At 44.8% G+C, this 283,914-nt stretch overlaps 7 protein-coding genes, 2 long non-coding RNA genes, 8 other non-coding genes and 4 pseudogenes across 29 annotated transcripts in view; 11 read left to right on the top strand and 10 right to left on the bottom strand.

Annotated features, from left to right (window-relative positions):
- Positions 1-5,201: 5,201 nt before the first annotated feature.
- On the bottom strand, positions 5,202-5,688 carry LOC129037215 (large ribosomal subunit protein uL23-like; annotated as a pseudogene).
- Positions 5,689-42,500: 36,812 nt separating this feature from the next.
- Positions 42,501-44,737, bottom strand: LOC129037240 (tubulin beta-8 chain-like; annotated as a pseudogene).
- Positions 44,738-56,108: 11,371 nt separating this feature from the next.
- On the bottom strand, positions 56,109-58,566 carry LOC129036291 (protein FRG2-like; annotated as a pseudogene).
- Positions 58,567-58,656: 90 nt separating this feature from the next.
- Positions 58,657-85,928, top strand: LOC129036290 (uncharacterized). Its single transcript, XM_063664589.1, is given in 5 exon segments — positions 58,657-58,824; positions 85,202-85,536; positions 85,538-85,605; positions 85,608-85,678; positions 85,680-85,928. Coding segments are annotated over 5 exon segments (891 nt in total).
- A 183-nt stretch (positions 85,929-86,111) lies between these two features.
- Positions 86,112-140,996, top strand: LOC129036289 (ankyrin repeat domain-containing protein 18B-like; annotated as a pseudogene).
- On the top strand, positions 94,749-94,855 carry LOC129037667 (U6 spliceosomal RNA). Its single transcript, XR_008502900.1, has one exon. It is a non-coding gene; the product is annotated as a U6 spliceosomal RNA (small nuclear RNA).
- A 1,793-nt stretch (positions 140,997-142,789) lies between the features above and the next one.
- LOC129037121 (uncharacterized) lies at positions 142,790-146,382 on the bottom strand. 2 transcript variants are annotated; one of them, XR_008502730.2, is made up of 4 exons: positions 144,639-146,382; positions 144,383-144,523; positions 143,379-143,512; positions 142,790-143,108 (listed from the first exon to the last, which is right to left on the bottom strand). It is a non-coding gene; the product is annotated as an uncharacterized LOC129037121 (long non-coding RNA). The 2 variants fall into 2 exon arrangements; XR_008502731.2 differs by having other exon boundaries at positions 143,379-144,523.
- Positions 146,383-147,963: 1,581 nt separating this feature from the next.
- LOC129037120 (protein FAM153C-like) lies at positions 147,964-162,197 on the bottom strand. Of its 2 annotated transcripts, XR_008502729.2 has the most exons (7): positions 160,811-162,197; positions 154,868-154,938; positions 154,161-154,399; positions 150,580-150,617; positions 150,093-150,160; positions 149,899-150,004; positions 147,964-148,409 (listed from the first exon to the last, which is right to left on the bottom strand). XR_008502729.2 is itself a non-coding variant. In XM_054488972.2 (5 exons), exons 1-4 carry the CDS (start codon positions 152,037-152,039, stop codon positions 149,911-149,913), a joined length of 369 nt encoding a protein of 122 aa, XP_054344947.1. In that variant the 5' UTR covers positions 152,040-152,161; the 3' UTR covers positions 147,964-148,409; positions 149,899-149,910. The 2 variants fall into 2 exon arrangements, 1 of the variants encoding a protein (XP_054344947.1); XM_054488972.2 differs by lacking the exons at positions 154,161-154,399; positions 154,868-154,938; positions 160,811-162,197 and adding an exon at positions 151,871-152,161.
- Positions 162,198-165,751: 3,554 nt separating this feature from the next.
- LOC129036288 (B melanoma antigen 5) lies at positions 165,752-197,469 on the bottom strand. Its single transcript, XM_054487164.1, has 3 exons — positions 197,455-197,469; positions 195,850-196,011; positions 165,752-166,436 (listed from the first exon to the last, which is right to left on the bottom strand). Exons 1-2 carry the CDS (start codon positions 197,467-197,469, stop codon positions 195,907-195,909), a joined length of 120 nt encoding a protein of 39 aa, XP_054343139.1. The 3' UTR covers positions 165,752-166,436; positions 195,850-195,906.
- A 21,462-nt stretch (positions 197,470-218,931) lies between these two features.
- On the top strand, positions 218,932-224,957 carry TRIM52 (tripartite motif containing 52). 3 transcript variants are annotated; one of them, XM_054487725.2, is made up of 2 exons: positions 218,932-220,132; positions 222,884-224,957. In XM_054487725.2, the coding sequence occupies exons 1-2, from the start codon at positions 219,329-219,331 to the stop codon at positions 222,902-222,904; spliced, it is 825 nt and encodes a 274-aa protein (XP_054343700.1). In that variant the 5' UTR covers positions 218,932-219,328; the 3' UTR covers positions 222,905-224,957. The 3 variants fall into 3 exon arrangements, with proteins under 3 accessions (XP_054343700.1, XP_054343698.1, XP_054343697.1); XM_054487723.2 differs by having other exon boundaries at positions 222,627-224,957; XM_054487722.2 differs by having other exon boundaries at positions 221,747-224,957.
- An 8,766-nt stretch (positions 224,958-233,723) lies between these two features.
- RACK1 (receptor for activated C kinase 1) lies at positions 233,724-243,205 on the top strand. The gene is made up of 8 exons (XM_054487720.2): positions 233,724-236,488; positions 237,799-237,970; positions 238,498-238,645; positions 240,632-240,727; positions 241,033-241,143; positions 241,956-242,096; positions 242,471-242,581; positions 243,097-243,205. The coding sequence occupies exons 1-8, from the start codon at positions 236,083-236,085 to the stop codon at positions 243,160-243,162; spliced, it is 1,251 nt and encodes a 416-aa protein (XP_054343695.2). The 5' UTR covers positions 233,724-236,082; the 3' UTR covers positions 243,163-243,205.
- On the top strand, positions 236,780-236,847 carry LOC129037705 (small nucleolar RNA SNORD95). The gene has a single exon (XR_008502932.1). It is a non-coding gene; the product is annotated as a small nucleolar RNA SNORD95 (small nucleolar RNA).
- LOC129037681 (small nucleolar RNA SNORD96 family) lies at positions 238,252-238,330 on the top strand. Its single transcript, XR_008502911.1, has one exon. It is a non-coding gene; the product is annotated as a small nucleolar RNA SNORD96 family (small nucleolar RNA).
- A 1,127-nt stretch (positions 243,206-244,332) lies between the features above and the next one.
- Positions 244,333-257,217, bottom strand: TRIM41 (tripartite motif containing 41). Of its 6 annotated transcripts, none has more exons than XM_054487717.2 (8): positions 255,280-257,217; positions 249,303-249,398; positions 247,248-247,478; positions 246,704-246,726; positions 246,376-246,503; positions 245,765-245,946; positions 245,125-245,188; positions 244,333-244,766 (listed from the first exon to the last, which is right to left on the bottom strand). In XM_054487717.2, the coding sequence occupies exons 1-8, from the start codon at positions 256,087-256,089 to the stop codon at positions 244,741-244,743; spliced, it is 1,560 nt and encodes a 519-aa protein (XP_054343692.1). In that variant the 5' UTR covers positions 256,090-257,217; the 3' UTR covers positions 244,333-244,740. The 6 variants fall into 6 exon arrangements, with proteins under 6 accessions (XP_054343692.1, XP_054343693.1, XP_054343689.1 ...); XM_054487718.2 differs by having other exon boundaries at positions 245,771-245,946; XM_054487714.2 differs by having other exon boundaries at positions 244,333-245,188.
- Positions 257,218-257,619: 402 nt separating this feature from the next.
- Positions 257,620-257,692, top strand: TRNAV-CAC (transfer RNA valine (anticodon CAC)). The gene has a single exon. It is a non-coding gene; the product is annotated as a tRNA-Val (tRNA).
- A 337-nt stretch (positions 257,693-258,029) lies between these two features.
- On the top strand, positions 258,030-258,102 carry TRNAK-CUU (transfer RNA lysine (anticodon CUU)). The gene has a single exon. It is a non-coding gene; the product is annotated as a tRNA-Lys (tRNA).
- Positions 258,103-261,728: 3,626 nt separating this feature from the next.
- TRNAV-AAC (transfer RNA valine (anticodon AAC)) lies at positions 261,729-261,801 on the top strand. The gene has a single exon. It is a non-coding gene; the product is annotated as a tRNA-Val (tRNA).
- A 10,089-nt stretch (positions 261,802-271,890) lies between these two features.
- TRNAK-CUU (transfer RNA lysine (anticodon CUU)) lies at positions 271,891-271,963 on the bottom strand. Its single transcript has one exon. It is a non-coding gene; the product is annotated as a tRNA-Lys (tRNA).
- A 233-nt stretch (positions 271,964-272,196) lies between these two features.
- The window catches only part of TRIM7 (tripartite motif containing 7), a 13,693-nt gene continuing 1,975 nt past the window's right edge, over positions 272,197-283,914 (top strand). The window contains exons 1-6 of one of the 3 annotated variants that reach the window (XM_054489066.2): positions 272,197-275,147; positions 276,101-276,196; positions 279,690-279,920; positions 280,656-280,678; positions 280,968-281,083; positions 281,555-281,590. In XM_054489066.2, the coding sequence (XP_054345041.1) occupies positions 274,626-275,147; positions 276,101-276,196; positions 279,690-279,920; positions 280,656-280,678; positions 280,968-281,083; positions 281,555-281,590 (1,024 nt within the window). In that variant the 5' untranslated portion in view covers positions 272,197-274,625. Of the gene's footprint in view, positions 275,148-275,776; positions 275,997-276,100; positions 276,197-279,689; positions 279,925-280,655; positions 280,679-280,951; positions 281,084-281,554; positions 281,591-283,914 lie in introns of those variants that run through there. The other 2 variants (XM_054489068.2, XM_054489067.2) reach the window with 2 other exon arrangements.
- On the bottom strand, positions 272,784-272,855 carry TRNAA-UGC (transfer RNA alanine (anticodon UGC)). The gene has a single exon. It is a non-coding gene; the product is annotated as a tRNA-Ala (tRNA).
- LOC129037175 (uncharacterized) overlaps positions 279,334-283,914 on the bottom strand; it is an 8,478-nt gene continuing 3,897 nt past the window's right edge. For both annotated transcript variants that reach the window (XR_010126470.1, XR_008502738.2), the window contains exons 2-4: positions 283,016-283,914; positions 282,333-282,579; positions 279,334-281,571 (exon numbers count right to left, since the gene is read on the bottom strand). The exon at positions 283,016-283,914 is cut by the window's right edge and continues 1,670 nt beyond it. This is a non-coding gene — a long non-coding RNA (uncharacterized LOC129037175). The remainder of the gene's footprint in view (positions 281,572-282,332; positions 282,580-283,015) is intronic.

Below are 283,914 nucleotides of genomic sequence, written 5' to 3'. Positions count from 1 at the left end.
GAGCTATTACTGGGGAGAGCTGATGTCCCAGTTCTTGTTTAACTTGGAAGAAAGATTTTCACCAAGAGGCAGTACAAAGATGGCAGATAACTTCATTGAAAACAAATACAGTGTAAAGAGCTTATTGTAGAAAAATAGGGAGGAGTGGGCTGATCGTGCATGAAAACAGCCTGAGTCCTGTGCAGTGAATTTTATTTTGGACTTCACATTCCTGCCTCTGTCTCAAGTCTCCGCCTGTTTTCTTTGTCTGGTTTTCCTGCTACTGCCTTACGTCCCTGACTTGCCCTACATAGGCTTGTGGGACCTCCTCACTGTTGGTTGAGGTACATGCGTGGTGATCAATCCGAATCCACTCTTGCACCAACCTCCTTCCCACCATCCCAGGCGGGCTGACAGCGGTCACGTTTGTACCTACTGCGCCTGCCTCTTTTGAATGTCCTTCTCTGCCCTGATCTGTAGTTACGGTGCCAGGTTTCTCTTAAGAATGTCCCCTTTGTCCTTCTTATCAGCATGTAGCTAGCAATATTCTGACATTTTTATTGCAGAGTGAATGATGATTGGGGCATCTTAAGATGAGTTCTATGGTGTTTCTCCATAGGTACCTCTTCTCCCTCCTACCCACAATTGACAAGTGCCCATCCACCCCAGCACTAGAGATGCTACTAATATGTGAATTTTTGGTGGTCCCTCCAGGTGAGCCTTCCCAGACTTTCCCTTTTCCAGGAGCTCCCCCTCCTGTTCATGTATAGCTATCTATCTACTCTAACAGAGCCCACTGTCCTCTGTCTTTCCCAAATATAGTGAGGGAACGATTAATTGGAAACCATAAGAAATGATATGCATGTAGATGAAAACTTTACAACTTACACAAATAATCACTCAAAACCATCCTTACACTAAAAATGCAAAACTATACCATTTCTAGAAGAATCTATAGAAGAAAAGCTATGTGCCTTTGGGTTTGGTAATGAATTTTAACAAATGACACAAAAGGTTGATATACACAGAAGAAATGACAATGTGGATTTCTTAATATTTAAAGTTTATACTCTGGAAGAGACCTTGTTAAGAGAACAAAAAGACAAGCCACATATTGAAGAAAATATTTGCAAAATACAGATCTGAGAATTTGTATTCAAAATATAGAAAAAATTGTTAAAACTAAACAATAAGTTAAACAGCCCAATTAAAAATGCACACAGATCTGAACAGACACCTCACCAAAGAAGATCTACAGATGGCAAGTAAACATACAAAAAGATGCTCAACATACTAGAGAACTGAACACCACAATGAGATAGCACAGCTGCTCTATATCTCTTAGAACTGCTAAACTCTTTAAAAAATGACAAATTGCTGGAGGAAAAAAAGAACTCTTTTCACCTTACAATCCAAAAATCACATTCGTAAGTATTTTGACAACTACTTTGATGTTATTTCCAAACAAAAGCTACCATGCAATTATTTACAGAAGCCCTATTCATAATGACCAAAGGAAAAAAAAGGAATCAGAAAGTCTTACAATAGATGACTGTGTGGGAATCCACTCAGACATCAAAAGTTGTTATAAAGATTATTTAAATGAAAACGCTTGAGATACTGAAGATAAAGGAAGAAATCTTACCAGACCTTACTTTATCCAATTAAAGCAGAGTTCCCAGAAAAATACAACTGCCATTAACCCCATCCAAGGAGTTTCTTGCAAATTCAGCTGCCATGGAGACAGCATACTCTTTCCCATTAGCAGTGATAAATGAAAATGAAATCCTAAGCTCCCACCTGACTGAACAGACCCACTCTTGGTTGAGGGGACCCCAGAGTAACTTTCAACACTGAGTTCTCAGCTTTGCTAGGATGGGAAGATGGGGGTCAGATACACATCGTTATACCCCCTCCTTTGCTAACCATGATGAGGCTTTCTTCCCTAAGGATTTAACAGAAACCAGCCCCTTCAAAGGCTCCACCACTGATATCAACCTCTCCTTTCTTGCCTGATAAGAGACTACCCATGACGGAGAGGTTCTGGCCAGCGTATAGAGGATGCACAGAGCGAGTTTTCCTGTCCTCTGCTTCACCTTTTAATGTCAGATGGCTGAAAACTCCACCCTGGGATCATGCTAACACTGCCATTTTTTGTACATGGGACCCATGAAAAAGCAAGAAACTCAATTGCACATGCATGCATTTCTCCTTCCATAAATATTCGTGACTCCTCCTAGAGCTTATTAAATAAATGTATTTGGCCATTCCACTCAGCATAAATTACTGTTTCCTTTCCCTCCTCCTTGAAGCATCTGTTTCTGGCTTCTGACTGGAGGCTATGCTTCCCAGCCTGTCAGAAGGACAACCCTGCAGGTTGCAACCCTTTATAAGAAATAAATCTCTCATTGGGTGTGGTGGCTCATGCCTGTAAACCCAGCACTTTGGGAGGCCAAGGCGGGTGGATCACCTGAGGTCAGGAGTTTCAGACCAGCCTGGCCAACATGATGAAACCCTGTCTCTACTAAAAATAAAAAAAAAATTGCCAGGTGTGGTGGTGGGCATCTGTAATCCCAGCTAATCAGGAGGCTGAGGCAGGAAAATCGCTTGAACCCAGGAGGTGGAGGTTGCAGTGAACCAACATCACACCATTGCACTCCAGCCTGGGCAGCAAGAGTGAAACTCTGTCTCAAAAAAAATAAAAATAAACATAAAAATGAAGAAATGTCTCCTTTCCAAATGTATGAACCTCATCATTCTTCCGTTGACAGCATTAAAAGGTTCAAAAAGACCTTTCCATACTCTCCCACAGAAGCCCTAGAAATTGTCATTTTGTTAATCATTTTGGATGCCTGAGAACTTGTAATCCAATCAGTAGAAATGTTGGTACCCCATTTATGGCTGTCATCCTGCCAGTTCTCAGGAGTTTGTATAAGCCTAAATCTGAAAGGATCTCATCCCATTAGGACCCTTCTCTCCTTTTCTGTTGCCTTTGCCCACTGGCTCTGGCAACAGGGGTCTTTCTTTCTCCTTGGCTATCTTTGGATATGGGGGCTCCACCTTCTGTGCCACCTTAGGGAATGCCTTTTGTATGCATGGCTAAGTCATTAAAAAGCCTACAGTTTCAGTAACATTTTGAGTGAGTACTCTCTGAAGCTGGGTTGGAATCTCAGGCTTCTTTGTCTGGAAGGTAACTCTTGGGCTACAAGTTTCTTATCCTAGCTTTGGTTTTGAGGCCTCTCTGTTCTCGTCTTGGGTTGGAAGTTATTCCTGGCTTTTTGTTTCAAGGCGTCTCTGTCATCTTGTTCTTGCTCCTTTCATGGGAACTTCTCAGTTGACTAAATTCTCCCTTCTCAAACCTCTGCTGACTCTGTTCCACCAATATGGAACTAATCCTACTTCCTTTCCTGTTTGCATGACTCTACTAAGAATTATTTAGAACTTTAATGGCTCCTTTGAGAAAATTTTTATCTCCAAATTGCCTCCTTTTAGACTTTTCCTTTCCCACTTGAGTCTCTCAACTCCCTATAATCACTGAAACTTTAGGAACCCTGCTCCATGCCTTGGAGGCTCTCAATGTGCTCAAGAATCTGCAAAAGCAAACACCTGGGGCTGAAAAATAAAATAGAAAAAAAAATTTATTTCTCAGCCTCCATAAGATTGTATGTCAAAACAAAAGAAAATCTTAAAAATCTCCAAAAATATTGGTGAGAAAAAAGCTTTAGCCCTCATATGAAGAAGAAAAAAAATTGTTCCATTTTCCAGATACACAGTTATAATACAAATATAAAATGGGGCAAAGACAAAAACCAAGTCTTCAATGTAAACTAGTGAATTTTGTATTATTGTTATCACATTAGTCAGGGTTCTCCAGAAAGGCAGAATCAATAGAATATATGTAGATAGACAGATGAGAGAAGATTCATTAGGGGAATTGGTTCACGTAATTATGGAGGCTGAGAAGTTCCACAATAGCCTGTCTCCAAGGTGGAGAACCAGGAAAGCTGGTAGCATGGCTCACTCCAGATACAAAGGACTCAGAATCAGGGAAGCCAATGGTGTAACTCTGATTCTGAGGCCAAAGTTCTGAGACCCTGAAGTTCTGATGTCAAGGGCAGGAGCAGAAGGATGTTTCCGTTTCAGAAGGAGATAATTCACCTTTCCTCTTCCTTGTTGTTCTATCTGGGCTCTCAACCAATTGGATGGTGCCTGTATTCATCCATTTTTATAGAGCTATGAAGAAATACCTGAGTCTGAGCAATTGATAAAGAACAAAGAGGTTTAATGGGCTGACAGTTCCACATTGCTGCAGGGGCCTCACAATCATGGCAGAAGGGGAAGCAAAGCAGTCTTTCTTCACATGGCAGCAACAAGGAGAAGTGCCGAGCCAAAGGGGAAAAGCCCCTTATAAAACCATCAGATCATGAGAACTCATTCACTATCATGAAACAGCATGGCAGTAACCACCACCATGATTCAATAACCTCCCACTGGGTCCCTCCCACGACATGTAGGGATTATAGGAACTACAATTCAAGATGAGATCTGGGTGGGGACACAGCCAAACCATATCAGTGCCCATCCACATTGGGTCATGGTTATCTCAGTGTCTTCCAGAAACACCCTCACAGATATGCCCAGAAATTGTGTTTTACCAGCTATGTGTGCCTCTTAATCCAATCAAGTAGAGGTCTAAAATTAACCATCAGAATATTTATGCCTGATTCATGGCTGAAATTTCAGGATGAAAGCTATGAAATCTCTATTTGTGTTTGTATATCTATTAATGTATGTTAATGTATATGTGATATTTTCTTAACTCCGGATAGCATTGCAAAATTCATTTATAAAATCCTCTAAAAGTGGTCTATTCTAACTTGGCTTGGAAAAAAATAAGCATTTACAAATAAATATTCACCAAGCTCCTAGAAATATAGGAACTGATCAAATGTTTTTTAAGTTAACATGATTTGGATAAAACTTAGTTAAATAAGATTAATATAATATTTTTGGTGTAATAAAACAACTATGTCTTCAAAGTTATCACTATTGAATATAAAACAAGCATAAATTCCCATTCTGCTTGAGTTCTAGTCAAATAAGCTAATATTATACTTACTAGAAACATAAAATCTTAAAGCTTATAGATTTGATTCTAATTAAGTTGTCATTCTTATGAAAAGCATTTTTTTTATAGTGAAAAGATACACATATATTTAGAGTTAGCCAGCTGGACTCAGTTTAGATGATCTCAATTTTGTTGCAACATCCAAAGCATCATAATCAGGAGCCAGTCGAACATATGCCTTCTTCTCTTTATCAGGACAAATCAGGGTGGTGACCTTGGCCATATCACTGTCATAGAGCTTCTTCACAGCCTGTTTGATCTGGTGCTTGTTGGCTTTAATACCCACAATGAACACAAGTGTGTTGTTTTCTTCTATCTTCTTGATGGCCGACTCAGCAGTCAGCGGAAACTTGATGATAGCATAGTGGTCAAGCTTGTTCTCCTGGGGGTGCTCTTCCGAGGATATTTGGGCTGCCTCTGGAGTCACAGTGTCTTGGGCTGCCTGAATGTGAGTGACATGTGGATCTTCTTTTTTGCGTGTGGCTGTGGACACCTTTCAACACTGCCTTCTTGGCCTTTAGAGCCTTAGCTTTGGCTTCAGCTTTAGGAGGAGCAGAAGCTTCCTTCGCTTTCGGTGCCATCTTGTGAAAAGCGAAAAACACTATTTCAAAAATAATTTGTTTACAGTAAATCTGCCTAATAGTAGTTTCCAAAGTACTTTTGGTAATTTTTAACCTTAAAGTTAAGCTAAGTAAAAGATTTGCATTAACTATCTAGACAATTTATAAATAAGATACAATACTAAAACATTAATTACTGAACATAAATAATTCAAGTTTATATACTTTTGGCTTCCTATTTTTACAGAGAGACTAAAGATATTTTGGCCCATTAATAAACATGTTTTTTTCTGCCACACTGAGGAATTGTGTTATGAGGAAACACATCCCTCTAGATATTGGGAGATGGTATATTCATACATTTTCTAACCTAATGTATGTCAGTTTATAACTGTCTACTTCCTAGTTTTCTCTGGAAAATAAAAGATTACTAAGATTAAAATTATAATCAATACATGTAAATAAAACTACTAGAAATAATAGAATAACTAGAAACAACTCTATGCAAAGCATGCAAGAAAAGTGGGGCATGTTTTGCAAGTAAAGTAGGTTGTATTTTTTATAAGGAAAATGATACATAAGATACAAATAAAAAGAGATACCTAACCTTCCCTGTGTTATAGTTGTGTGGGTAAAATTTTATGTTTTCAGAAATTATATAAAATTCCTGGAAATTTGTCAATGTCCTCCTTATCCATGCTATGTGCCAGTATAGAGTTATGAGTCATAATTCCAATTATTATTTTAAATGTTGTGCCAGGTGCAGTGGCTCACGACTGTAATCCCAGCACTTTGGGAGGCCTAGGCAGGTGGATCACAAGGTCAGCAGATCGAGACCATCCTGGCTGACACGGTGAAACCCCATCTCTACTAAAAATACAAAAAATTAGCCAGGCGTGGTGGTGGGCACCTGTAGTCCCAGCTACTCGGGCGGCTGAGGCAGGAGAATGGCATAAACCCGGGAGACAGAGCTTGCAGTGAGCCGAGATCGTGCCACTGCACTCCAGCCTGGGCGACAGAGCAAGACTCTGTCTCTAAATAAATAAATAAATGTTGTATGCCACAGAAAAAATTGAATATCCTTGTCAGTTGTGGTAGAATGAACTCTCTTCAGATCTTTCATCACAGCCATTTCATACTCTTTGTCATTTAGATATTACTTCGCTCTGATGCTTTCCTGAAAACTCCTGCAATCAGCTACAGGTCAGAATGTTCATCTCCAACACAGGACTCCCTCTGAGACTCACGGAAAAGACTATGACAGGTACTCTGGTTATAGGGTTCTGATGACATTGCTTAAATAACTTTAAGACCATACACTTGACTCAGTGAAGGTCTCCAGAAGTCTGGTTGGGAAATTGATGGGTTCATGACACTGCTAACCCAAGATCCAACAAGACTGGAATTGATTACATGGCACTGAATGAACTGTTGAAAATTGATTATAATTTTATAGCTTTTTGGAGCATTTTTGGTTCTTTAATGTTCTAGTTTCTGGATTTAAGAAATCTCTTTCTCTTAATCTAACTGTAACTTACAACAATTTAGTAGATTATACTTTTGTAAACAGAAATGACGCATTTATCTTTTTTTCTCTGCCTGATTTCTCCAGAATTTTGAAATTCTTACTGAATACTCTTATTTTCATGATGATATAGTTGTTATCAAAAGTCCAATAAGAACCTTATAACAGGACATAATTCCAGGAATTTAGGGATATTTTGGGGGCTTCAAGAAGAGAGGAATTCACACAAAGCTATAAGGACTGCAGCTGAAATTTGATAGTATGTTCTTAGCTTGGCTTTTAGCCTGAATAAGGCTTTTGAAAGTCAAATCTAAGATTCTGTATGAAAACTTCCAGCAAAGAAACTTGAAAGCACCTATTTGGTCATCTCCTGTTCTTGCTGCACTTACATAAATAATCAAGCAAAATCTAACAAAACTACACTTATTTTTAAAACAAGAATAGTCTTACTTTGATTACGATAAAAAATGATGGTTATTACAGAGAGAAATTTTACGTTTCAATGGAAAACTATAACTTAGCAGGGCATGGTGGCACATGCCTATAATTGCAGCACTTTGGGAGGCCAGGAGTTCAAGGCCAGCGGTCAACATGGTGAAACCCCATCTCTACCAAAAATACAAAAATGAGATGGGCATGATGGCATGTGCCTGTAGTCCCAGCTAATCAGGAAGCTGAGGAGGGAGGATCACTTGCACCCAGGAGGTAGAGGTTGCAGTGAGCTGAGATTGCACCTTTGCACCCCAGCCTGGGCAACAGCCTGTCTCAAAAAAAATTTTTTTCAGAGGAAAACTATAGCTATTGTGGATTATCAGATTCTAGTCTTGTTTCTTGTTTTTGGGCTATTTTTACCTCTTTGTAAACTGGATCCTGCCATCTGATGAATTTTGTCCTACAATGATACTTGTGGAATAAGAAGCCAAGTATTGTCTCTCCTACTAATATATCTATTGTCAGTTAATTTGAAGGTCTTCAACCCTGGAACAAAGCCAGAAGAGGAAGGTTTTACTCCCCATAATGCATAACCAAATTGTGGTACATTCATGCAATGGAGTACTATTTAGCCATAGAAAGGAACAAGCTATCAACTCACACAAAGACATGAGTGAATCTTGCATGCACATTGGTAAGTGGAAGAAGACAGTCTAAGGAGGATACACACAGTGTGACCTCATTTAATGAGACACTGGAGAAGGCAAACTACACAGATGGGAAGCCATTGGCTCCATGGGGTGGGGGTTTGAAGCATTCCATATGATACTTTAATAGTGGGATACCTGCCACAATGCATTTGTCAAAATACACAGAATTTTATGGCCAAATGGGTAAATCAAACTCTATTCAAATTAAATAAAATTACTCAGGGTGTGGAGTATCCCAGGACAGAATACATCATGTGAAAAAGAATTTAACTATGCTACAAATTACTATGGTTTGGATGTGGTTTGTCCCCGCAAAAACTCATGTTGAAATTTGACCCCCACTGTGTCAGTGTGGGGCAGTGGGGCCTAGTGGAAGGTGTTTGCATCATGGTGATGGATCCCTCATGAATAGATTAATGTACTCCCATGGGGGTGAGTGAGTTCTGCTCTCACAGGAATGGATTAATTCCTGCAGCAGTAGGTAGTTAAAAAGAGTCTGGCTTCCTTGGCTTCCCTCTTGCTTTCACTTTTGCTATGTGATCTCTGGTGCACCCCTTGCTCCCCTTCTACTTTCCACCATGAGGTGAAAAAGACTGAGGCCCCACCAGATGCAACTGCCCAGTCTCAGACATTCCAGCCACCAGCACTGTGAGCCAAATGAACCTTTTTTACTTATAAATTACCCAGTCTCAGGTATTCTGTTACAGAAGCACAAAATAGACTAAGACACAAATGTAGGTAAAAACTCACTGAAGGTGCAGAGAAAATGGTGTTGACCTAAGTCACTTTGAAAATGAATAGAATCTGTAGGCTGAAGGAAAATGAACTATACTTCATCACTGGATTCCATTTTATAAAGTCCTTTCCAACAGAAGCAATTGTGAACAATTGTAAAACCACAGTATCTGTATCTGGAATAAAACAATGACTTACATAAGTCGCAGATGGTAGGAACCAGGTTTCTCAGTGTTGAAGTGGGAGGTTACAAATTAGCAAAGCAAGAAGTCTAGGATGATTCATGTGATAGTAGATCAGAGGTGGAGACATCAATGTAAACTTATGTTTAGTTTAATATAGACACACAGTTATACATAGAAAACTTTATAATTAGGTGTGTGTAGGTAGGTTAGATACATACATATACTTCCTAGCATTGCTAATGAGGGACAAGATACAATGTGCTAATTCAGCAGCCAGATGTAAGTTTTCCTACCATTCTGAAAGACATCAGGCTCTTTGAAGAAATGTCTGATACTAGAACTGGGACAGTAAATATAGGAGCCAGGATAACCTTGAAGTATCAGAAAGTAAGTAAGTACTAAAAAAAATTAAAATATATCAAAGAAAAATAAGAGCCAATAAAAACAGCTACCAACGGCCAACACAGGAATGAATTGTGCAACATAATGCTGTAGTGTCGAATAATAACTAAAGCTTAAAGTAATTATCTAGGTGTCTGTATATGTATACATAGGTGAATAAGCAAATGGTGTTGCATAGAAATCTCCTTTGCAAAAGAATTCCAAATAATTGATGTAGACACTCAGCCATCAAGAAGGTGGAGCCAACTCCTCACTCCGTAAGTGTGGGCTCTGCATAGTGACTTGCTCCAAAAGAACACATGCAATATGGACAAGGAGGAAAAATAACTTCACAGTGAAGAAATCTGACAAACAGTAGCTCTGCCAAATGATCCAAGTGAACATCAAAGCAGACAGTTCACCTTGAGAACATGAAGTGACAATGGGGGACATTCTACAAAATGCCTGACCAATCCTCCTCAGTACTATTAAGGTCATCATGAGATGGAAAGCCTGACACACTGTCACAGGCAGGAAGAGCCCACGTGATGACTACCTGTCATGTGGGATCCTGGATGGGATCCTGGGTCAGAGGAAGAACTAAGGGAATCCAAATGAAATATGAACTTTAGTTAATAATAGTCTATCAGTATTGGTTCATTTACTGTGACAAATTATGTAAGATATTAATAAGCCATGTGAGACACACTGATAGAAGATGTTAATAAGAGAGGAAACTAGGTTGCGGCCACGTGGGAAATCTCTGCTTTTTTTTTTTGACAATTTCTGTGTAAGTAAAAAAAAGATGTAAAATAAAACTTTATTTAAAACACTGTTTTTTTAACACTTCCTTGTTTAATTATTTATACCATGAATGACTAGTAATTGACACTGTTAACTAGTCCTGTTTTTTTAAATAAGAGCATTTATGACACAAAAAATTAAACAGTGCAGACTGATATATAAATCAAAACAAATGTTCTTTACACGTTTTCTGTTACAGTAGTAACACATATGTGTAAATTTAATTATCGTATTTGTTTCTTGTGCTGTGGTTGTGTCCTGGGTTCATGGACGCAACCTAAAATGCTGTTCACCTTAGACCAGGAAAAATATTAACCTTACAGACTCTGTTTCAATTCATAGCTAAATATTTTCAAAAGAGTGACTTTGTAAAAATATGTTCCAATGGCAAACTGATTGATTGTGATGGGATCACTTATTCCAAAGACTTCTTGCCTTTATTTTGTTGCCATGCCTACCTTTTAGCCATAATACAACAGAATCAAATATTGGCCACTGGGAAAAAATATTCAAAGAAAGAAAAAATGTGAACAGAACTTATGACCATCATGATTCAATGTTTTACCACAATGCTTTCTAAAACAGAAGAGTATAAAAGGAAAGTCCATTTCGTCAGCGAGGCTTTGCAGAAAATGAGGAAACTAGAAAAACAAAAATGGCAGGACATTCTACGGGTGATTTTAAATGTTGCTATGTTTTATGGAAAAAAAATACTTTACCTTTTAAAGAATCACAAAGAATTATTGGAAACCCAAAATCTGGAATATTTGCAAATTTAGTTGAGCTTCTATGTAATTATGTCTATATAGGTAGCCATGAAGTTGATGATTTTTTAAAAATCTGTGCCTTATTTGTGTAATAAAATACACAATGAATAATTAATGCTCATAGGAACACCTTATGAAGGGAAAACAAATCTTGGGGACCCAAAATCCCTAAGCTGAAGGGAAAAAGTCAAGCTGGGAACGGCTTAGGGCAAATCTGCCTCCCATTCTATCCAAAGACACCCATCTGCTCACCGAGATAAATGCATATCTGATTGCCTTATTTGGAGACGGTAATCAGCAATGCAAAAGAATGAAACCGTTTGTCTCTTACCTAGCTATGACCTGGAAGCCCCCTGTCTGGCCTTCTTACCTTTCTGGACTGAACCAATGTACATCTTACACATATTGATTGATGTCTCATGTCTCCCTAAAGTGTATAAAACCAAGCTGTGCCCCGACCACCTTGGGCCCATGTTGTCAGGACCTCCTGAGGATGCATCACGGGTGCACATCCTCAAGATGGGCAAAATAAACTTTCTAAAAAATCTGAGAGCTGTCTCAGATTTTCAGGTTCACACGTGTAATGTAGGATGTCAATGTTTATAAAACAGACATTATTCTATCTACTATTAGAAATACGCTGCCAATTAACCTTAGACATTCTCAACAAAATAAAAAATGTTGATGAGGTACAAATAATATATCTAAGCTTAAATAGTGTTGCAAGTTTTAATATGCCTACTTTTTAATTTTTCAATACTATTTTTACTAATTTAACACTGTAAGAAAAATGAGTAATTAAAACATGAATAAAAGTGTTTACAGTGGGTGCACATGTTTCCTCCAGCCTCTGCCTATCCCCAGCTTTCATTCCAACTGTCCTGATGGTGGCTCTAAGCATTTCTCCTTTCTCTATACCAAGATCTATCCCCAGAAACAAACCTCAATCTTACTATATATTATGGCACGTTATGATGATGAGCAGCGATGAGCAGCTGAAGCCTCAAGGAAGGGATGCTTTTGTAAAAGAAGACTTGTGGAATATAATGTGTGAAAGTAAAGCCCATGGCAGAGCTCCCTCCTCAGCACATGGGGAGCAGACAGGAAGCTTTTGCCTCACCTTCCTCAATGGCCTGCAGCCACGTCTCCCCAGGTCAGTCTGAAGGACAATGAAACTCTGGTCTTCACTGTGGACATGCTACCAGGTGCTCCAAAGCCATGGTGACCCACCCTCGGGTGGGTCCTGAGGAGAACAAAGCTCTGGTTCTAATCCTAACCCTAACCCTGTCCCAAGACTTTGACCCTGAACCTAAACCCTGATCCCTACCCTGGTCCCTAATTCTGACCCTTACTTTGACCCTGGCTTTGATCTTGACCCTGACCATGACCCCACCTCTAACCATACTTCCAGCCCTGACTCTGACCCAGATCCTAATCCTATCCCTAACCCTATTATTATCTTTACAATCTATGTCTAATCTTACCATCTAGTGCTAAATAGCTGTACCCAAAAGCACTTTTAAATTATTTAACTTCTTTCCCTTGAATTCTCTAAGGACATCCTAAAGGAGATGTCATTATGTATTTTGCATTCCCTCTGAGTGGTATGGCTTCAGATATGAAGTTCTAATACTTTGAAAGACATAAAAAGTGTGGAGGGTAACAGCACTGGGTTGTTAGGGATGTATGTTGGCATTCATGATAGTCATTGGTGCTGTTCTCTAAATATTTTCAGTTCATTTCTTATGAATGCATTCTGGCTGTTCCATCCCACCTACTTAAATTTTCCCATGGCCACATGACTTTCTTTTTTTTTTTTTTTTTTTTTTTTTTTTTTTTTTTTTTTTTGCCAATGGAGGTGAGAAGAAATAACATGTGACTTTTTCAGGAGAAATCTGCAAGAAACAGAGTTCTATTCTGCATGCTTTTTTCTCTTTTCTACAGCAATGGGGACCTTATTGATGGTCCCTCCTTCCGTATGGATTCCTGTGTTAGGATGACACAGCACACAGCTACCTCTCACCTGACCAGTGATGAGATGTAAATAAATGAGGAAGAAGATTTTTGAGCCACTGAAATTTAGAGGTTGTTTGTCACCACAGTTTAACCTAACCCCCATTGACTGATGCACGGCTGAAGAATGAGTCTGAACTGGATCTGGACAAGACATGTGAAGAGCGCTCCAGGCTGAGTAAAATTCAAGTGTTTTCTCAAAGATAACAGTGGGCACGATATGTTATTGGGGTGGGTGTGGGATAAATAAGGTATATCCGGTGAGAATAATAAGAAACTCAACTTTAAAGGACGGTGCTGATTTGGACTGTGGAGAGATTCAAATGCCTTGCTTAGCATTTGAGATTGTGATGGATGAACAAACTAATTAAAAGCCCAAAATGAAAACTTGGGATAAATATCTGAGGGTGTCTAATATCCCAATTTTTCATCCTAGAATGGGCAGGGCCCTTGACCCCATTCTAGGGAGACTTCCAAAAGAAAAAGACCTGCATTTCTTCAACAACCCACACTGAGAGACTTTCCTGCACTTTTGACCTGTGGCTAACACTCTTCACCTTTCATTCTGTCATCAGTGTTTTGGGGAAGCATCTTTAACTCTCTATGATTTACAGGTTATTAAGTGGCCCTTACAATTCCCTCCAGAGGTGGAAAAGACTAATGATGATGGTGTCTGAGCTCACAGCAGCAAGCAGGCATGTGTGCTCAGCAGCCACGTGGCTCATCTGCAAAGAGCTTACTAAATACGATGTTCTACAACATTGCTTAACACAAGGGGAGACGCTCCTGACTCAGAGTGTTTAATTGCTCACCTACTTCTTTTTCTGCCCTCTTGGGCTTCTAAAATGAAAAGAACCCTGGGGTGATACAGTGAGTCAAAGGGGTGCCAGCCACATCACAGCAAAATAGATTCCTAAAAAATCCCTGGCCTAAGATGACAGCCTTGGCTGGATAAGTTTGAGTGTGCTGATAGTGGACACGGGAGAGTGAAGGTGGTTGAAGTGTTCATATTAAAGAACCTCCACCCAGATTGCAAGAAAAGAGAGAGGAATGGAGATGGCAGCACAAGTCCCTACAATAAAAGCAGATGTTTTGAGATCAGTTATATTTCTTCTCACAAAAATTAAAGACAGAAACCAAAGTTTAGCCTGAGGCTACAATTAATTGAGCAATAAGCCAGAGGCACATATGGCATAGACAGATTTAAACATTTCTCCCTTATATTAATACAAATACTAAAATTACAAATACTTTGATTCCAAATAAAACAAATATTTAAAAAAATTAATGAATAAACACTGGGGTCTACAGTAGTATTTGAAGGAGATCTCACAAACAGGTTTGGTTTTTGAAGGTTAGAACTGGCAGTCTAGAGAATTCGTTTCATTCCAGAGAGAGAAAGAAAGGAATTTCTTGGGTTCCTTCAGGAATGTGTCTAGCTTTGCCTCATCTTTGTTTGAACTATGGATATGGCAGAAGAAAACCTGAGGATTTCACAGATTTAAGGTGCAAAAAGTCACTGGGTTCTCTAAGAAGTCTGGGATTCTTCTGCTGGAAAAATAAGTTTGTTGAGAAAAAATGAGTTGGAGGAGGCTGTTATTGAAGTGAAGCAGAATTGTTTTTACTAATCTGCTTATTACCCACTCTGTAGTGTGGAAACAAATTATTCTTGCACAAAGTCCTCTTACTGTTCCTAGAACGCTGTGGAAAGAGAACAGATTAGTTTTTCTCCCTCAGAACACAACCACTAGAAACATCCTACCTCAGATGAGATATTGCCTAATTATTTTCAAAAGACAGTGAAAAATCATGGATGTAAATGTTTGCTGCAAAATAAATACATGCTAGAAACACAAGCATCTGGGTCACAGCTATATTAGAGCTACCTGTGTTCCCCTGCCACTGAGATTAAAACAAAAATGTCCAGTACAATCATTCACAGCGTGGGAGAGGGGAAGTTGAAGGATGGAAAGGCCAGGCATAAAAGGATTTCAGAATTTCAGTCCATGAGGAAGTGGCTTTGTGCATTGTCTGTTACTGTGTGCAAGGTGAAGTTTGGAGAATGAAAACGTGCAGTAACAAGGGCTCCTTTGCCCATCTCACCTCTCCAGATACCAAGTTTCAGACATGTTGCATTTTAATTGAAATGTTGATATAATTTTTTTTTAAAGAACACTTGCGGTGTTTGAAGTGACAAAGGCTGCTGTGACAAAAAAGCAGGGAAAGGGAATTTAAAAAAACAAAAACAAAAACCAACAACAACAACAAAAACCCCACAGAAAAGCAAACAACAAACAAACAAAAAACAGAGGAAGAAGTCGAACACCCTGGGCTATGACTACTTGCAGGAAGGGGCTACAAGAGGCAGTTGGAAATTCAATTTGCTTTGCCACTGTGGGTTTTGCAGCCTGCTTCCTTTCTAAAGTATATTACTCTGCTTTTGGTTCATTAAGTTATCCATTTCTGCTTTCTGGAACAGCTATGTATTTTCTTTATCTATCATCTATCTATCTACCTGCCTATCATCTATCTATCTATTTACTATCTATCTTTTCTACCTTTCACTATCAAGAGCTTGGGTCAAGCAGGATAGAATTCCAGTGTATGTTCACTCTACCATTTAAAACAAGAGCTCTTGTAGGCATTCTCCATCACATCATAAACCTGAGCTTTCTAAAACAGGGTGTGGCAAACTACTATGCATGGACCATGTCTGACACAGTCTGCGTTTGTAAGTAAAGTTGTATTGGGACACAGCCAATACATGTGTTATATAATATCTCTGGCTACTTTCATGGTATAATGGAAGAGCTGAGTCGTTGAGAGAGAGAACATATGGTTTGGAAAACTTAAAATATGTAACATTTAGCCCTTTACAGAAAATATTTGCTGATTCGTGTTTTAAAAGATCTCTGTTTAGAATGCTACCTATTGCCTTCTGGATAGAATCACATCTCTTTACCACAATCGACACAGCTTCAGCCCTGCTTCTATATCCAGCCTCATCTATTTCTGCTCCTCCACCTTATTTTCCTTCTGGACATGCTGATGGATTGTCAGCTTCCCAGAAGTATAAGAATCTCTCCTCCCTTCCCAACATTCTCATGCTCTCCCTCTGCCTCTCAAGAACTTCCTGCCCCATCTCTCATGACAAAACCCTTCTTCATTCTTTAAGATGCAGCCCCTTTGCTCCTTCCTTAAAGATGTCTGTCTGGCTCTATTTTGGGTGATGTGCTCCTTCTGCATCTCCCAGAGCCATCCTGTGTGTATCAGCTACAGCATTTCTTTGCATCTCTGTGTCATATATCACCAAATCTGCCTAAGCTTGAGTGAGTCACTGCATGACAACTTCAGACTCCACCAGCATTGTCCCCACTAACCACGAGGCTTAGACATTTGTCCAGTATGCTCAGGGTTGTGGGGTGGTAGCAGTAACCAGCAGGTGAGCATCATTTCTTACATCAGAATCAAATCTGTAGATCTCTGCCATTCATAGGTATTTGGAATTTAAAATTAGCCTAAAGATTTTCCTTAAAATAAGAACAAATGGCTTCAGTAGGCTTTTGGAACGTAGGATGTTTCCGCTGGTTCATTTCTGCGTTCAGTATTCCCACATGAATCTAAATACGACTCTGCTCTTAGTAGCTGTGTGACCCTGGGAAAGTCACTCAATCTCCCTCAGCTAAATTTTGTTGTATGAGTAATGAGAAGAGAGTTGTAATTTGTATTTGGTGAATAATAACAAACAAAAGGCATTTAGCTTTCTGGAACCTGGTATGTAGTAGATCCTCATGAAATACTAGCTCTGTTGATAAAACTAGACCGAAAGAAGCTTTCAAAGTCAACAACAGTATCAGGCAGTGAAGGACGTAGAAGAGAAGCTGCTGCTGCAGCCTGTAGCTCCTGGAGGCCCGTTTTGTCCATGATTTAGCAGGAACGCACTACCTTTCCATGAGGAGACACTGCAAACAGAAACCAAGGCCATTCTTTGAAGACAAACATGTTTTAATAGCCTTTACATTATGTAATAGTGTAATATAAATAATAATTTATTAGTAGTCATAATGTGAAATTATTTACATTACCCTAACCCTAACCCAACCCTAACCCTAACCCTAACCCCGACCCCTGACCCCGAACCCGACACCAACCCCGACCCCGACCCTGACCCTATCCTAACCCTAACCCTAACCCCAACCCTAACCTCTAACCTTAACTCCTAACCCTAACTCCTAACCCCAAACCCTAACCCCTAACCCTAACTCTGACCCCTGACCCTGACCCTAACCCCTGACCCTGACCCTAACCCTAACCGTGACCCTGACCCTTACCCTAACACTAATCCTAACCCCTAACCCTAACCCCGTCATAAGAGCCCTGGGCAGACCTTAGGGAAAAAGCACTAAACTGACACTCGAGTCTGAAGCCCGCTCCACCAAAAGTCTTGGGTTTGGGGTGACATGAGGGCAGGGGTCAGGGAACAAAGCTTTCCGGTTTTAGACCCATAGGAAGATCTGTGAAGCCCTCTTGGGTAGAGCACATGTTGCCGGGTGTGCGCTTGAAAACAGCCTAAGAAGAGGGGGCGTCTGGAAGGAACCGCGACGCCAAGGGAGGGGGTCCAGCCTTCCCGCTTCAACACCTGGACACATTCCGCAAAGTTTCCTAGGAAAGCCAGAAAAATAATATAAAAAAAAAAATCCAGAGGCCAGGGGAGCTAATGGGGCTTTACTGGGACTATCTGGTTTAATCCTCCGAACAACCCTGCCATAGCAGCCCATCAGTCCTCTGGGACAGGTGAGGAACCTGAGGTCGCAGGAGGACACCCAGAAGGTCCAGGCAGAGCCCCCTAGGCCCCCACACCTCCCTCCGTGGCAGCTCCAACCCCAGCTTTTTCACTAGCGAGGCACTCGGGCTGCTGGGCCACGCCCACTCCCCCACGCGGGGAAGGAGCTTCGCGCTGCCGCCTGGCTGGGAACTGGGCACCGCCCTCCCGCAGCTCCGGAGCCGGCCGCCACCAGGGGGCGCGCCCGCGATGTCCGGGAGCCTGGCGGCGCCTGTGCAGCGGCCGGTTCACCTGCTCCTGCCCTCGCCGCGGTCTCTGCCAGGACCCCGACGCCCAGCCGGACCCTGCCCTCCAGCGGGGCTGCCGCTCCACGGCCCGCAACAGCAGCCCCACCCGGCATTCGGCGCGCTCCCCGGGGCAGAGGTCGCGGTGTCCTCAGGCTGTGGCGCCGGCCTGCAACCCCCACGCCGGGCTCGGGCCCCGGCGGAGGAGGGCGATGCTCCCCGGGTAGGGCGACGGGTCACCTGGGCTGGGAGGGCGGCTTAGGGGCGTAAGCGGCGGTCCAGGGCCGTCTGGCGCAGCAGCCTGTCCCCGCCGCGGTCCCTCCAGTCCCTCCCTGGCGGCTGCGGAGCCGTCCCAGGACAGGAGCCATAAACTCTCCAGAGCGGGAAGCCGCGCCGTGGTGGCCCGGCCCGCGCCCAGACCTGGAGGCCGCTGGCGCCTGACCCGCTGCGTGGGTCTCCGGGGAGCTCGCTGCCCACCCGGCGCTGCAGCCTCGGCTCCCTCGTACGCGCTCTGGTAGGTGCTAGGGACGACCCTATGGGCCAGCTTGCCACGCCCAGTCCCCAGGCCGCACCCACCCTGGCTCCCTGAGCTAGGGGACTGGCTCCTCCTGTGGGTCGTGGGGCTGGGAGGCAGGGGCCTTAGGGGAGAGGGAGGGACCGAGGGCAGCCCCTGCTGTGTGCACAGCGAGGTCGTGTGCAGGCCTCTGTTGCACAGCGTGCGGCTTCAGCTGGGACTGGATTGCAGGTGGAGATGACTGTGTGTGCGCACACCTGAGGGTGAAGGGGAAGCAGCCTGTCTACCTGACCCATGAAATGCAGGAGACTGCACCCCAGAAGCAGCGAGTTCACTGCTCCATTGATTAAGCAAGTCTGGGACACACATGTAGCTAAGCTGTGAGTTCTGTGCCAGGGGTCCCAACACCCACGCCTTCAGGAAGACACAGGTGTGGGGGTTGGGTGCTTGTCAGGCCTGAGAGTGAGGAGCAGGCGCCAGAGACACTAGGTAGGGGGAACCAACCCTAGGGCTCTGAGGGACGAAGATGTGGGGAGCTGGTGGCAGAGCCTGAGCTGGCCCAATGTTGCAGGGTGGGGATAGATTCGAGGTATAGCGGGGACTGGCGACCTCAGTTCCCACAATGTCCCAGCCTGGCCTCCCGGTCCAGCCAGCAAGTAGTGGGTGCTGCCCTGCAAAGACTCTGGGGGTGCCTGAGCCCCCCTCACCACACGTGACTGGTGACTTCTGTGTCCACCCTCACAAGAAGAGGGATCTTCTCTCACTTTCAGGCAAGCCCAGGAAAGTCAGGGGCCTATGTGAGCCAAGAGGAGAGAAGGCGATGCCTCAGCCCAGTGTTTCTGCCCCACCTGGCTTGTGGCCTTGGGGACTTGATTTACACCGCAGGAAAATGGGCAATGAAAGCCCCTCCCTGACTGGCTTCTCAGTCCACTCTGACCAGCCCACTGCCCAGCGCCCACCCTGCAGCTCCAGGTACACAGGTTGGGCTGGCTCTGAGCTGACCTGAGGGCCTTCTGATGGCTCCAACCCTCGGGATGCCTCATGCTCACCCTTTGGCACCCACCTGACAGCTCAGCATGTCTGCTGTACGCCATCCTCAATGCCTGTTCTAGACAAGCCCAAGTCCCCCAGGAGTGGCAGAGGGAACTGAGCTGAAAACTAAGTCTCAGCTAACTGAACCCCAAGTGGGCTATGCAGCCTCACCCTTCAGTTCACAACCACAGGCAAATTCCCTCCAGGGATGTGATCCCAGGGGCCACAGCAGCACATTCTGGCCTAACCTATTCACTACTTAAACAGTGACTGAAAAGGCCAGGATGGGCATGGGCCCTGACATTAATCCCCTTTCTCTGTGAGGGGGCTGGGTTCGGTTTGCCATCCTGATGTCTTTGTGGAAAGAGCTGGCAGGTGAAGCAAGTCTCAGGGGCCAGCCATGGGACAGGGAACCTACGACTCGCCTCTGCTGGAACCCTCTGAGGCCCCTGCGGACAGGAGGGTCCAATGGAGGTCTAGCCACCCCTCCCGGGTTGGTGCTCACAGCCCCTCCCTGGCCCACTCCCTCTACACCTGCACCTTCTGGTCTCTGGGAGAGGAGCATCCATCCACCTTGTGCACATAGCTTTCTGCTCCATTTTCATGAGGATGGTCTCCTTGGCAGAAATGCCCGTTAGGGGATCCTGAGCCTGTGCTGGCTGTTCTCTAAGTGCCAAAGTCAGTGAGAGGGACTTGAAAACTCAAGACTTATTAACATAATTTTCTGCATTTTATGCTTTCAGGGTTGTTTTTTCCTTAAAATGTGTAAAAACAAATATTGAGATTTCTACATTTTATATAATTTGGATTCTGTCATCACACAGATCTTTCATTTTCCTAAAATTTACTTTGATGTATGTATATCAAACATTGAATTTCTGTTTTCTTCTTTACTGGAATTGTTAACTGTTTTAGAGGCCAAATCTTTTTTAAAAACACATCTCTAATTTCTGTAAACATTTCTAATTACACATATATTTTCTATACCTAATACACTACTTTGGAATTCCTTGAGGCCTAATTGCATCAGGGTGCTCTGGTTTTGTTGTTGCTATTTCTGAATGACATTGACTTTGGTGCTCTTTATTTTGCATATTTAAAACTATTAGATCATGTGATTATATTTGACAGGTCTTAATTGATGCGCTCTTCAGTGCTTTGAGTTCGGTTGAGTTTTGGGTTGGAGAATTTTCTTCCACAGGGGATTATCTTGGATTTTTCTGTTTCTTCCTCAATATCCACCTGGAAAACATTTCAATTAATTTATATTCACTTAAATATTTCTATGCAAAAACTGTACAAAAGCCCCAAAGTATAATTTGCGCAGTTGAGCACATATTCTGTTGTCCAGCATTTATGGTGGTTTGTAGTGGAAAAGATTTTTAGAATATGTGGATTTTCGGAATATTCCCAGAAGCCCAGATAGCCACACTTTACCTTTGGAGGAATTAATTCTCAGAATATTGCACACAATTAATCGCCTTTGGAAGGAGCATATATCCCCAGCAAAAGCTCTGATTTTTTGAAGTCTGTATTGTGTGTTATTTCCAGGAGAATACGCAATGATGACATTATTATTAAATGATTCAAATATGAAATGCTGTTACGCCAAGCAATGAATCTTTGTGTTACATGTTATGCCTAACTATAAATCTTTGTGTTATACATTTTAATGTCTTTGGAGAATACTCCTGTCTTCTTGGCATTATTGATAATTAGATTCTAATTGCTAGTAAGTCAGAAGAATTAGGAACACCAAATTTCAGTCCTCTCAAAAGCACTCCTCTTATTAAATATGGATTTTTACCTTCATCACATACAAAAGAAATATTGTTAGAAAGGTGCTTAATGTTTTCCAGATGGATAGATTACTGTTATTAGTTCTCATTTCATTGTTAATTTTTAAAACCATAGAGTTGGAAGTATCAATATGCCTTTCAATATACCTTAGTGGAATTTATTCGATTTTCATGGATGTCCTTTAGGAGGTTCAGGAAGTTATTTCTATTGCTAGATTTCAGGAAGATTTGTCAGGAATGAGTGTCAGACATTGTCAAACATCCATTGAAATCATCATAGTCTTTTCCTTTATTCTGTTAATATGGTATATTACACTGATTTTTAAATTTGTATTGGTAAGATAATTCCACTTGGTTATATTGTCTTTTTTTCTAATTTAATTTTTATTAGAGATGAGGCCTCACTCTGTCACCCAGGTTGGGGTGGAGTGGCAGTCACAGCTCACTATAACCTCAAACTCCTGGGCTCAAGTGATCCTGCCACCTCAGCCTCCTAAGTAGCTGAGACTACAGGTGTGCACCGCCATGCCAGACTTGTCTAACATTTTTATGTGTTGTTTCATCCAGTTTGCTACAGTTTTTGGAGATTTCTGTCTTCATTCATGAGGGATAATAGTCTGCACATTTATTTTCTTGTGATGCTTTTGTCTGATGTTATCTGGGTAATACTGGCCTCGAAAATGAACTGATGTTTTCCTGCTTCTCTGCTTTGCAAGTGTTTGTGAAGGATTGGTTATTCATTAAGTGTTTAATAGAATTCACTAGTGAAGCTATGTGAGCCTAGGATAGACTGATGAAGAGTTTTCATTAGTCTAATCTATTTACTTGCTGTATGAGTACGCATATATTCTCGTTCTTCTTGGTTTACTTTTACAATTTGTATATAGCAGGGAATTTGTTTCTAATTTGTAGTATTTCATGCTTCTAGGTTTTCATGGCAGTTGAGACGTAAGAATAAAAATAATGTTGGGAGAAGGAAGTTGTGGACAATCCGTGAATATCCCAACATCTGTTGCAGGAAGGTTAAGATTATTATTATTTTGCTGTACTTAACTGAATACTCATATTTACAGTGTGAGACAAATGTAATGTTGTATATAAATAGAACTAGGAAAATGTGCCATTTGTCTTAGTATTTAATCAAGATGTAAGTCTGGGTCTACCTCCTCACTTTTATTAATATGCAGACAGGACACCAACACAAATTTGAATGAGGACAAACAAAATGTTAGCAAATGAAGAATGGTATGAATTGGTTAAAATGTGATGAAATAGAATGGTGAATATTTACATAGAATCCATGATGTGTTAGGTGCTATTTCAAGCTATTTGCACACGTAGTTTTAATACCAATGACATTAAAATGTATAATACAAAGATTCATATAAATAAAAATTACAAAACTGAAAATATTAGGTGACACTAAAACTGTCATAGAAATACACATTTATATAAAACATAAAGTAACATCAAGTATTAAATTTTAGAAACTTTGATTACTAATCAGATGAACAAGTGATTAGCCTTTTTATCCAGTAAACAAGGCATACATATTATTTTCAAATTCCAGAGACAAATATTTTAAATACTGAAGTTTAAGACCTAAAAATGTGTCACTGACTTCATGGAAGTAGACATTCACTAGGTGATATTTTCTAGGCTCTCTGAAATTACATCAGAAAAATATGAATTAGAATATAACTCATAAATAATATCTGGCCACATACAAAGTAATTGAAGATCAATTTAAATAGCTATTGGATTAAGAAATAGAGACTGAGGTAAATTTACAGGGTCAGGGAGGATCTAAGGAGGAAGCACTGACACTGGAGCCCAAGGACCTGGGATTAACAGAACAGATTCTACCAGTGCTAACTTACTGCTCCAGAGAAAACATCAATTCTGCTCATGTGCAGGTACTATTCATCAAGAAAGGGATTACAGCTTCAGAAATATGTTCAAAATGTATCCATATTTTGACATATTAATGAAGTAATCACATTCTACACATAACTACTCCATATGGAGTACTGGGGAGGGAGTGTTCCAAATAAAGAGACTGAGGATTTCTCATGAGAGCTCAGTGTCTGCTAGAAAATACCTAAATAAAATATTTTACTTATGTGGAAAGTGTGGATGTTTGTGCATCAAAAGTTTCAAGAATCCCTAAAATGTACAATTGAGATGAGGAGAAAATATCGGAATTTCTCAGCACCAGAAATGAGGCAAGAAAAAATTCAGAGGAGTTGTAAATGTGAAAAGCCAATGGCTGGTCACATAGCAACATTGATAACCTTGTGCCAGGACAACTACAGTAAATACATAAACATACACATTGAAAATATTTCCAATATTAGATCTCCCTCATGTGGGAACTAAATTATAAAGATTGAAGCATATAAGAAAATAAGCTACCAGAACTTAAGCTACCAGAGTAAATTCAATTACACATAAGTTTCGGATCTTGAAATTGTCACAAATGTTTAAGTTGGTAGTGGAAGACAAAGGACATATAATCTTGGGAGTCCTAGGGCCCTGCCCACTGCCAGTCCCTCCACACTACTACAGCTGATGCTTCCTGGAAAGCACCACCTCTTGGCAGGAGGCCAACCAGCACAAATATAGAGCATTAAACCACCAAAGCTAAGGACTCTCACAGAGTCTATTGCACCCTTCACCACCTCCACTGGAACAGGCGCTGGTATCCATGGCTGAGAGACCCATAGATGGTTCACATCAAAGGGCTCTATGCAGACAACCCCTAGTACCAGCCCAAAGCCAGGTAGACCTGCTGGGTGGCTAGACCCAGAAAAGAGACAACAATGAATGCACTTCAGCTCACAGGAAGCCATGCCCATAGGAAAACGGGGAGAGTACTACATCAAGGGAACACCCCCGTGGGACAAAAGAGTCTGAACAACAGTCTTCAGCCCTAGACTTTTCCTCTGACAGAGTCTACCAAAATGAGAAGGAACCAGAAAACCAACCCTGGTAATCTGACAAAACAAGACTCTTCAACACCCCCCAGAAAATCACACCAGTTCATCACCAATGGATCCAAACAAAGAAGAAATCACGGATTTATCTGAAAAAGAATTCAGGTTAGTTATTAAGCCAATCAGGGAGGGGCCAGAGAAAGGTGAAGCCCAATGCAAGAAAATCCAAAAAATGATACAATAAGTGAAAGGAGAAATATTCAAGGAAATAGATAGCTTAAATTAAAAAAAAAAACAATAAAAAATCAGGAAACTTTGGATGCACTTTTAGAAATGTGAAATGCTCTGGAAACTCTCAGCAATAGAACTGAACAAGTAGAAGAAAGAAATTCAGAATTTGAAGACAAGGTCTTTGATTTAACCCAATCCAATAAACACAAAGAAAAAAGAATAAGAAAACATGAACAAAGACTCCAAGGAGTCTGGCATTCTGTTAAACGATGAAACCTAAGACTAATTGGTGTACCTGAGGAAGAAGTGAATTCTAAAAGCCAGGAAAACATATTTGGGGGAATAATCAAGGAAAACTTCCGTGGCCTTGTGAGAGACCTAGACATCCAAATACCACAAGCACAAATAACACCTGGGAAATTCATCACAAAAATATCTTAGCCTAGGCACATTGTCATTAGGTTATCCACAGTTAAGACAAAGGAAAGAATCTTAAGAGCTGTGAGACAGACGCACTAGGTAACCTATAAAGGAAAACCTATCAAACTAACAGCAGATTTTGCAGCAGAAACATTACAAGCTAGATGGGATTGGTGCCCTTTCTTCAGCCTCCTCAAACAGAACAATTATCAGCCAAGAATTTTGTATCCAGCAAAACTAAACATCATATATGAAGGAAAGATACAGTCATTTTCAGACAAACAAATGCTGACAGAATTTGCCATTACCAAACCAGCACTGTAAGAACTGCTAAAAGGAGCTCTAAATCATGAAACAAATCCTGGAAACACATCAAAACAGAACTTCATTAAAACATAAATCACACAAGACCTATAAAACAAAAATACAAGTTAAAAAGCAAAAACAAAAAACAAAAACAAAGTACAGAGGCAACAAAGAGCATGATGAAAGCAATGGTACCTCACTTTTTAATACTAATGTTGATTGTAAATGGCTTAAATGCTCCACTTACAAGATACAGAACCACAGAATGGATAAGAACTCACCAACTAACTATCTGCTGCCTTCAGGAGACTCACCTAACACATAACGACTTACATAAACTTAAGGAAAGTGGTAGAAAAAGGCATTTCATGCAAATGGACACCAAAAGCGAGCAGCAGTAGCTATTCTCATATGAGACAAAACAAACTTTAAAGCAACAGTAGCTAAAAGAGACAAAGAAAGACCGTATATAATGGTAAAAGGTCTCATCCAACAGAAAAATATGACAATCCTAAACATACATGAACCTAACACTGGAGCTCCCAAATTTATGAAACAATTACTAGTAGACATAAGAAATGAGATAGACAGCAACACAATAATAGTGGGGGACTTCAATACTCCACTGACAGCACTAGACAGGTCATCAAGACAGAAAGTCAACAAAGAAACAATGGATTTAAACTATACTTTGGAACAAATGGACTTAACAGATATATACAGAACATTTCATCCAACAACCACAGAACACACATTCTATTCAACAGCACATGGAATTTTCCCCAAGATAGACCATAAAACGAGTCTCAATAAATTTAAGTCTCTCAGATCACAGTGGAATAAAACTGAAAATCAACTCCAAAAGGAATCTTCAAAACCATGCAAATACATGGAAATTAAATAACCTGCTCCTGAATGAGCACTGGGTGAAAAACAAAATCAAGATGGAAATGTAAAAAATTTCTTCAAACTGGATGACACAACCTATCATGACCTCTGGGATACAGCAAAGCAGTGCTAAGAGGAAAGTTTATAACCCTAAATACCTACGTCAAAAAGTCTGAAAGAGCACAAAAAGACAATCTAAGTTCACATCTCAGGGAACTAGAGAAGCAGGAACAAGCCAAACCCAATCCCAGCAAACAAAGGAAATAACCAAGATCAGAGCAGAACTAAATGAAATTGCCACAACAACAACAACAAAAAATACAAAACATAAATAAAACAAAAAGTTGGTTATTTCAAAAGATAAATAAAATTGATAGACCATTAGCAAGATTAACCAAGAAAAGAAGAGAGAAAATCCAAATAACCTCACTAAGAAATGAAACGGGATATTACAACTGACACCACTGAAATATTAAAGATTATTCAAGGGCACTATGAACCTTTTGGCACATAAACTAGAAAACCTTGAAGAGTTGGATAAATTCCTGGAAAAATACAACCCTCCTAGCTTAAATCAGGAAGGATTAGATACCCCAAGCAGACCAATAAAGCAAGCAGCAAGATTTAAATGGTAACTTTAAAATTACCAACAAAAAAAGCCGAGGACCAGACAGATTCACAGCAGAATTCTACCAGACATTCAAAGAATGTCTTCTTTCATTCAAAGAAGAAATGATACCAATCCTTTCACACTATTCCACAAGACAGAGAAAGAAGAAACCCTCCCTGATTCATTCTATGAAGCCAGCATCACCCTAATACCAAAACCATGAAAGGACATAACCAAAAAAGAAAACTACAGACCAATATCCTTGACGAATGCAGATGCCAAAATCCTTAACAAAATACTATCTAACTGAATCCAACAACATATCAAAAAGATAATCCACCATGATCAAGTGGGTTTCATACCAGTGATACAGGAATGGTTTAACATATGCAAGTCAGTAAATGTGATACACCAAATAAGCAGAATTAAAAAAAAACTCCCATGATTATATCAACAGATGCAGAAAAAGCATTCGACAAAATCTAGCATTGCTTTATGATTAAAGCTCTCAGCAAAATAGGCATACAAGGGACATACCTTAATGTAATAAAAGCCATCTATGACAAACCCACAGCCAACATAATACTGAATGGGGAAAAGGTGAAATCATTCCCTTTGAGAACTGGAACAAGACGAGGAGCCCACTCCCACCACTCCTCTTCAACATAGTACTGGAAGTCCTAGCCAGCGCAATCAGACAAAAGAAGGAAATAGAGGAAATCCAAATCGGTAAAGAGGAAATCAAACTGTCACTGGTTGCTGACAATATGATCTTTCACCTTGAAAACCCTACTGACTCCTCTAGAAAGCTCCTAGAACTGATAAAAGAATTCAGCAAAGTTTCCAGATACAAGATTAATGTACACAAATCAGTAGCTCTTCTATACATCAACAGCTACCAAGCAGAGAATCACATCAAGAACTCAACCCCTTTTACAATAGCTGCAAAAAACAAAAAACAAAACTTAGGAATATACCTAGCAAAGGAATCAAAAGACATCTACAATGAAAATTACAAAACACTGCTGAAAGAAATCATAGATGGAGCCAAGCATGGTGGTGCATGCCTATAATCCCAGCTACTCGGGAAGCTGAGGCAGGAGAACCGCTTGAACCCGGGAGGCAGAAGTTGTAGTGAGCCGAGATCACACCATTGCACTCCCACCTCGGCGACAAAAGCAAAACTCCCTCTGGAAAAAAAAAAAACAAGAAAGAAAAGAAATCATAGATGACACAAACAAATGGAAACACACCCCCATGCTCATGGATGGGTAGAACCAATATTGTGAAAATTACCATTCTGTTAAAGGCAATCTACAAATTCAATGCAATCCCCATCTGAATAATTAATATGGAACCAAAAGAGAGCCATGTAGCAAAACCAGGGCTAAGCAAAAAGAACAAACCTGGAGGCATCACACTACTTGATTTCAAATTGTACAATAAGGCCATAGTTAACAAAACGGCATGGTAATGGTTTAAAAATAGGCACATAGAACAATGGAACAGAAGAGAGAACACAGAAATTAACCCAAATACTTACAGCCAACTGATCTTCGACAAAGTAAACAAAAACATAAAGTGGGGAAAGGACACCCTTTTCAACACATGATGTTGGGATAATTGGTGAGCCACATGTAGGAGAATAAAATTGGATTCTCATCTCTCACCTTATACAAAAATCCACTCAAGATGGATTAAGAACTTAAACCTAATTCCTGAACTATAAAAATTCTAGAAGATAACACTGGATAAACCCTTCTAGACATTGGCATAGGCAAGGATTTCATGACCAAGAACCCAAATGCAAATGCAATAAAAACAAAGATAAATAGCTGGGACTTAATTAAACTAAAGAGCTTTTGCATGGCAAAGGGAACAGTCAGCAGAGTAAATAGACAACCCACAGAGTGGGAGAAAATCTTCATAATCTATACATCTGACAGAGGACTAATAACCAGAATCCACAACAAACTCGAACAAATCAGAATGAAAGAAACAAACAACCCCATCAAAAAAATGGGCTAAGGACATGAATGGACAGTTCTCAAAAGAAGATATGCAAATGGCCAACAAACATAAATAAAAGTGCTCAATATCACTAATGATCAGGGAAATGCAAATCAAAACCACAATGCAATACCACCTTACCTCCTGCAACCCAAAAATAAAAAAACAGTAGATGTTGCCGTGGATGCAGTAAACAGGGAAAACTTCTATACTGCTGGTGGGAATGTAAACTAGTATGCCACTATGAAAAATAATGTGGAGATTCCTTAAATAACTAAAAGTAGAACTACCATTTGATCCAGCAATCCCACTACTAGGTATCTACTCAAAGGAAAATAAATTATTCAAAAAAGACACTTGCACACGTATGTTTATAGCAGCACAATTAACAATTGCAAAATCGTGGAACCAACCCAAGTGCCCATCAGTCAACAAGTGGATAAAGAAACTGTGAGATACATATATATATATATATATATATATATGTATGTATGTATATAATGGAATACTATGTAGCCATAGAAAGGAATGAATTAACAGCATTTGCTGTGATCTGGATGAGATTGGAGACTATTGTTCTAAGTGATGTAACCCAGGAATGGAAAACTCAACATCGTATGTTCTCACTGATATGTAGGAGCTAAGCTCTGAGGACACAAAGGCATAAGAATGATGCAATGGACTTTAGGGACTTGGGAGGAAGAGTGGGAGGGAGGCGAGCAATAAAAGACTATGAATATGGTGCAGTGTATACAGCTTGGGTAACGGGTACAACATAATCTCACAAATCACCGCTGAGGAAGTTATTCATGTAACCAAACACCAACTGTACCCCGATAACTTATGAAAAAATAAAATAAAAATAAGTGAAAAATAAAATATAACACACCAAGAAACTGAAGAGATAATCCACAGAATGGGAAAAAAATGATTGCAAACTATCCATCTGACAAAGGATTAATAACTGCAATATATAAGAAGCTCAAACAACTCTACAAGAAAAAATCTAATAACCTGGTCAAAAATGGCCAAAAAGATTTGAATATATATTTTGCAGAAGAAGACATACACATGGCAAACAGGCATATGAAAAGGTGCTCAACATCATTGATAGAGAAATGCAAGTTGACACTGCAGTGCGATATCATCTCACTGGAATTAAAATGGCTTATATTCAAAATACAGGAAATAACAAATGCTAGCAAGAATTTGGAGAAAAGGGAACCCTCATTTACTGTTGGTGGGAATGTAAATTAGTACAACCACTATAAAGAACAGTTTGGAGGTTCCTCAAGAAACTAAAAATTGAGCTACCACATTATCCAACAATCCTACTGTTGGGTATGTACCCAAAAGAAAGGAAATCAGTATGTTGAGATATCTGTACTCCTGTGTTTGTTGCAGCACTATTTACAATAGCTAAGATTTGGAAGCAACCTGAGTGTCCATCAAGAATGGATTAAAAAATGTGGTACATATACACAATGGAGTACTATTCAGCCCTAAAAAAGAATGAGAACCAGTCATCTGCAAGACCATGGATGGAACTGGAAATCATTGTGTCAAGTGAAATAGCCAGGCACAGAAAGACAAACATCACATGTTCTCACTTATTTGTGGGATCTCAAAATCAATCCACTTGAACTCATGAACATAGAAGGATGATTACCAGAGGCTGGGAAGGATAGTGGGGAGCTAGGGTGAGGTGGTCATTGTTCATGGGTACAAAAAATAATTAGAATGAATGAGAGTCGCTATGATAGCACAATAGAGTGACAATGGTCAATAATAATGTAATTGTACATTTTAAAATAACTTAAAGGGTGTAATTAGATTATTCACAACTCGAAAAATAAATGCTTGAGGGGATGGATGTCCCATTCTTTGTGATGTGATTATTTAACTCTGTATGTCTGTATCAAAACATCTTGTTTATGTTATAAATATATACACCTATGTACCCACAAAAATTAAAAATTAAATCATGACACTTGACTCAATTTGAATTTTGGGTAGGTAATGTTATTTGTATAAATACCTTCCAATACTTGCTTAAACACATTACACACAAATATGCAAATATTGCTTAGCTATACTAAAATGTTATTCATTGCTCATCCCAATTTTAAACTTCACTGTGTTCCTTATATTTTCTTTCAGTAAATCTGACACATTCATTTTAGAAGTATCATAGGATTTACAATAACATTGTACAGATGTGAAGAAAAAAGAATAAAATAAAAATCCTTAGAGGTCATATGGGTTGGTAAGAGTATAAAAGAAAACTGAGTCCCATATGATACATCAAAAACATAAATCACGATGTACATCTCAGCTCTCACCAGGAGACGTGGCAACCAGATTGTCCTTGGGCTGAGGGTGAAGTCCCTGAGCACTCTCAGAGACAGACAATGCAAATCAAGTTCATTCTCACTGTGCTTGCTTAACCTTCAAAATTGTGTAAGTCCCTAAGCATATACATAATCATGAGTAGTTATGGGGAAAATAACATCATTAAATGTACCAAAACAAAAGACTGATCACAAATACTGCAGATGTTTAGATCAGATGTCTGAAGCAAAGAAAGAGTAATAAAAAATAATTTAAAGAAAATAGAGCTTGATAAATCTGTTTCTTCATCTTCATAATAATGTCAAATTTGTTGAGTTTTTTTTAAATGGCAAGATTTGTCTACAGATCTTTGTACTTTGTCTGGCTTAAATTAAATGTATATACAACTTATATAATAAAATACTGGGCTGTTTTATTATTATATTGATTTCTTGGTCAACACTACTTTGATCATATTCTATAAACGGCACTGTGAGACCTATCACTGGTTATCAGCAACATAAAGTGATTATGAGAGTTTCATGTGACAGATGAAGGAAGGTTGGTTAGTGCAGTGGCAATAGTTGGCAACCTGAGAAACTGAGCTCACAATTTTAGAAAAGTATTATTCTTTCTCACTAGATGTTTCCATGAAAAGAACTTTGTGAAATGCAGGAATGCCAAAAGAATAATTATAATAACCAAATAACTAAAATACATCTCAATTTCTCTGACAATTTAACTTAATGCAGGGTGCAGCCAGAATCACAATGTTTACTAACATAGACATTTATGATCTTGAGACATTTAATTCTTAGCTCGTTGAGGAAAAACGTAGTACAAAAACTGTTATTGCAGAGATAAAAGACAGAAAACAGTGGAAGGGCTTGATCACAAGTCATATGTTACAATTTTTGGAAACCTCTAAAAATCCTGCCTGGTGATAGGTTTTTCTTATCTCATTATTGAAGAATATATGAGCAGGCAGGGCATGGTGGCTCAAACCTGTAATCCCAGCACTTTGGGAGGCCAATGTTGGAGGATCACTTGAGGCCAGGAGCTCAAGACTAGCCTGGGCAACATAGCAAGACCGTGTCTCTACAATTTCTTTTTAAGCTAGCCGACTGTGGCGGCGTATGACTGTAGTCCCAGCCACTAGGGAGGCTGAGGTGGGAGAACGGCTTGAGCTTAGGTGTTTGAATCTGGAGTGATCTGTGATTGTGCCACTGCACTCCAGCAAGAATGACAGAGCTAGATCCTGTGTACAAATATACACATATTGTATATATTGTCAATGACCAGTCACAGGTCTTACAATGCTCTTTATACAATATGGTAAAAATGATCTTGACAAAGAAATTATCACAATAATAAAATCCCTGTGTGTTATTTTATTAAGTTGTTCATAAATTTAATGTAAATGAGGTATAGTAATGAAGATCTGTAGACAAATCATGTCATTTATTTTTTTAATCTCAACATAATGTAACTTTTTTTTTTTTTTTGAGATAGAGTCCTACTCTGCCGCCCAGGCTGAAGTGCAGTGGCTAGATCTCGGCTCACTGCAACCTCCACCACCCTGGTTCAAGCGATTCCTCCTCTGCCTCAGCCTCCCGAGTAACTGGGATTACAGGTTCCTGCCACCGTGCCTGGCTAACTTTTGTATTTTTAGTAGAGATGGGGTTTCATCTTGACTAGGCTGGTCTTAAACTCCTGACCTTGTGATCCACTGGCCTCGGCCTCCCAAAGTACTGGGATTACAGATGTAAGCCACCGCGCCCAGCCAACATTTCTTTTTTAAAAGTGTGCAAGCTCTTTGACCATCATGTCTCTGTGCATCACTGCGATAAGATAACCAGAGCAACTGTTTCCACCGTGGAGTTGGGAGGAGATAAAGACACATCCATTGAGCTTTGGGTGCTCCTATCAGGATCAGGGAGGTCCCTGCCCTCTGATTTTCTCTCTCTTACATGTGCAAAGTACAGAGATTTTTATCATGAATAATTTTAAGAGAAATCAACAATTCTATAATGTTCAAGGACATGCGGGTTTTCTATTGATCATGTTTCTCCTTGATATTTTTAGGCCCTGGCGGCCACCCGCAAATGAATAATCTCTATCATCATCATGTGTTCCTTTGTGTTTTAACCTTTCCTGATTCCATTCTCTCTACATTTTGAATAGACACCAGAAAACCCTATCCCTACCATATGCAAAAAAAAAAACCCCTAAAATTATAAATATTAACATTTACAAGTCACATTTGTGAATATATATTTTAATTAGAAAATTACAATTTTAAACTTTCAGAGGAAACGGTAGTAATATAAAACAGAGGACATTTTTATAATAAGGAACTTATATTTCACAAATTATTATTCTCTCATCATCAAATAGTGTTACCTAAAGTAATATACAACCAATTTAATAAGTTTAGTTTTAAAAAACACAAAATTCAAAAACAATTAATACAATACTTGAAATCATGACGCATAGTGCCAGCCTCCCTTCAGGTAAAGTTCTATTAACTCTACAAAACTTTTATAAACGGCAGATGTTACATTTCCAGATAGCTTTGTGGTAACCAAAAAAGAATTGATTTATTAGCAATTTTTATATCACATTGAGACAAAATATTTGTGATAAATATTGTTATGTATTCAAAACATCTCATGTATTAAGAAATCATACCTTAGATGGGGCCAAGCTGGCCGATTAGAAGCAGCTGTGGCCTGTGGCTCTCACGGGGAGCAGTGAAAACTGCGAGTGAATTCTGCACCTTCAACTGAGGTATCCAGGTTCTTGCACTGCAACTGACTAGGCAGACAGCTCGACCCACAGAGAGTGAGGAAACGCAAGTGGGGCGATGGCCCACCCAGGTGTGGCACGGAGCTAGGGGAGCCCCCACTCGCAGCCAAGGGAGGCTGTGAGGGATTGTGCGACTCTGCCCGGGAAACCATGCTTCTCCCACGGATCTTTGCAACCTGCAGATCAGGAGGTCCCCTGGTGAGCTCAGCCATGGCCTTGGGTCTGAAGCACAGAGCTGTGTGGAGTCTCGGCGGAGTGCTCGCTGGCTCACTGGGGCATGCGTGGAAACCCAGGAGTTTTGCATCCTCTGCCCCGAGAATTCCAGCAAAGCAGGAGATAAATCCATGCATTTCCATAGGAAGGAGGCTGAATCCAGGGAGCCAAGTGACAGACATCATTCTGAGGCCCCACTCCCACAGCACCTCACAAGACCCATTGGCTTGGAATTCCAGCTGGCCAGCGGCAGCAGGCTGGAGACAGCCGGAAATGGGCCGAGTTCCCGGGGGAGGGCAGCCGCTCTATCTGTGGTTTGAGTTGGCCGCTCCAGCCTGCTGGCACCAGGGACCAGGAGGAGTTCCCCATAACAGCACAGCTGCTGAGCCTGATCGTGGCCAGGCTGCTTCTTTAAGTGAGACCAAAATCCATCCCTCCTCATTGGACAGGGCCTCCCCATCGGAATTTTAGCAACTCCAGACAGAGTTCTACTATGGACAGAACTCCGATTTCTCCCTGGGATGAAGTCCCCAGGGAGAGGGGTAGCTGCTGTCTCCCCAGTTCAGCCGACTCAGCCTTTCCAGCCTGCTGGCTCTGGAGACTCCCGGGGATCAGCACAGCACACCTGCTCTGCCAAAGGGCAGCCAGACTGCTTCTTTAAGCAGTCCCTGATCCTGTTCCTCCTGACTGGGCAAGACCTCCTAAAAGGGGTCTCCAGATACCTCCTACAGGAGCATTCCGGCTGGCATCAAGTCCGTACCCCCTTGGACTGGTGCTCCCAGAGGAAGGATCAGGCTGCCATCTTGGCTGTTTCGCAGCCTTCACTGGTGATACCTCCAGGTGCAGGAGAGACTGAGGTGACTAGGGTCCAGAGTGAACCCCCAGAAAACCACAGCAGCCCTAGGGAAGAGTGGTCTGACTGTTAAAAACAAGCAGAAAGCAACAACAATATCAACAAAAAAGACCCCACAAAAACCCCATTCAAAGGTCAGCAATGTCAAAGATCAAAGGTAGATAAGCCCACAAAGATGAGAAAGCATCAACACAAAACACTGAAAACTCAAAAAGGCAGAATGCCTCTTCTCCTCTAAATGACAACAGCACCTCTCCAGCAAGGGCACAGAACTGACCCCAGGCTGAGATGGCTGAATTGACAAAAGTAGGCTTTAGGAGGTGGGTAATAACAAACCTCATTGAGCTAAAGAAGCACGTTCTAACTTAATGCAAGGAAGCTAAAAATCATAAAAAAAATTACAGAAGCTGATAACCAGAATATTCAGTTTAGAGAGGAACATAACTGACCTGATGGAGGTGAGAAACACAACACAAGAACTTCACAACCACAAGTATCACTAGCAGAACAGGCCAAGTGGAGGAAAGAATCTCAGAGCTTAAAAACCATCTGTCTAAGACAGGAAGAGAATAATAGAGAAAAAAGAACAGAGAAGAATAGAAAAAAAAGACCAAAAAACAATGAACAAAACCTTCAAGAAATATGGGATTATGTAAAAAGACTGAACCTAAGACTGATAAGGGTACCTTGACCCACCACGATCAAGATGGCTTCATCCCTGGGATACAAGATTGGCTCAACAGGCAAATCTATAAATGTAATTACTCACATAAACAGAACTAAACACAAAAACAACACGATTATCTCAACATATGCAGAAAAGGCCTTCAATAAAATTAAACATCCCTTCATGTCAAAAACTCTCAATAAACTAGCTATTGAAGGATCACACCTCTAAAGAATAAGAGCCATATATGACAAACCCACAGCCAATATCATACTGAATGAGCAAAAGCTGGAAGCATTCCCCTTGAAAACTGGCACAAGACAAGGATGGCCTCTCTCACCACTCCTGTTCAACATAGTACTGGGATTTCTGGCCAGGGCAATCAGGCAGGAGAAAGAAATAAAGGTATTTAAATAGGAAGAGAGGAAGTCAAATTATCTTTGTTTGCAGATGACATGATCCTGTATCTAGAAAACCCCATCTCAGCCCAAAAGCTTCTTAAGCTGATGAACCACATCAACAGAATCTCAGGATACAAAATCAATGTGCAAAAATCGCTAGTATTCCTATACACCAGCAACAGGCAAGTAGACAGCCAAATCATGAATGAACTTCATTCACAATTGCTACAAAGATAATAAAATACATAGGAATACAGCTAACAAGCAAAGCAAAGAACCTCTTCAAGGAGGACTACAAACCACTGCCCAGAGAAATCAGATAGGACACAAGCAAATGGAGAAGCATTCTGTGCTCATGGATAGGGAAGAATTCATTCATGAAAATGGCCATACTGCCCAAAGTAATTTATAAAAGAATTCAATGCTATTCCCATTAAACTACCAATGACATTCTTCACAGAATTAGAAGAAACTATTTTATAATTCTCATGAACCAAAAAAGAGCCCAAATAGCCAGGACAATTCTAAGCAAAAAGAACAAAGCTGGAGGCATCACACTACCCAACTTCAAACTATACTATAAGGCTACAGTAACAAAAACAGCATGGTACTGGTACAAAAACAGACACATAGACCAATGAAACAGAATAGAAAACTCTGAAATAAGACCATACGCATACAACCATCTGATCTTTGACAAACCTGACAAACACAAGCAATGGGGAAAGGATTCCTTATTTAATAAATCATGTTGGGAAAACTGGCTAGCCATATGCAGAAAACTGAAACTGGACATCTTCCTTACACCTTATACAAAAAAATAACTCAAGATGGAATAAAGACTTAAACGTAAGACCTAAAACCATACCCTGAAAGAAAACCTAGGCAATACCATTCAGGACATAGGTGTGGGCAAAGACTTTACGACTAAAACACCAAAAGCAATGGCAACAAAAGCCAAAATTGACAAATGGGATCTAATTAAACTAAAGAGCTTCTGCACAGTAAAATAAACTGTCATCAGAGTGAACAGACAACCTACAGCAGATTGGGAGGAAATTTTTGCAATCTGTCTGACAAAGGGCTAATATCCAGAATCTACAAAGAACTTAAACAAATTTACAAGAAAAAACCCCATCAAAAAGTAGGCAAAGGAAATGACAGACACTTCTCAGAAGAAGACATTTATGTGGCCAACAAACATATGAAAAAAAAGCTCATCATCACTGGTCATTAGATACATGCAAATCAAAACCACAATGAGATACCATCTCACACCAGTTAGAATGGCGATTATTAAAAAGTCAGGAAACAATAGATGCTGACGAGGCTGTGGAGAAATAGGAATGCTTTTACACTGTTGGTAGGAGTGTAAATTAGATCAGTCATTATGGAAGACAGTGTGACAATTCCTCAAGGATCTAGAACCAGAAATACCATTTGACCCAGCAATCCCATTATGGGGTATATACCCAAAGCATTATAAGTTATTATACTATAAAGACACATGCACTGTATGTTTATTTCAGCACTGTTCACAATAGCAAAGACTTGGAACCAACCCAAATTCCCATCAATGATAAAGAAAATGTGGCACATATACACCATGGAATACTATGCATTTATGTCCTTTCCAGGGACATGGATAAAGCTGGAAACCATCATTCTCAGCAAACTAACACAAGAATTTTTGTATACATTATATAAAATATATTATATAATATATATATTATATATATTACCCAAATTAGCTTTTTGTCTATCATGTATATTGCAGATCTGTTTCCCCAGTCTGTTGACTTTTGACTTTGAGGCATTATTCTCGCCTATAAAGTTTTAATTTTTATGGAGTCAAATGCGTCAGTCTTCCATTCAAAGACTTATTTATGGGTTTGGTGTTTCAGTTTAGGATGATAAAGAAGTTGTAGATATAGATAAAGGAGATGGTTGTACAACACATTACACTGGATGCCACTCAACTGTACATTTAAACATGGTAAAAATGGTAAGTTATGTTGTATATATCTTACCACCAAAAAAGGGCCAGGCTTACATGTTTATATGTTAGGGGTTTGGAGTAACCCTAACATTTATTCCCCTCCAGGGCTCTAATTTATAAAACACCCACACAAGGAAAGTGGACACTGACTTCAGAAATCTTACAAGTCCCACAGCAGGGGCTGCCTGGGAAAGCAGAGGTGGAAAAAGTCACATAAACTTGAGGTCTATGTGAGACCTCCCTATCCCCTACTCTCGAATCAGATGGAGGAAGGCATGCATGCAGGCTGAGCTGGAGAGATGAGCTGGGGTGGGCAAACAGTCCTCCCATGACCCTAGACCTTAAGTGCTCCCACATGCTCCCAGGCATGTATCAAACCAAGAAAGCAGGCTATGAGGGCAACACATCTACCTGTATACAGGGAGCTATGAAATATCTGAGCTGAGCAAGTGATGCACAAGGAGATGGAAGCAGTCTGACCCTTACACAGTGACCTGGCTCAAATAATTTCAGGCTCTCAATCAGGCGAGCTCCGCTTTCTCTCTGAGGTAGGTAAACTTGAGGGGGTAAAGTGGGAGTTGGGGATAACGGAAAAGAAAGCCTGGCAGTATTTCTTCTAACGCTGTTATAAATAAAAAGTAAAACATAAATGCCCTTTCTCAGGGCCCAAATGTTAGGTGAAAAAATGTGTGTCATCTCAGTCATGTGATGTGGGCTTTAGCAGAGCAGTACACACATGGTCATTTATCCTTTCCCTCTGCATGTTGTGTGCTTTTTCAGTTTTATAATGTACCTGATCCATGTGTTTCATCATACTAGCTGCAAACAAGGCCACTGAATGTCACACCAAGAGGCCAGCATGTCTGTGAAGGGCAGAAACTGGAGCAGCCAAACAGCTGGAAGAGGCCAGCTAGTAAGTACCCAATCACACTCCATAGAGGAATCCACACTTACAAGATAGGCAAGTGTCAGGCTACCTCAGTAGTTATCCCCCCAAATAAACAAGTAACCCTTCCAGGGAACATGTGTGTGTGTACACACAAAAGTACATGCACAGGGGAAAGGCTGGGAAGGAACCAAATCCACCTCTGAACACCAGTTACTTGTGGGGAAGGGGCAGGTGAAGCCAACCGTCAGCATTACTCACCTTTTCAACTGATGAGCTTGCATCAATTTTGGCAATTTCTCATAAAAAGGCCATTTTCACTCCTTGGGTGATCACCCAGGTCCTGCAAAACTGAGCCACCAACAACCACCTGCACCATTTCCCATGAGGCCAAATAATGGCTTCCCTCAAAGCTCAGCCCTCCCACCCACTTCCCAGTCCTGTCCCATGCAGGGGGCTACTGGCCTCCTGGGGTACAGGAGTCCAGGCCAAACCCAACCCACAGATGGTTGGTGAAACCAGCACATATCCAAGGGCCTTTCCCCCACCTGGGCCATGTGTCCACTGCATAGATATGCCTGTGCTTGCTCCCCTAGGACAGAGACTCCCTTGTCTTCAGTTGGAATGAGGGATGGGGAGATTTGATGGTGTCCTGTACAGGTTAGATGTTAATCTGATGTGGTGCTCTTGGAGAAGCTTGCCTGAGTTAGGCACTTTCTCAGCACGTGGTGTGTGCTGCCCCTTCAAGCTGCAGGAGTCCCAGAAGGTAAGTGCTACTGCAATCCCCATTTAGTGAACAGAGGTCAGGTGAGCTGCAGCTGGCCAAGCAGCTGCTAAGTAGCCAACAGGCTGGATCTGCATCTCACTTGCAGAGGCCCTGCCTGGCTGCTGGGACTGCCCTGAGACTGCCTTCTCCTCCTCTTACCTCCACAGCTCTCCCGGCTTCTATCCACAGCTGTGCTTCAGGTGGGGAACACCTATGGATGCACCAGGGTGCAACTACTCAGAGTCCAGCGTGCAGAAGGGCCCTGGCTCCATGCTGTTTCCATATCCAAGCCCAAGCACATCTAGAGCTTCAGTAAATCTAAGCCTCCCTGAATTCCCTGCAAGACTAAACTGAGCCCTACAACCCCCACCACTCTGGTTAGCTGCCAGTCCCAGCCCCTGTTCCCTCTTGGGCCCCTGTCTGTACAGTTCTGAAGTCCTACAAGAATGTTGAGATCCTAAGCCGACTCTCACCCAAAGAGGTAAACAACCAGGGGCCTCCAGGGGTACAGAACATACCCAGACAGGTTCTGCTGCCTGTAGGCTTGACGTCCTTCCCCCACAACACACCATGCTTGCCAGGCTGGAAGACGGGCTCCGGAAACTCCGGAAACTCGGGAAACCTGGGCCTGTAGCTGGCATGTGGAAAAGAGGCCTGGAAAAGCACCACTCCTGTCCACGAAGCCCCCACATGGAACCAGGTAATTGGGAAATACATGGGCACCAAGGCTGACCCCCACACCTCAGACCCAGGTGAGAACTGCAGCGGTGACTTGCCCCCTCTACCACTGGCTGTACCACTACAGGATGGAGAAACATCTAGCCCCACGCGTGAGTGGAAACACTAGGTGTGGGCAGGTTCCAGTGGCTGCTGCAGCTGAACCTTCCCAACCAGGTCCATGCAAGGCCATCTCAGATGGGTGCGCACCTGGGTTGGGCAAGGACACCCCTCAGAGAGTGAGAGCCACTGAGGAGGGTTGTCACAAAGGCCCCTTTTCCTGCTCTGAGAACAGGTTGGGGGAGTATGGGGGACCTCTGCCACCTCCCAGCTGCTTCCAGGAGCCACTTCTTTCAAGATGAGGCACTCTCCTGCCTACCTGTTCCCATTTGGCTGCAATAGACCATTGCCAACATTCAGAGAACAAAAAGGGCCCTCACCTGTTTTCCATGACTGATCAGAGGCAAGTGGGTACACCCAGGGGACCTGGAGTAGAACCTGTACGTCTGCCCACCCCCAGGCTATGCTGGCTTCATCTTATCTGTGTGATGGGGGTGGGGGTGGGGGTGGGGGTGGGGGTGGGAGTTACCAAGGGGTCATCACACAGGCCATAGACAAGTTCTTCAAGAGCCAGGTAGAAGAAACACTGTCCGTGTAGGCTGCCCAGCACCCAGCTCACCCACACACCTCTTATTTGAAGCTTCCCCAAAGCAGGCTTTGCAGTCCAGGCTCCCCAAGAAGCCTGGGGAGGAGACTCTGCCAGGCTGAAGGGCCTGTCCCCAAAGGTGCCTCCCTCATCAGGCTCATCCTGACAGTCCGGGATGAGTTTTGCCCTGAAGTTTGGGAAGGAGACTCTGCCAGCCTAAAGGGCCTGTCCCCAAAGGTGCCACCCTCACCAATCTCATCCTGACAATCTTGGGTTATTTTTGCCCTGAAGTTTTAGAGTTGGGGACAGGGAGACAGACAGTACACGTTAGCCACCTTCCCAGAGAGCATCAGCCCTCCAGACTGGGGCAGGTCAGACCTCCACTCAGGCATTTTTCTCACTAGTTGCCAATTGGGGGAAGCAGCATTTGTGAGCACCTGCCTGTCTCCCCAGGTCCTGTTCAGAAACCCCATCTGCGCCTTTGGAGAGACTGCCCTAAGCATGCAGGCCCAGCAACTGGATCTACAGCCCCCAGGACCTAATCCCCTTCTACACAGGGTTCAGTGCATGTGAGTATACACTGGGCTTGATTCCTGCCAGATATCCCATGCCCACCTCATTAAGAGAATGAGGCTACACAAACACACCCAGGCCGTCATGGTGATGGAGTGGCTGGGGTCCCACTTGCCCACCTTTCATTGCTGGTTCAGAGCCAGCTGTCTGACCACATTCCTACCCCGAGATGAGACTTTGGGGACATTGTCCACTGGGGTCACTGACCACTTTTAAAGTTCCAGAAACAGAGGGCCAGCTGGTCCCCTAGAAGTTTGGTACATGGGATAAGCCAAGGCTTGCCTTCAAGAACAGGCTTTCCACCATGTAGTTGCCCAAGGCCCAGGGCATCCCCAAGTTCGTGTGAAGCCTGCCTGCCATGTCCACAGCCCATGCCGACCCCTCCTGGAGCCACTGGAATACTTGTTCCTGGGCGTGTGATAAGCCCAGACAGCTTCAGCCTTGCAGGACAACTATGCGCATCTGGCAGCAGTAGTGCCAGAGGGCCCATAGAAAGAAGTCGGAGGTGAAACCAGATGCTATGAGAATACTTTTAGGCAAAACCGCATACTATAAAAATGCTTTAAAATGCAGGAGGAGATGTGAAGACACAAACAAACAAGTGCGTAGTGACACATGGCTGTCAGAACACAGTAAAGAATCCACACTGCTTCCCCCCTTTACCTAGAAAAGGAAAGTTCTAGGCCACCTCCTCAGCATCCTCCTCAAACTCCTCCTCGGCTGTGGCATCCTGATATTGCTGATATTCAGACACCAGGTCGTTCATGTTGCTCTCGGCCTCGGTGAATTCCGTCTCATCCATGCCGTCACCTGTGTACCAGTGGAGGAAGGCCTTGCGCCTGAGCATTGCTGTAAACTGCTCTGAGACACGCCTGAAGAGTTCCTGGATGGCTGTGTTGTTCCCAATGAAGGTGGCCGACATTTTCAGCCCCGGGGTGGGATGTCACAGACGGCTGTTTTTACGTTGTTGGGGAGCTAGTCAGCAAAGTAGCTGCTGTTCTTATCTTGAATGTTGAACATCTGTTCATCCACCTCCCTCATGGGCTGCGACCCCTGAAAATGGGGCCGCCGTCAGGTAGCGGCCGTGATGGGGGTCGCAGGCCGCCATCATGTTCTTAGCATCAAACATCTGCCGGGTGAGCTCAGCCACGGTCAAGGCCCGGTACTGCTGGCTGCCCCGGCTGGTCAGTGGGGCGAAGCCGGGCATGAAGAAATGCAGCCGGGGAAACGGGACCATGTTCACGGCCAGCTTCCGCAGGTCGGCATTCAGCTGGCCTGGGAAGCGCAGGCACGTGGTGACCCCACTCATGGTCGCAGACACCAGGTGGTTCAGGTCACCATAGGTGGGTGTGGGCAGCTTTAGGGTCCTGGAACATATGTCATACAGCGCTTCGTTATCTACGCAGAAGGTCTCATCCGCGTTCTCTATGAGCTGGTGGACTGAGAGAGTGGCGTTGTAGGGCTCCACCACGGTGTCCGACACCTTGGGCGAGGGCAGGATGCTGAATGTGTTTATGATCCTGTCTGGGTACTCCTCCTGGATCTTACTGAGCAGAAGGGTACCCATCCCAGACCCAGTCCCCCCACCCAGGGATTGGGTCAGCTGGAAACCCTGCAGGCAGTCACAGCTCTCAGCCTCCTTTCTGACGACATCCATCACTGACTCCATCAGCTCCGCGCCTTCCGTGTAGTGTCCCTTGGCCCAGTTGTTTCCCGCCCCACACTGACCTGTAAGTACAGCCAGTCACTCGATGGCCAGGTTTACGGTCATCAGTGGTCACCACCATAATGCAGAAAGGGCCAAGTGTCACGTGTGACGTGAAAGCACCATTCGCCCTGCAGGTGGAGCAAATGAAACCCCCTCCCCCGGAGTTACAGGACAGCAGCTTCCCCTATTAGGAATTAAGTCAGGAGTCAAACATGAGACGGGTTAACAGAACTCGCTGCAGGTGGCTCCTGCCCATTTTCAGGGAAGGCAGTAGCCACGGCCCCAGCTCAGCTCCCTGTAGGGAGTTTACATCAGTAGCTCCTCACCTTGAGGAGACACCCGGGCCTTCCTCCCAAAGCCCGTTTAGGAGAGGCGGATTGAGCGACTCCACTCAGAGGATACCAGGGTGTTCAGGGGCCCTGGCTCTACAGTTCCCACAGCGATGACCTTGGGCACTCCTGGATTTTGAGCTGCCCTGGCTAAGGAGCCCACCCCAGTCCTCGCCCGCAGCTCACCAAAGATGAAGTTGTCTGGCCTGAAGATCTGCCCGAAGGGCCCTGAGCGCACAGAGTCCATGGTGCCCGGCTCCAGATCCACGAGCACAGCGCGGGGCACGTACCTGCCACCTGAGTGGGGCGGGAGGGCATGAGCGAGGGGAGGGCCGCGTTCCCAGGAAGGCGGTGAGAGAAGGACGGGGGTCTCACTGCTGGCCTCGTTGTAGTACACGTTGATGCGCTCCAGCTGCAGGTGGCTGTCCCCGTGGTAGGTGCCAGTGGAGTCGATGGCGTGCTCATCAGAGATCACCTCCCAGAACTACCAGAGACAGGAGGGGCCAGACAGGCCAAGGCTCAGTTACGGAGGCGCCCCAGCCCCTCTCCCACCCCCACCCGCACCCCCATCCCTAGGCCGCCGCGTGCCTGGGGTCCACCCCGGCCGCCTCGCCAGCCACCCAGTTCCACCGCGTCCCCAGCAGGGAGCCCAGGGGCCGCAATGCAGAGACACTGCCCCACCACTGCCAACTTCCCTGGCCACCGGGCAGGCCCGGGCTGGGCCCTCAGAGCCCCGACTGCCAACCTTGGCGCCGATCTGGTTCCCGCACTGCCCCGCCTGCGTGAGCACAATCTCCCTCATGGCCAAGGCGGGATCAGGGCGGCAGGAGAAGCGCGAGGAGGAGCAGACACGCGGCGACCCAGCCTGCCCACCGCCAACGCTTAAATAGCCCCGCACCCACCTCCCCCAGCCTCGGATTCGGCTCCCAGAATAAGCAACAGCTTTACTTCTACACAGGTGCACCCACCTGTGAATCCCTTGGCGTTGAACGTCTGTTGGAAAGCTCAGGTGTCCTTCCTGTGGTCCTTTCCACGTTGGGGAAAGCTGCTCAGCTGCAGAACTTCCTCCCACGTCTTTAGTAAGACTAGATCCCTAGCTGAGCTGAAACTGAATTTTCCTCCCATGTGGGAGAGGAAGACTCTTGTTTCCATATTCACAGAGTGCCTTTGCACCTGTCCTAGATTGATGACATTTTTGTAATGGATGCATCCTTTCATCTATTAGGAGATCTGTGGTTAGGAAACGCCTTCCGTATGTTAACTCAACAGGACTTAATTATACGGTTTACTTTGGAGCAGTTCAAACCCGCAGTAAGCTATGGGTGTTAGAGATAGTAAGGCCTCTGACTTAGCTAGAGTCTTCTTTAGAGTAGAATTAGCCCTTTCACCTTTCCAGAGGACTGCGGTCTCCACGCCGAGTGAAGGTAATATTGGATTCTTAAAGCTGAGGATAAGTGTTGGGATACGCCTGCTGTGAAAGATGGGCCATTGTCACTTTGCAGGCTTTTAGATTACCCAAACTGAGGAGTTATTTCTTCTGGTAAACGTTTTCAGATGGGGTGGGGAATGCCTCAATCTAACCAGTGAAGGTATCAGTAAGCATTAGCAAATATTTGAATCTCCTGCAGAAAGGCACTGGGGTACATTAAAGTTGCCAGTTCTCACCTGGATAGATTCCTCAATTTTTGGACAGGTTAAACTGGAGAAGGAGAAAATTGCTGGTTGTTTGGGTCATGTCAGGCACAGAGTTCACAGGGCTGAGTCACCTGTTTTAGTGTCTTGAAAAGATTTACCCCTATAAACAAATGAGACATTAACAGAAACAAAGAATCCCTTCTAGGGTGAAAAGAACCATGAAAGTGCTGAGTTATCTTCCTGTGATTGGTACTTGGCATTAGTAATTTATTACCATCATTCAGCCAGCCCGAGGGGCCCTGGACTGAAATGCAATCCCTGGCCCATTTTTGTTCTTCTTCAGAGTATTCTGGCCCAGTTCTATGTATGCTGACCAGCACGCCCATAAGCTTCACTGGCCCTTTCAGTGCAGGGGCCTTGGCTGCAGCATCTACAAGGGCATTTCCTTTTACATGGTCAGTCTCTCTTTTGATGTCCTCTGCAATTAATTATAGTCACTTTCTGGCAGCAAAGCAGCATTCTAACAAGCTCAGAATCTGAATGATGTATGGAAAAGCGCTTGGGGGTCAGGAGTCCCTACCCATTCCAAATTGCAGCATAAGCATGAAGCACTAAAAAAAATCATACTTGGAATCAGTGTAAATGTTAACTTTTAAATCCTTTCCCAATTGCAGGGGCCTAGTAAGTTCAATTAACTCAGCTTTTTGAGCTGAGGTCGAGGCCAGCAAGGCTTGTGACTTGATTCTCTTGTGCTGACTACTAATAGCATATCTAGCTCTCCTGTTTTCCTGATGCATAAAACAACTTGCATCTGTTAACCACTCTGCCTTGGGATGGTCAAGGGGCTCATCTCTCTGAAGTCTGGCCTGCTAGAATAAATTCGTTTCATAACCTGTGTCATGCTTTTGCTGTGTCCCCAGTCAAATCTTACCTTAAATTGTAGCTCCCATAATTCCTATATATCGTGGGAGGGACCCAGTGGGAGGTAATTGAATCGGGGGATGGGTCTTTCCCATGCTGTTCTCGTGACAGTGAATAAGCCTCATGAGATCTGATGGTTTATTTATTTATTTATTTTTGAGACAGAGTCTTGCTCTGTTGCTCAGGCTGGAGTGCATTATCATGATCTCGGCTCACTGCAACCTCTGATTCCTGGGTTCAAGCGATTCTCCTGTCAGCCTCCCGAGTAGCTGGGATTACAGGCGCCCACCACCATGCCTGTCTAATTTTTGTACTTTTAGTATAGACGGGGTTTCACCATGTTGGCTAGGCTGGCCTCGATCTCCTCACCTCAGGTCATCCACTGCCTTGGCCTCCCAAAGTGCTGGGATCACAGCTGATGGTTTTATAAAGGGGAGTTTCCCTACACAAGCTCTTTTGCCTGCTGCCATGTAAGAGATGTGACTTTGTTCCTCACTTGCCTTCTGCCATGAGTGTGAGGCCTCCCCGACCATGTAGAACTGTGAGTCAATTAAACCTCTTTTCTTTATAAATTACCCAGCCTCAGATATGTCTTTATTAGCAGCATGAGAACAGACTAATACAACCTGTATGCCAGAAAGGCTGGGAGCACCTGTGGACTCTGGCAGATAAGTAGCTGGGTTTGTGGTTTGGCAGGCTTTAAGGCTTATGTCTGGAGTGTCTAGCAATAAGGCCTCATACTTTCATAAAGGTTCTCCTATTATCCACTGCTGCCCTTTAGTTTCTAGGACCACCTTCCCTTGGTGTGGGGTCAAAAACCTGTAGGTGCTGTTCTAATGTTAGTTTATTAGCTTTGCCTACTAGAAAAGTCATAGCAGCAATAGCTCTAAGACATCAAGGTCACCCTGAGGCCACCTGGTCTATCTGCTTAGAAAATTAGGCTACTGGCCTTGGAATGTCCCCCAGTTTTGGGACAAGATTACCCAAGGCCTATGCCTTGCTTTTTGGTCACATAAAGAAAAAATGGTTCATCCAACTTGGGGACTCCCACAGCTGCAGCAGAGCCCAATTTCTCCTTGAGAGTATTGAAGATTTGCTTGCAGTTCTAATTATATTCTAGGAGCTCTAAATCTTTCCCTTTAGTGTATCATATAAAGGCTTGGCTACATGTCCAAATCTGGGCACCCATAAGCAGCAGTACCCAGCCATCTCCTAAAAAAGCCCACAGTCATTTGTTGGACTGGGACCCTTGGGTGACTAAAATAACTTTTTTATCTTCTAGGGATGTTAATCAGTTCCAGAGGTTAAGATAGATTCCAAATATTTAAGTCTTTGAGTCAAAATCTGAGCCCTGTATGGTGATACCCTATATCTGCAAGTTCCCAGGAAATTTACCAACTTAACAGTATTATTATTTGAGTCTTCTTTAGTTGGGCTAGCAATGAGCAAGTCACCTACATACTGAATAATTGTGTCCCTTTCCAATTGTAGATTTCTTAAGTCCTTAGCTAGGGCATTTTCAAATAAGTTGGGGCTATCCCAGAACCCTTCAGAGATGACTGCCCAGGTTAGTTTTGAGGCTGAATGCATATCTGAATCAGTCCATTCAAAGGCAAACATATTATGAATTTGGATGCGTTGAGATGCAGAAAAATGCATCTTTCAGATTTAAGAATGTAAACTAGCTTGCATCCCCTGGGACTTGGTAAGTATTGGGGACAATGAGGTGTATGGAGACAACTGCATTTCTTAATGCTCCAAGGGTTCTGACTAATCTGTACTTGCCATTAGGCTTTTTATCTGGTAACATGCGAGTATTGTAAGGAGACTCTCATGGGCTTCATAACTCATATGACAAGAATTTGGCAATAAGGGGTTGAATTTCCCCTCATGCTTCTTGCCTTAAAATGTATTGTCACTTCTGAGGGCAGGAGAACTAGGCTGAAGTTGGATTTGAATGGGGGAGGTGTTTAGTGCGTTTCCCTGAGCCTGTGTGGCCCAAACCTCAAGATTTACTTGAGACAACACCTCAGGTGGTAAATGTGACAGCTCATTCTTAACTTCTTTTTTTCCCCTGAGGGGTCAGGAACAAAACTAACCCTTTCTATGCTTTATGATCTGTGAAGGTGACCATGACTTGGTCTCCTGAGTCAATAAACCTCGCCCCAGTAAGAGGTCAGGCATTCAGACAGTACTAAAAAGGCAGGTGAGAAGCCCAGAGGCCCTGGAGGGCAACTTAGAAGATACCAAAAGCTGTTATTTTGGGCTTGTCCATCATGAGAAGACAGGAGCCCATTGTACTGAATCAGGACAGAGTCATCTGCTCCCACCCCCAATAAGAAGTTGATACTCTTACCTGCCACTTCAAGAGTCACCTGAGGCTCCTCCATCTCTCGATAGCTAATAGTCCAATGGGAGTGGCAGGAAGTATCAGGCCCTGCCACTTTCGAGTCTGCTGGACTCTGAGGATGGCTCCCTTGGAAGCACAGTGCATTTCCTTCGGCAGTAGCTGACCTTCTTACAGAAGGCACATTGATTTATATCCAAGGCACAGTGGCCCAGAGGCACTGGGACTTTCACCTTCTCACTTCCTCTGTGAGGGCCAGGGGTTCAGGGGCTGCCTCTGAAGTGGTGGAGAGCACAAGGCTGCAGCTAGAAGCTGGGCCTCTTGCGAGATTTGCTTTATTTTATGTTGTCTCTGCCCTATTCCTGTGATGGAAAACTGCACAATCCAAGTCTAAAATCTGATCCATGGGAGTCTGGAAGCCTAAGGCTGCTTTTGGCAGCTTCCTGCATATATCAGAAGCAGTCTGGGCTGTAAAATAAACTGCTAGCAATGCCTGTCCCTTCTTGGAGTCAGGGTCAGTGTTAGTGTATTTCCTCAAAGTCTAAATTATCCACCCTTGTAATAAGGCTAGGTTTTCATCTTTTCCCTGAGTAATTTTCCAGACTTTATAAAAATTAAAAAGCTTTATCACACTTTTTTTTATTCCTTCAAGGAGTCAAATGATCATAATTTTTTATCCCACTTTCTATATCTCTCTATATCTCACTTTCTTCCTAATTCATTTGTCTTTTCTAGATTCTAGTTCTCTTTTGGGTCCTGATCAGGCACTGCTGTGCCTCCTACTTGATAGGTGTCATGTCCCTGGTTGCAGGCTGCCACCCTATTAGCATGTGCTCTGGCCACTCCCATAATGCACTGCTTTTCTACCATGCAGCAGGTAAACATAAATATATGCAAATCCTGCCTGGTCAAATCATACATCAAGGTTGGCCTCTTAAATTTGTCTATGAATTTTCCTGGAACCTCTGGAAACTGTTTCCTTGCATATGTCGAATTCAGACATAGAAAAGGGCACATATACCTATATAGTGTCTCTATTATCATCTGTCACTTCCCAGAGCAGGCAAACATTCAACTTTGCCAGCTGATAAGAGGCCCCACTGCATGTTGTTCCGGTGAAGCTCGGGTGTTTCGAGAGTGGGGTATGTCTGTAAGACAGGACTCGAAGGGCAGGGAGAAGATGATGACCGGACACTAGATAACCCTGGAAAACTAGAAGAAGTTAATAACATGTTGCACACCTCACCAGAACTGGAAGGGGTCTGACACTGTTCTTATGGGGTGCTCGGACTGGCAGGGGGAGTTCAGCCCCAGCTAAGAAAAGCCTAATATTAAGAGGCACTTGCATTAAAAGGGTAATCAATTATGTGCCATCCCTATTTTGTCTTTTCCTCCATCAAACATATAGAAGCCCATTTTAATTTTTTATCCTGACCAAGCAACAGAGGAGCCTGTGATTAATGTATTTCCTCCCTCTTAGTTTCTCTTCTATAAAACAAATTAAGCTGCAAAAAAAGGAGTCAGACTGAACAGGGGAAATGGGAAAGCTGTAACTTGTATATTGTAATGTATTAGTCCATTTTCACACTGCTATGACAAAACTGACAACTCTTTCAGGAAAAAAGTGACATGCTGGGTTTAGAAAGTAGGGTCCAGCTGCCCTATACCAGCTCATCAAAGATGGCCTTATGGTTAAGAAATGAGAGAAAACTGTTAAGAAAAAGTCTCATGTTCTCCATCTTGAGGCTAATTGTTTGCAGAGGGTTGTCATAAAAGAGGCTGTCACTAAACAGGCATATCTGATCTTATCAAGTAGGGCTGTTAAATACATTTCAACTTCTAATCATAATGATGGAGAAGTTACTGCTGATCTTTTCTGATAATTAAGGTACAAAAATACTAGGTTCCAAGACATCTCTTTTTTTCAGTGTCACTTGGACCAGTGGCAAATTAAATAAGCAGTCAGCTAAAAGTCAGAGGATCATTGAGAAAAGCAAAAGCTAAACAGTTTGGGGCCTCTTTCCTGGGGCAGCCTGTAGGCTACTCCAAAACAGAGGTGGTGAGCAGAACGGTGACAAGATGCAGAGCACTCAGGTGAGGGACAGAGAGCACAAAGTGGACAGTCCAAAAACAGAAAGCAGCAAACATCTTGTTTAGCCAAATACAATCTTCTCAATATTCCCCAGGGCCTCTAACCTTGTGGGCTTGGCCACTAATCTGAGTATGACACCCCCAGTCTCTAACTTTGGGCTGAGTCTCTCACCCTAACATTATACCCTAGGGCCTCTCACTTAAGTAATAGTGGATAATCGTTCTTGCCAACCTGAATGGCTTCACGACTCTAAAAGACAGCCCACTTGCCAGCTGATTGATTCTGTGTGGACTATTTTCCTTGGAGTGGGGGTCTTGTCTTGGTGTCCCTTCATGGTGTTGCTGAAAGATGTTGCTGGAAAAGAGGGTCCTGATACAGACCACAAAGTAGGATTCTTAGATCTTGTGCAGGAAGAAATATGAGGTGAAAGAAGCAAGTTTACTAGAAATGACTCCATTACAGTTGGACATCCTCAGAAAACAAGAGCAGGGATGCATTGTCTTTTGTTAGTGTCTCTACTTATAAGTAACTATAAAGAGAAAGAGTTATAATTAAACTTGGAAGGTGCAGATGTACTCACTAAAGTCGGGGCTATTGGTTTTAACGATGACCATTAACCCTTTGACCTAAGCTAGCTCATTAACATTATCTTTAAGAAAAAATGCTGCACTCCTAGGACATTTATACATTTTTCAGGCTTGGTGGAAGATGTCTTGCATGGCCATAAATATTCTGCAGTTGTAATTTGTGGCCAGTAAAAAAATGTGGCTATTTTCAGACCATGAGTATTAACCTTCTAGATGCCTTGTGAGTACCTAGCTACTCATATTAAGACAGAATATTCTAGTCATGTTTATTAAACTAGAAGCTTGGTAACCATGAGTTCCTCTAACACGGCAAGTCTACTCCTCAAGGAGAAAATGTATTTCTCAGGAATTTTGTGCATTTTGTTTGATGGTATTTGGTATGTTTACCAAAATGGCAGAAAAGAGTGAAATTAGTCCTCAAAGATTTCTCATGATTGGATATAAAGTAAACAAAATGATTATAGTTAATGTGCAAGTTGACACAGTTGATATGCAAAAGAAATTTTGTTTGAAACACAATGAAATTTTTATTTTTATTTATTATTATTATTATTATTTTGAGACAGAGTCTTGCTCTCTATTGCTCAGGCTAGAGTGCAGTGCACCATCTCGGCTCACTGAAACCTCTGCCTCCCAGGTTCAAGTGATTTTCCTGCCTCAGCCTCCCAAGTAGCTGGGATTACAGGCATGAATCACCACACCCAGCTAATTTTTGTATCTTTAGTAGAGATGGGGTTTCACTCTGTTGGCCGGCTGGTCTCAAACCCCTGACAACAAGTGATCTGCCCACCTTGGCCTCCCAAATTGCTGGGATTACGGGCATGAGCCACCGCTCACAGCCACAATGAGGTTTTTAGATAATTCTGATTTCCTGCTGTTGAGCAGGGAGCTGAGCAAATTCAACAGATCATGGGCCTAAAGTAGGAGAAGACTGAAGACAAACTCTAGAACATACGTGATTAAATTAATTACAATTGAAATCAAATCAAATTTAATAAGGCTGTACCTCTTAGTTTCAAGATGTTTCCCCTCATTTTGAAATGTGGTGTTATTCAGTGGGAAATAAAACTAGTGTTTATCTCCAGAGTAAAGAACAGGGTTCCCTGCAGGGATTGACTGAGAGCTATGGCTCAGGATTAAAAATCCTTCTTTTCTCCACTTGAAAACTAAAAATTAATTTCTAAGCCCCTATTGACTAAATGGACCCCTCTTCTTGAATAAGGACATTCCAAAGTTAACCTGAAAAGCTGGTTCAAGCCATGGATCACACATGCTTCATTATACTCTCCTCACTTTGGTTTTAATTTTAATTTTTAATTTTTAATTTATTTTTGTGGGTACACAGCTGGTGTACATATTTATGGGCGTACATGACATACTTTGATACAGGCATGTAATGAGTAATACATAATAAAAAACAGGGTATCCATCCCCTCAAGCATTTATAACTTGTGTTATAAACAATCCAATTAATTATACTATTTTAGTTTTTATAAACTGTATAATTAAATTATTTTTGACCATAATCACCCTGTTGTGCTATCAAATACTGTCATTCATTCTTTCTAACAATTTTTTGTACCCATTTCACATCCCCACTAACCCCCTGTTCCCCCACTGTCTTTCCCAGCCTCTGGTAACCATCCTTATACTATTTCTATGACATCAATTATTTCACATTTTAGCACCCACAAATAAGTGAGAACATGTGACATTTGTCTTTCTGTGCCTGACTTATTTCACTTAACAAAGACTTTCAGTTCCATTTATGTTACTGCAAATGACAGATTCTCATTCTTTCTTATAGCTGAATAGTACTCCACTGTGTATATGTACCACATTTTCTCTATCGAGTCATCTGTTGATGGACATTCAGGTCTCTTACAAATATTGGCTATTAGCAACATTTGTTTTTGACTGACTTCTGGATAAAAGCCACCTTAACTGGTGTGAAATGGTATCTCATTTTGGGTTTGATTTGCATTTCTATGACATCAGTAATGTGGAGCACCTTTTCATTTGCCTGTTTGCCATTTGTATGTCTTTTCATAAATGTTCATTTAAATTTTTGTCCACTCTTTAATTGGATTACTACATTTTTTTCTATAGAATTTTTTGAACTCAATATATTGTAGTGTATTAGTCTGTTTCTGCACTGCTATAAAAAACATGAGACTGGGTTATTTATCTATTTATTTATTGAGATGAAGTCTTGCTCTGTCACCCAGGCTGGAGTGCACTGGCACGATCTCGGTTCACTGCAACCTCCACCTCCCGGGTTCAAGCAATTCTCTGCCTCAGCCTCTTGAGTAGCTGAGATTACAGGCACCCACCACCATGCCCAGCTAAGTTTTGTATTTTTAGTAGAAACAGGGTTTCACCATCTTGGCCAGGCTGGTCTTGAACTCCTGACCTCGTGATCCACCTGCCTCAGCCTCCCAAAGTGCTGGGATTACAGGCATGAGCCACTGCACCTGGCGAAACTGGGTAATTTATAAAGGAAATGGTTTAATTGAGTCACAGTTCCATATGGCTGGGGAGGCCTCAGGAAACTTACACTCATGGCAGATGGGGAAGCAGGCACCTCTTCCATGACAGCAGGTGAGAGAACGTGTATGTGAAGCAAAGGGGGAAGAGCCCCTCATAAAACCATCAGATCTCATGAGAACTCACTCATTATCAGAAGAACAGCCTGGGGGAAACCACCCCCATGATCCAATCACCTTCTACCAGGTCTCTCCCTCAGCACCTGGGGATTACAATTCAATATGAGATTTGGGCGGGGACACAAAGCCTAACCATATCAGGTAGCTATTAATTGCTTTTCAGATGGGTAATTTACAAATATTTTCTCCCATTCTGTGGGTTTTCTCTTCACTTTGTTTATTGTTTCCTTCACTTTAAAAAAGCTTTCTGACTTGCTGTAATTCCATTTGTCCATGTTTGCTTTGGTTGTATGTGCTTATGGGGCATAATTTAAGATATTTTTGCCCAAACCAATGCCCTAAAGAGTTTCCCAATGTTTTCTTGTAAAAGTTTTATCGTTTGAGGCGTTAGGTTTTTTTCTTTTCTTTTTTTTTATTATACTTTAAGTTTTAGGGTACATGTGCACAATGTGCAGATTAGTTACATATGTATACATGTGCCATGCTGGTGTGCTGCACCTATTAACTCACCATTTAGCATTAGGTATATCTCCTAATGCTATCCCTCCTCCCTCCCCCCAGAGGTGTTAGGTTTAAGTCTTTAATTCATTTTAATTTTTGTATGTGGCAAGAAATAGGGTTCTAGTTTCATTCTTCTGCCTATGGCTTGCCAGTTTTCCCAGCCCTGTTTGTTACAGAAACTGTCTTATTTTTTGTTGTATGTTTTTGACACTTTTGTTGAAAATAAGTTTAGCTGTATGAGTTTGTTTCTAAGTTCTCTATTTCATTCCATTTGTCTTTATGGCTGTTTTTGTTCTAGTGTCATGCTGCTTTAATTACTATACCTTGATAGTGACCAGCAGGCCCCTTTGCAGAGGGCAAAGCAACGTGGAATCCGAAATCACGCTCGGGTCGCCCTGAGTGTGACTCCGGTGTGGACGGGGCTGTCCGGCTCTCGCTCCATTGCAGGGCTCAGCCCGGGGATGTGTGGTCTGCAAACCACGTGGGTGAAAACGGACGGCTCTTTGGTCTTCCGGGAAATCGCCCATTCCCTGGGAGTCGGAATTCGTCAGACTCTCTCCCAGGCTGGCGCTCCGGAGGGACGGTGAGCGCCCCGCGGGCCGACGCCGCTGTGGGCCCAGCCCTTAGCCCGCCCTGGGCGCTGAACCGCTGCCGTGAGTTTCGGGCTCCTGTAGCTCCTGGAGGCAGAAGACCGCTTTCCTCTCTTCCTCGCTCCCTCTGTCCCTCGCTCCGTCGCTCCGTCTCTCCTTCCCTTCCTTTCTTCTATCTTTCCTGCGTCTCTTCCTCCCTCTCTCTCTTTTCTCCTTTCCAGTGTCCCTGCCGCTGTCTTTTCCTCTCTCCATCTTTCCCTTTCTCGCTGTCTCTGTTTTTCTTCTCATCTCTATTTTCTCAACCTTATATGATTCTATTGTATCTGTGTTATTGTTATTTGTCGCAAATGTACTTTGCAACAAAGTACATTTCGTTAAGATATGTACATTCCTATTTAGACACGTTAATTAGGTATGTGCATTTGTTTAATAGATGTAAGGCTGTTTCAGACTTATTCTACAGCATAGTTTAAGCATGATTTTTATAAGCACTGACAACCCGAAAATTGTGTGACTCACATGCCTGTGATTTTTTTCTGTTGCACTGGTCTTGAACAAAAGCTCTATATCTGCAACTTATATCTGTGTATTATCATTGAATTGGCCCCGTTTACTGGAGTGACAGAACACTATTTCCTGATTACAACAAGAGCTATGGGCTGTGGGGAGGTCAGAGTTAGGATGACACAGGAATAAAGATAAGACATTCTCTTTTTCACATCTATAGTAATACTAATTCCATATGAAAGTAAGACAAAATTATCCTGAAATTTAAAATTCCAAACAACATCAATGTACATTTTATTATTACATATAATGAAAATTATAAAGCAACCAAATAATTAAAACACTTAAATAATGAAAGATTGTATGACCTCGGTATAAAATACAAGTAGAATATATGTTAAATATAACAAAATACACTTTATTATAGCATATTATGAAATCCCCATATCCTGCAATACAATACAATCAATTGAAATGTGTAACATACAATAGGATTTAAATTTAGGATGTTTATAATGAAGAAAACATGAGGCAGGTGAATAAATGAGTACGATCATTTACCATTTAATATATCGTTACTTAATTTTTTTGTAAAAATATTAAAAGTAAACACCTTGCATGGTAATTTTACTATAATTATATCAAACTTTAAAATGTGTAATCATTTTTCCACAGCAAGTGCTATTAATGTTTTTTGGATATTAGTACTTTATGGGTTCAGGCTGGAAGAGTGAGAGCCTACAACCTATTCTGAAATAAAAGAGGAGCAATTTCTTGGTAAGGCGGTTCATGCCTGTAATCCCAGCACTTTGGGAGGTCAAGGCTGGCGGATCACTTCAGTTCGAGACCAACCTGGCCAACGTGACAAAACTCTGTCTCTACTAATAATACAAAAAAACAAAAATAGCCAGGCATTGTGGTATATGCCTGTACTCCAAGCTACTTGGGAGGCTGAGGCATGAGAATCATTTGAACCCAGGAAACAGAGGTTGCAGTAAGTTAAGATTGTGTCACTGCACTCCAGCCTGGGTAACATTTCTTTTCTACAATCTAAAATATGCAAACTCATATGGTCACATTCTAATATTTTCCTGATTACACAGAAATGCATGACTGTCATCAGAGCTCCATATCTAACATGAAATATAAAATTTGTCTATAGCATTAGCCCTTTACAAAATGCAGAGCTTACCGTTCTGATTATATCGTTCAAATTTATTTCCTATGATTTCTTCATGTTCTGTCATTTATTAACACAGTGCATCTAATATTGTTGCTGCTGGTCATTTAGAAAAATCTGAGAAGTAGCAGATCCTTGTTCTCATTCCCAGAGCTGTATCCTCTGCTGAATAGGGTCAGGGTCCTCTCAGCTCAAGCCTCATCTGATCCACTGACATGCTCAGTTACATCATGCCCAAAAAAAGGGGTGAGCTTCTCTATTCAGGCCTCTATCCTCAGGACCAGACAGTGTGGCTGAGACAAGCGAACCCTCAGCAGGTAAGACTTAAGCTCCCTGGGTGGCAATGGCATAGAAGGTCTGCACCTGGGCACACAGAGGCCCCCAGATCCAAGTCAGCAGTGTGAGTTGCTCTCAGGTCAGTAGAAAATGGACCTGCTGTGCCCACACCTGGGCCAGGTCTTGATAAATAGCCTCCCACATAGCTCCAACAGAGGTCACCAAGCTTTTTCCAAGTGCTGGTCATTGGACTCCTAGGGCCCCAGACCTGTGCCACTGGCTGTGCCCAGTGCGAGCCCTCGAATGTCCCCTATGGTTGGCATCACAGGTCTCCTGGATTTCACTGTAGTGCACAGCAGTGGAGGACTGATTTTTTTTTTTTTAACATCAAGCTGCATTCCTCTTCTGGACAGTTCCCTGCAGAGAAAGCATGTGAGAGACTCGCCAGAGGAGTCCCCACAGGCCCTCATTTCCAGAACCTCCTGTGCACCCAGGTGAACCCCACTTGTCTCTCCCACTCCTTCCTATCTCAGCACTGGAATGAAGTGAGGCTGAACCCCTTCTGAGTCCCCAAATATTCTCAGAGCTAAGATCTCAAAAATTTACTTGTCACTAAGAAACTCCCTTCCTGCTCAAGACATGTATAAAAGTTTCCTGATTATTTGCCCTTTAGGGCCACAAAAAACAAACAACAAAAAAACAAAACCACCACCATTACCAAGAAAAACACCAAGATTCTACCTGCTCTGTCTTGGCAGCTGTCCTTGGAACCGATTTTTCTTTTCCTGAAGTTTCCCCAATATGAGCTGGACTCTGGTTCTGTGAATACAATGAGAGTTTGAAAAAGTGCCTCCAACTGAACACCCTGAAATTCCTAGTCCATCCTGGACACACAGGAGCTCAGGTTGCCACCAAACCCCAGCTCTCTTCTGTTCTCCAGTGTCCAGGATCTGTACGGCCCTAGCTGCCAAGCAGCTCCCAGTTTGCTTGCCAGGGGAGCCTGTGTTGCTGCCCTGTCCCTTCTCACCTTTAAAGAGCCAAATGTTACCTAATCTAGTAGTGCTGTTTCTGGCTTTGGGCTTGGTCTCCTGGGACTTCTCCTCCTCTTTTGGATTTTTGCATTTGGCTCTAATCCTACTGCAAAAGAAAGCTTAGGTGACTCACCTCTCCCTAGGCAGGGTCCCATTTTCTATCTCTGATGCATTTTTGCGGATCAGTCTTTCAAGTGAAGCTCTTTTGCCAGCGTCATGAGTGAACACGTTTCTCAAAGTCCCCTGAGGGCGCTAAGCCATTTCCCATCCCCAATCTCAGAATAAAACCCTACCAAAGACACATAGCTCAGTATTCCCGATTCCAACCCTCCTTACGGCCTCCATAGGAGCAGCCCAAGGCCTTACCTTGCCTTTGTATGTGCTTCTCACTGGAATGGGAAGAGGCGGTCTTGCCTTTTCCTTTGAACGTTTCTTCTCATCTGAGCCCTTTCCTGTAAAGGAGATCTGCTGGAAAGCGGGCTGGTCAGTGGAGCACTGGATGGAGGAGCAGTGGAGATCGGCGTCTTCATTTCCCTTTCCCGTGTTGAAGCTCAAGGGAAAGGTGCGCTGTCTTATCCCTCTGCTACTTAAATTGTAGAGACCCTTCTCTACTATCTTACACGTCCAAATGCGGAGTGTGGGTCAGTCGGCTGGACCTGCCTTTTATAGGTCCCTCGGTTGGGCGTGGTTTACTCTTATTGGCTGAACAGGTTTCTCCTTCCTGCCACTCATTAGAGCCTCAATAAGAAAAGTTTCTTGCTGTAGTTCTACTGCGGACCTAGACACAGTTAAGGGACATTTTCAGGATCCTGTCATAGTGACAAGAAACAAAGAACCGGGAGCACAAGGATCAGAAGACCGGGGAATCATTTCTTCCGATTTCTGTCCCAGTTCCTACCTGGAAGGATTTATGATCCTGTTCACCTTTCAAGATACAGAATTAAACATACCTATATTGATACATGTTATATATTTTGCACAGAAGATAATTTATTATAGTGTTAAAATTATATACATAGATATTATAATTTCTCAAATGCTTGGAAACAACAAATGTCAAGATATGGTTGATTGTATTAGATCCATACATACATGATGAAATAAAACTGCAGAGAAAAAGTAAATACCAAATAAAATGGCCCTTCCTACCTAAAAAATGGGGAAGATAATTAGATCAAACGCACCAAAATTGAATTGATTAGATTAGAGCCGGATGTGACCTAATCAGCCCCTATTTCCTGAAGTAGCAAAAAGTCTAGGTGGAAAAACTTTCCCCCTTTCTCACCTGCCTTAGTCATCCTGGGAGCGCCACTGTGTTCTGTGGAATTTATTCAGCCTCCCTAGTAAAGATGGACCTGGTCCCAAACAGGTAACCCAACTGATCACAAGAAAAACAGCCTAGATTCTGAACATCAGCTCCTGTCTTCACACCGCAGACACCACCCGAATCCCATGAAAGCCCACGCTGTTTCTCAACATCCACCATCAAGACGTATTCCAGGGCAGCCTCTCAAAATTGCCTCAGTGAGACGTGCAAGGTGTGGTGGAGCTCCAGGTTCACAGCAGCTGCCTCATCCCTTCCTACTGCGGTGGAGTCTGCCTCAGCAGGTCGGAGCCCTCCAACTGCAGAAGGGTTAGTTCATGTCCCAGCAAGTGTCCCCTAAAAGGACCTTCTTGTCTCCCCCTTTGCTGAGGAAAGCATGCAGGAATGAGACCTTCTACGTTAGGGAGTACTCAGCCTCCAGTCCCAAATGACTTGATTGACTGATGAACCGATTCCCTGAGGAGGAGAAAGACGCGGGGAAGATACTGTGTTGGGTGAATCTGTTTTCCCAGCTGTGCTGTCTGTGCAAATAGTGGAACAAAAAAAAAAAAATTAGTGGTTGACAGACACTGCCTAGTGAAATTGTCTGAATTTAAATGGAACTTATCATAAAATCATCGTATATCATAATATCATATAAAATTTATTTGACATATAAATAAATTCTGATATACTATGCTATAAAATTGTATAAAATTTTATCAGGTAATTTTATAAGAAAGTTAAATTTTGTAGTAACATTAACATCTAAACATAATAGAAAGCTAGAAAAATTATCTGCTCTTCTTTAAATGACTGCTTTTTGGATAACTCTGTAAAGGTCTGAAGAGGGGTCTGCTACTTACTTGATAAGACTTCGACTTCTAAATCCTTGCTGTTTTTAAACAGTGCCCTCCCAAGATATGAGAATATTTTACTCTAAGAAAGCATGTTCATAGATACCATAATAGGAATTTTGTTCATTTTAGTTAATAAATTATTATAACATATATTTGTTATTAATAGTTTATGTACTACTACTCTCCCCTAAATTTTATTTTGAAATCTTTAGTGTAACAGTCTTCCTACCTTCCTTCCTTCCTTCCTTCCTTCCCTCCCTCCCTCCCCAATTTGGCCAGAAAGTGTTTAGGTTACACATAAACCATCATTGTAACAGTCTTCCTTCCTTCCTTCCTTCCTTCCTTCCTTCATTCCTTCCTTCCTTCCTTCCTTCTTTCCCTCCCTCCCTCCCTCCCCCTCCCCCAGTTTGGCCAGAAAGTGTTTAGGCCACACATAAACCATCATTGTAACTGCCTGCCCGCCCGCCCGCCCACCGGCCCTCCCTCCCTGCCTCCACAGTTTGGCCAGAAAGTGTTTAGGTTACACATAAACCATCATTGACTAGAGACTGTTCATCTGAATTTAGGTGATGCCCTATGTCTATTCACAGCATGTGTAGATATTTAAAATTACACTCAGCTTGGGAGAAAAGGACATTGAGTAGCGGGAAAAAGTCTCACCCACAGCTGTTATACAAATGTACAGACAAATGTCTGGAGAAGATAGTATGTTTTCAAATATTTTCATCTCTTTGTCAGTCTCTGCCAAATAGACCCTCAGAGACTCTCTCTGTCTCTTGGATGAACACTCTCCTGAGGGATTGGAGATATCCACAGTATGAGTTAACCACCCACTGCAGATTTAATAAATGTTCAAATACATGAGATTGAATGAAAAATAAAACACCTCAATCTGACTGTTCTTTTATGCTTTTCTCCCAGATGTGCACTGATCCATTATGTACAACAAACTTGGACTATAAATTCTTGCATTTATATATGCTGGGAGTTCTGTGAGTCAGACTTTGCCTGAATAATTTTAAGAGTATCTTGGGGGTAAAAGAGATGAAAAATTACATGTTCTTTTGGAGACTAGTATTGTATCAGTTATTATTACTGGACTTCATTCTCCTTCTACCAGTCTCTCCCCGTGACCACTTTTATTACACAATTGTTACTATTATTATTTAACTTTCTGAGTACTAAGTTTGTGCTATGGTGTAGTATGTGACACAAATAAGACATCCTTCCTTCTCGGAGTTTCCAATGTAAGTCATCAAGTTCAATATTTAGTCATTAGTGTTCTTTTATGTATACACATACAAGTACACACACTACACAAATACATATAAGTACAAATATAGATGTATCTATACCAATAAATTAAATAATTGCCAACTCATGCACTACTTCTCTGCCTAAAAAGGACAATTTTTTTAAAAAGCATATGACAAGTCTTTAATAGCAATTTTAAATCACAGAAACGATTTTTATATTTCTATTTTTTATACAGAATTCAAAGTAATTAAAGAATTTCATGATTTTTCTCTATAGATGGCCTTTGGTACTACTACCACATATTACCAAAGTGCCTCATCTATCGGACAGTCTCCTCTGATCGTTTAAAACTAGAAAACTGGACAACGCAAAGGCTTTAGCAGATAACTGAAGTGGACTGGTAAACTAATACACGTGAACTTCATAGAATTTAGATCTAGATTGAATGTCTATCAAGACTGTTAGAGGAGGAGTATTTGTATAATTGGTTAATAGACCAAGAAAAGACACCATTTGGTAGAGCTTTTACACATTAATTGGCTAGTACAGGGGCTCATGTGAGGTGTATGTGCCCAAAGGCATGTTTTATTTTCCTGGTAATTAGTAGGGTCAAATGGACTTTATTAAAACTAGTCTAAATGTCAGGCAAGCAAAGAGAAGTAGTGGGTCATACGGTTATAAGAGCAGATAGAGACAGAAAGTTGAGTCACTAGACTGGCAATCACAGAGCCAGACACTTGGTTTTATCTGAAAATAGTTTCCTGAATTCAGACCCAGTCCTGCCTGAGGCCGGAACTAAGACCCAGTTCTGTGAACGCAGAGACACTGTGCTCGGCTGCCCTAATTCCACCATAAGTTTGTGTCATATGCCCTCAATACTTACGGTAATTTAAAAAATGTCTGCTGTTCACAGCATAAGAATCCAAAAGAAGGAAAGCTGAGAGGTAGAGAAGGAAGGAGAAAAAATAAAAGGAAGGGGGGAAAGATGGAGGCAGGGAGGGGGAGACAGTTGCTGTAAGCAGGTAAGATGGGATATTAGAGTATCTGGAGGATCCGTCAAAGGGAATGACAATGTAAGATTAAAGCATGGAGATACAAATTTATTTTAATTACGCCAGTAATTTTGAACATACTCGTTATAAAATTTTGAAATAAATAAAAATAGTCTTCAAGATATTTTAAATAAACTTTATTTTTTAGAGCAGTTTTAGGTTCACAGTAAAATTGAACACAAAATCCAGAGAGTTTCCACAAATCCCCATCCACATGCATGCGTCTCCTCTCCCACAGTCCACATCGTGTAGCAGAATCTAAATTACCATGTGTCTCCTCTCCCACTGTCCACAACCTGTAGCGGAATCAAAATTTCCATGCGTCTCCCCTCCTACTGTTCACATCACAGAGTGGAATCCAAATTTGCATATGCGTCTCCTCTCCCACTGTCCACATCCTGTAGCAGAATCTAAATTTGTTCCAATCAGTGAAGCTACAATGACTAGTCTTGTCTTGTTAGGGATTTTTGCATACACACTCATGGGAGACATTGGTATGCAGTTTTCTTTTATTGTCATATCATTGTGCTGTTTTAATATTAGCCTCATTGAATGAGTTAGGAAGTATTCCCTCTGATTCTGTCTTCTGAAAAAGATTGTAAGGAATTGTTATAATATTTTTCATAAATGTTTGGTAGATTCTACCAGTGGACCCATCTGGGACTGGTACTTTATATTTAGGAAGGTTATTAATTATTGATAGTATTTCTTTAATACATAAGAGTTATTCTGACTAGCTATTACTTGTGTCAGAATCTAGCAAATTTAGATTCTGCTACACGATGTGGACAGTGGGAGGGGAGACGCATGCAAATACGTGTGTTTTCAAACTCATTGGCTGTCATCATTGAGACACTGAATTTTCACCATATTGTTTAATTTGCTGCTACTGAAAGTTATTATCTCTTCTGCAGATTCATTTTTTTAAAAGATTGACAATCTAGAAACAAAGCAGAATTTTACTTGATGTGGAATTAATAATCAGTTTTGGCTAGATTAATTAAATGCAGTATCTGTAAGACTTTCATTAAAATAAAAATTAAAATTAAATCATTAAAATTAAAAAATGTTGGGCAGGGCGCGGTGGCTCACGCCTGTAATCCCAGCACTTTGGGAGGCCGAGGTGGGCGGATCACGAGGTCAGGAGATCGAGACCATCCTAGTTAACACGGTGAAACCCTGTCTCTACTAAAAATACAAAAAAAAATATTAGCCAGGCGTGGTGGCGGGTGCCTGTAGTCCCGGCTATTCGGGACGCTGAGGCAGGAGAATGGCGTGAACCCAGGAGGCGGAGCTTGCAGTGAGCCGAGATCGCACCACTGCACTCCAGCCTGGGCGACACAGCGAGACTCCGTCTGAAAAATAAATAAATAAATAAATAAAAATTTTTTAAAAAAATGTTGAAGTCAGGCGGACTTATAAAGCTATCCTATAATTTATGTGTCCTTTTGTCAATTATTTCAAATATGTATTTAAGTATTGTAGCCTTTTTCCTACAAACATATTTTATATATATATATATATATCCAATATGTAAAACAAATAAAAAATGGAGTTTTTCTGATGAACACAGAAGAGGCAACTTGAAAGACACTTCCCCAGTTTCCTTCTCATATAACTTGACTGATCCTGCAACACCTCTACAGAATGTCATTGTTCCTTAGAACAGTACAAAACCCACCATCCTATTGTTGTTTCTGAACTGTACCCATTTCTTTATGTGCCTCTTTCTGAACCATTTTCTTATCAAGACTGATGGTTCTTTGTTACTAAATGAAAAGAATACACAAGAAAGAACCGCATTCCGCTGCTATTTGAATTTTCTTATGTTCATGCAATTGATGTATTGTGGGCGACCAGAAATCTGACTTTTCTTTTTGCTTTGCTGTACTAAGCCACCCACGCTTTAGCCTATGTAGAGCTGTGTTAAAAGAAAAACCTTAAATTTAACAGAATTTAATCAAGCAAAGAACGATTCACAAATTGGGCAGCCCCTGAACCAAAATACGTTCAGAGATGATCCAGTGCTGTCTCTGGGTCAAAGAAGATTCATGGGTAGAAAAAGGAGAGTGACAGAGAGAAAATGGAAGTGAAGTACCAAAACAGCCAGATGGATAACAATTTGGCTTTTGCCTTATTTTAACAGTTTTAACAGTCGGCCATCTTTGATTGGCTGAAACTCGGTGATTGGCAAAAGAGTAGATTACAGTCTGTTTATACATTCAGGTAGATATAATTCACTATGTACAAAGAAATCATTAGGCTGAATTTAAAATATGTAAGGAGGCAGCCTTAGGTTAAACTTAATTTAACAGTTGTATTAAGTTAGGCATCAAATCAGAATTAGCATTTTCTTCCTTTTACTTAGATTCTTCACTGTTGTATTATCAGTGTCTTTTGGTCTTTTCATCTACTTGTGTAAAACTCTGCGTTGATGCTTTAGTGCTCTCAGTATCTTCCCATGTTGTTGACATCCTGATCCTGATACTTTTAAGTAATATAAAAGGTGCTTTCTTGGATTTCAGGTGTCCTGAAAGAGGACACTGTCATCTTGCTCAACCATCATTGAGAATGCTTCAGGAAATGGCCTTTTGGTGTCCTGTCTTTACCTAGCACCCATTTCTCTTTCAGCAATTTAGTGTCCTGAAATAGCCAGATGCTGTTATTTACTCTATCCTTAAGCAGAAAAATATCTTTATTTTTAAATTATTTTTTATATATTAAAAAAATCCTAAAATACAAAAAATAATTTTTCAAGGTTTGCTTCAGTTTTCTTTTTTAACAAAATGATAGAGATACAGATAAGACTTACACATTCCATTCTTTCCTCTTAGAGATAGGCCTTTAATGATAGCCTCTTATTAAGATGGTGTGATACATTCCATTCATGTTTTCATACATTCGTACACATATGCATATTCCTCAAATATATATTATTGTTTTGTATGAGAAAAATGTTTGTAAATTGAATATATCCTGAAACATTTTTTATCTCAACATAATGCTTATGAAATTTTATCCATCTTATTTCATGTTTTTCTGTTTTATTCATTTTAACTACTGAATGAATTTTAAGTATTGACTATAGATAGAACGTCACTTTGAGGGATGGCATGCAAATATCAGTATCTCCAAACCTTTTCTCTTCAGTGGTTCAGTCTACTACAGTGCAATCTTCCGATCTCCTTCTGAGGGGGGTACCATTGTCAACTGTTCCTTGTAGGAACCTAGCAGTAACAGGAGACTAATAAAGTCTCTCCAATTAGTATGTAGAATTTCTACCCTTAACTTCCCTGATTTCTGTATATTACTCAGCTGTTGTTGCTGTCTTAGCGAACTCTTCTTATACGACATAAGATGTTTTCCAGGATAACAACCTCCAGCTGTCTGATTTCAGAGAGGTAGAAGCCTGGCAATATTAGATTAAGGACGCGTATAGAGGATTCCAGTTTCTTGAAACATTTTTTTTTTCTATTTGCATCACCTCCCATGGCACTACTTTATTTATTTATTTATTTATTTATTATTTTAATTTTTTAAAAAATTATTTTTTTTAGACGATTCTCACCCTGTCGCCCAGGCTGGAGTGCAGTGGTGCGATCTCTGCTCACTGCAACGTCCACCTCCCAGGTTCCAGCGATCCCGCACTTCAGCTTCCCGAGTAGCTGGGACCACAGGCATGCACCACCACACCTGGCTAATAGCACTTCTTTATAGAGATTTTTGCTAGGATAAATACAATTTTTGAGATATCTACATTGTAGGCAATCATCTTTTTAAATTTTTCATTCACAAATATTACTTCCAAAATGTAGCCGTCTCTTACCTACTACTAATTTTTCTCGTGTTTTCTCTGTCTGTATGGGTTTGTATTTTTAAATTGTTGCTATTATGACTATTGTTGTTATTGTTATTATTATTCATTTTCTATTAGCTAAGTGAAGGTTTTGGGGCAGTATGAAATAAATATGTCAAAGTTACCACATTCTTCTGTTATTATTTTTAATGGAAGATAATAAATTTTAATTTTTTCTTCAATGATTTTGATCTGTTCAGTTTTTTCTAATCACTTTACATAAATTTATAGGTTTGCTACTTAACATACTTTATTATTTTGTCCATTTTGGGTGGAGGGTGGGAATGAGGAGATTGAAGTACAAAGAAATTAAACACCTTGACTAGGGTCCTGTTGGCAATGGGATGAGGAGTTCGAACAAAACAATCTCCTCCAGAGCCCATGTGCTCAACCACTTACTTCCCTCCCTCCCTTGTTGCTACTGAGAGAATAACTCCTACTGAGAAAATGTCTTATGACACTTTTAAGACTAACTTTTAAGAAAATTTCAGAACAAATTATTGAATTTAGTAAAATATTGTACAAGATAGACTTACAGCTACTTTTAAAGTTCTAAGTTGTAAGACTTTGGAAACACTTGCTTTTATGCACTACAGAGAAAGAGCCCATTCCAGTTCCTCCTCTCTGCTTTGCAAACTCTCTGTTTTTTGCTCACTTTTCTCCTAATTACTGTAAATCCTCTCCCTGGCAAGATGCAGTTTCTCACTCTACACTATCACACACACATTAGCCTGGTGGTTACTTCTTACCTTGCTATAATCCCAGTGAACTAGAATTTCGATCTGATGTGATATGAAAGAAATGAGGAAGAAAAGAAAAATTTTAAAAAGCACATCATTATTTTTGGATACTACATCTGTCTGTTGCCAACTTAGAATTATGAAATATAATGAACATGTAAAGGTCTTGACTTGTATTTCTCAATTTATTCTTAAACTTCTTTATTCATCTTCTCTAATTGCAGTCCTTGATAACCTTGAGCAGCAAAAATGAAGAGAATGCAAACAGAAGGGCTGAGAGAAAAAACCTCTTCTAACCACTGCTCCTTAATTTCCCAGGATCCACATTCTCATCCTTACCATTCCTTTAATCATTTTCCTTTTATACACTTTATATGTTAATGGAGTCTTATGAACTCACTTGGAAATCGAATCACTATTTTTTAAGGAAATACATTTTTAGCTCAAAACTTCATTTTCAAACATAACCAGTTTGCAAGTTGAGAACAGATGACAGCTAAACAGATTGTAAACACACACATTCTGGATTTATTGTATTTATGTGGTGTAATCATCATCTTGCATCTAAGGTCCTGATATCTTGGAGGAAAAATGAAATATGAATTTGGAGATAAGAGATTATTGGTCTTGTATTTATATTACCTAAAACAACTCATGTAGAACTGGTAAGAAATCATGACTCAGAAGTTGCTTATGTTCACATAGAAGGGAAATGTGGGGTCAGGGCCCCCACACAGTCCCCACTGTGGTACTGCCTAGTGGAGCTGTGGGAAGAAAGCCACCCTCCTCCAGACCCCAGAATGGTAGATCTACTGACAGCTTGCACTGTGTTCCTAGAAAAGCTGCAGAAACTCAACCTAGGAGGGGGTCTGTATCCTGCAAAGCCACAGGGACAGAGTTGCCCAAGGTCCTGGGAGCCCACGTCTTTGCATCAGAGTGACCTGGATGTGAGACATGGGGTCAAAGAAGATCATTTTGGAGCTTCAAGAATTGACTGCCCCGCTGGATTTCAGATTTGCATGAGGCCCGTGACCTCTTTGCTTTGGCCAATTTCTCCCATTTGGAATGGGTGTATTTATCTAATACCTACACCGCCATTGTATCTAGGAAGTAAATAACTTGCTTTTAATTTTACAGGCTCATAGGCAGAAGAAATTTGCCTTGTCTCGGATTAGACTTTGGACTGTGGACTTTCGAGTCAATGCTGAAACGAGTTAAGACTTTAGGGGACTATTGGAAGGGCACGACTGTGTTTCAAAATGTGAGGACATGAGATTTGGGAGGGCCCAGGGGCAAAATGATATGGTTTGGCTGTGTCCCCACCCAAATCTCATCTTGAATTGTAGCTCCCATAATGCCCATGTGTCATGGGAGGGACCTGGTGGGGGGTAACTGAATCATGGGGGTGGGTTTTTCCCATGCTGTTCTCATGACAGTGAGTAAGTCTCAGGAGAGCTGATGGTTTTATAATGGGCAGTTCCTCTGCTCAAGCTCTCTTGCCTGCTACCATGTAAGACATGACTTTGCTTCTCCTTTGCCTCCTGCCATGATGGTAAGGCCTCCCCAGCCATGTGGAACTGTGAGTCAATTAAACCTGTTTCCTTTATAAATTACCCAGTCTTGGGTACATACTTATTAACAGTATGAGAAAGGACTAATACAACAGACAACCTACAGAATGGGAGAAATATTCACAAACTATTCATCCAACAAAGGACAAATATCCACAATTTACAAGGAAATTAAGTCAACAAGCAAGAAACCAATAACCCCATTAAAAAATGGTCAAAGAACATGAACAGACACACAAACAACCATCGAACATATGAAAAGATGCTAATCATCACTAATCATCAGAGAAATGCAAATCAAAACCATAATGAGATACAGTCTCATACCAGTCAGAATGACTTTTGGTTAAAAAGTCAAAAAATAACAGCTGCTGGTGGGGCTGCGGAGAAAAGGGAGTTCTTGTGCTGCAGAGAAAAGGGAGTTCTTGTACACTGTTGGTGGGAATGTGAATTAGTTCAGTCACTGTAGAAAGCAGTTTGCAGATTTCTTAAAGAACTCAGAGCTGAACTACCATGTGACCCAGCAACCCCATTACTGGATATACAACCAAAGGAAAATAGATTGTTCCACCGAAAAGATACATACACCCATACATTCATTGCAACACTAGTCACAATAGCAAAGACATGCAACCAAACCAAGTGCCCATCAACAGTGGATTGAATAAAGAAAATGTGGTACATATGCAACATGTAATACCACACAGCCATAAAGAAGAACAAAACTGTTATTTGTAGCAACATGGATGCAGCCAGAGGCCATTACCCTAAGAGAACTAAAGCAGAAACAGAAAACCAAATACCATGTATTCTCACTTATAAGTGGGAACTAACCATTGGATATACATGGTTATAAACGTGGGGACAACTGACGCTGGGGATACCAGAGGAGAGACTGAGAAACTACTTATTCCTGGGTGGTGGGTTCAATTATACTCCAAACCTGAGCATCACACGATGTATCTTTGTAACAAACCTGCACATGTACCCCTGGAATATAAAATAAAAGTTGAAATTTAAAAATAAAAGAATGAAAAATAAGAGGGGAACAGAGGTAACAAAAAATAATGAGTGCCCTTATAGGAAATTAAAATCTGATTTAAAAAAACTGTATTAATTAAAAATCATCATAATAAACTTTTGTTAAACTTCTTTTTTAAGTGTCATTTGGATCAGTGAATGAAGAATTATTAAATATTACTTTTAAAAATTCAATCATATATTTGAAATATATCATTATAATTTGAACTTACATTTAATATAAAAATAATTTCCAGATGGACACAACAGTTAACTGTAATCAAATAAAAATCAAATAACTCAAAGACAAATACTTGTTAAAATCTCATGGTGGAAAAATATTTAATAAATTAGAAAGTTTCAAGACATTTGCCCAGTAATTCCAATCTACATAAATTTAAAAAAAACAAATACTTCTGAGTGAAGATATTTATAAAATTTTAGAAGAAAATAATTAAAAGTAATGTAAATGCCTAATAATGAAGAAATGGCTAAATATATAGTACATTAATATGGTAAAATTGCATCAAATGTTATGTAACAATTAAAATGTATTTTGAAAAATGTTGAGTGAACAAAAGCATCTTTCTCATAAAATTATAAATGAATTAGTAAGAATTAAATCCAATTATTCTGTATGCTCTTCATTTTTTGCAAACAAAATAATACAAGTGTGTTTGGAAAAATATTGATATAACTATATAAATAACTACTTATTTGTCTTCATTTTATTCTGCAATAAACATTCATTATTAATATACTCCTAATATGAAGTAATGGTTATATTTTAAATTTAAAATAAACAATAAAACTTTATCAGTTTCAAATACCTTTCATATCTGTGGTTTCACATCCATGTATTTAGCCAACCACAGATAAAAAATATTTAGAAAAAAATTGTGTTCATACTTAATACGTACAGACTTTATTACTTAATACATGATAACAAATATTTACATAACATTTTCATTTTACTAGGTATTATAAATAGTCTAGGGATGATTTAAAGTGTGCACAGAAGTATGTGCATAGGTTATATGTAAATGTTACAGGGTTTCAGTGACTCTGGGAGCTTCTGGAACTGATTCCTACAGATACGGAGGGATGACTGTACTACAATCCTATCCACCTCTATCTAGTGCATTAGAATGATTCTCTCTGGTAGCACACTGAGTGCAATCTACCTTATAGTCTCTTAATGTTAATGTTTTACTTCCATTAAATTATAAGCTCATTATACTACTAGATATGTCATCTGAAGTTATGTTAATTTAAACATTTCTTTATAAAGTCCCAACATTCTATAGGAAGATTGGACAAGTCTGGCAGAATGATCTTACTACACACCCAATATTTTACTCTGTATTACAGTAGAGAGCAATTTATACCCTTCCCTCAGTCTTGGAACCTCTGGACAAACGTAACTTATGAACTAAATACCATGAGCTCCAGATCAGTCTCCAACTATTGATACTCATTGAGAACCTGGATACTGACATTTACTCTCAATAATGAAGAGTCATTAATGAAAAATAAATATAGAAATGTCTTCAAATGTTCAACAAAGTTGAAATACATGTAAGATTTGACAGATATTTCATATCCTTAATAGACTATTGCTTTGCTGTAGGAGAAGCAATAATCCTGGAACACAAAGCATTTATGATATGAAATGTAATATATGTTGGGATATCAAAATCAAGACAGCAATATTAGCAGAGAAGATAGATCAAAATAAAAATCAATAACATAGCACATAGGTAATGAATATAAAAATATGCCTAATTTCGGTTATTTAAAAAATAATGTACTTTCACATAAGAAAGAGTGAAGTATGATAACATGAAGATATATACTATGCTTAAGCAGTGCTCAAATCAAACATGTAAGAAGAGTCTTCAAATATTTGCTAAGTCCAATGTGACAAGGCTTTCATGGAATCTAATTTGGAAAAGATTAAGAAAACTCATTATTTAAGTTTAAATAAAAAGAATATATAACTGAACCAAAAGATCATAGCGCAAAGAAAGGGGGTCAGAAAAATAGGATAAACCTTACTTTAGATATTTAAGGGTTTTTTTATGAGTCACTTGAAAATTAGTATCTAGATTATTATTATTATTATTATCAATTATTATTATGTAACTTCAAAGTTTTCCCCACAAACTATTGGGTTGTTGTTGTTTACTTAAGAGTCTTAGGCAAAGATACATTTTCAAAGATCCAGTTTCTCCTTCTATGATAATCTTCCTCAGCCTTGATACATTGAGATTTGGCCTGGACATTTCTTTGCTCCGAGACGTTGTCTCATTCTTTGTTTATCTGCATCTCGGGTCTTTACCCACTAGATGCCACTGTCTCCTACCCCATCGTCGTGATAACCAAAAATGTCCAGGTTTACCTTGGGGGAGCAAAATCATCCCTGTGGAAAACTGCTAGCTGGTTTTATATACTTTTTTTTTTTTTTTTTTTTTTTTTTTTTTTTTGCGATGGAGTCTGGCTCTGTCACCCAGGCTGGAGTGCAGTGGCGCGATCTCGGCTCACTGCAACCTCCGCCTCCCGGGTTCACGCCATTCTCCTGCCTCAGCCTCCCGAGTAGCTGGGACTACAGGCGCCCGCCATCGTGCCTGGCTAATTTTTTGTATTTTTAGTAGAGACGGGGTTTCACCGTGTTAGCCAGGAAATTGGTAATATTAATAGTACCTATACCATAGATTTATTGCAAAAAATAAGCAAGATTAAACTATTACGTGGGTCATGGGGTTGTTGTGAAAATTAATTGTAACAAAGTTCCTAACAAATAGTAAATGCTCAAGAAACGTTCGTTATTATTATTTGACTTCAGCCCTATTTTATGCCGTAAAACAGTAATACTCAAGTTCTCTTCCAGTTCTTAAATTATATGATTATTTCAGATTATTTCTAATATATCTAATCAGGTTACATCTAATTCCCTATAAAATCAATTGAAACTTTTTCAGCAAAGATCACTGAAGTAAAATAAATACAGATCATAATTTTTAAATTGTCCTGTAGTCACAAATAGGAAAATGAAAATAGATGTATCTTATATGTAAGATAAAAGTATCTTATGGGAAAGGAAGAATATGTATATGTATTATTTACAATTTTTATAATAATATTTATAATTAAAAGCTGCATAAAAGCTATTAATAGTACTTATTTTTATACAGAGTAAGAAACTTTGAGACACTTCTACCCTTTTCTGTTCTATTTTTTTTGTTGCATATACATATATATACATAACTTAAAACTTTCTTATGGGGGCTTGCCAGAGCTTCTGTTTAACCTCCTCAATCATGATGAGCTGTCTTAATTCTGCCAGTTCACAAGAACAAAAGCCCTTGCTTGTGCTGAAAGCCATTAAAAATTGGAGAAATGGGTTGATGCAGTATTCCCAAGTGGGGTGTTTATATAGTGCCCAAAATCCAGAGAACCATAACAAACACTGTGATGCTTTTATATGTCAGCTGGTACAAAATGCAATAATTTACCATCTTGTCCTCTACCATGGAAGGTATCCTGAATTACTGAGGGCAACTGCAAACCTAAAATATTTACCAGTGAAAGGCCCTTGAGACTGTAGGTTTTATGTTTCAGATTATGGTTTATTGTTCACATTCCTGTACAAGAGTATCAGAAAATGACATTTCTTGCTCACTAGGGCTGATCAATCTGATATCATCAATACAGTGATCAATATTTTGGTCTTTGTAATTTTAAGACTATTAAGGTTACTTCAGGTCATATTATAACAAAGCACAATCGTAGCCCTGGGCAAGACAGCAAATATGTTCTGTGGTCTACCCTGGTGAATGAAAATACCTTTTATCTGTTTTCATGAAAGTGCTATTTGTCAGATCATAGATGCAAAACCAAGAGTAGAAGCTGCGCTGAGCTGTTAAAATAAAGATACTACATAATATCAATACACAGCAGATGCATTTGGAATTATCAGTTGCTGACATTTACATGATTCTCCCATCATCCTCCAGATTCAAAATTTCGCATGGGTCATTCCAGTACATTAAATGGGGATGTGCTAGGGACTTTTGACACCTGCAGCCCTTTTATCTTTGAGAATGTTATTATTGCTGCCATCTTATTTGTTGCTGATTTTCTATTTTCATTACTGGGCAGACAGTTTTCATTAGAGAATGTGATGGTTAATTTTATGTTAACCATTTATGTTTTATTTTACCATTTCCCATTCCATTTTATGTTTTATTACTTTTATTTTTTTACTGGTTTATGGGGTACCCAGAAAACTGTGAGATTGATTTTGGAGGAACCTGGCATTTGAATGAGTACACTGAGTAAAGATGATCTGCCCTTAGCAGTGTGGGCAGGCATCATGCAATCTTTGAAGGCCAGAAAATCAAAATGGCAAAGGAAAGGAAAACTGCTTCCTCTTCTATAACAGCAATATCCATCTTCTCTTCTTCTGAGGAGCTCCAGTTTTTGAGCCTTTGCATGCCAGGACTTACACCATTGACTCTTCTGGTTCTTAGTCTTCAGACTCATTGAATTACACCACTGGCTTTCCTGGTTCTCGAGCTGGCAGATGGCATAGCATGGGGCTTTTTGTCTTCCATATTGTGTGAGCCAATTTCCGCAACAAATTGTCTTTATTTATCTCTTTTGGTCTCTCTCTCTGTCTCTATCCTTCTGTCTCTCTGTGCGTGTGTGTGTGTGTGTGTGTGTGTGTGTGTGTGTGTGTGTATCACTGATTCTGTTTCTATGAAAAGTGCTGCCTAATACAGGAACTTTTGCTTGTTCTTCCCTACCATAACTGATCTTACTCTACATTTCAACAAAGCAATGCAATTTCTGTAAGTTGCTATGTACATCCATTTCAATTATGTCCTCGATGAAAAGGGCAATGAACACAGGGTAGTTTAACAAATCCATTAGACTAATGTGAGAGAAAGATGGACCAGAAAGCCATTTATCAGCTGATCGCTGAAAATTCCAATTATAATAGGTATCTTAATGGCATTTTTGTGTACCCTGGTATCAGTGTCATCTAAGCCCTGGTATTTAAAAGTTCTTGAAAGATCTGGTGCAACTATCACTAATTATAATAGCTTTAGAACATCTTTGGAGGTGGTTTTGGAAAGTAATTATTATATAATTTAGGCAAAAGTATGGATGTAAATGTGCCATGCAAATACTAATCCTACATGGTGTGCCCATATTAATATTAGATAAAGTGGTCTTCAAAACAGGAGTACTGCCAAAGATAAAGGTGTCAAGTCATAATCAAAAAAGACCAGTTCATAAAATTAACAATCTTAAATGGGTGAACCTAATGAAACTTCAAAATGTGTGAAACAGACATCAACAGAGTAAAGGTGATGATAACCAGATCTACTTTTCAAATGTCTGTGGAACATTAATCAACATAGATCAAATACTGGACCATAAAATAATTCCTATTAAATATAAAAGAAATTAAATCATAGACAGTTTGTGCTCTGAGAAAAACAGGACTAAATTAAAAATCAATAACAAAAATATGTTCAGAAAAACCTAAATATTTGGCAATTGAGCAAATAACTTTTAAATAACAATGGATCTAGAAATAATTCTCAGATCTATATTTAAATTTTTTAATTGTGTTAAAATTTTAACAATTTTAAGTATAAAATTCAGTAGCATTAAGTACATTCCTAGTGTTGTACAACCAGCATCTCCATTTCTATCACAAAAAGAAATAAAGTACCCTTAAACAGTAACTCACCATTACTTCCTCTCCCCAGTCTCTGGTAAACACTAATCTTCATTCTGTCTTCACAGATTTGCCTGTTGTAGATATTTCATATCAGCAGAATCATACAACATTTGTCCTTTCATGTCTGGCTTACTTCACTCAGCATTATGTTTCCAAGTTTCACCCATGTTGCATGTATCAGAACTTCATCCCCTTTAATGGCTGAATAATATTCTATTATTTATGTATTATATTTTGTGTATCCATTCATTTGTTGATGGACAAGGGTTGTCTCTGCCTTTTGGCTATAGCGAATAATGCTGCAATTAACTTTGGTGTAAAAATATCTGTTCAAGATCCTGCTGTCAACTTTTTTGTATATAACACCTATGAGTGGAATTTCTGGGTCTCTGTGTGATTTTGTGAGGAACCACCAAACCGTTTTCCACGGCGACTGCAGCATTTTCTATTCCTAGCAGCCAATTCAGAAAGGCTCCAATTTCTCCACCTCCTTAGCAACATTTATTTTTTGTGCGGTTGTTATGAAAGCCATACTAGTGGATGCAAAGTGGCATCTCATTTTGGTTTTGTTTTGCATTTTATTAATGAATAATGGTGTTGAGCATCTTTTCTTGTCCTTATTAGACATTTGTTTATCTTCTTTGGAGAAATGCCTATTCAAGCCCTTTGCCTATTTTTTAATTGGGATGTTAGAAATTCTGTTGTTGAGTTTTGAGATATTAAGCTTTTATCAGATACACATTTTGCTTTTATCAGATACATATTTTCTCACAAACTATGGGTTGTCTTTTCACTTCCTTGATAGTGTCCTTTGATGCATAAAAGTTTTTGATTAAATCTAATTTATGTATTTTTTCTTTTGTTATCTGTGCTTTTCTGTCATATTTCAAAAAACACTTAAGACTCAAAGGTCATGAAGGTTTCCCTGTGTGTTTTCTTCTAAGAGTTACATATTTTAGTCCTTACATTTAAGTCTTTTGTTAATTTAGAGTTAATTTTTGTATATAGTGCAAGGCAAGGGTCTAACTTCTCTCCTGTGCACTGATACCCAGCTGTTGAAGACACTGTTCTTTCCTCCATTGACTGGTCTTGGCCCCCTTGTTGAACAGTCATTGATCATATATGTGAAGACTAATTTCTAGGATCTCAATTCTATTCCATTGGTCTAAATGTCTATTGGTCTTATGCCAGTAAAACACTCTCTTGATTACTGTAGATTTGTAGCATGTTGTGAATCTGGAAAATGTGAGTTTTCCAATGTTCTTTTTCAAGGTTGTTTTGTCTATGTCAGATCTTTTGAATTTTTGTATGAATTTTAGAATGAGTTTCTCTGTTTCTGCAAAAAATGTCTTTGGGGTTTTGATGGCATTGTATTGAATCTATAGATTACTATAGATGGTATTGTCATCTTAACAATATTGTCTCACTATCCATGAACACAGAATATCTTTCCAGTTATTTCAACTCTCTTTAGTTTCTTTCAGCAGTTTTGTGTATACCACCATAGTTAGATTGATGCCTGAATATCTCATTTCTGGATGCTATTATAAATGGGATTTTAAAATGTTTTGATAGTTCATTACAACTATATAGAAATATAACTAATTTGCATATGTTTGTCTTGCATCCTGCCTCTTTTATTAGTTCTAATGGGTTTTGTGTTTTCTTTGGAGCTTCATACATATAAGATAATGTGTAGATACAATTTTACTTCTATTTTTTATTTCTAATTTAGATGCCTTTTATTTCTTTGTCTTGCCTAATTTCTCTGGCTAGAACTGCCAGTGCTATGTTGAATAGAAGTGGCAAATGCACCATCCTTGTCTTGTTCTAGATGTTAGGGAAACAGCTTTCAGTGTTTCATCATTGAGCATGATATTAACTGTCAGTTTTTTAAATATCCCATTGTCATATTGCAGAAGTTCCCTTCTATGCCTAGTTTATTGAGTATTTTTATCATAAACAGGTGTTGTATTTAATCAATGTTTTTTCTGCATCAATTGAAATAATCATGTGCTTATTCATTTTACTGTTATAGTATATTACACTGACTTTTTTTTTTTTTTTTTTTTTTTTGAAATGGAGTTTCTCTCTTGTTGCCCAGACTGGAGTGCAATGGTGTGATCTTGGCTTTGGTATCAGGATAATGCTGTTATCAAAAAGTGAATTAGCAAGTATTCCTTCTTCATACATTTTGTCGGAAGAGTTTGGGAAGAAATAGTATTAATTCTTTAAATGTTAGGTAGACTCACCAGTTAATGAAGCTATTTGGTCATAAATCTTTCTTTGTTAAATTGCTTTCAATTACTAATTCAATCTCCTTGTCTGTTATAGGTGTATTCAGATTTTCTCTTTCTTCTTGAGCCATTTTGGTAGTTTGCGTCTTTCTAGCGATTCATCCATTTCATCCAGGGCACCTAATTTGTTGTTAGACAGTTGTTCACAGTATAGTCCTATAATCCTTTTTTATTTCTGTAAAGTCGGTAGTAATGGTGCCACTTTCATTTATGATTTTAATACTGAGTCTTCCATCTTTTGCTCAGTCAATACAGTGAAAGGTTTGATCTTTAAAAGAATCAACTTTTAGCTATGTTTATTTCTTCTACTGCTTTTCAACCTTCTATTTTATTGATTTATGCTCTAGTCTTTATTATTTCTTTCGTTCTTCTAGCTTTGGAGTTAGTCTTTTTTTGTTTTTTCTACTGCCCTTAGGTATAGAGTGAAGTTACTGATTTGAGATTTTTTCTTAAATGTAGTTGTTTATATCCATACATTTTCCTTTGAATTCTACTTTCACTGTATTCAATAAGTTTTGGTATGTTTTGTTTTTATTTTAATTTGTTTCAAGATGTTTTATAATTTCACTTGTGGTTTATTCCTTCACTCACTGGTAGTTTAAGAGTGTATTGTGTAATTTCCACATGTTTGTCAATTTTCCAGTTTTTATTTTTTATGTATCTGTTGTTTCTTCCATTGTGATTGTAAATTATATTTTGTATGATTTCAAGCTTTTAAAAACGATTAGGGGTTTCTTGCAAGATGGCCGAATAGGAACAGCTCCGGTCTATAGCTCCCAGCGCGAGCGACGCAGAAGACGGGTGATTTCTGCATTTCCATCTGAGGTACCGTGTTCATCTCACTAGGGAGTGCCAGACAGTGGGCGCAGGTCAGTGGGTGAGTGCACCGTGCGCCAGCCGAAGCAGGGGCGAGGCATTGCCTCACTCGGGAAGCGCAAGGGGTCAGGGAGTTCCCTTTCCAGGGGTGACAGACGGCACCTGGAAAATCGGGCCACTCCCACCCGAATACTGTGCTTTTCCGATGGGCTTAGGAAACGGTGCCCCAGGAGAGTATAGCCCGCACCTGGCTCAGAGGGTCCTACGCCCACGGAGTCTCGCTGATTGCTAGCACAGCAGTCTGAGATCAAACAGCAAGTCGGCAGCGAGGCTGGGGGAGGGGCGCCCGCCATTGCCCAGGCTCACTTAGGTAAACAAAGCAGCCGGGAAGCTTGAACTGGGTGGAGCCCACCACAGCTCAAAGAGGCCTGCCTGCCTCTGTAGGCTCCACCTCTGGGGGCAGGGCACAGACAAACAAAAAGACAGCAGTAACCTCTGCAGACTTAAATGTCCCTGTCTGACAGCTTTGAGGAGAGCAGTGGTTCTCCCAGCACGCAGCTGGAGATCTGAGAACGGGCTGACTGCCTCAAGTGGGTCCCTGACCCCTGACCCCCGAGCAGCCTAACTGGGAGGCACCACCCAGCAGGGGCAGACTGACACCTCACACGGCCGGCCAGGTACTCCAACAGACCTGCAGCTGAGGGTCCTGTCTGTTAGAAGGAAAACTAACAGAAAGGACATCCACACCAAAAACCCACCTGTACATCACCATCATCAAAGACCAAAAGTAGATAAAACCACAAAGATGGGGAAAAAACAGAGCAGAAAAACTGGAAACTCTAAAAAGCAGAGTACCTCTCCTCCTCCAAAGGAACGCAGTTCCTCACCAGCAACGGAACAAAGCTGGATGGAGAATGACTTTGACGAGCTGAGAGAAGAAGGCTTCAGACGATCAAATTACTCCGAGCTACGGGAGGATATTCAAACCAAAGGCAAAGAAGTTGAAAACTTTGAAAAAAATTTAGAAGAATGTATAACTAGAATAACCAATACAGAGAAGTGCTTAAAGGAGCTGATGGAGCTGAAAACCAAGGCTCGAGAATTACGTGAAGAATGCAGAAGCCTCAGGAGCCGATGCGATCAAATGGAAGAAAGGGTATCAGCCCTGGAAGACGAAATGAATGAAATGAAGAGAGAAGGGAAGTTTAGAGAAAAAAGAATAAAAAGAAACGAGCAAACCTCCAAGAAATGTGGGACTATGTGAAAAGACCAAATCTACATCTGATTGGTGTACCTGAAAGTGATGGGGAGAATGGAAACAAGTTGGAAAACACTCTGCAGGATATAATCCAGGAGAACTTCCCCAATCTAGCAAGGCAGGCCAACATTCAGATTCAGGAAATACAGAGAACGCCACAAAGATACTCCTCGAGAAGAGCAACTCCAAGACACATAATTGTCAGATTCACCAAAGTTGAAATGAAGGAAAAAATGTTAAGGGCAGCCAGAGAGAAAGGTCGGGTTACCATCAAAGGGAAGCCCATCAGACTAACAGCGGATCTCTCGGCAGAAACCCTACAAGCCAGAAGAGAGTGGGGGCCAATATTCAACATTCTTAAAGAAAAGAATTTTCAACCCAGAATTTCATATCCTGCCAAACTAAGCTTCATAAGTGAAGGAGAAATAAAATACTTTACAGACAAGCAAATGCTGAGAGATTTTGTCACCACCAGGCCTGCCCTAAAAGAGCTCCTGAAGGAAGCGCTAAACATGGAAAGGCACAACCGGTACCAGCCACTGCAAAATCATACCGAAATGTAAAGACCATCGAGACTAGGAAGAGACTGCATCAACTAACGAGCAAAATAACCAGCTAACATCATAATGACAGGATCAGATTCACACATAACAATATTAACTTTAAATGTAAATGGACTAAATGCTCCAATTAAAAGACACAGACTGGCAAATTGGATAAAGACTCAAGACCCATCAGTGTGCTGTATTCAGGAAACCCATCTCACGTGCAGAGACACACATAGGCTCAGAATAAAAGGATCGAGGAAGATCTACCAAGCAAATGGAAAACAAAAAAAGGCAGGGGTTGCAATCCTAGTCTCTGATAAAACAGACTTTAAACCAACAAAGATCAAAAGAGACAAAGAAGGCCATTACATAATGGTAAAGGGATTAATTCAACAAGAAGAGCTAACTATCCTAAATATATATGCACCCAATACAGGAGCACCCAGATTCATAAGGCAAGTCCTGAGTGACCTACAAAGAGACTTAGACTCCCACACATTAATAATGGGAGACTTTAACACCCCACTGTCAACATTAGACAGATCAACGAGACAGAAAGTCAACAAGGATATCCAGGAATTTAACTCAGCTCTGCACCAAGCGGACCTAATAGACATCTACAGAACTCTCCACCCCAAATCAACAGAATATACATTTTTTTCAGCACCACACCACACCTATTCCAAAATTGACCATATCCTTGGAAGTAAAGCTCTCCTCAATAAATGTAAAAGAACGGAAATTATAACAAACTATCTCTCAGATCACAGTGCAATCAAGCTAGAACTCAGGATTAAGAATCTCACTGAAAACCGCTCAACTACGTGGAAACTGAACAACCTGCTCCTGAATGACTACTGGGTACATAACGAAATGAAGGCAGAAATAAAGATGTTCTTTGAAACCAACGAGAACCAAGACACAACATACCAGAATCTCTGGGATGCATTCAAAGCAGTGTGTAGAGGGAAATTTATAGCACTAAATGCCCACAAGAGAAAGCAGGAAAGATCCAAAATTGACACCCTAACATCACAATTAAAAGAACTAGAAAAGCAAGAGCAAACACATTCAAAAGCTAGCAGAAGGCAAGAAATAACTAAAATCAGAGCAGAACTGAAGGAAATAGAGACACAAAAAACCCTTCAAAAAATCAATGAATCCAGGAGCTGGTTTTTTGAAAGGATCAACAAAATTGATAGACCGCTAGAAAGATTAATAAAGAAAAAAAGAGAGAAGAATCAAATAGATGCAATAAAAAATGATAAAGGGGATATCACCACTGATCCCACAGAAATACAAACTACCATCAGAGAATATTACAAACACCTCTACGCAAATAAACTAGAAAATCTAGAAGAAATGGATAAATTCCTCAACACATACACCCTCCCAAGACTAAACCAGGAAGAAGTTGAATCTCTGACTAGACCAATAACAGGAGCTGAAATTGTGGCAATAATCAATAGCTTACCAACCAAAAAAAGTCCAGGACCAGATGGGTTCACAGCCGAATTCTACCAGAGGTACAAGGAGGAGCTGGTACCATTCCTTCTGAAACTATTCCAATCAATAGAAAACCAGGGAATCCTCCCTAACTCATTTTATGAGGCCAGCATCATCCTGATACCAAAGCCTGGCAGAGACACAACAAAAAAAGAGAATTTTAGACCAATATCCTTGATGAACATTGATGCAAAAATCCTCAATAAAATACTGGCAAACAGAATCCAGCAGCACATCAAAAAGCTTATCCACCATGATCAAGTGGGCTTCATCCCTGGGATGCAAGGCTGGTTCAATATACGCAAATCAATAAATGTAATCCAGCATATAAACAGAACCAAAGACAAAAACCACATGATTATCTCAATAGATGCAGAAAAGGCCTTTGACAAAATTCAGCAACCCTTCATGCTAAAAACTCTCAATAAATTAGGTATTGATGGGACGTATCTCAAAATAATAAGAGCTATTTATGACAAACCCACAGCCAATATCATACTGAATGGGCAAAAACTGGAAGCATTCCCTTTGAAAACTGGCACAAGACAGGGATGTCCTCTCTCACCACTTCTATTCAACATAGTGTTGGAAGTTCTGGCCAGGGCAATTAGGCAAGAGAAGGAAATCAAGGGTATTCAATTAGGAAAAGAGGAAGTCAAATTGTCCCTGTTTGCAGATGACATGATAGTATATCTAGAAAACCCCATTGTCTCAGCCCAAAATCTCCTTAAGCTGATAAGCAACTTCAGCAAAGTCTCAGGATACAAAATCAATGTACAAAAATCACAAGCATTCTTATACATCAATAACAGACAAACAGAGAGCCAAATCATGAGTGAACTCCCATTCACAATTGCTTCAAATAGAATAAAATACCTAGGAATCCAACTTACTAGGGATGTGAAGGACCTCTTCAAGGAGAACTACAAACCACTGCTCAAGGAAATAAAAGAGGATACAAACAAATGGAAGAACATTCCATGCTCATGGGTAGGAAGAATCAATATCATGAAAATGGCCATCCTTCCCAAGGTAATTTACAGATTCAATGCCATCCCCATCAAGTTACCAATGACTTTCTTCACAGAATTGGAAAAAACTACTTTAAAGTTCATATGGAACCAAAAAAGAGCCCGCATTGCCAAGTCAATCCTAAGCCAAAAGAACAAAGCTGGAGGCATCACACTACCTGACTTCAAACTATACTACAAGGCTACAGTAACCAAAACAGCATGGTACTGGTACCAAAACAGAGATATAGATCAATGGAACAGAACAGAGCCGTCAGAAATAATGCCACATATCTACAACTATCTGATCTTTGATAAACCTGACAAAAACAAGAAATGGGGAAAGGATTCCCTATTTAACAAATGGTGCTGGGAAAACTGGCTAGCCATATGTAGAAAGCTGAAACTGGATCCCTTCCTTACACCTTATACAAAAATCAATTCAAGATGGATTAAAGACTTAAATGTTAGACCTAAAACCATAAAAACCCTAGAAGAAAACCTAGGCATTACCATTCAGGACATAGGCATGGGCAAGGACTTCATGTCTAAAACACCAAAAGCAATGGCAATAAAAGCCAAAATTGACAAATGGGATCTAATTAAACTCAAGAGCTTCTGCACAGCAAAGGAAACTACCATCAGAGCGAACAGGCAACCTACAAAATGGGAGAAAATTTTCGCAACCTACTCATCTGACAAAGGGCTAATATCCAGAATCTACAATGAACTCCAACAAATTTACAAGAAAAAAACAAACAACCCCATCAAAAAGTGGGCGAAGGACATGAACAGACACTTCTCAAAAGAAGACATTTATGCAGCCAAAAAACACATGAAAAAATGCTCACCATCACTGACCATCAGACAAATGCAAATCAAAACCACAATGAGATACCATCTCACACCAGTTAGAATGGCAATCATTAAAAAGTCAGGAAACAACAGGTGCTGGAGAGGATGTGGAGAAATAGGAACACTTTTACACTGTTGGTGGGACTGTAAACTAGTTCAACCCTTGTGGAAGTCAGTGTGGCGATTCCTCAGGGATCTAGAACTAGAAATTCCATTTGACCCAGCCATCCCATTACTGGATATATACCCAAAGGACTATAAATCATGCTGCTATAAAGACACATGCACACGTATGTTTATTGCAGCATTATTCACAATAGCAAAGACTTGGAACCAACCCAAATGTCCAACAATGATAGACTGGATTAAGAAAATGTGGCACATATACACCATGGAATACTATGCAGCCACAAAAAGTGATGAGTTCATGTCCTTTGTAGGGACATGGATGAAATTGGAAATCATCATTCTCAGTAAACTATCGCAAGAACAAAAAACCAAACACCGCATATTCTCACTCATAGGTGGGAATTGAACAATGAGAACACATGGACACAGGAAGGGGAACATCACACTTCGGGGACTGTTGTGGGGTGGGGGGAGGGGGGAGGGATAGCAATGGGAGATATACCTAATGCTAGATGACGAGTTGGTGGGTGCAGCGCACCAGCATGGCACATGTATACATATGTAACTTACCTGCACGTTGCGCACATGTACCATAGAGCCTAAAGTATAATAATAATAATAATAATAAAGAAAAAAATGATTAGGACATATTTTGTGGACGAAGATATGGCCTATCCTAGAGAAAGTTCCATATCCACTTGAAAAGAATGTATATTCTGCTGTTGTTGGGTGGACTGTTCTGAATATGTGTATTAGCTCTAAATGGCTTATACTGTTGTTCAAGTCTTCCATTTCTCATCAACCTTCTATCTGGTTTTTCTATCCATTAATTAAAATGAGGTATTGAAGTGTCCAACTACTACTATAAAACTGTGGGGTTATCCTTTCGATACTGTTAATTTTTTTCAGCTTTACTGAGGTGTAATAGAGAAATAAAAATTCTACATATTCAAGGTGTACAGTGTGATGTGTTTATATCTATATGCACATTCTGAAATGATTACCAAAATGGAGTCAATTAACATGTTAATTACCTCACATAATAGTTACCTTTTTGTGTGCATGCGTGGGATAAGAAAACTTAACTCCATCCCTGGTGACTGCAGAGTGGCCATTCCAGCTGCTCCAGGCTCCCGCAGAGGGGGAGCGGGGTGGGTGGCACCACCAGGGGGGCCCACAGGCCTGGTAAGCACGCATGCCGGAGCCCACCCCGACCATGCTCCGCCGCCTGGGCGCCCAAGCTGCAGTCGCCCTCTGTGTGCACGCAGCAGCCGCCTGGCAACTCCCGAGCCCGCCCGCACTCCCAACATCTCAGAACCGGGGCCAGATGTCCCAGTGGCTGCGGCCAAGCCAGGCGGTCGGCCCTGGGGCTGCTGCACAGGGGCGGGAACCCGCCCTCAGCCCCATTCCCGCTGGCTGCAGAGGGCCCCTAGCTAGCGGTCCGCCGAGCGGGGGCAGGGCCTGGCAGGCTCTCAGGCCAGGTGCACTCGCGATCCAGAGGCCGCCCAAGCTGCAGGCGCCCTGTGCCTGAGGGCGGGAACTGGCCCTCAGCCCCATCCCCGGTGGCTGCGGAGGGCCCCTGCCAGCGGCCCCGATCTCACTTCTGAGGAGGAGCGGGGCGGAGGTCAGGGCCAGGCGGGCCCTCAGGCCGGGCGTGTTGCGCACCTGCGATTCCGGGAAGTCCGGGGCGAGCCCAGGAGAACCCGCAAGCCAGCGGCGCGGCACCCGAGCTGCAGCCGCCCCCTGCCGGCCGCGCGGGCTTCGGAGCGGCTTCCGGAGTCCTGGCGGGCGCTGAGCTGCAGGCGCGCGCCTAACGGGGCTCACTCGGTCTGAGAGGTCGGAGGCTGCGAGTGCAGCTGCTGAAGGCTGTGGTGGACCGGGCTGGGTCGCGGATTCTGAGCTACATCTCGGGTTTGGGGGTGGATCGCGGGTTTGGGGCTGGGTGAGGGTGGAAAGGCCACGCGGAGCCGCGGGGGCTCAGGAGCCGGTGGTGGGCGTCTGAGGAGAAGTCGCCTCATGAGGAAGCTCTTCAGCTTCGGGAGACGCCTGGCCGGGCAGTCCTGGGCTCCATCGACCACCAGTCCGCGGGTCCCGGGTACCACACCAGGGACGCGGAACTGCGGAAGATCCACAGGGCGGCCATCCAGGGCGACGCCGCGGAGGTGGAGCGCTGCCTGGCGCGCAGGAGCCGGGACGTGGATGCCCAGGACAGGTAGCGGGGGCTCAGCCCGGGCTGGAAGGGGGTCCCCAGGCCCGGCTTCTCCGCAGCCCCGCAGCCCCTGGGACGGGGGCCTTGGAGGGCGCTGGGCACCCTCGGAGCAGGGGAGCCAAACGAAGCCTCAGCTGCTTTCCATCGCTGGCAATTCCTGGCCTGGAGCACTTGGTGGAGAATTTGAGTGATTTAACTCACAGAGTTAAGCATATACACGTTTAAAATATGGGGTCATGGAGGTGCCTAATGAGAACTCATTCCCATGTCAAAAATACCATGAGTCATGTTCAGTAGGCGGAAAGTTCTCAGATAAAAGCCTGTGTCGGTTTTACATCCGAATCCACCCATGTAGATAGGTTCTTTACGGGAGCTTCTTAGAGGGACACTTGGAAGTGGGAGATGGGTTCCTTGAATGGGAAGACTCAGTTTTCTCAAAACGTGAGCTCTTTCTATGTATATCACTACCAAATGAAAATATCAAGCATTTATCATTTTTGCATGACACCTGCTGTCTATTGTGATTACATTTAAAAATTTTTATAATGGAGTGAAAAAAAGACTTGCTCCTCTAGATATCAAAATGTGCTATTAATTCCCACAATTATTTACTAACAGCTGAAAAGACATAAATACATGGAACAGAATGGAAATCCAGAAACACTGAAATGTGTGTAAGATATAGATGTAAGGGTTGATAATGGTAACATTTCAGATGAGTAGGAAGGGTTGAGTTATTAATAAAATGCCTGCTCTTTGAAGAAAACTAATGAAATTTTATGTCACAAAAATGAGTTCCCGGTGGAATACAGACTGAAATTTTTACATATGCAAAATGAGAAAAGTACCAGAAGAAAACACAAATGCTTATTTATACAGGTATATTTTACATTGCCACAGGCCTTCCTAAGAATGACCTCACAAGCAGGCATTCTGAAGGTTGACTTAGCAAACTAAAAATTAAAACCCCCAGGCCGGGCGTGGTGGCTCACGCCTGTAATCCCAGCACTTTGGGAGGCTGAGGTGGGCGGATCATGAGGTCAGGAGATCGAGACCATCCTGGCTAACACAGTGAAACCCCATCTCTACTAAAAATACAAAAAATTAGCCTGGCATGGTGGCACGTGCCTGTGAGGCAGGAGAATCGCTTGAACCTGGGAGGTGGAGGTTGCAGTGAGCCGAGATCATGCCATTGCACTCCAGCCTGGGCGACAGAGTGAGACTCTGTCTCAAAAAAAAAAAAAAAAAAAAAAATTAAAACCCCCTGTGTATCAAAAAATTAACAAATGATAACATACTTGAAAAATATTTACTATGTATATGTTTTTACTAATATATATAAAAATAGATATTCAGATGAAAAGTGTATCTTCATCCTACAGGGAATTTACTTTTTATTATATATATTATGATATATAACTGATTATACATATAAAAAATTGTATATATTACTGATATGTTATATATATACCAGTTATATATATATATACGGATAAAAAGCACATCTTTATTTTACAGGGAAATCTTTCAAATCAAATCCACAAGAAAAGAACTCTAAAAGTGAGCAAAGTACTTTTTTGCAGATCCACAAGTTACATATGTACATAGGAAAAAATCCTTAGTGTTTCTCGTAAAAGAATTTAAGTTAAAAGAGGAATGAGACTGTTTTCTATCCACAATGTTTGTGAGAATAAACAGCAATGGTACTTATACTGCTGTTTGAAGTTTAAGTTGCTGATGACTTTTCAAATAGATAATTTGGTGGTAATTACCACATTTTAAAAATGTATATGCCCTTTACCCATCAATTCCATTGTATTAAAATACCTTTAGAAAACAGAGATACATGTACTGTGTTTTTCCCAGCATTTATGTTAACAAGAACCTGAAGAATGTGTCCTATAAATAAGTTTCAGTTGCATCCATAGAATGGAATAATATGTGACCATTGAATGTGACAATAGGTATAGAAGTATGGGAGGTTCCCTTCATGCCAGGAGTTTGAGACCTGCCTGGTCAACAAAGCGAGATTCTTTCTATAAATTTTTTTTTATGATTAGCTGAGCATGCTGGTGTGCTTTCTGTGGCCCCAGCTACCGAGGAGGCTGAGGCAGGAGGATTGCTTGAGCCTAGGAGTTCCAGGCTGCAGTGAGGTAATATATGAAATATATGTAATACACCATTACACTCCAGCCTGGGCAACAGAGCAAGACCTGTCTCAAAAAAAAAAAAAAAAATCTAACAATTATTGAGTTGTTGCTTGTTCTAGAAATGGTTCTAAATACTTTACATGGATTCCCATTTAAGCATCACAATGGTGTCCTGTGAGCTAGCTGCTATTGTCATCTTTAATTAATGAGGAAAATGAGGCACAGAAAGTCTAAGCAATAGCTAGTACGTGACCGAGTTCAAAGTATAACTCAAGCCCTATTTGAACTGAATCCAAACACCAAGCTCATTCTATCCAAATAAGCTGCTGTTTCATTAAGGGAGTGAGCAGTAAGAGCTAATAAATGTACTTTCTTCAAAAGAAAATTATTTGTTTTGAAGGCAGAGGAATAACATGCTCTTCAATGTTTACAATTACGTAAACCATTGTAGGTTTTGAGATATTGCACTACAATTTCCTGAAAACTCCTCTCGCTCTCATAGGACTGTTCTACATTTGGCCTGTGCCCATGGCTGTGTGGAAGTGGTCACTCTCTTGCTGAGCAGAAAATGCCAGATCAACATCTGTGACAGACTAAACAGGATGCCTTTAATGAAGGTATACAGTAGCCAACTCTTTCGGCATGAAATAGATTTCACTAAATACATAGAATTAAAATGAATTTATCTCATTTAAATATAACTAGTTGGTGAAACCCGTGGAATATGTATTTTGAATTCTTAGAATTTATAGTCTAATTTTTCATTTAACACTGATAGGCTGTACATTGCCAGGAAGAGACATGTTCCATTATTCTGCTGGAACATGGTGCCAATCCAAACATTAAGGATGTCTACAGCAACACCGCTGTTCATGATGCTGTGTATAATAAAGGGACTTCACTGGCAGGAAAACTGCTTTCCCACCATGCAAATATTGAAGCACTAAACAAGGTATAGATCAATCAACTTTCTTTTCAAAATATTTGTTTTAACATTGACATAGGTAAGAGTCAATTTTTCATGTTTGGAAGATCAGGCATTCCTGAATGAAAATATTTTGAAATAACTTAATTGTCTTAGATTTTACTTTAAATATTGATACTTTTAAAGACGCATTAGAGGGCACAGCTTGTTTAGTGCACTTATGGGAAATATTTGTGAATTTGTTGAGGTAAAACTTCAAGTATTTGTTTCCTACCCCAGGTGTATTTTTTTTTCTAATTATGTAAACACACACACACACACACAGGAAAAGAATTTACCCTGGAAATAGGCTTTATCTTAAAACTTAAAACTAAAGCAACTTGCAATAAATGGAAATCTTGCTGCTGCTGACAGTTTTCTCAAAAAAAAAAAAAAAACTGATGTGCCTTTCAGTGGCAAGGTTTAAGAGGGAAAAATGGGGAGGGAAAAGGAAAGCAATCAAAAACATGTAGGTCACTTGGAAATTAGGTAATGAGGAAAAATGCCAATAAGAAGTTTTGTTTTTTAGTTTGTTGTTTTCCAGTTTATGTATTGAGACAAAGTGCTCTTCAGCCTTGGGGTAATTATTTTTGATTTGGTAAACAGAGTGATTGAAACTTGCCTACAGATTAATTTTTAGAGGACTCTGAGGAAACCAGATTGGCTGTGAATAGCTGGTGATGAAGTGAGAAACACTTCAGCAAAGGATGGAACGAATTAGGAACGAATTAGTGACTGACTTATTACCCATCCTGGCAAAAACAGCCACTTAGCTAAGAGTCCAAACTCTCCTCTCAAACCTAGAATGTCTTGGTGGGAAGGTGGGAGATAAGGAGCTTATAAATAGCAAAATCAAGTGGGATTTTCAGTTTACTTGTCCCTGTTCTACCCATACCCAGGAAAATTAACTGGAGTGCTAATAAATAACTCTATCTCATACTCTCTTCTCTTTCTGGCCACATCCCAAGCTGATAAAGGATATTGGCGGTGTGGGTGAGTGATGAAAGTGAAGTGATTGTCTGCTGCAGTAATTCTCAGCTAGAATTGTGCATCACAGTGACCTGGGGGAATTTTGTTAGAATTCTACAAATGTAGGCTTTCCCCTGAAGATTTTGATGTAACCGAGCTAATAAGATCTGAACATGTACGGTTACAAATATTTTCTTGAAGCCACACACAGTGGCATGTTTCTGTAGTCCCAGCTACTCAGGATGCTGAGATGGGAGGATTGTTTGAGCCTAGGAGTTTGAGTCCAGCCTGAGAAACATAGTAAGACTCTTGTCTCTTACAATAACAACAGCAAAAAAAAAAAAAAAAAAAACCTCAGGGTTTGAATACACTCCTGATTAAGAAGCACAGAATAGATAAGTGCGGTATATAAATTCCTGTATCTCAAAAACATAAGAAATCTCTAAAAGAGTTGGCATTTAATAGGTGCTACTTTCTTCAAAGTTCTCCTTTCCAATAATGTTAGCCTGATTTATCTGTCTTTCTCTACATTTGTGACTGGAAAGTAAAAGGAAATATTGTTGGCAATGTATCTCAGCTTACAGAAAAACACCTTTTCCTTCCCACCATGAATCATTCACTGCCATTCAGAGAGTCTTTAGCAATTTGCTTGTGGGTAATCTTTCAATAGGTAAAGGCTGACCTTTTCACAATTTCATGTTCCTTTGTCACCATTCAAGTGATTATGTGTCAACAAATGTTCATTACAAGTGAAATTTTCTCAATTAGATTAGTAGCAAATCTTGAACCTTTTTTTTTTCAGTTGAAGTTGTATTATGGACTATCTCAGTATGTCTGTTAAGTTTATAGAACTTTGGCATAATCAGGATGTCAGTCTTAAACACTGAAATCCAAGATGTCAGTGAGAATACTATAGGAGTTCTTTTAATAAGTTAGTTTCAGCAGTCTTATGAACTAATTATCTATTTGGTTGACAATCTGGGAAAATGATATATAAACAGATTTCAAATGAATAAATTTTGGGAAAATTCTTAAGGTGGGTATTATGAGTCTTAACAACAATTTTTATTATATATATATATCAGGGGCTGATTTTTATATAAAACATATGATACTAGAGAAAGAAAAATTTCACATGCAAATACCTTGGTTTATACAAAAGCATTTAGTAACACTTACATAGAAAATATAAATACACAAGGGCTATAGTCTAACTAAATGTGGCACACAGATTTGTTCATTTGCCTCTTTAAATTGAGTCAACATGTAAAATTTAGTAGACTCATGCAGAAATCTGGACCTCAGGCCTGTCTTAAGAATCAAATCTGGTGTCCCCCGAACCCCATCACTGCTTGGTCTGCTGTGCAGAGGTTGCCCTGTGTAGGAGACACATATTCTCCAGTTTGCTACTGTGCCCACCTGAGTACTTCACTTACTTAGGTAACCTTCTCCATCCTTATAAGTATTTGAGTTTACAACTCCTGCTTTATAGTATATTTTCATAAGCTATAAAAGATTTTCAAGACAGTGTATATTGGTTTATAATACATAGTCTATAGTTTATAAATCCCTCAATTATGGGGTTGAATTTTAGAATTCAAAAGTTTTTTTTAACTCTTTTTTTATATGTATACCACAAATAGTTATCTGCTCGTAAGAATGCCTAGAAGCCTTTTTAGGTTATTCTTGGTGAGAATTGGCTAGTTTATGAATATTGCAGACATTATATCATGGTCCTCAGCAATGTCCCTTAAAAATGCAAGTGACTTATTGGCTTTTATTAAGCTAGAAATAAGCCATATACATCAACATTAAAACTTTTATTGATTATCCATTGTAATTTTATTTCTGATTTATATTTTGCCTAAAGTAAAAAAAAATGTTAAATAACAATTTAAATGGAAGCCAATACAAATGGATTTAAAAAGTAAAATTGTGTTAGCATCCCAGGATTATCATTATAATTGAGAATAAAATTTCTTACTGAGCTTTGCTTTTTTAATATTTATTTTCAAACATTTTTAACCTGTCTCTCTTACACAGAATATACTAAGCTTTCTGACAGTTAGGATAAAAATCTATCTTCTTGTATTAGGAGAAATCCCATGGACTATTTAATAATAATGAAAATAAGTGCATTTGAAGCCATTCTCTCTTAAATCAGACCTCATTTCCTTAGTGACCCATTTGGATCAGGAGTGCCTGACATTGGCATCGGATCCTGACACCACTGCTAGAAGTAAATCAAGCAAGTTTGTACCACCCAGAGGAAACCTCCACCTGAATCGGGAAGTTCTGGCAACTGTATCCCTGAAACTCTAGTTCCTAAAATGTTAACGTTTGCCACAAAAAGTATTGTCAAATTGAGATTAGGCAAAGTTGAAGGGATTTCTTGATTGTTGGCCATATAATACAGTTTTGTAATATTTCTCATATGCAGATGATCATGGCATCTTTCTGTTGGGGTACAGTTCTTCTGGTAAAACAAATATTCTTTGGAACATAGTTTAAGAAACACTGCTCTAAAGATAATAATTTACATCATTAATTTATTTTAAAAACCTAAAGCATTTGCTACTATGTATTAGGTTTTAGGGTTATAGAGAAAAAAAGACACAGCCCTTGCCCTCAAGAAACTCTTGGTTTCAGTGGGAAACAGTGAAATAATTACAACATATTGTGCTAAATGCTGTGATAGAAGCAAGGATTTTGGGGACTGGTAAATAAAGTCAGTTTTGGAGATGATCGAAGTTAACGTGGGGAGGGAGAGGAGGGGTGTTTGCAAGGCAGTGTGTGGGAAAGCACAGAGGAGTGAAAAGGACGAGACTGCTTTGCATTTACTTTCTTTCTATATTGTATGTTTAAGTTCATAGTATCTTATGGGAGATTTTTAGTTCAGTTGAGAAATATGTAATTTTGTGAATTATACATTGTTTTTGCTTTCTTACAGGAGGGAAATACACCACTTTTGCTTGCTATAATTTGTAAGAGACAGCAAATGGTGGCATGTTTAGTGAAGAACCAGGCAAGTGCACATGCTGTTGATGATTAGTCCACTTTTTAGCCAGAAATCACACAGAAAGCTAGACTAGTTAGAAGTAGCAATGATGCAAGATTCTTTCAGGACTTTTGAAGACCTTTATCCCTAGGGATCTTGGTGTTCATTTTATTCCAAGTATAACCTTATATATAACCTTATATGTGAGATATAAATAGCATCACACTTTTTACTTGTTTTTCTTTCTTTTTTTTTTTTTTTTAGACAAGGTCTCACCTATGTTGCCCACATTCCTGAGCTCAACTGATTCTCCTGCCTCAGCCTCCCAAACTGCTAGCCACCATGCCTGGCCTGACTTTTCTAATTAGTTATTGGGTCTAGAAATGTCCAGTTTAGCAGAAAGTCTTGGATTGTCCCCTGGGGCTATCTCCTATGCCTTCATCCTTTGAATTTTTCAAAAAGCTAAGGGGTTCCCTAAGTCCAAGGAAGACAATCTTGCTTTACAAGTCAGAAGATAGGGGGAAAAGGCCATTCTAAATATTCTGTTGTTTCCATTGATTCACTTGCTGTATTGCTGCCATTGTAACTGGTCCTGCAATCTGGTAATGATTGACCTTTGCCACCAGGATGACTTTACTGATTCAGACCCCTCACTCTTCATAGTGACTCACACAGTTCACAGCTACAGTGATGCCTTTACTGACTCAGATCCCTCACTCTTCATGGTGACTCACACACAAAGCTCACAGCCACAGTGTTTTTTAGTTCATGTACATACGCTCAGCCATTGTTCCCAGCATGCTGCTCTGGCAGTGAGGCCTACTGGCTTTACCCACACACATAGTGAGTAAATTGACCCTCCCCTAACACTAAAAACCTTATTTGTTACCCACCTCTTAGCTAGGCTTAGCCTAGACCTTGATGGTAAGTTATCCTTTGAGATCTGTGTCCATCTTTTCTCTAGCAAATGTTAGTTGGGCTTGTTCTCAGCAGTCAGGGACGTTCAAATAATGTTGCAGGAAGAGATCAGAGGTCCCTTTCCCTTTTGTTATCACATCTGTACCTTGAGGCTTTTTTCTGTCCCGTGTAGCAGCTTTTGTTAGGTAGCAGAAGGTTCCACATTATCCTTCAATAGAGTAGTGGGCACCAACTTGCAGGTGACCCCTCAAGTAATGTGTTTCCATAATAACGAAAATCTCTCAGGCTACTTGCATCTCTACCTCAAGTTTTTAAAATATTTTAAAATTTTACCTCACAAGAAGTCATTCAATAGAATTATCTGTATCTAAAGTAGGTAGTTTGGATTTAACAGAGCTAAGCCTCATCCATGACTCATGAGTATCCATGTATAAAATAGGGCTTTATACTTGTTTCAGCAGCATATATTCTAAGATTGAATCAACACAGAGCAGATAAGCATGGCTGCTGCCTAAGGATGGCACACAAATTCAGCAAGCATTCCACATTTTGCACAGTCCCCAGAAGGTCATTTGACTATTTGTTAACTAGCTCCAAGGAAACAGTGCAAGTCAGACCAAAACAGGAAACCTCCAATATTGAAATTGTTGTTACTGTTATTATAAAAGTATTCAGGTAAGGTGATCTGTGAAATGCGAACAGCGCTGAGTAACATATGGGATGTTACATGCAAATATGTTGTTAGTCCATGACTTGGAAATGAGGAAACGTCAACTTGCATCTCTTTCATGGAACCAAAAAACAAGACAAGCAGGGTTTTGTCTTGTATGTCAGTTGGAGAGGACCAAGAAGATGCAGCCTCTAACACAGACCTGCTGGCTCCGAGTTTGAGGAGGTAGAGAAGGAATGGTAGTTGTCCAAGCCAGGTTTTGACATTTATTAGTTTTCTGCCCTTGGTGTTATTGATGAGCTCAGTAATAGGGAACACTTAGGTAATCTATTTTAATGAGATAATAATATATTTTTATATAAATTTAGTTACAAGTTATGAATTAGCTAAAATGCTCTGAACTACAAGCCACAATGAATAGAACTAATAACCAAAATTAGCACTTAATAACATTTTCTGAAAACTGTGACATTCAAATATTAGAACCTATGAAAAAACACCCATCAAGTTTTGATATCCCAAAATTGTTTCAGCAATACAGTTCAAGAATAAATTATTCCATTGCTTTACTATTTCTCTGAATATTTAAACATGTTATCTCATTACATCCTTTTAACAACCTAGTGAAGTAAGGTAGTAAAATCCTTATGTTTTAGAAAAAGCCATGGAGCCTAAGAGAAGCAACTGGTCTGAAAACAAAATACCTATTGGTTACAGAGTGAGGACTTATTCTGAGTGCAGGACACTTTCCAGGATGTTAAGCTAACTAGAATTAATTTACTGAGCTATCCTTCTCTCAGTTTATGAATACTTCATGTTTTTCTTCTTTAATTAGAAGCTTCCTTAATTATAAGTTTATAGAGCTTAAAATTTTTAAGTGAATGGGACATTAGAGTTCTGATATCAGCTCTGATATTGTCTGAAATGCTTTAAGAAATTAATATATTTGGTAAATATTTTTCATGTCACTATTAAAATAGTAATTTTATTTATTACATTTATTATGCATACCATTCAACAACAAATTTTGGAACGTAAAAATAAGATACTTTAAAATCATCTTCAAAATGACAATCAAGGTAAGACTTCTTATAGTAAATTTCTCATTTCTCTTGGTGGTCTTATTGATTTTAAAAAGTAAAATTACAGGCCAGGCACGATGGGTCACACCTGTAATCCTAGCACTTTGGGAGGCTGAGGCAGGTGGATCACCTGAGGTCAGGAGTTTGAGACCAGCCTGGCTAACATGGCAAAACCCGTCTCTACTAAAAATACAAAAATTAGCCGGGTGTGGTGGCAGGCACCTGTAATCCCAGCTACTCAGGAGGCTGAGGCAGGAGAATCACTTGAACCTAGGAGGTGGAGGTTGCAGTGAGCTGAGATCGCACCACTGCACTCCAGCCTGGATAAAAGAGCAAGACTCTATCTCCAAAAAAAAAAAAAGTAAGATTACATAGTTTTAATCATAAAAGAGCAGTTTAAAATATATCTGTATATAAATTAATTTTTTAAATCTAATTTATTTAGAATTCAGAGTTAAGAAATTAGTTGTAGCTAATTCATAATCTCACAGTATTGTCTAAAAACAATGCATTTACCTACTTATGTTTCCTGAAATTCGACATGATATTTTGTATTAATATAAATAAGAAATTAGATTTTTAAGTTAGTATGTTGTATTTTCCTCTATAATCACAGTGTTACAATTGGACTTGTGATGCAAATGGATCTTCTATTTAATTTTTATAATAAATGGTTTGAATTTAGCAAATAAATATTAATTATAGTTGATTCTTGAATCATATGGTGGTTAGGGGCTCTGATCCCTGTGCAGTTGAAAATCTGAGGATAGCTTTGACACCTTCCAAACTTAAATAATAGCCTACCATTGACTGGAAGCCTTACTGATAACATAAACAGTCCATGAACGCATATTTGGTATGTGCTGCATTATTATATACTATGTTTGTACAATAAAGTAAGCTAGAGAAATGAAGCTGTTATAAAGAAAATCATAGAAAAGAAAAAAATGTGCTTACTAAAAAGCAGAAGTGAGTCCTCCTAAAGGTCTTCATCTTCATCATCTTCAGGTTGATTAGGCTGAGGAGGAAGAAAAAAGGTTGGTTTTACTGTCTCTGGGTTGCAGAGGCAGAAGAAAAATCTACATATAAGTGGACCCCTGCAGTTCAAACTCTTGTTGTTCAAGGGTCAACTGTATTACACAGGAATTTGTGTCACTAAGAAAGTAACTATCTTTAGAACTGGGAACTCAAAAATCCCTTTCTGATACCATAAACAAATGGCAATAAGAACCATAAAACTGAGCCAGTGTGTACCCATAAAAATAGATTATTTTTTAAGATACCTATTGAATGCAGAAGATGGGAAAGTAATTCCTTTACAAGAAGCAGAAGTTATGTTACATATTATTATACAAACAAGATGTATTTTCTTCCTCTTTCTCCATAAGTTGGAACCTCATGAGATATATTCACTTCTTAGAACAAGCTGTTTTTTAAAATGTGCTGGACAATTATCATAATAATATTAATTTTGTTGGAACAAGATACTCTGCTACCAGGCTGGGCGCGGTGGCTCATGCCTGTAATCCCAGCATTTTGGGAGGCTGAGACAGGCAGATCACTTGAGGTCAGGAGTTTGAGACCAGCCTAACCAACATGATGAAACCCCATCTCTACTAAAAATACAAAAATCACCAGGCATGGGGCAGGCACCTGTAATCCCAACTACTTGGGAGGCTAAGCCAAGAGAATTGCTCCCCTCTCCTCCCCTCCCAAGATTGTGCCACTGCACTCCAGCCTGGGTGACAGAGCAAGACTCAAGACTGCATCTCAAAAAAAAAAAAAAAAAAAAAATACACTGTTATCATTAGGCAAAAGATGATCAAAATAAATATTCCATTAGCCAAACTCTAGGATCAAAAAATTATAATAAAATTATAAAAATGGTTCACAATAACAAAAATATGACACCAAATGCATTGTACAATCTGAACTGTATAAAGACACCATTAATTTAGTACATATTTATCCAACCACTTCTATAAGTTAGGTTTGGCAAATTGCAGCAGACAAAGATGGAATTGAATAGTTTTTGTCTTTAAGGTACTCATAATACAGATAACTATTTAATTTTTGTGTATTTTTACTAGAATTTTTAAGAAAAAATATTTTAATTCATTCATACACTTTTCCACTTAAAAAATAATTATCATGTGTCTTTTGTGGACTAAGCCTTTTTCCAATGTTACAAAATACATTTTAAAAATACAGTTAGGAGATTGTGAATACCATTGTCATTTATTTTATTTACTACCTTATGTAGTGCTTACTCTGTGTCCAATGTAAGCACTACATAAGGTCATGTAGTGTCATCTGGGAGCTTATTGTTATAATTTATTATGTATGTATTATGTTCAGTATGTGCCAGGCACTTTTACATTTGTGATGATGAATGCAAGCTTCTAAAATCTGGGTTGGATTTAGGGTAAGCATGCAGACTGAGTGGAACTTTGCCAAGAAGGAGGAAGAGGGATGATGCTTGGCAGAAGGAATATCTAACAAGTTGCATGTTTGACAGAAGCAGCAGCCATGAAGAATGAAAATTTTAAAGGAGGAGGAGAAATTTCAAAACGTAGGACACCTGAAATTGGGGTTGGGTTCCAAGATGGCCAAATAGGAACAGCTCCAGTCTACAGCTCCCAGGGTGAGCAACACAGAAGATGGGTGATTTCTGCATTTCCAACGGAGGTACTGGGTTCTTCTCACTGGGACTTGTTGGACAGTGGGTGCAGGACAGTGGGTGCAGTGCACCAAGCATGAGCTGAAGCAGGGTGAGGCATCACCTCACCCAGGAAGTGCAAGGGGTCAGGGAATTCCCTTTCCTAGCCAAGCAAAGCTGTGACAGAGGGCACCTGGAAAATCAGGTCACTCCCACCCTAATACTGTGCTTTTCCAATGGTCTTAGCAAACAGCACACCAGGAGATTATATCCCGTGCCTGGCTCAGAGGGTCCCATGCCCACGGAGTCTTGCTCATTGCTAGCACGGCAGTCTGAGATCAAAATGCAAGGTGGCAGCAAGGCTGGGGGAGGGGAACCCACCATTGTTGAGGCTTGAGTAGGTAAACAAAGTGGCTGGGAAGCTCCAACTGGGTGGAGCCCGCTGCAGCTCAAGAAGGCCTGCCTGCCTCTGTAGACTCCATCTCTGGGGGCAGGGCACAGCCGAACAAAAGGCAGCAGAAACCTCTGCAGACTTAAATGTCCCTGTCTGACAGCTTTGAAGAGTAGTGGTTCTCCCAGCACAGAGTTTGAGATCTGAGAACAGACAAACTGCCTCCTCAAGTGGGTCCCTGACCCCTGAGTAGCCTAACTGGGAGGCACCCCCCAGTAGGGGCAGACTGACACCTCACAGGGCCAGGTACCCCTCTGAGACAAAACTTCCAGAGGAACGATCAGGCAGCAACATTTTCTGTTCAGCAATATTTGCTGTTCTGCAGCTTCCACTGCTGATACCCAGGCAAACAGAGCCTGGAGTGGACCTCCAGCAAACTCCAACAGACCTGCAGCTGAGGGTCCTGATTGTTAGAAGGAAAACTAACAAACAGAAAGGACATTCACACCAAAACCCCATCTGTACGTCACCATCATCAAAGACCAAAGGTAGATAACACCACAAAGATGGGGAAAAAACAGAGCAGAAAAACTGAAAATTCTAAAAAATCAGAGCACCTCTCCTCCTCCAAAGGAACGCAGCTCCTCACCAGCAATGGAAAAAAGCTGGACGGAGAATGACTTTGACGAGTTGAGAGAAGACTTCAGACGATCAATCTTCTCCGAGCTAAAGGAGGAAGTTCGAACCCATTGCAAATAAGTTAAAAATCTTGAAAAAAGATTAGACGAATGGCTAACTAGAATAACCAATGCAAAGAAGTCCTTAAAGGACCTGATGGAGCTGAAAACCATGGCATGAGAACTATGTGATGAATGCACAAGATTCAGTAGCTGATTTGATCAACTGGAAGAAAGGGGTATCAGTGATTGAAGATCAAAAGAATGACATGAAGTGAGAAGAAAAGTTTAGAGAAAAAAGAATAAAAAGAAATGAACAAAGCCTCCAAGAAATATGGGACTATGTGAAAAGACCAAATCTACATCTGATTGGTGTACCTGAAAGTGATGGGGAGAATGGAACCAACTTGGAAAACACTCTGCAGGATATTATCCAGGAGAACTTCCCCAACCTAGCAAGGCAGGCCAACATTCAAATTCAGGAAATACAGAGAATGCCACAAAGATACTCCTCGAGAAGAGCAACTCCAAGACACATAATTGTCAGATTCACCAAAGTTGAAATGAAGGAAAAAATATTAAGGGCAGCCAGAGAGAAAGGTTGGGTTATCCACAAAGGGAAGCCCATCAGACTAACAGCTGATCTCTTGGCAGAAACTCTACAAGCCAGAAGGGAGTGGGGGCCAATACTGAACATTCTTAAAGAAAAGAATTTTCAACCCAGAATTTCATATCCAGCCAAACTAAGCTTCATAAGTAAAGGAGAAATAAAATCCTTTACAGACAAGCAAATGCTGAGAGATTTTGTCACCACCAGGCCTGCCCTACAAGAGCCTCTGAGGGAAGCACTAAACATGGAAAGGAACAACCGGTACCAGCCACTGCAAAAACATGCCAAATTGTAAAGATCATCGATGCTAGGAAGAAACTGCATCAACTAATGAGCAAAATAACCAGCTGACATCATAATGACAGGATCAAATTCACACATAACAATATTAACCTTAAATGTAAATGGGCTAAATGCTCCAATTAAAGACACAGACTGGCAAATTGGATAAAGAGTCAAGACCCATCAGTGTGCTGTATTCAGGAAACCCATCTCACGTGCAGAGACACACAAAGGCTCAAAATAAAGGGATGGAGGAAGATCTACCAAGCAAATGGAAAACAAAAAAAGACAGGGGTTGCAATCCTAGTCTCTGATAAAACAGACTTTAAACCAGCAAAGATCAAAAGACACAAAGAAGGCCATTACATAATGGTAAAAGGATCAATTCAACAAGAAGAGCTAACTATCCTAAATATATATGCACCCAATACAGGAGCACCCACATTCCTAAAAGAAGTCCTTAGAGACCAGCAAAGAGACTTAGATTCCCACACAATAATAATGGGAGACTTTAACACCCCACTGTCAACATTAGACAGATCCACAAGACAGAAAGTTAACAAGGATATCCAGGAATTTAACTCAGCTCTGAACCAAGCAGACCTAATAGACAGCTACAGAACTCTCCACCCCAAATCAACAGAATATACATTCTTCTCAGCACCATACCGCACTTATTCCAAAATTGACCACATAGTTGGAAGTAAAGCACTCCTCAGCAAATGTAAAAGAACAGAAATTATAACAAACTATCTCTCAGACCACAGTGCAATCAAACTAGAACTCAGGATTAAGAAACTCACTCAAAACTGCTCAACTACATGGAAACTGAACAACCTGGTCCTGAATGACTACCGGGTAAATAAAGAAATGAAGGCAGAAATAAAGATGTTCTTGGAAACCAACGAGAACAAAGACACAACATACCAGAATCTCTGGGACACATTTAAAGCAGTGTGTAGAGGGAAATTTATAGCACTAAATGCCCACAAGAGAAAGCAGGAAAGATCTAAAATTGACACCCTAACATCACAAAAGAACTAGAGAAGCAAGAGCAAACACATTCAAAAGCTAGCAGAAGGCAAGAAATAATTAAGATCAGAGCAGAACTAAAGGAAATAGAGACACAAAAAAACCCTTCAAAAAAATCAATGAATCCAGGAGCTGGTTTTTTGAAGAGATCAACAAAATTGATAGACTGCTAGCAAGATTAATAAAGAAGAAAAGAGAGAAGAATCTAATAGACACAATAAAAAAAGGGGATATCACCATTGATCCCACAGAAATACAAACTACCATCAGAGAATACTATAAACACCTCTACACAAATAAACTAGAAAATCTAGAAGAAATGGATAAATTCCTCGACACATACACCCTCCCAAGACTAAACCAGGAAGAAGTTGAATATCTGAATAGACCAATAACAGACTCTGGAATTGAGGCAATAATTAATAGCTTACCAACCAACAAAAGTCCAGGACCAGACGGATTCACAGCTGAATTCTACCAGACGTACAAGGAGGAGCTGGTACCATTCCTTCTGAAACTATTCCAATCAATAGAAAAAGAGGGAATCCTCCCTAACTCATTTTATGAGGCCAGCATCATCCTGATACCAAAGCCTGGCAGAGACACACACAAAAAAGAGAATTTTAGACCAATATCCCTGATGAACATCGATGCAACAATCCTCAATAAAATACTGGCAAACGGAATCCAGCAGCACATCAAAAAGCTTATCCATGATCAAGTGGGCTTCATCCCTGAGATGCAAGCCTGGTTCAACATACACAAATCAATAAACGTAATCCAGCATATAAACAGAATCAAAGACAAAAACCACATGATTATCTCAATAGATGTAGAAAAGGCCTTTGACAAAATTCAACAGCCCTTCATGCTAAAAACTCTCAATAAATTAGGTATTGATGGTATGTATCTCAAAATAATAAGAGCCATTTTTGACAAACCCACAGCCAATACCATACTGAATGGGCAAAAACTGGAAGCATTCCCTTTGAAAACTGGCACAAGACAGGGATGCTCTCTCTCACCACTCCTATTCAACATAGTGTTGGAAGTTCTGGCCAGGGCAATCAGGAAGGAGAAAGAAATAAAGGGTATTCAATTAGGAAAAGAGGAAGTCAAATTATCCCTGTTTGCAGATGACATGATTGTATATCTAGAAAACCCCATCATCTCAGCCCAAAATCTCCTTAAGCTGATAAGCAACTTCAGCAAAGTCTCAGGATACAAAATCAATGTATAAAAATCACAAGCATTCTTATACACCAATAACAGACAAACAGAGAGCCAAATCATGAGTGAACTCCCATTCACAATTGCTTCAAATAGAATAAAATACCTAGGAATCCAACTTACAAGGGATGTGAAGGATCTCTTCAAGGAGAACTACAAACCACTGCTCAACGAAATAAAAGAGGATACAAACAAATGGAAGAACATTCCATGCTCATGGATAGGGAGAATCAATATCGTGAAAATGTCCATACTGCCCAAGGTAATTTATAGATTCAATGCCATCCCCATCAAGCTACCAATGACTTTCTTCACAGAATTGGAAAAAACTACTTTAAATTTCATATGGAACCAAAAAAGAGCCTGCATTGCCAAGTCATTCCTAAGCCAAAACAACAAAGCTGGAGACATCACGCTACCTGACTTCAAACTATATACTACAAGGCTACAGTAACCAAAACAGCATGGTACTGGTACCAAAACAGAGATATAGACCAACGGAACAGAACAGAGCCCTCAGAAATAATACCACACATCTACAACTATCTGATCTTTAACAAACCTGACAAAAACAAGAAATGGGGAAAGGATTCCCTATTTAACAAATGGTGCTGGGAAAACTGGCTAGCCATATGTAGAAAGCTGAAACTGGATCCCTTCCTTACACTTTATACAAAAATTAATTCAAGATGGATTAAAGACTTAAATGTTAGACCTAAAACCATAAAAACCCTAGAAGAAAACCTAGGCAATACCATTCAGGACATAGGCATGGGCAAGGACTTTATGACTAAAACACCAAAAGCAATGGCAACAAAAGCCAAAATTGACAAACGGGATCTAATTAAACTCAAGAGCTTCTGCACAGCAAAAGAAACTACCATCAGAGTGAACAGGCAACCTACAGAATGGCAGAAGATTTTTGCAATCTACTTATCTGACAAAGGGCTATTATCCAGAATCTACAAAGAACTCAAACAAATTTACAAGAAAAAAACAACCCCATCAACAGGTGGGCGAAGGATATGAACAGACACTTCTCAAAAGACGACATTTATGCAGCCAACAGACACAGGAAAAAATTGCTCATCATCACTGGCCATCAGAGAAATGCAAATCAAAACCACAATGAGATACCATCTCACACCAGTTAGAATCATTAAAAAGTCAGGAAAACAACAGGTGCAGGAGAATCATTAAAAAGTCAGGAAACAGGTGCAGGAAACAACAGGAAGTCAGGAAACAACAGGTGCAGGAGAGGATGTGGAGAAATAGGAACGCTTTTACACTGTTGGTGGGACTGTAAACTAGTTCAACCATTGTGGAAGACAGTGTGGTGATTCCTCAGGGATCTAGAACTAGAAATACCATTTGACCCAGACATCCCATTATTGGGTATATACCCAAAGGATTATAAATCATGCTGCTATATAGACACATGCACATGTATGTTTATTGTGGCACTATTCACAATAGCAGAGACTTGGAACCAACCCAAATGTCCAACAATGATAGACTGGATTAAGAAAATGTGGCACATATACACCATGGAATACTATGCAGTCACAAAAAATGATGAGTTCCTGTGCTTTGTAGGGACATGGATGAAGCTGGAAACCATCATTCTCAGCAAACTATTGCAAGGACAAAAGACCAAACACCACATGTTCTCACTCATAGGTGGGAAATGAACAATGAGAACACTTGGACACAGGAAGGGGAACATCACACACTGGGGCCTGTTGTGGGGTGGGGGGAGAGGGGAGGGATAGCATTAGGAGATAGACCTAATGTAAATGACAAGTTAATGGGTGCAGCACATAAACATGGCACATGTATACAAATGTAACAAATCTGCACGTTGTGCACTTGTACCCTAGAACTTAAGTCTAATAATAATAAAAAGGACACCTCAGTGAACTTTGTAGAGTTTATAAGCAGTTCAAATTTACTAGTACAAAAAAAGTATATAGGAGTGGTTGATAATGAGGTAAAAATAGCTTATAGTTATTATTTATTATGTTCAGTATGTGCCAGTGAAGGCAAGCTTAGCAAAGACTTTGTTGTTGTTGTTGCTGTTTTACCTATGTCTAGAAACGAGTTCAATTAAAAGACTTTTAATAGTATAGAAATGAGTAGATCTTACCCTGTAGGCCAGGGGAAACTTCTCAGGTAGAATACTTTTGGCTGCAAATACCAGAAGACCTAACTAACAGTGGCCAAAACCATAAGAACCAGACTTGTTTTGATTGTCCAGTGATATAATTGGGTCCCACTTGTTCCTCTTTCAGCTGTGATGTTGGCAGTATCTTGTCCATTTCTCCTTTCATGGGTGGCTACTTAGCAACAGCTCCAAACATCATGTTCTCACAAGGGCTGCTGCTCTTCACATGTGTCTATTAAATTGGGAGAAAACTCAGAAGTATGCAGGGGACTTTTTGAAATTTTTTTTTTTTTGAGATGGAGTCTCGTTCTGTCATCAGGCTGGAGGGCAATGGCATGATCTAGGCCCACTGCACCCTCCACCTCCCAGGTTCAAGCGAGTCTCCTGCCTCAACCTCCCAAGTAGCTAAGACTACAGGCACGTGCCACCACACCCAGCTAATTTTTGTATTTTTAGTAGAGACGGGGTTTCACCATGTTGGCCAGGATGATCTTGATCTCTTGAAGTCCTGATCTGCCCACCTCGGCCTCCCAAAGTGCTGGGATTACAGGCATAAGCCACCGTGCCCAGCCCTTTTTGTAATCTTTTATTGGCTGGGTCACACCACATGCTGATTCCTAAACCAGGCACTGGGAAAGCAAATGTGATTAGCTTAGAATAATCATCTCTCTTTTGAAGATGGGGAGGGGTATTGGAATAATAAATATCCAGATAGATTTGTGTTTCTCCAGCAAGAGACAATAAGGAACTGCTCTTAGATAGGAGCCAGCAGTGTTTGGTCTAGAAATTCATTGGAAAATCGTGAGCAGGGGAGGCATTAGATTTGAGAATTAGGGCATTCTGTTCAGGGATTGGCACGGTTTTTCTGTAAAAGGCCAAGTAGGAAATATTTTAGCCCATGTGGTCTCTCTCTCTCTCTTTTTTGTTTTCAAGAATGATTTAAGCAGCTGAAGGCCATGTGGTCTCTGTTGTAGCTACTCAACCCTGCCATTGTAGTGTGAAAGCAGTCATAGGTAGCATGTCAGTGAGTAGGCCCGACTGTACTCTCATAAAACTTTATTGAGAAAAAACATATGGTAGGCAGGATTTGGCCTGTGGTCTATAGTGTGCTGACCCCTTATGTAGAGGATCGATGGAGGATAGATGTCACCTGAGAGTATATAGTTATTATTTACTAGGTATTATGTTCATGAGATGCCATCCACCTTTAAATTTGTGGTGATGAGCACAAGCTTCTAAAAAATGGATAGGATTTAGGGTAAGCATGCAGAGTGAGTGAAACTTTGCCAGATAAGGAGGCAGAGGGATGAAATTTTGCGGAAGGAATATCTAACAAGCTAGCATGTTTTACAGAAACAACAGCTATGAAGCCTGCAAATTTGTAAAAAGGAGAAGAAGGTGCAAAAGGTAAGACACTTATGTGTCTCTACTCTTAACCATGTAAAGCGACTGGGAGACAAGGGAAGCTTCAGCCGTAATTAATGCTATAGTTTCCTTGTCATAATTCCATGGAGTACATAAGTCTTATTACAAGGTTTTCACCCATCCATGATAAAATAAAATGATGGAGCTCCAGTTTATTCATTTGAAAATATTGGTGTTGCCAGGGATGGTAGCTCCTGCCTGTAATCCCAGCAGTGTTGGAGGCTGAGACAGAAGGATCCCTTGAGGCCAGGAGGTCCAGCAGCCTGGGCAACATAGCGAGACCCCATGTCTATTTTTTTTTTAAATGTAGCTGGGAGTGGTGTTCTGCACTTGTAATCCCAGCTACTTGGGAGGCTGAAGCAGGAGAACTGCTTGAGCCTAGAAGTTTGAGGCTGCAGTTAGCTATGATAGCAACATTACACTGTAGCCTGGGTGGCAGAGTGAGACCCCACCTCTGATAAAAAATCAAGTCAAATAAGATAACATAAAATAAAATGTTGGTCTTTTTCTTGGAATTATGCTTTTTAAATTTGTTTTGCTTTTTAAACAATTTAAGAAATGACAATAGTAGTTGGTTTATATAAGGCTTTCAGAAACTGGCTTCTGCCCAAATCTCCATCTGCAGCCCCTTCTCTGTCTGCTCTTTTTTTCTGGCATGACTGAGCTGCTGGTAATGCCCCCATCACCATCCCTCTCATGTAGACAAATATACTCTGGGAGGCTTCTCTCCCTCTCTTGCCGCTGCCTGGCATGTGCTACCTTTCCTGCCCTCTGCCTCCTTTAATCTGGTGAACCTCACTGTCTAAGTCTCAGCTCAGGCACGGTCTCCAGACCATCTTGATGGCTTTTATTCCCATTCTTTAAACCCCAGTACCTACCACTTAGCAGGAACTCCATAAATATTTAGTAAAATAAAGACTGTTTATATGAAGATGATTGCTACAGTCTAGCAGCAAAGGGGATAGACATGCAAAGACATCATGTGCAGTTCAGATGGTGGAGTGACACTAGAAAACTTGAAAAAGTACTAAGGGATCCCCAAGGAAGGAGATGCCTGTGTATGTGGAGAAAGCGCCAGATTCAAGGAGGACTTCACATAGCATTCCGAGCCTTTTTTCTTTTTCTGTTTTTGGAAACAAGTTCTTACTCTGTCACCCAGGGTGGAGTGCAATGTCATGATTGAGACTCGCTGCAAACTCAAACTCCTGGGCTTAAGGGATCCTCTCGCCTCAACCTCTTGAGCGGCTGGGACTACGGGCACACACCACCATGCCTGGCAAATTTTCTGTAGAGTCAGTGTTTCACTATGGTCTCCAGGCTGCTCTTAAACTCTTGGCTTCAAGCAGTTCTCCCTCCTGGGCCTTCCAAAGTGCTGGGATTACAGGTGTGAGCCACTGTGCCCAGCCTACATTCAGAGTCTTAAAACATGAAAGTAAATTTGTCAGAATAGTAGAGGAAAACATTTCAGATGTAAAAATCAGGATATACACTAATAAACGTAAAATGGTAACAAAATTTTGCAAATTATTAGTAAATAACAACTCACTTAGCATGTTGTTGAAAAGATACTATTATGAAGTAGAGAATAAAGTATTACTTCATATGTTTTTACTATATTTTTAAATTTTGCTTTGTTTCCAGCTGTTTTATTTATGTTGGGTGGAATAATTTGTGGGTGACCCTGAGACCTTTGTATGGCTTGAACCTGCTGGTATCCAGTGTCTCCCCAAGTGGTCTGTTGAAGTTTTAGATAATTAGAAGTATTTCTTAAAAATGTAAATATTCCAATAAACATGAAGCTTCATTTAAACTCTCCATTTATAAAATAAAAGTATATGTTATTTTGTATCTATTTTTATAAAGACTGTAGTCTTTAACTGTTCTAAGTCCTTCATTTTAACTAAACATATGGATTTGTCTGCAGAACACGACTTAAAAGTGGCTTCAGAGGAAAAGCAAGAAACACTTGAAAGAAGTGAAAATAAACAGCCACAGGTATGTAACAATTTAAATTTCTGGTTTAATATTAGTTGATTGGTTTTTCTTTAATAACATAGCATAGTCCAAAAGAAGTGACCTTTTAGACTATCCTTTTAGAATCCAACAGATCATAATTTCATATTTAATTTTAAAACATTTTAGCTAGTTATAAAATTTAAAATATCCTTACAGTCTACAGTAACTCATAGCTATCTGTACCCTTGGAATTGAAGCCAGAAATTTCCAGAAATCTCTTTGCTCTTTTATTTTGATAACCTTCTTCATGATAAAGAAAGTAACATCAAAAATTGAGTTGTATTACTAAGCAAGAGAAATTATGAACAATTTAACAGTGATGGCCACTGAGTTCAACTCATGTTAAAGGAGTCATCATTGCTAGTGGTTCAAACTCTGCAGTTTTATGTTGCCAGTCACCAGTGCTGAGGTTAAAGACTTCTGTTTTTTGGTCTCTGGTTGCCTTCAGTGTCTATGTTTAGGGAGAGAATGGGGTCATAAAATCAACCCAACTGCCTATTAAGAGAATTATGACTTCTAGAATGGGACTTTGGTATCAGGGTACAAACAATAACTTTCTTATTTTAGCATAAATAGTAAATGTTATTAAAATCTTTTAATCCACCATCACTAGTAGGACTTAGAATATATTAGAACTGGATATAAGCAGATAATCTATCTAGATAACACTCATATTACCATATAGCATTTGAAGTAGAATCTAAAAATTTTCTTCTCTTTCTGATTGGTGTTCATTTTGGCTTCTAATAATTTAGCATTTGCCTACTCTCCAGTTAATCTTCAGAAATATGAATTTACTGTAGGGGTTCACTATTTATGGTATGCTGAGGTCAAAATCCTTTAAAGAGAGAAAGCCTTTAGAATACTACATGTCATCTGTGAGCCTATTTCTAGCAGATTTAATTCATAATGAATTAAGTTTAGTCCAAACTAACAGTGAGAGTTAAGCTTGCTGGTTCATGTTTTTCTCCTATGTTAAGCCGAGGCAAATTATTTTTTACTTCTTAATTATAATCCAGTAACTTAGGGGTAGCAAAACATAGATTAAGTTTTACAGTTAAATTTTAATTATTTTCTATTTTATGTTCATACCTAATTCAGAATAAAGTTAATAAAGCAAATTAATTTTCTACTTTTGCACCTGCAAAAAAAGTCTCAAGAACCACAACTGAGTAAGAATTGTGATAAAGAGGGTTTATCTGTATACTCAGGAGTTCCTTTAAAATTCATTACAAGAAAGTTCAACTGAAGATTGGTGAAGGTTTTGAAAAATCCAAAATTATTGTTTGTCCTGAGGAAGAGCTCTTACATAGTAACTCTAAAGATGGACAAAATTAAAGGGAGTGCATGAATCATATCCCTGATGGTGAGGAAGCAGATGCACCTGGAGTGTCTAACTCTGTAGTATTCCAGGCATTGCCTGAACAAGGAGGAGCACATCACAAACCTGTCTTTTCATTGCATGTATACTCTGGGTCCCTCAAACACACCTGCCAGTCATCTTCTAAGCTTTATACAAATGAAAATAAATCAGACTGTAAAAATTATAACTAACCAGACATGTAGCCTGTTTCTCAGAGATGAAGAGAATTGTTGTAATGATACAGAAACTGAAAAATTAAGGAACCCAGTAGTGATGGTTGAAATGAAAGAGGACAAAGAGTTTGATATGCAAATGACCAAAAAAACCCAAAATACCATTAATTGGAAATTAGGCATTAGATATTGGCCTCAGTCTAGAGATCCAAAAAGTCTTTTTGATTTGTGTTTTGCTTACTCCAAAGAAATGATGCATGTGATACAGATAGAAATCTACAGTATTTCTGCTGTTACAGACACTTACAAAAACAAAAATCCAATACAGTGCTTGTTCCACAAGCCATATGGAACTTAGAAGCTCTTCTAAAGCTTAGAAGATGACTGGTAAGTATGTTTCAGGGAGCCACATATGACAGTCCCACTGCTAATAGCTATAAAAGCATGAAACCTGCATGAGAAAATGTGAGTTATTCTCCAGCCCATAGTGACAGAACATCAAAAGCATATTTAGAAGAAGACTTACAGCAAGATATGCAAAGCCTTAGGAATAAGGTGGGCATGTTACAAGCACAGTGCCTGGCTTTCAAGAAAGGAAGTTCAACTATAAAAAGAAAGAGGTTCACTTGCTACTTCTCTTTTTTATAAATTATCTGGTTCATTCTGGTTTTCTACTCAAGAAAATCTCATGTGTGTAGTCACAGTGGGGTTAGCTAAATGTGTAATTATTGTCAAAGTAGATTAGTGCTGCTATCTAAATGACAGTTCTGGAAAACAATCTCATAATCTTTGTTCATTAGTCAACCTAAGTCTCACTATCAGTCTTCCAAACTGGGAAAATAATTTAGCCATATACCATGTGACCTTCTGAATCAACTAAACATAAAGAAAATTGCTAAAGAAATAAGCTCTAGATTCTTCTTACTGTATTCATTTAAAGATGAATTACATTTATTTAAATGATAAAATGGTAACACAATGGGAGGGAAACAATGACTGAGAAGAGACATGAAAATGTATCTAGCCTTGAGAGTTGCAACAGATATTATCAGCCAAAAACATCTGTTTAATGTGCTTTCATGCATGCAAGTTTATTTGTTTGACTCAAGCTGTTTAAACTTATAATTCCATCATGGCCTGTACAGACAAGCCCCACAGGGTCGGTGGGTTTTTCTCCCCGTGTGCGGAGACAAGAGATTGTAGAAATAAAGACACAAGACAAAGAGATAAAAGAAAAGACAGCTGGGCCCGGGGGACCACTACCACCAAGACATGGACACCAGTAGTGGCCCCGAATGTCTGGCTGCTCTGTTATTTATTGGATACAAAGCAAAAGGGGCAGGGTAAAGAGTGTGAGTCACCTCCAATGATAGGTAAGTTCACGTGGGTCATGTGTCCACTGGACAGGGGGCCCTTCCCTGCCTGGCAGCCAAGGCAGAGAGAGAGAGAGGGAGAGAGACAGCTTACACCATTATTTCTGCATATCAGAGACTTTTGGTATTTTCACTAATTTTGCTACTGTTATCTAAAAGGTAGAGCCAGGTGTACAGGATGGAACATGAAAGCAGCCTAGGAGCATGACCACTGAAGCACAGCATCACAGGAAGGTGGTTAGGCCTCCGGATAACTGCAGGCAGGCCTGACTGATGTCAGGCCCTCCACAAGAGGTGGAGGAGTAGAGTCTTCCCTAAACTCCCCCTGGGGAAAGGGAGACTCCCTTTCCCAGTCTGCTAAGTAGCGGGTGTTTTTCCTTGACACTGACGCTACTGCTAGACCATGGTCTGCTTGGCAACGGGCGTCTTCCCAGATGCTGGCGTTACCGCTAGACCAAGGAGCCCTCTGGTGGCCGTGTCCAGGCATAACAGAAGGCTCGCACTCTTGTCTTCTGGTCACTTCTCACCATGTGCCCTCAGCTCCTATCTCTGTATGGCCTGGTTTTTCCTAAGTTATGATTATAGAGCGAGGATTATTATAATATTGGAATAAAGAGTAATTGCTACAAACTAATGATTAATGATATTCATATATAATCATGTCTATGATCTAGATCTAGTATAACTCCTGTTGTTTTATATATTTGATTATACTGGAACAGCTCGTGCCCTCGGTCTCTTGCCTTGACACCTGGATGGCTTGCCGCCCACAATGGCCATTTTAAATATTTTTGGAAACAAATATGTATACTTTTGCATATTTTAAAAAAATCACCACTCTCCAATGTTTCTGTTGAATCACACTTTTACATTATGTTGTTTAATAAAATATGGTAAGTTTTGACATGTATGATTTTATCATAAGTAGCATAACTCCTCAGCCAAAAATTTATCATTTGACTCTATAGTAGAAAGCTGAGTTCTGTACATTGTGTTCTAAAGATAGACAAAAATCTAGAGATTTTCTTCTTTCAAAGTAAAAGCAGATGAGGCCTCCTGCCATTCTCTGAGGCATTAAATTGCTTTGCCAAAGTCACACTTTTAATTTATCTAATTTGATATATTTATCTGGTAATTCATGTAATTCAGCAATATGTATCTTCCCTTTTGGTGCCATGAAATGCTAGGTAGTGCCACCTTAGGAGCTTTTGGGTGAATTACTTAACATTTCTTGGTTTTACTTCCATTATCAAGTAGATAATGGGGCTAGAGTGGACAACTATACTGTATATCTTCCAGCTGTAAACTGTTATGGTAGTTGAATGTAAACTTGGGGAATATCTCATTTTCCAGCATTCTGTACTAGCAACTCAGCAGTTTCACTCCACTCCTTGTGTTGTGGTAAACTTTGGTTCTTCTATTTCAGTGAGCACCTTCACTTTTTTGATATCCCAGGATCCAAATGAAAATATAAGGATAAAAGGCAGTGGGGAAAGTAATAGCTTAGTGCAGAAAAGGGAAAGCTTCTTTTCTGTTTCTGAAGTTCCACAAGATCACATCCTCTCAATCTGGCTATTTCATGGAGAATCCAAGTGACAAAGACAAAAGACACATTTTATGTCTGTGTTTTTTTGTTTCTCTGTTTTTTGTATTGATATATTTACACTACAGAAGTAACTGTGATCTTGTAGAGAACTAGAAGTAGAGTCAGAAGCCCTGGGAAAATCCTTCAGCTCATTTATATTTTTAACTTCTCTTTTTAAGAATTGTGATAACTAAATAAATTCATCAATGTATGTATGTAGAAGTGCTTAGTACAATGTCTAGATTTATGATTTAGTAAAAGAAATTCTTATAACTGTCTAAAAAAATGTTGAGTCAAATCACAATAGAATATTATCAGGGAAACAGAACTTTTAAAACTTTGAGAAACTTTATCTGTCCAAATACACATGGAGGTAAAGCTCTTACTATATGGTGGTATCTGGGTTAGATATCAGAGTATAAATTCAATTTCCTTTTTCCAATATTTTAATTTAGTCAAATTTGTTAATATTTTACTTTATGCTTTGAGTTTGTTGTAATTCAGAGAAAGGCTTTTCCAATTCTGATAGTCTTAAAAATTCTCTAGTGTCTATGTGTGTGTGTTTAGTTTTATGGATTCATTGACTTCAAATAAATTTTTGAACTTTTTGAAATTTATGCTCTTTAAGGTTCAAGGTTTTGCTTCAACTTTTTCTCCGGTTGGAAATCCACTTACAGAAACTTTTAATTGCACGAATGTACAGGTTGTTCTTTCACTTCAGAGATAACCATGATATGTTATTTTATTGAGTGCTAGCTGAAAATTTCTTTTGTTTTATTTAGGATTTTTAAAGCTATGGAAAAAAGAAGGATGTGATATATACAAATTGCATGTTGAAGGGAGATATTGCCACATTCAGTTATATGCAATAAAAAATGACAATCTCAAAAAGGAAAAGGAATATATTCAGGAAATTAAAAGTATTAGAGAAATAAATGCTAACTTTGAAAAGAGTGCAAGACTCAATGAGGAAATGATGACAAAAACGATGCCCCAGTATTGTCAACAGCTTAATGACCTCAAAGCTGAGAATACAAGGCTGAATTCAAAATTGGAGAAGGAAAAACACCACACAGATGGACTGGAAGCTGAAGTTGAATTCCTCCATTCTAGACTGGCTGCTGATATAAATGAGCACAATGAAAGTGTAGAAACAAAAGACCTAGAACTTGTTTTACAGAGAGCACATAATTTTTCTGTACATAAAAAAAATAAGTTCTACTATTTCTCAACTAAAAGATAAAAATGAGTTGCTTACTTAACAATTTTCTAAAGCTCGGATGAAGTTCAGTACCTTAAAAGGTAAGCTCCATGAGATAGGAGATGCTCTCGGGGAAAAGCCATTGGCTTTAGAAAGTGTACACATGGACCAAAGGCAAGCACAGCATCGAATAAAGGAAATGGAGCAGATGCATCCAAATGAGGAAGCTAAAGGAGTCAATCCACCGGAAAGCACAACTGTGTAAAGGAGAGACTAAGTCAACTAGTGTGAAAGTCTCTTGCTTAAACGACAACTAGAGAGTGTTCATAAGGAAGGCAATGATAAATAGATAGTAATTAATATCCAAGGAGGCTGTCTTGAGAGTGGAAAGAAAGATCTTCTAGAAGAGAAAAATAAGAAATTAATGAATGAATATAATTCTATAGAAGAAAAACTGTTTCAGTATGTAAAAGAAGAAGCAAAAGGAGAAGTAAGTATGAAGAAAGATAAATATTTTTAACCTTCCAGAAAGAAAATTTAAACATTTCATTGTGGCTATATGTTGAATCTAGTTCAATATAAAAATAAATAGATGACAATGTATTTACCATACTGTATAATTCCATTTACACGAAACATCCAGAAAAGACATGTACAGGGACAGAAAGAAGATGAATGTTTATGTAGGGCTGGGGCTGGAAATGGGTCGTGACTGCTGATGGGCATGAGGGATTGTCCTGGAGTGATGAAAATGTTCTGAAGCTGGATTGTAAAGATGGCTGCAAGACTAGTAAATTTACTAAAAATCCTTGAACTGTATGTTAAAACAGATAAATTCTGTAGTATGTAAATCATATTTTAACAAAGCTGTTTTAATAAAAAACCAAAAAAAGATGTGTTTACTGTGTCAGCTTTGAAACATACCTTGTTTCCAGGAAATAAAAGGTAGAGCTGACAGATGCTTTCCTTTGAGTAAAGACATTATGTCACCTATGAAATTTTAGTAGCTACAGAGTAATGTTCATAAGGTATGTAGTCTTATGCTGCTGAAATAATAAATTTAATATCTCTATGTTGCCACATTTTAAGACCATAATGAAGCAGATAAATGGAGATGCTTGTACCTGAAATAAGTATTTTGAAATTAAGATTCAATTAAGTGAGCCACTTTGACACTTAATTCTAGATTTCGCAGATGAACTGAAGTGTGTTGCTGTGTCTTGTGGTGCTTTTCCTTCGGTGGCTGTTTCATGTATTTTAGTTGGTATAACTTTAGTCGGTATAACTTTGGTCGGTAAAACTTTGGTCGGTAAAACTTTGGTCGGTATAACTTTAGTCGGTATAAAACTTTAGTCGGTAAAACTTTAGTCGGTATAACTTTAGTCGGTAAAACTTTAGTCGGTATAACTTTAGTCGGTAAAACTTTAGTTGGTAAAACTTTAGTTGGTATAACTTTAGTTGGTATAACTTTAGTTGGTAAAACTTTAGTTGGTATAACTTTAGTTGGTGTAACTTTATTTTGATTCACATCAATGTGACTGAAGTCTGAAAATATGTCAGTCTCACATGTATTTTTCTGACCACTTAATATTTTAAAGACATCTACTTGTTATAAAATCACAATTTGGAATAAATGTGGTAAATTTTAGCAAAAAAATTTTGATTTAATGTTCCCACTGGTAGGTATTTATAATTTACTTTGAATATTTTTATTAATAATTAGCTCATAATTTATATTTTAAGTCTCAATGACTATCAGTTGGATATAACTTTGCCCAGTAGAAAGACACTTGTAGCTGTCTGTGCTTTGTGAGTTTGACGTTGACTCCCCTTTTTCAGACTGATGAGGGGCGGCAGAGTTCACGGAGAGTGGGAATGAAGTGAGTACGGGACAGAGTTGTAGGGGCTGAGGTCAGGGAAGGAGGTAGAGGCCATGTTACCTAGGGCCTTGAAGGCCGTTGAAATTTTACTTTTATTCTGAGATAGGAATCTGTCGGAAGGATTTGAACAGGCGACTGAATGTGTGAGGAAGTCAGGTTGAGTTGAGGGTCTGAGATGAACGAATAGTGCGCTGAATCCATCTGTCATGTAAAAGAATTCCAATTTGGCAGGAAGATAACACATCCTGTGTTCCTCACTGAATTCGGTAATAAAGGAGAATGTGTACATATGAGGAAAAGAAAGCCAGTCTATGTGTGTGGTAATAATTTTCAAAGTATGCATGTTAGAGTTAAATATTAACATAATTTAATAATAAGGCAATTTATAAAATTAGTAACAAAAATATTTTATCAGGTTACTGTAACGCAACTTCACGAACAACTGACCAGTCACCTTAAAAAATTTCCTTTGTCAGTCTCCACTGGAAGGTAGGTCACATTGTCATATTAATTTGGATGAGACATGGGCTTCAAAGAAGAAATTACTTCAAGTAGGAAGTCCACTTCCATTGGAATGCCACCTGCCTAACACATACAATTGTCAAGATATAAAAACAGTAAACATTATTATGCTAATAGCAAATATTATCTGTAGCTCACTATGTACCATGTACTTTTCTAAGTGCCTCTAAGCAAATCTTATCTGTAGCTCTCTATGTACCATGTACTTTTCTAAGTGCTTCTTGTCAGTCCCTGGTTTAATCTTCCCAACATCCCAGTGAAGTAGATGGTATTATTCTATTTCATAGATAAAGAACCAGAGACACAGAGTTAATTTGCTCAAGGTCACACAGCTAGTATCTGGTAGAGCTGGGATTCAGACACAAACCTTCTGGCTTCTGTGTAGATACTGCCTCTCAAATCATTCCATGAAACACCTGGTTAGGTGAGGTGGCTCATGCCAGTAATTCTAGCACTCTGGGAGGCTGAGGGAGGAACAGTGCTGAGCCCAGGAATTTGAGACCAGCCAGCACAATATAAGTAAGACCCTGCCTCTACCAAAAAAAAAAAAAAATTTAACAGTTATCTGAGGCATAGGGGTGCATGCCTATAGTCCTAGCTACCTTGGGAAGCTGTGTTAGGAGGGTCGCTTGAGCTCAGGATATCGAAGCTGCAGTGAGCGATGGTCAAGCCACTGCACTCCAGCCTGGGTAACGGAGCAAGACTCTGTCTCATAAATAAAACGTTTTGTATAGATTCCCATAGAATTGAGTTAGACATCAGGCATAGAATTATTAGCCACTTTGATCTCTGCCTTGGGAGTAAAACATTTAATAAGGGACAGCTTTAAACCAGCTCAATCAATAGCCTCTAACTTCTCCAGAAGGTTCTTATTTCATTAATTTCTAAGCAAAAGACTATCTGGATTAAGACATTTGGTGGGCACCAATTTGAGATGAAGAATCTGGATTGGGAAGAAGGGAGACCTCTACTTGACTGGAGCTTCCCAATGATATCGTTGAGTGTCCCCCAAAAGAAACTTTAGAACAAGACTTTCATCATGCCATATCTTTATGGAAAGGAAATTCTTCACAAGAAAACAAAGGCAAACAATTGATCATCTGATTCTCATGTGAAAGTTTTCATTACAAAAGAAAAAAGGGGCAGGTGCGGTAGCTCACGCCTGTAATCCCAGCACTTTGGGAGGGCGAGGTAGGTGGATTACCTGAGGTCAGGAGTTCAAGAACATCCTGGCCAATATGGTGAACCTGTCTCTACTAAAAATATAAAAATTAGCCAGGAATGGTGGTATGCACCTGTAGTCCCAGCTACTTGGGAGGCTGAGGCAGGAGAATTACTTGAACCCATGAGGTGGAAGTTGCAGTGAGCCAAGATGGTGCCACTGCACTCCAGCCTGCATGACAGAGTGTGACTCCATCTCAAAAAAAGAAAAGGAAAAAAAAAGGACAAAGTATACTGGTCAATATCCTAAAGGTGAGAATCCCCCTTCGAGATTAGAAAATAACACTATATGCAAAGTAACATCAATAAGAATCAACATAAAATAGACATGATTCACTATCTACAAAAGTAATCTGCACCAAGTAGCAATGTATGAGCATGTGGTTCAGAATATTGTCTATAATATGTGTACTAGAAAGAATAGGCCTCAAGAAAAAGGTCAGAGCTGGAAATGTAGATTAGGGAATCTGGGTCAAAATTTTGAGATTTTAGAAGTCCTGAGAGAATTTAAAAGAGGAATAGCGGCCGGGCACGGTGGCTCATGCCTGTAATCCCAGCACTGGCAGGCCGAGGTTGGCAGATCATGAGGTCAGGAGTTCAAGACCAGCCTGGCCAACATAGTGAAACCCTGTCTCTACTAAAAATACAAATTAGCCGGGCATGGTGGTGGGTGCCTGTAATCCCAGCTACTTAGGAGGCTGAGACAGGAGAATCGCTTGAACCCTGGAGGCAGAGGTTGCAGTGAGTGGACATCATGCCACCGCACTCTAGCCTGGATGATAGGGTGAAACTCTGTCTCAAAAATAAAAAATAAAAGTTTCTTTGCATCATCTCAACTCTTCCCACCCATAATCACAAGTGAATGACTGGCATCCAAACACTTAACCACATATGGATGTTTATTATTTAATAGAATCCAAAATAAGTGCATTTTATGAATTAAACAAAACACTAAAATATTCATTTCCATTTATATGTTAAAAGCTTTGTACTTGGCCAGGCGTGGTGGCTCATGCCTATAATCCCAACATTTTGGGAGGCTGAGGTGGGCAGATCACTTGAGGTCAGGAGTTTGAGACCAGCCTGGCCAACATGATGAAAACCTGTCTCTATTAAAAATACAAAAATTAGCAAGGCTTTGTGGTAGGCATGTGTAATTCCAGCTACTTAGGAGGCTGAGGCAGGAGAATCACTAGAACCCAGGAGGCAGAGGTTGCAGTGAGCCAAGATCATACCACTGCACTATAGCCTGGGTGACAGAGGGAGACTCCATCTCAAAAAAAGAAAAAAGCATTGTGCTTTTCTTACATAAGAGTACATCCTCTGACTATAAAAATCCTGAAAGAAAACCTAGGAAATACTCTTCTGGACATCACACTTGTCAATTAATTTATGGCTAAGTCCTCAAAAGCAATTGCAAGAATAACAAAAATTGACTAGTGTGATCTAAATAAGCTAAAGAGCTTCTGTGGAGCATGAGAAACTATGAAGGGATTAAACAGACAGCCTAAAGAAAGGAAGAAAATATTCACAAACTATGCATACAGCAAAGGCCTATTATCCAGAATCCATAAGGGAACTAAACAAATCAATAAGCAAAAAATAAATAACACCATTAAAAATGGGCAAAGGACATGAACAGACACTTCTCAAAAGAACACATATAAGTGGCCAACAAACATATTAACAAATGCTTACCATTGCTAATCATCAGAGAAATGCCAAACATCAATGAGATACTATCTCACACCAGTCAGAATGACTTTTGTTAAAAAGTCAAAAAAAAAAAAAAATGTTGGGGAGGCTGTGGAGAAAAGGAAACACATACCATTGGTGGCAATGTAAATTAGTTCAGCTACCATGGACAGCAGTTTGGAAATTAAGAACTAAGAATTGGATGCAGCAACCCCATTACTATACTAGGGTTATACCTAAAGGAAAATAAATCATTGTAACAAAAAGATGCATGCACGTGTATGTTCATTGCAGCACTATTCAAAATAGCAAAGACATGGAGTCAATCTAGGTGCATCCAAGGTAGATTGAAAATCCAAGGTAGATTGGAAAATTTTATATATACCATGGAATACTATGCAGCCATAAAAAGAACAAAATCATGTCCTTTACAGCAACATGGATACAGCTGGAATCCACTATCATAAGCAAACTAATGCAGAAACAGAAACCAAATATCTCATGTTTTCACTCATATGTGGGAGCTACACATTGGGTGTACACTGTCATAAACATGGGAACAATAGACACTGGAAAATAAGAATGGGGAGGGACAGAGTGGGCCAGAGTTCAAAAACTACTTATTGCGTCTTGTGCTCACTACCTGTGTGATGGGTTCAATTGGACTCCAAACCTCAGCATCCCTCAATATACCTTTGGAAGAAACCTGCACAGCTACCACCTTAATTTAGAATACAAACTAGAAAAAAAAAGAGAACAATTTACTATAAAAAAAGTTTACTATAAGTAGACAATAGAAATTTCTTTTTAAGAAAACATTTATTGAAGTAAAAAATGGATTAAACTTTTATAAAGAGCAGAGTTTTGCTAAGAATTTCAAAGCAATGCATTCATTGCAAAATTGCAAAATATGACTTTAATTGCTTAACATTTTTTTTTTTTTTTGAGACGGAGTTTCACTCTGTCATCAGGCTGGAGTGCAGTGGTGTGATCTTGGCTCATTGCAACCTCCACCTCCCAGGTTCAAGTGATTGTCCTGCCTCAGCCTCCCAAGTAGCTGGGACTACAGGCGTGCACCACCACACCAGTTAATTTTGGTATTTTTAGTAGAGCTGCAGTTTCACCATGTTGGCCAGGATGGTCTCCATCTCTTGACCTTGCGATCTGCCCACATTGGCCTCCCAAAGTGCTGGGATTACAGGCATGAGTCACTGCACTCAGCCATTGTTTAACCTTAGTACTAATAAAACACCACCTTTCTAAAATTATGTATATGCAATAGATCAATATTAACTATTTTTGTCAGATTAAACAGCATTACACAGGAATATCCTCTATTATCTAAACTTAAAATAAGTAGAAATTTTACTTTGTGTAATTATTTTTCTATTTAAGCAAACTTCAAATTATGTCTAGTCACTAAAAATACTAAAGGCCATATTTTGTAAGTGATATATTATTCTCATGATAATGTCTCTCATTTAACTTAAACATTATTATTATTTTTACTTATTTTAGATGGAGCCAGACTGTGTAGAATAAACAATCAGAGAAACAAAGAAAAGTATGTTGCCAAAATTTATTAATTAAATTTAGGTTTATTTTAGAAATAAAGTGTAAATAGCAAATGTCATTCCTTTTCATTGTTGGGTTAGTAGAAGCTATGTTAAGTGTTTTTTTTCTTACACACATCTAACGAAAGATGTGAAAACAAAAACTTTCACAGTGAAGAGTATCCTTATGCACCATTAATTCATCATGTTCCATAGCTTAAAAAATTTCCAAGAAGCCTATGCCTCTCTTTTTTACTGGCTCTATACTTTCTTCACTTTTGCCATCCTCATGGAACTGTCAGCCATGACACTGTGCAATTCTCAGTTTCTGAAAATTCTCAGAAAACAAAGGCATCATCAATTTCTCAGGGTTTTGGTAGAGACTGAAGGCCAACAGACTTCAGGCTCATTTAGAAATACTTAGCTAAGTAATAACCGTTTATAAGCAGTCACTTGACAGGTGACATTTTAAATCATCTGTCATTTACTGTGTCATTGGCTTACATTTGATCTCAGGAAAAGTTCCAAATTTTTCACCATGGAAAAAAACACCCATGTCAATGTGATTCTCGTCAAGTTACTCAGCCTTGTCTCTCACCACTTACCCCACTCTGCCCTTTGCTTTAGCCCCAAACTGAATGGAGTGGAACTCTGCAGGCTCTTCCTCACCTCAGGCTCTTTGCCTTCTGTTGTAGGAAGTCAGGGACCCCGAAAGGAGGGACCTGCTGAAGCCATGGCAGAAGAACATAAATTGTGAAGATTTCATGGACATTTATTAGTTCTCCAAATTAATACTTTTATAATTTCTTACGCCTGTCTTTACTGCAGTCTCTGAACGTAAATTGCAAAGATTTCATGGACATTTATCACTTCCCCAGTCAATACTCTTGTGATTTACTATGCCTGTCTTTAATCTCTTAATCCCATCATCTTCATAAGCTGAGGATGTATGTCGCCTCAGGACCCTGTGATGATTGTGTTAACTGCACAAATTGTTTGTAAGGCATGTGTGTTTAAACAATGTGAAATCTGGGCACCTTGAAAAAAGAACAGGATAACAGCGATGTTCAGAGAACAAGGGAGATAACCATTAGGTCTGACTGCCTGAGAGTGGAGTGGAACAGAGCCATATTTCTCTTCTTACAAAAGTGAATAGGAGAAATATCACTGAATTCTTTTTCTCAGCAAGGAACAGCCCTGAGAAAGAGAATGCATTCCCAAGGGTAGGTCTATAAAATGGCCGCTCTGGGAGTGTCCGTCTTATATGGTTGTAGATAAGGGATGAAATAAGCCCTGGTCTCCCGTAGTGCCCCCAGACCTATTAGGATGAGGAAATTCCTGCCTAGTAAATTTTAGTCAGACTGGTTGTCTGCTCTCAAACCCTGTCTCCTGATAAGATGTTATCAATGGTAATGCATGCCCAATGGGACATGAAACTTCATTAGCAATTTTAATTTTGCCCCGGTCCTATGATCTCGCTGTGCCCCCATTTGCCTTGTGATATTTTATTGCCTTCTGAAACGTGATCCCTGTGACCCACACCCTATTCCTACACTCCCTCCCCTTTGAAAATCGCTAATAAAAATTTGCTGGTTTTATTGCTCAGGGGGCATGAGGGAACATGCCAACATGTGATGTCTCCCCCAGACACCCAGCTTTAAAATTTCTTTTGTACTCTGTCCCTTTATTTCTCAGACCAGCCGACTCTTAGGGAAAATAGAAAAGAACCTATGTTGAAATATCGGGGGCTGGTTCCCCCGATACCTGGTGCCCACATGGTGTTTTTTCCCAAGTGCAAGTGGGAACCCGATTCCCTTTGGTAGGTGCAGAGAAACGTCATTCATTCAGTCCACAGAAACGCTTGTTCAACTCCCTGATGACTGGTGAGTAGTCTGTGTATGGTCTGGGTTAGCTATGGGTCAGGCGGAGTCTAAACATCATGCTTATCTCTGCTATATTAAACTCCTGTTAAAACAGGGTGGTGGTTGAGTGCCTATGGAAAATATGATCACTCTATTCAGGGCAGTGGAAGAATACTGTCCTTGGTTTCCTGAAAAAGGAATCTTACCTGTAGAACTATGGGATCATGTTGGTGCAACATTCTGGGAACTGGTATCCACAGGGAATTATGTTCCCATCACTGTTTGGGGTGATTGGGCCTTGGTACATGCTGTCCTAATGACATACCAATCCCGTGACCCCCTACAGTTACCACAGTTTTCTAAATCTGATGACCGTCCACCTCTTCCTCGACCTTCCTCTCCTGCAGGGCCTTCGTTATCTGATCAGCCTCTCCCTTTGCCTACTCCTCCCCCACCTGACAATGTTGAAAATTCAATGTCTAACTCCAGTGACCCCAGCTTAAGGTCACCCGCTGATGATCTTATTTCTTTTCACAAAGAGCCGGTACTTGTAGCTCCCGCAGCCCCAACTCAGACAGCCCAGAACCATAGATATGCTAATTCTTCTCTCTTCAAACCTCTGGAGTCACCTAATGGCCCTGGGACCAAACTACAATTTACCTATAATTCTTCAGGCCCTCCCCCATCCACTTCAGCCCCTCACCCTCCTGTCATTTTGGTTTCTCAACCAGTCACTTTGCCATCCACTCAGCCTGCTTCTCTGTACCCTTCTTCACACATGGATGCCACTAATCACCAGTATACTTCTGCTCCTGCTCCCCCAATGCGCCTTCCTCACACTCTCATTCCAGTCTGACCCCCTCACCCTCAGTTTCCCTTATCTACACGCTTTTCCTGTCACTTCTATGCCGACTCCATCTCAGATGCCTACTCTTGAAACTTCACTGCAACACTTATTATGCCAAAACAAAGAAACAAGTGGATTAGATGTGTGGGCTTATCTGGTCGCACTAGAACCTCCCAACTTCCAAGGGTTACAAATGTGTCGTTATGTACCTCTCGATCTTACCTTTTTAAAAGAATTTAAGGATGGTTGTACTCAGTATGGCCCTACTTCTCCTTATGTTAAAATGGTATTACAAACTTTTTGTACAGAGGTCATTTTGCTTCCTTCAGACTGGGACCCTTTGGCAAAAGCTGTTCTAACCCCATCTCAGCATTTACAACTTCATACCTGGTGCTCAGAGGAGGCTGGTTTGCAGGCTCAGCTAAATCGGACTAATGGCATTCTAGTTACTCAGGCTCAGCTCACAGGCTCCAGTAGTTTCTCTGATACTTATGCCCAATTAAACTTTGATGCTCTTACCACAGAACAAGTAACAAGAGTGTGTATGAGAGCTTGGGATAAATTACATGCCCCAGGCCAAGCTCCTGTTTCTTTTACTATGGTTAAACAAGGTCACACTGAATTATACCCTAACTTTTTAGCTAAATTACAAGATGCTGTTGAAAAATCTGTCACTGATGAGCATGCTGAAGGTATTCTCCTTCGTATGTCAGCTTTTGAAAATGCAACCCATGAGTGTAAAATGGCCATGCATTCTGTCCAATGACAAAACTTACCCGATCACGAGGTGTTGCCTGCATATATTAAAGCTTGTGAAGGCATTGGATCAGAGACCCACAAAGCTATTCTGTGGGCACAGGCCATGAAGGACAGCAACCAAACTGGTCCCACTAATTCTTTTCTTGGAGCCTGCTATAATTGTGGTCAACTTGGTCATACTCGAAAACATTGCACTGTTAAAAACTTACAAGTGGCCAAGCTGGCTCAACAAACACAGCCAAATGCTGCTGCTACTGTTTGCCCACATTGTCACAAAGGTAAACATTGGGCAAATAATTGCCATGCTAACTATGATATAGATGGAAACCCCCTGCCACAACACCAAGGAAACAGGGAATGGGGCCAGTCTCAGGCCCCAATATCAAATGGAATGCTTCAGACTCAGACCAACATTGTGTTTCCACTTCAGGTGGTCCCAACGCAGACCCCAGCCAAACAAATTTACCTACAGCCAACCCAAATGGGTCCTAGCCTCTCCTTCTGTCTCAGTACAATGCTTGTCCACCTCCATGGTAGGGGGCAGAGCGGTCAATCTCTGTAGTACTATTCCTCTAAATTTACTACCTAACTCTTTGCCTTTAATTGTCCCCACAGGGGTCACTCGCCTTTTACCTCAAGGTTCAGTGGGCCTGGTGTTAGGTAGGGCATCCACCTCTCCTAAAGGAATTACCATTCATACTGGTCTCATTAATTCTGATTCCGTTGATGAGATTAAATTAATCATGTCTGCCAAGGTTCCTGTTTCCATTCCAGCCAGTAAGTCAATTGCTCAATTGCTTTTACTAGCTAGTACCATTTTAAACAAAGGAGATAAGACATGTGGCCCTGCGATGGGCTCTGGTGATGAAAAGGCCACTTATTGGATTAATGTAATTTCTAAACAATGGCCCACCTGCACCAAACACATTCAAGGAAGAAAGTTTGAGGGCCTAGTACATACTGGGGCGGATGTTTCTGTTATTTCCTCTAGTTTATGGCCTTCCTCCTGGCTTAAACATCCCACTAACATGGGACTAGTAGGTGTTGGAAAAGCCAAGGAAGTTTATGAGAGCACATTTATCTTGCCTTGCACTGGCCCTGATGGTCAAAAGGGTACAATTCAGCCTTATATCACACCAATCCCCATTAATCTTTGGGGTAGAGATTTACTGGCACAATGGGGTGCTGAAATTATTCCACATAACTCTTATAGTGCTCCCAGTCAGCATATGATGGAAAACATGGGGTTTGTTCTTGGACTTGGTCTTGGTCCAAAACACGAAGGGATTACTAAACCCCTCCAATTACTGTAAAAGAAGACAGGGCTGGTTTAGGTTATCCTTTTTAATGATGGCCGCTGCCACACCTCCTGATCCTATTCCTTTACAATGGAAGTCTGACACACCCGTTTGTATTCAGCAGGCTTTAACTCACTCGGTTTCTGAACAGTTACAATTTGGAAATGTGGAACCTGCTCTTTCCCCCTGGAATTCTCCTGTGTTTCTAGTAAAAAAGAAATCAGGCAAGTGGCAGATGGTAACCGACTTAAGGGCCATTAACACTGTAATTAAACCTATGGGAACCATCCAACCCAGCATACCTGCCCCTGCTTTAATACCTAAAAATTGGCCTCTCATAGTTATTGATCTTAAAGATTTTTTTTATATTGCTTTACATAAATCAGATTGCAAAAAATTTGCTTTTACTGTACCATCTATCAATAATCAGGAGCCTGCAGCTCATTATCAATGGAAAGCACTTCCTCAGGGAATGCTGAATAGCCCTACAGTCTGCCAGCTTTATGTTGGACAGGTGTTTCACCAGTTTGAGCCCAATTTCCCCAAGCCTATATTCTTCATTATATTGATGATATTTTAATTGCTGCCCCCCACTGATAAAGAATTAATTAACTGTTATCAAAGTTTGAGCTGCCATGTTACAAAGGCTGGATTACACATCGCTCAGGATAAAATTCAACAAACCACTTCTGTTCAATATTTAGGAACGGTGGTTGATAAACAACGTATTCAACCTCAAAAAGTTCAAATTAGGAGAGATTCTTTGAAAACTTTAAACGACTTCCAAAAACTTTTGGGTAACATTAATTATTTAAGACCTACTTTAGGCATTCCAAACTATGCGCTGTCTAACTTGTTTTCGACACTGCGGGGAGATTCCAATCTTCACAGTCCCAGGACTTTGACCCCTGAGGCTTCACTGGAACTGGAATTCATAGAGGAAAGAATCCAGACCACCCAGTTATCTAGAGTACAGCCATCTCAGCCTTTTCAGCTTCTAGTTTTCACTTCATTGCACTCCCCTACTGGGCTAATGGTTCAACATAATGATTTAGTGGAGTGGTGTTTTCTTCCTCATTCTGTGTCGAAAACTTTGTCTGTTTATCTGGACCAAATAGCCATATTAATTGGACAGGCTCGGTGTAGAATACTTAAAATTTCCAGATTTGATCCAAATTTAATTGTAGTTCCTTTAAATCAGCCCGAAGTTCAAGGTGCCTTTCAACATTCTGTACTGTGTCAAATTCACTTGGCTGATTTTGTTGACATTATTGACGTCATTATCCAAAGAACAAATTGTTTGATTTTATAACAATGACGTCTTGGGTGGTCCCTCGATTAACCAAAGATCAGCCCATTCCTGAGGCCATTACAGTGTTCACTGATGGCTCCAGTAATGGCAATGCTGGTTATGTGGGTCCTACAGACAAGCTTATTTCTACCCCTTATACCTCTGCTCAAAAGGCAGAGTTAATTGCTGTGATTACTGCCTTAGAGGATTTCCCCAAACCTTTAAATATCGTCTCTGATTCTGCTTATGTTATACATGCCATTAAAAATATAAAAACCGCTATCAAATATATTGATAATTCTGAATTGGCTTCTTTATTTTCAAGGTTACAACAGGCAGTTCGCCAATGTAGACACCCTTTTTATATTACACATATTAGATCTCATATCACTTTACCAGGACCCATGTCTGCTGGCAATCATAAAGTCGACTGTTTGGTCTCTTTTGCAATTCAAGAAGCTCAGGAGTTCCATAATCTCACTCAGGTCAATTCTGCTGGACTAAAAAATAAATTTGCTCTTACCTGGAAAGAGGCTAAGCTTATTGTTCACAGCTGCCCTCAGTGTCAGGTCTTCATACTTCCAAATCAGGAATCTGGTGTTAATCCCAGAAGCCTTACTCCTAATGATTTATGGCAAATGGATGTGACTCATGTTAGCTCCTTTGGCAGACTTTCATATGTGCATGTCTCTGTAGATACCTTCTCAGGTTTTATCTGGGCTACTTGCCAAACAGGGGAAGGCACGGCCCATGTTAAAATACATCTGAATTCTTGCTTTGCAGTTATGGGGCTTCCATATCAAATAAAGACAGACAATGCCCCTGGATATGTTAGTAAGGCTTTTGATTTATTTATGCAACAATGGGGAATTTCCCATATTACCAGAATCCCTTACAATCCTCAGGGACAGGCTGAGGTGGAACGGGCCAATCACACCTTAAAAACTCAATTGTCCAAACAGTCTAAACAACAAAAACATAATTTAACTACCCCCTACTCCCAGTTACATTTGGCATTGTTTACTTTAAATTTTTTTAATGTTCCTAAAGATAATAATCTAACTGCAGCCAAACGCCCTTATACAGGCAAAAAATTCTCCCTAAACGAAGGCAAGCCAGTGTTATGGAAAAACTCCCAAACTAATACCTGGGAACCTGGCACAATTATAATGCAGAGGAGAGGATATGCTTGTGTTTCACCAGGAGATCATCAATCCCCTGTCTGGATACCCACTAGGAGATTCAAGCTTCATGTGAATACTGACGACAAAAACCACAGGGAAAAAACGTCCATGTCAGAGACCGCCATCAGACATGGTGAGATCTGTGCCAACTCCTCAGAAGCTGGCACACCAAATCACAATGGGTCTGATTCAATCCTCCCTGATGGTAACGCCGACCTAGCTAACTAATCCCACTTCTCTTAATTACCTTTTTCTCCTTACAAACCTACAAATCTCACCATTTCTATTGGTCTAAAAATAACATCCCTCTGTTCTTCTTTTGCTCCTTCAGCACTGAATCTTGCTTACACTAGGTTTTATTTAATAATTCTCCCCTTATACTTTCTTTCTCACCAGTTTCCTCTCACACTGATTTACCTGCTACACAAAATTATCCTTAGTGGGTTTATGTGCCTTTTCCTCCACTTATTTGATCTCTCACCTGGATGGATGCTCCTGCAGAAATCTACACTAATGACAGTGTGTGGATTCCTGGAGCTACAGATGACCATTGCCCTGCTCAACCAGAAGAAGGCACTGAATTTAATGTTACCATGGGTTATAAACACCCTATCTGTGCCTCAGACATGCACCTGGTTGTATCCATCTAGAAACTCAAGTCTGGGCCACTTATCTTCTGGAGAGATCAGCTACAGAGGAACTAGGACATTTGGTCTCTGGCCTCTCCCTTTCTCCTTTAAAACAAATGAAAGGGGGAGTAATTGGCGATACCCCATACTTTCAATATAAACCTGCAGGAAAACCATGCCCTAAAAATGTTGAGGGCCCATCTAAAACTTTAATTTGGGAAGATTGTGTTAACTCACATGCAGTAATATTAAAAAATGACTCATATGGTTTAGTAATAGACTGGGCACCAAAGGGCTATTTAAAAAACAATTGCTCCTCTGGCGGAAGGAAATGCCTGGAGGCTACTTATTTTATTTCTAATCGGGAAAATAAGAATCATCATTCTACTTTGCATAGGAGGTTCAGCTTATTCTTTCCCTTGAAATAGGAAGATAAAGGCATTACCCCCCCCCCGAGGCCTCATATGATACTCCCCATTCTGAGCCCAGAACACCCAGAACTTTGGAAATTGGCTATTACCATGTCTGGACTGTGAGTATGGGAAGGGGAAACTATTCTGTCTGTTGTCCCCACTACCAACCCCCTCTCTCAGTATCAACGTAGATCCAGACATTCTGTTTTACTTACCTCCAACCTGACTGCTCCCATACAGAGTTGTGCTAAGCCTCCTTACACGCTGTTAGTGGGAAATATCAAAATCTGGACAAACAATCAAACTGTCCAATGCATTAATTGTCATTTATACACTTGCATTAACTCCCATTTTGACTCCAGGAAAAGTGAAATGTTGGTTCGAGCTCGAGAAGGAATCTGGATTCTGGTAACTTTGCCCAGACCTTGGGAATCCTCCCCCTCGATACATTTAATTAATGAAGTGTTGACAGCAAATTCTAAAAAGATCTAAGCGATTTGTTTTCACTTTAATCGCTGTGATCCTGGGCCTAATTACAGTCACTGCACTGGCCACCACTGCCAGAATGGCGTTACATCAATCTATTCAAACGGCTCATTTTGTTAATGATTGGCAAGCCTATTCCACCCAAATGTGGAATTCTCAACAAGGCATTGATCAAAAATTGGGTAATCAAATTAATGATTTAAGACAGTCTGTTGTTTGGCTTGGAGATTGGGTAGTGAGTCTCAAACATCGCTTGCAAATGCAGTGTGATTGGAATACTTCGGATTTCTGTATCACCCCATATTCCTACAATGAGACTGATCAGTCATAGGAAATGGTCAAAGGACACCTTCTGGATAGGGAAGATAATATATCACTGGACATAACTAAATTAAAGAAATAAATTTTTGAAGCCTCTCAAGCTCATTTATCCATTGTGTCTGGAGCTAAGGCGTTAGATCAGGTGGCAGAAAATCTTTCTGGACTAAACCCCATGACTAGGATTAAGTCTATTGGGGGCTCCACTGTAGTAAATTTTTGAATTATGTTTCTCTGTTTAATCGGCTTGTCTTTAGTGTGCTGGACCAGTCAAAGAATCCTGCCTCAAAATTAAGACAACGAACAAGCCTTCATTGCCATGGCACATTTATATAAAAAGAAAGGGAGAGATGTTGCGGGAAGTCAGGGACCCCAAATGGAGGGACCTGCTGAAGCTGTGACAGAAGAACATAAATTGTGACGATTTCATGGATATTTATTAGTTCCCCAAATTGATACTTTTATAATTTCTTAATGCCTGTCTTTACTACAATCTCTGAACAAAAACTATGAAAATTTCATGGATATTTATCACTTCCCCAATCAATACTCTTGTGATTTCCTTTGCCTGTCTTTACTTTAATCTCTTTATCCCGTCACCTTCATAAACTGAGGATGTATGTCACCTCAGGACCCTGTGATGATTGCACTAACTGCACAAATTGTTCATAAAGCATGTGTGTTTAAACAATATGAAAACTGGGCACCTTGAAAAAAGAACAGGATAACAGTGATGTTCAGGGAACAAGGGAGATAACCATTGGGGCTGACTGCCTGAGGGGCCAGATGGAACAGAGTCATATTTGTCTTCTTACAAAAGTGGATGGGAGAAATATTGCTGAATTCTTTTTCTCAGCAAGGAACAGCCCTGAGAGAGAGAATGCGTTCCTAGCGGGAGGTACCTAAAATGGCCGCTCTGGGAATGTCCGTCTTATATGGTTGTAGATAAGGGATGAAATAAGCCCTGGTCTCCCGTAGTGCCCCCAGGCCTATTAGAAATGAGGAAATTCCTGCCTAGTAAATTTTAGTCAGACTGGTTGTCTGCTCTCAAACCCTGTCTCCTGATAAGATGTTATCAATGAAAATGCATGCCCAGTGGGACATGAAACTTCATTAGCAATTTTAATTTTGCCCCGGTCCTATGATCTCGCTGTGCCCCCATTTGCCTTGTGATATTTTACTGCCTTGTGAAGCAGTGATCCCTGTGACCCACACCCTATTCATACACGCCCTCCCCTTTTCAAATCCATAATAAATACTTGCTGGTTTTGTGGCTTGGGGGGCATCACGGAACCTGCCAGCATGTGATGTCTCCCCTGGACACCCAGCTTTAAAATTTCTTTTGTCCTCTGTCCCTTTATTTCTCAGACCGGCTGACACTTAGGGAAAATAGAAAAGAACCTACGTTGAAATATCGGGGGCTGGTTTCCCCAATAAAGAGAAGCCAGAAAGTATTTCCTTACATCAGCTCGTAGACCAGAGGAGGAAGCCCAAGACCTCTGTGAGGAGGCTTTTCCCTCTACCTGGCCTGATTGGGATCCAAACTCCTCAGGTGAGAAGACAGCTTTGGATGATTTTCACCAGTATCTCCTTGTGGGTATCAAGGGAGCTGCTTGAAAACCCCTAAATTTGTCTAAGATGACTGAAGTTGTCCAGGGGCCTGATGAGTCACTAGGAGCATTTCTAGAATGCCTCCAAGAGGCCTATCAGACTTACATCCCTTTTGAACCAGCAGCTCCCAAGAATAGCCATGCTATTGATTTGGCATTTGTGGCTCAGGTAGCCCCTGATATTAAAAGAAAATTACAAAACGTGGAAGGATTTGCTAGAATGAACATCAGCCAACTTTTAGAGATAGCCCAGAAAGTTTTTCACAAGCGAGAGTTTGAAAAGCAAAAACAGGCAGATCAGGCAGCTGAAAGGGCTGCTGACAAAGCATCAAAAAAGCAAAGATCTTAGTGGCTGCCATCCAAGGAGCTAAGAAGGAAGGGCCCCCATCACACAGCATCAGCCAGGGGACCTCAGGTCTCTACCAGAAAGGCCAAAAAGGTGAGCAGGCTCCCCTACAATGAAACCAATGGGCTTACTGCAAGCAAATGCGACATTGGAAAAAGGAATGCCCATTAAAGCCAGAGGAGAAACCAGAAAAGAAAAAGATCCTCACCTTCCCCGCAGTGGAGGAATCTGATCATTGATGGGGCTTGGGCTTCCTCTCCCTTGGACCCCTGGAACCCGTGGTGACCGCCACAGTGGGGGGCCAGCCTGCACGCTTCCTAATTGACACCAGTGCAGAATACTCAGTACTGCAAACACCCTTGGGCAGTGTCTCTAATAAAAAGGTCTCTGTGCAAGGGGCTACTGGAGCTATTCAGGAATATCCTGTCACCCACTCACAAGAGGTGAGTTTGGAACAGAAAAGAGTAACCCACTCATTCCTCATGGTCCCAAAGTGCCCCTTCCCCCTCCTCGGATGAGACACACTCCATAAATTACAGGTGTCCATCTCCTTCTCAGCCCAACAAGCTCACCTCACGTTAGGGGACACATCGCCCCCTACTGCTCAGCTCCTGGTAACCACCCTTCTGTCAGAGGAATATCTCTTAGTTTCACCCTCACAACCACCAGAAAATAAAACTAATCCTCTCCTACTGGATTTACAGACTCTCTGTCCTTGAGTCTAGGCCAAGTCAAACCCCCCGGGACTGGCTTAGCACCATCCGCCAGTGATGGTAGGACTCTGGGCCACCACCTTGCTGTTCCAGGTAAAACAATATCCTATGAGTCAGCAGGCTAGAGAGGTAATCAATCCCCACATTCAGTGACTATTACAAGCTGGTATACTCACACCATGTCAGTCCACCTGGAATACTCCATTTTTGCCCATCCCAAAACCCAGAACAAATGATTACCGGCCTGTACAGGACTTGTGGTAAGTTAACAAGTGGACACTCACCATCCATCCAACTGTCCCTAACCCTTATACTTTACTCAGCCAGCTCCCACCAGAACATATGGTGTACACTGTCCTTACCTTAAAGGATGCTTTCTTTGCTATTTCTCTGGCCCCCAAAAGCCAACCTATCTTTGCTTTTGAATGGACAGATCCTGGCTCGGGAGACACCACCCAATTAACCTGGACTTGGTTACCCCAGGATTTAAAAAATTCCCCCACCCTTTTTGGGAAAGCCCTCTAACAGGATCTTACACCATTCCAAGCCAGTCACCCTAACTGCACTCTTCTCCTGTTGTAGACGACCTGTTTTTGGCTACTGAAACTACTGACAGCTGCCTGCAACATATTAGGGACCTACTTTACTTCCTTCAGGAATTCGGGTATCGGGTCTCAGCCATGAAGGCCCAGCTTTGTCTTCCCAGCATTTCCTACCTGAGGTATGAGATAAACGAGGGAAAAAGGGCACTCACTAGTGCTCGAAAGAAAGCCATCCTGCAAATCCCCACTCCCACCACTAAGAGACAGGTATGTGAATTCCTGGGGGCAGTGGGTACTGTCGCCTATAGATATCGGGGTTTGCGGAAATTGCCAAGCCCCTGTACACCACTACCGGAGGGAATGGCCCACTAGTTTTGACTGACAAAGAAGAAAAGGCTTTTCAAAATCTAAAGAAGGCATTAACAGAGGCCCCTGCCCTTGCCCTCCCAAATATCTCAAAACCATTTCACCCTTTCGTTCATGAAAGCCAGGGAGTCACTAAAGGGGTACTCACTCAGACTTTAGGGCCATGGCAACGCCCAGTGGCCTATTTGTCTAAGAGACTGGACCCTGTGGCCTCCAGGTGGCCAAGTTGTCTGCAAGCCATCACGGCGACAGCAAGCCTGGTCCAGGAGGCTGATAAACTGACTCTGGGACAGAATTTAACCCTTACGGCTCCTCATGCAGTAGAGACTTTGCTACAAAGTGCTTCTAGCAAATGGATGTCAAATGCTCACATCCTGCAGTATCAGAGTTTACTGTTAGATCAGCCTTGTTTAACTTTCTCTCCCACAAAGTGTTTAAATCCAGCTACCTTGATCCCTGATCCAGACCTTACCACACCTGTCTGTGACTGCCAAGAACTGTTAGAATCTATGGAAACTGGCCTACCTGATCTCCAAAATGTGCCTGTAATGGAGGCAGATGCCACTGTATTTACAGACGGTAGCAACATCCTTGAACAGGGAGTATGAAAGGCTGGTGCAGCCGTTACTACAGAGACAGATATACTGTGGGCCCAGGCACTGCCGGCAGGTACCTCCGCACAGGGGGCTGAATTGGTTGCCCTCACTCAGGCCCTCCGATGGGGTAAGGACAAACATATTAACATTTACATAGACAGCAGGTATGCTTTTGCTACTGTACATGTACATGGAGTCATCTATCAAGAGCAAGGGCTACTCACCTCAGTAGGAAAGACTAAAAAACAAAGAAATTTTGGCCCTGCTTGAAGCTGTTTGGCTCCCTCAACAGGTGGCTGTAATTCACTGCAAAGTACATCAAAGAGAAGACAAGGCCGTTTCTCGTGGTAACCAAAGAGCAGACTCTGCAGCTCGAGAGGCAGCTCGGCTCCCGGTCATGCCTTTAACCCTGCTGCCTGCTGTGTCCTTTCCACAACCTGACTTGCCAGACCATCCAGAATACTCCCCAGAGGAAGAAAAACAAGCTTCGGATCTTCAGGCCAGTAAAAAATCAGGAAGGAGGAGTAAAACTGGCGCAGCTTCTAAGGAGCCATTTCAAGATCCCCCACCTTCAGGACTTAACTAACCAAGCAGCTCTCTGGTGTATGGCTTGTGATCACATAAACACCAAGCAAGGTCCTAAGCCCAGCCCAGGTCACCGCCTCCGGGGAGGCTCGCCAAGAGAAAGGTAGGAAATTGACTTTACAGAGATAAAACTGCACCAGGCAGGATATAAATACCTCCTGGTGCTAGTAAACACCTTTTCTGAATAGACTGAGGCATTTGCCACCAAAAACGAAACTGCCACCACAGTAGTTAAGCTTTTTTTCAATGAAATCATCCCTTGACATGTACTGCCAGTTGCCACAAGGTCTGATAATGGACCTGCCTTCACCTCATCCATAGCTCAGTTGGTCAGTAAGGTGTTAAACATTCAGTGGAAGCTCCATTGTGCCTATTGACCCCAGATCTCCGGCCAGGTAGAATGCATGAACCACACCCTAAAAAGTACTCTTACTAAATTAATCCTAGAGACTAATGAGAATTAGGTAAATCTCCGCCTTAGCCCTCCTTAGAGTAAGATACACCCCTTACTGGGCTGGGTTTTCACCTTTTGAAATAATGTATGGAAGGGCTCCGCCTATCTTGCCTAAGCTAAGGGATACCCATTTAGCAGAAATCTCACAGGCTAATTTGTTACAGTACCTGCAGTCTCTCCAACAGGTACGAGACATCATCCAGCCGCTTGTCCGGGGAGCTCATCCCAATCCAGTTCCTGACCAGACGGGGACCTGCCACTCTTTCCAGCTGGGTGACCTGGGTATATGTTAAAAAGTTCCAGAAGGACTCACTCCTGCCTGGAAAGGACCTCATACTATCATCCTCACCACACTGACGGCTCTGAAGGTGGATGGCATTCCTGCCCGGATTCATCACTCTCGCATCAAAAAGGCCAACAAAGCCCAGCAGGAAACATGGGTCCCCAAGCCTGGGCCAGGCCCCTTAAAACTGTGCCTAAGTCGAGTGAAGCCATCAAATTAATTCTTTTTATTTACCTCTTCTGTTTCCACCTGTTATGTCCTCTGCCCCTTCCTACTCTTTTCTCCTCACTTCCTTCACCACAGGATGTGTCTTTGCAAACACCACCTGGAAAGCGGGAACCTCCAAGGAATTCTCTTTTGTAGTTGATTTACGTGCTCTGTTCCCAGAACCTACCCGTACCATGAAGAACAACGCAATCTGCTGAGCACGGGAGCGGGGAACGTCGACCTTGCTGCAGGGTTTGGACACACTAGAAGCTGGACTAGATGTGGAAACTCTAAGGGTGAAGAAAAAAAGCTTCAGAGTGTTGATTTTTACCTTTGTCCTGGAAATCACCCTGACTCTAGTTGTTGAGATTCTTACCAGTTTTTCTGCCCTCACTGGACATGTGTAACCTTGGCCACTTACTCCGGAGGATCAACCCAATCCTCAACCCTTTCCATAGCTCGCACTTCCCATCCTAGACCGTGTACTATAGGAAATTGCAATTCTCTTACTATAACTGTCTGTAACCCTAGTTTAACTCAATGGTATTATGGCATGTCATGGGGATTAAGGCTTTATATTTCGGGATTCGATGTTGGAACTATGTTCACCATCCAGAAAAAGGTCCTTGTCCCATGGAGCCCTCCTGAGCCAATCGGACCTTTAACTGATTTAGGTGACCCTATGTTCCAAAAACACCCAGACAGGGTCGATTTAACTGTCCTGCCATCATTCCTGGTTCCTAGACCTCAGCTGCAATGACATCACCTCCAACCCAGCCTGATGTCCATTCTGGACGGGGTACATCACCTCCTTAATCTCACCCAGCCTAAACTAGCCCGAGGTTGCTGGTTGTGCCTAAAGGCCAAACCCCATGGATTAGGAGTAGAAGCCATGCTAAAAATTAACTTTCTTGTCATACACGCCCCCATGCCCTTACACTAGGAGACGTGTCAGGGAATGCCTCCTGTCTAATCAGTGCAGGGTATAACTTATCTGATTCTCCCTTTCAGGCTACCTGTAATCAGTCTCTACTTACTTCCTTAAACACCTCAGTCTCCTACCAGGCACCCAACAATACCTGGTTGGCCTGCACTTCAGGCCTCACTCGCTGCATCAATGGGACTGAACCTGGACCTCTCCTATGCATGTTGGTGCATGTACTCCCCCAGGTCTACGTGTACAGTGGGCCAGATGGACAACTTCTCATTGCTCCCCCTGAATTGCATTCCAAGTTTCGCCGAGCTGCCCCACTCCTTGTACCCCTTCTGGCCGGCCTTAGCATAGCTGGGTCAGCAGCCATTGGCACGACTGCCCTGATTCAAGGAGAAACTGGACTAATATCCCTATCTCAACAAGTAGGTGCTGATTTAAGCAATCTCCAATCAGCCATAAATGTACTGCATGCCCAGGTAAAGTCTCTAGCTGAAGTAGTTCTTCAAAACCGCCAAGGCTTAGATCTGCTATTTCTCTCCCAAGGAGGGTTATGTGCAGCTCTAGGAGAAAGTTGTTTCTATGCCAATCAGTCTGAAGTCATAAAAAATACTCTTCAAAACGTTCAAGAAAATGTAGATAGACGCCAGCAGGAACAGGAAAGTAACACCCCCTTGTACCAAAGCCTGTTTAACTGGAATCCCTGGCTAACTACTGTAATTGCTGGGTTGGCGGGACCCCTTCTCCTCTTGTTTAGTCTTCGGACCTTGTATATTAAATTGGTTTCTTAACTTTACAAAGCAACACATAGCTTCTGTCAAACTCATGTATTTTAGAACCCAATATAACGCCCTTGTTATAACCGAGGAATCAATGATTTGATTCCCCAAAAACACGAGTGGGAAACGTGATACCCTACCTTGTTTTAACCTGATTGATTCTCTCTTAGCTGAGAGAGCCGGACAGACTCCATTTTGGTTTCTTCGCTTGCAGCCCCTTGTCCCCCCCTCCCTTAAGGACATAACTGGTGCAAGCTGACTCCAAGCACATTCAGGAATGCGCTTACTGATAAGATACTGAGGCAAGCTGTACCAGCAGCCCCTGGACACATGCTCAGTTGATGGTACCCAAAGCCCCTGCATTTATCTCTTTGTGATAGTTTAAGCCCCTGCACCTGGAACTGTTTGTTTTCCTGTAACTGTTTCTATAACCATTTATCTTTTAACTTTTTGCCTGTTCTGCTTCTGTAAAAATTGCTCCAGCTAGACTCCCCCTCCCCTATTTAGACCGAGGTATAAAAAGAAATCTAGCCCCTTCTTTGAGGCTGAGAGAATTTTGAGCTCTAGCCATCTCTCAGTCGCCGGCAATAAAGGACTCCTGAATTAGTCTCACAGTGTGGCGTTTCTCTATAACTCGCTCGGTTACAACAACAGGACCTTGTTTGCTACCAAAAGTTCCATGCGCCCCTTGCCACCAGCTTCTTCCTTCTTATCAGGTCCCTTCCCTGGGCATAGGCCTGAGTGTGCAGCCTGGGTAGCTGTTAGCCCCAGAGATGGGGCCCGTCTGCACCCTGGGGAGCTCCCTGTGGCCAACTCCAGCTTTGTCCACCCTGGCGAGGGTGGGTGGCAGGCAGTACCTGGTCCTGTGGTTCAGGTTAGCTCTCTTGGGCTGGCTGCCCCCGCTCCCTGACTCCCCCCACCACCACCTCCCTCTCAGCTGGCCAGCTCTGGACATAGCAGTTGGCTGAGTCTGAGGCAGCCCGTCTTGGCAGCTCCCTCTCCTGCCTGCGAGGGTGACTTCACTTTGACTTCAAATCCACAGAATGATGTGCAGATTGCAGATTCAGCCCTGAGCCCCACCAAGACACAGCAGGGACAAGCAGCTGGCCCGGGGGTGCCCCAGGCTCCAGTTCCTTCCCCCTCCCACCCCAAGGCCGCATGGGCTTCCCTTCCTCCATCTCTCTGTGCCTAGATGCAGGCCAGACCTCAAGAGGCAGCTGGGGGATGGGGAGAGAACGGAGGACTTTCCCCACAGAGGCCCAGAACCCACATCCAACCTCAGCCCACAATCCCCCAGCGCAGGCCCCCTGGCTGTATATGTTCATGGCCATCATTTCTTTGGGGGAAATTAGATTCTTTGGGGCTCCAGTTCCTCTCTGCTGCTCGCTCTCCTCTGCTGCCAGTCCCACATCCTAAGAGTGCCCCTGTGTAGAGGGGGGAAGGGCACCCACCCTTACAGCTCCCTCGCATGAGGCTGAAAGGGGCCCAATTCTCCCGTAGACCCGATGTATACAGCTTCCTTGAATAAACAGAGAAATTGATCCCGCTAGTCTTAAAGTTACATTTGTTTCATTTGAGTTCCTGGAAACTTACCAGCCCAGGGCCTGACAATGAGAAACCAGCCTCCCAGCCCCTATGATTGCCTAAGGCACCACCTGCTGCCTGGTAACCAACTCCTCTTCCTCGCTCCTCTCCAATTCCTGTTTTTCCACATAGTTACATTTCTTCCTAGATAGCCCTGCAGGACCCCCAGCCTATCCACTAACCTGGATGTTGAGGCTCTCTTGGCCCCCTTCCCTACCCAGGTCTTTCCCTCCTCCTCTCTGCCCTGCCCGGACCCCTTCCGCAGAGGCCCAGCTCCACAGGGCCTGGCCTCTGAAAAATCGCGAGGGTGGGGGGTGGCGCGCTCTGCCAGGGGAACCTGGGGAGGCAGGGCAGTTCTCGAAGTCCCCTTGGTCGCACCCCGGCCATTCCGACCTTGCATTCGTGCGCTGCTTCCTTGCTCTGTGTAGCCAAAAGGAGCAAATGCAGGAACTGCAACCTGGCGCACCGGGCGAAACGAGCGGCTGCACCTGTAGAGGGGCTGGGACCCAGACTTCTGGTAGCCTTTACAGCATCAGGTTCGGAACCTGCCCGCCTCCTGCACCTTACTCCTACTGAGAGATGACAACGTGCCCCGCGCCCCGCGCCCCGCACTTGGCGCCTGCTGGGCTTGATCGGGGGAAGAGCTCCCTCTGGGCTGCCAGAGTGCCCAGGATAGATGCCACAAACTCCCGGGGTGAGTGCCATTGAGAGGTGAAGCTGGCTGGGCTTCTGGGTCAGGTGGGGACCTGGAGTTTTCTGTCTAGCTAAAAGTTTGTAAACGCACCAATCAGCACTCTGCGTCTAGCTAAAGGGGTAGGAGACTGGGAGAACTTTTGTGTCTAGCTAAAGGTTTGTAAACGCACCAATCAGTGCTCTGTCAAAACGGACCAATCAGCTGTCTGTAAAATGGACCAATCAGCAGGATGTGGGTGGGGCCAGAAAAGGCAATAAAAGCAGGACACACCCACCCCAGCCAGCGGTAACCCGCTTGGGTTTCCTTCCATAATGTGGAAACTTTGTTCCTTCCTTCCTACTGCTCACTTTTTGGGCCCCTGCCACCTTTATGAGTTGACACTCACCGGGAAGGTCTATAGCTTCCTGAGGCCAGCCAGATGCCAAACCCACCAGAATGAAGGAACAACTCCAGGCACGCTGCTACAACTTCAGACAGGTTGCTTTTAAGAGCTGTAACACTCACCGCCAGGATCCGCAGCTTCATTTCTTGAAGTCAGCGAGACTGAGAACCCACCAATTCCAGACGCACTACCGGCACCCTGCTTCTACCAACGACCTGCCCTGCCATCACCCTCCACCTACCTGTGCTCTGCCCCTCACTGCACCCTGCCCTGCCAGCACCATGCTCCTACCCACATCGTACCAGCGGCCCTGCCCCTACCGCACCCCGTCCCACTCCCCTCCAGCACCACGATTCTACACGTACCCTGTACCTACCTACGCTTCTCCCCCCCAGCACCCCGCCCTGTCAGCATTCTGCTCTACCTGCACCCTGCTTCTACCAACGCCCTGCCCTGCCATCACCCTCCACCTATCCGTGCCCCAGTCCTAACCGCACCCTGCCCTGTCAGCACCCTGCTCCTATCCGCACTCTGCCCCTTCCTGGGCCTGGCCCAGCTGCCGCCCTGCTCGTATCTGAGTCCGGGCCTGCAGCACCTAGCACGTATGTGGACCTTTCTCCTACCTGCTGCCCTGCCCGGCAGCACCACATCCTACCCGCGCCCCACCCTGCCAACACCCAACTGCTACCCGTCCTGCAGCACCCCATCCTACCCAAGCTCACCTCGCTAGAACCCCAATCTTACTTGCACCCCATTCCTACCCATACCCTGCCTTGCCAACACCCTGCTTCTACCTGCGCTCTGCCCCTACCCATGCCTTCCCCAGTATTACCCACACCCTGATCCTACCCGTACCCTGCTCCTACTCTTGCCCCACCAGCACCCCACCCCTAGGAGCGCCCTGCTCCGGGTCTTTTTTTTTTTTGAAATGAGTCTTGCTCTGTCACCCAGGCTGGAGTGCAGTGGCGCGACCTTGGCTCACTGGAAGCTCCACCTCCCGGGTTCACACCATTCTCCTGCCTCAGCCTCCCGAGTAGGTGGAACTACAGGCGCCCGCCACCATGCCCAGCTAATTTTTTGTATTTTTAGTAGAGACGGGGTTTCACTGTGTTGGCCAGGATGGTCTCGATCTCCTGACCTCGTGATCCACCTGCCTCAGCCTCCCAAAGTGCTGGGATTACAGGCGTGAGCAACCGCACCTGGCCCACCATCTCTATTTCTTATACACAGTAATGGTATAACAAGGATATAAATTTGCTTAATATGTAGCTTCTGGGTTCAGTGGATGTCATTCAGTAAGATAAGAAAGCTACTGACCTCTTCAAATCAAGGACACAATGCTGTTCCCTCAGGTAGCACAAACTGCATAGCCTCAAAATATGGGGAAGATAATATTTTATGAAATGAAGTATTTTAAGGCTGACCTACAGATAGGAACTTTTTTTCCAATCCAAGCAATAAAGCTTTGATGCAGATGTTCATTCCACAGTCCTGTCCTGATCCTCAGCTGCCAGAGGCCAGCCTGCACTTGCCTTCACACTGTGTCTTCCTGCATGGCTTCAGGCAAAGATTGCCAGGAGGCTCCTATAAATGTGGTCATCTTATGGATTAAACACTTTGTTAGTTTTGTTTGTGTTTGAGAGACCAGGTCTCACTGTCATCCAGCCTGCAGTGCAGTGACATGATCACAGCTTTCTGTAACCTCCAACTCCTAAGCTCAAGTGATCCTCCCAGCTCAGTCTCCTGCACAGCTAATTTTTAAATTTTCTGTAGAGATGGGGTCCTGCTATTGTTGCCTAGACTGGTGTCAAACTCCTGGTTTCAAGTAATTTTCATGCCTTGGCCTCCAAAAATGCTGAGATTACAGGAGTGAGCCATCACGCCCAGCTCAAATACTCCTTTGTTTGTTGTGAGATGGAGTCTCGCTCTGTCACCAGGCTGGAGTGCAATGGTGCAATCTCGGGTCACTGCAACCTCCGCCTCCCGGGTTCAAGCGATTTTGGTGCCTCAGCCTCCCAAGTAGCTGGGACTACAGGCACGTGCCACCACACCCAGCTAATTTTTGTGTTTTTAGTAGAGACGGGGTTTCACCATGTTGGCCAGGATGGTCTCGATCTACTGACCTCATGATCCACCCGCCTCGGCCTCTCAGAGTACTGGGATTACACGCATGAGCCACCACACCCGGCCCAGATTAAATACTTCTTTAGAAGATGGACTAGAAGTGGGTCATCAGGAATTGTTTTTACTTACATATGAAGAATTCCAATCTTCAAAAAACTTTTAGAACTCAATCAGAACTTGAGAACTTGAGCACAGTAGGTGCTGTGATTCAATAACCAGAATTTTGCTTTACTTTATATACAAGTATTTGTTATTTTCCTACTAAATTACATGAAGGGAGTTGTCTGCATATGAGCTGCACCACCGAGCAGCATGCCTATCAGTGAGAAGGTGCCTGACAATTCTCAGTTGAAATGTCCTGACCAAGTTTCCCCAGAAATTTGTGAGTACTCAACCGTATTAAAACTAAATATATTGTTTTTAATGACAAATAGTCACTATTTGTGATTACTGTGCTATAATAGAACAAGTCCTTAGTTCAAAATTAAATGGCCACAGATTGACATATGCATAAAGCTTATCAACTATCACATATCACATTTCGACAAAAATCAAGAAGACGAACAGATGATCTCTTCCTTCTTTTGTGAGACAGGGTCTTGCTCTTGTCACCCAGGCTGGAGAGCAGTGGCACAATCATGGTTCACTGCAGCCTCCACCTCCTAGACCCAAATGATCCTCCAGCCTCTGCCTCCCAGGTAGTCACATGCCACCACTCCTGGTTAGAGACAGAGAGAGAGGGAGAGAGAGAGCGAGAGAGAGAGGGAGAGAGAGAGAGAGAGAGTGTGTGCATGTGTGTGTGTGTGTAGAGTCTCCCTATGATGCCTCGGCTGGTCTCAAACTCCTGGGCTCAAGCAATTCTCCCTCTTTGGCCTCCCAAAATGCCAGGATTACAGGCATGAGCAAAATCATACCAAAGAAATGATATTTTAAAAGTGAAGTCAAAGGTAGAATTTAAGAACAAAGGAATCCTATTTCTATAACTTACTAGTCCCAGGCAGACAAACAACACGGCCTTCCTCAGCCTCTTCCTGAGTCGTTTCAGAAGAATGTGAACCATGAGAAATCAGAGCTGTTATTTTCTGGTCGAAACTGACACTTCAGGCTACTGTTTTCATTTGCCTGTTGAAAGACTAACTTAGCTGTATTAATCATTTAAATTAAAATTAAACATTTTGAAGGGGAAAACATGGGGAGCAGACAACATCTACCTCACTGAAGGAGGCAGGTAATCAATGTAAAAGGAATGAGAAAAATCACCATTGGAACCACGGGTGTAATCAATGTTTCCAAGAGGCTTCAGCAATGACGCTGAAACCAGCTCGTGAAGGTTGCCGGGGAATAAGATGTTCACAGTGCTTTGATGTCTCATCCCACAGATGACTAATAACAAAAGGGAAAAGCTCCCTTCACAAGGAGATGTCCAGTTGACACCACCTTAACCAAAATTATTAAACATAGCCTCATCAGTTGTGGGACAAACAGACTCAAACATCTCCTGGTGTGAGGCGGTAAGTACACAACACTGCCTAATCTGGATTAGGCATTATCACTGTTTAATCTGGATCGACTCAGGAGAACACTATTTAATCTGTACGCTAGCCAAAATGCTCAATCTATTCTAGTCAGGAGAAGAAAAAAGCAACCAGATACATCTAGATTATGGGTCACTCTGTAAAACAAAGCGCCTAGATTTTTCAAAATGTTTCATGTATTGAAAGAACTACTCCAAAGTAAAAGAATAGAGAGACGTGACAACTAAAAGCAAGGTTAATCTTTTATTAAACTGTGGATCTAAAACAAAAATAACATTTTGGAGACAGGTAAATCTGAATATGGGCTGTACATTAAATTACTGTATTATAGTTAGATGGTAGAACTGTAATTATGTAGAAATATGTCATTATTTGCAAGAGATAAATGCTGAAGCGGGGTAAAACATCATTCTCTCTGCAACTTACTTTCAAATGATTCAGAGAAGAAGGTACTTACAGAAAGAGAAAGAAACTGCAAAAGGTGGCAAATGCTAGCCACTGGTTCATCTGAATGTCCATTGTTTTGCCTTTTAATTTTCTATAGGCAAGGGAAAGACAGGAAGGAGGGAAGGTGCAGGCATTTCTTATCAATTCATACCTGTAAAAAACAGAGTTAAAAGAAAACCAAAGGCTTAAAATTCATGTAAACATCCAGTGAGATCAATAGTGATTTTCTGTCAAATTTCTGAAAAGCCATTAAGACTATAACATACCTGACTAGGATCACCTGCAGGTAACTTAAAGTACTTTTTCTGGAGGTTCCAGTCCTTCTACTTCATATGTTTTATTCCATCATTCCTGGAATTCCCAGTTGTTCAAAATAAACCTCTAAATGATCATTGTAAGACATTTCATCATCAATATCATCCTTAAATAAAACTAAGAAAAAATAAAACAGACTCTGAAATAGTGACTAAACAATAAATAATTTGTAATAAAAAGGGCTAAGACATAAATGAGTCAATAAAATTCAGAAAAAAATAAAGCAGGCTCTAAGGTAGTGACTAAACAATAAATAATTTATAATAAAAAAGACTAAGACATAAATGAGTCAACAAAATCAAGAAAATAAAATAAAGCAAGCTTTAAAGTAGTGGCTACACAATTTGTAATCAAAAATACCTATTGACTCATTTATGTAATTAATGAGTCAATAAAGTGTACAATTTTTTTTTTAGATTGAGTCTCATTCTGTTGCCTAGACTGAAGTGCAGTGGTGTGATCTCAGCTCACTGCAATCTTCACCTCCCAGGCTCAAGCCATCCTCCTACCTCAGCCTCCCGAGTAACTGGGACTACATGCATGCAACATCGTGCCTGGATAATTTTTGAGGTTTTTTTGTTGTTTTTTTTTTTTTGTAGAGATAGGGTTGCCCCATGTTGTCCAGGCTGGTCTGGAACTCCTGGACTCAAGCGTTCCACCTGCCTTGGCCTCCCAAGTGCTGGGATTACAGGCGTGAGCCACCGCGCCCAGCCTGTTTTTATATTTGACATGAGAAAACCATTACAACTTCAGTCAATTATAAGTCATTATAAAAAAATATTTAACCTCTTTGAGAGGGCAGGACAGAAAGATCCTAACATGTTATCAAAGCTTAGGGTGGGATAAATGTGCCGTCACAAATGAATGGGGAAGAGAGCAGGCCCTTCAGAAAATGGTGTGGCAAATGGTTACCTCTATCAAAAAAGTACAGACGAGCCTATCCTAAGAGAAGTAAAAGAAAGGGAGGAAGGGAGGAGAGAGAGAGAGAGAGAAAGAGAGAGAGAGAGTGCACTGCAGGTTTCAGTGTTGTAATACCCAGCTCAGCAAGGACGAGATAAAACAAGAGCTCTCATTCATGGTCTAAGCTGGCACTGCCTTTTTAGAGGTTAATTTTGCAATTAACATCAAGAGTCTCAAAAACACTCATCACCTTTGACTTAGCCATTTCACCTCCAATAATCTAGCATGCTAAAACACTCAAAGATCGGATACATTTCGGTCAATAATTCTTTAACCACCAATTACACAATCCAAAAAAGTTTAAAAACTCCTTTGGCAGCAAAAGCTGTCCTCAATAAAAGTGATACTATTTATAGTTTCTATTTATACCACTCAGCTGGCCTTCAAAGCCATGCATACTTTTACTGTAAGTAGTCCCAGCCTACTTCTCTGGGCTTATTTACCAACGCAGCCTCCCACAGATGCTGTAAACCTGACAAAAAAAGCCCCTGGCTGTTCCCCAAACACGGCCCACATGCCTCACAGCAGCACCTTTGCTGATACTGTTTCTGCTTCCTGACATGTCGTCCTTATCCCACATCTAAGGCCTGGCACAGGCCCCATTTCTTTTCATAAAGCTTCAGCCATACCTGCCTCAGAGGTAAATTTCTGACCCCCATGATTCCCAGGCACATTTTGGTGCTGCTGGGTGTACATAACACAATCTGCAATGCGGTTCTGCATCTCTTCTTTGCACCTGGCTGAGGTCTCAGAGAGCAGAGACTAATATTTAATGGCTCCCTCAGTTTCTAAACACAGTGCTGTATACTGAGTGGCACCTCTAGGTGACTACTTTGCACCCTAAATGTTAAACTGAGGGATGAGTGAAACCATATCAGGATTAATAAATAAATAAATTCTTGAATTCCATCACTTAATAGCATTGGCCATTTGAATGCTGGCAGGTAGGAAGAAAAGAGGAGAAACAAAGAAACCCCAAAAGTTGGCATCATAACTACTGCCACAGAAAAGGAGAATCAAGCAGAGTGGTAAGGTAAATACCAGGGAAACACAGGTCACTGCGGGACAGAAGAAACTTCCAAGCTTGTCAGTAAAATGTAAGTTTCTCATTTTCCAATAAACTAGTGTGGCATAGGTCACAGTTTAGTCTTGTCTTCAAAATATTTTCCAGCATCAAGGACAACAATCTACAAGAAACAAAATGGGAGAAAAAGCAGCACACTCACGGCTCTGAAGAGCACAGCATAAGGCTACAAAAAGGACAAAGCACCTTCTCAACCTGCAATGCGCTCAGTGTCTGTAAATCACAAGTTAGGTGATGAAGGGCTGGTAGTTTCCCATGAATTAATAACTTTCCTTCTTGCCCCCATGTTATCTCCCTCACCGGACCCCCCAGTAAAACATCGTTAAAAGGCTCCTCTCAAATTGCTTGCACACGCTTGGAGAGGCTCACAGTAGTTAGTACACTCATACACAGCTGAACTTGAGCAACACGAGGCTTACAAGACAGCAAAGACAACAGCAAAGCTGGGCCCAGCAGCCATCACCTAAAGAACTCTTCACTCATTACAGTGGAGCAAGTGATCTCTCTGGAACCAGGAACCACAGAACCCTGAAGGGCACACAGCTGGTGGCTAAGGATTCAAGGCCTGCAGTGAAAATGTAACATGTCCCTCCAAGTGCTTATTTCTGCTATAAGCTGGTTTAGTTCTGCAACGAAAAACTAGATTTCTAACTGATATTAATATTAATAAACTTTTTTTTTTAAAGACAGGGTCTCACTCTGTCACCCAGGCTGGAGTGCAGTGGTGCAGTCACGGCTTACTGCAGCCTCCACCTCCCGGGCTCAAGCAATCCTCCTGCCTCAGCCTCCCAAGTAGTTGGGATTACAGACAGATGCCACCATGCCCAGCTAATTAAAAAAATTTTTTTGTAGGGATGAGGTCTCACTATGTTGCCCAGGCTGGTCTTAAACTCCTGGGCTCAAGCAATCCTCCTGCCTTGGTCTTCCAAACTGCTGAGATTACAGGCAGTAGCCACTGCACCAGGCCACTAACACTTACATATATAAAATACATCCAGAATATAAACCACTACAAAACAAAAATACTCCATCTTGATGTAACTTACCGTACTATGGATTTGTTTTAAAAATGAGATAAAAGTATTAAGAAAATGAAAGCACGAAAGAAGTCTATCAAAATTACAAAAACTCAAAACTGAGTGAACAAAACTTCAGAAAGAATGAAAACAATTGGAAAATAACTTCAGGAAAAAATGTAAAATAGAAACAACAAAAGAACAATTTGTGCTCTCTGAAAAACAGAGGTTAAAGTCATGAAAAATTTTTTTTTTTTTTTGTCTCCAGGCTGGAGTGCAGTGGCCTGATCTCGGCTCATTGCAACCTCCGCCTCCCAGGTTCAAGCAATTCTCCTGCCTCAGCCTCTCAAGTAGCTGGAATTACAAGTGCCCGCCAGCATGCCCAGCTAATTTTTGTGTTTTTAGTAGAGACAGGGTTTCACCTTGTTCGCCAGGCTGGCCTCGAACTCCTGACCTCAGGTGATCCACCCGCCTCGGCCTCCCAAAGTGCTGGGATTACAGGCATGAGCCACCGTGCCCAGCCAGGAAAATATTTAAAAACAAATTAAGCCAAGATTATAAAGTTTTTGGAGTAACACAGTTCCCGAAACAATGACGATCCACATGAAGTCTGAGCCATGTTGACGTCCCCACATCAGGGCCCTTCCTGGTGTTCGAGGAATCTGCAACACAGACAGAGGTGGCAAGGGTCACTGGGGAGGCACAGAGGTGGAGGGAGGAGGGGCTCCCCGGGATGGGTGTGCAGGTCTCAGAGAGCTCTTTGGGCCCTGGAAGGTGACGTTGGGCCCCTGAGCTCCCCACAGTCAGGTCTACTCAGATGCCAAGGCACTGAGCCCTGTGTGCTGCTCTCTGCTGAGGGGTTATCTGTCCACAGAGAGTGTCTGTGGGTGTCATGCAGGAAGAACTGAACCTGAGCGCTCACATGGGCACCTTCAAGGGGCTGGTTCCCCAGAGAGTAAAACAGACACAGAGAAACGGAGTTTTGAGGATTCCAGGATCAACAGGCAGAGTCTCATGCCCCTGGGCCCTAAGAGGAGCAGGAGGGCTCATGACACAGGGTGGAGGTGCTGACCCTGCCTTGCCACCCAGATCCTGTGTGTCATCCAGACAGAAGAGCTGCATGTTGAATATGCATAGCTTCCTGGAGAAGAACTGCACGTTGAATATGTGTAGCTTCCTGGAGCACGTCATTGTCATTGCCTAATAAGACCTGGTCTTTCTAGCATCCCCACCGCACCTGTCTTTGCTTTGTAATTTTTTAAATTATGCTTTGGTAAGACATAAATTTCTCACTTTAGTATATTCTATAATAAAAGGATTACAGAAGACATACATTTGAAAGAGGGAAAAACAGTGTATAGATACAAACACACATTTATATGTGTACCTTATTTCAAGACTGGAAAATAGATTTAAAAAACAGAGGCTCCCTGAATCATGCCCTCAACCCCTCCCAAGTGAGCATGGCCCTGAAATGTCTTCAGGGGTTTTTTTTGTTGGTATTTGGCACAGATACAGAACCACTGATGCCCAAGCCAGTGCCCTCTACATACAGAAACCTCCAACCTCACCTTGAAAAATGGGGCATGAGGCCACCCCAGACCCCCCGAGAGGCAGAAGGACCCCTGGGACTGGAGGCCCCCAGACCCCCCCAGAGGCTGAAGGACCCCGGGACTGGGCACATTTCAGTGCTTCTTGGATCCTGCCATGCTCTCTGCTTGATGCCAGGACCTACTGAGTGCCTCCTGGCCTGCAATACTGGGCCGGGTGGGCTGCTTACTTGTGTGACAAGGAGCCTGGGGGTGCCTCCATCCCTCTCACACCTTTCCCAGGAGGCCTGAACTGAGGGCGATTCATGGTCAACCCTAGTGTCTCCTCAGGATGAACTAGTGATGCTCCCTGTTTGGCCTCAAGGGGCTGGGAGGACAGAGCTAGGTCCCCCCAGATGAGATGTTGGTGAGGTGAAGTGTCACTGCAGACAAATAACACAGTGCACAGACCTTGGAATCCTGCACATGGGGGTGCGACCAGCACCTCAGTGTCTCCCTCACTAAGCAGCCTGTGGAGGGCTCAGCCCAGCAGGCTCAGGGGCTGCTATGGAGTGGGTGTCTGTTTCCTGGAGCATGTTCTCAGGGCATCCTTCACACTTACCTTCAGAGGTCTCTAAAATATATTAAAAATGTCCCAACAGTTCAGGACATTCCACCGGGTTTTCTTCCTGGACTTCCTGGTTTTCTTCCCAGGCTTTCTCGTTTTCCTGATGGGACAACAAGAAAGTGAGCGTAGCCATGAATAACATGGGCACATATCTGCTTCCCCCATGATTCTGCCCGCTGCACACTCACACTTCCTTTTCCACTTTGGTCTTTTCTGTTGCTTCTTCTGCAGGTGCAGAGGAAGGACTTTCTGACATCTGTGAGGAAGAGAACAACTGTGCATGTCCAGAGACGCCAGTGCAGGAAAAGTGCTATCTGTGAAGGGGGTGCCCAGAGCTGACCCACATGTCACTGGGGGTCCCTCCAGTAGGGTGGGGTCCAGCTCTTCTGACCCGAGCCCAGCCCCCTCCCCAGACCCTGAAGGGTTGTTCAGCAAGATTCAAAGCTGCAACCTGGGGGCCAGTAAACAGGGCAATGCCAAGGCAGTGGCCAGGAGGGCTGGAGAGGGATTTTATCGACACTGAAGACCCGAGGACCTCCACTGTGGGATGAGACCCGGTCTTTCAGGAGAACAATCACAAGAGAGGGAAAGAGGAAAAGGACCAGAGCTAAAAAAGGAGCTCATGAGTCAGAAAGAGGATAAAAGAGAGAAAGCATATAAGAGGAGATCAATTACCTGCTGGTGGCTGCCTGTAATGGTGGAGTCTTCCAATTCTGTGAAGCAAGCATCAGAGTGTCCGGAGGAGCAGCAGTGATGGGGTGGCCATAGGAAGGAAAGGGGAGAGTTATTGTCGAGAGAACCACTCAGAACCCACTGTTCCAGGGCTGTGGAGCCAACCCCAGAGGCTCTGATGTGCTCATTTCTGAAGCCTTCTCCATAGCCTGTATCATTTCCTCTGTGCTATGAGGGAGGGCGAGACCCACTGCCTACAGCAACACAGCAGCCCCTCCACACATATCCCCTAGGAATCCTGCCAACCACAGAGGGCCTTGAACAACAGCTGGACTCGGGCCTCTCCAGTGAAAGCCAATTTAGGTTTCATTCGAAACCCAAGGATTTGGGATTGGATGGGATTGGGTGAGGACTGGAGGCCAAAACTGTGGTCCATCATGTGTTCTGCCCTCAGGACTCCAGGATGCTGGGGTACACGTAGCAATCCCAGAGGAAGGATTCCCTGTGTCATCCAACCTAGGGAGCACCCTTAGAGCAGGAGCAGATGGTGAGGACAGGACAGCAAAGTGCTGTTGCAGGTCCCGAGAGTGTAGAGAAAGACTGTGGGCTCCTTTCACCTCCCGGCACACGTATGAAGGACTTTGTCTTCAGGATCATGTAGCGCCTGTGAGGGGCTGGGGGCTGTGTCCCACCCCACACTCAACTTTACACCTGCATACTCCTCTTGTGATCTCAATTCACAAAAAAAATGCTACCTCATCAAAACCCAGGGCTCTGGTGCTTGCTGTGGCAAAGGCAGGTCTTTGCAAAATGTAATCTTTAAACTCCAGAGCAAGAAATGATGGTGACAAACACAACTCGCACAAAGCCCATGAGAACAAAACTCTTACGACTTTCGCATTAAAATAAAAAACAAACAAACAAAAAAAAAACAAGTCAGACTTGTACACCTATTTCCTTTTATATTTGGTGACTTCATAGATCCCATCCTAGGCTCCAAAACAAGTGCAACCCAATTCCCAAGAACCTTCTCTCACTGGTCAACCCTGGAGTGTTGGTCCCTACCTGACCAGTCTATTTCCTCCTGGACGGATCCAGAGGTGGTGCCCATGAGCCCATGTACAGAGACACAAACATCAGCACTACTGCTCTGTCCACTGTGATCCTCCCTGGGCTCTGTGAACTCGGGCCTTTATGAAGGCACTGCTCACAGTTGTGAGCCTTCAGGTGAGACAGAGGACCTGAAATAATCCCTTTCAACTGTTCACTGACACAGGCTCATAGCATCTCTTACCTCCAATCTGAGAACCTGAGATTCCAGCCTTGATGCAAATGCACTGAGTTAGGTGGGTGAAGAGAACAGAACCTGGGCCAGACTCACAGCAGCTGCTTCCCAGATGATTCTGGGAGAATGAGGATGCTCTCTTAAGAGTAGACTTTTGGCAACTGGGAACTTCTAGCATGGCTCTTGTGAGGAGGTTATTAATGTTTTCATTTATTTAAACATGAATGGGCACATATGCCACTGAGGACCACACTGGAATGCACAGGTCTAAACCCAAAGATGAGGAAGATGTGACTCTCCCCCTTGGTGATTCCTGGCAGAGTGGTTTGCTGCTCTGATCTAAGCATTCATGGATGGGTACTTCAGGGGCACAGAACAAGCTACAGGCCCCCTGTGAAGTACAGGGATGCCACAACAAAAATAAAACAACCTGGTCCAGCAAAGGTAGACTCGTAAACAGAAAAAGAGCATCTTCTGCAAGGAGAAAAGCTGAACCAAAGTGGCCAGGGTAGAGATGAGGGGGACACTTCATTGACTTCAGGAGCCCACCCTATTCTCCTGGGACCTTGGATCAGAATCCACTCAGGTTTCTAGATTATCAGGAGAAACAACAGATTGAAGGAGATGAGCAGGAAGCCTTTTCACACTGGCGCTAGATCTCAGCAAAGGGGTTGGAAGCACTGGAACATTACTGAGGCCCAAGATGGGCTGCCCAGGGCTGACCTCTGGGATGAGAAGGAACGAGGAGGACATAGTCCTTGCCCTCCCAGTGACCAGCCATGGCCAGGATTCATCCACACATGAGTAAAACAAAACAGAGTTTGGGACTAATAATTATAAGACTTATCTCAGAGAAACAGGCAAAGTGATGTTATACAGGTCACACAGGAGAGTTGCAAAGACCACCTCAACCCTGGAGCAGCCCCTCTCCCTTTGCTGAGTTCACCTTGCACTGAAGCAGGGTCCCTTCTCACCTCCCCTGCAACTAGTGTGGGGCAGCTATCCTGCCTGGAAGCTGACACTCCCTCCAGTCACACAGAATTCTGGGCCAAATCACACTTGGCCAACAGCAACTACACAAGGACCAGCTGTCAGGCCACTCCCAGAAGCAGGTGAAAAGTAAGAGCTGATCTCTGTCCCAGCCAGAGAGACCAGGCCTGGGAAATACTTTGTATCTGGCTTGAACCTGAAGTCCATCCCTGCTGATCATGTCGTCTCTGGGCCATTGGGAACTCACTCCTGTTCTCTGCCTCTCATTAATTTCTGGTGGTGCCATTGTCATCAACATACAGGAAACAGAGAAGACAAGAAACAACAAAGTAGCTTATCTCTTCAGGCTCCTAGAAAGACAGGCAGATAGTGCTAAAGCCAGCTATGAAGTCAGACCTCGACCCATTCTCCCTCAGTTGGAATATGAACATCCTGGCCACGCGCAGGTGATGACGTAGAACTGACTCTGCTAATGTTGCACCTTGGCTTCCCCCCATGGCTTTGCTGCCCTCATGCCTTCCTTCTGCTCCTACAAATCGTGTTCCTTTGCAGGCCCAAGCCAAGGCTGTAGCCTGCTCACTCTCTAATAGACCCCACTGGACAACTATCTGTGAATTCTTAGAGCCTCAATGTTGGTAATGCTGATTTGTGCCTTTGATCACACACAACAGAAGCCCCAAATACCACAAAAAAACCTGTATTCTAGAGATTAGAGATGACTAGGGGAATTGGGCTATGAGGAAATAGTTTCTGAGGTTAACGAGGAACATTTTAAAATCACACTAACCTCATTGTCTTAAAATGTGGGATAAGTACTGCCGCCTACACAGCAATCAACTTCTATTCATATACAATGTACTTCCAGCAAATGCATGCTCCCAAAAGAAATTCAATCCAAAATTTTCATAATTTTATTTTAATATGATCTTAAGCCAACCACCCTGACTTGTTTTTTGCAAATGCCTTCAGGAGCAAACAAAAACCTTTGTCAACAGTGGGTTCAATGGGGACATCATGGAGCCTCTGCTGTACCACTGTGACATTTGTCTTTCCCCACCCCATAATGCACGAGTCACTCTCTATCCCCCTAGGAAGGCAAGTGCTCACCCTGCCACTCACACCCTAGGGAAAACCCTTTGGTTATCTTTTCATGTTGCTGTGTTTCCTGAGCGGAGAACACGGAAAACAGAACTAGGCTGAGGGATAGACGCTGAGCCTCTACATGACCCTGACATTACGTATTTTGGACACTCAGAGTCACACCACGTGAATTCAAAGACACACAGCAACTCGATGCGCACAACCTCACCCCATCCTCAGAGCATGCAGCTGCTCCCAGGGACTGCAGAATGTGACCATCACGCTCTATCTGGAACAAGCATTTCTCCCATCACAGCCTAGGTCCTCATCCATGAGAGGAAGCTCCACTCAGGCTGCCTGTCTACAGGAAGGCCAGCGAGACCGTGGCACATTCCTCATCATCTGGATACTCATCAGTATGAGAGGGGTTCCCCAGTACATACCCTTTCATATAACTCCTGAGGATTTCTGTAATGACAGAAAATACATTGCTATGCAACAGACCATGGTGTGTCCTGTGTGCACAGGACTTTTCTTCACTTAGTGACATTAGCAAACAAGATGGAAACCAGTGTTCAAAGGAACCCAAAAGAAAAAGAGAGCAAATCGACTCACAGTAAAGACAAATTTTTCTCAGAGGATGTTTCCTCTCAACTCCATGTTGGTGGGCAAGTAAATGATTTTGTTACAAAGAGAGAACAAAATGGTCAAGGCAAAAGCTCACTGCCCCACAATGTGTGGTTGATGCTGTCATTTTCTCCCACTGTCTTAAATCAACCCTCAGTGGGGAACAGACTCTCACTTACAATTCCCCCCAAGGACATTGTGTAACTCATCTAAGATATATATTGTCAGATTCTCATATCTCAATTTTACCCAAATAAAATAAGGCTAAGAAAGCAACTGTTTTTCTCAGACAAATCCAGGCGGCCTGACCTTCACATCCTCTGGGTCCTCCTCCTCTCCGCTGACACTGGACCGCTCCTATAGTAGATGCCCCGGGAGAACTAGGAGGATACAGAGTGACCGTCAGCACCTTGGTGGTGGTGCTCACGAACAATTCAGTAACACTGCTTGAGGTGGGTGTGGGAAGAGGACAGCAGAACAGGAGAGAGACAGGGAAGAAAGGGAATCAGGGCCTTTGGCTTTCTAGCTCCAGGCCACCTCATAAACGTGAAATAGCCAATCTCAGGGCACACCACGCAGTGCAGGCTGTGTGTCCCTGGCAGCCTCTTAGGGCTCCTCCTTCCTAATCTGACCTGAGCTAACTTGCCCTCTTATTGATCCCTGCCAAAGTCATCTCCTCCTCCGAATCCACGTGTGCTGCTGATCTGTTTATCATCCCTTCTAGAAGATTTTGTGCTGAATAAGAAGCCACCTTTCTTAAAATAGATTTAATTCTAGCCAAAAGATTTTATTACTAACTTTCTGTTACAAGGCAAATAAACCAAGATTTGAAAATAATTGTCCTACCACTTAAAGATGACCCCTACTTAGCATGTGAGATTTGTCCTTCCCACTCTTCCTTTTCAACATGATGTGTGTGCACTGTGGGGTTCACTGCTGCTCATGCTCACACTGACTCCAGCACGGGGACAGCCTGTCATGGGGAGCAGCAAGGGGGACAGGGGGTGGGCACTGACCCTCCAGCCCAGCTGTGCAGGAGATTCCAGCACGGAAAATGGGGGCCAGGCTAACACCCACGTTGATACTGGAAATTTTATCGGATGCTATGTCTTGGGATTGGGTTCTACTCCATTTCTAAGACTTGCAGTGATTATTTCATTAAATACAATAGAATATGCCACTGATGATTGTCTGCTTTTGAAAAGGAGCTGAAGAATGACTTCACCACTGTAGACCAAAAGCCTGTGGACTTTGTGTTTTACATTAACGATCACACTAAAGCCCACTGTGCAATGTACCTACTCAAACAAACCCTGAGTTAGCTGACCATTGAGACCATCCGATAATGATAGTGTTTGGGATCTGAATACCTTTTCATTCTTCCACATGCACACAGAAGTGCTGGAACAACTTGGCCTAGCAAGAAATTATACCAGGGCTTTGTGACAAATTCCGTGTACTAGCCCATGACATTAACCTTCCACTCATCCCCGAGGTCACGTGTGCCTCTTCCATTTAAAAGACCAAGAGCTTGGTAAATTCGACTCTGCACCATGTCCATCTGAGGACTGGGGATAGTAAATTTATCTTCAGGTACAGCCGTGGTGGAGGATGAATGGGTTGACTTATGCAAACTGTGCAGTGGTGATGGAATTTTCCTTGAACATTGGTCCTTGTGTTGTGCTTTCAACATGGGAGTATGTTTTCTGGGGAAATGCACACACACTCCCAAAGACATCCACAATCATTCCATATAGACTCTCTCCTCTGTCCCTTCCAACCCTGATGTGCCACCGCACCTTACGTGACACTGCTGCTTCCAGGGATGACAGTAGCATGGTTAGAGTTGTTTGCTGGACTTTTAATATTCTTTTAAACCAAACTTCTGAAATCTCATTTCTGGCAGGAAGCTCAAACCAGAGTGGCTCTTGAACAAAAGCAGGTGAAACAGCGCCACCTTTGCAACACTAAGATTTCACACCTCAACAGAGATAATCCCAGAATACCTACTCTTTGCCAGTGTGGCTGGGTCCCCCTGCATCTAGAGAAAAAGAAAACACTATGAGGGTCAGACCAGGCTGTCTCCTGTGTGCACAGGTCTTCACTTGTTGACGTTAAAAAGCCAGATGGTAAATAGTGGTTGAGATAATGGTCCTGATATCTAGAAGACATTCGTGGAAAGACACAAGACTTTTCTGCAAGATTTTCAATTGTTTTTGTTTGACAATTCCAAATACTTCTCAAGAGGAAGCCATTTCTCTTGAGGAAAATGCCTGCTGACATAGTTTGTAAATGTGGATGCCATCTGAAACCATTTTTTAGTTGACAATGAACTGACATTTGCCCACCAAGAAATTCTGTAAGTCACCTATAATGTACAGGTAAGATGTATACATCTTAATTCAACTGAAACAGAGAGAAACTGAGAGAAATAAAATCTCCATTTCAGAGGAAAAAACAAGACTTTGCCACGTGAACCCCTTTGGCTTCCTCAGAGGACGTCTGCCCTGGCACATCCTCCTCCAGGTCTTCCTTGTCACCTGGGAAACAGAGTCACTATAAGCACATGAGCTTCACTGAGTGAATCCCTCAGGTGGTCTTGGAGCTGTGGACATGGGGCTGGCGTGTGTGGAAAGGTGTGTTCACAGCACAGACTCAGCCTCTGCCGGTCCATCCTCCATGGTGGTGAGGGAAGGCAAATGGTGAAGGCAGAAATCAGACAGGCCACAGAAGACAGTCTTGGTCCTCTAGCTAAGGCAACCTCTTGGAAATAAAATAACCCATCTCAAACAAGGAACACCACACAGTGTTTCCCTGCAGCATCCAGGGCTCCTCCTTCCTAATCTGACCTGAGCTAACTCGCCCTCCCTTCTTGATCAATATGCTGAAACCTGTTCTCTACTAAAAATACAAAAAAAATTAGCCACGCGTGGTGGCGCACACCTGTAATCCCAGCTACTCAGGAGACTGAGACAGGAGAATCCCTTGACCCCGGGAGGTGGAGGTTGCAGTGAGCCGAGATCGCGCCACTGCACTCCAGCCTGGGTGACAGAGCAAGACTTAAGCAAAAAAAGAAAAGAAAATTAGAATCTCATCCACCTCTGAGAGAGAAATACTCTGTGCCAGGAAGAATGGAAGAAAAACACTGAAGACACTCAAGGAAGGTGCGATGAGCCAGGACGCTAAAACCCGCCACGCCGACTGCTCCACAGGAAAGGCCCTGCCATCCACCTCATCATGGACGGCCTCAGGGATGCTGTTCCCATGATCCCTTCCAGAAAAGGAACAGATTTCAGACAACAAGAACTCAAAAGACACTGACGTGAGAACAGAGGGTCAGTGTGGATTTGCTGGTCCTTTGTCCAACCTTTGTCCAATTGAGACTAAGGCAGGAAGACAGAGAAGGCCATAAGATAACCGGCACTTTGTGAGTACCCTGTGAGATTCAGTCATTCCATGTCCTGAGGGAGAAATCAAGCTCGCGAGTACCCTGTGACATTCAGTCATTCCATGTCCTGAGGGAGAAATCAAGCTCACGAGTACCCCTGTGACATTCAGTCATTCCATGTCCTGAGGGAGAAATCAAGCTCGCGAGTACCCTGTGATTCAGTCATTCCATGTCCTGAGGGAGAAATCAAGCTCACGAGTACCCTGTGAGATTCAATCATTCCATGTCCTGAGGGAGAAATCAGGCTCGGCCAGGCGCAGTGGCTCACGCCTGTATCCCAGCACCTTGGGAGGCCAAGGCAGGCGGATCATCTGAGATCAGGAGTTTGAGACCAGCCTGGCCAACGTGGTGAAACCCTGTCGCTACTAAAAATACAACGATTAGTTGGGCATGGTGGTGGTGGGCACCTGTAACCCCAGGTACTTGGGAGGCTGAAGCAGGAGAATCGCTTGGACCTGGAGGCAGGGGTTGCAGTGAGCCGAGATCATTCCATTGCACTCCAGCCTGAGTGACAAAAGCGAGACTTCCTCTCAAAAAAGCAAAAAGAAAAGAAAGAGATCAGGCTCTTGGTGGTGGTGAATATAGAGAAGCTGCTCGGGGGGCTCCAGGGCAGTGGGGGACGGGATGTTCTTCCTCCTTCACATGGGCCTGATGCTTCAGAGCCATGGGGAGAGTTTCTGTTCTTTCCTGTGACGCCCACATCAGCCTGGAGGGATAAGCAGGGCAGGGGCTGCCACCCAGAGCTGACAGCTCAGGGAAGTGAAATGAGGGATTTGAAGTGACCTGCTCAGAGTCACAAGCACTCGGGAGTGATGGATCTGGGACAAGAATGTAGTTGGTTTTCTGGAGACAGAGGTCCATGAACGCCTGAGACCTCCAAATCATGGTCTGGACCCTGAACCAGGAACTCTTTTCACTCCCTTTCTCGATCCTCCTGCCCCAGGTCTCTTCAGGAAGGTGGATGCCTGGAGGTGGCTGAGTCCAGAGAAGAGCTTCAATCGTTCAAACAGAAAACTCTGGCCCCTGACCCTGCTTTGTGGTGAGCACATGACCAATGACCATCCCAAGGGACCAGGGGTCTGTCTGGTCCCCAGGCTGGCTCAGAACTCAGGACATTCCAAGCCAACTGCCACTTAACGGCTGTGCCAGGAAAAAACTTTCCTTCAACTGACCAACCCTGCACGAGCAGTTAACGGAAGTTAACTGAAAACGTGGCCATCGGGGCTGGTGCATCAGTGGTTTGATGAATTCAATCTATGACCCATCCATCTTGCTGACGGCCGACCTGAGCAGCTACCTGAGAGCGGGCAGCGCCTCGATGAAGGCCACCGAATGACCTGGAAGCCACCATGATGGGCAGGGCCCTCGAGGTTAATGAGACACAGGTGAAGTGTGCCCCGGGCCATGAGCAGGTGCTGAGGAGGAGGACCGCGAGCAGGAAGCGAGCTCCCTCGCCTGCTCGCAGGAGACAACCCAGATAGATCAAAAGCCAAGAGCACAAAACCATGTGACAGCTGAGACAGATGTTGGCTTTTTAGACCTTTAAGGCAAGCATTTTGGTATTACAGTGACAGAGTTAGAACCTGGGGGAAGCTGACGGAGCTGATGAAAATTTGAAGGAGGTGGAGGTTGCGCTGAGCCGAGATTGTGCCATTGCACTACAGCCTGGGCAACAGAGAGAAGAGGGAGACCCTGTCTCAAAAAAAAAACAAAGAAAGAAAGAAATAGATTTCAGAATGAAAAATTGTTACCTCTTGTATTCTCATTGAAAACAAATTGATATCTTAAGAACAGCTTACTTTTTAACTTTGGTTTGATATTAGCGTATGTTTAATATTGTAGTTAGTTTTAATAAGACCTTAAATCTATCTCAGTTTTGATTGGGATTAGAAATTATGAGGTTGTAAAACATTTATGTTTCATAAGTCTTTTATAACCTTTCTCTATTTTATAACTGTTTACATTCATTCAGTTGCATTTATCTTTTAAATTTTTCTTTAAAACAATCCCCAAAACCTTTAAACTAGGCAAAATTCTGTTTCAAATCATGAAATAACTCATTATTGTTTTCAGCAATCTCTGCATTTAGTCTGCTCTAATATTTGGTTTCAGGTTTGGATGTCTCTATTCAGAAGACTTTGGCCGGTAATCCCCCTCTCATGGGCTGTATCACCCCACACTTGGCATCAAGATTCTCCCGATCTGGTGAAGGCAGTGTTGCTGTGTTCCTTCTGGATCTATTCTATGGAAAAGTGTGCATAAAATTGGCATGGGAAATGGGACATTTTTCTAAATAGAGGAAAATATTTAAGGCCAAAATCTTGATAGAAAAATCAAGAATACAAATTGAGTCGTAAAACTGTAAAATTTGTACATACATAGACAAACTGGAGTTGGGGAAATAAAAAAATCAGGGAGACAGGCCAGGCGTGGTGGCTCACGCCTGTAATCCCAGCACTTTGGGAGGCCAAGGTGGGCGGATCACGAGGTCAGGAGATCGAGACCATCCTAGCTAACATGGTGAAACCCCGTCTCTACTAAAAATAAAAAATAAAAAATAAAATTAGCTGGGTGTGGTGGCAGGCGACTGTAGTCTCAGCTACTCAGGAGGCTGAGGCAGGAGAATGGCGTAGACCCGGGAGGCGGAGCTTGCAGTGAGTTGAGATGGCGCCACTGCACTCCAGCCTGGGCGACTGAGTGAGACTCCGTCTCAAAAAAAAAAAAAAAAAAAAAATCAGGGAGATACTTTAAGTACAAGTGGCTGATCTGAAGAAACTGCAGTGAGAAGATAGAAATGAACATACCTTTACAACAGCAGCAAAGGTTGCCTCCCATCTTGATCACTGGTCTCCTAGCTCCGCACAGTGTGAAATGGCAGTTCACAGAGTGGCAGCTGGGACGGAGGCAAGACCTTCATCCTACGATGAGATCGGGGGCATTCAGGGTGCTACAGCCGTAGACAAGGGCTCCATCTTCAGATGACCTCAGTGACAGGTCACCGTAGAATGTTCAAATGAACGCGTGTCACACTATGGGGTCCAGCTGCTTCTATCTAGACCAGTGTCTTTTGGTTGCAAATTCTGCATTCTTTTTAAAAGCCAGCACTTCTCATGAGGAAAATGCTCTCTCTGCCATGCAGTCTGTCCCTGAAGCTGTCACCTATGGTGCCATCTTGAATCAGTTCTTAGTTGGTAATGGACTCTTACATTTGCCCCACCAAGAAATTCTTTTGTTCCTCTGTTTCGTAGTAACGTGTCCATATCATAATTCAAATGAAATGGAAAGAAACCAAGAGAGATAAAATTCCCATCTCAGACAAAGAAAGAAGACTTTACCGAGTGTGCTGCCCGGATCAGGTCCCAAGAATCCAGCGACGGAAACTCCGACTCCTGGTGGTAGAAGAAGCATAGGAAACATAGAGTCACTGTCAGCCGTGGGAGCTGCTGAAGGACCTCTGGCAGCCTGGGGTGCTGAGCACGCAGGGCTGGCGTGTGTGGAGAAGGTGGGTGAGAGCACGGGCGGAGCTGCTGCTGGGCCACCCTCCTGGGTGGTGAAGGCAGGCAAAGGACACCATCAGGAGAGCCCTGGGAGACACAGCCTCGGGTCTCTGGCTAAGCCACCCTCATCACTGTGAAGTAGGCAGTGTTCACACAGGCAGCACACAAATGCACGACATCACTCCAGGACAGGGTCTCCTCACAGAAAGAGGCCTGGTAAATATCCTGTTTTTTGTAAAAATGTTACTATGTCATTTAACTTTCCTAAAAATACCTATGCTCCAACTGCAGTTATCTTATTGGACTTTAAAATATGGTGAGCTATACACAATATTTACTATTTTAATCCTTAATTTCATAATTCAGGAGCAGACAGGACCATAACAGCAAACACAGAGGGGAGTCCACACACTTCTCCCTGACCCTGAATCAGAATCCACACAGGAACCTAGAAATGTGTGGGACTCAGCAGACTGCAGAGGGTGAGCAGGAAGCCTTTTCACACTTCTGGTCTATCTCAGCGCATGGATGTGTGCACTAGAACATCACTGGGACCCCCCAGGATGGGCTGCCCAGGGCCGAGCTCTGGCATGAGGAGGAACAAGGACACGACCTCTGTCCTCACAGTGACCAGCCATGACCAGGATCCCTCCACCCATGGGTGGCAGGTCACAGACTTTGGGACTGATGATTCCAAGCCTATCTCAGAGAAACAAGCAGTGATGTCTTATGGGTCACAGGGCAGATTTGTGAGGAACATCTGGACTCTGGGGCAGCCCCGCCCTTTGCTTAGCTCATCCCGCACTGGAACTGGCTCCCCTCCCACCTCTGCTGCAACTAGTGTGAAGCAGCTGCCCTGGCCAGGAGCTGTGAGGCTCCCTCCAGTTAAATGGGATTGTGGGATAGACCAACCTCGGCCAACACACACCAGCCCCATGCACACAACTCCACCCCACAAAGAGAATGCAGCTGCTCCCAGAAACTGCAGAATGTGCCCGTCTCTCCTTATCTGGAGCAACCACTTCTCCCATCACAGCCTAGGTCCTCATTCACAACAGGAAGCTCAACTCCGGCTGCCTGTCTACGGGAAAGCCAGCGAGACAGTGCCACATTCCTCATCATCTGGATTATTCGTCCACACTGGAGGGATTGCCCCACACATACCATTCTCCTTGACTCCTGAAGCTTCCTGTAATAGCAGAAAACATATTGCTGGGAGCAACAGGCCATGCTGTGTCCTGTGTGCGCAGGTCTTTTTTTCACTTGGTGACATTAGAAAACCAGATGAAAAACTGTGTTCAAGTTAAGGGAACACAAAAGAACAGGAGAAACCACCTCATGCTACAGACACAATTTCCTTGAAGTATGTTTCCTCCAAGTCCACGTGGCTTGGCAATTAATAATTTTGTTCCAAGGAAAGAATCAAGCTGCTAAGGAAAAAGCTCACTGCCACACAGTGTGTGGCTGATGCTATCATTTTTTCCTGCTGCCTAAAATCAAGCCTCAGTGGGGAACAAGCTCTCATTCAGAATTCCCCTCACCAAGCACACTGTGTTAAGTCACCTATGATATATACAGACAGATTCTCATATTTTAATTCAAGAAGGTAAAGCTAAGAAAGTAACTTTCTCTCAGATAAAAGCAGGTGGCCTGACCTTCAAATTCCATGGGCATCCTCATCTGAGTTCACTGATGAGGCCCTTCAGGGGACCCTCAGTGGGAACCAGGACACCGGCAAGGCCCTCCAGGGCATCCTCACTGGGAACTAGGAGGACACCAGCGAGGCCCTCCAGGGGACCCTCAGTGGGAACTAGGACACAGAGTGGCCGTCAGCACCTTGGCGGTGTTGCTCATCAACAATTCAGGGCCACTGGTTGACGTGGGTGTGGGCCACTCCACACTCCACTTGGCGTGTGGGGAGAAACCAACTCCAATAAAACAAATGTAACTTTAAGACTGGGAGGATCAATTTTTATGTTTATTCAAAGAAGCAGTAAACTTCTATGGGAGAATTTGGCTGCTTTCGGCCTCATGGGGGGAGTGTGGAGGGGGTGCCTCGGAGAACGTGGAGATGTGGGACTGGCAGCCTAGGAGAGCCAGCAGCAGAGAGGAACTGGAGCCCCAGAGAACCCAATTTTCCCCCAAAGAAATGATGCCCAGGATCACATCCACCTCTAACAAGGGGAAGCTATGGACCTGTGCTGGGGGGCCCTGGGGTGAGGTTGGATGTGGGTTCTGGGCCTCCGTGGGGAAAGTCTCTGTTCTCTCCCCATCCCCCAGCTGCCTCCTGAGGTCTGGCCTGCACCCAGCCAGAGAGATGCAGGAAGGGAAGCCCACGGGGCCTTGGGGTGGGAGGGCCCAGGAAGCCGGGCCTGGGGTGCCACAGGGCCAGCCCCTCCTCTTTCTCCTGTGTCCTGGCTGAGCCCAGGCTGCATCAGTGATCTGCCCATCACTCAGCAGATCCAAAAAAGTGAAGTCACCCTGGCAGGCAGGAGGAGGAGTTGCCAAGACAGGATAGCTGGGACTTGGCCAACTGCTGTGTCCAGAGCCGGCCTGCTGAGGGGTAGGTGGTGTGGGCAGCCAGCCCAAGAGAGGTATCCTAAGCTACTGGGCCCTCTGCTGCCTGCCACTCCCCACGCCAGGATTTCCGGAACTGGAGATGACCACAGGGGACTCCCTTGGGTGCAGACAAGCCCCATCTCTGGTGCTAGCAGCTACCCAGGCTGCACACTCAGGCCTACGCCCAGAGAAGGGACTCGGCAGGTAGGAAGGGGCTGCCTGGGGGACTTTGGACTGCAAACAAGCTCCTGTGATTGTCCCCAGGGGAATGAAGAGGGAAGGGGTGGGCCTGAATAGCCCCCTCCCCACACCTCCCAGGGGCCACTCTGGCCAGACCTTGGCTGACACCAGACAGGCTGACTGCCTGGCTCAGCTCTGTGACCCCTTCAGGGCCCATCTGCCCTGTCGCCAGCCTCTCTCCCGTCAGCTGGAGGAGCTGAGGCCATGAGGCCCAAGCGGCCAATGTACAGTGTGAAGGTGGCACAGAAAGTCAGGGGGCCCTAGACCCAAACAGCCTGGGCTTCCCATCTGCACAGGTGACAGCACGCACCTGTGTGCTGTGTGGGGCTGGTGGCCAAACATAAGACTGGCCTGTCAAAGCCCACATCTGTCTTGTGTGTCCTGGCTCAGCCACAGCCTTCTAGTTCTCCCCAGGGAACCCACAGCCTTCTTAGGGCTGGAGAGCGAGCGAGCCCAGGACCCCAGTGCCCCCTTTGCTACAGAGGACTGCTCCTCTGACCATGTAATGACATATTCAGAGTGGTGGGTTGATTCATGCCTGTGTCCACCCAAGCTCCTGGGGACTTTGCTCACATGAGATGGCCCCAGCCCGAGGGTACCGCTGGTCAGAGGTTGGTTAGTGTGCGACCGGGTCTCTGGCCTGCCTGTGCCTCACTGGGTGCCTCTTCTGGAGCCCTGGAGAAGGCCAGTTCTGGATCCTGTGCAACGTGGAGAACAGGGAGCTTGGGCCAGCCTGTTCGGCCTGTGTGTCCAGCAGATACGGCCTGAATGCTTTTTAGACAGTTTCATCATCTGCTTTGTAATGTGGACATCCTCAGCTTCTTACAAATGCACTTTTAAAAACAGGTCTCGGGCCGGGCACGGTGGCTCACACCTGTAATCCCAGCACTTTGGGAGGCTGAGGCAGGCAGATCATGAGGTCAGGAGATCAAGATCATCCTGGCTAACGCGGTGAAACCCCGTCTCTACTAAAAATACAAAAAATTAGCCGGGCATGGTGGCGGGTGACTGTAGTCCCAGCTACTTGGGAGGCTGAGGCAGGAGAATGGCGTGAACCCGGGAGGCAGAGCTTGCGGTGAGCCGAGATCGCGCCACTGCACTCCAGCCTGGGAGACTGAGCGAGACTCTGTCTCCAAAAAAAAAAAAAAAAAAGTCTCAGAGGACCTTTGCAGTAATTATACTCCATTGTATACATGAAAACAAGGCTTTCTGGAAACGTGTTATTGATCAGAGAGGCAGCAGAGTGAGAAGCCAGTGTATCATATTGTCCCACACTTCCCGTGCAGCCCTGCCATGCTCACTCATGACTTTCTGACAAACTGCCTTGTCGCTAGGAAGCCCTTAATTTTCCTCTGTGCTTCCCTGAAAGAGGGCCTCCCCATGAGTTAACAGCTGGAGGGGAATGGAAAAACAAGCTTTTCCTTAGCGCAAAACCTTTTTTTTAACTTTTATCTTAGGTTCAGGGGTGCATGTACAGGTTTATCATATAGGTAAACTCATGTCATGGGGGTTTGTTACAGAGATTATTTCATCACCCAGGTACTGAGCCCAGCATCCAATAGTTATCTCTTCTGCTCCTCTCCCTCCTCCCACTCTCCACCCCAAAGTAGGCCCCAGTGTCTGTTGTTCCCTTCTTTGTGTCCATGTGTTCTCATCATTTAGCTCCCACTTACAGGTGACTATGTGCAGTATTTGCTTTTCTGTTCCTGAGTGAGTTCACTTAGGATAGTGGTCTCCAGGTCTGTCCATGTTTCTGAATAAGATGTGATCTCCTTTTTTATGGCCGCATGGTATTCCATGGAGCATATGAACTACATTTTCTTGATCCAGTCAGTTATTATGGGCATTTAGGTTGATTCCCCGCTCCTGCAGAAGCCAGCCTTCCGTGTATCACCGCATGGCCCCGTGACACAGGAAAATGCATGTCTCTGGGAGAGGATGGCCCTTTCTCATCCTGCATGGTGACAAGTTTCCAAAGTTCACGAGCATTTATTCAGCACCTGCTGTGAGCTATGCCGATGCTGCCACAGGACAGGTGATGGGGACATAGCCTGCAGTAACAGAGAATGCCCTGCCCGCAAGAAGCTGCGTTCTCCTTAAGGGAAACAGACAACGAGCCAAGTCCTGGAGCCACCTGCATGGGGAGTGAGCGAGGAAGAAATGTAGTGAGGGGCAGGGAGCAGGGGAGAGCTTCACACCCACCGCCGGGTCCACACTCTTGTGCTGCCCTCCCTTGGAGGGTCTAATTAGGGCCATGTAAACTTACTGGGTAGTTGACATCTATTTGGGTAATGTAGACTCTCTTGAGCCTTTCCAAGTTTTTTATCTTGTGATCATTGGTCAGAAGGCGTCTTTCACAAGTTAACAGGTGGGTTACGGTAGAATCCCCAGAGCCCCAGCCCCACTTCATGGCCCCGAAAGAGACTTCACAGGTACCCTTTGAATCACCTGGACTAGATAACTCTTACAGCTTCCTTTCCCAGTTGAATAATCCAGGGCCCCTTGAAAAGGTCTTGTTAAGCCAGAATCCCAAAACATATGTTTCATTTCTCTTGGGGTCCAATGCCTAGGGGTGCGATTGCAAGGTTGTACAGAGAGAGTGTACATAACTCTCTAAGAAGATGCCAACTGTTTTCAAATTATGCATTTATCAAAACCCACAGTATAAGCTAAAAGAGTGTTTTATTCTATGCAAATTAAGAAATGAATTTTTAAAAACCTACAGGTTTGGCAGTAAATGTGGTGGGTGGTTGAGGTTGACCCCCTACCCCTGAATGTTGATTTTATTCTACTAGGGATGCTCAGTAAGGCATCAGGGCATGACATCCCCTGGAGATGAAGCAGTCCCCAGATCTGCGACTGGCCAGCTGGAACCCCGAAAGAGCTGATGGAGTTCATCCCAGTCTGAAGGCTGGGCGCTCAAGACCCACAGAGCCTGTGCTTAGGTTCAAGTCCAAAGCCTGGAAAAGACCAAGGTCACAGCTCAAGGCAGCCAGGCAGAGCATGTCCCCAGCAACCCCCGGGACACATCAGTGGAAGCTGGAGGATGCTGGCCTCCTGGGCCTGGAACCTAAAAGCCTGCATTGAGGTTAATTTCACATGTCTGTCTGACTGGCCCACAGAGGACAGACATTTGACCAAACGTTATGCTGGGTATGCAAGAGGGGGCTCTGGGTGAGATTAACATTTGAATTAGTGCAAAGCTTTGGGAAAGCTTTTCAGTCCACAATGGCTGGCCTCAATTAGCATGGATGTGAACAAATCGGCAGACCTCCATGAGGACTGCTATGAACATTGGAGCTGGCTCTAATGTGAGTGACAGAACATCTTAGCTGACTTAGATGAGAACCACAGGGAATAACTATACAGGACTCCATGAGGACAGCTGTGAACACCTGGGCTGTGCACAATGAAGACAGCTATGAAAAGGTGGGTTGAGCTCAAGGAAAACAGCTCTTAAGCCCTGGGTGGGCCCCCCATGAACAAGCAGCCTGAACACCTGGGCTGGCTGCCTTATTGATTGTTATGAACACCTTAGATCACCCAAATGAGAATGACTGTCAACAACTGGGCTGGACTCAATGTTGACAGCTGTGAAAACCTGAGGGGGCCGAAACAGGACAGCTATAAACACGGGGATTGGCTTGGATAAAGGTGGCTATAATATCTTGGCTGGCCCAGTGAGCATGGGGGTGAACACACTGGCTGGCCCTCAAGAGGATGACTGTGATAAAGTGGGCTGCGCCTAGTGAGGACAGCTGTGAAGAACTTGGCTAGAAACAAAGAAGACGGCTATGGACAACTGGGGAGGCTGAGATGAGGGAAGCTGTTAGCAGTGGGGCTGGTCCCAGTGAAGACAGCTACGAACACCTGAGATGGGTCAGATGCAAACGGCTGTGAGCACTGGGCTGCACCCACTAAAAAAAATTTAACAACTGGGTTTTCCCCAATGAGGAAGGTTGTGAACACCTGGCCTGGACCCAAAGAGAACAGCTTAGAACACCTGGATTGACCCGATGAGGATGGCTGTGAACACTGGTCTAGGCTGAGGAGGACAAGTGTTAACACCTGAGCTCACTACCAACTGTGAACGCCTTGGCTGGGCCCCACGAGTAAAGCTTTAAATACCTGGGCTGGACACAGTGTGGACAGATGTGAACACCTAACCTGGGTCCTGTGGAGGCAGCTATGAAAACGTAGGTATGGCCCAGTGAGTGCAGCTGTGAACACCTGGCCTGAGTCCAACGAGAACAGCTGAGAACACTTCAGCTAAGCCAGTAAGAACAGCTGTGGCATCGGAGCTGATTGCCATGAAAACAGATGTAAACACTTTGGCTGGTCTCTACTAGCATAGCTGTGAATGGCTAGGCTGGGCCCAATGAAAACAGCCAAGAACACCTGGTGTGGGGTCAACGAAAGCCATTGTGAGCGCCTGGGCTTGCCGCAATGAAGATGGCTATAAACACCTGGCTGGACCCAAGGTGAATGGCTCTCAACATCTAAACTCACGCCGAGAAAGACGGTGTGAACAGCTGGGCTAATCCCACTGAGGGCCACTATTAACACCTGGGCTGGGCCCAAGTAGGGGCGACTTCAGCTGGACCCGGAAAGGATGGCTGTGAACACCTTGGCTTCTGACGAAGACGGCTATGAGCCCCTGGCCTGGGTATGAACACCTTTGCTTCTGATGAAGATGGCTATGAACCCCTGACCTGGGCCCAATGAGGAAAGCTGGGAAAACCTGGGCCGGGTCCAGTAAAAGCAGCAGTGAACACCCAGGCTGGCCGCAGGACAGCTTTGAACACTGACACTGACCATCATCGTGAGGACGGCTGTGGAGGCCTGGGCTGGCCCAGATGAGGAGCACTATTAACTCCTGAGCTTACACCCAGTTAGAACAGCCCTGAATACCTGGTCATGCCCACGTAATGACAGCAATGAACAACTGAGCTCAGCCAATGAGAACGGCCGTGAACACCTGTGCTGAGACAAATAAGGATGGTTGGGAACACCTGAGCTGGCCCCAGAAGGGTGACTATGGATATCTGAGCTGTGTGCAATGGGGATGGCTATGTATACCATGGTTCAGCCAAATGACAGCTTTGAAAAACGTGGCTGGCACCAGCGAGTATGGCTGTGAAAGCATAGGCTGCTCCCAGTAAAGGCAACTTTGCATACCTGGGCTAGGCCCAGTGAGATTGGATGTGAACATCTGGCCTATTGCTGTGAACACCTGTTCTGGGACAAATGAGGATGGCTATGAATACCCGGGCTGGGACCTAGGAGAACAGCTTGGAATAACTGTGCTGGGCCCAAAACATATGGCTATGAACACCTGGGCTGACCCCAGTGTGGATAGCTATAAAGACCTGGGCTGGGCTCAGGAGGACAGCTGTGTCATTTTGGCTGCGTCCAATGAGGACAGCTGTGGATATCTGCACCTGGCCCCATTAAAACAGCTGTGAACACCTGGGCTATCCCCATTGAGGACACTGGTGAACACCTGGCCTGGGACCATGGGAACTGCTAAGAACACCTAGATTAAGTCCAATGAGGAAAGCTTTGAACACCTGGGCTAGGCCCACTGAGGACAGCTGTGGACACATGAGCTGGCCCCAGTGAGGATGGCTGTCAGTACCTGGGATGGCCTCTTGAGGGTGGCTGGCCCCAATTAGCACGGGTGTAAACAGATTCGCTGGCCTCAATGAGGACTGCTATGGACATCTGAGCTGGCTGTCATGCGGATGACAGAGAACTCCTTGACTGGCTTAGGTGATGATGACTGAAAACCTGTGCAGGCCTGGATGAAGACAGCTGTGAACGCCTGGGCTGGGCACAATGAAGACAGCTATGAACAGGTGGTCTGGGGCCAGTAAAAATGGCTCTTAATCCCTAAGCTTGATGCCGTCAAGGAAATGGGTGAACACCTGGGCTGCTCTGATATTGACTGCTATGAAAAACTGAGCTCATATGAATGAGGACGGCTGTGAACCCCTGGCCTGACCTTGATGAGGATGGCTGTGAACATCTGGCTTGGGCCCAGTGAGGACAGCTATGAAGAGCTAGGCAGGGCCCATTGAGCTCAGCATTGAACACCTGGATTGGCTTAATGAGGATGTCTGTGAACACTGTTCTGGGCCCAGTGAGGACAAGTACTAACACCTGGGCTAGCTACCAATGGGGACAGCTGTGAATGCCTTGGATAAGCCCTATGAGGAGAGCTTGGAGTATCTGGGCTAATCCCAAAGTAAACAGCTGTGAAAACCTTAGCTGAGCCTAGTGAGGACAGCTATGAAAACCTAAGCTGGGCCAGTGAGGACAGCTGTGAACACCTGGCCTGGGTCCAAAGAGAACAGCTGAGAACACTTGGGATGAGCCAATAAGGACAGCTGTGTCACCATGGCTGAGTGCAATGAAGACTGCTGTAAACATGTGGGCTGCCTCCATGAGCGCAGCTAACAATGTCTAGGCTGGGCCCAATGAAGACATCAGTGAACAGCTAGCCTGGGGCCAATGAAGGCCCCTTTGAAAGTCTGGGCTTGCCCTCGTGAGGACGGCTATGAACAAACACCTCACTGACCCCAATATGGATGGCTCTTGACAGACACCTGGACTCACCCCAATGAAGACCGCTGGAACAACTGGACTAATCCCACTGAGGATGATTAACACCTGGGCTGGGCCCCCCTGGGGACGACTTCAGCTGGACACAAATGAAGATGTCGGTGAAAACTTGGGTGTTCTCAGAAGATGGCTATGAACACACGGCCTGGGCCCAGTGAAAACTGCTGCTAGGCTGGGCCCAGGAGGACAGCTTGGAACCAATGGACCGATCATGACAAGGATAGCTGTGAATGCTTGGGCTGGCCCAGATAAAAAGGGCTATTAACTTCTGGGCTGGTCCCCAATTAGGACATGAGAGAAAACCTGGACTTCCCCAAGTAACGACTGCAACGAACAACTGGGCTCAGTCCAATGAGGATAGTTGTGAACACTTGTGCTCTGCTCAATGGAGATGAATATGTACAATGGGGTTTGGCCAACGACAGCTTTGACAAATTTGGTAGTCACCAATGAAGAAAGGTGTGAAAGCATGAGCTATTCCCAGTAATTAAAGCATTGCATACCTGGGCTGGGCCCAGTGAGACTGAGGGTGAACATCTGGCCTGGGGCCAAGGAGGATAGCTGTGAACACCTGTGCCGGGACCAATGAGGATGGCTGTGAACACCTGGGCTGGGGCCAAGGGGACAGCCTGGAATAACTGGGATGGGCCCAGAATCTATGGCTATCAACACCTGGGCCGACCCCAATGTGGACAGCTAGAAACACCTGGTGTGCGCTCAGGAAGACCTTTCTCTTCATTTTGGCTGAGCCAAATGAGGACAGCCATGAACATCTGCACTGGCCTAATTAAGACAACAGTGAACAGATGGGCTGTCCCTGTGGAGGACATCTGGGAAGCCCTGGCCTGGGACCATGGAAACTGCTGGAACCAACGAGGAGAAGTCCTGCGAGGAAAGTCATGAACACCAGGGCTAGGCCCAATGGGGACAGGTGTGGACACCTGGGCTGGGTCCAGTGTGGATGCCTGTCATTACCTGGGATGGCCTCTATAAGGGTGGCTGGAACCAATTAGTACACGTGTGAACAAACCAGCTGGCCTCAATGAGGACAGTTGTGGACATCTGGGCTGGCTGTCACGTGGATGACAGAGAACTCCTTGGCTGGCTTAGATGAGGATCACTGTGAACACCGGTGCAGGCCTGGATGAAAACAGCGGGGAAGCCCTGGGCTGGACATAATGAAGACGGCTATGAAGAGGTGGCCTGGGGCCAATGAAAACGGCTCTTACCCTGGGCTTTGTGTCACTGAGAGGAAACGTGAATTCCTGGGCTTACCTTGATATTGATAGCTATAAAAATCTGTTGCTATAAAGAGCTAAGCTCATACAAACGAGGGAGGCTGTGAACACCTGGGCTGACCTGGATGGGAATGGCTGTGAACACCTAGCCTGGGCCCAGTGAGGACAAGTACTAACACCTGGGCTAGCAACCAATGAGGACAGCTGTGAACAACTTGGCTGGGCCCTATAAGGACAGCTTGGAGTGTTTGGGCTTGGCCCAGAGAAAACAGCTGTGAACCCCTGAGTTGGGCCAAGTGAGTCCAGCTATGAAAACCTGGCCTGGGTCCAAAGAGAACAGATGAGAACATTTGGGCTATACCAATAATGACAGCTGTGGCACCAGGGATCAGTGTCATGAAGAAAGCTGTAAACACCGTGGCTGGTCGCCATGAGCATAGCTGTGAATGTCTAGGCTGGGCCCAATGAAGACAGCCAAAAACACCTGCCCTGGTTTCAGTGAGAGCCACTGTGAGTGCTTGGGCCTGCCCCCACGAGGATGCCTACAAACAGCTGGCGGGGCCCAAGATGAATGGCTCTCGACACCTAAACTCACCCCGAGAAAGATGCTGTGAACAACTGGGCTAATCCCACTGAGGATGACCATTAACACCTGGGCTGGGCCCACTGAGGGCGACTTCAGCTGGACACGGAAAGGACGGCTGTGAACACCTTGGCTTTCTCTGATGAAGATGGCTATGAACCCATGGCCTGGGCCCAATGAAGAAAGCTGTGAACACCTGCGCTGGTCTCAGTGAGGGAAGCTGGGAAAACCTGGGCTGGGCCCAGTAGAAGCAGCAGTGAACCACCACGCTGGCCTCAGGAGGACAGCTTGGAACACTGAAACTGATCATGATGAGGATGGACGTGAATGCCTGGAAAAAAAGCTACGCGAAGTCGTTGCACTTTATTTTTTTAAGGGAGTACTATTTCATCTGTTAACAGCAAAAATTGGCAGAATCATCATGCTCTGGCTTTTATGAAGCTGATCCCCATGATGAGAAAAATCCTATGAAGCTGAAATCAGAGATAACTGTTTAAAAAGCTGACTCCAATGCTTCACATTAATGAGCTCTTGTAAAGCCCTTTTAGATAGAGCATTCCGTCTGATGTCTTTCATGGGGAAAAAAAAAAGGGGGGGTCTCTGGGCAGAAAGGGGCAGAAGAAAGTGGAACAAAGTGGAAGTCCATTCCTGGGGCTCACGTGCCGGCTGTGGTTTATCTCTGGCTAGGGCACTGCATAGCCAACCCAGCTTGTGCTTCCTTTCAGGCCCCAGCTCCCCGCCAGGTTGGCTCCTTCTCTGGAAGCCTCCCTGCTTTGGGAATGATACTTCATTGATTCACTTGTTTGCAATTTTCCAGATGACATCATACTCTTTTTTTTTTTTTTTTTGCCTTTCTCTCCCTCTGTTCACTTCTCGCCTCTTAAATTTCCATTTGTCCCACTTCCCTGTCCTTTGGAAAAGTAGTAACACCTCCCGATTACCACCCTTGGCAGTCCACACTAGCTGCCTGCTGATTCCCTCTCCGTCATCATTAATAAAGGTGACACTGCAGCTTGGCATGAATGCAGGTCCTCCCCGACATGCCCTACCCTCCCATCTCTTGGAGAGTATAGTTCCCTGACTGCAAAACCCCTGCCTTTGAAGGTTTCTTCCTGCACCCAGCTCCCATATCTATATTCTGATCCACATTCAATTAAAGAAAAATCAAGTGACAGAGTGAAAAATGCCATTCAGAAAGCTGGCCTGGTGGAGCCCAGATATCAGATCAACTTATTAAAGCCCCATATCTAATAATGCCATCTAGAAAATAAAAGATGTCACAGTTGTCTGGACTGATTCATTCTTCAAAATCTCCCCTGACTCTGTCACCCTGGCAGGGCCAGAAAAATCCCAGCAAAAGTCTAATCAAAGTTAAAGCTTAGAGTTAGAGAGCTGATGGGGAGGATGCTTCTTGGGAACTATCCTGCAAGCCAGCTGCCCTGCAGCACAGATGGGGAAACCATGGACCAGAGAGATTGGGTGGTTTCCCTATAGTCACATTACAACCCAGTCACATGATCACAGTGTTAACTCTATCACCCTCCACCACCTTCAAACAGCAGTCCCCTGAACCTCCAAGTTTCCCACAAAGTGATTGTTCTTTCCCAGCCTTATTTCGCCAGGGGGCTGTCCAGGTGCCCAAGATAAATGCACCTTAAGGCTGATATTTGAAAAATACATTCTTATTTTTCTGACCAAATAGGTTTCCAGATGTGGGGCAGAACAAGCCGTTCAGCAATTACTTTATCTTTCAAAAAAAATGAAACGCATGTCCCTATTACCACTATTCATTGCCGCTTTGTCCATTACATTCTGTGCACAGCACCCAAATCTGGTTAGGAACATCAAATTAAAAACCAAACGACTGATCACTGAAGTCACTCTGCGTAACGAAAATCGTCTGAACACGGCTTTCACGATGGTCTGAACACGGCTTTCACGGCACGTGGGAGGCTTCACTTACATCACTGTAGCCAAAGACCCTCAAAAGGGGCAGCCTACAGGCCTCATGCGCCCACAGAAATGTTTGGTTTGGCCGGCATCATGTTTCTAAAACATTTGAATTTGTTGTCAACATTTAAAAACCAGAAGAATTTGCATTAAATTTTGGATATTCAGTTTCTCTTGGACATTTGGAAGATCCAGCAATCCCAGTCTTTCCGAGGAGACGCCCCCTGAAGAGAACAGGCCCTTTCTAGGCAGGCAAGGCCTGGCCTCATTCTAGGGTGATCAACTCATCTTAGTCTGCTGGGGGACTTTTCCTGGGAAACCCCTCAGTCCTAGGTGAACAGGACAGTTGGTCACCCCACCTAGTTCTCTCACTGATGTTATCTGCCTGGACCCTGTGGGTACTGCACGTGTGACCTCTTCCCAATAGCCTCCCCCATTCCCCTCTGGAGAATGCCTCTGCAGAAAGACATGCAAAGCTGTCCACTCTGTGAATTCTCCCCACTGTCCTACATACCACCTACTCTCAACTTCTCTTCACTCCTTGGCATTTGCAAAAGCCATGGATGCTGACACAAACGAAGTCCATTTTTTGTTTTTTTGAGATGGGGTCTGACTCTGTCACCCACCCAGGCTGGAGTGCAGTGGTGCAATCTCAGCTCGCTGCAACCTCCACCTTCTGGGTTCAAGTGAATCTCCTGCCTCAGCCTCCCAAGTAGCTGGGATTACAAGCACCCGACACCACGTCCAGCTGATTTTTGTATTTTTAGTAGAGATGACGTTTCACCATGTTGCCCAGGCTGGTCTTGAGCTCCTGACCTCAGGTGATCCACCCGCCTCAGCCTCCCAAAGTGCTGCGATTACAGGCGTGAGCCACCGTCTCCCGGCCATTTTTTCTTTTCTGAAACACAGCCTTACTCTGATATCCAGGGTGAGTGCAGTGGCATGATCATGGCTCACTGTAGCCCTGACTTGCTGGGCTCAAGCAATCCTCTCATCTCAGCCTCCAGAGAAGCTAGGACCACAGGCACATGCTACCATATCAGGCTATTTTTAAAAATCTTTTGTAGAGATACAGTCTCGCTATGTTATCCAGAGTAGTCTCAAACTCCTGGACTCAAGTGATTATCCTGCCTTGGCCTCCTAAAGTGCGTAATTCATTTTTAAAGACCCACACAAGTGCCATTTCTTCCCCTGGGGATCCTTCTCTATTCTCCCGGTACCAGGTAGAACAGGGCAGTCTGTCTCTGTGTTCTAACCACACTCAGTTCTTCCTCCTTTTACTTTGCTCATCACCATTAACACAGCATCAAGTGAGCTAACCCAGGGAGCACCCTTCCTCATAACTACAGGGAATCAAAATTGTGATAAAATTGAAAAATGTGAAGATTTCGACGCTTAAGTTGACGTCTCACTCTCTCTGCAGTTATGAGCTTTGCACAACATCTATCAAAATGAAAAATGAAAACCATCCCACAAGTATCTGCACCAACTCCACAGCGACATTTACCATGCCGAAGTCGAAGAACACTTGGACCCACTGAACACTGACCCTCCAGTGTTTCTTCTGCCTGCAACGTGGTACCTTAATCATATGTTCATGTGTCTGCCCCCACTGGCCCTGGAGATACTCAAGGGCAGCAACCTTCTTCCCAATCCTGTATCCTCAATGCCTGGAACATAGAAAGCACTCAGTAAAAATATCCCAAGGAGGGGAGTGGCTGGACTCCCATCAAACAGGTTAAGAGGACTGCCTCATTTGCTGTGGTTTTAAAGGACAAAGGTCTTCTCAGCTGTCCCAGTGCTCACAGGGGCGCTGAAGTTTAGCCGAGTGCCCTGAGCCATATTACAAGCTGAAACAACCAGTCTACAATTGGGGTCAAGCTCTAATTCTTTTGGCCATTTCTCATGAGATCATGAGATTACAAAGTGTTGTTAGCTTTGGGGTCTTTTCTGATAAGTAAAGAGAATTCTAGGAAGGTTTTCTCTCCTTAAAGCTTCAGACGTGTGCATCCAGCATCTAACTTCCTCCTGGACATTTCCACCCCATGGGCAGCTCATATTAACATGTCAACATGATCCTTCCTCTCAGTCCTTTCTTCCTCATTCCTCTGTGCTCCTTCTCAGAACCAGCCACTTTGGCTGGGGCAGTAGTCCAGCCATAGTCATTTGTTCCACCCTTTCTTTCGCTCCTCCCACATTCAATAAATCACCAAGCCCTGGGGATTTAGAAATTTGTCTTGAAATTTAAAAAAAATCTTGAATTTGTTCATTTCTCTCCCCACACTCTTGCTGCACTGACACCACTGTCATGACTACCTGGATTATTGCAGTAGCCTCCTGAATGTATCCCCTGCCTCCCACTCTGGCCCCTCTAATCAGTTCTCCCTGTTGCAGTCAGTGTGAGCTCTCTACAATGGAAATGAGACTAAGTCTCACTCCTACTTAAATGGATCCCACTTACTCATAGAGTCAAAATTCAACCCTCTTAGCATGGTGTTAATGCCCTGCATGGCCTGGCCCCTCTTCCCTTTCAGCCTCATTTCTTCCACTCTTCCCTTTAACCTTTACTATCTGGCCAAACAGAACTTATACTAATTCCCCTCCAACTTGCACATCCACATCATATTCTGATCACCTCTGACAGCCTGACCACATGCTGTTCCCTCTACCAGAAGCACTGTTCAGCATCTGAGCCAACATACATATCTACCTACCTTTTAACAACTGACCTAATCACCTCTACTGAACTTCAGGTCCCGTATTTGAAATCACTTCATCTGGAAAGGCTTCTGGGATTTCCGCCACCCCTAGCAGGGATCGGGGCCCTCCTCTGAGCTCTCATGTCCCTGTGCATATCACTTTCACGGCACTGATGGCAGTTTTCAGGAACTCACCTTATCTCTGTCGACCTCAGGACTGGGAAGGCAGAGACTGGCTCAGTGTCCTACTTTCTCCTTATCTCTTTATCCCCAGCACCTAGCACAGTGCCTGGCACACAGGAAGTACTTCACCATTACTTGCTCAATGAATGGATATATAATATGATCTCAGATGGAAAAATCAGTGGGACATACACCGTGAAAGTGTATCTACGCAGCATGTGTTCATTTAAGTCCAATTTGATGGGACATGGATTGGTGAAGGGCTCTCTTTAATCAAATAGGTTCCTCAAAAAAATTAGACAAAGTCTGGTCTGTATGGAAAGTAACTTCCTCATTGCATGATGGCTTGAGCCTGAGTAGGAAGGGGAACACCTTGTGGAGTCCCGGCCATTCTTTCTGGCCTGATTTTCCATGGACGCAGTAAGAAACAACACTGGTCCCAGAGTACGGAGACCACAGTCTCGGCTCTGTCCTGCCACCTGCTGTTCCTGTGTCCCAGGATGGGTTGCTTTTCCTATCTCGTCCTCACCTGTAATATAAGGGTATGGAGCCAGCTCCGATGCTGAGTGTGGTGATTTGAATTCACCCACAGCTCCTCCAATTACTGCTGTGCAGGCCTCTGTAAGTAATGCTGACTTCATGGTGATCGTATATAGATTAAATGTGATTACATTCCTTAAGTGGATAATGCCATTCTGCTCAGAGTTAAGTGCTCAATAAATGGTTACACTTAAGCATTCCAGCACATCACAGAGCTAAGTTATCAATGGGTTATATGGTAAAGCTACACAGGCATAGCTAAGATTTGGGGCTCTTAGATTCTGAGTCATGCCATTCCCTTGACCCCCCCCAAAAAAAACTTTTTGTACACATTTGCAGCCCATTATATCTTTGTAATGAAGCAACTAACCTGTTGGGAAAAAGCTGATGAGTATTGAGAGAAGCTGAGGCAGGGCTCATGTAAGAATCCAAGGCTCAGAGCATAAAACCCCTCGTGGCCTTTGGAATGCGTCTGGACTTGCTGGCTCCTTGCTTTTTGCCCTCCTAAGCTCCTAGATCGATCGTATTCCCATTATCTCCAGCAGCAGAACATGTTCCATATAAACCTTAAACTGCCACAGCTGTAGATCATGCACTTGCCCTTTCAACCCCCACACTTTGACCACCTGTTTCTTTGTTTCATCACCAATAAATAGTCTGGCGTTCCAGAGCTCCGGGCCTCTGCAGCCTCCGTGCCCGCGACGGCACCCTGGTCTCACCGTCTCTCAAACTGTCTTTTTCTCAATCCTTTGACTTCGCCAGACTTCGTCACCCCCACGACCTGGTGTTGGGTCTGATCACCCCAACACAACCAATGTACATTACGTTATGATTAAAACAATAAATCCTTAATTGCACTAAATCAAGCCACCAATTATGTTCCTACCATAATGGGATTATATATTTCATCTTGGAATTTTTAAGGCCTTAGAACTTCAAAGTATGTTCTGTTGCACACTGCCATTTCAAGATTGGCAGAATATTGCAAAGGAAACTTTCCAGCTCTTCTGAGGTCAGTGAATGTTTCCCTGATTCATCCTAGGTCTCCTCTGAGTTTCCAAGGTCCCAGCTGGTGGAGGAGCATGGAGATGCCTTTCCATTGGATATTCTGTTCCTGGATTCCTCCTCCAGCACAGGAACCATGTCAAAAGTGAGAGCCCAGAGGCCTGAGTTCTAGTCTTAACTTTGCCATCAATGAGTTAAGTGATTTTGGGTGAACTTTTTAACCACTATAGGCCTCAGTTTCCTCATCTATAACATCATAAAGAGACCTAGACCTCCAAATTCTGAAAGTCTACAAATTGGTACCCGAAATTAGATGTCAAAATTAATCTCCCTTTCTTGTTCCTTGGATGAGGTTGGGTGCTGAGGCCATAGTCCTAAAACTCCGCTGCACATTAGAACTATCTGCCACCCAGCTCTCCTGACGTGGCGACGTTTCATGCTCCCTGGGTGATCTTCACATGTGGCAACATTGGGAGCCACTGTTCTTAAGGGTAAGTGAGCTCAGTAGACAAAATTGAGGCATGCTAACCTGACTCCAACACTAACCAGCTGTGTGATCTTAAGCACGCTATTTAATCTCTATCAGCTCTCATTTCTAAGTTCATCCCATAAGGTTTTGCAAGCAATAAGTAACATAACGCACGGCAGTCTCTATCTTGCTACTCAAAAGTGTGGCCTGTGGGCCAGCAGCATTAGCATCATCTGGGAGCTTCTTAGAACTGGAGAATCGCAAGCCCCAGCCCACAGCTGAAGAATCAATCTGATTCTAAGATCTGCAGGTGGTATTAGGCCCGGAAGTTTAAGAAGCACTGTTGTAGCACACAGTAGGTATTCAATAAAATGTATCTCTCGTAAGCCTTCTCCACAATTCTCCCCTTTCACTCATTAACCATCAAGTAACACTTACACACTGTGCAGCAATGGATGATGGGCCCCTCGCTCAGTAAGTGGCACACAGTAGGGCTTCAACAGGTGTTTGGTGATTGAATTGATTCAAAAGGGAATCAAGCCTGGCTCCTCCTCTCAAGCAGCTCATGGTCCATGAGGAAAACTAAGATATGAATGCCAATATCCAACAGAATAATAGTCATGAGCGATGGAGACCCACCTTTACTGGCACATGTCCATGTGCCACATACTAGCTAAGCAATTTATAAACAGTTCTCCTTTGAATCCTCCAAGCAACATTGGGAAGTAGATGCCATTATTATCCACCTTTTACAAATGAGAACATTTTGGCTCACAGGAGAGAAGCAGCTCATCTGAAACCACACTCAGCTAGTACATGGCACCAGTAAGATTTGAAGTCAGGACAGTTCCAGCCTGACCACTCAGCAGTACTGGCTGCTGGGAGATGAGGCAGAAGGGCTGACTTTTGGCTTACCAACTTTGACCACGGCCCTGTCTCCGGGCACTGAGAAAAGGGGAAAAAGGAAGCCCTGCAGGCAGGGATGCGGGATTTCTATTCCCAGCAGAAGAGCCGGCCAGAGGGCCGCCAGCTCCCACGGGCCACTTGTCTGACACAGTTCACTGCATCTAGCTGCCCCCTCCCAGGCCTCTCTCCTGCTGCTTCAACATTTTACTTGCACATACATTCTGCAGATAATTCCAGTCTTCTCGATGACAGGCCGGGGCAACAGAAATTTATAGTCTGAGCTTGGGGATGGGGGTGGAGCAACTTTCTGGAAACTGCCTGATGTGGGCCAGAGTCTGGGAGTCCCAAACCAGAAGTCCTGAAATCCAGGCTAAGAAAAGGCATATGGGTCACCGGGGATAAAGTAAAGAATGTAATTCCCCTGGGTCTTCCTCTGCACACAGACGAGTTCCCCCAAATCCGCATCTGAATCATGTTTTGGTCAGTAGAATTTCATCATTCAACAGGAGGTGGTGGATGGCAGGGAAGCTGGTGGAAATATTTATTTGTAACTCAACCTTCCTGTAATTCTCCTCCCCCTTCTCCCTCCCCTTATCCTGCCACTTCCATGGGGGTAGGGCTTTTGTTTCCTCCCCTTGGAGCAGTGGTTCTCTGTGTGGGCCCTGGAGCAGCAGCAGCAGCAGCTGGCAGCTTGTTTGAAATGCACATTCTCAGGCTCCACCCCACACCCACTGAATCGGAGCATCTGGGGGCAGACCCACTGGTCTATGTTTAACCAGCCTTCCCGGGGATTCTGCTGGGTGCTCAAGGGTAAGAGCCACAGCCTTAAAGAGCATCTCTAGTGAGTGAATGATGCAAGGGGGAAGGAAGAGAGGCAAATGCTGCTGGTAGGGAGGAAGAGGCAGAAACTGAGGCAAAGAAAGGGTGAAAAGAGACTCCCAAGACTGGGTGACGGGGTGAGTTAAGATTCTGGGTAGCAAAGATCAGTAACTCCTGCCTTGATGTGCCCCGGAGAGGAATGGCTGTGTTAAGTGTCCCTATGATGGCTGGTCCCTGGGCCCAGCACTACCAAACCAGCAAAGCCTCCAGCTCTAAGGGATATGCACAATTGTATGATGAACCTATGAGCAGTGACCACAACAGGCCTAAGACCAGAGGAGTCACCATGAATGCACTGCTAAGCATAGGTCCCCAGGGACTTTTGTATGACTCTCTGGATCGGGAGGGAGCAGGGAGGGATGGAGGCCTAATCGAAGGTGAGATTCAGTTCCTGTCAATGCCAGCCAAGTCAGGTCAGGGCTGCTGTGGGTTGGATTTAATTTGATTTAGAGAAAATAGGGAATCTGTCATCATCCATCTCATCAGTTCATGGACATAAACTGATACCCACTCCACCTGGACCACTTTAAAAAGGCACCATTGTGAAGAGCATCCTCAGACCCTCCCAATCTCTCTTTTGCTGACAGCACCTAATGAACACAGAGCAGAGGGGTGGAAGGTGTTGTTTCCTGATACATATATTCCGAAGGAACCCAGTGGATATTTCAGGGATGGGAGCTGTAACTGTAAAGGCAGCCCCAAAGCCCCACTTAAGCATCAAAATGTCAATTCTCCCACCTTTGGCCTTGGCCCAGCTAGAGCTTCCACCCTTACCCTTCCACTTCCCATCCTGCACCTGGCCTAGGGGTATTTGCAGAATACAGCCAGGCAGGAACAGGGCAGCTAAGGCTTTCTCTGTTCCAGGCGAGGAGAATTCTGCCTCATCCCCAGTCTGGCCTCAATATGCTTTCTCATTTTGACGTCTACCTTGACATTTGCCATCTCAAAAGAAAGTGCTTTCTTCCCCTTTCAACTCCTATGGTAGGTCTTATTTCCTTCTCTAATGGTTTTTATCATTCCCTACTTTTTGTTGCTGTATTTTCCAATAGGTCATTTCAAGCAATAGACAGTAAGTTCCTAGGGGTTAGGAATCTTGTCTAATCTCTATCTCTCACACCCACCACAGGGCGTGACACAGATGAGGCTTTCAGCCCATCCTTGCAGATGGAGCGATAGACACAACGACCTGTCTGACAACTCCAGGTGGATGTTTGCAGGCATCTCAAACTCAGGATGCTCAGGTGGAATTCTTCACGTCAACTCCAGGTGAATGTCTGCAGGCATCTCAAACTCAAGATGCTCGGCTGGAATTCTTCACCTTCACGTCAACTCCAGGTGAATGTCTGCAGGCATCTCAAACTCAAGATGCTCGGCTGGAATTCTTCACCTTCACGTCAACTCCAGGTGGATGTTTGCAGGCATCTCAAACTCAAGATGCTCAGCTGGAATTCTTCACGTCAACGCCAGGTGAATGTCTGCAGGCATCTCAAACTCAAGACGCTCGGCTGGCATTCTTCACCTTCACATCTTTGCTCACCCCAAATCTGCTTCTCTTCTTTCTCTTGGGAAATGGCACCTCCATCCTCCCCAACTTTCCAGCTGCCTCTGTGGGAACCTTTGACATCTTTACCACTTTCTCTGGCCACAGCCAACTCTTGCCCAAGTTCTTTCTGACTGAACCTATAACATACGGCCAGATTCTCTCCTTTTCTCTCCACCCCAGCTCAGTCCACCATCCCATCTCCCTTACACTACAGCAGTAGCCTCCTAACTGTCCTGCATTTCCAATCTTGCTCCCTTCCCTCCTGGACAAAGGGATGATTCACATCCCAGGTGGAGAAAGTAGGATTTCATCACGTGACTCGGAACAGTGCACAATTTAAAACTTTGAATTATTTATCTGTAGATTTTCCATTTAATATTTTTGGACCACAACTGACTCCAAGTAACAAACCATGGAAAGTAAAACCACAGATTGTGCAAGGAGTGGACAATATAGAGGCTCCAACACAGCACAACACCAGCAGCAGTGACTAATGATGGCCAAGAATGTGGAGTCAGATGACTGGCCCTCCATTATTGGTCATCTCAAGTGATAGAAATCATCTATCCTAGAACCTCATGTTTCTTTCAATCAATAATTTTCGTTTTTATTCCATTTCATCTTGAGTATATGGGATTTGAGCCTACTCACTTCCGAAAAGATGTGAGATGAATGGCAGGCTGAAAAACAAGACATATTAATATTATCAATGGCCTGAAACGAGTTCATCTACTACAAGAATCAGAAATAGCACCTTTCAGGCACCATAACTGAGCAGATGTAAACACCCAAAGATCTGTCTCTGAATTCTCTAACAGCTAAGAAAAAAAAAAGATACCCATGTGCACAGTTTTTATCTTCTGACATGGAAGGCATACATAGCTTTCTGTGGGAACCACATTATTTTCTCCTCTGGAACTATACACTGGTGGAAATTTATCATGGGTCCTTATAAAAGAACTTGAGAGAGGCAAGGCAGACCTTGCCTTAATCAGTTTCACAAAAGCATAAAATGCTCCTCAACCTGACCGTTCCATCATCCACCTTTAATAAACTCAATTCTTTGAGGGACTGATAGCCTGAGATCTGACACTCTGCCTCTGATGATCTAGCTTTACATTGGTTGAATTTAATTTAACCTGTTTACTCTTACCTGGACCTCAATAGAAACCAAACAAGCTGTTTGCACTCCTTCCAAATATTGCAGGCTCAGCTCTCCAAACTCCTCCTGTTTCCTCTTTTCCTGGCCAAACCTCTTTTCCATCCTACTGTATTTCCTATTTTGTCCTCTGAGCATTCCACCTGGTCTCCACAGAACTACTTCCAGATCTTTCTATATCTACGATGACTCTAAGGATGTGGAATAACTAGGATGGCACCTGTTAGTAAAATATCTAGTCAAGGACAAGTAACATACAGTCGGGGACCTCAGAACTGGACGGACTCGCTAAGGTCCTTCAGTCCAACACTTACCCTTATGCATGATCCTCTCTGAAGCATTCCCAATAAAAGATCCAGTGACCTCTGCTTGCAAGATTCCAGAGAGGGAGAAATCTCTACCTAATCAGAAATTCCCTCACCCTGTGGACTATCAGAATTGTTAGAAGGTTCTTCCTTATGTTGAACCATAAACTTTTTAGTAACAGCAAGCCATCGAACCAGTTCTGCTTCTGTAGAATGCTCTTCTGATTCCCCTCAAGTTGTTTGGAATAGTATGTGCTTTTTTTTTTTGAGACGGAGTCTCTCTCTGTCACCCAGGCTGGAGTGCAGTGGCACGATCTCAGCTTCAAGCGATTCTCCTGCCTCAGCCTCCCGAGTAGCTGGGACTACAGGCATGTGCCACCACGCCTGGCTAATTTTTCCTATTTTTAGTAGAAATGGGGTTTTCACCATGTCAGCCGGGATGGTCTCAATCTCCTGACCTCACGACCCACCCGCCTCGGCCTCCCAAAGTGCTGGGATTACAGGCATGAACCACCGTGCCCAGCCAGTTTGTGCTTTTTATACATGATTTCTACTCATCAGAATATTCTGCAATGCTACCTACATTTTCATATGTTGTTTCTGCCCAGTCCTAGGCTTAAATACTTTATAAGTTAATAATCTACTAATGGGAGCTGTTTGATTTGGATTCTAGGAACCTGCCTCATTCCTTAACCAACCATGAGTTGCTAAGGCTAATAAAACACATTATCTTTGAAAGAAACAAAGCGTACTAGATTGTTCCCCCATTATCTTAAGTATTTTTGGCAAAACAGAGAAGCATGAAAAGGTGAGACCCCTTTGCTTTCAACCAATTATAAGGGTGACTGGGTAGCTGACGAATGGCAGCCCCTCTTGCCTGAATGCCCTCTATTGCTGGGCATTGCTACACAGCAGCTTTTTTTCTGGCCTTAATACTTACTTAACAATCTTTTAGAGAGCTCCACGCCTAACACTGAATCTTAAAATGTGACATTCTTCCTATAAAATCAATACTTAAACATTTTGTAAATTCATACCAAAAAAGAAACCCAGGGAAAACAGCACCCCCTTTGTCCCCTATTTTAATAATAAGAGGGAAAGGGGGCTGGGCTAAAGGGAACGGCTGCCCTTTCTGTGTATGGAAAACTATAATGTAAATATGCACACTAGATTTTCAAGCAGAACACTCTAAAGCATCAGCCCTGTTATTCGGATGATGGAGTTTGCAGACTTTCTGTTTGCCCTCCTCTTGCTTTTCCCACCTTTGGGGCTTTTCACTGTCCCCAGAAACCCAACTTTAGAATTGAGAAAGAAGGCAAAGACCGTATCTAATAGACTCATACGCTCCTTATTAATAATAGTACAGTAAAGTGTAAATGGGGTAGGTGCCTTTTTTTGCAAAACAAAGTTTCCAGATTCTCTGTGTTCCATTTAGCCAGGCCCTCATTTCTAACCACAGGGTAGATAATCAAGTTAACAAAGACTGTGTTTTGTCCTTCTATTTCCATATGGACGTCATGTTTCACACCTGCACTCCTGTCTGCTCGGTTCCACAAAGGGAGAGTATCCACTGAGTGCATTTTAAATGTTTTGCACTGCTTGCGTTTTCAAAAGCACAGCACACGAGCATCTCGGTCAAGATGAGCTGGTAGGACCTCTCCTGACACCCTATTCCCTCACAGTGGACTTCTCACTGGAAACCTCCACTTTTGCTGCTTAGCTCAGTGTGTCTCTGCAAATAGGCATGTTTAAGGAAAGAATAAATGCCTAAGGCGATGCAGGTGGGGAGCAGGGGAAAGTCAGGGAGACAAAAAGAACAGTAGCACTTACATGGAGCTCTGCCAACTTTTGGGCTAACAGGGTTATGAACAGATCAGGAACCTGAGACAATCAAAGGACTTCACCCCACAAAGCCAGGGCACTCTCGGGAGCTGGAAAACCCAGGAGAATTTCCACATATTCCTGAGAGTTCCTTGTGCATTGCCTTTAGTGACTCATTAGCAGGAATGGGTCCTTCTGTGGTTTCACCAGACTGTTTAGCAGTACAAAGAGGACAGACCAAGGAGCCCCAGTCCCACCTGTGACCTCAGGCAGTCACCTGACACCTCTGAGCCTCAGTTTTCTCATCTGTTCAGTGGGGATGGTATATTTCTCCTTACAGGGCTGTGGAAAGGACAACATAATCTTACACAGAAAAAGTAGTACTAAGCTAACATTGGTTGAGTGCCTATTACATTCTAAACAACGCGCTAAGTACTTTGCATATTTTGTCTCATTGAATCCTGATGACAATCCTGCAAAGTAGGAACTCTTACTATCCCCCATGCTATGGATGCAGAAACTGGGGCTCAGAGCAGTTAAGTACCCGGTCAAAGGCCAGAAAGTCAACTAGAATTGATGTGTCCACTTTCATTCATTCATTCATTCATTCATTCATCATTTATTGAGTACCCGTTCCATGCCAGGCAATGAGAAGCAAATCACACATAGTCCCTGCCCTCATGGCACTGACAGTCTTGCTACTGCAAAGTACAAGGTGCAGAGTAAATGGAAGTCAAATCAGATTCCAACTTCTACTCAACTCCCAGTAGGCCCCAGACTAAACTCTCCAGAACAATGGTATCGCTCCTGTGGTTTTACCTAGTACTCACGATTGAGACATACTCAAGGAAGAGACGGCTGGCTCTGCAGGTCCTCCAGGAACAGAAACCAGGAATGTTGGCCAATACAGAAACATCATCAATATTTTCCTTGTATTTGATGCATTCCTGGACCCATAGATCTGAAAGCAACCTTGAGAATGAATTGAATTTATTTCTCTGCCTCTGAGAAAGATTACATTTGAACTTTGCATGAGAGAGATCCAGCTAGATGGAATCTTCACCTTAAAAACCTGGTTTAACAAAGCTTGTATTTATAAACAGGTGAATTTAAGAGCATCCCCATGCCTTTAAATAGTGAACACTCTGGTGCATTTTAAGCAGGACTGATTCAATGTATTCTCTTAGCACACAGTTTTTCAGGAATGCAAAATATACCTGTGCCCAGTGTCTTAAGGCTTTTAAAAAGTAGATGATGCCTTTCTCTCTGTTCTCTTACAAGCTCACGCCTTTAAAAGCATTTGTTTGGAAGTCCTTCCTTAAATCTAACCTGAATCCAACCTGTTGTGCTTAAGGTTACCTCAGTAATCTTTCTAATACAACCCAAGAGAAAAGGACTGGAGGGAAGAATTTAAGACCCCCATGAGATCAGGAGCAGACTCTTAAGTTAGTTGTATCATTTGTGGCTAAATGTTGGCATCATTTCCCTAATTTTTTGTAGCCACTCCCAGGCACTCCAACTGTCTCTGAGAATTTTCTTCTTGGACACACTTAAAGAAGCATCTGAAATTTGTGCCATGCAGCTTAGCACTTACTCAACAAGGATGAATCTTAGAGACCATCAAGTTTTGCCCTTGCAGGAGAGAAGAGGAAACTGAGATTCAGAGAACTGTGACTTAATCAACGACACGTAGCAAATCTGTGGCAAAGCTGGGAAGGTGACCCAAACTCCAGACCCCAAGCCCGGTGCTTTTTTTTTTTTTTCCAAATCTACGTCTCCCCCACATCTGACTCTGTTTCCCTGAGGTCCAGAGCCATGCCCTGTTCCTTTTTAGGACTCTCACGACCCAGGCTCAGGCACATTAGTTGTCCAAAGCACACTTGGCTTGTTCTGACTTGAGCAGTACAATGAGCTATGTCTTAGTTTCAGGCAGGACCACCTTGACCATGGGACATGAAAAGGCACTCTATGGGGCCTCTACTATGATGTAGCAGGGACTGTGTTAGCACATTGCTATAGCCCTGGGAAGCAAGAATTCTTAGCGCCCATTGCCCAGATGAAGAAACTCACTTTCAGAGAGGTTAAAGAATGTCTCTGTGGTTCCACAGCTATATAGTGGCTAGGCTGGAATTCAAAACCAGGTTTGCCTGCCTCCTTCTCCTGTATGATACTGCTTCATACAGTCCCCAGAACCTTAATGACCAGGTGGAACAAACCAACAAGGTCATACTGAAATTGTGCACCAGTGCCCTAATGACCAAGAGAAAATACATTTCATCCAATTCAAAGGTATAAAGATGTAAGGTAGAAGCCACCAACTGCGGACATGGAGGAGCCTCAGAGTGACAGCACCTGCTGTCCAGGGGCTCCTCCTCCTCTCTTCCCTGGCAGTTTCTCTCCCTTCTTTTAACACTTATTGACTATGCCAGCCACACAGTAAGCGCTCAGTAAGTGTTTGGGCCCATAACCTTCCTATGGGAAAAGCCCTTCACTTTCTGAACATGGCCTGACACTGTCCAGATGCCCTTCTGTCCTGTGTGGTCCCAGGCAGGGGCATCTCCTTCTCTTCCAGGACCGCTCTGAACCCTAACTTGTTGGCAGCTGCCTGGCGATCTCACCATCCTCCTGACATGGCCCTGTAGCTCCTCAGCTTCCATCATCCCCAAATCTCTGCAAGATTATGGGGTTGCCTTGATCCAGAGGACACAAAAGTCCTTAGCTCTGCTCGGATTTGCTCTTGGCTGGTGGAGACCTGTGACTGCTCTTCCGCTCCCTTAAGCCTTCCTCATGGAGGTTCGCTGAGGCACAGTCCGCGATTGATTCCTCATGCCCCTGCTAGGTTTTAACAGCTGGTGAAAACGTCTGCTCATATTTCACCCACACTACCCTGGCTGCGGGTTCAAGTCACTGTTGATTTGGTCATTGGGTTACACACACGTGCAGCCTGGGTGGACCTGTATGAGTCTTCCCAGCATCAGCAGCCTTGACCTCTCATGAGGTCACTCCCCTGGGCTTTGAGAACCACTCCTTGAATATCATCTTGGAACGTGTAAAACAAACAACAAGAAGTTTGAAAGGGCTCAGGACTCTGCATGTGAAGAATCAAACTATACTATCTTCTGGGCAAGTCACTCTCCTCCTTGGACATGAGTTATTCCATTCATAAAAGGGAAGAACAGGGATAGATAAGCTTATAGGTGCACCCAGGCTCTGCCTGGTTCTGCTGAACCACAGCTTCAGGAGGGTGGCCAAGAGGTCTTTCTGGTCCCTGGCTGACCGCTTTCATCTATTCTCTTAACCTGAGGTCTGAAAACACTTTTTTTTTTTTTGGCTTCAAAATACAAGAGAAAACTGAAAAATCGAAATAGATAAAAGTTTAATTAAATGTCTACATAATGGACTGTTATGTAAACATCATTAATTGTTAAGGTTGATGTTCATACAAATTGTATTACACTTAAAAACAATTTGTTCCTTAGAATTACTCACTTTGAAAGGGTTTTCAAATACGTCCAGCAATTGCTAAGGCCTCATAGCCATGAGTTAGTCACAGCCAACCACAAGCAAAATCATTAAAACCTCTTAAACATACTACAGCAAATAATAATAATAATTAACGTGAAATGTGGGTGACTTTCAGTATGTTTGATAAAATGTGGGATGAAATCTCCAAAAGGAAGAGCGTTCGGGGTCTTCGAAAGCCTTAGGATTACTCTAGAACCAGAGTATAGAATATACACTCATATTTATAAATCACTTACTCTGTGCCAGGCTCTTCTGAAGCCTTTCCCGTGCATTAACTCACTTAATTGGTGAGACAATTCTTGAGGTAGATACAATCACCATTCCCATTCTACAGGTGAGGAAACTGACTAAGCAAGTAACTGGCACAGCTAGAATGGAAATCAATGGCGCCAGGGCTCATGTTCTCAGCCACTTTACCACATACAAAGCTTGCCGTGCCGGGTGTTTCCTGAGGAGAAAACACGTGCTGGCAGGCTGAGAAGGGAGGGAGGTGCATCTCCCTAATGAGGAGTGCACTTGACACCGCGTTAAATGGAACCCACTCCTTGCTCAGCTCTACTGCTACTTGCGAACTCCTCTGCGGTTCTCTTCTGCCCACAGAGGTCTCGTCTGTAGCTGACTCTCGGCCTCCCCTAATGCTATTAATAATTAATAATAGAGAGCGACGTTATGGAGAGCTCCATCAGCATTTTATACAGGACTTAATCTCATTGAATCCCCATGACCTCCGTTTCACAAACAAAGGAATTGGGGGCTTAGAGAGCTGAAACAATTTGCCCACAGTTACACAGCTCTCAGAAACAGCAGAAGCCAGGATTCACACTCCAGTCTTATTCTAAAACCCAAATTCTCTTTTTTTTTTGAGACGGAGTCTTGCTCTGTCACCCAAGCTGGAGTGCAGTGGCGCCATCTCGGCTCACTGCAAGCTCCGCCTCCCAGGTTCAAGTGATTCTCCTGCCTCAGCCTCCTGAGTAGCTGGGATTACAGGCGCCTGCCACCAGGCCCAGCTAATTTTTTGTATTTTTAGTACAGATGAGGTTTCACCATGTTGGCCAGGCCGGTCTCACACTTCTGACCTTGTGATCCACCCCACCTCAGCCTCCCCAAGTGCTGGGATTACAGGTGTGAGCCACCATGCCCGGCCCCAAATTATCTTTTAATTATAAAGATACACATATTGTTTAAACAATTCAATAAATAACTATATTGAATAACAAAGTGAAGCCTTACCTTTACCACAATCAACCTACTGTTCTCTATCTGAGGCTCTCTTCCTACGTTCCACTGTCCCAGACTTCTGCAACGTATTTATGTATCTATTTAGGTATCTGTCCATCTTTCCATTCCTTTCTCAATTATATGTTCTGGTGGTTTCGCTCTCCATGTGGCAACTCTGCATCCAGGATCAAAACGGCATCAAAGGAAGCTCGGAACAGCGACAACCCCTACCTGAGATGTCTCCATTCCAGGGGCAAGGCTGCCTGGTGCCTGATATCCATGAGATTAGGAAAAGCAGGTGGGGTCCTGTCCACCCCTTCTATTCCCGAACGCTTCGCAGGGTTTCTGTGGCTAACATGCCAATTGTATCGACTCCTGCACAGTCTCACGTGAAGTGCCACACTACTTTCTCAGCTTGGGAGGTTTCAGGGCTCAGCTGGCTCAGATCCCATGTGTGGGGAGCATTAAGAAAAATAGGTCACCTGTATAAGACTAGTGGCAAAAATCTGACTCAGTGCTACTTCTCTGTTTGTCCTTTACTTAAAAGGAGAACCATAATTAAAATGATCCAGAAAAGAGAATCAAGCAGGAGACTGAGTTGCTTGGGGAAAGGACCATGCTGCATTGATTTTTACATAACCAATGCCAGCAGTGCATCAGGTACACAACAGGTTCTCAATAAACTGTTACATAGATAAGTTGATAGAATAAAAAACAAGGTCTCTTCCCAGTGCTGCATGCAAAAAAGCTCAGAGTGAATTCTTCTTTGCAAAGATGAGAGATTTTTAGTCTTCTGATGGCTGTTTCCTCCTCTCTGTTTTCTTTGCCACAGTTCAGGGGCAAAGAAAAGTTTCTATCTCTCTGAAATGGTAGGAGAAACCCTTGGGGCTTAGGTAACAAATCAGGCTCTCTTTCACATGTTGTGAGAATAGAAATATTTAACCATCAGCACCGACAATGTCATTTGCATAAGGGACTGACTTCCTGGCTGAGAGATGGTCAGAATAACATAGAGCCTAGGAGTGAAGGCAGTGAAGTTTGTGAGCCTAGGGCTCTGGTTCTGGTGTCTGCTTCGTGGCTGTGGGATCTTGGGCAAGTTTCCTAAATGTTCTGCTTCTCAGTTTTGTCATCCATAAAATAGTAACAGTACCTGCCTCAAACAGTGTGTGGAAGAGGCTTCAACAAGCTAATGTAAGTCAAATCTTGAGCACAATCCCTGGTGTAGCTATACATGTTTGTGTGTATATCAGAAGCTCAAAATTATACCATTAGTATTAATAACATACTCTGGACCCTCATTATTATGCTGTTCTCAATATCTCAACCCTTGATTTCTATTGACAACTCCTAGGCTCAACTGTTCCTCCCACCTCAGCCTCTCGAGTAGCTGGGAATACAGCCACCACACCTGGCTAATTTTTAATTTTTTTTTTTCTTTTGTAGAGACAGGGTCTTGCTATGTTGCCCAGGCTGGTCTCAAACTCCTGGCCTCAAGAAATCCTCCCACCTGGGCCCCCCCAAGTGCTAGGATTTACAGGCATGAATGAGCCACCATGCCCAGGTCCCTTCCTCCCCTTTGCTCTCCTAACTCCATCTCAGCATCTGCCCCTAAGGACCAATGCAACAGGGCACTCAGTGCATCCGTGAACCTCCCATCAGTCCTGTGGTGGACTAACCCAGGGACAATGGTCACTGTCCCCTCTGGTGCATTCTTTGTCCCCATCAGCCTAGTAAGCTCCGGGGCTGGCAGCCGGCACAGAGTAGGAGGCTGCACTCCCTGACCTTTCCATGCTGCACACAGTCCTGTGCCCATCCTGTCCTCAGACCTGCCAGGGCCATGACCAACCTGCCAAGGGTGTGGGAATCAGTATGTGACCCAGCTCTAGGAGGAGGTGGAGCAAGCGAATATAGGGGAAGCTGCTCCCCCGGTAGGTTTAGAGGGAGAGACGGGTGAGGGCGCAGCAGGGTCAGGGGGTGAGGGTGTGTGGGTGACGGTGTGCGGGTGGGGGTGTGCGGGTGAGGGTGTGAGTGCCTGTCTGGCTCTCCTGGGTGGGGCTGGATGAATGTTTGCGCACAGGCAGCGGCTGTCACATGGCCTGGCTGAGGGTTTGGGACAGAAGCCAGGCAGGTGGGCTGTGTCAGGCACAGCTACAAACTGTGCCAAGGAAGCGGACCAGAGCAGGGGCCCAGGGAAACCTCTGCCTTAGCAGAAGATACTGGGGAGACAGGATCAAGCGGGGAGGTCTTCCAAGGCACATGGTGCTTCATGGAGCCAGGGCCCAGGACAGGGAGGGCTGTAAGCCTGGCTTACCTGATCGGCTGAGCACAGACAGATAGAAGAGGATGTGGGCAGCCTGCTAGGTGGATACCTAAGTGAGGAAGGAATGGGTGGCCAGGTGACTGAGACCCCCAAGACCAGGACTCCACTGTCAGGCCTGTGGCTTCCAAACGCCTGTGGCAAGTGTTCCCCTTTGGACACTGAGGCCATCAACTTCAGCTTCACACCCTTTTCCAGACAAAGACCCTCGGGTAACCTCAAAAGTCACTTCTGGCCTTCCCCAAAGGAGAAAGGAGAAGGGTGCCTGTGGGCAGATGACCCTCAGTGCTGGCGGAGGGCACAGCAGAGAGACTGCCTGCATGTGGGAGGCCCCCAGCAGACCTTGCCCAGACGTCAGCCCTCGTTTGAGACAAACTGTAAAATTATCACAGTTTAGGCCAGGTGCAGTGGCCTATGCCTGTAATCCCAGCACTTTGGGAGGCCAAGGCAGAAAGATTGTCTGAGCCTGCAGTGAGCTATGACTACACCCCTGCACTTCAACCTGGTCAACAGAGGAAGACACGGTAACTAAAATAAATAGGCTTGGCGTGGTGGCCCACACCTGTAATCCCAACACTTTGGGAAGCCGAGGCAGGTGGATTACCTGAGGTAAGGAGTTCGAGACCAGCATGACCAATATGGTGAAACCTCATCTCTACTAAAAACACAAAAATTAGCCAGTCGTGGTGGCCCGTGCCTGTAATCCCAGCTACTCAGGAGGCTGAGACAGGAGAAATCACTTGAACCCAAGAGACAGAGGTTGCAGTGAGCCAAGGTTGCACCACTGCACTCCAGCCTGGGCGACAAAGTAAGACTCCACCTCAAGAAAATAAATAAGATGGGAAAGCTATGTTCTTAACATTTTTCAAATGATAACTCATACTACCAATACTAATGCACAAAGCATTTTATAAGTTTTAGACTATTAATAAAAAGACACGAAAACTGAAGTATTTGTAATCATGCTTAATATTGGAAGTTCCTATACCTGCAATGTAGCAACTAATTATACAAAAATTAATAAATGACAAAATAAAATTCTGCAAACAGATTTGTAATAACCAGAAAGAAATCTGTATGGGCAATTAATGTAACATAATTAAAAATAATGTGTTATGGTCATCTGCTAAATGCTAATTAATATAAAATGTTAAAAGATTATTTCAATTATGACATCTTTTTAACGGCTTTAAATATTATAAATATAAAAAACAAGTTTCTAAATTTAAAAGAATGACTAAATTTTTCAGAATTATTTCGTATTTCTTGTCATACAATATAAGAACACCATTCCATGTTTCCTTTTAGATTAGGAACCCTCCCTTATTATCTCACTGAAAAGAGAATACGGGAAGGTGCTAGTAAGATAACAGTCTAAGGACTCCAGAACCAAAGGAATTGTTTTGTGGCAATGCATGTCACTTCCCTAACTCAACTGAAAAAGGAGACAAAAACCTAGTGTTTTCAACCCTCAAGCTAGCAAGAAAACACAGCCCAGGTAAGCTCATCTCTTCTCCAATGGAGCTGGAGTCTACTCAAGAAAAGGCGACCATTTAGAATAGAATTGCTCAAAAGTTTGCTAACAATAAGCAGCCAACATAGACACATTCTCCATGAAATCTAAAATTCCCTTTTCCCCCACTAGGGTGCCTGAGGGGCATGTAGCAAAAGTGATCCCAACCACACCACGCAAACTAGCCAAGAAACCTTTTTGCCTTCACACATCTGAGAGTCCCTGAGAACCCGGAGACAACACGGAGGCAGCAGAACACCAACAGGAGAGTCCCAGCATCAGTTCCTGGCCATAGAAGCCCTCCTGAGCAGCAGGCAGAACAGAATCCACTAAAGCAATCAGCGTGCCAGAGAAGCCTCTGCCCCTGTGGCCTGAGGTTCCACTTTCCCCAGGTGACACCATGGGCAGGTGGGCTGAAAAAGCGGGAAGGTCAAATCAACTGGCCCAGCCAGGATGCCTCTTTGATGATACCGGTCTAAGCCTCCCCTCTTCCGCAGGGGAAACTAGGTGGCCCAAAGGGTGCCCAGAGGCAGAGGACCTGCCACAGCAGCCACCCTCCTGGGAGATTGCCTTTCTTCCCCTTGGTGAACTTCCTCCAACACACAGCTTGCCAGGAAAGCACTCTTTGTCTTACATGGGGGGATCCCACCACACCAAAACCCAACCAAAGCCTTTTGTCCTTTAAGGGTTATCACAACCAAAAACAAAAGAATACACAAATAGTAAGCCCCTAAATTCTGTTAAGAATGAAACAACGCTGCCGCTCACACCTGGCTCAGATGCCAGCAGAAGGAGGGCACCCTCCAGAGACCGCAGGAAAGGGGGAGGACTCCTCCTTGCCCTGGTCCATCACTGTCACTGAGGTCTACAGTACAGAACCGGCAGCTTCTTACCCACCCCAGGCCGGGCCGGGCCCCAAAGCTCTCCTACTCTCCCTTCCTGGCCCCTAGACTTGCTGCTGCCGCCACCATCAGCGCCGACGCCAACGGAACCAGCGCTGCTGTCACTCTCCATGCACCGATCCACCCTCCAAGGCTCCTACCACTTGGCCTCCACGGGTACCCTCCTACCGCTCCTGTTGAGCTGCAGTCTCCATCACCGTGGCCGCCACAACCGCAGGAGATGAATCACAGAGCTGTGCCATCTTCAGGCTCCAACCTCCAACTCACCACAGGGGACTCCTCTTTCATCAGTCTGGCTTGGAGCAGCCGGGCAGACAATACCAGAAAAACCTACAACAGGATGCAGAAAGTGGCAGTGTTACAGCCTCACCTTGTCATCCTGGCCACTGGGTGGCAGGGACCCGTTTCAGTGAAGGCACTCACACCCACCCTCCAAAGTCCAGCCTCTCCTCCTAGACCAAGCTGGCCTCCTGACCTGGGGTGGGGACTGGTGACACCACAGTGCCCGGGGCTCCTTGGGGAACAAGAATAGCAGAAACTCAGACCCAGCCAGTCCTCCCCACCCAAGTACCAGTTCCCATTCCTGACTCCTCCACCCACAGGACTCTGAGCCCCCGTGGTGCCCACTACTCCACGCCTGAGGCTCCCAAATGGTCTCCACCACACGGCGCAAGAGGGCAAGGGCCGGGAACCATGGTGGGTGTGAGGGCCCTGGGGCGGTCAGAGGCTTGACGCGAAAACTCTGTGCACCCTCCGCGCTCCAACACGAGCAGAAATTGTTCACCCTCCAGAGCCTTGAGTCCAGAAAGAGGAGACGGGCCCCTTCCTCAGAGGCCACCACTATCGTGGCCACCTCCACAACGTTCCGCAGGCAGCAGCAGTGCAGCCTCCCCCCATAGCACCCCTAACCTGCCCCCCGACAAGCGTAGCCCCCGGATTGTGCCCACAACACACCCAGAGACTGCTGCAAGCAGTGTAACCCTGATAAAGCCCCCAAACCACCCCTCTGCTCCTGGCAGTGTAACACTCGATAGTGTCCACAACCCATCCCCGCCACGGGTGTTGCAGCACCAAATAGCGCCCCACCAAACCCGCCCCCCGCCCGAACCACAAGCAGCACAGCCCCAGATAGTGCCCCCAATCTGCTCCCGTCACGGGCAGTGAACGCCCAGGGTAGTGCACCCAACCAACCCCCCCACCCCACCTTCCCCTTTCCCCCACGGACAATGCAGCATTTGACAGCTCCCCTAAAGCACCCCCGACTGCCTGCCAGTTGGCATTGTTGCTGACATTGTAGCCCACGATAGCTCACCCAACCCGCCCCCTGCATCGGCCAATGCAGCAGCTAATAATGTCCCTAACCCCCCGCCACCCGCCGCTGGCAGTGTACGACAGCACACACAACCTGCCTCCAACCCCTCCACCCCCTTAGGCAGTGTAGACCGATAGCGCAGCGAACCTGCCCCACTGCCAGCAATTCAACGAACGATAGCGCCACCCACCAGCCCCCCGCGGCAGGCAGTGCAGCCCCAAAAGCACACCAAACCTGCTCCCCCACCACCCCGCAAGCGGGCAGTGCAGCCACAGAGAGCGCACCTACCCTGCCACCTTTCTACCACTCTAACAGAGATGCAGTCTCCGTCGCCACCACCAACCGCAGCCAGGAGAGCCGCGGTGGCCAAGGCTCCAGCCACCAGCGTTGGACACGGTCCCCACCTTCTCCTAGACCTCTAGCCGGTCAAGAGCAGCTCCAGCTGCCACCCACCCTCCTACCACTCCGGCCGCCATCTTACTGCTCCAGGCCCCCTCCTACCACTCAGGCCGCCCTCCTAACACTCCAGCCACGCTGCCATCTCTGTTGCCACCACCATCCAGAGCGAGACGAGCCACGGCGTTGCAGGCTCCAGCCTCCAGCTCCCCCTTCTCCTGGTCCTCTAAGCCGGGAACCGAGTAGCTCGGCGGGAGATACCGGAGAGCCTAAACTGGCGTGAGGCCTCCTCAGCCTGCACATGGGGTTATGCGCATGGTTTCTGGACTACATGTTCTGATTGGGTGAGAGAAAACCTCTAGGCCTTCTCTGATTGGACTTTATTTTCATACTCTGATTGGTTGTCCTAACACTTGCTCTCATCCAATCAGAACATGATAACAAAGTCCAATCAGAATAGGCCTCCGGGCTTTCTCTTATCCAATCCTGGAACGTGTACTCCAGGAACCTCATATGCATAACCTCAGTATATAATTGGTGCTGAAGAAGAGTCAGGCTATTCCAGGTGGTTCTGTGTCTGCTCACGGAGCTGCTCCGAGCCCGGCTTAGAGGACCAGGACAGACTGGAGGCTGTAGCCTGGGGCACCGCAGCTGGCCTCCCTGCAGTTGGTGGCGACAGAAACTGTAGTGTGGCTGGAGCGGTAGGAAGGGGAAAGTAGTTTTGGGATAGATGGAGGGGTAAAGAGGGTGGTTAGTGCCAAAAGGAAAAAAGGATGGCGAGCCGGAGAAGGCATTGCATAAAGACGGTGAGGAAAAGATGTTGGGAAAAAAAAATTGGGGGGTAGATGGAGGGGGAAAAACAGGGTGGTGAACAGGAGGGAGAGAAGGTTTCACGGAAAGACAGTGGGGGAAAAATTTTTTGGGTAGATGGAAGGGGGAAAGAGAGGGTCATGAGGAGGGAACAGGGATGAGCAGGAAGGAGAGAAGGTTTGCAAAAATACGGTGGGGAGAAAAGAAAGGGAAGGAAGACTGGGTAAAAAGATTTTGAGTAGATGGAGGGAGGAAAAGGGTGACAAGTGGGAGGAGAAAAGAGGGTGCAGAGAGCGAGGGGGAAGAGAGTGTGGCGAGCAGGAGGGAGAGAAGGTTTTGTGAAAAGACAGTGAGGAGAAAAGCGTTTAGGTAGATGGAGGGGAAAAGAGGGTGGCCAGTGGGAGGAGAATAGAGAGGGTGGCCAGAGGGAGTGGGGAAAGAGGAATGGGAAAAAGGCTATGGGGAAAATAGTTTGGGGTAGATGGAGGGCAAAAAGAGGGTGGCAAGCAGGATAGAGGAAAGAAGAGGGGAAGCGGGGAAGGCTTTGTGAAAAGATGGCAGGGAAAAATTGGGGTGGTAGATGGGTAAAAGAGTGTGGTGAGCAGGAGTAGAGAAGAGGCTTTGCAAAAAGACGGCGGGGAAATGTTTTTGGGTAGATGGAAAAGGGAAAGAGGGTGGCAAGGAGGAAGGGAGAAAAAGACAATAGGGAAACAGTTTTTGGGTAGATGGAAGGGGAAAGAGGATGGCGAGCAGCAGGAGTGGGGAGAAGGCTTTGGGAAAAGATGGGGGAAATGTTTTTGGGGAGATGAAGGAGCAAAAGAGAGTGATGAGAGCAGGAGGCGGAAAAAAGGGTGGCCAGGGAGAGGGAGAAAAGACGGTGGGGAAAAGTTTTGGGGTAGATGGGTGGGGAAACCGGTAGTGAGCGGGAGAGTATAGAAGGCTTTGCAAAAAGATAGTGGGGAAAAAATGGTGGGGAAAAAGTTTTGGGGTAGATGGAGGAAGAAAAAGGGTGGCGAGAGAGGCAGCCAAAGACGGTCAGGAAAAAAATTCCTCCTGTTACTGATTTTTTAATACTCTTCCACTCTGGTCAGAAAAAATAATTGATATGATTTCAGGTTTTTTTGTTTTGTTTTGTTTTGGTCTGGTTTGGTTTGGTTTTTTGAGATGGAGTCTCGCTCTGTTGCCCAGGCTGGAGTGCAGTGGTGTGATCTCGGCTCACTGCAACCTCCAACTCCCGGGTTCAAGCCATTCTTTTGCCTCAGCCTCCTGAGTAGCTGGGATTACAGGCATGCACCACGACGCCCAGCTAATTTTGCGTTTTGAGTTCTAAATGGGGTTTCTCCATGTTGGTCAGGCTGGTCCCGACCTCTGTTGATCGGCCCACCTCTGCCTTCCAAAGTGCTGGGATTACAGGTGTGAGCCACCGCACCTGGCAAGGATGTTGAATTTTATTGAATGTTTTTTCTGCATTTATTGAGATAATCATATGATTTTTGTTTTAAATTGTTTATGTGGTAAATCACATTTATTGATTCGCATATGTTAAAATAGCCCTTGCATCCCAGGAATAAAACCTATGTAATCACGATGAATTACATTTTTGATATGCTGATGGATTTGGTTTGCTAGCATTTTGTTGAGGATATTTGCATCTATGTTCATCAGATATTGGCCTGTAGTTGTTTCCTTGCTAGATTTTAGTGTCAGGATGATACTGGTTTTGTAGAATGAGTTAGAGAGGAATTCCTTCTCCTCAATGTTTCAGAATGGTTGCAGTAAGATTGATACCATCTATTTTTTTGTATGTTTGGTAAAATTCAGCTGTGAATTCATCCAGTCTTGGGCTTCTCCTGCTTGATAAATATTTTTATTACAAATTCAATTTCATAATTAACTACTGGTCTGTTCAGATTTTTTTAAATTTATAGAGAAAAAATATGTATTTGGTTTATAGTTGTGCAGGCAGTAGAAGCATGGGACCAGCACCTGCTCAGGTTTGGGTGAGACCTCAGAAAGCATCCAATCACAGAGGAAGGCAAAGGAGGGCCAGTGTATCACGTGTCAAGAGAGAAATCAAGAGCAAGAAGGGGAACATGGCAGGCTGTTTTAAACAACCAGCTCTTGTGTGACACAACAGAGCAAGGACTCGCTCATCGCCAAGGGGATGGAGCTAAGCAATTTATGAAGGGTCCACCCCCATGATTCAACACCTTCCACTAGGCCCACCACCAACATTTGAGATCACATTCAACAAGAGACTTGGAGGGTAAACACATCCAAACAATGTCATTTCACCCCTATGGCCCCCAAATCTCATGTCCTTCTCATATTGCACAATACAATTATCCTCTCCCAGTAGTCCCCAAAAATCTCAAGCTGTTTCAGCATCAACTCAAAAGTCCCAAATCTCATCTGAGCTTCAAGGTACATTCCTCCAGCTATGAGCCTATAAGATCAAAACCAAGTTATTTGCTTCCAATATTCAATGCAGTACAGGTGTTGGGTAAATATTCCCATTCCCAAATGGAGAAGTTGGGCAAAAGAAAGGGGCAACAGGCCTCAGGCAAATCTGAAACCCAGTAGGGCAGACATTAAACCTTCAAGCTCCAAAATAATTCTTGATTTCATGTCCTGCATCCAGGGCACACTTGTGCAAGGGGTGGGTTCCCAAGACCTTACGCAGCTCTGCCTCTGTGGCTTTGCAGTGTACAGTCACCATGGCTGCTGTCTTGGGTCAGAGTTGAGTGCCTGTGTTATTTCTAGGCTCAGGATGAAAGCTTCCCGTGGCTCTACCATTCAGGGATCTCGAGGTGGCGGCTCCATTCCCACAGCTCCAGTAGGCAGTGCCCCAGTGGGGACTCTGTGTGGAGGCTTCAATCCCACATTTCCTGTTGGCACTGCCCTAGTGGACTTTTGGTTTCTTTCTGATTCAGTCTTGGAAAGTTGTGTGTTTCCAGGAATTTATCCATTTTCTCTAGGTTTTCTAGTTTATGCACACAAAGATATTCATAGCAGTCTCTGAGGATCTTTTTTTATGTCGGTGGTATCCTTTGCAATGTCTCATTTGTCATTTTTGATTGTGCTTATTTGAATCTTCTTTTTTTCTTGCATAATCTAACTAGCAATCTATCATTTTTATGTGTCCTTGCAAAGAACCAACTTTTTAATTTTGCTGATTCCTTGTATGGTTTTTTTGGTCCCGATTTCATTAACTTATTCTCTAACCTTTGTTATTTCCTTCTACTAGCTTTGGGTTTGGTTTGTTCTTTTCTAGTGTGTTTGGGCATTTTAGCTTGTTAATTTGAGATCTTTCTTTTTATGTAGGCATTTAGTGTTATAAACTCTCCTCTTAACATTGTTTTTTCTCTATCCCAGACATTTTGGTATGTTATGTTTCTATTTTCATTTGTTTCAGGAATTTCTTTAAATTTCTGCCTTAATTCTGTTATTTACACAAAAGTCATTCAGGAGCAGATTGTTTAGTTTCCATGTACCTCTGTGGTTCTGAGAGTTCTTGATATTCACTTCTGATTTTATTCCACAGTGGTCTGAGAAGATACTTAATATAGTTGTGATTTTTAAAAATTTATTGAGGCTTATTTTATGACTGAGCATGTGGTCAACTTTAGAGAATGTTCCATGTGCAAATGAGAAAAATGTACATTCTGTGGTTTCTGGGTGGAGTATTCTGTAGATATCTATTAGGTCTGTTTGGTCAAGAGCCCAATTTGAGTCCACAGTTTCATTGTTAGTTTTCTGCCTAATAATCTGCCTAACTAATAATCTGCTTACTGCTGTCGGTGGGGTGTTGAAGTCCTCCACGATTATTGTACAGCTGTGTATCTCTTTTCTTAGGTCTAGTAATATTTATTCTAAAAATCTGGGTGCCCCAATGTTGGCTGCATATATAAGACAGTTAGGTCTTCTTATTGAATTGAACACTATCATTATATAATGCCCTTCTTTGTATTTTTTTTTACTGTTGTTGGTTTAATGTCTGTTTTATCTGATACAAGAATAGCAATACCTCTCCTTTTTTGTTTTTCATTTATGTGATGAATCTTTTTCCATCCATTTACTTTGAGCCTGTTGGTATCATTACACATGAGATGGGTCTCTCAAAAGCAGCAGAAGTGTCTTGTTTTTTTATCCAGTTTGCCACTCTATGTCTTTTAAGTGGAGCATTTCAGCCATTTACATTCAAGCTTAATATTGATGTGTTAGGTTTTCTTCCTTTTATAGCATTAGCTAGTTACCTTGTAGTCTCAATTGTTTAATTGCTTTATAGGTTCTGTACATTTTGTATTCATGTATGCTTTTATAGTAGCAAGTATGATTCTTTTATTTTCACAAGTCAAACTCCTTTAAACATTTATTTTAGAGTCAGTCTGGAGGTAATGACTTCCCTTAGCATTTTCTTGTCTGGAAATACCTTATTTTCCTTTCTTTATGAAGCTCAGTCTGGCAGGTTATGAAATTCTTGCATGGCTGGGCACAGTGGCTCACGCCTGTAATCCTAGCACTTTGGGAGGCCGAGGCAGGCAGATCACCTGAGGTCAGGAGTTCAAGACCAGCCTGGCCAACATGAAGAAACTCCATCTCTATTAAAAATACCAAAATTTGCCAGGCGTGGTGGCGGGCACCTGTAATCCCAGCTACTGGGGAGGCTGAGGCAGGAGAATTGCTTGAACCCAGGAAGCAGAGGTTGCAGTGAGCTGAGATCACACCACTGCACTCCAGCCTGGGTGGCAAAGTGAGACTCTGTCTCCAAAAAAAAGAAATTATTGGATGGCATTTTTTTTTTTCTTTAAGAAGGCTAACACTAGGCCCCAATCTTTTCTAGGTTGCAGGGTTTCCGCTGATAAGTCTGTTGTTAATCTAATTTACTTTATAGGTAATTTGGCCCTTTGTTTGAGCTGCCTTTAATATATTTTCTTTTGCATTGACCATGGCTATTCTAATGACTGTGGATGCCTTAGGAATGGGCATCTTGTTTACTATCCCACAGGTGTTCTCTGAATTTCTTATATCTGAATGTCAACCTTTCTAGCAAGACTAGAGAACTTTTCCTAAATTATTCCCTTAAATATACTTTCTTAGTTGGTTACTTTTTATTCTTCTGTTGTAGGAATGCCAATAAGTTATAAGTTTGGTCACTTTACATAATCCCATATTTCTTAAGGGCTTTGTTTTTCAGTTCTTTTTTCTTTTATTTTTGTCTGACTGAGTTACTTTGAAAGACAAGTTTTCAAAGTCTAAAGTTATTTCTTCTGCTTGGTCTAGTTTATTGTTAAAGATTCCAACTGTGTTTTGAAATTCCATTAGTGAATGTTTTAATTCCAGAAGCTCTATTTATAGTTTTTTTCTTAATCTAGCTATTTATTTTTCCATATTTCAAATTGTACTTAATGATTGTTTTGCACATAAAATTAATGTATACATGATTAATGCTTTAAAGGAACTAAGCACCCACCAGACTCAAGAAAAAATGATGCCCTATGATATATCTGAAAAAAATTTAATCTTTCTATTAATTACAGTTATGCAAATTAAGATAATATGTATTTTTGTCTAGCAAAATAAAATATAAGTATCAGTTTTGGTGAAACGAAAGCATAATGGACATTAATTTGATGATTGGTGCTGCAAGTATAAATTGATTCAACATTTTGCAGGGATGTTAGTCAATATGTGTGAAAATTATACACTAATATCTCTTTACACAGTAAAGTGCTAGGACTTTTTGAAAAGAAAACATGTCTCAATGTGCCCATATTTGTTTCTGTGAAAATGTTTATAAAAAATGTTGTTCATTGAAAGCAATAAAATATTTAATAATAGAGAGAGTAGGCCTGTAAATCATGGAACTTATTCAACAGGGGATGCCTGAAGAGGGTCTAAAAATAATCTATATGTTTAAATAAATAAATTAAAAGAAATTTATTTTAAAATCCTACATTTAATTATATTAAAAATTATCAATTTAGGTGATAGGATTATTGGTAAATTTTAATTTTTTAGCATTTTTGTTCCTTTATGTGCCAATTTTTCTATTACTTTTACTCCTTTTGTAGATAAAATACACTGTTTTAACATAAAATAAATGTCATTCATAATTTCTTATACAGTAAAAACATTTTTTTGAGACAGGTTCTTGCTCTGTCACCCAGGCTGGAGTGCAATCATAGCTCACTGCAGCCTCAACCTCCCAGGCTCAAGCTATCCTCCCACCTCAACCTCCCAAGTGTCTGGGACCATGGCTGTGCACCACCATACCTGGCTAACTTTTAAAGAAAGATTATTGTAGAGCCAGTGTCTCACTGTGTTGCCCAGGGTGGTCTCAAACTCCTGGGTTCAAACAGTCCTCCTCCCTCAGCCTCCCCAAAGTGTTGGGATTACAGGCATAAGCCAATGCACACAGCCAGAGCTGTTTTTAAAAAAAGTATGCAATATATTTGGTCTTTAAAAAATGTTTTTGTTTGAAGAGCAAAGTACTCATGCAGGAAAATAATCCAATTTATGGTGCAGTTTAATTTAAAATGAAATCACTTGGCATTATTAAAAAATAAAATTTTGCCCAGGCGCAGTGGCTTACGCCTGTAATCCCAGCATTTTGGGAGGCCAAGGCAGGTGGATCACCTTGAGGTCAGGAGTTTGCGACCAGCCTAACATGATGAAACCCCGTCTCTACTAAATACAAAAAAAATAGCCGGGTGTGGTGGCGCATGCCTGTAATCCGAGCTACTTGGGAGGCTGAGACAGGAGAATCACTTGTACCCAGGAGGCGGAGGTTGCAGTGAGCCGAGATCGCGCCATTGCACTCCAGCCTGGGCAACAAGAGTGAAACTCTGTTTAAAAAAAAATTAAAATTAAAATTAAATTTCGAGTGTCCATTTGTTACCAAGAAAATAATTTTAAAAAATATTATTCTAAATGCAATCTACAATTGTGTAGAATATACCACAGCATACTGTTGAGTTTTATTTGCTATTAAGATTAAGTGGGGCCGCACGGCCAGACAGGCCCTCCTCCTGAGGCCGGGCGGGCTGCGCAACTGCGATCCTGCGCCTGTGGTCCTGGGGCAGCCCGGACCAGCGCAGGAGAACCCGCGAGCCCAGCGGCGCCTGCCCCGGGCTGCAGCCCCACCTGCCGGCGCGCCGCCTGGGAGCGGCTTCTGGGAGCCGGGCGGCCCTCGCGGTGCAGGCGCGCTGCTAGTGGCCTTGCGAGGCTCACTGAGTCTGAGAGGTCGGAGGCTGCGAGTGTCGCTGGTGAAGGCTGTGGTGGACCCGGCCGAATCGCGGATTCTGGGCTAGATCGCAGATTTGGGATCGTGGCTGGGGATTGGATCGCGGATTGGGGGTTGGATCGGGGATTTGGGGCTGGATCGGGGATTTGGGGCTGGGTGGGGGGCGGTGAAAATGTACCTTACAGGGAGTTGCCGCGGCTCAGGAGCCGGTAGGTGGGTGTCTGAGAAGATTACAGGCGCACGCCACCACGCCCAGCTAATTTTTGTATTTTTTAGTAGAGACGGGGTTTCGCCCTGTTGGCCAGGCTGGTCTCAAACTCCTGACCTCGTGATCTACCCGCCTTGGCCTCCCAAAGTGCTGGGATTACAGGCGTGAGCCACCGCGCCCAGCCTTATCACTACTATTATGGGTTTTTTTGTTGTTGTTGTTTGTTTTTTGAGACGGAGTCTCGCTCTGTCGCCCATGCTGGAGTACAGTGGCGCGATCTCGGCTCACTGCAAGCTCCGCCTCCAGGGTTCACGCCATTCTCCTGCCTCAGCCTCCCGAGTAGCTGCCTAATTTTTTGTATTTTTAGTAGAGACAGGGTTTAACCGTGTTAGCCAGGATGGTCTGGATCTCCTGACCTTGTGATCCGCCCGCCTCGTCTTCCCAGAGTGCTGGGGTTACAGGCGTGAGCCACCGTGCCCGGCAAACTCTACTATTCTTTATTGGGTGTAACTCAGGAGGTCAACAAATTATGTTTCTTTTCTTTTTTCTTTTTTTTCTTTTTTTTTTTTTTTGAGATGGAGTCTCACTCTTGCCCCGCCTCTGCACTCCAGCCTGGGTGACAAGAGTGAGAATTTTGTTATAAACATTGTTCTGTTACCTTTCCTTGCAGGCTTGGGGACCCTTTGGAGACAATGAAACTATCACCTCATGTTCTTCTCCAGGTTTAGGGCATAGATTCTCTGGAACCACTGAAAAGTGACTTCCTGGTTGTGGAACTTAAATACTGACTTAACCATAACTAAATGGTTACTTACAGAAACGGAGCTGTCCCTCAGTGACTCCTGCCTTAGGTGCCTTTCTCATTTACCAGGACAGGTTATTTGTCGCATCCTTCTGGTCCATCACAGTCTCAACTTGTCCTGTTTTCTCAAAAAACGTATTTTTTCTTTCTTATTCTTCCATAACAAACCTTATCTCTCACCCACCCTACCCTCAATTTGCACTCACTAGCCCCCTGCTGTCCACCCTCAGGTCTCAGGACGACATGCACATTTCAGGAACCAGTCTACAACTTGATTTTCATGTTCAAGACAGTGGACTCCACTTGGAGCACCATAGCATATATTTCACACAAGAGAAACACCTAGATTTTAAAAACTCTGAGCAGTTCCGTCATCTGATCCTCAGGCACCCTGGCAGGCAGGCAGCAGCGGGGCCCTCAGAAGACAGAGACCCCTCACAGTCTCAGGAAAGATGACTTTATGGTGCTCCGACAGAAACTCATACATTGATATCTAAGTAAACTTCAATGTCCCCAGCGTTTCTCAAAGGTAAATGCTGCTTTGTGGATGAATCTGTGATGGACAAAACTGCATCATCTAGAACATGGGGCAACACAGACATTTAAACAAACTGTCACCTTTAAAGATAAATCATCCTGAATGCAAGACAATGATGGCAGAGGGGAGGACTGAGGGCACCTGTAAGTCCTCCAGAGTGTGGATCCCTGCTCTTCCTGCTCTTGCTTGGAGATCGCTTCTAAGAACTGGTGGAGGGTTTTGCTTGTCAACTTCTTTTGTTTGTTTGTTTGAGACAGAGTCTCGCTATCTTGCCCAGGCTGGAGAGCAGTGGTGTGATCTCGGCTCACTGCAAGCTCTGCCTCCCAGGTTCACGCCATTCTCCTGCCTCAGCCTCCTGAGTAGCTGGGACTACAGGCGCCCGCCACCACGCCCAGCTAATTTTTGTATTTTCAGTAGAGACGGGGTTTCACCATGTTAGCCAGGATGGTCTCGATCTCCTGACCTCGTGATCCACCTGCCTCGGCCTCCCAAAGTGCTGGGATTACAGGCATGAACCACCGCGCCTGGCCTTGGTTGTCAATTTCTACATCAACTCTTGCTATGAACTCCTCTGCTGAGTCTAGAATCTCTAAAGAAAAAAAAAGTTTATTTTTTAAGTTCAGAGACCAGAAAGTTATTAATTGTAAATGGCATCAGCAGTCCAACACAATGCCCTTAGGGGCAACAAAAAAATTGAGGCAAAAAGATTTTTTAAAGAATTAAAAGGGGACTAGAAATGAGTAGAGGAGCAGAAAAAGCAAGAGCACAACCAACTGGTAAATGAGATAAGACCAATTTAGAGAAAATATCCCAAAATGTCTTCAGTGGTACTTGCTGGGGTCATGTACATTTACGTAGGTTTGACCCAAAACAGCAGGCCATCTGCCTCACTGTCAAAACAACACACTTGAGAAATTACTCAAAGCGTTCACATTTACTGACAGAGGAAATAAGTCTCAAATTTGTAGTTTATCTATAGAGTAAAGCAATTCCTGCAAAATGTTAAACATAATACCTGAAGAGCCAATTTGCTTCTTTGCACTCTGGAAAAGAACTGAAATTATCAGAAATTCTGGACTTTATGAGATAAAAATAAGAAATTAATGTATGTTAGTCTTAAGATTAAAATTTGAATGAAAGAAAAGCAGTTGGAAAAACTTACCTCTTTTTTTTTTTTTTTTTTTTTTGACGGAAAGCCCATCATCCTCTCCTACCTGTCCCTCATAACTGGCAGGTGTCACCTGGTTGGCCGCAGAAGGGCCTGCCAGCCGAGGGACCACATCAGTGTAAGGAGCAGCTTCCACAGGAGCTCAGCCAGGATCCTTGGAAAACGTCGGACCTTGCCAGGCCATGGTGCTCTGTTCAGAAAGAGAAGATGCAGTTTCAGTAAAACAAAGAGTGTAATGTGAAATTTGTTAACCAAAATTATTGGCCGGGCACAGTGGCTCATGCCTGTAATCCCACCACTGGGAGGCCGAGGCAGGCGGATCACAAGATCAGGAGATTGAGACCATCCTGGCTAACACGGTGAAACCCTGTCTCTACTAAAAATACAAAAAATTAGCTGGGCGTGCTGGGATGCACCTGTAGTCCTAGCTACTCGGGAGGCTGAGGCAGGAGAATCGCTTGAACCTGGGGGATGGAGGCTGCAGTGAGCTGAGATCGTGCCACTGTACTTCAGCCTGGGCGACTGAGCAAGACTCTGTCTCAAAAAAACACAAAAAAATGTAACAGTAATGATAAAGACATCTGAGCAGCAACATACATAGTTACACATTACAAAACGATATTTTCAGTGTCATGTTTATATAATACTGCATTCTATGTTCCTGATCCAACACAGGAGCCTGCTGAGGCTCTGGGGGATTTAACAATTGCTAAATATGTAAAGGCTTTAGGTGGTATGTTAATTTGTACTCACAAGCTGGCTTCCAGCAGGACTTCCTACTCCACAGACATAGCTCTGCGCCCTTTCTGACCTGGAGATTGGGTGCTCTTGAAGGCCTGGAGAGAACAAGGCCCAGAGCACCAACTGGCCATCAAGTGGACGGGATGTTGTTGGAGGTGTTGCTAAATGCCCACTCATCAGTCAAGCTTGCTGGGATAAAGCTGTGGGTACATCACACTGAATCAAGGCCGCACCACTGGAGGCCCCCCTCTGTCTCAGAAGCCAGAAAAACAGTGGGTTTACAAGCCCGTGGAAGATCTAAAGTCTTTTTTAGTTTTGTTGGTTGTTTTGTTTTTGCAAAAAAGGTAAGTAAATTAAAAATGTACACCATTATTTGTCCTGTTTGTCTTTTGGGGACCCTTGCTTGCTTGACAAGATAACTCCTTTTTTTTTTATTTACTTATTTTTTTGAGACGGAGTTTCACCATCTCGGCTCACGGCAACCTCCGCCTCCCAGGTTCAAGCGATTCTCCTGCCTCAGCCTCCCCAGTAGCTGGGATTGCAGGCATGTGCCACCATGCCTAGCTAATTTTGTATTTTTAGTAGAGATGGGGTTTTCTCCATGTTGGTGAGGCTGGTCTTGAACTCCCAACCTCAGGTGATCTGTCTGCCTTGGCTTCCCAAAGTGATGGGATTACAGTCGTGAGCCACCGCTCCTGGCCAAGATAACTCTAGCAAGGATTTCCCAATGTAGTGCTCCCTCTGCTAACTTATCCCACTGCTGGATTTGTCACCCTAGATCTCATATACTGCATGATCACTCTGACACTACAGTTGCTACTTATACAAGTCTGCCCCCTTATACAATAGATCCCCAAAAGCCTAGTTCTCAAATCACCTATATAGTTTGTTTGATAACCTCATGCTCAAGGGACTCATGGCTCTTTATTACTCAGTCCCTCATTAGACACCATGTGCAAGCAAGTCATAAAGATCCACAAGCTTTTACAAGTACCTTCTACTGGCCAAATAGCCTCCCTGTTAACCACCTATTGCAAGACCTCAAGCATGATGGCTTTTTCAGAACCACTGTCTGTCTTTAGATTATCTCTTTAATAAATGCTTCAACTCCTTGTTAAAGGGCACAATAGTATGCCAGCAAAGACATCTCCTTTCCTTAAGGTTGAGAAAAAGGAACAGCCTGCCAGCTCAGAGGAAGAGGATCAACTCCCTCACAAGGATCCCTGGTTCAAAAATCTAACTTCTATCTTGCCTAAAATTGCCACTACAAACTATTAGGAGCAGGCACTGTCCTGGAGATACATATATGTGTGTGTGTATACATATATATATATATGTATGTATGTGTGTATATATGTATGTGTATATATATGGGCAAAAAATATATATTTTTGTTTGTGGGAATAATGAAAAACCCTGGGCTGGTGATTGTTTAAAAGGTTGGACAGTGGGAGGATGTTTGTTAGGATTTCTCCTTTTATGATCTCATTTTCTCCCTTTGGCTGAGAAATTAATAGATACGGGCCTTAAAAAGAGAAGTCTGCCATACATTTTAACATGCATGTGTTAAAAATAGATTTTGTTTGTGTGAAAAATGAACACCAATAAAACTGATAGTTTTCTTTTGATGATAAAGGTAGCATGTGTTCCTGAAAATTTATAATAAAATGTATATGTCATAGGAGAATTGTACCACCCATATAAAACCTTTGTTAACTTTTTGAGGTACTTCTAGTCGTTAAAAAAAATGCTTGTGTACAAACTTTTTTAGTTATAGCCCTACTTTATAAATTTTGTCATTAAGATTTTTGAAATATTTCATTTTTATGATTTAAATATATTATAATTGAAGTAACAATTCTGTGGTTAAACATTTAAGCATTTTTGTACTTTGTTTATATTATAAAGAACTTCACACTGAACAACCTTGAAATAATTCCCGGATCACATTTTTTATTTTCATAAGATGGATTCATGGCCGGGCGCCATGGCTCACACTGTAATCCCAGCACTTTGGGAGGCTGAGGCGGGTGGATCACAAGGTCAGGAGATCGAGACCATCCTGGCTAACACGGTGAAACCCCGTCTCTACTAAAAATACAAATTAGCCGGTCGTGGTGGTGGGTGCCTATAGTCCCAACTACTCCGGAGGCTGAGGCAGGAGAATAGCGTGAACCTGGGAGGCAGAGCTTGCAGTGAGCCGAGATCGCACCACTGCACTCCAGCCTGGATGACAGAGCGAGACTCCATCTCAAAAAAAAAAAAAGATGGATTCATACATGTTAGCACTGAGTCATTTTTATGGATTTTAATTGGGACCTGGTTTTTCAGAAGGGAGTTCTTATTTGTGCGCCTGTGGGCAGTGTATCTCAGTACTTCTGTCACTGTCTGCATTGAGTGCTATCTATAAAGACTTTTTGCCACTTTGAAAAGTGGTTTCTTCTTACATTTGTAACGAGCATGTCTTCAATTGCTTGTAAGTGAACATATTTATTGAAGGTATATTGGATGTGGCATTTCTTTGGTGAATTGCTTGTGTCCTTTGCCTATTTTTCGATTGACTTTTGGAAGAAAACCGGGCTGTTGTCTTGGAAAATGTCCCTCATTCTGGGTCTTTGTTTCCTGGAAGTGTCATTTAACATGTTCTTGCTCTGTTTCCCCAGATTCCTGCAAACTGCACATTAGGATTGAGGGCTTGATTAGATTCAGGCTAAACATTTTTGGCAGGTATGCATGTGTGTGTTTCTAGAAGTTTGCTTAGAGGTAGTCTTAGATAACATTTTCAGCTGCTTCTATGACCATTGGTTGAGGTTTTCTGTGGTACTGGTTGTGGTTTTGTGCTTATGTTTTCTTTTTGTTTTTGTTTTTGTTTGAGACAGGGTCTCACTCTGTCACCCAGGCTGGAATGCAGTGGCGTGATCTCGCCTCACTGCAACCTCTGCCTCCTGGGTTCAAAGGATTCTCCTGCCTCAGCGTCCTGAGTAGCTGGGATTACAGGCGCCTGCCACCGTGCCCCGCTCATTTTTTTGTATTTTTAGTAGGACAGGGTTTCACCATCTTGGACAGGCTGGTCTTGAACTCCTGACCTTGTGATCCACCCACCTCAGCCTCCCAAAGTGCTGGAATTACAGGCGGGAGCCACCACGCCCGGCCTGGAAGTTATAAATCTTGCAGTCCTCAGTTATGTGACTCTGGGGCAGTCGGTAACTTACAGAAAACCTGCTAAGCGACAGCAATCAGTGCTTAATTATTCCTATTCTTTAGCAAGTTCCAAGCCCCTGCCATAGTACTAACCTTGTCATGTGAATGCAGCCCGAATGTCTGGATGGGGTGGAGGGGGTTCGTTTCCCTTGCCTCCAAGTTTAACTATAAACTAAATCCCTGTCATAGTTATTTTGGCCTCTGTGCTAGAATAACCAAGAAAAAAATACCAAAACAACCTATGAGGTTAGAAGCCAGGTGGGCCAGTCTGTGGGGAAAAGAAAGAGATCAGACTGTTACTGTGTCTGTGTAGAATGAAGTAGACATAAGAGACTCCATTTTGTTCTGTACTAAGAAAAATTCTTCTGCCTTGAGATGCTGTTAATCTGTAACCCTACCCCCAACCCTGTGCTCCCTGAAACATGTGCTGTGTCAACTCAGGGTTAAATGGATTAAGGGCTGTGCAGGATGTGCTTTGTTAAACAAATGCTTGAAGGCAGCATGCTTGTTAAGAGTCATCACCACTCCCTGATCACAAGTACCCAGAGACACAATACACAGAAGTCCACAGGGACCTGTGCCTAGGAAAGCCAGGTATTCTCCAAGGTTTCTCCTCATGTGATAGTCTGAAATATGGCCTTGGGGGAAGGGAAAGACTTGACTGTCCCCTAGCCCGACACCCATAAAGGGTCTGTGCTGAGGAGGATTAGTAAAAGAGGAAGTCCTCTTTGCAGTTGAGATAAGAGGAAGGCATCTGTCTCCTGCTCGTCCCTGGGCAATGGAATGTCTGGGTGTAAAACCTGATTGTACATTCCATCTACTGAGATAGGAGAATACGGCCTTAGGTCTGGAGATGGGACATGCTGGCAGCAATACTGCTCTTTAAGGCATTGAGATGTTTATGTATATGCAAATCAAAAGCACAGCACTTTTTTCTTTACCTTGATTATGATGCAGAGACATTTGTTCACATGTTTTCCTGCTGACCTTCTCTCCACTATTACCCTATTGTCCTGCCACATCCCCCTCTCCGAGAAACGCCCGATAATGATCAATAAATACTGAGGGAACTCAGAGACTGGTGCTGGCGCAGGTCCTCCGTATCTTGAGCGCTGGTTCCCTGGGCCCACTTTTCTTTCTCTATATTTTGTCTCTGTGTCATTCTTTTCTCGAGTCTCTCGTTCCACCCGACGAGGAACGTCCACAAGTGTGGAGGGGCAGGCCACCCCTTCACCAGTCGTGGTAGGTTTCACTCATTGTTCATAATTTGGCAAAGGTGGTTTTGTTCTTTTGGGGGCTTATGTAATTCAGTTGGGCACTGTCTCTTAGATTCCAGAAGTCCCAGCTGGACACAGTGAATGTGACCAGTGGGTCTGCATCAGGCCTGGTTGTAGGTTTGTGGCAGGTTTGACTATTATAGACTCTGGGAATATTGGTAGTTCTTTATCTGCTCTGCTCGAAATGTGATATCTCCACAGAAAGACACAAATCATACATTTGCAGCTGAAATGAATTTTCAAAGCGTACACTCAGAACAGGAGATGGATGGAGTATCCCCAGAAATCCTGAGTCCACTCTACTCATTCTCCACCCCCACGTAACCACGGTCTTGCCTTCTCTGGCCATGGAGCAGTTTTGTCTGTTGTGAGCATCAGAGAATGGAATTGTACAGTCTGATGCTCTTATGCCAGGCTTAATTCACTTAATGTCTATGAGATGCATCTATGACATAGCATGTAGTAAGAGTTCATCCTCACTTTGATGTAAATATTCCATCATGTAAATAGGCCAAATGTGCTTATGTGTTCTCCGGTTGATGGGAGGGCTGTTTCCAGTTTGGAACTATTAGGAACAGCACCTTGATCACCTGTATCCATCTTCTGGTGAACATAAGCATCCATTTCTTGCCTCTGGGCATAGGGTGTAGGGTGGAGTCGCTGGGTCTGAGGCATATGTATGTTTTGTTTTCAGTGTGTATTATTATTGTTTAAATCTTGAAATTAAACTTTCTGGCACGTTGGTCATTTCACTTGGGCAGGCTGGACTGGCCCACACCGGGGAGGGGCCTACCATAAGATGGGGCTGAGAGAAGAGGGCTGTAACCTGGGCCTTGGGAGTCAACCCCAGCCCTCTCCTGACCTTCCCCCATCCTGGTCCCCCCTCTCCTGTCCTCAGGGAAGGTACCGATGCAGGGAACTCAGGAGCAGGGTGTTTTGATCTTCACTCTGATTAGGGGAAGAACTTGAGCTCAGTCTCCTTCTCCCACCACCTGCCTGGCCTGAAATTCCCACAAACCTAGGAGCCCTTTGGAGTTGAAGATGATGCATGCAGGGGGCCTCTCTCCTACTGCAGCCAGAGATTGGATGGACAGAGGGGCCAGGCCACTCTACCTCGTGTCCTCTCCCTGGTGCAAGGGCCGGGAAGAATGAAGGGGCTGTGTGCTTAAGGCCTAGGGCTGCAGAGGCTCCGAGAAGACCAGCTCCAGTCCCTGCTCCTCTCAGCCTCATCTAATTTACAGCCAGGCAGGGCAGGGGTTCTGTCTCTCGGGGCCGAGACCCTGGGAGCCTGCAGGACGCTGCCTGCAATGCACCGCAGCTCACTCCCTCTAGCCCTCTTCCGTGTTTTCCCAGGCCAGGACCAACAGTGCCTTCCCCCGAGTTAGTCTCAGCCACTGCCAAGAGCAATTCAGTGCACAGGCACACTTTTCCCTAACCTAGACCCCGCTCCTCTGCCAGCAGCATTACCCCGGGCCTCCTCCCCATTATAGACTGTGGAGAGGAGGAGCCTAGAGAGCCCTAGCTGAGGCTGTCAAACCCTTGGCGTGGGCAGCTGGCAGGTTGACCCCTGACCCCGGCCTTTTGCCTCGAGGGGAGGCTGTGTGGTTCCTGTGGATCTTACCGTTCGCTGGTGTGACAGTGCAGGGCAAGGAGAAGGTAAGACGCAGGGAGGCAGAGTGGGCTGCAGTCACACTTCTGCTGCACCTGGATTTGTGAGCTTCTCCACAAAGAGGAGAAAGAAGACAAGGCCAGGGTTGGGCCTTCCCCATGGCTTTTTTTTTTTTTTTTTTTGAGATGGAATCTCTCTGTCGCCCAGGCTGGAATGCAGTGGTGTGATCTCGGCTCGCTGCCAGGTCCGCCTCCCGGGTTCACGCCATTCTTCTGCCTCAGCCTCCCAAGTAGCTGGGACTACAGGCGCCCGCCACCACGCCCAGCTAATTTTTTGTATTTTTAGTAGAGATGGGGTTTCACTGTGTTAGCCAGGATGGTCTCAATCTCCTGACCTCGTGATCTGCCCGCCTCGGTCTCCTAAAGTGCTGGGATTACAGTCATAAGCCACTGCGCCTGGCCAGGATTTTTTTTTTAAGATTGTTGTTCTGTTGCCCAGGCCAAGGGCAGTGGCACGATCACTGCTTACTGCAGCCTTGACCTCCTGGGCTCAAATGATCCTCCCAATTCAGCCTCCCAAGTAGCTGGAACTACAGGCGCACATCATCACACTCAGGTAATTTTTAAAAATTTTTATTTATTTTTATTATTTTTGAGATGGAGTCTCACTCTGTTGCCCAGGCTGGAGTGCAGTAGCATGATCTTGGCTCACTGTAACCTCCACCTCCTAGGTTCACACAATTCTTCCTCAGCCTCCCGAGTAGCTGGGATTACAGGCACCTGCCGCCACAGCTTGCTTTTTGTATTTTTAGTAGTGACGGGGTTTCACCATGTTGGCCAGGCTGGTCTCGAACTCCTGACCTCAAGTGATCCACCCGCCTCAGCCTCCAAAATTGCTGGGATTACAGGCATGAGCCACCGCACCCAGCCAATTTTTTTTTTTTTTTTGTAGAGACGGGGTCTTACTATGTTGCCCAGGCTGGTCTCAAACACCTGGCTTAAGCAATCCTCCCATCTTGGCCTCTTAAAGCACTGGGATTACAGCAGTGAGGCACCACACCTGGCCAAGAATTTCCTTAAAGCCTATGAAGTGGTGAGCCTTTCATTTCATGTGGAAGGTTCTGGTGGCTGCAGGATGGCCTGAAATGAGAGGGCAAGTGATCCTTTAGAGAAATGGTTTCCTTTTATCCAGCCTGAAGCTGATGGGGGTGAAATCTGGAGTGGCAGAAGTAAGGCTGGAAAGGAAGAGCTGGATTGGAGGAGAAACATCAGCAGGACTTGGCTGAAATGTGTTGGGTTTGTTCATTCGTTTATTTACTCAGCAGATACACAGGGAGTGCTCGCTGTGTGCTTGGCACTGTGGTCAAGGAACTGAGTATGCAACAAAGAAGAGAACACATACAGTCCTTGCTCTGTGCCACTCACAGTTTGGCACAGGTCCGGAGAGGAAGAGGAGGGCCCCAAGGTGTGCTCAAGGTTCCACTGGGACAGTGGTGTCCTCCCCAAACCAGTGACCAATTAGTGAGGGGTGCAGTCATGCCCGTGGGTCTTCAACAGCATTTTACTGAAATAAAACAGAAAATATCAGAGTGCTTTGGATGTCATAAGGGAACACTTTACAGAAATTTTCTTTCTGTTATATATGTGCAGGTCTGTATTGGATCAGTATGTGCAATGTACTTCTTATTGAAGGGCAGGTAAAGAAAGAAAGAAGAAAAACCTTGTATGGGGCTGAGCGTCATGGCTCACATCTGCAATTCCCGCACTTTGTGAGGCTGAGGCAGGACTGCTTAAACCAGGAGTTCAAGACTAGCCTGGGCGACATAGCGGGACCTCATCTGTACAAAAAATAAAAATAAAAATTAGCCAGATGTGGTAATGCACACCTGTAGTCCCAGCTACTTGGGAGGCTGAGGCAGGAGGATCACTTGAGCCCAGGGATCAAGGGTGCAATGAACCATGATCACACCACTGCATTTGGCCTGGGCAACAGAGCAAGACCCTCTCTCAAAAAAAAAAAAATCTAAAAAAGAATGGGTAAATCAGGCATGGTGGTGCATGCCTGTAGTCCCAGCTACTCCGCAGGCTGAGGCGGGAGGATCACTTGAGTCCAGGAGTTTGAGGTGGTAGTGTGCAATAATCGTGACTATAAATAGCCAGGCACTTTAGCCTGGGCAACATGACGAAACCCTGTCTCTATAAAAAATAAATTAGCCTGGAGTGGTGGTGCATGCTTGTGTTCCCAGCTATTCCAGAAGCTGAAGTGGGAGGATTGCTTGAGCCCAGGAGGTGGAGATTGCTGTGGGCCCAGATCGTGCCACTGCAGGGGGCTACAGGAGTCTAAAAGGGAGGGGACACAATTTCCCCAAATCTCCAACGTTGGGGAGTTCTGCCTACACTCCTTGCCCCAGGATGCCCCCAGCGCCAAGGCCAAGAAGATGTCTTGGCCCTCAGCACTGGGGTGGAACATTTGTACACAGAACCAGGCCACAGGACAAGGCATACACAGAGCCCATGAGCACCAGCCCCTCTGAGCTGCGTCCAGCCCCCATCTCCATCCTCTGTTCTCTGGGACTACAAATCCAGGCCTGACCTGGTTCTATCCCTACCTGGAGAGACAGAAGACAGAAGGAGACAACCCCTGAGAAGCCTTTCCCCAGGGCCTCATTCCCCCTCGCACTGTAAGATCTCTCAGCCCGCACTTTGGGAGGCCGAGGTGGGCGGATCACGAGGTCAGGAGATCGACACCATCCTGGCTAACACGGTGAAACCCCGTTTCTACTAAAAATACAAAAAAAAATTAGTCGGGCGTGGTGGCGGGCGCCTGTAGTTCCAGCTACTTGGGAGGTTGAGGCAGGAGAATGGTGTGAACCCGGGAGGCGGAGCTTGCAGTGAGCCGAGATCGCGCCACTGCACTGCATCCTGGGCAACAGCCAGACTCCATCTCAAAAAAAAAAAAAAAAAACTCTCAGCCCTGGATCAGGTCCCCTCTCCAGGAAAGGTGACAGAGTGGGGTCTAAATGACACTGCCCTAGGGCCCCGCTGGGGTGGAAAACAGACCCAGACAGCGCCCCCAGCCCTCCCTCCCCAGTCAGGAATAAAGGGCATAACAGCGGAGGACACCGGGACAGGAAGGAGGGACCAGCCGTTCTCAAACTAAGTCTAAACCACGGCGGTGAGGAAGTGTGGTCCCAAATCCAGCCCGCTCCCGGCCGAGCTCACAGAGCTCAGGGCTGGAACTCGGAACCCCTAGCCCGACACAGGCGGCAGCACCGAAGGGAACTTGAGCCCCGGCCCCCTCAGGGGACCCACGGCCGGGGCGCAGCTTTGCTGGCAGACGCCGCAATACTGCGCCCCCGCGGCCCCGCAAGCAGAAACAGAGCTGGGTCTGAGGCCTGCGTGGAGCTGAGGCCCGATGGCTCCCGGAAGGCAGCGGGGGGCACTGGGCGCCCCGGATCCGAGCCTCCCGGGCGGCAGGCCCTCCCAGCTGTGCGGCGCCTGGATCCCCACCAAGGCACCCCAACGGCGGGACAGGCGACAGCACCAGGGTGGTGTCGCAGGCTTCCCCACCGCCGCGGACCAACTCGGCCCCGGCCCGGGCGGGGCTTCTGGAGAGATTTATCCCCCTTCCCTCTAACCTTCCTGGGGCTCCGGCTCAGGCTGGACAACGGCTCGGAGACCCAGTCCCCCTCGAGTGTTGACCCCCCCCCCATTCAGAACCAGCCAATCCACCAAACCACCTCTCCCAAGCCGGGCCTCTTCCCGGCGTCCGCCGCTGACCTGATCAGAGCCGCTCTGCCGGCCCGAGGGAGCTGAGAAGGGGCTTGGGAATGGGGTCTTGAGGAGGGGCTGGCCGGAATGTGCAGCACTAGCCCAGCTGGAGCGGGCGGCTCGAGCGCGCCTGTCCCCGAGCCCACCCAACTCCCGGCCGGCGCGGCTCCTGGCACACCATAGAGACGTGGTCCTCCGCCGGCCTAGAGCGTCTCTCCAGAGCGTGTGCCTGAGCGAGACGTCATTTTGCGTCCCCTCGGGCAGGGTAGCCAGCGGCTGCATCTGAGGCGGATGCCGCAGAGTAGGGCACACCCTGAGGGTAGCGAGAGACGTGACAGGACCGAGCAGCTGGGGGCTGCAGCCTGCTCTGTCCCCACCGATCCCAGAGAGAGGCTGAGTCTGAATCTGGGCGTTCGCGCCCTGAGAGAGGCTCCCCTGCGGGCCCGAGGAAGAAGAGCAAGGTTGAGGACAGCCTCGGGTCACCAGAGTAGTTTGGAGGCCGGCCTGCAGGCGCGTCCCCGCTCCTCAGCTCCAAGCCGACGTATCTACACCTGCCGACGGGCATTAAGATGGCTGGTTATGCCACTACTCCCAGCCCCATGCAGACCCTTCAGGAGGAAGCAGTGTGTGCCATCTGCTCGGATTACTTCAAGGACCCCGTGTCCATCAGCTGTGGGCACAACTTCTGCCGAGGGTGTGTGACCCAGCTGTGGGGTAAGGAGGACGAGGAGGACCAGAACGAGGAGGAAGATGAATGGGAGGAGGAGGACGAGGAAGCGGTGGGGGCCATGGATGGATGGGACGGCTCCATTCGAGAGGTGTTGTATCCGGGGAATGCTGACGAAGAGTTGTTCCAAGACCAAGATGACGATGAACTCTGGCTCGGTGACAGTGGTATAACTAATTGGGACAACGTAGACTATATGTGGGACGAGGAGGAAGAAGAGGAAGATCAGGACTATTACCTAGGAGGCTTGAGACCTGACCTGAGAATTGATGTCTACCAAGAAGAAGAAATACTGGAAGCATACGATGAGGACGAAGATGAAGAGCTGTATCCTGACATCCACCCGCCTCCTTCCTTGCCCCTTCCAGGGCAGTTCACCTGCCCCCAGTGCCGAAAGAGCTTTACACGTCGCAGCTTTCGTCCCAACTTGCAGCTGGCCAACATGGTCCAGATAATTCGCCAGATGTGCCCCACTCCTTATCGGGGAAACCGGAGAAATGATCAGGGCATGTGCTTTAAACACCAGGAAGCCCTGAAACTCTTCTGTGAGGTGGACAAAGAGGCCATCTGTGTGGTGTGCCGAGAATCCAGGAGCCACAAACAGCACAGCGTGGTGCCTTTGGAGGAGGTGGTTCAGGAGTACCAGGTGAGAGAAATGAGGGAATGTGGGGGGATGAAGGGAGTGGAAAGGTAACTAGGAGAGCTGAGGAATGAGTAGCATTCCTTTCCCACCTCCTCAGGTACTTAGTTGCTAAACTTCTCTTTATTTGATGAGGGAGACACGGTGGAGAGAGATGGTCATATGGGTAAAAAAGGAGACACAAAACCATTAAGGTTGAGGCAGATTGGCTTCCCCAGAGGAAGCTGAACAGATAATATGACGGTCACTGGAAGCGGACCACCACTGCTAATACTGGGAGTCTACCTAAGTATAAGGGACATGAGTAACAGATACCCAGTACTTCTCTCTAATGTGAGTCCTTGACCAATTCCCTGGGACAGGTACAGATAGGAAAAGAAAGCCACAGTACTTGGAGATAATAGACATTTGGGACCTCAGCACAAGCAGTGTCAAAATAGATGTATTGGTAGACAGAAATGCCAGGTGTGAGTCCTAAACTACTGGTAGCAATTGGCCACACCCCCCTCTGAAATTCTGGGATTGCATCTCTACCTTCAGTGGGGTCCGTTTTCCTTCTAGAGAAAGGCAAAGCATATAAGCATCTTTGATGGATCAGAATGTGCCTCATATCCTGATCACTTTTCTTTCCTGGTATTTTATCATAGTGGAAGGAGTGCGGGATTTAGGATCAGATGACCTGGCTCTGTCACTTACTGTCTAGTCTTGGGCAAGTGTCAACCTCCTTGAGCTTCACTATTTCCCTAGGATTGTAAGGATTAAAAGAGATCATATATGTTAACCATAAAGCACTAAACAAATGTTTGCTGTTTTATTTGGCTTTCTTGTAACTTGTCTTCCCTTGTTTGGGTGCTGATATGGTTAATGCCTTGCTTTCTAGTCTTGACTTCTAAGCATTGGATAATTGTCTCAATGACAATGAGCATGAGTACCATCTTCCTTACCAAAAGTCTAGGTAGATTTGACTCCTAGCAGTGCCCAAACGAAGGAGAGGCTGTCTTCAGGCCCATAAAGGTTGACCTGGATATGCAGCAGCCGCTGCTCACGTCTTAGTAGTGCTTTACAGTTTATAAAATATATTTCCTCATGTTCTCCTATAGCAGTGGTTTTCAAATTGTTTTTTGACCAATTAGTGTGTCTTAAAATAAATGGGTCATGCCTAGCATTACCTCAAAATGAAGTAACAGAAAATATTAGAACACATGGAACATAGTAAGGGTAAGTATTGCTTTATGAAACTTTTAAGTTATATATATATATATATACATATATACTTCGTCTAAAAATATGCTTTGAGTTGCAGTCAAAACACAAACATAGAGCACTGTCCTACAGGCTTCATATATTAGATATTATTATCACCCCCCTGCCCCCATTTTATAGCAAATATTGGTAAGTGCACAGTTAAGGCACAAATCTAACCATAAGTCACTGCTACCTCTGTTACACTAATCTGACTTTAAGGACAAATCCTAGTACCATGTTTTCACCCAAGGTAATAACTAAAGTATCCCATGGAAAAAACTTATGTCCTATGCTTCTGGGTTTTAGTACACTGAAGCTGAGGAAAAGAGAGAACCTTCCATTTCTCTCCCTTTTTTTTTTTTTTTTTTTTGACAGTGTCTTCCTCTGTTGCCCAGGCAGAAATGCAATGCCATGATCTCAGCTCACTGCAACCTCCGTTTCCCGGGTTCAAGCGATCCTCCTGCCTCAGCACCCCTAGTAGTTGGGATTACAGGCACACGCCACCATGCTCAGCTAATTTTGTATTTTTAGTAGAGATGGGGTTTCGCCATGTTGGCCAGGCTGGCCTTGAACTCCTGACCTCAGGAGATCCACCACTTGGGCCTCCCAAAGTGCTGGGATTACAGGCATGAGCCACCATGCCCAACCTTCCTCAGCTAACTTTTATCATCATCCCCTTCCCCCATTTTACAGTAAATATTGGTAAGTGCACAGTTAAGACACAAATCTTTTTTTATTTTTATTTATTTATTTATTTTTTTGAGCTGGAGTCTTGCTGTGTCATCAGGCTAGAGTGCAGTGGTGCGATCTCAGCTCACTGCAACCTACCCCTCCCGAGTTCAAGCGGTTTTCCTGCCTCAGCCTCCCAAGTAGCTGGGAATACAGGTGCGCACCAACATGCCCAGCTAATTTTTGCATTTTTAGTATAGACAGGGTTTCACCATGTTGGCCGGGATGGACTCAATCTCTTGACCTCGTGATCCCCCCGCCTCGGCCTCCCAAAGTGCTGGGATTACAGATGTGAGCCACCATGCCTGGCTGTCTCTTTCATTCTTTAGGCAGTTCATTGTCACTTCCTTCCATTGGTAAACATGTAAATTATAGTCGCATGATTTAGAATTTTACAACCAAAGTCATAATAGTAGTTAACAGTACAAGGAACTATTTTTGTATAATGGTTTATTTAATATAGTGTACATTATCTTTCATATACTTTGTTACAATGTTGGAAAAAACTTCATTTTTCATAATATAGGAAATAAAGTTGGAAACAACTCTGGTGGGAATACTTCAGATAGAGCAAGAAAGCATTCACAGCAAGGCCTATAATCAATAAGATGTTGGGTAGCCACAGGAGGTATTCATTAAGGATATGATTCCATTTATATAGCTATTTCTATTGCATAACCAGGACAGTTTTATTGTTTTGAGGTCAATGTTCTTTTAAAATTTGATTTTCTGTAAGAAGAGGCTTTTTGGCCCAGAAAGCCTTACTTATTTTACATCTTCCAGTTTGTCCATCCCATGAGTTAGAGTTCGTCTTGACTCTGCAAGCTAGAATCAAAGGATTATGAAAGTAAGATCATTTAGATTTGACCAGGGCACCATTAAATGGTGTCAGATCAGACCAGTGTATAAAAAGAAAATGAACAAAGATTTCACTTATTGGGGCTCAGGCATAACTGGATGCCTGGATTGTCCTGCCACCCAGCTGCCACCAATAAAATCATTCATCACTCTGCAAGAGGGACCAGATGCTTCCATCATCAGTACTCCCTGTTTTTCTGTTATCTCCTTTGAGGTAGCTAAAAATGGCAGCCAAAAAAAAAAAAAATGTTGAGGCTTTTCTCAAGTATATACTCATGTTATTATGCAGAAGATAGGGTCAACTTCTTCAGTTGAGTTATCTGAAACTGTTGGGCAGTGACACCATGCCAAACACTGTTAAATTCATGCTATTAAAAACAGTGGAGTGTTCTGCAAAGCCCGATTCTCTGCAGCTTTAAGACTGGACAGTATTGAAATATTCACAGGAATCTTCCAAGCCATGAAAGCTTAATATTAAATAGCCCTTTTAATTGCAAAGGAGAAAAAAATGGAGACACTTGTGAAACCTTGCATTCTGAGTGCTGCCACAAATAAATTAAGGAATTCCAGAATTTCTTCATCTACTTCTGCAGTCTTAACTCTGAATTTATGACTGAATATATCAAACTTCAGATCTTAAAAAACATCAGCTCGCGGGAGGCTGAGGCAGAAGAATGGCATGAACCCGGGAGGCGGAGCTTGCAGTAAGCCGAGATTGCGCCACTGCACTCCAGCCTGGGCGATAGAGCAAGACTCCATCTCAAAAAAAAAAAAAAAAATTCGGCTCATCTTTTATTGCTGTTGGTTGAGATGAATCTACTGATGAAGAAAACTGTACTTTGGGTACATTCAGAATAAGGCTTTCAAAACTGTGGATGTGCTGTTTTCGTGAGCCTTCTACTTGACCACCAAAGACAATATTTTTGCAGCTGTATCAGATGAACCGAGTTGGAGGAAATTGTATAGGAGTATATCTTAATGGCACTACAGCAAACTGTTAAATTTGGGTTTTTGGCAAAAATTGAAGAAAACTGGTATTCAAGATGTACTGCAGCTGTCACCACCAAGCATGAACTTTCACTGATTACCCATAACCTACTGGAAATCTTCAGCCTTGCTGTCAGCATAGACCACTGTGAGAAACAGTACATTCCATTCCAGTTTGCCCTGCTTTTTAAAGATCTAAATGCTATTCCATGTTTTCTGTTACATATTGAAGTTTCTTGATTGTCAAAGAAAAATGGATTCTGCTGAACTTGTGGACAGAACAACCCCAAGGTTGGAAGAACAATGAAAAAGAATCTATACTTGAACATTTCAAAAGTTAAATTTTTCAGCAGCGTTTTAACACACTGTAGCTTAAAATACATTGACATTGAAATGTCAAGGGGCAAACATCAATTTCGCTGTTCATTATGAAATACTTCAAACAAAACTTGCCAAAAATACAACCATAAAAATATAGCAAATGTATGTATGAGCAAACTAATGCTAAAAATGTCTAATTTTCTTGGCTAGTCTTTCAAGGACCAGATTCATGAATGTCATTTGAAGGGAAAAAGTGAAATACTTGGAATTATTAGTGATGTGCTCCTGAGCTTGTTCTTAAAATCTACCAGTGGTAGCTTTTGGAAAGAATGTGTTTCATACTGATGTGCAAGTCTCACTGACGAGCTTCAAGAGGAGTTTGTGAAACTCAAAGTCTAATTGTTTTGACTAGAAACTTCCAGGCAAATACTCTAGAGAAACTTGGGTGTAAAATGACTAAACAGATGAAAAGGCTTTATCCATTATTCGATTTGCTCCTTACACCTTAAAAAGCTTTTTTTATTTTTTAATATTTTGATATATCAGCTTTGGGGAGAAAGCAGTGCAAGAGTGTTATTAAAAGCAGCTTGTGTTTTCTTGCACCTTTTACACCACCCAGGAAAGAAAAGTTCAGGCTTAACAGTGACATGGCTATCACATCATCTGAATAAATTTTTTCCTTCTAAAATTACTACTGTTTTCATTAATTTTAACCATGATACTTAATTTTGAAATTTTAAATGGAGGGGCGAATGTGAGATTTTCAGGTATATGAAAAGTAGAAGTGTGGGTTACAAAAACACTGAGGAAAAACATACAGCTCACCTGTTCATTGAATGTCTTCCCTATTAGGTTCAGCTGTTCACTGCTGTATCACAAGTCAGACTGTTTAAACTTGTTCCTCTACTTCTGTGGCTGTACCCTGGATCTCATCTTCAGATTGGCTACACATCTGAAATCAACTCCCATTGCACTATGACCCCAGCTCTTAGCCTTCTAATACACTTAAGCACACTCCAATTATACCTGCCCTTCAGCTTTAGGGAGCCCACTGTTTCACTGACTCCATATTTTTTTCCTTCCCAATTTATCAGACATTTAACAGCCTTACTATCCTACTGAGCCTAGACTGCATGATTCATTTTGGCATAAAGACCTGATCCAGGCCGGGCGCGGTGGCTCACGCCTGTAATCCCAGCACTTTGGGAGGCCGAGGCGGGTAGATCACGAGGTCAGGAGATTGAGACCATCCTGGCTAACACGGTGAAACCCCGTCTCTACTAAAAACACAAAAAATTAGCCAGGCATGGTGACGTGCACCTGTAGTCCCAGCTATTCAGGAGGCCTAGGCAGGAGAATCGCTTGAACCCGGGAGGCGGAGGTTGCAGTGAGCCAAAATCGTGTCACTCCACTCCAGCCTGGGCGACAGAGCGAGACTCTGTCTGCGGGGGAAAAAACAACAACAGCAACAAAAAACCTGATCCATGTTGTCATCTAAACCGGATTGATTGATTGATTGATTTCTTTTTCTTTCTCTCTCTCTCTCTCTCTGTTTGACGGAGTCTCGCTCTGTTGCCCAGGCTGGAGTGCGGTGGCACGATTTCGGCTCACTGCCAGCTCCGCCTCCTGGATTCAAGCCATTCTCCTGCCTCAGCCTCCCGAGTAGCTGGGATTACAGGCACCCGCCACGACGCCCGGCTAATTTTTTGTATTTTTAGTAGAGACGGGGTTTCACCGTGTTAGCCAGGATGGTCTCAATCTCCCGATCCCATGCCTGCCCGCCTCGGCCTCCCAAAGTGCTGGGATTACAGGCGTGAGCCCCACGCCCAGCCTCTTTCTTTCTTTCAATGTTTTTGTTTTTGTTTTGTTTGAGCCAGGGTCTCACTCTGTTGCCCAGACTGGAGTGCAGTAGTGCGATCACAGCTCACTCACCTCTTAGGTTCAAGCGATGCTCCCCCGTCAGCCTTCTGTGTAACAAGGACTATAGTGCAGCTAATTTATTTTTATTTTTTGTGGAGATCTCCCTACATTGCCCAGGCTGGTCTTGAACTCCTGGTGGGCTCAAGTGATCCTCCTGCCTTGGCCTCCCAAAATGCTGGGATTACAGGCATGAGCCACCACACCCAGCCTAGACCAGGATTTCTCAACTTCCACCCTATTGACATTTTGAGTTAGATAATTCTTTGTTGTGGGCAGCTGTCCTATGCATTATAGGATACTTAGTAGCATCTCTGGACTCTACCCACTACATGCAGGTAGTACCCCTCCACTAGTTGTGACAACCACAAATGTCTCTAGACATTACCAAATGTCCCATAAGGGGACATTGCCAAATCATCCCCAGTTGAGAACCACTGGTGTAGAGTCAGGGAAAGTGGTCATATCCACATATCATCCTCTTGTAGGCACTATAGCCAGTGCCTGGCATAGGTGTTCAAAAGTGGAACACCTACTCTTGAGAGGAAGAATAGGCTTGCCTAGCTAGCACTTTATTAGAAGTACCCTGAGGGCCAGGCACGGTGGCTCACGCCTGTAATCCCAGCACTTTGGGAAGCTGAGGTGGGCAGATCACCTGAGGTCGGGAGTTCGAGACCAGCCTGACCAACATGGAGAAACGCTGTCTCTGCTAAAAATACAAAATTAGCCAGGCATGGTGGCGCATGCCTGTCATCCCAGCTACTCAGGAGGCTGAGGCAGGAGAATCACTTGAACCTGGGAGGAGGAGGTTGTAGTGAGCCGAAATCGCACCATTGCACTCCAGCAGGGGCAACAAGAACGAAACTCCGTCTCAAAAAAAAAAAAAAAAAAGTACCCTGAGCATCAGTGGATTAATGGATATGACACCCACTACTTCCTGCTCTTGGAGTGGGGTAGCAAAGTCAACAAACCTTTTCTAAACATTACCGCTGCTTATGTCACTTGGATTTGGGAGAACAAGAACCATGACAGATAAAACAGTTTACAAAATCAAGCTCTAGAGATTTTGAGTAATAACAATCACTTCAGCTACTCCTCAGTTCCAGCAGAGCAGTAGGGATGTCATTTTTTGTTTTCAGGTATTATGCAGAACCAGTGAGTCCACAGTGGAGGTGGCCCTGGACTGATAACATCAGCCCCTAAAGTACTTTCTTAAAACCTAAGGCTTCTGCCATTGACCGTCAACCCCTGGCCTCTATGCCATGCCTCCTGAAACTCCTATAAGAGTTGTAGATTCTATGCTGCTTCCTACCCCCAATTCCGAATTCCTCTGAAAATTATCCTGTAACAGTGAAGTTATTGCAAATATTTGCTGGCTGGTAAAATGGGGTTATAAAGAAAGGAAGCTAAGGACGCTAGTCCTCCACATTCAAGCTAATAGAACTTCATGTAACAATGTACTCTGTTACATGAAGTATACAGTACTGTATTCAGTATTCAGTATTCTGTATCTGCTGTCTAATACAGTGGATACCACTAGCTACATAGGACTTGAGCTCTTGAAATGTGGCTAGTGCACCTCAGGAACTCAATTTTTAAGATAGTATTTAATTTAACTAAATTTTAATTAGCCACATGTAGCTAGTGGCTATCAAATCCTATTTAACAGCACAGTTCTGTACAACCAAAGTCTAGTTCTTCCTAGGGCCCTTGGGAGTAGCAAGTCCAAGGGGGAGGATAAAAACAGAAATGAAACAACTTTCATTTTCCAGCTGGGAGCAGTAGGCTGTAAGGTAATATTTTTAGACATAAAAGGAGAAAATATTTTATTTTTAAAATCTGACCAAAATGATCTTGAGCCACCTATCACTTCTGATACACGTGGATCACACGGGTGACGAGACAGGAGAAAACTAAGGGAAACAAGTTAGAAAATAAACTGTATTACCTTCTCCTATCAAAAAAGGGCTGGGGCTAGAGCTGGAGCCTCAAAATAGGAGGGATAATAAATATAGGGTTTTACTTTGTGCCTGACTTTTTGAAAATGGGATGGGGGGCAAAACCTAGTATTAAAGCAGGTAAGTGGGTTCTTTCCTTTTTACAGCAGATAAGGGTGATGAGGAGCTCTTGGAGTCCTGGAAGAGAGAGCAGTCTGTGCTGACAGAGTTAATGAGAGGAGAGATCTAGGAGTAACAGGGTCTAAGGAGAGGAGATGGCCTCCCAGACCATGAGAACTAAAGGTTGTGATAAATTTAATTGTAGTCTGTCCAAACCAGAGAGTCCTCAAGTATGGTATGAGAATCCTGGGTGTGGGGCAGTGAGCTCATTTCTGCTCATGAGAAGTGTAGGAGATGCAGCAAGGTTCCTGTGATCAGGAGACCTGCAAAGATGGAAGGAAATGTTCCTCTAAGTTATTACTTGTCTCACCTCCTCCCTCCCGCAAAGGAAGGGGAAAGATGGACACCTCGGGGATTTGAATTAGAAATAGCCCTTTGGAGGGTTTGTTTGTTTGTTCTTGTTGTTGTTGTTGTTTTCCATTTTTTTTACACAGCTCCAAACAGCCAACTGAAATTAAAATAGCCTTTAAGAACAAAGAGGCTTATCCTGTATAGCGATTCCCCCTGCTGAGGTTTGTGCTTAGGCCTTCCTAGCTTTCTCGTCTCATCTTTTTTCTTTTTTTTTTGAGTTTTGCCCTTGTTGCCCAGGCTCTGGAGTGCAGTGACACGACCTTGGCTCACTGCAACCTCCACCTCCCAGGTTCAAGCAGTTCTCCTGCCTCAGTCTCCAGGGTAGCTGGGATTACAAGCGTGTACTACCACACCCAGCTAATTTTTTTGTAGTTAAAAAAAATTAAAATGTAATTTTAATTGTTGGCCAGGCTGGTCTCGAACTCCTGACCTCAGGTGATCTGTCCACCTCGGCCTCCCAAAGTGCTGGGATTATAGGCAGGAGCCACCACGCCCAGCCATCTCCCCTCATCTTAAGGGACCAAGATCCCAACTTAGAGCTCTTTGGTTGACAATTCCAGCTGGCAGTAAGCAGAGTCCTACAAAGATAAGGAGGGATCCAGGTGGCCTGGAGAGGATCCATGGAGCTCACATCCCCTTTTTCTCTGACATTTCATAGGCACATAGAATCCCTTCTACCCCTACAGCAAAGGATGTGATTTCTCAGCAGGCCCTGGCCATTTAGCCTTAGTGTGAGCAGAGAGGACTGCCCTTCATCCCTCATACAAATTTGAGCCAGCCAGCCCCAGGGTTCCATTCTGACCTTTTTCCCACTCTGGTTCATATGAAGTCCTCTCTCCGTAGAAAGCTGAGAAAATGAAACTTGGGTCACCATCTAATGCTACTTTAAATCCTTTGACAAGGAGTCTAGAAGCTTGACTTCTCCCTGCATTTCTTCTTTTTTTTTTTTCTTTTTTTGAGATGGAGTCTCCCCCTGTCACCCAGGCTGGAGTGCAGTGACACAATCTCAGCTCACTGCAACCTCTGCCTCCTGGGTTCAAGTGATTCTCCTGCCTCAGCCTCCCAAGTAGCTGGGATTACAAGCATGCACCACCACGCCCAGCTAATTTTTGTATTTTTAGGAGAGACAGGGTTTTGCCATGCTGGTCAGGCTGGTCTTGAACTCCTGACCTCAGGTGACCCACCTGCCTTGGCCTCCCAAAGTGCTGGAATTACATGCATGAGCCACCGCGCCCGGCCATCCCTGCATTTATTATAGTCCTGCCTGGACCATCCCCTTTCCACAGCCTCTGACTCTGTATCTGCCAAAGCACCCAGGCCTAGCCCACAGTCCATCTCCCAAGGAAGCCCCAACAGACAACAGAATGCTTTCTGGGGGACTGCTAGACCTCAGACTTCTGCCTAAAATGTATGCTGAATCTTTATCAGGAAATAAACATTTTTTTAAAAAGTTAATGACCAGGTTGGCCAACATGGTGAAACCCTGTCTCTACCAAAAAAAAAACAAAAATTAGCCAGGCATGGTGGCGCACACCTGTAGTCCAAGCTACTCAGGAGACTAAGGTGGGAGAATCGTCTGAACCCAGGAGGCGAAGGTTGCTGTGAGCCAAGATGGCACCACTGCACTCCAGCCTGGGTGACAGAGTGAGACGCTGTCTCAAAAAAAAAAACAAAAAAACTGCAAGTGATCTCTGATCTCTTTGTAAGATTTGTTCCAGGAACTGATTTAATTTCACAGCTGACCTCACTGAGTGGGACAGCACCTATACTTGTACTCCTGTTTCCTGGTCTCCAAACTTTTTGTGCTTAATTTTTTTTTTTTTCTTTTTGAGACAGGATCTCACCCTGTCACCCAGGCTGGAGTGTAGTGATGTGATCATAGCTCACTGCAGCCTCCAACTTCTGGGCTCAAGCAATCCTCCTGCATCAGCCTCCTAAGTAGCTGGGACTACAAGTGTGCACCACCATGCCTGGCTAAAATTTTAAAAAATTTTATAGCGATGGGGTCTCACTGTGTTGGTCTTGAACACCTGAGTTCAAGTGATCCTCCCACCTCAGCCTCCCAAACTGCTGGGATTACAGGTGTGAGCCATGCTCAACCAAAGAGCTCCTATATACAGAGGCCAATTCTAGACACTGGAGTGAAGGAAGTAGTGTAGGGATGAGAGAGACCTCTTAGTCATAAGGTCTTTAGGAAGTACTCAGTCCCTCCTTTAGTGCCACTTCGTAGGAATCTTGCACCACCACCCCCGGCTAAATTTAGGGTCCCCCTAGAGACCTTCCTGTACAGCATCTTAGCCTTTGGCTTGACTCATTTGTCTTGATTACTGCAGTGGCTTAACTCTTCTTGTCTCTAGTTTTACTCCTCCAACCTAGCCTGCACCTTGACAATAAATGCGTTTTTAGCAGGTAGCAATAAAAACTTGCCCTAAAAAAAGAAGCAGGCCAGGCAGGACAGTGCTGAGATCAGACTCCTTTTTTTTTTTGAGACGGAGTCTCACTCTTATCACCCAAGCTGCAGTGCAGTGGCATGATCTCTGCTCACTACAACCTCCACCTCCCCGGTTCAAGTGATTCTCCTGCCTCAGCCTCCCGAGTAGCTGGGACTACAGGCACGTGCCACCAGGCCCAGCTAATTTTTTGTATTTTTAGTATAGATGGGTTTCACTGTGTTAGCCAGGATGGTCTGGATCTCCTGACCTCGTGATCCGCCTGCCTTGGCCTTCCGAAGTACTGGGATTACAGGCGTGAGCCACTGCGCCCAGCCGAGATCAGACTCTTAAAGAAACTCCTCTAGGCTTCAGGACAAAATCCAGATCCCTTAGCAGCAAGGCCTTCCAAACTAGGGCTCCTTGACGCTCAGAGGTTTCACTCCCTTCTAAGGAGCTCTCAAAGCTATCCCTCCCTTACCTCTGCACCTACACTGATCCCTCTGCCTGGAACGCCCTTTCTTTAACTACTTGACCTTTACTTTTCAACCCATGAGGCTGGCCACCAAAATTAGAATCTTCCACAGGCCAAACCCTCCACTGGGTGGTGAGAATGCAACACTTAGCAAAAACAGAGCAGTCCTTGTGAGGAGACACCTGAGGGATAAGAAGAACCAGTATACACTACACCACCGCTGTGAAAGCATGAAACAAATGTGACCTAGACCTGAGGGTCCCAGAGGCTTCCCTGAACAGGCAACCTAAGCTGAGACCCCAAGAAAGCTTAGATTGAACCGAGAGGGTTGGGGAGGGATGTGATGGGCCTTCCAGGCAGAACAATGTGTGTTCTGTGTGGGAGAGAACTAATGAGTTTGGAGGAAGAGGGGAGGGCCCGTCTGGCCACAAACACAAGAGTATGGGACATGCCAGAGGAAGCCACACGGATTTTGCAAGGAGACAGTAAAGATTTTGGTCATCATCTTAAAGTATGTGGGAAAGCCTCCTGCCCAGAGTTTTAGCTGGCAGTCAGCAGACCCTCTGGTCCTGGCCACGCACCTTTCCCTCAGCCTCACCTCAGCATTCAAGGGAAAACCTGCCACCCCACAAGCCCTCCAGGGTCTGGAATGCTGGCAGGAGGGGATGGATGCATCTGCTCCTGGAGAAAAGGGCCTCTGGCAGGGAAGCCTGAGGGGCTGCTTCCAACTGTACAGGTCCTGTGGACTCCTCTCAGAAAAGGAATGGTGAGATGGCCTTTCATAGGAGAGCCTCTCCAATTTCTCCTTGGGACTTTTTTTTTGAGACGGAGCCTCTCTCTGTCACCCAGGCTGGAGTGCAGTGGCGCGATCTCGGCTCACTGCAAGCTCCGCCTCCCGGGTTCACGCCATTCTCCTGCCTCAGCCTCAGCCTGTAGCTGGGACTACAGGCGCCCGCCACCACACCCTAGTTTTTTGTATTTTTAGTAGAGACGGGTTTCACTGTGTTAGCCAGGATGGTCTCGATCTCCTGACCTCGTGATCCGCCCGCCTCGGCCTCCCAAAGTGCTGGGATTACAGGCGTGAGCCACCGTGCCTGGCCTCTTCTTGGGACTCTTACCTTGTATGGAATGGAAGTGGTGCCTCTGGGGTCCCAGACACGGGAGAGAGGAAGCAGCCCAGGGGCTTGGAGAAGTGGTGAGACCCAGAGGAACGGTGGACCCAGTCAGGAAGGGTCCTGCCAGCAGGGCGTGGGCCAGCCTTGGGGTCTTCCCCAAAAGGCAGGTGGGGGCCTCCAGCAAGCTTCCCACCTCCGTGAGGCTGGAGAAGAGGCCCCCTGGATGAGAAGGAAGAGGCCTGCAGGCCCGGCGGGCGCAGGCACAGGTAGACTTCTGGTGGGAAGAGCGTGACTCAGCCTCCTCCAGCGGCTGCAGGACGTCCCCCCGCTAGAAGGGGCCGGGCTCCCTTTGCTGACCCAGAGTCAACCCAGCGATTCCTCCTGGAGAGGCGGGGGGCCCGGCCCCGGCCCAGAGCGCATGCCTATGCCGGGAGCTGGGCGAGGACGGGGCACTGCCACAGCTGGGTGCCCAACGGGAAAGGCATCCGTTCCCCCTCAAGCTACACCTGAAGGGGTCCCCGGGGTCGAGGCCACTTCTCCTTCGGCTCAGGGTTGACCTTCAGTGACCACTGTGGCCTGCGGGCATCCCCTGGGAGGGACGGAGGGGCTTGGAGGAAAACTCCAAAGGGAAAGGCCGAATCCTGCAGGGTCTGGTCCTCGGAAGTCCAACCATACAGTCAGCCCTCCCTCTCCTCGGACTGCCATCGCCATCCTGGTCCACACGGGCTCTAAGACAAAACCCCTATTGCCCCCAAGGCCCCATAGGAGGGGCGCTGCCAGAATCGCCAATTTTTAGTGAAAAAGAACCGGGCTGGGAGACGCCGGCAGGAGGCGGGAGCATTGCCGAGGTCTCGGTCTGGGTCTCGCGAGGCAAGAAAAGAGGGCGGCCTCGGGGCGGAGCGGGAAAGAGGACTCGGCCGGGGCGGAGCGGGAAAGGGGGCGGGGCGGGGCGGGGCGGGGCGGGGCGGGGCGGGGCGGGGCGGGGCGGGGCGGGGCGGGGCGGGGCGGGGTGGGGTGGGGTGGGGTCGGGTCGACGTGGCAACCTCCCGCTTCCGGGACAGGGACCCGCGGCGCTTCAAGGTCTTTTCCTCGGGCGTGGGTAGGGGACCTGGAGTGAGGTTCGTGTTAAACCTGGACTCCCTGTGGAACGTTTAAGAAAAAGAGAACCGAATGAGGTTTCGCGAAAGGAAAAAAATATAACTGTGATCTAGTGCTGTTGGCGGCCGGGAATGGAGAAACCACGTGTTCTCGAGGACAAATTGGAACTCCTCGGCGTTTTAGGTCCCTAACCCGGGAACCCCTCGCACCGCGATTCTCAGTCCACAGCGGGAGGCGGGTGTGGTCGTTCACCTATTTGTGCCCGAGGGCTCAGGGAGGCGCTGGCGTGACCCGAGTGGGGGGCAGCAAGCTGGTTAGGGGGAGGGTGAAGGCAGGGGTCTTCCACGACCACCACAATCACCTGGGTAGGGATTGAGTCCCGTATTGGAAAAGCGAAAGAACAGTCAGTCAGCTGGGGGTGCCAAGGAGGCAGGTGATGTACAAACCTGGAGCCTTAGGATGGTCCACAGGCTGCGGAGGACCATAGCCAGGACAACGTCCCGGAGAGCCCAAGGGAGACTGCGGCGGAAGGCAGGGGAACCTGCAAAGGACCAGGCGAGCAAGCTGTTTCAGGGAGGGATCCTGGCCTTCTCTGCACACCTGGGCATCTACAGCCTCCGGCAGCTCTGCCACCGTCCCTCGCCTGTCTTCTGCCTTTACGCAGGCTTTCTAGCAGACATTGCCAAGGTTCTTCTCCAGGCCTTCAAGGCCCTAGGTTAACTGCACCCTCCATTTCCCTACTCTGTCCTCAGCCCCTCCACACTCCAGCTCAGTACGTTGGCACTAACTCTTCCCTCCGATTGAAATATTTTCCCGCATTTGACTTCCCTCCACAGGAACATTATTCTCCCATATACCCGCAGGGCTCTCTCCGTGTCTCTGCTCCAATGTTCTCCCCTCTTCGCATACCGTAGGAAGTAAACTGAAAATAAAACAAACCAGGGTCCCCCCTCTGTCTTGTTCACAGCTGTGTTCCCAAGACCTAAAATAAGGCCTGGCACCCAAGAGGTGTTAAGTTTCACAACATTTACTCTGCCAGACGTTGTTCAGGGTGCTTTACATTTGCTTCTTTACTTTCCACACCACCATGTAATGTAGATACTAATATTATTTCCAATCTCATTTCACGGATGAGAAACGGAAGTTGACAGATGTTACAAATAGAAAAGTATATACTTAGGTATAATGCCCCCTTTATTTTGCATAGATGTTGGTGGCTGCTATCATCCTGATCTGTGCCCCTGTTTAAAACTACTTGAATAAACATGGTGCCAATACTGTCTCTTATAGTCAGAGATGGGTGAGAATGGGAGCCATTACTTATTTAAATTCCTGCGGTCAAGCGGAAGGCAGAAGGACAGTTAGGTATCTGTGTTCCACCGCTTCCCTGTCTGGGCACGTCCTTCAGGGCACAGTTGGACCCCCAGACCCCTGGGCTTTTGTGTACGCTGACTGGGCCCAGAGAGAGCTTTCCACTAGATGTCCCCAGAAATCAGAACCTTAAGGTCCTCCTTTGGGCATTTCCGTTTCTGCGAGAGCTTCCCGTGTTCTGGCCTAGGCAGGAACGGATTGGCAGTCTAGCAACACACAGGGCAATTTTTACTTTATTATTTTATTGTATGTATGTATTTATTTATTTGAGTCGGAGTCTCGCTCTGCTGCCCAGGCTGGAGTGCAGTGGCGCGATCTCGGTTCACTGCAACCTCCGCCTCCCAGGTTCAAGGGATTCTCCTGCCTCAGCCTCCCGAGTAGCTGGGATTACCCGCCACCACGCCTGGCTAATTTTATTTTTATTTATTTATTCATTTGGAAAGAGGTTGCATCATATTGGCCAGGCTAGTCTTGAACTCCTGACCTCAAGTGATCCACCCGCCTCGACCTCCCAAAGTGGTAGGATTACAGGCATGAGCCACCGCGCCCGGGAAAAAGAGACCAATTTTTAGTGCATCCAGAGTAACCCTCTCCTGCCTTAGTCCAGCCTGGACTAAGTCCTTCCGGAGTTGGTGTGCATCAGAACAAAAACCTCTTGAGGGGAGAACACCCTCCGGAAGCACAGTTTTAAAGTTTATTTTTAACATTTTAATACTCTACTTTTTAAATTGCCCATCGTTACCCACGATAGTGAACTGAAAATTAAGCTCCCCTGGGGTTGCCCCGTCAACCCTCCCCGCACCAAGTGGAGCAGGCGGAGCTCGAGCTATGCCACATAGGGGCGGGGAAGCAGCCAGGCGGTCCTCATGGGAATGTGCCGTACACTTCACCTCTTTCGCTTCTCGCTCTGCGTCATCCCTGAGAAGCCTTTTTAAACACTTGAATGTGCTTGTTTCAGAGCGTATTTGTAAACTGCAGTCAGATTTTGTTGTACGGAAGACGGGACTGTGATGCCGTGCAATTTCCCTCTGCCTTTTGCATTACATGGCGCCGCCATCTTGAGCAGAAGTGTATCATGGGGCTCGCCATTTTGCATGGTCGAGCGGGTATTTCCGGTTCCGGCGGGGGGCTTTTCTCTCTTTCACTGCAAGGCGGCGGCGGGAGCGGTTGTGGTGCTAGTTTTTCTAAGCCATCCAGTGCCATCCTCGTCGCTGCAGCGACACACGCGCTCGCCGCCGCCATGACTGAGCAGATGACCCTTCGTGGCACCCTCAAGGGCCACAACGGCTGGGTAACCCAGATCGCTACTACTCCGCAGTTCCCGGACATGATCCTCTCCGCCTCTCGAGGTACGGACTAAGGTAGTTTTCAGGACCCGAGGTTGCAGGGCTGGGGGATTCCGCGTGTCGTGTGGCAGGCCGGTGGCGCGCGAGTTGGCGGGGACTGACAGACTTCTCTGCCCCATTGTGAATTGGGGCGTGCGGACCCGAGCCTAGGCCTCAACCCGGGCGAACCACATTGCAGATGAGAACCTAGATGTAGATCAGCTGGCAGCTGCTAGGAGGGTTAGAGAGTTGGAAACTTTTAAAATATCTTTTGCCTTCCCCTTCGTAGCGTGGCCGGGGGCCTACGGGCCGGGCGGGGCGGTGATGACCCCAACATGCCATCTGAGTGTCGGTGCTGAAATCCAGAGGCTGTTTCTGAGCTGCCGCCCGGCCCAAGGCTCGTGGGGAGGCGGGTGGACTCCAGAGGACCTCGTGGCTCAAGTCTCGGCCTACTTTTTCTGCCCCTGGTTCTCCCCGTCCCTATCCCTGTGTTCCTGACTGCGTTTAGACGCTTCTTGTGCTTCCGCTTTGCTCCTAAACTGTTAAGAATTGTCTGACTTTTGAATCATGTCTGGCTGTTAATCGTAAAATTTGTTGAGTGGGACAGGTTTCAGTAGAAGCATCCAATCCTGTAGCGCCTGAAGTGGCTTTTCCAGCATTCATTACTACATTTCTGTCGGCCCTCAGAGGTAGGCATAGGACGCCCCAGCTACTCTACAGCCACAAACTGCTGTGCATTCGGTTGCAGAGAAGACACAAAGTGGCTGTTGAGTTCGTCTGAGTTTCAGGAAAGGGTGTCTGTATTTCTGGCACCTAAATTAAGTTCTCAGGATACAGGCCGGGCGCGGTGGCTCACGCTTATAATCCCAGCACTTTGGAAGGCAGAGGCGGGTGGAACACTTGAGATCAGGAGTTAGAGACTAGCCTGGCCAATGGTAAAACCGCATCTCTAGTTAAAAAATTAGCCAGACGTGCTGGCAGGTGCCTGTAATCCCAGCTACTTGGGAGGCTGAGGCGGGAGAATTGCTTGAACACGGGAGGTGGAGGTTGGAGTGAGCCGAGATCATGCCACTGCACTCCAGCCTGGGCGACAAAGCGAGACTCCATCTCAAAAAAAAAAAGTTATCAGGGTACAGTTTACCTCTACGTGCGTTTTTAGTCTGGAATAGAGCTACTCAGTCCTGGTCTGTAACTGCTCTTGTTGTCTGTTGTTTCCATGCGTCCTTAGTTGTTGTTAACCCACTCATGACCTTGACACTTAGTGAATTATCCAGTGTGTTAACAAACGGGCTGCGGGTTCCTCACTGGTTTTTCTTCTGTTTTACCTCCTTTAGATAAGACCATCATCATGTGGAAACTGACCAGGGATGAGACCAACTATGGAATTCCACAGCGTGCTCTGCGGGGTCACTCCCACTTTGTTAGTGATGTGGTTATCTCCTCAGATGGCCAGTTTGCCCTCTCAGGATCCTGGGATGGAACCCTGCGCCTCTGGGATCTCACAACGCAAGTAGCTGCTCACTTAGCTCTGGGGCCTTGGGAAAAACCTGGGCAGAAATGAGGTGGATGCAATTGGCTGGTTTCCCAGGGGACATCCAGTCCATTTGGGAACTGGAAAGCAGAGCGCACCTACAGAAGTTGTTTGGCCTCCGTCACTTTAAATAAGTTACTCAGCATTGCTGAGGAGTGTGGCTGAACGTTTTTGCCAGGTGCAACAGTTCTGAGTGGGCAGCAGTTTGAACATGTTTTACCTTGAAAGCTCAGGTAATTGGCAGGTGGAATTAGAGGGTCCTGGTGATGACAGATGACATTGTCAGCCAATCCCCAAGTGGGAGTGAGGACATGTCCTGCAATTCTGAAGGGATTCTCTGTCACATGCTCAGTCACTTGGCTTTTCTCTTTCATATACTCAGTCGCTTGGCTCTGTGATCAGAGCCAAATCCAGGGTTGTGTGAGTGATGCAATGAGACAGAGACAAAGCCCAGGAAATCAGTCTGACCGTTGAATGAGAATGACAAAGTCCTCCTTTTCAGGGGCACCACCACGAGGCGATTTGTGGGCCATACCAAGGATGTGCTGAGTGTGGCCTTCTCCTCTGACAACCGGCAGATTGTCTCTGGATCTCGAGATAAAACCATCAAGCTATGGAATACCCTGGGTGTGTGCAAATACACTGTCCAGGTAAAGTGAGGCCATGGCCAAAGAGCACATCTCCAAGGATCTCTCCCACCCTCTTAACCTTTGCCTTTTGTTTTTTTTTTTTTTTTTGCGCGACAGTCTCACTCTGTCGCCCAAGCTGGAGTGCAGTGGCGCAATCTCGGCTTACTGCAACCTCTGCCTCCCGGGCTCAAGCGATTCTGGTGCCTCAGTCTCCTGAGTAGCTGGTACTACAGGTGCACAGCCACCATGCCCAGCTAATTTTTTTGTGTTTTAGTAGAGACGGGGTTTCACCATGTTGCCCAGGGTGGTCTCAAATTCCTGGGCTCAGGCGATTTGCCTGCCTTAGCCTCCCAAAGTGCTGGGATTACAGGAGTGAGCCCCCACGGCCTGTCTATCTTTGCCTTTTTTTTTTTTTCTCAGAGACAGTTTCACTTGTTGCCCAGGCTGAAATACAATGGCGTGATCTCGGCTGACCACAACCTCCGCCTTCTGGGTTCAAGCAGTTCTCCTGCCTCAGCCTCCCAAGTAGCTGGGATTAGAGGCATGCGCCACCATGCCCGGTTTTGTATTTTTAGTAGAGACGGGGTTTCTCCATGTTGGTCAGGCTGGTCTTGAACTCCCAACCGCAGGTGATCTGCCTGCCTCAGCCTCCCAAAGTGCTGGGATTACAGGCGTGAGCCACCATCCCCCGCTGTCTTTGCTTTTTTAAAGTCTTGGCTGGGCTGGGCTCACGCCTGTAATCCTAGCTCTCTGGTAGACCAAGGTGGGAGGATTGCTTGAGGACAGGAGAGCAGCCTGGCCAACATAGTGAGACCCCATCTATTAAAAAAAAAGTTATTTATTTTTTTCTTTTTTGAGATGGATTCTGGGCTAGATCGCAGATTTGGGATCGCAGATTGGAGGTTGGATCGAGGATTTGGGGCTGGATCGGGGATTTGGGGATGGGTTAGGGGCGGTGAAAAGGTGAGAGGGAGTTGCTGCAGCTCAGAAGCCGATGGTTGGGTGTCTGAGAAGAAGATTACAGGCGTGTGCCACCATGCCCAGCTAATTTTTGTATTTTTAGTAGAGACGGGGTTTCACCATGTTGGCCAGGCTGGTCTCAAACTCCTGACCTCAGATGATCCGCCCGCCTCAGCCTCCCAAAGTACTGTGATTACAGGCATGAGTCACCGTGCCCGGCCTTATGACTACTATTATGTTTTGTTTCGTTTTGAGACAGTCTCGTTCTGTCACCCAGGCTGGAATGCAGTAGTGCGATCTCGGCTCACTGCAAGCTCTGCCTCCCGGGTTCATGCCATTCTCCTACCTCAGCCTCCCGAGTAGCTGGGACTACAGGCGCCTGCCATCACGTCTGGCTAATTTTTTGTATTTTTAGTAGAGACGGGGTTTCACCGTGTTAGCCAAGATGGTCTTGATCTCCTGACCTCGTGATCCACCCGCCTTGGCCTCCCAAAGTGCTGGGATTACAGGCGTGAGCCACCGCACCGGGCCCTATCATTATTATTATTATTATTATTATTATTTTTTTTTTTTTTGAGATGAAGTTTCACTTGTTCGTTGCCCAGGCTGGAGTGCAATGGCACAATCTTGGCTCATTGCAACCTTCGCTTCCTGGGTTCAAGCAATGCTCCTGCCTGAGCCTCCCCAGTAGCTGGGATTACAGGCACCCGCCACCACACCCGGTTAGTTTTTGTATTTTTGGTAGAGACAGGGTTTCACCATTTTGGCCAGGCTGGTCTCAAACTCATGACCTCAGGTGATCCACTCACCTCGCCCTCCCCAAGTGCTGGGATTAGAGGCATGAGCTACTGTGTCCAGCCGCCATCTCTAAATTTTAAAAAAATTTTCTTGTCTGGAATCTAAAGGGATTCTGTTGAGCTTAAAGGTTTGGGTTCTCGGTTTTTGAAAGGTGCTACCAGCCATCATCCTACTGAGGGGTGGGGCTGGGGGGTCTAGCATTTCATGGGATAGGACTGTTTGCCCTTATTTCCTTTTCATCTTCTATAGGATGAGAGCCACTCAGAGTGGGTGTCTTGTGTCCGCTTCTCACCCAACAGCAGCAACCCTATCATCGTCTCCTGCGGCTGGGACAAGCTGGTCAAGGTGAGCTTCAAGCCAAGGCAGGGGCTTTACCAGTCAGGGTGTGCTCCCAGGTGGTCATACACTCCAAGTCCTGTGGAAAGCTTTACAGATTCCCTCAGTTGACTCTTTCTCTTGTCACATGGTCTGATGTCCCTTGTAAGCACACTGCATTGGATATGTGTTATAATCTAACGTGAAGTGGCCAGGACATGTTACTGAATGAGAAATGGCTACTGTATCCAGAAGTGCCAAGCCCTTTTTTGTTGGGCATGACCCTAGCTCATCAAGAGCTAGGATGTTCACCTGTCAACCGCACGTCTATGCAGGTATGGAACCTGGCTAACTGCAAGCTGAAGACCAACCACATTGGCCACACAGGCTATCTGAACACGGTGACTGTCTCTCCAGATGGATCCCTCTGTGCTTCTGGAGGCAAGGTATTTGGGGACAAGGCGTCTCCTACTCAGTGGAAGACAGCGTCATGGAAGGAGCACTTAGCCAGCGTCTCTAACATAAAATGGCAAACGTTTGCCAAGATGGTTTTAGGAGGATAATGAGATAATGGCAATCTGAGAATATGTTTCCAAAGATTACTTTCAGCAAATGACAGTTAAGGCATACCATCTGGAAGAAAAAGATTATTTTCTATATGCCTGGGTTTTTTCTGTTGTTTTGTTGTTCTTTTTTTTTTTTGAGACGGGGTTTCACTCGGCCGCCAAGGCTGGAGTGCAGTGGCGCGATCTCGGCTCACCGCAACCATCTCCCGGGTTCAAGCAATTCTCCCATCTCAGCCTCCTGAGTAGCTAGGATTACAGACACCCGCCATCATTCCTGGGTAATTTTTGTGTTTTAGTAGAGACAGGATTTTACCATGTTGGCCAGGCTGGTCTTGAACTCCTGACCTCAAGTGATCCGCCCACCTCGGCTTCCCAAAGTGCTGGGATTACAGGCATGAGCCGTCGCACCCGGCCTAAAGTTGGTTTCTTGAAGCAATTGAGATTGGGATCCTGGTTTTCAGAAATGATTGGAGTGATTTATGTAAGTTGGGAGGGGTTTTTTGATGGGGTTGGTAAGGTCTTATGTTAAAAGAAAGGTATACAGAGACAAATTGGTACTTGAGTCATTAGCTTTCAAAGAAGCCTGGGGTAATGGAGGAAAGGTAAGAATTGATTCTGACAGAATCTTGAGATGGGCAGGATTAACATCTGGAAGAGGTCACAGTGTCCTGATTTACCTTACCTGTGTCCAGGATGGCCAGGCCATGTTATGGGATCTCAACGAAGGCAAACACCTTTACACGCTAGATGGTGGGGACATCATCAACGCCCTGTGCTTCAGCCCTAACCGCTACTGGCTGTGTGCTGCCACAGGCCCCAGCATCAAGATCTGGGTGAGTATAGGTTACAGTTGACTGGGTACCTGGCCGCACTCTGAGCCCTGACAATGTTTTGGTTACTACATATGCCATCTGACTCCCACCTGGGAGCTAAGCTTTCTCAACCTCCACATAATTGACATTTTGGTCTGGGTATCTCTGTTGTGGTCTGCAGTCCTGTACATTTCAGGATGTTTAGCAGCATTTCCAGCTTCTAGATGTCAGTAGCAAACCATCCTTCCACTAGTGGCAACTAAAAATGCATCTAGGCATTGATACATGAACCCCAGGGAGCAAAATCATCCCTTTTTAACTTGAGAATCTTGAGGGGCTTTTAAGAGGGGATTCTGATTGGTAAGTCTTAAGGTTGCTTTTGCCCTGTTCCCCAGGATTTAGAGGGAAAGATCATTGTAGATGAACTGAAGCAAGAAGTTATCAGTACCAGCAGCAAGGCAGAACCACCCCAGTGCACCTCCCTGGCCTGGTCTGCTGATGGCCAGGTAAGTGGGTCTGTCCTCTCAGGTGACTCTGCTTCCAGTTAATTTTCTCCCTCTTTGGCATAAAGTGAAATGACAAGCCAGGTTGATGAGGATGCCCTAGTTTGCCATGCCAGTGAATGTGTTTCTGCATCAGAGGGAAGACTGATGTGGAACGCAGTGGCTGTCAGCCTTCAATTAATGCCTTAATTAATCTGACCACTTTTCAAATGTCTAGAGCCTTATCACCACCTGTTTCTTCCACAAGGAATACATAACCACCACTTACAATCTGGCTGTTAAAATGAAAGCGGTTTCTTAGAGTCTCCCCAGCATTGTGGCACATGCCTACTGGAGGCTGAGGTGGGAGGATCTCTTGAACTGCAGGGGCTCAAGGCTGTAGTGAGCCAGGATCGCACCCCTGCACTCCAGCCTAGACATTGGAGCAAGACCATCTCAAAAAAAGCCACTTGGCTGAATCTAGTGAGACTGCAGAGTTTATGCCAGCCTGACCTGTCACTGTCATTTCTCCCCTGCAGACTCTGTTTGCTGGCTACACAGACAACCTGGTGCGAGTGTGGCAGGTGACCATTGGCACGCGCTAGAAGTTTATGGCAGAGCTTTACAAATAAAAAAAAAAAAACTGGCTTTTCTGACTTTTAGAAGGTTTTTTTTTTTCTTAAACGCAAAAAAGCTCCATCCTATCTACATTGCTTACACATTAAGTTTGCACTAGCGAACTGGATGCAAGGTATGGACTAAGTAAACAAGGCTTTGAGGGGGAAGGGGAGCTGTCAGTCTAAGTTCTCAAGATTGGGGTAGTATCAGGTGGGATGTTTGAGAAGTCACATAGCAGTTTCCCTGAACTTAAACCCCATCAGCGTCCTACATACCAGGTGCAGATCATCAAGGCCTACCTTCAACCTGGGGAACCGTCTGGAGGGAAAGAACTGATTATTTCAAAGTGGTTGCAGTCACTTTTTAGAAAAAGCAGACTCCGCAGGTCCAACCCGACACATAAGAGTAGAAGATGAATCCTCATTCCTCTAAAGATTTGAACATAATTCAGAAAACTTAAGCTTCATGTTAGCAGTCTCTATCAACATGGTCTTTGAGGAAAGTCAAGGGTTTTTAATTCTTTAAGCAAGGCAGTTCTCACCAGAAGAACTTAACTCACAACTAATTTATTCCTCAGGGGTTAAAAGTTTTGGGGTGGTTGGTCTGGAAGCATTCATAAATAGAACCATGAAGTTGGCCCTACTAAATATTTCAACTGCTACTATAACCTGGCCCTCAACCCCTTTATTCATGAGGATAGATGCCTTGTGAAAGGCCACAAGTGAGTCATTAAACTACAATTACAGTTTCCAATAGAAACCTCAGTACAGGGATAGAATGGCTCAAAATTCGGCTGAGACCCCACTGCCCTTGTAGTTTTCTGTGATAACTAAGCAACTACAGCATATTGAAGGCCCATATGCACCCTCCACTTCCTACTCCCCTCAATTTATAATGGTGATGAGGCATTTCTGGCTTCAGTTTCAACTTAGGTGTGGCAAACATCTAAGTAGACTGAACAGTTAGTAAATTAGGTAAGATATTAAAATGGGGAGCAGGGTCCACATCCCTGTTGAAATAGGAGCCTGCCTGGTAACAGGTGCAAAGCATGCCTTTAACTGCAACTAACCACTTCAGTTGTGTGGTTTCTCACTGCAGGGGTGGGAAAGAAGAAATCCTGAGTTACACCCTCACCTGAAGGAACAGACCTCACAAGAGAAGCAAATAAACATTTTATTTCCACAGCACGCCTTCCCTTTTCCAAAAGAACATGAGTTCACCTCAGCCATCAAAGCAGAGGGCGAAAGCTGCAAGTGACAAGGCAAGGGGCTCCTAGAAAAATAGATTATACCCAAGGCTCTCCTCTTGGGGACCCAAACCTGTCCCCAGGCTCCCCCTCAGGGCTTGCCAAATGGAATGAAAGGCATGGAAAGGGGCTGGGAGAAAAGCCAGCTCCACTGAACAAAGGGGAGAGGAGCCTGGCAGTGAGCAGACCTGGGAGGGGTGTGGGGTGAGATGAGCTTTGCTCCTCGGTTGAGTGCTGGAAAAGGGAAGGGGGAAGAAATAATTTATTGGGTGATGTAATGGTGCGTGGTTTCAATCATGGCGACCATTCCAGATCTCTCTCAAGTGAAGCTAAATTCTGGCCGGTCTATGGAGGTAGAAATTGAGGACGGAAGGAAAGTTTAGAATCCCTCCTCCCCAGGAGAATAGACATTTATTACCCAGCTCTACCCTTTGGCCCAGCCTGCCTCCCCAAATGGCTTCCAACTCCCTCAGCTAAAATCTGCATCAGAAAATGGAATTGGAATGGGGATGTTGCCTTGCCCAAACCCTCCAGCCTCACAACTGATAGAGAGGTTGAAGAGCAGGGGTGGGGAAAAGGAAGTTAAGGAATGAAATTACAATTTCCCCTCATCCCCTACTCAAATTCCAGTCCCAGGGCTGGGCTAGGCAGACTGGGAGAGAAGACCAGGCAGCTGTTCTCATTATCAGGGACCCATGCAGACCTGTTGGACAGACATAGTAGGTGAGAGAAGGCCGAGCTGGAGGCCAGGAGGGTTCTTTAGGCTCCTAGAGGGAGAAGCAGGGGCCTGGGGTCAAGGGGGAGTGGAAAGCAACACAGTAACAAACAGTGGGAAGAGCCTTTGAGCCCTCAAACTTATGGGCCACCCTCCACCACCCGCCCCCCAAGTGCTGACAGAGGGGCCCCTGCGGGTGGCAGGATAATCAAGGGCAGAGCTTGATGCGGGTGCCCTTGGAGAGCACCCGGAAGAAAGGAAAGACACGCTCGCCCAGGAAGGCAGCCGAGAAGGTGTGCACGTGGGCTAGAGTCTCTGCGTTGTAGAAGCCCAGGCGCCCAGCTTCATAGTCCAGGTACACGCCAAAGCGCCGTGGTTTCTCACTGGGGCTCAGCAGCGTCTGTTCTGTGGAGCTCTGGGCCTGATAGCGTTTGCCGTTGGTGCCCACGCACCACACTTCCCGCTGGAGCAGGGGCTGCTGGGGCAGGTGGAGCCGGCGGCGGCGATGGTGATGGCGCGAGGAGCTGGCATCCCCGCTGCCCACAGAGGAACCCCCAGGGCCCACCTTTTCCTTATGATGGGTTGATTCACGGGCAGCGCCCACTGCCCATCCCCGCCGCCCGCCCACCTCTACCTCCCAGTAGTGCCGGCCAGAGCGGAAGCCCTGGGCCCCCAGTACGCAGCAGTCAGCCGAGAAGCGCTTGGGATGGTCAGCAACCTCCTGCCGCCGCTCTGCCAGGCGGACCCCCCGGCGGTCAGGGGACAGCATCAGGGCCGGGTGAGCCGTGTCAGGGTCCAGCGTCAGGTCCACTTGGGAGGGAGGGAGGAAGGACAAATACACTAGGGCTGGAACGGGCTGTTCCCCAGTCAGCAGCCAACTCCACAGATTGGGCCTTTCCTGCCCCCTTCCTCCCTGAATCCAGCTCCCCACACTATCCCAGAGGCCAGCCTCAGATTCCTGCAGCCTCATCTTGCTCCTCACTCTTGTTCCTAGGACACCTGACAGGTCTTCCCCCAGCCTGGCTCTTCCTGCCACTCCACCCCACCCCACCCCACCCTCCAGGCCTGCCTGCACTAGGACTACCTGCTCATGGCTTGAAACCTCAACCTCAGAGTGGCTGCCTGGATCCTACTCCATTTCAACCCCCACAATTTCCCTGGGGCCCAAGTTCCCTCAGGACCCAGTCTCAGGTCTGTGAAGGGAAAGGCAAAGGAAAGTCGTGGAGGTGACCTCCCTACCTCTCGCAGCCTGACAGAACATCCGGCTCATTTTCCTCACGATGGCATCTGTCAGGAAGTCATGGCTATGGGGTTGGCACGGGTCAGGGGACCAGACCTCTGGGGGCTGCAGCTGTACCTCTTCACACCTGGAGGAAGGGGACCGGGCAGGGGGTGGGACCATGATATTCCCAGAGGGAAGAGCAAAAGCTGAGGGGAAGGAGAGGAGGGTCCAGGAGATGGAAACTCAGGTCCTGGGGAAGGAAGGAGAGGAGAGGGATACCCAAGAGAAGCAGGGACAGGGAACCAGATGCCACTGGGTCACAAAGGGCAAAGAGTGGGAACACACCTATTGAAAGTCTCCTTGATGTCCTGGGAATAAGAGAAACAAAAAGAGGGAGAGGGAGAAAGAGATAAAGAGAGTGTCAGCTGCACAGGGACAGCGTTCCCCGATCTCCAGTCAGAGACTGAACTTGAGCAGGAAGGGAGAAGCAGCACCCTCACGGCCCTCAACGAACACACATCCATTTCAACCACCCCATGCCTCGCCATCCCTAACTCGCCTCATCCTGCTGTGTGCAGGGATACTGTCATTTCCACAATACGACTTGCTCACCTTTTTCAGGATGTCACTGTCAAAAAGCCTTTCCTCAACTGTCATTTAAACCTCTCCTACAACCGAATCTTCATGCTTTTCACTGGGTATAATCGCCACACATACCACATTCGACATTAACTCTGTTTCCAGCTTTAAAACATGTTTTTGGTCTTCAGGTTCAATCATTGTGGGTTCCTCCCAGAGAGAAAAGAGGCAGCTCTGGACAGGTGTTTGGTAAGCACTGCCTGACAGTCAACACAGAATGCTGGGGGAACAGGGAGGGGACATTGCTCACCTGGAGCAGCCGGAGACCCCCCTGCTGGCTCCGCTCCTGGGCCTCAGCCAGCAGGCGGCTGAGCTGGGCGGCCTGCTCTGCAAGGCGACTAGCCGCGGCTCCTGCACGCCCCAGCTGGGCTTCATGCATCTCTCTGAGACGCCGTTCCAGCCCTGCCTGCTCTTCGGCCAGAAACCGTGTCAGTCGCCCAAACTCTGAGGCCACCGCTGCCAGCTCTGACTTCATCTGGCTCTGGAATGGTGCAAAGGGGATGGCAGATACCACCTCAACACACAGGAAGATAACCTCCAGTTTTGCAACTACTACTTCTCAATGCAAGGCAAAGGAGCCCTACACTCCCCAGGTCCAAGACAGTCCTGGAAAGAGGCTCATCTCCTACCAGCCTTACTTCTCAGCCTTACCAGATACCACCCCCTTGCTCCCAGCACAGTGGTCTCAAACTCACTAACCTCTGCCTGGAACACTCCTCTCCACCTGATTCTACCTAACTTGACTCATCCCTTCAGGTCCAATCTTAAATATTCCAAGACAAGCTTTCCCTCCTCTCCAGATCTAAATCGGGACCATCCCCACAAATATCACTGTATCTCTCTGTGGCACATATAATATTGAAACGTTGTGTTTAAATGACTAACTGTTAACATCCTTTCCCCCACTGTACCATGAGCTTCCACTGGCAGGGACTAGGAATGTCTGTTTGCCAGTGTCCTCGAACCCTGACATAGTGCCAATCAGAGTAGGCACTTGGTAAAAATTTTTGAAATGAATAAATAAAAGAATTCAGAAATCAAAACATGAAGTTAGGGTCCTGACGCCATTAAACACAGTGACCTTAAGAAAGTCACCCAAAAGCCCCAGATCAGAACTCGGAAAAACTTTTTCTGTAAAGGTCCAGATAGTAAATATTTTTATGCTTTGTGGGCTAAGAGGCAAAAATCAAGGATATTATGTAGGGACTTAATATCCTGTAACAGAAAAAACTCCTGCCCAGTCCCACCCTATTTGCCAGGGATGGCCCTTCCTGGGTGGTGGGCACACTTTTCACACAGTTACCATCAGCTGCAGACGCTGTGAGTAGCAGGCCAGAGGAGGGTCCTAACTGACCAGACGCGTGAGGGAACAGCCGCCACGGTCAGCTTCACTCTACGCCAGGGGCACGCAGATCCTGTTACCTCTATACCCAGGAGAGCCCAAAAGTATCAACTTGGGCAGCTGGCCAGAAGCACGATGACTTCCTACTCCCAGAAAGACTCTACCATTCAGTGCCTAGCAGTTGCCAGCAGCAAAGTCCCTAATGTTCAGGTGGTGGTGAGCATGGGCCCTGGGTAGTGGCAAGGCCCAGGCACTGGCTGGGAAGGGAGGAGGGAAGAGGGACAGAAGGGGAGGTCCTGGCTTGGTCTATGAAGCTCACAGTGCCAGCCCATTCCAGCAGGGCCTGCTGGGGTTATGAAAACAGGCCAGAGGTGGGGAATGGAAAAAATATCTTAAAAGACTCCTTGGAGAAGGGCGAGCAATAATGGAAAAAAAAAAAAAAGGGGGGGGGGGTGTGCTGAGAAAACACTGGACTAGGAAATATTAGGTCTCTGCAATGCTAACATACACTAAATCCTGCCCCAGCTTAAACACACTGGCCCCCTCTCAGGACACAGCAAGTGTCCCAGGACAGTGTCCGCCTCATGTTCAGGGCTGCTCTGCCCAGTGCCTGCATGGATCCTGGGGCCGGCAGCTTCTCTGATGGCTGCTATGTGGGTTTTGCTTTGCCCCCTTCAGGCTCTGGTGTCGGGTAGAAAGCCTGTTCTGCAGCCTTAGGACAGGCACCTAGGCCCTCCAATCCAGGCCTCAGTTTCCACTCCATTTTGGAACCAGGAATGAACATGCCTCCTGATTCTCTAAGGCCCCGCTCTCCTCAGCACCTAGGGAAAGCATCTATCCCTCTCCCAGACCTTAGCTGTCCCTTCCTCAGGGGACCGAGTCACTACCTGTGAGAGTGGGAAGCCCTACCTTCCTTGCCTCGACTGTACTGCCCATCAGCCCCTGTCGAGGACATTCACCCACCTTCAGTTCTGTCACTCGCCTCTCCTCCTTGGCTTTCATCTTCTGCACAGCCTCCAGGTGCTTCCTCAGTGGTTCCACGTGCCCCTGCAGTTTGGCCTGAGGAAATAGAAAAGTGGGGGCTGGGAGAGGCACCTGCCCTTCAGAGCCTACCTCTGCAATCCTCCCTGTAGCAAGATGGGTCAAAGCCTGATCCCTACCCCCCAAAATGGGTGTCAAGTGAGTATCATACCCCTTCCTCCACTTTCTTCTTTCAGATGATGACAAAAGCCTCCAATCCCTCTGTGCACGTCTGCAGAAGCCCTGTGTGTATTCTTTTTTTTTGAGACAGAGTCTTGCTCTGTCACTCAGGCTGCAGTGCAGTGGCATGATCTTGGCTCACTGGAACCTCCACCTCCCGGATTCAAGCGATTCTCCTGCCTCAACCTTCCCAGTAGCTGGTACTACAGGCGCCCACCACCACACCTGGCTAATTTTTTTATTTTTAGTAGAGACGTGGTTTCACCTCGCCATGTTACCCAGTATGGTCTCGATCTCCTGACCTCGTGATCCGCCCACCTCAGCCTCCCAAAGTGCTGAGATTACAGGCATGAGCCACCGTGCCCGGCCGGCCCTGTGTGTGTTCTCTAAAGGTGGGAGCCTCAAGAGTAGAGAGCTCCCATGCTCACAGCTGAGGGGAAGTGGCTTGAGCCCCACACCAGAGTCTTTCTAGGGGTGCCCTCACCTTTGGTCCCTTTCCCCTTCACAGGCGATCTTCCCCAGAACTTTTCTCTCTAAATACTTTTCTGATGATTTTGTTCCTACGCTAACACCCTTCCATGGGTCACCACCACTTCCAAAACATTGACCCCACACTTCCAGCCTCACCTCTACACTCAATGTCTTCCACACAGACTCTTAAGAGGTTTGAGCACATAAAATTACTTGTCATTTCCTGAGTATAATTCCATGCTGTTCCCTCTGTCTGGGAGTGCCTTTCTCCACTTGGCCCAAGGTATTCTTCCTTTAAAACAGCTCCCTGAAAATGGCCCTGATCCTCCCCACCCTCAACTTCCTCTGTGATCCCAAGAAATATCTAATACATGACTTCCCAGGGCACCAATGACAGGTGTGCCTCCTCCAGGACACTGCAGAGTCCCTGCCCACGCTCTACTTATTTCAACTTCTTTGCTTCTTTCTGCTCATCTGCTTTCTCTCCTGCTCAATTACTTGCTAAATGGGAAAGAACACCAAAACTCCTCTTCCAAAGGTTGTAACTGTTATAGCCAATAAGCACATGAGCTCTGTGTTTCTACAATTTGTAGCCAAATACTTTTCTTTAAAGGGCTGTTAGCCCAGAATGAGTGGAATAAGCCCTACCTATTTGCTCTTTTCCTTTTCTATGTCTTCTACTAGCCTGTCTCCTTTTCTTTCAGAGAGAATATAGGGTAGGAGAGCTCCAGCCTGACTCCAATCAAGACCAGAGGGAAGTGAAGTGATCTCAGGCAAGCCATGCTTTCAGTTTCCTCAGCTTCAAATAAGAAGAGAATGGACCTCATGGATAGCACACTTAGTGCAGTGCCTGGCATGTAGCAGAAGATCAGTAAATGTTATCTAACATTTGTTCCCTATACCTTAAGCTGCCAGTGACATCCTGATAATGACCCCTGAACTAAAGAGTTTACCAAGCCAGAGTGCAAACGGCAGTTGCTGCACAGGATAAGTGGTTGTAGACAAAATTACAGTAATAATGGAATTATAGTCAACTCACGACAATAGCATGAACTACACAAAATTTGGCCTTCTGATATAACTTTCTACTTTTCTAGTCAATAATTTCTTCATTAATTCAGAATTTATAACGCTTAATTTACCATTTAGTGTTTTTCTTTTTCTTTTTTTTTTGAGACAGTCTTGCTCTGTCGCCTAGAATGGAGTGCAGCGGTGCCATCTCGGCTCACTGCAACATCCACCTCCTGGGTTCAAGCGATTCTCCTGCCTCAGCCTCCCGAGTAGCTGAGATTAAAGGTGCCCACCACCACACCTGGCTAATTTTTGTATTTTTAGCAGAGGTGGGGTTTCACCATGTTGGCCAGGCTGGTCTTAACTCCTGCCCTCAATTGATCTGCCCACCTCTGCCTCCCAAAGTAGTGGGACTACAGGTGTGAGCCACCATGCCTGGCCCCTAAATTGCTGACAAAAACAAAAATTAATAAGCACAAATTCAAACAGAGTACTATTTAAGATGTATTTTCTTTTTTTTTTTTTTTTTTTTTTTTTGAGATGGAGTCTCACTGTGTTGCCCAGGCTGGAACGCAGTAGCACAGTCTTGGCTCACTGCAACCTCTGCCTCCCAGGTTCAAGCGATTCTCTTGCCGCAGCCTCCCGAGTAGCTGGGATTACAGGCGCATGCCACCATGCCGGCTAATTTTGTATTTTTAGTAGAGACGGAATTTCACCATGTTGGCCAGGCTGGTCTTGAACTCCTGACTTCAAGTGATCCACCTGCCTCAGCCTCCCAAAGGGCTGGGATTACAGGCGTGAGCCACCACAGCCAGCCAGTTATAAGAGAAATTCTCAAAACATTTTTTCTTTTTTCTTGAGACAGAGTCTTGCTCTGTCGTTCAGGCTGGAGTGCAGTGGTGCGATCTCGGCTCACTGCGAGCTCCACCTCCCCCCGGTTCACGCCATTCTCCTGCCTCAGCCTCCCGAGTAGCTGGGACTACAGGCGCCTGCCACCGCGCCTGGCCAATTTTCAAAACATTTAACTGTCGGGCAGACGCAGTAATCCCAGCACTTTGAGGGGCCAAAATGGGAAGATTGCTTGAGGCCAGTGGTTCAAGACCAGCCTGAGCAACACAGCAAGACTCTGTCTCTACAAAAAAAAAAAAAAAAAAATTAGCTGGGCATGATGGCACACACCTCCAGTCCCAGCTACTACTCAGGATCACGTGAACCCAGAAGGTCAAGGCTGCAGTGAGCTATGATCATGCCACTGCATTCTAGCCTGGCCAGAGCGAGACCCTGTCTCAAAAAACACAAAACAAACATGTAACTGTTCAGGAACTATATTTACGTATCATTTGTGTGTTATTACCTATTCAACAAAAAAAATTTTTACAAAACATTTTGCCAAGCTACTGTTGGTTACTGCATGTACATATCTGAAAAGAATAAATAACCCACTTGTGGCCGGGCGCGGTGCTCACGCCTGTAATCCCAGCACTTTGGGAGGCCGAGGCAGGCGAATCAGAAGGTCAGGAGATCAATACCATCCTGGCTAACATGGTGAAATCCCGTCTCTACTAAAAATACAAAAAAATTAGCTGGGCGTGGTGGCAGGCGCCTGTAGTCCCAGCTACCTGGGAGGCTGAGGCAGGAGAATGGCGTGAACCTGGGAGGTGGGGCTTGCAGTGAGCCGAGAACATGCCACTGGACTCCAGCCTGGGCGACAGAGCGAGACTCTGTCTCAAAAAAAAAAGAAAAAGAATAAATGACCCACTTGTAAAATAGCCTATTAAGTCAGAAAGGGAAGCACCCATATTAGTTCTATACAATAAAACTATGTATTTACATTTACTCATCACTTAATGTCAGATTAAATACGTGTATATGGCCTCCCAAATTGCAGAGCGCAGTAAACAGATCAAGAAAAGAGAGTATGGCCAGGCGCAGTGGTTCACGCCTGTAATCCCAGCACTTTGGGAGGCCAAGGTGGGCGGATCACCTGAGGTCAGGAGTTCGAGATCAGTCTGACCAACACGGAGAAACCCCGTCTCTACTAAAAATACAAAAAATTAGCCAGGTGTGGTGGCGCATGACTGTAATCCCAGCTACTCGGGAGGCTGAGGCAGGAGAATCGCTTGAATCCAAGAGGCAGAGGTTGCAGTGAGCCAAGATCGTGCCATTGCACTCCAGCCTGGGCAACAAGAGTGAAACTCTGTCTCAAAAAAAAAAAAAGGGAAAAGAAAAGAGATTATGACTTTTTTTTAATTCCTCACCTACTTCAGGACCTAATACGGGATTTTCAGGCAGCTGGCATTGAACAGATTTGACTAATGCAAATTAAAATCCAGTTTCAGAAGCTCCTTGGAGCAGTCCTACAGCGGGAGGTGAAAGAGAAGGGGTGGAATGCCCATGGATAGTTTGGCCTGGGTTCCTGTTCTCAAAGTGACCACACATGATATGATGGGTATGGTTAATTAGGAACTGAGGAGACGGAAAGGACAACAGGACCTCACAATCTCTGCTAAAAATGTAGGGACTAACAGCTAGGCAATGTTACCAATGCTAGACTGGGCTTTTTAAAGATATTCTCCTACTCACTGATTCAGAAACTCTAGTGGTAGGATCCACTGTATTTCTGAAAACCTCCCCTAGTAATTCCAACAATCAGGCAGGTTTAACAATCTTTGTGTAGCCAGGCACGGTGGCTCATGTCTGTAATCCCAGCACTTTGGGAGGCCAACATGGGTAGATCACCTGAGGTCAGGAATTTCAGAACAGCCTGGCCAACATGGTGAAACCCCATCTCTACTAAAAATACAAAAATCAGCCAGGTGTGGTGGCGAGCGCCTATAATCCCAGATACTCGGGAGGCTGAAGCAGGAGAATCACTTGAACCCGGGAGGTGAAGGCTGCAGTGAGCCAAGATCATGCTACTGAACTTCAGCCTGGGCAACAGAGTGAGACTCCGTCTCAAAAAATTAAAAAAAAAAAAATCACTCTGTAGAAGAAATTGTTACTGGCGACGAGGTAATGTAGGTTTGTCTAGCTGTACCACTCAGAGCTGAGAAGCCCTAGACACATAACTCTGAAACTGGGGTAACGAAAATAATACCTAAATGAAGTTACAGCAGGAATCAGGAGAAGGTCTGAAAACATGAGTTATAAAACAAAAAAAGCTCTGTGCAGACCACACAGAGGCTACCCTCTCCTCCTCCTGGTCCCACTGCTTCAAACCCATCCAGTCCTTCACTAAGTAGTGCTATTTTTGCTGGCTGCCTTGCAGACAAATCTCCTTTACCTATGTCCAAATCAAAAATAAGAAGTAGGGGCAAGATATTTGTCAAACTAGAATCAGACTCCAAGAAAGTCAAATCAGAAAAGTCAAACAACAGACATCCAAATGGTGGTGGCGTTGTTAGTATACACCAGGGGAAGGGCCAGTAAATAACTAAGTCAATTCTTACTGAAGCTCTGTGGCCCTCTGTATGGTACTTAAAGCCTCTCTGACTTTGTTTCCCCATCTATAAAATGGGAATGGAAAACATCAAACTCAGTGTTGTTGGGGTTTTAACGAGACAGTCCATGAAAAGTGCCTAGTACAGTGCCTGGTATACATATAAATGTCCAGCGAATATTAACTATCAATCCTGGATAAATTAAAGTTCAAAGACACTCAGAGACTTAATCAAGATTTGACAATGCAACTTGCAGAGCCAGGTCTTCTGACTGAAAAGCTCCTCCTTTCTAGTCAGTGCATAAGAGTGACACAGAGCCAACCAAAGTCCTTGAAGACAGAACCAAGCCATGTCGTGGTAGGTGGGGAACCCACTGGGAGGCAAGTGCAGGGCATTTGGGTCTGACACTGACACTAGCAGTCATCTCTGTGTTCCTGCTTCTGAGCCTTTTCTTGTCCTTTGAAGCCCCCAGTTCTTTCCATCTCTAGGTGTCTCCATCAAGGACAGACTTAAGACTCACCCGAAAGAAAACGAGACTTCTGGTAAAGCCCTAGAGACCTGATCTGGCATCACCGGCTTTGCTCTATTTGCTTTGAGGAAGTCACCCTTCCCTGGTGGTCTTCACTGCATCTGCTCTGTGTACAGAATCCTTCTCATTCTAACCCACCTGGGCGGCAGTAAGTGCTTAGATAAGCAAACTCAGCTCACCAATACCATGAGGTTCTTTGGTGGGTGAAGAGATGTTTCCTTTTCCCAGCTCCCCTTACTTCCTCTCCGCCCCCCACTAAACTCCCATCTTCTCTCTGTACTTCTCTCACCTTGTACTCCTGCACCACCTCCTCCAATGGCACCACGCTGTGCTGTTTGTGGCTCCTGGATTCTCGGCACACCACACAGATGGCCTCTTCGTCTACCTCGCAGAAGAGCTTCAGGGCTTCTTGGTGTTTGGGACAGATGCCCTGATCGGTCACGCGGGTCCCTCGACCAGGGGTTGGGTGCATCTGCCGAATCACCTGGACCATATTGGCCAGCTGCAGGTTGGGGCGGAAGCTCCGCCGAGGAAAGCTCTTTCGGCACTGAGGGCATGTGAAGCACCTCCGAGGGGCTGGAGGCGGGGGCAGTGGGGTGACGGGGTCTAGATCCTCTTCCTCATCCTCCTCCAGCACTTCCTCCTCGTCCTCCTCATCCTCCCCCCTCAGGTCCTCCTCCATGTCCCCCAAGTAGTAGTCCAGGTCTTCCTCCTCGTCCTCCTCCTCCCACACATAGTCCATGTTGTCCCAGCTGGACCTGCTCATGCCACTGGTCCAGAACACACCCTCTTCTTCCTCCTCGACCTCCTCCTCCATGTCACCCTCGTAGTCTTCATCCCGCATGGGGGTGTCCCACCCCGCGCCAGCCCCCACAGCCTCTACTTCCTCCTCCTCTCCATCCTCCTCCTCCTCCTCCCGATCTAACTCATCCCTGTCCTCCTCATCCTCCCCACCCCACAACTGGGTTACACAAACTCGGCAGAAGTTGTGCCCGCAGCCGATGGACACGGGGTCCGTGAAGTAATCGAGGCAGATGGCGCACACCGCCTCCTCCTGAAGGGTCTGCACAGGGTTGGGCGTCATGGCAACGGCAGCCATCTTAGTGTCCAGCCAGCCAGTGTAGAGGTTCGGTGGGGGGGCGAGGGGCGGGGGTCTTCCCTACCGACGCCCTGGCGACCCGGCTCCACCCCCAGCCCTGCCCCTCCACACCTCGCCCCAAGAGCAGCCAGAGAGACGTCCTCCCGACAACCCACCCCGCCACACAGTGTTCCCTACTCCCAAACGACAACCGTGTCTCTGCGAGGGGAGGGGACAGTGCTGAGAGCCACCGCCAAGTCCCTCAGGTGGCTCTGAGTGCAAATCTGCCCCAATGCTCTCTTGGACTCCTCATAAACCCCCGCCCCCCCTCACTTCCTGGCCCCGCCCCTAGCTTCCGGCCTTCTTCCCAACACTTCCGGCGTCTACACACCACCCAAGCTCGCGACTTCCCTCTACTGTCCTCTACTCCCCCTTTTTCCCCGCGGGGCCCCAGGGCGACAGGAAATGGCGAGGAGACGCTCTAGTCTGCACTAGAGAACAGGGCGGGAGGGCTAGGACGGTGGAGGCCCACGTCTCTGTGGTGCGGGGCCGCGGGGAACGCAGAAAGAACAGAGGAACCGCCTACCCCCATCCCCCACCGCTGGGGAGAAACTTCGGGGGGTGGGGGGAGCGCTTGGCGGCCGGCTGCTTTCGGTGCTATCACCGCATCGGCCAGGCGCCATCCTACCCTCCCGGCACATCCGACTGCAGCCGATACTCCCCACAGCCGATGCCGGAAGCCAGGGGGTGGGTCCGCGGCGCGCCCTGAAGTACTTCCGGCCCTTCTAGGCAGACGACTTTGTTGTGGAGGACTCAGAGGGTCGTCCGGGTCGGACCGGGGGCGGGGCCTGAGAAAGCGCTTAGCGGGTAGGGCCGCAGACGCCCCACCCTTCCCCAACTGTAGTCGGCGTTCCGCATCCAAGGTAGAAACTGCCAACCGGGCACTGTCTCATGGTTTAGATGAACTTCCCTAACTGCCCAGCAGTGAAGAAGTGGTGACGAATCATTACATCTACATTCTCACAGCATCTCTGCAAAAATAGATGCTTTGTGCGGTAGAAATAATACTTGATGCTTAAATAGCTCTTTAAAATTTATTTTTATAGAGATTTGATGTCGATACATAATAAATAAATAAATGTTGTTTGATGCGAGAAAAATGACGGGGCCATGATTTATGTACAGAATCTCCAGTGAGTGCCAGACACGGCGTGACGCCAGGGCTGGGCCTGCAGAACTTACCCTGCTCTCAAGGCGGCTCGCGGGAAAACTCCAGATGTACGTCGTGCTTCCTAGGGGGGTGGTCAGGCCTCTGAGGATGTCAGATCAAACGCGCCAAAAACCACGAACCCTCGTGGGTGAACTGTGCTAGCCCATTACAGGAGCTGCGGACTCGGCTGCGGTGGACAAGTCCGGCCCCAGAACCTGGACGCCGCTCAGCCGGTCGCGGCAGGGGTCCCCGGGCCTGTCAGGGCGCTTGCCTAGAGCTATCCCGGCCTTCGCAGCCATGTGTATCTTCAGGACGACGCCGGCAGCAGGTTAACCAAGGTGGTTTCCGTAGTGTAGTGGTTATCACGTTCGCCTCACACGCGAAAGGTCCCCGGTTCGAAACCGGGCGGAAACACGTTTTGGTCTGTTCAGGAGAACTCTCCCGAGGCCAGCCTTACCTGGCAGGAAGGACGTGTGTCCCTGCGCTTCGGAGGAACACGGACTGGGGCAAAACTAAAGCAGAGCACTAAAGTAAATTCAGCTGTCTCACTTCACCTAATCTCTTGCTTTTCCCTTCTGAAGCCTATGCAGCCATCACATGTACAGGAATCCGTACATTTCAGATCCTCGGCTCTAGTGCCTAGAACAGAGCCAGGCGCAGGCGCTTCTTAGTATTTGTACAGTGGAAACGTGCTTACACCTCTGCGGGTAACCTCCGTCTTCAGAGACAAAGTTAGAAAACAATTATAGCTGCCCGGCTAGCTCAGTCGGTAGAGCATGAGACTCTTAATCTCAGGGTCGTGGGTTCGAGCCCCACGTTGGGCGGTATTTGCTTTTGGAAAAGTTAAGGCAAGTCATGTTACCTAAGTGTACAAATGGTATTCTCTGTACCAAGACCTAGTGGGTAGCGGATTCTCCAACGGTGGATGCTAGAACTTGGACTAACGTGGTGATCTCCGATCCGTGTGTGGAAGTCCCCTAGCAGAATTCTCACCTTTGCACCCTTGCTAACTCTCGAAGAAAGAATGAGAGGCGGGTACTTGTGGACCAGTTCCTGCAGGCCAGCACCGCGGGCTATGGTGCATGCATGACCCTTTGCTGTAGTCCACTCGCCCACGGGCAGCACATATTAAGCACTTTCTGTTTACCAGACGGCCTGCCCCCGTCTTGCTGTGAGACTTGCTGTGCTGGAGGGAACAATGTGGTTTACCGAAACTGGGGTGAGACCGCAGGACGACCCCAGGCGTTCGTGAGCGTCAAAACCTATCTGATTCACTCCCACTTCACTGGGAGATTTAGTGGTTAGGATTCCGCGTTTGTCTCGCTGCGACCTGCTTTCGACTCCCTGTCAAGAAAGATGCTTTGTGTCATATGAGACACTTGTCTTCGTATATTCTTTTTTATGCTCTTGATTTTAAGAGTCTATTTTTGTGAGATGTTGCCCCACAAATACCAGTCTCCACGTTTCCCCCATACATAAATAAAGATAAAAACGGGCCATGCGCCGCGGCGGCTTATGCCTGTAATCCCAATACTTTGGGTAAGCCAAGGCGGGAGGATCGCTTGAGCCCAGGATAGCCTCGAAATTAGTCCTGCAAATATAGGCCTTTTTTCTTTTTTTCTTTTTTCTTTTTTTAGATGGAGTCTTGCTCTGTTTCCAGGCTGAAGTGCAGTAGCACCACCTCGGCTCACTACGACCTCCGCCTCCCGGGTTCAAGCGATTCCCCTGCCTCAGCCTCCTGAATAGCTGGGACTACAGGCGCGCCACCACGCCCGAGTAATTTTTTGTATTTAGTAGAAACGGGGTTTCACCATGTTGGCCAGGACAGTCTCGATCTCCTGACCTCGTGATCCTCCTGCCTAAGCCTCCCAAAGTGCTGGGATGACAGGCGTGAGCCACCGCGCCCAGCCCCGTTTTGTATTTTTAAGCTGTCGAAATCTCCTCCGCATACACACCACACCACGAGAGAAGTCTGTTGATCATAGAAAGCTGGCTTAAACTCGCTGAGCAAAAGATAGCATCGTCTTCTGTCTCTGACGTAAATCAAAGCGGGGACTTAGGAGGGCTATATAGTCTGTGAGGGCGGTCTGGGCAGAAGTTGGTCAGAGTTTGTAAATAGGCAGAGTCGCTAGTACAATCCTAGCACATAAGTTACTGGGGCTGTGGTCTTGGAACATCAGGCAGAGTCTAAACAAGCTGGTGTTCAAAGAGTTTTAAGTTTGACATTTCGTCTTGCACAAATTATTTCGGATTCTTTCGCAGACTGCGGTTTCAGGGTTATTTTTTGCCACCTTCACTGGGACTGGAAAACAATCTTAAAGGATTCCGGCTTTTTCATGAAAGTGGAGATGAAGTGGACAGGCTTCTCTTCTTTGTCCTCCAGCAAGCCAAGGGAACGCCCGCTGGAGCTTTTTGCTACAATTCCTGCTTTCTCTCCTCTCCACCCCTTCCACCTGTCGCCGCTCTGGCCAGGTCAGGTTTGGGATACCCCTCCAGGCAAGTGACCCAAACTGCCCCGGGCACAAAGGCGGCAAGCGTTCAACAGTCGGAGAAGCACAACACACACATGAACCTGGTGGGATCTTTGGCCTCCTCCCAAACCCTGTGGTGATGGGGCCTGGGGAGACTGAGGGACTCACTCTGATTTATATTTCAGGGGGTTCCTTCAGGAGTGATGCAAACAGGGAGTATGAGGGAGTAAGACTGTCGGAGACAGGGGCTGGAAGGACACAGGCCTGGTCCATACAGGAGGCGGCCGGCGCTGGGTGAGGCGGCAGCCAGCGGGAGACGCAGGTGAAGGAGCGGGACGCACGGCTTGCAGCGGCAATAGATTTGAGTAGTTCCACAACCTAGATCCCAGGCTGAGGATGCGGGAGGGGAGGGAAGAAAAAAACAATGACTTAGGTCTCGAACGGTTGGGCGTTAGATGCTGTGAGATACCTGGAAAAACTGCCCAAGACACGCGTGGATCTGAAGCTTGGGAGAACAGTTCTTGCTGGAACCAGAGACGGAGCTAAGGTGTGGGTCCTGCTGCGAGCCGACGTGACGCTCCAGGGTCAGCCTCGGGGGCTCGGAGGCGGAGACGGGATGGGAGAAAAGCCTGCAGCGAAGAGTCCACCCAGGCCGAGGGTGCCGCGCAGTGCAAAGGAGATTGGCAGCGTCCAGTTCAGTACATGGTCTCGTAAGAGAAGGCGTCCATGGATTGGGCCACCTGGAGGCCCGTGGTGACCTTGACCAGAGAATCAGACGCACACAAGAAGGGCTCCCGCCCTGCGTCGAATGGAGCGGGCCTTCGGGGTCCCAGAGGCAGCAAGGATCCCTGATCAGCAGGACTGCGCCTCGCTTCCAAGCAATCCAGGTATTCGGAAATTAGGCGTCGGCGGCGGAAAAACATTTCACAATATTAAGCAATCGCTACTACTTTTAAATTTACATATATGCAGATCTCCATATGACAGGCGTTGAGCGTCATTCCAACTCTACATACGTACATACCTTGGATACTAGGATTGGCGAGTTTTATTTTTATAAAAATACTTAAAATTTTTCATTGAACTTTTAAAATGTAATAAAAATTTCAGATTTATCTTTAAAAACTGACTTAAAATTTTGATATTCATTAATTTATATTTTGCCGTTTATTTTAATACTTATGCATAATTCATAGAAATACATTTTTGAAAGGACATAAAAATAATTTCACTTTTTGATTTTTATGTTTACTTTAAATTACATTTTAACAAAATATATTCAAATATCGTGTACTTTGAATGCATTTTGCATTTTTTAAATCCTCTCTGTCATTACTGTCCGTAGAGCACAAATCATGTGAAAATTAAAACCTCTGGCTGTCTTCCCTGGAACCACTAGGGAAACGTATCCAGTCTTAAGCCTTGGAAGGTGCATTTGCCTTTCCTCCCGCGATGCTCGCTAGTTTTTTGTTTTGTTTTTATTTATTATTATTATTCGAGACGGAGTCTCGCTGTGTCGCCCAGGCTGGAGTGCAGTGGCGCGATCTCGGCTCACTGCCAGCTCCGCATCCCGGGTTCACGCCATTCTCCTGCCTCAGCCTCCCGAGTGGACTACAGACGCCGGCCACGATGCCCGGATAATTTTTTTGTATTTTTAGTAGAGACGGGGGTTTCACCATTTAGCCGGGATGGTCTCGATCTTCTGACCTCGTGATCCGGTCGCCTCAGCCTCCCAAAGTGCTGGGATTACACGCGTGAGCCACCGCACCCGGCCTTGTTTTGCTTTTAATTGCTGGAAGTGCCTGGGGTCCCCTTAGAGGTCACGCTTTACAGTTTGACAAACAGCATTACGCAGGGCCACAAGAAGACTGGTGTTCTGGGGAAGAATGGATCTAAAGGCCATGACTCAATGGCTGAAGGCGACGCCTGGATGTTGACTATAACACTTATAAAAATCATAGAGGAGGCCTTTCGCAACCGTTTCCGTAGTGTAGTGGTTATCACGTTCGCCTAACACGCGAAAGGTCCCCGGTTCGAAACCGGGCGGAAACAACCATGTGTTTTCCTTCCAGTTCAAAAAGGTTCTCTAGTGTGGAGTGTATGTGTCTAAATGTTTACAAATTTTGCTACATTTAGACACCAGCCGGATTTTCCAATCCATTGCCAATTAACTTCAACCTATGTATTCCATGTCTACGTCTGGAATATGAGGGTGAGAAGTAAGTGGTCTTACTGGTCATTATTAGGGTCTGCCTGCAAAGTCCCGGCGGACCAAATACAGGCAGCCGCCGGGTAATGCCACGGAATGACAGATGAACGATTAAAAAGTGCAAGAAGGCTCCGATTGGAAATCCTTGGTGGAAGTTCACGCCGTGGAAAGTGTGCACCGGCAGGCCAATAGTGATGGCGATAACTACAACGTGTACCACACATCAGGTAGTCTGCAGGTGTGGCCCTGGGCTTCCTGCAGAGGAACCTAACCTTTCTGGAAGGTTATTTACAGATGAGGCCACTGAGGCATGGACAGGTCACATAAGGCGGCGGAACACGTGAGACGGAGCAAAAGGAAGGGAACGGAAAAGAAACAGAGCACAGAGAAATTCAAGTGAAATACAGGCTGGTTCGGGCGGAGGACTGCGCCACTTCGGGCGGGCCTGCAGCCCTGACACGGCTTTTGGGTTCGCAGTGGCGGTGAAGGGCGGATCAGCCTCTCCAAGGCGTGACCGTCGGCCTCCCTCTACACCCACCCTCACTTGCAGCTCTTCGGCCTCGGGCCGTGGGAGGCGGCGGGTGAGTTGGGAGCCCGCTCCCCAGGGGCCTCTTCAGCAATCTCAAGGAAAAGGCTGCAAAGGCTTCAGAGAAGAAGCCGGAGCGGTGGTCGGGATCCCTAGTACAGCGCTTCTGGCGGGAGAGAAGCCCGGGGAAACCCACGTGCCATGCGGCCCCGGCAGCGCAGGCTGCTTCCCCGCCTAGAAATAGGCTTCCAGCTTTCTCCCACCGCGCCCGCACACTTACGCAGGGGACCAGCCGCCTCTTTCCCAGCACCTCTGCCCGACCTGAAAGTCGAATAAATGCAACATCTAAGTGGCAAAGCAAGGGTCGGGCGTGTCAGCGCGCTACTGCAGCCCCAGCTACTCGGAAACCGGGCTTAAGAGTTCGAGACCAGCCTAGGCAACATAGTGAGACTGTCCCCTCCGCCCCCGCCCCCTGCCCCATCTCTAGGAAAAAAAATATATATATATATTAATTAGCCGCGCGTGGTGGTGCATACCTGCAGTTCCAGTTACTACCCTAGGTCGAGGCTGCAGCGAGCCATGATCGCTCCACTGCACTCCAGCCTGGGCACCGAGCCCGTTAAAAAAAAAAAAAAAAAAAAAAAAAGGAAAAGTGGCAAAAACCAAAATTCTCTTTAACGTTTCATACATTTTAAATGCAGACAAAGCGTAATCAAAGCAGAGTCCCGTGGTGGGAAACTTGTTGGGACAGCGTTAGCATAACGTTCACAGAAAATATCAATGTCATGCCTATTTCTTCATCACCGCTCTTTCACACTTAATTGTAATTGTATACCGTCCCAGAATTTACGCATCAGAAAGTCCGGTAGTCAGCCTGGAACTCACAGACCCCATGCAGGAAAGTTCTCCCAGAGAATTCTCCCGGGCCCAACTTCTCCTCACCCCTTCCCCGCCAACCCCCCCTCGCACTCCTCCTGTCCTGTTTAACTGACTGGTTTGAAGTGAGTCTGTACTTTGCTGACGGAGTGCCTTCTGCATTTCTCTAAGCTGACCTCCTTGGCCACTGGGACTCTGGGAGGTCAGGACCATCACTCAGTCCTTTGTCACTCTTCTCTATTTTGCTCTGTGCCTCAGCTAACGTAAGACAGTTCTCATTGGTCTTCCTTGTGGAGACAGTGAAGCAAATTCAAAGCAACACAGTCAACATCAGCCAGCTAGCTGGGCGGGGCAACAAGATGTACAGGAAACAGTCTCTTTGGAGTCATATTTCGAATTACATTTTTAAAAATATTTAGGAAAGGGCCGGGTGCGGTGGCTCATGCCTGTAATCCCAGCACTTTGGGAGGCCAAGGTGGGTGGATCACCTGAGGTCAGGCGTTCGAGACCAGCCTGACCAACATGGTGAAACCCGTCTTACCAAAAATACAAAATTAGCTGGGCGCGGTGGCACATGCCTGTAATCCCAGCTACTTGGGAGGCTGGGGCACGAGAATCGCTTGAACCTCGGAGGCGGAGGTTGTACCGAGCGGAGAAGGCGCCATTGCACTCCAGCCTGGGCGACAAGAGCGAAACTCCGCTCCGTCTCAAATGTATATATATTTGTTTGTTTGTTGGAGACGGAGTTTCTGGAGGATCCTCCGGGAGGACCCTTTGAGACCACCGCCCCCTCCACATCTCTAAATAGGTATTATATATATTTATAAAACATATTATATATTTATTGCACAAATAATAAATCTATTACATAAATAACACATACATTATGTATTTATTATATAAATAATGAATTTATTAAATAATGAATATATTATATATTTATTATCTAAATAATGAATATACTATATATTTATTATCTAAATAATGAATATACTATATATTTATTATCTAAATAATGAATATACTATATTTTAATATATTATATTAAATTATTATATAAATAACAAATATATTTTATATTTATATTATATTATATAAATATATATTATAATATATATTATATTTGTATTATATATAATATATTATATATTATATATGCTATATATTTTATATAAAAATACATATATATATATTTTAGAAACATGGAGTGGATGGTGGCCTCAAAGGATCCTCCCAGAGGCTTCCCAAAGTTGGGCTACAGGTCTCAGCCACTGTGGCTGGCTTTAGGTTACACAAAGCCATCTTGTCATTATGGATTTACAGCTTTCCTTAACTCATCTTGTTTCAGTTAACTGGAACTCAGTGCTATTACTCTCTTTTTGATGCTTGAATTGCAGCTGCTTGTTGGCGGGCACCCCTTTGCCATGGCTCTTTGTCTTTTCAGCATTGTCCTGACTATTTGAAAGCACCCCTGTTTCCAAATTCTGCTTTGACCTGTCTAAAATTCCTCTACCGTACGATGCAGGAGAATATTCAGGAAGTTTGAGGGGTTTTTTTTCAGTGAAGAATAAAAGAGCCCACTCCGGGTGCCAGGACAGTGCATGGAGTCAAATCTCCTGGCTCCCTCACTTGCAGGTGCCCTGGAGAAATAGTTTGAAGGAGGCGAACTCACATCCAGGGTTCTATTGACTTGCAGCTTTGCTAGATCTTTGCTTTTTTGTTTTGTTTTGTTTTGTTTGAGACAGAGTTTTGCTCTGTCGCCCAGGCTGGAGTGCAGTAGCACAATCTTGGCTCACTGCAAGCTCCGCCTCCTGGGTTCAAGAGATTCTCCTGCCTCAGCCTCCCGCGCATCTGGGACTACAGGCACGCGCCACCACACCCAGCTAATTTTTGTTTAGTAGGGACGGGGTTTTACCATATTGGCCAGGCTGGTCTCCAACTCCTGACCTGGTGATCCACCCACCTGGCCGCCCAAAGTGCTGGGATTACAGGCGTGAGTCACCGCGCCCGGCCTTTTTTTTTTTTTTTTTTTTTCAAATAAACTCCAACATCATTTCCCTACCAAATTATCTGCTTAGATTCTTAACCTGTCACTCAAAAGCAATTGTAGGCCAGTTATGGTGGCTCTCACCTATAATCCCAGCATTCTGGGAGGCCAAGCTGAGTGGATTGCTTGAGCCCAGGAGTTTGAGACCAGCCTGGGCAACATGACAAAACAAAAAATACAAAATTATTTTCTCTCTTTTTTTCTATTTTAAAGTAGAAAATACAGAATATTTTTGACAAAAATTAGCCCGGTGCCTGTAGTTCCAGCTATTCAGGAGGCTGAGGTAGGAGGATGGCTTCAGCTTGGGAGGAGGAGGTTGCAGTGAGCCAAGATAGCACCACTGCACTCCAGCCTGGGCAGCAGAGTATGACCTTGTCTCAAAATTTAGAGAGAAAGGTGTAATGAAAGTCCCAATACGCATCTCCCAGCTTCAACAACTCTCACTCTCCCACTATTCCTGTTTTATCCCTGTCTCCATCCATCTCCAACCCACTAGCTCTTTTCTTTCTAATCCTCATAGATTTCATGGACTGCTCCTCTGTAGTCTCATCACTGACTGTCTCCCTTTCACTGTGGCTGTTCTGATACTCTGTAATCTTTTGAGGTTTAGGGAATCATACTAACAGCTACAAATCTCATTAATTGAACCCTTACTAGGGATTAGGCGCTGTCCTTTTATTTATTTATTTATTTACATTTTCTTTTATGAGTCTAGAGGCTCCCTATGTTGCTAGGGCTGACCTTGAATTCCTGGGCTTAAGAAATCCAATCCTCGTGCCTCAGCCCTCCTGGGATTAAAGGCACACACCACCGTTCTAGGCATTGTCCTATGTGCTAGACTCGCATTGATTCATTGCATCCTCGAAACCAACCTGTGGTGTGCACTGTTAAAATGACACCTCATTTATTTATTCATTTACATTGCAGTAAAAAGGGATAGATCAGGTCCCTGCCCTCCTGGAGTTCACTTTCTGACAGGTGATTTAAATAACAAACAACAGGCAGATACAGAAACCACCTCAGAGAGTGATAAGGACTGTGACAAAATTAAAGAGGGCAATGTGGTAGAGTGGCAGGTAAACAGAAGACGGCATTATAGAGAGGGGCCAGGAATGAGGCGGCAGAACAGGTGACACTGAGCTGAGCCAGGAAAAGACAGGCAGCCTTCCAAATATCTTCGAGAAGAGGCTCTTGGGAGAGGAAGCAGAGGAAGGTCACATACTCTGAAGTAGGAGTGAGACTGGTGTGCTCAATAGGGAAGACCTTGGGTGTGGGGAGGTAAGGAGCCACAGCTCTACTTCCTTGGATATGCATTCTCATGACTCCATCCACACCAGTTGCTGTTTTTGTTTTGCAAACAGATTGAAAAATGAGTGGAAGACATTGGATCTGCTATCTTACCGGACCCCCAGGCTAATGAGGCACATAGTAAGGCCTCAGTGCAGAACTGTGAAAGACAGACAAATCAGTACATAGCTTTATTCAGAAGATTTCAAATGAACAATACTCCCAGGATTTCTGAAAGTGCTATGGGTTAGAGGTTAAAGCAGGGAGTCCGTAAGAGCAGATGAAATTTGGATACCAGCTCTCCACTGCCAGCTGTGACCTAATGTCTCAGTCTCCTGCCTTCTTGTCCAGCCAATGAGGGTTCATAAGCGTAAAATTCATAAGTGTAATTTGAAATATACAAGAGAAGATTATCAATTGCTTAGCCGTTCAGAATGCCTCCATTTGATAGCCTTAGTTATCGAGGGAACCATTAACTAATGAAAGTTGGTTAATGAGGGAACTAACGAAAGGGATTGTTCTTGCTGTTTCAAAAAATGATAGCTTTATAGAAAAACAGCAATATCTGTAAGCTGAATGTAAAGCCTTCAGAAAAACTAGGCCTTAACATTTGCAACTCTAATAAATTGAATATTAATCACAAAGCAAGCATGTATTCTTTTCTATATTCAGAAGTGCCCCCCCACCACCCTTAGATATTAAACATCTCAAATGACAGCAATAAGCAGGGACGTTTCCCAGAATATCCTATGGCTCTACTCCAGTTGGTCCCAACACAGAATGGAAGAGCAGGCCATTCTGGGTCATCTTTTTGGCCACTCTTCCTATTTCAGGCAGTCCTCCAGAATTAGGTTGCCCTAGTTGACACTTCAGCTTCCTTCTTGCCCAAAACTCACATTCTCCAGAACACCAGCATGTGACTGAGGCCTGCCTTTTACCTGAGGGACTTGCACCTTTAATACAATGTGATATGATATAAACAGCAGTGACACAGTGAAGTGAGCATTTGATGGCAGCTGAGCCATCTCCCCTGATGCTACCACAGAGGTCCTAAAAGAATGACTTCCTCAAGTTCAGTAAAGAGAAACCAGTGATTGGTAAAGAAAGAGATACTGGAATATTTTTAGACTAGTTAGATTAGATAACAGCCATGAATATATTAAACCTGAAGATAATTTCCTGCTTCCAAAGAGGTTTTTAAATGAAAACATTCAGAAATGGTTGATTAATAATTTACATATAAATTATATGTAATAATTCTTGTAGACCACTTCACCAAACACATCTGTGCTCTAATAATTTATACATGCCCCATAGGGCACCAAGATCAAATGAAAAATGACATACAAATTTTATTTCTTATGTCTGGTTGGATTCTTCCTGTCCAAGGAAGATGTGCAGAGTAAGAAATAATGGAGCAGGCCTTTCTAATGGTGTCCTCGCTTTGCAAGTGAAGAGAACATGATTAGCCTCTTCAGAAACAGGCCTGAAAAGAGAAAAAACAACGCTGCCATATAGAATTGGATTAAGAACCACAAATGAAAGTGACACTGTACTCTTCAAAATCTTTTATCTGAGTACATTCCTGTGTGATGTAAAGGGGCAGGGGAGGGTCCTTCTCCCTGCCAGGTGGCACCCTGCAGGCCCTCCAATGGGTATTATCCTGTAGGCAGGCAGTGAGGGACTCCAGCAATTTTAAGTGGGGGAGTCACACGTTTAAATTTGTTGTCCAGGCAGCCCATTTCCCCCAAGACCTTGGAGAAATAGGCGATCTCATTCATGGCTAGTGGGAGGTAATATCAGACTGTAGGTTCTACAGTAGGGTGATTTATCTATTTTTATAAAATTACTTGCATTTAAACCTGGATGCAACAACTCTCACTTCTGGCAATTACCTCCACGGATAAAAGTGCAAAAGTGCAAAATGACAATTGCTACATGCTTAACTGTAGCATTGATCGTAACATCAAAAAAATTGGAAACAATGTAAATGCCCATCCATAAGTGATCTGTTAAATAAAAGATGATTCATGTACAGTGGAATATTGAGCAGCTGTAAAAAAAGATAGAGGATATTTTCTATGTCTTGAAATAGAAAGATCTTCAAAATAGGCCGGGCGTGGTGGCTCATGCCTGTAATCCCAGCTCTTTGGGAGGCCAAGGCGGGCGGATCACCTGAGGTCGGGAGTTCGAGACCAGCCTGACCAACATGGAGAAACCCCATCTCTACTAAAAATACAAAATTAACTGGGCGTGGTGGCACATGCCTGTAATCCCAGCTACTAGGGAGGCTGAGGCAGGAGAATCACTTGAACCTGGGAGGTGGAGGTTGTGATGAGCCAAGATTGTGCCATTGCACTCCAGCCTGGGCAACAAGAGTGAAACTCCTACTTAAAAAAGATCTTCAAAATATAGCACAATCATAAAATACAAAATTTTGTATAAAATACAGGAAAATAAAACTCCGCTTGTATCAGCCAGGCACAGTGACTCACACCTGTAATCCCAGCACTTTGGGAGGCTGAGGCAGGCAATAACTTGAGACCAAGAGTTCAAGACCAGCCTGACCAAAAGGGCGAAACCTGGTTTCTACTAAAAATAGAAAAAATTAGCTGGGTGTGGTGGCGCACGCCAGTAGTTCCAGCTACTCAGGAGGCTGAGGCAGGAGAATCGCTTTAACCCGGGAGGCAGAGGTTACAGCAAGTTGAGATCGCACCACTGCACTCCAACCTGGGCAACAGACTCTGTCAAAAAACAAAATAAACAAAAAGGCCAAGCGCGGTGGCTCATGCCTGTAATCCCAGCAGTTTGAGAGGCCGAGGCGGGCGGATCACCTGAGTTCAGGAGTTCGAGACCAGCCTGGGCAAAATGGTGAAACCCTGTCTCTACTAAAAATACAATTAGCGGGGCCTGGTGGCGGGCACCTGTAGTCCCAGCTACTTCGGAGGCTGAGGCAGGAGAATGGCGTGAACCCGGGAGGCAGAGCTTGCAGTGAGCCGAGATCCCGCCACTGCACTCCAGCCTGGGCGACAGAGCGAGACTCCGTCTTCAACCCGGGAGGTGGAGGTTGCAATGAGTCCACTGCACTCCAGCCTGGCGACAGATCAAGAGACTCTGTTCCCCTTCCTTACCCAGCCCCCCCCAAAAAAACTACTTGCATCAAAATTTCTGGAAGAATATGTACAAAAATATAAAATTGAAATTTTAAGGGGGAGTTAAACACTTTTCACTGAATTCTGTTTTATATTTTAATGTTCTTTAATTTTTATTTTAAAGATGAGGGTCTGGCTAGGTCAGTCCTGAAGTCTTGGCCTCAAGCAATCCTCCCACCTCGGCCTCCTAAAAGTGCTGGGATTTACAGGCATGAGCCACCGCGCTCAGCCGAAAGACTTTTTTTTTTTTTTTTTTGAGACGGAGTCTCGCTCTGTCGCCCAGGCTGGAGTGCAGTGGTGCGATCTCGGCTCACTGGGACTACAGGCGCCCGCCACCACGCCCGGCTAATTTTTTGCTAATTTTTTGTATTTTTAGTAGAGACGGGGTTTCACTGTGTTAGCCAGGATGGTCTCGATCTGCTGACATAGTGATCCACCCGCCTTGGCCTCCCAAAGTGCTGGGATTACAGGCGTGAGCCACCGCGCCTGGCCTTGTTTTTTTTTTTTTTTTTTTTGAGACGGAATCTCGCTCTGTTTGCCAGGCTGGAGTGCAGTGGCGCCATCTCAGCTCACTGCAACCTCTGCCTCCTGGGTTCAAGTGATTCTCCTGCCTCAGACTCCCGAGTAGCTGCGATTATAGGCGTCCACCACAACGCCCGTTTGTATTTTTAAATTTTTTTTTTAGACGGAGTCGCTCTGTCGCCCAGGCTGGAGTGCAGTGACGCAATCTCGTCTCACTGCAACCTCCGCCTCCCGCGTAGCTGGGATTACAGGCGAGTGCCACCAAGCCCGGCTAATTTTTGTATTTTTAGTAGAGACAGGGTTTCACCATGTTGGTCAGGCTAATCTCGAACTCCTTACCTCAGGTGATCCACCCGCCTCAGCCTCCCAAAGTGCTGAGATTACAGGCGTGAGCCACTGGGCCTGGCCGAAAGATGCTTTTTTTTTTTTTTAATTTAATTTAATTTAATTTCTGAGACAGAGTCTTGCTCTGTCACCCAGGCTGGAGTGCAATGGCGCGATCTCGGCTCACTGCAAGCTCCGCCTCCCGGGTCCACGCCATTCTCCTGCCTCAGCCTCCCGAGTACCTGGGACTACAGGCGCCCGCCACCACGCCCAGCTAATTTTTTGTATTTTTTTTTAGTAGAAACCGGGTTTCACCGTGTTAGCCAGGATGGTCTCGATCTCCTGACCTCGTGATCCGCCCGCCTCGGCCTCCCAAAGTGCTGGGATTACAGGCGTGAGCCACCGCACCCGGCCGAAAGATGTTTTTTAAAGCTCATTTGTGGTGTAGCCTCTGTGGAAAATGGTATGACACTTCCTCAAAAACATAGAAATGCCATATGACCCAGTAATTTCACTTTGTGATGTATACTCTAAAAAAATAGAAAGCCTGAACTCAAAACAGAGATTTGTACACTCATGTTCATAGCTGCATTATCCACGGTAGCCAAAAGGAGGAAGGAACCAAGTGTCCATTGGCAGATGAATGGATAATGTGGTATATACGTGCAATGGAATGCTAATCAGCTTTAAAAGGAAGGAAATTTTGACACATGGTACAATAAGGATGAATCTTGAAGACATTAAGTGAAATAAGACAATTTAAAAAGGAAATATTGCACGATTCATCTTATATGAGGTATCTAGAGGAGTCAAATTCATAGACACAGAAAGTAGAATGGTGGTTGCCAGCGTCTGTGGGCAGAGGGGAATGGAGAGTTAGTGCTGAATGGGTTCAGAGTTTCATCTGGGAAACAGGAAAAAGGACTGGAGACTGATGCACAAGCATTTAAATGTATTTAATGCTACAGAACTGTACAGTTTAAAAGTGTTAAATTTTGTTGGGCATATTTTACCACAGTTTTAAACCCTAATTGTATCGCAAGATAATGGGTAGGTAATGAACAGTGGAGCGTCCGCAAGAGTATCACACACACAGAAGTGCAAGACTTAGGAGAAGTTTATTTTCCTAAGAGCTGGTCTGCTTATATTTTTAGGTATGACTAGTAATCACAGGTTTAGGAGTAAAACGACCCGTTGCCGCCCAACGTGGGGCTCGAACCCACGACCCTGAGATTAAGAGTCTCATGCTCTACCGACTGAGCTAGCCGGGCGCCCGGTAACTGGCCCTCAACAATTTTTCTTTCTAGATCAGATTCGGAGTGTATTCAACTGCGGGTTTGAACTTGGATTTATTTGGAGTGTGATAAAACTACTAAAGTGCCTCGGCTCCTGGGAAATTCCAACTCTGCGGTCAGTGCCTGACCGTCCCTCCCACTTACGTCTGTTTCCTGCCTCTTCTACCCTACCAGCGACCAAGCCATTTTCTACCCGCGATGAAGCTCACGGCACGGAGATGGAGAAACGTGCATCCTGACGCCACTGGAACTCTCACCGTGTGGATTTTTTTTTTTTTTTACAGAGAAGACTCTGTCAAAAAATGGGCCTACTTTTCACCACGAACTGCGGCTCTGTCACCCAGGCTGGAGTGCCGTGGCGCAAACTCGGCTCACTGCAACCTCCGCCTCCTGGATTCAAGCACTTCTCCTGCCTCAGCCTCCTGCGTAGCTGGGATTACAGTCGTGTGCCACCACTCCCGGCTAATTTTTGTATTTTTAGTAGAGACGGGGTTTCTCCAGGTTAGTCCGGCTGGTCTCAAACTCCTGACCTCGTGATCCATCCCGTGATCCATCCGCCTCGGCCTCCCAAAGTGCTGGGATTACAGGCGTGAGCCACCGCGCCTGGTCAAGTACCGTGTGGATTTTTAAACACGAGGGGAAAACAATGGGGCCCAGAAGAGGGCAGGGGCCGCCGCGGTTTTTCTCTACTCCGCAGACTCCACCCTCTGGGTTTTTTCCTGGCGCTCTGCAAACATGCTGGATTTAAAAATTGAAAGGAAAATCGAAAACAATAATTGAATGTGCAAAACAACAGTGGAGATGCCGGGGATCGAACCCGGGGCCTCATACATGCAAAGCATGCGCTCTACCACTGAGCTACATCCCCACCTACACTTAGTGGTTCTCCCAGATGGTCCCTATTCGTCGCCTAACTCAGGACACCTGGAGTGGAAGGCCACCGGTGCTCGCTGGATCTCAGCTGCTGCAAAAACCCGGGATCGCAGGGCCAAGAGTTGTTCCAGGGTCCTCCGCTGACTCCAGACCAGCGGGTCTTGACCAAGGGATTCCAAGAGAGAGGATTAGGCCCGGCTAAGCACCTGGGAGCAGCGGTGGAAAAAGGAGAGAAAATCATCTGGCACGATGCCAAAAATGAACGGTGACCTGAAAAAGAGAAGAAAGGAAAATTGTGCAGGATGCTACGTTTTGTTTTTTAAAAGTGGGGGTCGAGGCAATAAAATACGGAATATTTGATTAACGTAATCCAGAATTATAAAGTTGATTGCTCGGGATGAAGAAATAACTGGGACACAGGCGATGGGCCTACTTTCCACCGTGAGCTGCGGCTCATCTTTTGAATTTTGAACCACGTTTAATCCAAGAAAACCCTACTGAACTTGCCAAGAACTGCTCTAAAAACAGGATTCAGCCGTGAACAAACCTAGTACAGTCCATCTTAAAGCTGACATTCCAGAGGAGATAGAGTGCGGGCACAGAACCAGCCCTGAGAAGGGAGCGCGCTAAGAGACGACTTTACACAGTGTGCGCGTTCGGGGCGGGCTTCCTGGGCAGAGACATTTGAAACAAGACCTGAATGAGGTGGCAGGGAGCGTGCAGGTGGTGGGAGAAAAGAGGTCCACGCAAGGGGAACAGCCAGCGCCGAGGCCACGGGGTTCAGGAGCAGCAGGAAGGTCGGGGACACAGGGTCCTGGAAGGCCCTGAGAAGGGAAGTCGGGAAGGAGGGAGCATCGGGGGCAGATGAGGTGAGGCGAGGTCTTCGCCTTTGAGTGAGAATTGCTGAAGTTCCCGGTGACATTGGTAAGGCGGTTTCTGAGGAGGGTGCGGGCGAAAGCTTGATCCAAGTGGCCTCCAGAGTGAACGAGGAGAGAGGGTGTGGAAGCGGATAACACAGGCAGCTCTGTTGCGGGGCTGTGGAGACAGCTGGGGGACAAGAGAGCGCTGAGGTTTGTGTGTGTGTGTGGTTGGGGGGAGGGATAATACTGAATAAAATGGGAAATTATAAATGTATTATCTGTTCAAATATTAAGTAAAGAGTAAAGAAGCGGGAGGACAGTCGCAGAAAAGGTAATGGAATGGATACAAGGCCACGCTTGAGTGTGAGGGGACAGGACCAGGTTCCAGTCTCTAAATTTAACTCAGCACAGGGCCGGGGCGAACCTGCGCTAGCGGAACCTGACACCGTGGCCCGAGAGCCAGGCCCTTGCCCCGGCGATGCTGGGTCGGCCTCGGTCGGAAACCGGGAGTGGCGCTGGCAGCATTTGTACGCCCACCTGTCGCGGCCCGTTTCCCGCGGCTGACTGGGTCAGGCTGGGGCGGCCTAGAGAGGCTGAGGGACGCGGGCGAGGGGGAGAGGCCGCTGGCCAGGGCGGGGGCTGGTGGAGCGCAGATCCGGGGCGCAGGGCGCTGTCCCGCACTTGAATGGCCGGGTGCCTCCCGGCCTGTAGTCAACGTGCGCCTCCCCTCCCGGCTCCCAGCCGGGCGCGCCCTGGGCTCAAGTCTCTGCCTGCCCAGTGGCAGCCCCGCCCTTCCTCTCCCAGTGGGCCCTCGGGGGCAGCTCGGACTTCGGGCTCCGACCCGCGTCCTGTGAGGTCCAGTGGCCGCCCAGGCGCGACCAGATCTGTGTGCGCGGAGAGCGCGCATGGCGGCTGTGGGACCGCGGACCGGCCCCGGAACCGGGGCCGAGGCTCTAGCGCTGGCGGCAGAGCTGCAGGGCGAGGCGACGTGCTCTATCTGCCTAGAGCTCTTTCGTGAGCCGGTGTCCGTCGAGTGCGGCCACAGCTTCTGCCGCGCCTGCATAGGGCGCTGCTGGGAGCGCCCGGGCGCGGGGTCTGTTGGGGCCGCGACCCGCGCGCCCCCCTTCCCACTGCCCTGTCCGCAGTGCCGCGAGCCCGCGCGCCCCAGTCAGCTGCGGCCCAACCGGCAGCTGGCGGCAGTGGCCACGCTCCTGCGGCGCTTCAGCCTGCCCGCGGCCGCCCCGGGAGAGCACGGGTCCCAGGCGGCCGCGGCCCGGGCAGCGGCTGCCCGGTGCGGGCAGCATGGCGAACCATTCAAGCTCTACTGCCAGGACGACGGACGCGCCATCTGCGTGGTGTGCGACCGCGCCCGCGAGCACCGCGAGCACGCCGTGCTGCCGCTGGACGAGGCGGTGCAGGAGTCCAAGGTGAGCGCAGCCCCCACCCACCCCGTGGGTCCCCGGGACCCCTTGTCTTGGTCCCGCTCTCCCGCACACGCGGTGCAGAGAACAGACTGTCGATCGGGAGGCCCGGGTGAGCCCCTCCCGTCTTTCTCCTATTCCAGGAAGCCCAGCGCTGGTTCCCGGGCTGAGGGCGGTTCTCTGTCACCCCCAACATCACCAATACCCCCACCCCACCCCCACTGCGTTTCCCTCCGGGCCAGATACTGGGCCGCCTGCGCGACGTCCCCCACGGACTTGGGGATGTTCTTCCTGTCTGTTCAGAGCCTCTAGCCTGGTCTGCGTCTCCGCAGCTCTCTGCCCGCGGGAAGTCTCCGGCACAGCCACGCAGCCGCTGCCCCCACTCTTATCTCTTTCCCCGAAGCGGGCTCTGCTCAAAGTCCCCACCTCGTGGAACTGAGTGAGAGGACCTCGCCAAGATGTCCAGGGAGGGGGCTCCTGGGTTAAGCCGCGGACCTAGAGCCGTCTGACTGTGCCAAGGCTGTCGATTCTGGGCGCCCTTCCTTTCCTATTTTCTCGCTGAGCCTCAGCGAGGGTGTGGGCAGGGGTGAGGGCGGGGCGGGGAGGCTCGGGCGGCGGTTCCCAGTCTCTCCTTGCTCGCCTACCCTGCTCCAACTCTTCCACCCACAGAGTTTCCTGATGGTGGGGCGGAGAGCAGAGGAGACGACTAGGGGTAGGGCTGCTGGAGCTTGTGTTTCATTCAGTCTGGCTGGTCTGGCAGATGCTTTTGGGGAAGCAAGATCCCGAGACCTTCAGAGTCACCTTGCAGTGTAACCTGTAGCCTGTAGAGATGACTTCTACCCGGCCTCCCCCTCAGTGAGCAGGGCCTTCCCTTTCTCCTGGCTGGCTCCAGGAAGGCAGAGGTGGGGGTTTCCAGAATCCCCTCACCCCCACCTTACATTGTTTCCCTTCACCTACAGGAGCTCTTGGAGTCCAGGCTGAGGGTCTTGAAGAAGGAACTGGAAGACTGTGAGATGTTCCGGTCCACGGAAGAGAAGGAGAGCAAGGAGCTGCTGGTGAGCCAGGCACCCGCAGGCACCCCGCGGGAGATAATAGAGGCCTGAGCACTCAGCACCAGTGCTCGGTGTGTGTGGTGTTGGAGAGTGTGCTATGGAACCGCAGAATCGATTTCAGAAAGATAATAGAGTGCATATTATATAGGGTGACCACATAATTATTGTACAAACCAGAGCTTTTTAAAGTGAAAGGGAGTGCTAAAATAATTATTGCAAAACAACTGGCTTAAACTGGAGCTGTCCCAGCGAATCAGGACGTTCAGTCACTCTGATATTACGTAACATACCAGTTAGGGCCTGCGGAAGCATCTTGTAATTGAACACATTACTATTTCTGCAGAGAAACATGGATATTCAATAAGTGGGAATATTAATACAATAAAGAGCCTCATGGCATGTTTTGTCAACAAAACAGTAGTGAAAAAAAATTTCATGTTCACAGTTTTTTTTATTTGAAATTGAGGCTAACGGAGAAGGGGCTAGAGGGCGTCAGAGCTGCTCCCTGGCTCTGGCAGAGGGAGGAAGTTTGGGGTCTTGGGTTTACAGTAGCCCCTGCTGCACAGCCCAGGGTCTTGGGTACTGGCACCTGCCTCTACCTCAAGTTGGAATGATATTTTATCTTCCTTAGAGTAGAACAGGAAAGTGAAATGAGGGCTCATTTTGGTTAAGATAAGCACACATTAGGCCGAGCAGGGTGGCTCACGCCTGTAATCCCAGCACTTTGGGAGGCCGAGGTGGGCGGATCACGAGGTCAGGAGATCAAGACCGTCCTGGCTAACACGGTGAAACCCCATCTCTACTAAAAATACAAAATAGCCGGCCGTGGTGGCGGGCGCTGGTAGTCCCAGCTACTTCGGAGGCTGAGGCAGGAGAATGGCGTGAACCCGGGAGGCAGAGCTTGCAGTGAGCCGAGATCCTGCCACTGCACTCCAGCCTGGGCGACAGAGTGAGACTCCGTCTTAAAAAAAAAAAATGATAAGCAAACATGAATCACCATCGGTCATTTTCTACCTTGCAAATTCAGTTCCTAGCTCAGTAAATAGGTGTTGAAAGAATAAAAGGATTGGCCGGGTGCGGTGGCTCACGCCTGTAATCCCAGCACTTTGGGAGGTCGAGGTGGGCGGATCACCTGAGGTTGGAAATTGGAGACCAGCCTGACCAACATGGAGCAACCCCATCTCTACTTAAAATACGAAATTAGCCTGCCGTGGTGGCACATGCCTGTAATCCCAGCTACTTGGGAGGCTGAGGCAGGAGAATCCCTTGAACCTGGGAGGTAGAGGTTGCGGTCAGCCAAGATCACGCCACTGCACTCCAGCCTGGGCAACAAGAGTGAAACTCCATCTCAAAAAAAAAGAAAAAAAAAAGAATGAGAGGATCTACTAGGGCCTGTCAAGGCAGTGAATTGAAGGAAGGTGAACTAGAGGACCCTCCCATCCTCAATGTCAGCAGGGGTGGAGGAGGAGCCTGGAGTTCAGACACCCTAGGGTCCTTTCCAGACCCTCAACTACATCTGTTATGCCTGCACCCAGTGTGCATCCCAGACCTTCCCACCTGATCACTCACTTCCCTCCATGAGGAAGAACTCACCCTCTAGAACTTCATCCCTCCTCCGCTGGAGAAATGACTCCCAATGCAGCTCTTCTCCCTCTGGTTGACATCCAGGAACCAGAGGGCCTTCCCTAGCACCGGCAGCAGCTTCGCAGTCTCTGACCGGAGTCCCCAGGCCTTGCTTAACACCTTCCACCTCTGTCCTCTCCCAACATCCATCCATCCACCCCCGCATTCATTTTTGTTGTTGTTTTGTTTTGTTTCGCTTTTAGACAGTCTCGCTTTGTCATTAAGGCTGGAGTCATTCAAGCGATCCCCCCACTTCAGCCTCCTGAGTAGCTGGGACAACAGGTGTGCACCACTACACCTAGCTAATTTTTAATTTATTTTTTGTAGAACTGGGGTTGCGGGTAGTCTCCTATGTTGCCCAGGCTGGTCTGGAACTCGTGGGCTCAAGCAACCTTCTCCCCCAACTTTGCCCCCCTCAGCCTTCCACAGTGCTGAGATGACAGGTGTGAGCTCCACCTGTTCTTTGCAGCAATAAAATACTTCTGGATTTACGATGCTTGTATCATTTACAATACCCTGCTTAATGAAACATCAGAGGTAGAGCCCAACTATTGCTGCAACACAAAAGGGAGAAGGAATGCTCTTATTTGAAAATGCTCCTACCCCAAGGGGACATCTGGCAAAGTCTGGAGATATTATATTTTTGGTTGTCAACAATGGGATAGGGATGCTATTGGCATTTAGTGGTAGAGGCCAGAGGGGCTGCTAAATGTCCTACAAGGCACAGGACAGCCTCCTACAACCAAGAAGTATCTGGCCCAAAATGTCAACTGTGTTAAGGTCGGGAAACCCTGGCTTAGAGTATTTTGGCAAATACTGTTTCACTTGTGCTATTTCCTTGTGAGGCAATATGATGTAGCTGCCGAAACTCAGATTCTGGGGTCTGGCTCCCTGGCCAAGAAGCCTGGCTTAACACTTCCTGCTGATGTGTCTGTCTTTGTCTCCTCACCTGTAAGACTTGAGGGGAAGTGCACCCACCCCACTGGGCTGCCGTTAGGGTTGAGGGAGTTAATACCTATAAGGCGCTCTGGGCTACTGCAGCCTGCCTGGAAACTGAAGGAAACATGGGGGCATTGTAAGACACCTTGAACCCAGGTCTCCCAACTTCCCAGGACTCCCTTCCTCCGCCCAGGAGTTTTAAGGAAGAGGAACTTCCTGGTGGGACATATTGAGTGCCAAACGTGTGTTCACATAAAAAATCAAGAGATCAGCGCATGAGTCTGCATCTGAAAACTCGAGTAAAAAATCCAGTGTATGCTGTTAATGGAAAGAACAGAATATCAAGCTTGCATGCCACATATTCCTTGGGGGTGTGCTGCTACCTCTGGTCACTGGCATTGGACTTTTCTTCCTTCTTTCTACTTTCCTACATCTCCCAAGTTTTGTATTTTGAGCATGTGTTACCATTATAACTGCTAAACAGGAAAGATGGCCTTTAAAAAGAAAGTGAAGTGTAAAAGTTTGAGGGTGATGAAATAAATGTGCTTGAGGAAGAAAAAGCAATCTCAGTTTAATCCTATGGTTGCCCCAGGAGGCACTAATTTATTCCTTCTGCTTTTCAAGTGAGGAAGCTGCAGCTTGGCGTAGTTCTGAGGTGAGTATGATGCAGCCTTGGTTTAGGTGACGGAGCACAAGTCCACAGACATGTGTGGGCACATCTGTGGCAGGGGAGAAAAGAGCATGTGTCCAGACTACAGCTTGTTCGGAGCTGGGACATTGACAATAGAGCATGCACTGCGTGCGTAGGTGGGTGTGTCTCTCATCCCCCAGCAGTGACAGGGACGAAGCCTTGCCCCGTGGGATGACTCAGGTCACTGGCCAAAGGTTATGCCTCCATGCTCAAGTCCCTCTCCAACTTCTCCTCCTGGGACAGAAACAGATGGCAGCGGAGCAGGAGAAGGTGGGGGCAGAGTTCCAGGCACTGAGGGCCTTCCTGGTGGAGCAGGAGGGTCGGCTGCTAGGCCGCCTGGAGGAACTATCCCGGGAGGTGGCACAGAAGCAGAATGAGAACCTGGCCCAGCTCGGGGCTGAGATCACCCAGCTTTCCAAGCTCAGCAGCCAGATCCAGGAGACAGCTCAAAAGCCTGACCTGGACTTTCTCCAGGTAAGTCTGGCTCAGTCAGGGGCTCCAGTCATTTATCCTAAGGCATCAGGACCAGCAGCTAGAGGACAGTGTCAGTGCTGGGGGTCTAGGAGAATCACATGATCTGGAGCTGAAGGGGACTGGAGAGAAGTGCCCTGATTTTCCTGGGGTTGGAGGTCTAGAGGGATGTGATAAAACTTTCTTGACTATGAGCCACAATAATATATATGGTATTTCAGAATCACATTCTTGAGACAAAAGTCTCAGAAAATAATACTCACCTTTGCTGCACGTATGCACTTTGATGTTTTCTATTCTATTTTGCTAAAAAAAAATAGTTATAAACAACTAGATAAACTTCACAATCCACAGATGGGTTAAGAACAGTCATTACAGGGCTGAGTGAGCAGTAGGTGCATAAGGGCTGTGACCTCCCTCAGGTGGTTTCCAGGACACAGGCAGCACTGGGTCCCATGGGATAGCTCCAGTGATGATTCTGTAACAAAGAAAGCAGCAAAGATAGAAAGAAAGCATGTGAAGAGCTGTGGCAAAGGGTGAGAGGCCCACTGCGTGGGTGAGACCCTGCAGCCAGCAGCCACTGGAAGCTGCTGCCCCTGAAGTCCATGCAGGCAGTGAGGCGTGGCACATCTGCCTATTGCTGACATCTTGGAGGCACAGCAAGGGGCAAGCTTTGTTTCTCAGAGGTGAATGGAGGTTACCTGATGCTGATTTGGTTTCCTCTGTCTTTCCTTCCAGGAATTCAAAAGCACGCTGAGCAGGCGAGTGACCTCACAGCTCCTGGGGCCTCTCTAAGTTGCCTCTTCCCTTTTCACTGAGCCTTCTCTTTACTCCCTGTCCCCTGACCTCTCACCTCCTGATCCCCTGACTTGCTTGCCCAGGGACCTTCCGAGACAAATGCCCACCTGCCTGGCCATGGGTTTTTCTGCATGAGGTCTGGCTCTCCCTTTTCTACCTCTTTCTGCCAAGAGGACCTCGCCATCCTAATTGTCACAGCCTGTGGGAGCAAAACGGTGCAGATAGGCCCTTCTCAGAGCCCTTGTCCTGCAGGTGTAGCAATGTGCCTGGCCCCAAGCCAACCACAGTCTCTTCTGAGATGAAGAATAAAGTCTGGAATGTTTCTCTCAAGACCTTTGTCTTAAAAGGGATGCTGAAGAAGTTCAAAGGTAGGGGCCTGGGCGCTGAGCTGGGCCACATAGTGCGGTGGTGGTAGAGGGTTCCTGGTAGCTCAGGGGTCCCTGGGTGTGCTTTCCAGAAGCTGTCTGTGAAAACAGGAGCTGGCTGTGCCATGGCCAGATTGGTGTAGGGGCTGTAGTGGCAAATCTAGTCAGGCTCCCGCAGGGCATGCAGCTTCTCATGGGGACAGATGGGGTAGAGGGGTACTGCTGGGGGACTGGGGGTAGGAAGAGAGCTGTGCAGGGGAGCTCAGCTCAGAGCCACTCGCGTAGGGCTACAATGCTTGGGTATGGGCCCCCTGCCCCCCGCTCCCCATGCTTGGCCCTGTGCCTGCACGTTCATTCTTGGCCTTAGGAGTCTCTGGGGAATGAATGAGTCAGTTGGGGTATAAAGGGCTGGTGACCTTGCCATACAATCTCCCATGTCGCTCATGCACGCCTTACTTTGTTTCTCCTCCTCAGAGGACCTTCGGGGAGAGCTGGAGAAAGAGGAGAAAGGTAGGGATGGTGCTGTGATGGCGAGTACGGACTGTCTGCCACACAGAGATCCTACTCCCTGCTGGTGGCCATCTCAGGGTTTTGCATATGGTCGGTTCCTTCAGCCCACCCATCTCAGCAACCCTGTTCCTCTGTCCCCTCCCCCACATCATCCCCTCCCCGTCCTGGGAGCTCTGACACCCTCAGATGTTGGCCCAAATGCTGCAGGTCAGTTAGGAGCAGGAATGCCCTGTACCTCGAGATACTCAGACTGGGAAAGGCTCCTCGGCTACCTGGGTGAGCCTCCCCCCAGTCCCCACTCCAAGATGGACGGAAACCTCTCCTGGGAATGGGGTGTATACACGGGACCAGGAAAGCAAGGGGAAGCTAAAGACTGGAAGGAATATGGTTTTTACTCTTGCAAAGCTCTGGAATGTGTGGGATCCAACACCCAGGGGAGGGGAGGGGAGGGCACATATTCCTGATGCTGATGTCTGAGCTAAGTCAGAGTGTGCCTGGGTGCCACCTAAACCACCTGAGTGAGACCAGGCCCTCCTCTGCTCAGAGCCCTGCCACAGCCCCTCTGACTTGGTAAAGGTCAGAGTCCTCATGGTGGTCTCAAGGGCCCAAGGTATCTGGCCTTACTGCACACCCCTTCTACTCCACGCAGCTACACATCCTCCTTGCTGTTCCTTCAGTGTACCAAGCACACACCCATCCCGGGGCCTTTGCACTGCCAGGCTCCCCTGCCCCAGCCCCCTACCTGGAACATGCTTTCCCCAGCCAGTCGCGTGGCCCGCTTCTTTGCCCGCTTCTTTGCCTTCTTTATGTCTGTCTGCTCGATGCCCCTTTTCAGTGAGAGTCTTCCTGGCCACTCTGGTTGAAGTTACAGCCTGCTCTTCTGGTCCCTCTCATCTTCCATGTTTATAATCTATCCTCAATCCTCTCCCTGTGGGAAGGAAGCTGCAGGCAGGCAGGACTACTCTGATACTCTGTGGTATCCCCAGGGCCTGGAACGTAGTAGTGCTCACAGTAAGTGTACATATTTTAACTTTTTTTTTTTTTTTTTTTTTTTTTTTTTTTTTTTTTTTTGGAGACAAGGTATCGCTTTGTTGCCCAGGGTGGAGTGCAGTGGAATTGCAGCCTCCACCCCACAAGCTCAAGCGATCCTCTCTCCTCAGCGTCCTCAAGTAGCTGGGACTACAGGAGCACTCTACCATGCCTGGCTAAATTTTCTATGTTTTGTGGAGACGGATGTCTCACTATATTGCCCAGGCTGGTCTCCAACACCTGGGCTCAAGCCGTCTTCCCACCTCTGCTTCCCAAAGTGCTAGGATTACAAGCATGAGCCTCTACACCTGGTTTTAACTTTTTATTATGAAAAATTTCAAACACACTCAAAAGTAGAGAGAAGAGTGTAAAGAATGTTACATACCCATCTCTCACCTTCTGCAGTGATCAATGAGTGGCCACGGTTTTCATAGACACTGCTATCCACTTCCTGTGGGATTATTTCGTTTTCTGAGACAGGGTCTTGCTCTGGAGTGAGATTGTGGGGTACAGTGGCCTGATCTCCGCTCACTGCAACCTCTGCCTCCTGGGTTCAAGCGATTCTCATGCCTCAGCCTCCCAAACAGCTGGAATTACAGGCACAGGACACCACGCCGGGCTAATTTTTGTATTTTTAGTAGAGAAAATACAAAACAAGTTTTCTGCTGTGTTGGCCAAGCTGGCCCCAAACTCCTGACCTCATGTGATCCATTGGCCTCAGCCTCCCAAAGTGCTGGTATCGCAGCTGTGCACCATCTCACCCGGCCTCCACTGTATTATTGATATTATTATTTTTATTTTTGAGACGGAGTCTCGCTTTGTCGCCCAGGCTGGAGTGCGGTGGCGCCATCTCGGCTCACTGCAAGCTCCGCCTCCCGGGTTCACGCCATTCTCCTGCCTCAGCCTCCGGAGTAGCTGGGACTACAGGCGCCCGCCACCACGCCCGGCTAATTTTTTTTTTTTTTTTTAAATTTTTAGTAGAGACGGGGTTTCACCATGTTAGCCAGGATGTTCTTGATTTCCCGACCTCGTGATCTGCCCACCTCGGCCTCCCAAAGTGCTGGGATTACTGGCGTGAGCCACTGCGCCCGGCCTACTGTATTATTTTAAAGCATCAGAGACAACATATCATTGCCATAAATACCTCAGTGTGTTATCTCTAAAGAAACAGACTTTGTAAAACATAACCACAAAGCAGTCATCACACCTGGACAGATTAATGATTCTTTCCAATGTCTAGCATTCAAATATCCCCATCTGTTTGAATTGGGGTTCAAACCAGGCCCACACATTGC

This window comes from Pongo pygmaeus, chromosome 4, assembly GCF_028885625.2.
Source record: "Pongo pygmaeus isolate AG05252 chromosome 4, NHGRI_mPonPyg2-v2.0_pri, whole genome shotgun sequence".
Classification (NCBI taxonomy): Eukaryota; Metazoa; Chordata; class Mammalia; order Primates; family Hominidae; genus Pongo; species Pongo pygmaeus.
The sequence above is the reverse complement of the archived record's forward strand: the minus strand, read 5'-3'. Positions and strand labels throughout refer to the sequence as shown.

Coding starts and splice junctions, on each gene's coding strand:
- TRIM52 (XM_054487722.2), top strand. CDS start 219,329: ATGGCTGGTTATGCCACTACTCCCAGCCCCATGCAGACCCTTCAGGAG. Junction 220,133..221,746: donor AGGTGGTTCAGGAGTACCAG/GTGAGAGAAATG, acceptor TTTTTTTGACAG/TGTCTTCCTCTGTTGCCCAG.
- RACK1 (XM_054487720.2), top strand. CDS start 236,083: ATGTGCTTGTTTCAGAGCGTATTTGTAAACTGCAGTCAGATTTTGTTG. Junction 236,489..237,798: donor GATCCTCTCCGCCTCTCGAG/GTACGGACTAAG, acceptor TACCTCCTTTAG/ATAAGACCATCATCATGTGG. Junction 238,646..240,631: donor TGTGCAAATACACTGTCCAG/GTAAAGTGAGGC, acceptor CATCTTCTATAG/GATGAGAGCCACTCAGAGTG.
- LOC129037120 (XM_054488972.2), bottom strand. CDS start 152,039: ATGCTAGAAGTTCCCAGTTGCCAAAAGTCTACTCTTAAGAGAGCATCC. Junction 150,161..150,579: donor TTACAGGCAGCCACCAGCAG/GTAATTGATCTC, acceptor TCTTCCTCACAG/ATGTCAGAAAGTCCTTCCTC. Junction 150,005..150,092: donor ACCAAAGTGGAAAAGGAAGT/GTGAGTGTGCAG, acceptor TTGTCCCATCAG/GAAAACGAGAAAGCCTGGGA.
- TRIM41 (XM_054487713.2), bottom strand. CDS start 256,089: ATGGCTGCCGTTGCCATGACGCCCAACCCTGTGCAGACCCTTCAGGAG. Junction 249,399..255,279: donor AGGTGGTGCAGGAGTACAAG/GTGAGAGAAGTA, acceptor CTATTTCCTCAG/GCCAAACTGCAGGGGCACGT. Junction 246,727..247,247: donor GGGGTCTCCGGCTGCTCCAG/GTGAGCAATGTC, acceptor TCTTATTCCCAG/GACATCAAGGAGACTTTCAA.